The 212,678-nt window shown below is 45.5% G+C and overlaps 1 protein-coding gene and 1 long non-coding RNA gene across 4 annotated transcripts; one reads left to right on the forward strand and one right to left on the reverse strand.

Moving 5' to 3' along the window:
* Positions 1-15,446: 15,446 nt before the first annotated feature.
* LOXHD1 (lipoxygenase homology domains 1) lies at positions 15,447-199,137 on the reverse strand. 3 transcript variants are annotated; one of them, XM_017951697.3, is made up of 41 exons: positions 197,373-199,137; positions 189,290-189,404; positions 182,319-182,399; positions 179,986-180,170; positions 158,156-158,254; positions 151,332-151,480; positions 145,882-146,005; positions 142,952-143,202; positions 134,098-134,233; positions 133,366-133,526; positions 132,259-132,345; positions 131,694-131,829; positions 118,876-119,030; positions 116,927-117,087; positions 111,642-111,718; positions 109,769-109,965; positions 106,606-106,798; positions 103,031-103,191; positions 100,062-100,533; positions 99,429-99,583; positions 97,346-97,479; positions 87,439-87,602; positions 86,201-86,305; positions 83,614-83,742; positions 82,674-82,838; positions 79,057-79,238; positions 75,242-75,358; positions 74,058-74,220; positions 70,091-70,245; positions 65,620-65,829; positions 65,378-65,513; positions 63,017-63,225; positions 62,015-62,200; positions 59,050-59,177; positions 50,590-50,707; positions 48,471-48,645; positions 46,761-46,946; positions 29,135-29,305; positions 23,419-23,551; positions 22,022-22,180; positions 15,447-16,126 (listed from the first exon to the last, which is right to left on the reverse strand). In XM_017951697.3, exons 1-41 carry the CDS (start codon positions 197,500-197,502, stop codon positions 15,646-15,648), a joined length of 6,831 nt encoding a protein of 2,276 aa, XP_017807186.2. In that variant the 5' UTR covers positions 197,503-199,137; the 3' UTR covers positions 15,447-15,645. The 3 variants fall into 3 exon arrangements, with proteins under 3 accessions (XP_017807186.2, XP_031514673.1, XP_009190929.1); XM_031658813.1 differs by lacking the exons at positions 99,429-99,583; positions 100,062-100,533; positions 103,031-103,191; ... (15 more) ...; positions 189,290-189,404; positions 197,373-199,137 and adding an exon at positions 97,891-99,175; XM_009192665.3 differs by lacking the exons at positions 97,346-97,479; positions 99,429-99,583; positions 100,062-100,533; ... (16 more) ...; positions 189,290-189,404; positions 197,373-199,137 and adding an exon at positions 96,874-97,325.
* LOC103879715 lies at positions 97,762-98,070 on the forward strand. Its single transcript, XR_004180065.1, has 2 exons — positions 97,762-97,847; positions 97,963-98,070. It is a non-coding gene; the product is annotated as an uncharacterized LOC103879715 (long non-coding RNA).
* Positions 199,138-212,678: the final 13,541 nt, after the last annotated feature.

Here is a 212,678-nt window from a genome sequence, read left to right on the forward strand (position 1 = left end):
TGTGCTGTCTTACCTTCTCAGGAGAGAAGAAAGAGGGAGAAAAGGCTGGGTGCGGTGGCTCACACCTGTAATCCCAGGAATTTGTGAGGCTGAGGTGGGCAGATGACTTGAGGTCAGGAGATTGAGACCAGCCTGGCCAACATGGTGAAACCCTGTCTCTACTAAAAAGGCAAAAATTAGCTGGGTGTGGTGGTGGGCACCTGTAATCCCAGCTACTCGGGAGGCTAAGGCGGGACACTCCAGCCCGGGTGACAAGAGTGAAACTCGGTCTCAAAAAAAAAAATAAAAATAAAAAGAGGGAAAGAGGGAGAAAGGATTGGGAGGAGAAAAGGAGAGGAAGGAAGAGAAGAATAGAGAGAGTGAGCTGAGAATTTATCTGAGCTTGCTCAGAGTTGATTTCTGGGAGGGTTTCTGTCCTGTTATATGTGGCATCCTGTGGGTGACAGGGAGGAGTTAGGTGAACATGCATGGGACATGCCCTTTCACAAGGCTTGGGCAGTCATTTGGAGAGTGAGCTGAAATCCATGTCTTGTTAGACACAGGGATGGGGTAGGCAGAAAGGAGTGCCAATCTATGGGTTTGGGACTGGCACCCCCATCCTATCATCTCCCAGAGCCTTCATTGTTGAGATGCTTCCCATGGAAAACAGATTGGGACATAGATTTTGGAATCAAGGTCTCTGCTCCCAGCATTTCCTCTGTCCATCTCCCTCTGTCTTTGCTCCCTGGGGGCTGTGGGCAGGAGGAGCTTCTATGGAGGACTGGGAGTGGGCCTCCAGTCCCCCTGCCCCTGTAGAGGAATAATGGGGGAGGATGTGGAGAAGCCACCGTCAAAGGCTGGCACAGCTGTGAGCCTGATACCTCTGAGCCAAAAGGAGAGAGAGGGAGTTCACGCCACTGAGAGTAGCCCCCTGAGTCAGCTGGGACCTGGCCTGTCTGCTTTTCTGCTGCTGCTTCTCCCTCCCCTCCTTCCCAGCTTATCCTCCTTCTTGCCTCTTTACATCACTGCCTTTACCTGGTGGGGATGAGGCCCCATGGGGAAGGTGCTGATGTGGAGGGAGGAAGTGGAGACCGAGATTTGCCATACTGCCCAGCGAGGCTGTGTGAGCACCGGGCTGTGTATGGTCCCCAAAGCCTCAACTCTGCCCTAGCTGAGCGATGGATGCCCCTCTGGGCTTCCTGCCTAGCTTCCCCTTTTGCCTCCAGCCTGGAGCCTTGCTTTCCCTGGAGACAGCCCATGGAGTCCCCCACCACACTGGAGGGAGCATGACCAGCACACTGCTGGGCCTGGCAGACACCATGTCCTTGGCAGGGCTCCTGGACGGGCATGCCTTATGCTGCTCTGCAGTGTCAGAGAGGAAAGGGGCCCTTTGCCTTGGCTGGCCTGTGCCCTCACCTTTGAGCCTCTGCTCCCACTCCACCCCTGGCCTCGGATGCGGCTCATTTCTCAGCCATGGAGCCAGCCGCACCAGCCCTTGAGGGGGTAATTTGGTTGCCCCTGGTAAGTGAAAGGATTATCCTCAGTGTTGATTGTCCTTTTTTGTAATCCTCCTGCTGTTCTGTTCTGTTGTGCTGTGCAACATTTTGCTACATAGACTATTTTATAGCAGAAAGCTAGAAGAATATTTATTATGAATATTAAAGCAATAGTGCATCAATGAAAAGGCGGAGACATTAGGAATTGTGTAAATGCTTAGATTCACTTTTGGTGGATTTTTTGTACTTTATTTATAACTAATAAAAATGAACTGCATTGCTAACTACACCTTACTCGTGCTGGGTGTTTATTTTGGTGCATACCCAGGGCATATCAGAGGAAGCCTCTCCAGGCCTCTGTCTTTGTCCAAGATAGGAGACACTATCAGTTATCTATCTAGCTCTCACCAACTTGCCTCGTTCTCTCTCCGTTTTCTCTTATTTTCCTCTTCCCTTTCTACCCTTCTTTCACCCTTTTCTTCCCCCCTCCCACGCCTTCTTTTCTCTTATCTATTTCTTTCTTTTACCTCTTTGTCTCTTAAAGAATCTGTTCTCTGACTGTGGACCAACCATCTAATTGACGTATTTCCTTTAGGTATGAATTGTAAAGGGGATTTTTTTTTTTTCTTGAGTGTAGTGGCACAATCACGGTTCACTGCAGCCTCAACCTCCTGGACCCAAGCCATCCTTTCACGTCAGCCTTCCAAGTAGCTGGGACCACAGGTGTGTGTGCCATGATGCCTGGCTAATTTTTTTTTTTTTTTTTTTTTTTTTTTTTTTTTAGCAACAGGGTTTTGTTATATTGCCCAGGCTGGTCTCGGTCTCCTGAGCTCAAGTTATCCTCCCAGTTTAATCCCAAAGTGCTAGAATTACAGGTGTGAGCCACTATGCCTGGTCAAAAGTTCCCATTTTTGATCAATCTTCAGATGAGTGTTTGAACTGGAGGGCTACTTCGATTCTCTGTAAAAGAGAAGGAACTTGATTTTCAATGGGTGGTTGGTTTTCTATTCCCTTATAAGAGCCCATGCTCACATGCTCTTTGCATTGTCTAGAATCTGCCCTCCAAAAAGTGTGGGGTCAGTAAATGAAAAACTGCAAACAGAACCCACATTAATGAACTTTGGAAAAAAAGTAATATATTTTATTTTGTAGGGCAGTTTTACGTTTACAGAAAAATGAGCATAAAATACAAAGATTTCCATCTACCCTGTCATCTCCACACCAGTTTGTCCCATTATTAACATCTTGCATTGATGTGGAGCATTTGTTACAATTGATGGGCCAATATTGATGCATTAAGTAAAGGCCATAGTTTACATAAGGTTAATGAATGTTTAGATTCTTAGTTTTTGTTCAAGTGAGATGAACCTGAGTCTGTAGTTTTCCATACCTTTCTCTCTATATCTCTTTTGATCCATGTCCTCACCCCGGCCAGTCCTGTGAATGTGGCATGACATTGCTCTTCTCTGGCTCTGCTGGTGTGGATGGTAGCCTAAGCTCCTTTCAGCTCTAAAATGCCACAAGCCTCTATTTCAAGTTCCTACCTCCCTCTATTATCCGTTTGTCTATTTAATCTGTTAACATTTACGATGGAGGTGATCCTGGGAGGAAAGGTCTGGGCTGCTTTTGGGGTGAAGGGAGAGGGCTTCGAGAAGAGCAGTTCTCTTTCCTTGGATTTTGTGTCCACTCAACACATGAAAATTTATTCAGTCTTCCTAGACTCTGTCCCCGCCCCTTTCCCATTGCAGCACCCAGGAGAAAGAGGTTCTCAGAAAACATCCACGTATGTGCCCTGTGACTTCCTGTCACCATAATGACCCCTCAGGTTAAGGAGGAGTGAAATCTGTCTTCATCTCACTCCCAGACACTCCCGGGTGCCTCCCAGCCAGTACTTTTCTCCTTACAGCTCCCCCAATCCTCACCATCACCTGCAACCTCACACCTGGCTCCTTCCTCTCTCTCCTCCCCAGTGCTCTGCAGGCCATGGGAAGCCCCTCCCACTTCTGGGAAGTGGGAAACAAGATCCTTCTCTTGCAGGCATTGTCCTGTCCTCACTCCCTTTGGCCCTCAGTTACATGCCCTATTCAGCAGTCTTCAACCTGGCAAATAACATGTCTCTACCCACACTTATCCACCACTGAGTGGCCTGGGATTTCCACCCTGGTCCTGCAACCAGTCAGAGCAGCTACTCTTTGGTCTGTTTTAAATATGGAGCTTCTGTTGAACATATCGTTTGATGAAAAGCCTACTCTTGAGCTTCCTGTGCTAGCTGTTTGCTGTGTGACTTTGGGCAAGTTACTTAAACTCTCTGTGCTTTGGCTCCTTCATCTATAAAATGGGGATAATAATGGTATCTGCCGCATAGGCTTTTATGAGAATTTGATGAGCATAATATGTGAAGCACTTAACATGTGTCTCAAATATAGTGAGCATTATATAAATATTAGCTATTAAGATGATGACAATATTATTTGTTTTAAACCCTGCCTTCTGTTGGCTTTCTCTTTGATCCTCTTGGCTCTCCTCCCTCTCCTATTCCTAGATGGTTTCCCAGACCTTATCAATATCTACCGTTCTCCTCTGGCCACTTCCTGCCATGGTCAACCACCAGCAGTCCCTGTCCAGCAAGGGGCTAGTGGCTGAGGTCTCAGCACCAAGACTTCTCAAATCACTGATAAAACAATTTTTTTCTGCATTCAGTTGGAAACTCTAGAAGAAAAGTCACACTGAGGCCACTAGGCTAGAAGTACAGACCCATCTTCCCTCCTGTTCATAAGCAACCTCCCCCGCAACACCATTCAGGTGCCCCTACCAAAACTACCCCTTCTACCTTCTAAATTTAGGACTAAAGTGTACTTTTCTCTCCAGGCCCCTCTGTCCAAAACCTCCTTTCTTAGAGACTCTATTTACTCCCTTTGTCCAAGGCTGAGATGGCCCTATCTGTTCCCTGAAACTCCCTTGTCTTAACCTTGCTCAGGGCATGTGGGGATGTCTGTGGGTGGTTGATGCCTGGTGCCAGGCTCTGAAAAGGGGCTGGGAGTAATGGGAGTGCCTGTTCAGGATGGACACACTAAGGGTCCTCAGGAAGTAGGGCACCCATAGCCCTGTCCAAACTCATCCATTTGTACTCCACAAATCAATAGCCAGAAAGGATGTACCTGGACTGAGCTGAGTTTGCTTGTACCAAAATTTTGGATATAAAGGATTGTTTAGCCAAAGAACCAAGAAAACAACATTAGAAGGCTTTTGTTTAACCTAATTAAAAGCGAGAGTGTTTTTTAGACTTCGGTGCAACAGTTTGTATGTAAATAGCTTGTGCTAATTGCAAATAAGTCTTATCTCTTCTTTAAAGTAGACCCTGAGGGATTTTTATCTGGAAATACTGTGTTAGCAGTTACTCCAAAGCAATATAATTACTGTTCTCTCCAAACATTCTTTAATACAGACTGTGTCTGAATCAGGGGAGGAAAGAAGGAGCTGATATAAAACCTTGTCACTCACAAAGCCATCCTTATAAGGAAGAACTTTCGAGCCACGTGAGCCATCAATACCCAAGGGGGTGTGGGGAGGGAATGAGCTGCTCTTGCAAGGACTGCAGGAAAAGAAAAGGAGGTGCTGGGGGGACGGAACCCTCCCCTTCCTTTGTTTTCTTCACCCTGAGCCCTAATGAGGGGCTTGGCCAGAGAGAGGTGGCATTTCAGCACAAACTGTCTATCCTGGACCACAGGATGTTAGCAGAAGAGGTATTGGGGTGAGAGGTTGAGGGAGGCCCTTTTCCAGAAAAGGAGCTGTACACACTCACCATGCTGGCTGCCTGGTCTCAGCCTCAGGATTAGGACTGTTGGGATACAGAGTTCTGGGGCAGCTATAGGTAGAAGAATAGCTTTCTGCTGGGGCCAGGACAGGAGGAGTTCACTCTCAGGTGCCAGCCCTGCACTTGCATGAGCTTGAGGTTGGGTGCCTTCTTAACGTTTTGCACCCTGGGCCTTTGCTTGCCTCACCTCAGTCCTGGCCCTGCTTTCTGCCCTGCCACGAGTATGAAGACTTATTGAAACGCAAAACCTGTCCAGGTGTAGTGTAATCTCAGCACTCATGCCTGTGACCCCAGGACTTTGAGAGGCTGCTGGAAGAACACTTGAGGCTAGGAGCTTGAGACTAGCCTGGGCAACACAGTGAGACCCCTGACTCTACCTATTTTTTTTTTTTTAAATCAGCCGGTCATAGTGGTGTACACCTGTAGTCCTAGCTACTTGGGAGGCTGAGGCAGGAGGACTGCTCGAACCCAGGAGTTCAAGGTTGCAGTGAGCTATGATGGTGCCACCGCACTCCAACCTGGGCGGCAGGGGAGACCTTATCTCAAAAAAAGAAAAAAAAAAGGCTGGGCGTGGTGGCTCATGCCTGTAATCCCAGCACTTCGGGAGGCCGAAATGGGTGGATCATGAGGTCAGGAGTTCAAGACCAGCCTGGTCAAGATGCTGAAACCCCGTCTCTACTAAAAATACAAAAATTAGCTGGGCGTGGTGGCACATTTCTATAATCCCAGCTACTCGGGAGGGTGAGGCAGGAGAATCGCTTGAACCCGAGTGGCAGAGGTTGCAGTGAGCCAAGATCACTGCACTCTAGCCTGGGCAACAGAGCAAGATTCTGTCCCAAAAAAAGAAAAAGAAAAAGAAAAAGAAAGCAAAGTTCAGGCCAGGGTAGGATGGGGTAAGACTTGGAGGGAGTCACCCTCCTGGAGGCTTCTCATAGGCACCCATCATTCCTTCCTCACAGTAGACAGCAGGGATGAGGGCAGTAGCCAGGCTGGGCACAGCAATCAGGAGAGAGAATGCGGCAGGCAGGCCACCTTTCCAGACCCTTCTCCCCAGGCCCTTGTAAAGGGGTTTCCCCTCTCCTTCACCTGCAGTCTCAGCATGGCCTGGGAGGCAGAGGGCCAACTGGAATGCGTCAAGCAACAGAGCTTGCCCAGGGCCCCAGCATCCCCTAGGGAAAATCAGTGCCCAGCCCAAGGAAGCCATCTCATCCTATAAAAGTACGGAGCTGGGATCTGGCTGATGAATTTGGCAAGACTCTCAGCCCCCTCCCTCTCCCTCTCCCCAACCACACACCTGCTCCCATTTCCTCTACTGCTGCCCCAAGGCCTGCTCCCGAGGGGTCCCATCCAGGCACCCAGGGTGTGGAGGGCCCCCATCAGACAGCCAGTATCAAGCCCAGCCTTGCCCCGTGTGACCCTCAGTGAGTCAGAGGCCCTCTCTGGTTCTCCGTCCTTGCTCCTGTAACGCAGAAAGGCTGCACTGGCACGGGGCCTCATCCCACCCTCTTTGTTCCCCCTGTATCTCCATAAACAGCATGGCTGCCTCCAGTTTCAGGAGGCTCCCGTTGGGTGAAGAGTAGTCTCTGCTTTCTCGCTGCTACCTGAAACTCATTATTACATTCTATTTCCTTTGAATAAACCAGTAGCAACTATTTTGTTAAAAATGGAAGATGTGTCAGACGTGTGTTTTTAGGTACACGTTTCCAAATCTGTGGCTGTAAGGGTTTGAGGTAGCTATGATAATACATAAAGTATCCTTATATACACATTTGTAGTTATTTATTTATCTAAAGCCAGGACGTAGGAACTAAAAACTAGAGATGGCTCCCTTTAAATTCAGAGATTAAACTCATTTGTTCTGGAAGCTCCTCTTAAAGAACCACAAAAGAAGCAGAAACACTTAAATCCATTGGGCCTAGGCGATAAGCGATGTCAACAAAGTGTTGCAAGATGAAAGAGGATGGATGAGATGAAACCGATTAGCAGAGAGAAGAAAACTGACACCTCTTAGCCTGCGGCTGAGAAGCCAACGTGAAGGAAGTTTCTTAAGAATTGGAAGTGCCAGAAATCTCTAAAGGGTGGAGTACAATGAAGAAGCTGAAAACAGGAAGATGGGTTGAAAGTTTAAGGAGCAGTTAAAGACTGGGATTCCTTTCCCACCCTCAACCAGGAACCTACTCACCTACTCCCATACCCCATATTCCAAAGACATTTACTCTCTGGAGAACTGGATCTGAGGCCCTGGGCCTGGGGACAGTAGGCTCAGGGGAAGACGGCAGTGTGGGGCTGCACAGCTGGCAGTGGACGTGAAAGTCCTCACTCCGCGTCTCAGGCCACAGCACGCACCCTGCTCCACACTTGCTTCCCAGATGTGGAAAACGTGTCTGGACTTCCATAAAGACATCTCTGTATGGGTCTTCATCTGGGGGCGGGAGGCACTGGCCTCTCCTAAGAGGCCTGCGAGGCCATTTTCCCTGGTGCCCTTTGGCATGGACTAGGCATATGGCTTTGAGGACAGTGGGTGGGGCAATTCCGCAGGAGGCCAGAGCAGTGGCGTCAAAGCACTCAGCTCTCTGGGGGCAGAGTCCCACCTGTGAATGACCTAGAACTGGAGGAGTGCCCTCAAGCTCTCTTGCACATATACTGGTATTCTCATACCGGTAGCTGCTGGATCAAAACCCAGCAGCCCAGGATGAGCTACAATGATCCTTTGCCTGAGCTTTCAGTGCAGATACTCAGTTGTGAGTAAGGGTATTTGCACGATGAGCTGGAAACATTAAGGCACACACACAGGGTTTTTCCAGAAGAGATAGGAAGAAGGATGAATTCAGTCTCTCCAGTTACTAGAGTCATCTCCCTGGACTGGGGAGCCTCCTAGGGAGCCTTCTGCCTCGGGCAGGCTCCACGGTTAAAAGCCCAGAGCTTTGGGAGGGCTGGAGGCATCAGGAAAGACAAGGTTAAGGTATGGGGGGAGGGGAAGTAGGGCCCTGGCTGGAATACCAGGGAAGAGGAAACAGGGGATGCTGGAGTAGTGTTTACCTTTATCATCTAGACCTGGGGCAGCCCTGTTTCATCAGCTTGCTTCTGAGGCTGAAGTTTTCTTGGCAATAGCCTGGCAGTCTCTCCGTCTAGAGTGCTGAGCTGGTTCCAAAAGACAGCAGGATCTCTTGGAGAGGAGAAAGTCTCAGATTTCAGATTTTTGTCTTTGTTAGAGTCATAGTGGGACAGAACAAGAAAAATAATGAGAGTGCATCTAGTTACTAGAGTTACAAACCTAATAAGTAGTAGGGCTGAAACTGATAATGACCATTAACACTTCCTAAGCCCTTACTGGGTGCCAGACACTGTGTTAAGCTGGTTACATGAACTGCCTCATTCATCCTTATAATAATTCCATGACATTGGGATCATCTCCAATTTTCAGGGGAAAGGGAGGCAGAGGGTAGTTCTATAACTTGCCCAAAGTACACTGCCAGGAAGTGAGGCTGGGATTTGAACCCAGACTCCAGAACACTCAACTCTTACCCTAGGCTGCTCCCCTAGGCCCCAGGTCTCTGAATCACAGTTCTTGGCCTTTGGCTTTACTCCAGGGGTGTCCAGGGATGCACAGAGGGATGCAGGGAACTACAGTCAGTCCTCCATATCCTTGGGGGATTGGTTCCAGTACTCCTGCATATATCAAAATCCACGGATGCCTAAGTCCCTGAGCAAAGCCCTTAATCACAGGCTTTGCCTCTATGGATATAGAGGATCTCTGCACTTTCACTTCTACCAACCTGGTCTGGACCACTCTCATCTCATGCTAGGGCTATTGCAGTAGCCTTCCAGCAGATTTCCTGCTTCTACCCTATAATCGATCCTCAATACAGCAACCCCAGTGATCTAGTTAAAATGTAAGTTAGACGATGTCATTCTCTGCTCATCCAATAGTTACCCATCTCTTTCAGAGTACATGCCAGAGACCTTCAAGTACCTTCAAGGTTCCGTAGGACTCATCACTGCTCTGGCCGTATCTCCTACTGGCTTGCTTGACCTCATGCTGCTTCTGCTACAGTGGCCTCCCTGAAGTTTCAACAGCATTCCAGGTTTATCTTTGCTGTTCCATTTACTTGGAGTGCTTTCCCCTCAGATGTCTACATGGCATCATCTCATCTGCATTAGGGATTTATTTATTCAATGTCAAGTTTTTACCACCCTATTTAAAGTTGCAAATATCCCCCATGTTCCTCTTCCCTAGTTTATTTTCCTTCATTATGCGTTTCCATATGACATATCATACAGTTTATTTATTTGTTTGCTTACATCTGTTTCCCCCAGTTAGAATATAAGCTCCGTGAAATCCAGGATTTTCATCTCTTTTGCTTGCCACTTTTTCCCCAGCACTGACATGTGAATGAATGACCAGGGGTAACTTCTACTGAATGGCTTTAGGCTGGACCAGGACTCCTGGTGTTGTCCTTCCTCAGCCCCAACAATACATAGAAGCTCCCTGAGGCAAAGGGTTCCACGGATCCCCTGAACAATCTTCTCTTCTATCCACCCCAGGGGTGAGCCCAGGGCCACTGTCGCTCAATACACAATGTGCATGCTCCAAGAAGGGTTTGAAATCTGAAGTTCCCAAACTTGGGAATTCCATTAAAGGGAGAGCTGGGCTGCCAGAAGGTTAGGCAATAGGTCTTTGGAGAAATGATTCAGACTGGCTAAGGGGCTCTTGAGCAATAGTTGAGGGATCAAGAAGAGTATCCTGATCACAGATGGGGATGGGCTTCCTCAAGTCCTTGAGCTGGGATGAGTCTCATCATAGAAATTTTTCTAAGCCATGAAATAGACTCATTTACCTACACACATCCATCCACCCACCAGCTCTCCATCTATCCATCCACCTATCCACTCATTCATCCACCCTCTCACCCATCTATCCATTTATCCATTCATATCCATGTCCATCCGGCCTTCCACCATTCCATCCATCCACCATTCCATTCCATCCATCCATCCACCACCATCCATCCACCATTTATCCATTCCACCTTCATCTATCCATCCACCATCCACCACCTGTATCCATCCATCCACCATCCATCCATTCATCCATCCACCATCTATCCACCACTCATCCATCCATCCATCCATGCATCCACCCATTCATCTATCCATCCACCCATCCACCCACCCATTCACCAATCTATCTGCCATCCACCATCCATCCTGTCCGTCCGCCCGTCCATGCCACTGCTCATGTGTCCGTCCGTCGCCCATCCAGCCATCCGTTCGTCCGTTCGTCCACCCGTCCGTCTGCCTTTCGCCCGTCATCCATCCGCCCCGCCCGCCGTCTGTCCGCCGTCCCCATCCACCCACCTACCCATCCAATCATCTATCTATCCATCCATTCACCACACATGCACTTAGTATCCACACTATGCCCTGGGCCTTGTGCTAAGTGCTGGGGTTACAGAGATGAGTGAGACCTAGCTTTTCTCCTTAAGGACTCAGAATCCAGTTAGGAAGACACATGAGGAGACACACAATTCCAACATACCTCTCATAGATGTGGGTGGGCTTCTAGTTTTGTCTTGGGGGAGGGGTAATGGAAATGTTTCCTGGAGTGATTGGAGGCCTTAAGTTGAGATGTAAAGAATGCGATGCATAGGGAAGGAGCTTCCAGAAGGCTGACTAGAGGGGCCCAGAACTCCCCCCCTCCACCAAGAACAACCAAAACAGCGAGTAGATAACCACATATCAAATAGAGCTTCCAAGAGAGAACACTAGAATTCAACAAGGAAGTGACAGGGAACTTCTAAAGCATGGAAGGAGAGGGCAGGGATTGGCTCAGAGCCAGGAGAGGAAAAGGTAAGCAAGAGATCCCCAGTGGTCCACATTACACTGCAGTCCTCATCATGGCAGAGTGCTTCAGCCCTCATGGGCCCTGAGACAAGTATGAAGAACTGCCTGGAGCCCACGCAACTGCATTGCTCCAGAGATCGTGTTCATACCAGGTCCACACACCCCCTGAGACCAAAGCAGCTGCAGCACAGCACCATCTTAAGAACCCAGCCACCATCAGACTACATCCTGCCCCCGGGGTCCAACAACCCCTGCATCTCCACATCCCTGGATACCCACCCACAACCCCCACATCTACCCAGAGGGCTGCAGCATTGCAACAATGGCTGGACCCAGGAGTGTGACCAGGTCCCCAGCACTCTAGCCCACATAGTATCCTATATCTTGGGGAATGGGTGATGCAGCATGCCAAGGAGTCTCCCCTGGGGACAAAGGGACCTGAAGTGTGTGCTCCCCAGAGCCTGAGGGCCACCTGCCCTGGACTGCTGCCACTGCCCTTCAGCAGCAGAGCAGCAGGTCATGATCTCACTCAGAAGTGGGAGATAAAAAAGTTGTTCTCAAGGAGGTAGAGAGTAGAATGATAGTTATCAGAAGTTGGGAACGGGGTTGGGAGGAATACAGAGAGGCTGGTTCATGGATACAAACATGCAGTTAGATAGGAGGAATATGTTCTAGAGTTTTATAGCACAGTAGGGTGACTCTAGTTAACAGTAATTTATTGTATATTTCAAATTAGCTGGAAGAGGAGATTTGAAATGTTCCCAACACAAGGAAATGATAAATGTTCGAGGTGATGGATATGCCAATTACCCTGCTTTAATCATTACAGATTGTGTACATATATCAAAATACCATATGTACCCCATAGATGTGTATAATTATTGTGCACCAATTAAAAATAAAGAATGTGGGCAGGGAGTGGTGGCTTATGTCTGTAATCTCAGCACTTTGCGAGGTGGGTAGATCACCTGAGGTCAGGAATTTGAGAACAGCCTGGCCAACATGGTGAAACCTTATCTCAACTAAAAATACAAAAATTAGCCGAGCATGGTCGCCTGTGCCTGTAATCCTAGCTGTTTGGGAGGCAGAGGCATGAGAATCACTTGAACTCGGGAAGTGGACGTTGCAGTGAGCTGAGATCGTGCCACTGCACGCCAGCCTGGGTGGCAGAGTGAGACACTTCTCGAAAAAACAAAACAAATAATAACAAAAAAGAATGTGAAGGGCAGTGCCTGGTAGAGTGGAGGAGTGGATGGGTGGCAAGGAGACTTCAGGCAAAGGTCAGCCCTGGCAGAGGACAGCAGAGAGGACAGTGTGTATGGCATTGCTGGGGGCCACCCTGCTGGGCACAGAGCTGTGGGCGACTTGCCCAGATGGAGATAGCCCAGGTCCAGGGACTTGGAGGACCAGGTAGGGGGCAGGGTCTGGGGAGGCCTGTGGGTAAGAAAGTGCCCCGGAATGGACCAAAAGTATTAATGAGTTTAATGGAGCTCTCGAAGCAATTGTTTCCTCAGATCTCAACAAATCCTCTGAAGAAAGCCGAGCCGGTAGGGCAGGTAAAGGAGGACCAGAAAGCTGGCTAAGGTCCTGGGGTATGTTGTTGAGCCAGGCCAACACTACCCCGTCAATGGTAAGCCAACATTAATAGGACACGCCAGCAGCAGGATGGTAACAGGCTCCTCCTGTACCAGCGGCGGCCGAGTCACCCACAGATGCCACACTCTGCAGTGAGAGCCCCATGTATCGTATCTCTTGCCAGAAGGACAGGGCAGAGAACCGGTTTAGACTCTGGGCCGCACACATCCCTCCAGGTCCTGTCAGAGAATGGGAAGGCTGAGAGGAAGCAGTGGATTCAAGGGCAGGACATCCTGAGAGGCCTCCTGTGGGGCTGAGTGTGCGCCCTGCCTCCTGGCTGCCCTTGAATCTGAGGCAAGCGACTGGGGCTCCAGCAGGGCTATGTGAGAGGGGATGTGTCCGCATATGGCAGACAAGCTGCCTGCCCCTTCTGGAGACGTGGCTGGGGTGAGATGGGCTGGCCCTGGTCACAGAGAGGTGAGTGGCCTGAACGGCTGGAGTGTGTCAGAGCGAAGGGTGCCTGAGAGCCTCTTGTGGAGTGTCTCAGATCCTAAATAAGAGGACAGAGTGGAGGGTGAACCCGCACAAGCGCTTGTGAAAGTCTAAACACCTGTCAGGTCTGGAAACAAAGACACCAGCCATAATAGCAGCCCTCGGACAGGAAGCTGCCTGCTGCCTTCACTACTCCTCCTCCCCCAGTAGTCTGAAATCCTGGCGCACCAACAGGCAGGAGGAGGAGGGACAGGGCAAGGCAGGGGAAGAGAGGGGAGGTTGACTCACACACACACATATGTACGCACACACGACACCCACATTCATGTACACACAGATTCACATGCATGTGCAGCACAACCACACACTCATATACACACACACGCACACAGATTCACATGCATGCACACACCACACTGCACTCATGTGTTCTCACACACACGCCTTCACACGCCCAGATACACATGCATGCACACTCCGCACCCACACTTGTGTACACACACACATATTCACATGCACGCACACACACCTGCACACTCATGTGCGTGCACACACAGGCTCTCATACATATTCACAGGCACACATACACCCCCCACACACCCATGCTCATGTATGCACACATGCGTAGAGATTCACATACAGGCACACACCATGCACTAATGTGTACACCTACACAAACACCATACTTGCACACTACATAATAACTCACTGCACACACACACATGCACACACACTCACACCCCTCCCTCACTGTGGGGCCCACCTGTGATGGGACTGAGCCAGGAGATGGCAGGAAGCTCAATTTTAAGTTTGATGTCTTTATCTTTATATTGGGGCTGGACATTTAAATTACAGAATGGAGATGGATTTCATGACTTAAAGTGTTTGTTGGACTTTTTATTACCTACTGGAGTCCACAGGAGTTGTGAGGCTTGTCTAAATTTTCATCTAGGGACAGGGGGAGAACCAGTTCCACAGAAAGAGATGGAAACAAAGCTGTTTAATGATGCCATCTTCCCCTTCCCACACACCCCAGTCCTGCGTGTTCAGCATGGTGGATATACTCATTATCTGGTGTAGGCACTGAATTAAAACTACATACACATGAACTCATTTAGTCCTCATCATAATTTACAAGGTGGGCATTATTATCATTCCCCCTGTCTTACAGATAAGGAAACTGAGGCCCAAAGAGAGAAAATAATGTGCCCAAGTTCTCACAGTTGCGAAGAGGCAGAATGGGGATTTAAACCCAGGCTGGTTGCCCCAGAGTCAGTGCATTTAACCTCTCTCCAAGAGATCTCTGAGAGGGGTCTGAACTTGCCTCAGGGTCCTGAAGCCTCACTGCGAGTTTAGACCTTTCTGGGACAGAGGGTGCAGGGACAGCAAAGCGGCAGAAACACTGGTCCTGGGGTGCCCTCCTATAGGGATATTTTCCAGCCTGACCCACCTTGTTGCTGTCCTTTTCTCTGCAGGAAAATCAGAAGTTAGGTGCTGATCTCTGCGAAGTCTTGCTGTGACTTCGTGACTGCCGATCAGGGAGAGTGTGTGTGCATGTGCGAATCTGTGTGGGTACTCAAATGTACGGTTCGCCTGCTGCCTCTCCAGCAAGGTCACCTTCCCCTTGAGGGTAGAGACCAGGTCTTCACTTTGTTCCCAAGCCCCTCTCAGCTCTCAGTCCAAATCCTGCCCACAGAGAGCCACAGATTATAATCACCAAATAACCTGAATGACCCTGCTTTCTCTCCCGGCCTTAGAGTGCCAGTGACCAGGCTGTTGCAGGCGCCATCCCTATCACCTTTGTGTCCAGTCCTGACTGGATTAGCACAGGCTGGGATAACCAGCAGGAACCTGCCAATGCGTTCTCTGTAAAGTGATGGAAAGAATTATCTACTCTTCACAGGCTCATAAATCCCCCAGCAAAACACTTCCTCCTGATGTTTTTCTCCATTTGCCACTGGATTTATTGAAACTGGGGAAAATCATACACTTCTTAGCAAGCAGATGCTAAGATGAATTCTTTATAGGATATGGTTGGTAATAATTTAATTAGCCCAGCTTTTTTGGGGAAAAGTGTTAATTAGTTTTTGCTTAAAATACACCATCTCGATGCCCTCTCCTTCTCCACTTCTATCCCCTGGGTGAAGACTCAATTTCTCATCCACACTCGACGGCAAGTCCCAGCCTGATCACTACTGTTATTACAGAAAAAGGAAATACAAAAGCTATTTTTGGGCTGCCACAGATTATGACACAAGCTAATTATGATCACTGTAGGTTCAATAAACTGGGGGTAGGGTGGGGAGCAGGACCCCATGAAGTTCTCAGCGGCCTGCTGGCCCCCAGTGCCAACTCCAGAGGCTTTGGAGGGCTGCTGACCACCAAGATAGAGGGCTGAAATGTGAGATCGGGGCATCTCAGTGAGAGGGTGGGGGCTGTAGCCCCTCAGACAGAAGGGAAGAGGTCTCTCCAGGTGAGCCCATCCCCCTGCTTCTTGTCCAGCCACCTGCCGCAGTTGAAGATGGTGGCCACACCGGTGCTGGTGTTGGTGACCTCCACCTTCTCCACCAGCCAGCCTGAGCAGTAGCCGCTGCTGTCGTGCTCCAGGCGCACCTTGCGCAGCTCGCCCAGCTCCAGCGTCTCCAGGAAGAAGCGGTCTGTGCTGCCTCGCTCGAAGAGGTTGCGCATTTTCTGCTTCAGCTCCCGCTTGCCTGTGTCTCCGTTGGCCCCAAAGATGGTCACGAAGACGTTGGCGTCGGTGCCTGCCCCTGGCTCATAGCCTGTCGTCACGATGACTTCGTACTTGACGGGCACCAGGCTCTGGACCTTGCTGGCAAAGCTCTCCGTCGTCTTGGTAACTTCGAATACCTTGAAGTACTTCCTTTTCCTCTTGAGGGGGATGAGGCAGTCGCAGTTAAAGAAGTACCTGGCAGAGACGTGGGAGAGAGGAGGGGGAGGGGCTAAGCAGACCCCAGCCAAGGCTGCTCCCTCCCCAGATCCCCTTGTTCATCCATAAATGGTCCCTTCCCAGGGTGATGGGATATTGGAGCTGGAAATGTTGGGTTAAACTGTGAGTATGGATTCTTGTTTAACTTAAAATTCGCCATGGACAGGCATCTCCATTCTTCCAGTTGCTTCTTGATTCTTCTACTTCTTTTTTCTTTTCTTTTCTTTTCTTTCTTTTTTTTTTTTTTTTTGAGACGGAGTCTCCTTCTCTCTCCCAGGCTGGAGTGCAGTGGTGCAAGCTCCGCCTCCCAGGTTCCCACCATTCTCCTGCCTCAGCCTCCCAAGTAGCTGGGACTACAGGTGCCCGCCACCATGCCCGGCTATTTTTTTTTTTTTTTGTATTTTAGTAGAGATGGGGTTTCACTGTGTTAGCCAGGATGGTCTTGATCTCCTGACCTCGTGATCCGCCCACCTCGGACTCCCAAAGTGTTGGGATTACAGGCGTGAGCCAGATTCTTCTACTTCTTTTTTGCCCCTCATACTCCATATATAATCCATAAGCAAATCCTGTTGACTCTAATTTTTTTTTTTTCACCATCTTGGCCAGGCTAGTCTGGAACTCCTGACCTCATGATTCACCCGCTTCAGGCTCCCAAAATGCTGGGATTACAGGCGTGAGCCACTGCGCCCAGCCGACCCTATTTTTAAGATATATCCAGAACCAGCCCACTTGAAAACTATCCAGTCTCCATCTGCCCTGCTGCTACTTGTGTCTAAGTCACCATCATCTCCTATTTGGAAATTATCAAGAGCCTCCTAACTGGTCTTCTAGCTTTTTGCTACCTGTGGTCAATTCTGTATGCAGCAGCCATGTGATCCTGTTGAGATGTAAGCCCAAGTATGACCTTCCCCTGTTCAGAACCCTCCAGTAGCTTCCCATGTCAAGTAAAAGCCAAAGACTTTACAATGGTCTGCAAAACTCCTCATGATCTGACTCTTCTCTCCCTTGTGTTTTCCTTTATTTTTTTTAAAATGTATTTTTAATTTTTATTTTCTTTAGAGACAGGGTATCAGTTTGCTACCCAGGTTGAACTGCAGTGGTGTGATCACAGCTCACTATAACCTTGAACTCCTGGGCTCAAGTCATCCTCCTGCCTCAGCCTCCTGAGTAGCTGGGAATATGAGCATGCACTATCACGCCCAGCTAATTAAAAAATATATATTTTTGTGGAGATAGTGTCTCACCATGTTTCCCAGGCTAATCTTAAACTTCTGGCCTCAAGCAATCCTCCTGCGCTGGCCTCCCAAAGCACTAGGATTACAGGTGTGAGTCGCTGCACACAGCTGTGCTTTCCTTTCTCACCTGTCACCTGCTCTTTTCCAAGCTCACTCGCATCTGCAGATGCTCTTGCTCCCTCAAAGGGACTGGTTAATGTTTGTACCTGGTGGTGTCACCTTTAGAGGAAGTTGCTGAATCCAGAGTGACAATTTTAGGCAAAACCAAGTGGAAATATGACTATTAAATTTGTGCTCCCAAATTCCTTACACTTGACTGAGTTGAACTAAGAGTTTGTGTATATATGCATATGTGTGTGTGTGTATGTGTGTGTGTGTGTGTATGTGTTCATAGACTGCAGAGTACAAGGGGAAAGAGAAAGTCCTCTACCAAAGAAGCCATCACAAGCAGAAGCAAGTCTGGAGCCAAGAGAATTGTCTTGGACCAAGAAGTCCTCCCAAACCTTCTCTTGAACATCCCCAATTTTAGACTCTGGGTAATGACAGTGGGTTCAGGAATTATAAAGGAAAAAGTCAGACAGCATGGTGGGAAAATGTTGCACATGATGTGAGAGGGCATGGTTTGCCCCAGCCCTGCCACCTACCACCTGCGTGACCTTGGACAAGTCACATCTCCTACCCAGATCTTGATTTTCCCATTGGCAAAGCTGGAGGTTTGTACTGAACAATTGCTATGGTTTCTTCCCACTCCAAATTGCTAATATGCTAACACCTTTGAAAACAAGCAGTCTTGGTGCTGGCTAACAACTTCAGGAATGCAACACTGAAAAGGTGTGCCCAGTGGTGCAAAATCAAACCCTATTTTAGATGAACATTCTTAACAGAAAAAAAAAAAAAAAAAAAACCACCTTTGGTTTTTTGCCTGCTTACGCAACTCCAGGACTTTGCATTCTTGAATCTCATTAGCTCCCACAACAACCCTGGGCATCATCCTCCCATTTCATAGGAGGAGGAACTGAGACTTGGAGAAGAAAAGTCACTGCTTAAGGTGACCCAGAGTCAAAGCCTGCCTGGCCCTGAAGAATAAGCCATTTAAAGACATTTGCAGGAAATCCTTATTCTGTTTTGAGATTGTCTTCCCCCAATTTATCACTTGATAAATTTGGATTGTTGTTACATACTACAATTTCTTAGAGGAGGATATATGTGCATTGTTTTAAAATTCTCTTAAAATGCATTTCTTTATGCATATGCCCACTAATATGCATAATTCTATATAAATACAAAAATCATCTGATCCTATACATACTTTTCTAAATGTACTTTTTTTTTTTTTTGCTCCCTTTTTGCTTGGCTCTCTCTCTTTCTTCTTCCTCTCACTTCAGCATCCCTTCTCCTCAGATAACCCATGTAACAGTTGAGGGTGTAGCCTGCCAAATTTCCCTCCGTTTCACCCAACCCTGCACAGACCCACGTGTACATAGACATATGGGGATGTCAGTGTTCCCTTTACAAAACGGTATCACATAAGACATGTTTTCCTGTGTCTCGATTTTCTCACTCAATAATACTTCCTGGGAATTGCTCCAAGTCATCTGGTATGTATTTAATTCATTATTTTTGATGGCTGAAAAATATTCCCTGGTGTAGATATAAGGAAATGTTTTCTGATAGACATAATTATAGGATCACCAAAATGTGGGCCCTACAGACTTACACAAAGCTCTGGCTTTGGAAGGACACGCAGCGGGCTGCTCCTGCTAGAAAGGGGGGAAGGTGTCCAGCCAGAGTAAAGGCAAAAGCAGAGAAAAATGAGCAGAAAGAACTGATGCATATTCAAAACTATGTATAAGTGCACATCTGTGAACACTGTGTATCAGAAAAATGCCACAGAGAATGGGGTCACCAAAATGCTCATCACGGTGGCCACCCCTCTGATGGGCAGGGCTGCAGGGAATTTTTACTTTCTTTTACATGCGTTTCTATATTATTTGAATTTTTATGGTTGTGTATTAGATATGCTACTGGGATAAACAATAAAGGTATTTTCAGTTAAAAAATAAAGGTCTTTTTGTATGACTTTTCACCCAAATCCTGAGGCTATTAGTGATGAATGAGAACTGGTCAGGAAGGTCTACAGCACATGCAAAAGAGGGGTCAGAATGGAAATAGCTGGGAGATGGACATTTGGAGTTACTGCGTATATGAGAGATTGAGATTAAATTCATTTGTAATTCATGGAACTCCACATATGGCTAATGTGGTGGCAGGAAAGGAATTGTGGATGTTACACACAGTGTTAAGCAAGTGGTTTTATAATACAGAATGTAGGTGCCTTCTAGAATGAGACCATGTGAATTGTCACCACGATTAAACATGCCTACAAAGTCCCCCTTCTGGACGAAAGTGATATTTCTGCAGGAGACAGGTTTTCATCCAGCAGAGACCACAGGCTTGAGAACTGCAGGCAGGCAGGGGTGAGCTAGGGCATGACTTCAGAGAGCTCCTAGGCTGACACCCCTGCCATCGTTCCTCTAGCCTAGACCCTATAGAGCATCCAGCTCTCCTCCCAAAGGGCAACGTGAAGCACAAGGAGGAGAAGGGTAACTGCTGGAGGCCACACAATTGACCAGGAGACAGTGCTAGTATCCAGGGGCCTGGAACCCCTGCAACCCCTTCACTTCAGGAAGAGCCCGTTCCCCACAGATATCTCTTCCTCCCCCTCCAGCTCTGGTGACAGCCAACGACAGGCTGCATTCCTGAGGCTGGAGGGAAAGATGCTTCAATTAGGAGAGGTTTCTTCTTCCACAGGATGGAAAATTCTACAACTTGAGCCCAGGACCGTGGGACAGGAAGCTTACAGTTGGGTCTTTGCCTTCCTTTCCTCCTAAGACAGGAAAGCGCCAGGTGGTGCTGAGAACTCTCTCTCTTGGCCAACATTGTGGGATTAAGGGTAATGTGAGGGTGACTATTTTATTTTGTTTTGTTTATTTTGGGAGGTTTGCAGAGGAGCAGTATCAGCAGACACAATTCCTGTGAATGGGAGGTAGTACTGAGCCATGGAAAGGGCTTAGGCCTGGCCCTGACTTGCTCAGTGAGTCATTCACTTTTCTGGGATAGTCTCCCAGCTGTCAAATTCTCATCAGTACTGGTCCTAGCAGGCACATAGAGCAACTCCTACAGGATTGATTGTACTTGAGCTGAGCTTTCTCTAAAAGAGCAGCAAATAATGCCATAGCTCAAGAGGGAAGTTGCTATGAACAGAGTTGTATCTCCCCAAATTTATACGTTGAAGCTGGAACCCCCAATGCAATGGTATTTGCAGATGGGGGACTTTGAGAGATAATTAGGTTTAGATAAGGTCATGAGGGTGGGGCTCTTAGGATGGAATTAGTGCCCTTACATGAAGAGGAAGAGAAACCAGATCTCTCTCTCCACCACGTGAGGACACAGAGAGAAGGCGGCCACATGCAGGCCAGAAAGACAGTCCTCCGAGAACTTCACCATGCTAGAACCCTGATCTCAGACTTCCAGCCTCCAAAGCTGTGAGAAATAGCTTTCTGTTGTTTAAGCCACCCACTGTCTGTTATTTTGTTATGGCAGTCTGAGCAGAGGTCAGAACCTCTTCTGCCAAATTCCCAAGGAGTTGCTTGGTCTGGGGGAGCCAAATCCAGGGAGCTGCAGGTTGGACGAATGTGGCTTTGAGAAGCTTGGGCTCCTGAGGGCCAGAGCCTGTAGCTGAGGGCTCTGCCTGGGTCCAGCCTGGCTACTGCAGACAGAGGTTATCTGTGCAGACAGAGGTTACCTTTCCTTGTACAGGGAAGGCTTTAGGGTGTGGTATGAGCAGGGCCAGCCCCAGGGAGAGATGCAGATGTGGAGGGTCCATGGTGGTTCTGGCCCTGTGAGCTGTGTACTCAGCTTTCACTTACTCTTTGGCAAGCCTTGACCTTGGATTCCCCTTTCCAACCTACCCTGCCTCCTTCTCAGCACCTTTCCTGCCTTCCAGAGCCTCAGGGTTATTTCTGGCTTCCAGTTTGGCTACCAAGGGGTTTTAATTAGACAAATTGATGACTGTGACTATGTTGCCCAGGTAACTAAGACCCTTAATCTTCCAGAAATGCCTGAGTCTCCAGAAGGTTCCAATGGGAGAATGCAAAGCCCCTTATCTGGGGTACTGTGAGGCAGATGGACCATTGGATTACCCTACCTTGTCTCTGGTCCCTACTCTGCCCACATGGATGGTGGGTTTTCACTATGACCGTGTAAACAGCAGGCTTCAAAGCTGTGTTTCTTTGTTATTTTAGATTGAGGGAAGGGGAAGGCAAGGGAAGTCTCTGCTCTGCGGCACTGTTTGACTTTCTCAGTATTCTTCCAAGGAAGCATCCCTGGATTCAAAGACTAGATGCACCCAAGGTCATCTGGCCTACTCCCCTGCCTCTGACAGTAGATACATAATCCAGATAGCTTCAGAACCATAGAGGTGTCTCTTCCCTTCCTGTCTTCTAGGCCTCCTGAATGGGGTAATCTTGACCTTAAAGAATATACCTCCTCACACCCTGCTCTCTTGCCCACGTTCCAGCTCAGTCCCTGCCCTATGCTGAGGGAGGGGCACTTCCTCGGGGAAAGGCTCAGTACATACACATTGCCATACTCCATCTCGGTGATGGTGATGGTCTTGACATGCCAGACAAGCTCCCTCTTGGGGATGAACCGGTCTTCCCTGGCGAGGTGGCCCACGCAGAGGGAGGCAATGTCCCCCAAGTAGACGCTGTCAAACTCAAATGTGTCTGTGGTCCCCCTGCAGGAAACAAAGGTGTGATCTTTGCCCACTGGAGCAGGTAAGCATTTGTTGGGGGCCTGCTGCATTCCAAGCACTGGGCCAGGAACAGGGATGGGATGGCAAGCAGGACCTCACGGCAGTCCTGGGGGCTTTGAGGGGTTCAGTTCAGTTTGGGACCAAGACAATCACAATGAAAAAGCCCCACTAGCTGCCTGGTCCAAGCACCAAAGAATGGTGACATCGTTATGCAGGATGGAGATGGTGAGGGTGGTGAGACTTGGAGAGCAGAGGGAGGAGGGGAAGGGAAGAGTCCCCTGAAACAGACATGTCTTAGCAAAGTCATGGGTGGGAATAGTGGGGTATGGAGGTACAGATATTTCTGGGGGAATGCTGGTTGGATGGAGTTTGGGTTCAGGGAGGGAAAAGCTAATGGAGAAGGTAGGGGTGGAGGCGGTCTGCTGGGGTCTGTAAGTGCCAGTCTAAGGAGTCCAGACTTCATCCTGATGTGGAGATTTGAAGAAAAGGTTGTTATAAATGGAATGTCTGTGCCCCACCTCCCCCAGATTTATATGTTGAAACCTATTCTCCAGTATGATGGTATTTGGAGGTGGGGCCTTTGAGAGGTGATGGGGTCATGAGAGCTGAGCCCTCATGAATGAGATTCATGCCCTTATAAAAGGGGCCCCAGAGAGCTCCCTCCCCCTTCTGCCATGTGAGGACACAGTGAGAAGATGGCTGGCTATGTACCAGGAGGCGGGCCCTCACCAGACACCAGATTTGCTGGTGCCTTGCTCCTGGACTCCCGGCCTCTAGAACTGTGAGAAATACATTTCTGTTGTTTCTAAGCTACCAGTCTAATGGACTAAGAGAAAGATGTAGCAGAGTTAAGGGGGAGGTAGAGGCTGTCTCAGCAGTCCTGGAAGGAGTGAGGAGATGAAGTGGGCATCTGAGCAGTTCAAAAGTGGCTCTGATGGAAGGAGGTGTGGTCCTTGTCTCTGTAGACGTGAGGCAACGTTTGCAGTGAGTAGCACTGTCCAGCCACAGGGTAGGCTCCCATTAAATGCAGTCCCATGCTTTCCCTTTCACCATTGCCTATTTAGCCCCTGGGCGCTTGCACAGGATCAGCACACTGCTCAGTAAGTACTTGCTGGTTAGGCCCATTTGTGTACCTATGGCTCCCACCCAAGAGGGAGATTCTTGGGGTCCTCCCTTACCTACCCACCCCCCACCACTTCCCATGGGCCTCCCCTTCCTACTTCCTAAAGGCGCGCTGCCTAGAAGAATTTTCCACGAGAAACTCTTTGGATCGGTTCTTCCTGCCCTCCAGGATGAGCCAGACGTTCTCCCTGGTTTCGCCTCCGTTGCCCGTTTCTATGACGATCTCGTAGGCTGTAATGGAGGAGGTGGGGGAGGGTCAGCACAGGGGAGGCAGTGCCCATCATCAGGGCAGGAGCAATAGGGCCACAGCCTCTGGTCCTTCATTTGGTCTTAGGCTACAGCCTGGGGGTGGGGGAGGCAGGTTAAAATCACCACGATTGAGACGTTGTAGGTAGAACCTGCCCAAATTCTGGGGTTACAGTGAATGCTCTCATTTATTTATAGTAGCAACCTCTTTGCAGGCAAATATGGGAGCCACTGGGAATGCAGCAGGAGGTGGGGGTGAACACTCAGCTACAGGGCTGAGATGCAAAATGGAGATTGGTGCTGAGAAGGGGGAAGAAGGGGGGCCCAGTGCAAAAGCAAAGGGGAAAGACCCAGGCAGTCAAAGCACCCCGAAGACCCTTGCACTTGCTCCAGCAAGCAGTCTCGCTCGTAGCTTGTCTCGGTGTCATTCCATCTCACCCTGCTGTTCCCTCAATCGTGTCTGCACAGGCGTGCACTCCTCCAACATTGATTAAGTAGGTGCTAAGTGCCAGGACTGGACTAGACCCTGGGTGACACTAGAACTCAATCTGTAGCCCCAGACACAAACACTGACTGTACCATATAGCAGAATGTGACAGATAACCCTGCAAAAAAGAGCCAAAGTACCGTGGGGTAAGAGGAAAACCTGGCTCCCCATTTCCTCTCCCACTTCATGTCCTAGTACTTTCTCTCTTTCTCACTCCAGCCTCTCTGCCTCCTAGCTGCACCCAGAGCACTTAGGTATGCTCCACCCTAGAGCTCTGCAATGCTGTCCTGCCTGGAGTCCTTCCCTCTTTCCTTCTCCCTCCCCCACCCATAGTGGCTTGGCTCACTGGCTCAGCTTCTCGTCCTTACTCAAAAGTCATGTCTCAGAGATGTCTATCCAACCACCCTAATTAAAATTGCAACCTGAGCCCCCTAAGCCGAGATACTGAGGGTGTGTGGCACGTGATCCAGGCTCACTCCCCAGGGACCAGGCCAGGGATGGAACTGGCACCCTGGAGGACACAGTAAGTATCTGGCTCGAGTGTCTCCAGACATAGACCCCTTGCTGCAGTACCTGAATGACTGACGGTCTGGGATTCTGGATCCAAAGGGGTAGCTCTGTTTCTGTGCCTTTATCTCAGAGACATGATACAAATAAAGAAGAGGAGAGATGGCCATGCCTGTGGCTCAATGTAGCACCAATCCCAGCCCCCCAGCCACCCTTTTGCAACTTTTCTCAAGGAGAAATCTCTGCTACCTGAAACAAGTAGAGTGAATCTAGGCAAAGAGACAGGCAGACTCTGATGGAGGAAGAGATCCACAGAGAGTGCATCCTTTCTGCAATAGGGAAGGGTTCTGCAGCCCAGGACAGATTCCAGCCCAGGAACCCAAAGCCATCCCAGCAAGGGAACCACATTGTTCAGTGGTTCAAACCACTGCCTTCTGCTTTCCCATGGGAGGCAATGGTTTGTTCTGCAAACAGGTACTGGTGAATTCAAAGGGAGATCCTGGGTGTGGTTAGGGAAATGGTTTGTCAGCATCAGCGAGGGAGGCAGGGAGCACTGGGAACCTGCATATCACCGCGATGGACTCAAGTAGGAAGTGTCAGAGATGATGTGGGTGGCCTGTCCTACATGGATTGAAATGAATTCTTTCCTAATGGTCCTAAGGATAAGGTAGAGAAGGTTTGTAAGCAAGGACATTTAGGTAGATTAGAAACAAATGTTGCTAGTCGCATCGGTGGTCTTTTGAAAGGAAGTTTCAATCAGCATATTTTCACCTTGCTTTCTTTCCCAGATGAAGTGGCTTGATAAAAATGTAGAAGGCATGATTCTCAACTTTTTTCACAGGTTGCTGGGAAGGAGCAGATGAAAGAGGATCAGGAGCTTGAACATTCAGGGCAGGTAGAAGTGATGAACCCCATCTAACAGAGATCTCCCATGGGGCCAGCACACCCAAGGACAAGCCCCACTGGAGGAAGGCTCTTGGCAGTCATGCAAAGGAAGAAGCACATGGAAGTCACTAGCATAAAGAGGCCACCAGCAAAGCTACTGTGAGCTTAGGGGGCATGGGTCATAGTTTGAAAGGCAAGACAGGAGAGGAGCGAGCAGATCCCCCTTGAAATCTTGCCTTCATCCTGGGCATGGCATCTGCAGAGGGCAACGAATGAGCGACACAGGTTGTACTGAAAGGGGAAGGGGCAGGATGCAGGGAAGATTCAATGTCACATTGTTCAAGGAGCTGCATAATAAACAGATGTTTAGTCTCGAGACAAGAACTACAGGGTAATGGCCATGGATGAATGCTAGGAGCATAGTTGGGCTTCCAGTGGGCATTTGGATTTCACTGTCTCATGTTTCAGGACCATTGTTTATGTTGGGGAGCTCCTACCATGTGGGTTGGATGGGGCTGAGAGTCCTGGACCTGGCCAATAAGAATCCTCCCCAGGGAGATGCTCTCTTCCCTTGCATGGAAGCTATTAAGCTGGAATGGTATGGGATTGGAGCTGCGAGCAGCCAACTTCCACTATGTACTAAAACAAAGCTGACACATGGGAGGAAACAGAGCTGAGAGGAGAAGAAAGAGACATACTGAGATCACTGGAGCCTCTGGAGACAGCCAAGTCTCGGCTAGAGCCACCCAAGACTTCCAAGTTCTGGGAGCCAATATATTCCCTTTTGCTGGAGCCAGCTTAGGATTGGGTTTCAGGTACATACAACCAAGAGTCCTGACCACTCCTGAAACTTTCTGTTTGACTCCATTGGGACTACCAAAGGATGGATGCTTCAATAACATAAATATGAAGATGGATTTTCTAGCTGAACTGTCTGGTGAAGCAAGCAGTGAACGTTCCATCCCTGGGGAGCTGACCTGCAAGCTGGACTGTATTTTGGCTGGAAATGTTGCAGGTAAGGCTGACTGGGCAACCTTAAAAGGCTTCGAGTGGGAGCACAGGGAGTGGGAGGGGCTGCAGAGAGGAAGACATTGGCCCTGCCAGAGGATGTCCCAGCGAGAGATGTTTTTGTCCTTCCAGGGGCGTGTGTGTGTGTGTGTGTGTGCACGTGCACGCGCATGTGTATACAAGCATGCATGTAAACACATGTGCATATGATCTTACTGTCCTGGCCTTTTTTCTGACCCTGGATCAATTACAATAGAATCTCTGGGAGTGGGACCCAGACGTTAGTATTATTTAAAGATTGCCAATGGTTTTCAGCTTTGGCTGCACATTGGAACCATCTGCAGAGGCAGATGCTCGGAGAGGGCAAGGAGCAGCTTCTAGAATTGCCAACAAGAATTGGGGATAAAGGTAGAGAACAGGAGGCTAAATGAGACGGAGCAATCAATTAATCTGGAGTACCAGCCAGGCCTAATAAGGACAAGACATCCTGGGGCGGTGCAGTGGGCCTTCAATGTGTCACTTAACTTTTCTGGGTTTTTGTTTGCCTTATCCATGATACAGAGTTGTGAATTTGCACCTCCTCTATTTCACGGGGTGGGAGCAGGATTGCAAAGATCTATTGAGAACATGGATGTGGAATGCTTTCAGCCCCATAAAGCTCTGTTCAAATACAAGAGAGTATTTGTCCTCACACACTGAGTGTCCAGAGATGCCTTGGGGTCAGTGATGTCAGCATGTAAGTGCCATGAGAGCAGAGTCTCTGTTTCATTGATTAGTGTGTCCCCAGAAGTCAGAGTAGGGCCTGGCCCTTGTGGGTACTCAGTAAGAGTTTGTCACGTGGTTAAATGAAGGTAGCTGAGGGTTGACATGCTTGCCTCAAGCTGCATCCACGACTGCCTCCAGGGTGAACCTCCATCTGAGGACACAGGTGTGGCTGCCTGTCCCCTCATGGGCAGCCCAGATGGCATCACTTTGCTCTATGCAACCTCGCAGTAAAGAGGGATTGATTCAGGCCCTCTCCTGGCTATGCGTCCTTGCCTTCTGGTCTCCAGCATGCACACATCCTTCTGGAATCGACAGAAGGGTCACTTACCCTCTACAATCTCCCTGTCAACCCAAATCTCACAGATTTTAGCAGAGGTTTGGCAGGGAATTTGTGAAGGAGACTCAGTGATTATGCTCCAAGACTTACAACTCTCTACTTTCCTGGACACCAATAGCCTGAGGAATCTCTATTGCTTATCATGGCACTTGTGTAAGGTGCGTAAAGTTTCCCTTGAACTAGATTGTGAGGCTGTAAGGACAAGGACTGTATTTTCTTCCATTCACTGAGCACCAATTGAGCACCTACTGATCCCCAAGGCCTGCAGAGCTGCAGAGGGCTACATACATGAGTGATGCTATCCCTAACCTGTGGGAGCTTTTGGATGTATTGAGAGACTAATGCATGTGCAAAGGACAATACAAATAAACTAGAGGCCACAAAGCCATATGCATCATTCATAGCATCTAAAATAAAACTGGGCACCCATAACTTCTCAGGAGTGCAATTACACAAGTTGGGAGTCTACCTTCTGAATTAGGGCAGGAATCCTCATACAGGAATTCTGGATAAATGGGTTCTTGGCCCTTGTTTGAATACTTCCAGGGACATAGTGCTCACTACCTCTCAAGGCAGCTAATCTCATCATTGAGCAGTTTGGATGGCATGGTAGAGATGAGTGTGGGTTGGTGGCCTCCTTTCCATAGCCTACAGTGGTCCCCTGGAAGGGGGCTGCCCAGCCAGGGACTACATTTCCCAAGTGCCCTTGCATCTGGTGGTACCACATGACTAGTTTGCACTAATAGGATGTGAGTTCTATTAGGGGAGTGTGCCTTCTCCATGCTCTTTTCCCATTTGCAAGAAATATGGAAGCCACACATTAGAAATGATTGAGATACAGACAGAAGGAGCTTGGGTCCCTAAATCACTCCGTGGAAGATCTCCCACCAAACACACATACTGGACTGGGTATAAAAGGAGTGAAAAGTGTTTTGTTGTGTGAAGACACTGAGATTTAGGGGTTTGCCTCTTACTGAAGCTAGTGCTGCCTTAATAACTAAGATTGGAAAAATCCATTTCTTATATCAGGCTCTGCCTTTGATAAGCCTCTTCCAATCTGTTGGGCCCAGACCCTGGCATCTGTGAGAGGCACATCTCCCTAGGCTTTGATGGCCATCCCCTCAGGATCAATTACTCTTCCCCTTTAAATATCCCCTGAGGAAGGGACAAAAGGAAAGCCGCTGCTGGAGATACTGGCTTCCCCTGCATTCTGTTTCTAGGAAGTGTTGATTAGGCAGCTGTTGCCACAGGCATCAGTTGGATGATGTCCATGTTATAAAAATAAACCAGAGAGGACTCCACACCAAACCACCCAGCTCAGCCTTCAGGTCAGGGTCAGCTTGTCCCCAGTGGATTTTCCTGCTACCTAATTAGTCCCTGTGATTCTGAGCCATGAGCTGGCATCAGTGTTTTCTTAGCAGTTCTAGTTTCACCAAACAGCAGTTAGGATGTTTCCTCGTGCATCTCTCCATATTATTCCCTGCATCAGGCATCTGACCCCCCTCCAGCTGGAACAGTGTCTTCTTATTCCAGCACCATTCTCTGCCTCCCTCCTGAGCCAATGCTCTCCCCCACATACTGGTCTCTTCCAGCTCATCATGGATCTTGTTGTTGGCACAGGCAAAGTCGCGGACCGTCTGCCCGTCACCCTCACTCTTGGAGAGCCAGCAGTCGCACTGGAAGCGGAAGGTCTCGTCGCGGGAGTTGTCCTTCACATCAACATAGCTCAGATGCCAGCCAGGAAATATCCCTGTGGAAAAGACACCATGGGGACTGGAATCTGGACATGCCTTCCCTCCCCTTTCAGACTTCTACATCCTCACAACCCACTGGCTGTGTGGCCCTGAACAAGTTATCTGTCCTCTTTGGCCTTGTTCTCCTTGTTGATAAAGTGAGGGGTTGGGTTAGGTGGTCTCAGAGGGTTCCTCCAGCACAGAGGATATAATTTTCTGCAAAGCCCTTAACTTGGGGTTCATGAACCCTAGAGGATCTGTGTATGGAACTTAAGCAGTCCATGACCCCAAGAAATTGTGCTGTAATTATACACGAACATTTTACCAGGGGGAGAGCTCATAGCTTTCATTGGATTCATAATTGAGATCTCTGACTCAAAATAGAATTTTCTGGAGCTCACTAAGATGAAGGATGACTTCTGTTACTTCCTGACACCAGTATTTACCTAGTCCATGCCCATTATCTTTCCAGAATCAGTTTAGGTGTCAACTCCTCCAGGAAGCCTTCCCTGATGTCCCGTGACCACCCACTAGGCCTGCATCAGGTGTTCTCCATGCTCCTATAGACCCCTGCATCTGCCGTGGCCACACCCTGACCACCTTATGTTGTCAGTATTTACATGTGTCTCGTCCTCCAGGCCATGAGCTCTTGAAGGCAGTGAGTAGGTCTTACTTATTTTCGTTTCTCTCATGCCTAGTGTAACGACTGGCAAGTAGCAGTTGCTCAATGAATGCTGAATGAATGAATGTGTCATGACTTGGCTAAGCTGTTCAACAATCGTAGAACAAATCCAAAGCTGCTATTTCTTTTGGGTATGTTGCTAATATTGAACACATAGCTGCCCTTGTTATAATTGGCAGGGCTTCCCTCGGAAGTGTGCCCACCATAGCACAGCTATCAAATATGAATTGATGTGCACTTGCCTGCACGGTGTAAATAGCATGCATGTGACAGCTGCATGCTCTTTATACTATGCACTGGTTCAGTTACTCTCTTCTCTTCAAAGTCCTTGAGAACCCTTAGAACCAAAGGACCCCATGCAGGAGGAAATCCCCGTGGTTTGGCAGGTTACTTGCTGCTCATTATATGTCCACAAGGAAACTCCAAGAGTCTTAAAGCACAACAAGGCACAAAAAGATAGACGACACTTGCAGTCACCCAAATCACAGGGGACACATGTTAAGGCTCAGCAGGGAATACACATTGGTGGTCCTAGTATAGCATCATTCCAGGTTGAAAAAGTACTTATGTTTTATAAACACAGGTCTTCACCGAAGTGGAAAACAGCACCAATAGAGTTAAGCTAAATTTTAAAACACTTCTGTTGAGTTAAACAGTGGTCAGTTATTTATTTATCTATTTATTTATTTATTTATGAGACGGAGTTTTACCCTTGTTGCCCAGGCTGGAGTGCAATGGCGTGATCTCGGCTCACTGCAACTTCCGCCTCCCAGGTTCAAGCAATTCTCCTACCTCAGCCTCCCGAGTAGCTGGGATTACAGGCATGCACCACCACACCTGGCTAATCTTGTATTTTTATTAGGGACGGGGTTTCTCCATGTTGGTCAGGCTGGTCTCAAACTCCTGAACTCAGGTGATCCACCCACCTCAGCTTCCCAAAGTGCTGGGATTACAGGCATGAGCCACCACACCTAGCAGTAAGTTATTTTAACGATAAATTTGTTTTTTAACTCAATTAATCTTTCAATTTTTCTACATTAGGGCCAATTCCACCTGTAAGTTTGCAAAACGGCTGCTTTCTGAGATGCATCCTGATAGTGTCATGAAGATGTGACCTTCCGCTTCCAGTGCGACTGCTAGCTCTCCAAGATTAAACTACTTAGCAAGCCTCAATGCATGCAGTCTGGAAATGAGGCAGAGAAGACCTGCTGAAGCAGTGCTCAAACATTTCTGGAGTGGAATATAGGAAGGAAGAGACAGGTAAAGAAGAAGGCAGAGAAAAAGGTGGTAAGTTGTTGATTCTATTGGAAGGTGTCCAGGTGAAAGAGTTTTTGTCCTCCTCCCACCGTTCATCCTCACTGTGTGTGTGTGTGTGTGTGTGTGTGTGTGTGACAGAAGACACACACACACACACACACACACACAGAGATTCTACTATCCAGCTCTTACACAGTTTGATTGCTACAGACCTCTGGAGTGGGACCTAGGCATCAGTAGTCATTAAGGCTCTCCAGGTGATCCCAATGTGTAACCAAGACTGAGAACCTGGGCCTGTATCACAATCACCTGGAGGGTTTGTTAAACTATAGATTATTGAGCCCTACTCCCAGAGTTTCTGATTCAGTAGGTTTGTGGTGGGGTTCAAGAATGCCCATCTCTAACTAGCTCCCAGGTGAGGTCAATGCTGCTGGTCCTAAAGTGACACCTTGAGAACTACTGATTCAATGTATCAGGACCAGAGTCAGGGAGGTCTTTCTACAGAATCATGGCAATAGGAAATCAATGGGAAGTTTGAACATGTGATTGCATGCGTAAGTGTGTGCATGAGTATGCTAGTGGAGGAGGATGGCATTACCTGGAGACATGGGCCATCACGAGATTGTTTCTGTTGCTGGAGTGCACCATTTGTTGTGCTCTATATCCCACATGGTTTTCACTACAGAATTACACTTCCTGGGCTCCAGCCAGAATGGTGACAGAGAAAATCAGTGAGCTAAGGGGAAGGGTGGATTCTGGGATGGCTTTACCTTTATCCACATATAATTCATTGCCCCCACTGCATGGATGAAGACAACCAAAGTAGGAGCCTGTCTGGCCTGGGTTGCCCTGGTGCTCAGTGGCAGGCTGCCTCTCTTCCCACTGTGGCCCCCTTTCCCCGTCCTCTCAAAAACTGGCATTGTCTGACCCCATCCACAATTTTCAAATTAGAACTCTTCAGAGAAACTCCTTCCATGAGCTTTGTGCTTGCTGCTCACTTAATCGCCTTGTTTTGGAAATTTTGGGTGTGATTGACAGGGATCTTACCATGACTTTCTCCCACTAAGAACCTATCAAACATGCAACTGGGAACAGGTGGCTCTGGCAGGCTGATGTCATGTGTCTGGTTTTTGCTAGTGATGACAGCAGGATAGTAGATGGGTAGATGGAGTCACAGGTACAGCAATGGCTAACTGAGTGTCCAGCTCTAGCCACATGGTGGATATCCTACCTGGCCTTAGTGGACTATTAGTCTGTTCTCATGCTGCTGTGAAGAAATACCTGAGACTGGGTAATTTATAAAGAAAAGAGGTTTAATTGACTCATGGTTCTGCATGGTGGGGGAGGCCGCAGGAAACTTACAATTATGGCAGAAGGCAACTCTTCACAGGGTGGCAGGAGAGAGAATGATGGCCAAGCAAAGGGGGAAGCCCCTAATGAAACCATCAGCTCTTGTGAGAACTCACTCACTATCGCAAGAACAGCATGGGGGAACCACACCCACAATTCAATTATCTCCACCTGGTCCTGCCTTTAACACCTGGAGATTATTACAATTTAAGGTGAGATTTGGATGGGGACACAGAGCCAAGCCATATCAGTGGACCAAGAAGGAACCATCTGAAATTGACAAATAATCCGTTGCTTTACAAAGTCTTCTTTTTTGGGGTTCTACTTTATTTTTTTACACAGAAGTAACAAACACTCCATACTATTTGACACCTTTTACTCACAAACTATATCAAAATATAAATACTGACATTCTTTTTCATATTTTCCTGGTATTTCATTGAATGCACATGCCACCAAATTATTTATCTTGTCCTTGTTGATGGTTAGTTAGTTGGTATCCAGACTTGTACTTCTACACACAATGCTATAATTAATATCTTTCCACATGCATTATAGTTATCTTTTAAAATGATAAATCAGATTTTTTCACTTCTCCATATAAAACCCCCCAATGGCTTCTCATCACTGTCAGAATAAAATGCAAACTGCTCACCAAGGACTATTAGGATTGACATGATCTGGTCCTTTTCCACTCCTCTGATTTTATTTCATAGTACTCACAACTTCACTTACTCTGTTCCACCTACACTGGCCTCCCTTGATATATGAAGCCCTCTCTTTTCTTAGAAACTTTGCATCTACCATTTGGTCTGTTTGGAACTATATTCCCCAGGCTCTGAATGTCAACACCATCTCATCACTGAGGTGTCAGATCAAATATTCTGTCTTTGAGAAAGACTTTGTTAACAACCCTATTTGCAGAAGCTTCCTAATCCCCAATTACTTGCTGTCAATCATGACATGCCCGCTTCACAATCTGAAATAAGTTTGTTTTTGTTTTCTCATATATTGTATAGTTTGTCTTCTTCCACTAGGTTGTAAGCCCCTCGAGAACAGGATCCTTTTGTAACCTATCCATCTCTATGTTTCAATGCCTAGAACAGTGCTTGGCATATTATTAAATAAGTGTTTATTGCAGCATGGGTGTGCACTATTATTGAATAGGGAAGAATGGCTCTAATGGTGAAGTTTTAAGAGTGGATGGGAAAAAGAATTCAAAGCCCTAGCAGTGAGTGGGGGCTGGCCTGTTCCAGTAGAATTGATTATTTTATCCCACATTTTTCAAAGTTTTCTTTAAGAAAAAGGCCTAGAAACTCTGAACCAGTGTGAGGTCCCATCTTTTCAGGCAAGAGATGGCAGTCTCTGGATGGGAGCGAGACTGGCAGCTGCTCCCTAGAGTTCATCACGCCATCTCCTGCCTGTGGTTCCCCAGTGGCTTTCCACATCTGATGGGACAAAAGGGCCCAACTCTGTGTTTACATATTTAGGGCCTTCTTCAGCCTGACTCCAATCACCTCATCAAGGAAGAGCCCTTTTACAAATCCCTTATTGCAGTGAGATGGATTTAAGCATCCCTTTGGCATTTCCTCTCTTCTCATTATGGCACCCAGCTTTCCCTTGCTTTAAATACCTGCCTATTGTCCTCTGGAAAATTTAGACCTCATTTCCTCTGCAAGGTCCTCCAAAATCCCCGGGTTCTCAGTATTTTTTGCTTGTCCATTCTCTTGGTCATGAGCACAGACATCTTGAGAAATCTCTGCTATTCAGGTCATGACTATGCCCTAACTTTTGTGGCTGGTATTATGTGTATGCCTGACTTCTCTAGTGAGATTTTAGGGGAGGAGAATCATATCTTAGGAGCTCCTAATTGTATCACAGTGGTATGGACTTAGCATTCAATAAACATAGAATTGATCAATGATTTTTACTTTCTAAAGTGAACTGTCAATTCTTTGCTCCAGCACAAACCACTAAAAATTCTTCTCAGGTAGGGAGATAATTTTCTTCACCAAGCAACTCCATTCTTGAAAATAATCTTTGGCAAGCTAAGGATTCATCTAGGCAACTCACATTTCTTTAGTAAGATCAATAAATGGTGTGAAATAAGATATGGAACCATCACAGAGCCCTAGCTGTGTATGAATATGAGAATCTAGCTATTATTTTTCCACAAATACTTTTTCACATACATTATCTAAGAGGTCACCTAGAGCAACACTCTGGAATCTGGCAGATCAGGTTGCAGTCTCAGCATATCCACCGAACTGAACACATTATAATATCCCCATGCCTCAGTATCCTTACTTGTACAATGTGGGGATTGAAATAGATGACTTCTGAGGTTCTTTATATTAGGCTGGTGCAAAAGTCACTGTGGTTTTGGCAAAAACTGCAATTACTTTTGCACCAACCTAATATTTCTATGAATTTATATTTTTCAAAAGAAAACACATAAATTCTTTCTTTCCTCAGAGCCTTAATTTAACCAAAGAAGGCATGAAGAACAAGATAATTTAGAAAATAAATACTCTGGTTATAATTTGTTCAGTATTATAAAAGCTATGTGGGTAATTGGAATTATGGAGAATTAATCACTTGTCTTGATTTTCCTCTATGAACTATATTTTATGGTAATCAAATAGCCTGAGAGATTTTTTAACAGAAAAATTCTAGCTACTAAATGAATAAGAAATGAAAGAATTAGAAAATCACCATTTGTAACCCTAATTGATCATCACTGGATGAGTCCACTAGATGAAGAGTTATGAGGAAAGTTTATAGTGGAGTAGTCAGGCTGGCAGTCCCTATATCCACTGTTCAATGTTAGCACCAATAATAATGGGACTTCTGTGTACTTCATATTACATCCATAAACAGTATTTCCTCAATACATTGTATTCCTCACAAACTTACTCGTATACAGTACTGAGGAAATTTACTTATTTTCCATATATTCCATACACAATATTAAGAAAATTTATATATTACATAGTATTGGGAAAATTCGCCATGGAGTGGAAATTGAACAATACAAATAAATCATTGTTAAGTATGATAATGGTGGTGTAATTTTGTAAGAAAATGTTCATTTTAAAAAGAGACCAGCCTGACCAACATGGTGAAACCCTGTCTCTACTAAAAATACAAAAATTAGCCAGATGTGGTGGTGCGCACCTGTAATCCCAGCTACTCAGGAGGCTAAGGCAGGAGAATCGCTTGAACCCAGGAAGCGGAGGTTGCAGTGAGCCGAGATGGCACCACTGCACTCCAGCCTAGGTGACAGAGTGAGACTCCATAAATAAATAAATAAATAAATAAATACACACTATGTTTGGGGTGACATGACATGAAGTTTAGGATTTGATTTTATATCCCCCAGCAACCAAAAAGAATAAATAAAAGTATGAAAAATGAAGCTGATGTGATAAATTTCAATAGTTCAAATTTGAATCAATAATTCATAATTCTTGAACTTGGGTGATGGCTATGTGGAAGTTTATTACACTATTCCCTTCATTTTTGTGCATGTTTAAAATTTTTCACTAAAAAAGAACTATTGAATAGACAAAAATGGTTGAAAGGTAGATTCAGAGAAAGAGAAGATTGCTATGCTTTAAGTTAACTAAGCATTTGTCATCTGATTTATATGGTATTTGTTCAGAAATCCCCATCTTTATTGTAGAAGACTCTCAAACAAAATATATTTTTCCTCATAAATGTCTATGCAAGGGAAGTGTAAGGTATCTGGAAAAAAATTTTAAATAAACATAAAATGTGTGGCATAGAGAGAGGCTAAGGACATGTTTAGCCATCTTTGTATTAACATTTAAACTTCCATCCCTGGAGGAGAAAGTTACCATTAAAAGGAAGTTGGACACAAAACCTGTCTGTCCTCTCTGTCCCTCTCCTAAACCTAATATTTCAACCACATGGGCTCAATAAGGATACAGAAAGGCCAGTCACTGTGGCTCATGCCTGTAATCCCAGCACTTTGGGAGGCTGAGGCGGGTGGATCACTTGAGGTCAGGAGTCTGAGACCAGCCTGGCCAAAATGATGAGGCCCCGCCTCTACTAAAAATACAAAAATTAGCTGGGTATGGTGGCACACGCCTGTAATCCCAACTACTCGGGAGACTGAGACAGAAGAATCACTTGAACCTGGGAGGTGGAGGTTGCAGTGAGCAGAGATGGCCCCACCGCATTCCAGCCTGGGCAACGGAGTGAGACTCTGTCTCAAAAATAAAATAAAAAAATAAGGATACAGAAATCTTCCTTTTCTTGATGAACCTGAAAACCTACCAGTGATATTATCCTGGTTTCAGACCCAATGTCTGTTGAAGGGGAGGAGGGCCACTTCTTTGCCTACAAGGAAAAGAGGATCGCATCAACCACTCAGGATTTCTTTAAATCCAAGAGCCATTATGGGTCCAAGGCAATCAAATAGTCTTTTGCTATTCAAAGTGGTGGTGGGGTGGGGTGTCAAGCTCTTTGGAAAGGCTAGCATCTGAGTAACAATAGTAACTAGTCACAAGGTTGGAGTGGTTTAGAACTGTCCACGGTGCTGAACCCGCCTCTTTCATATTTTGACCGTGACGAGATGGAAGGAATTGGCTGATTGGAGTCACGTTTCTGCATGGTAGAAAAATGCATCAAGAAAACTGAGAAAGTCTGGATATGTGTGCAATTAGTGTCTGGGAGGAGGGGCAGCTGGCATTGGAGGACTTAGTCATGAGTCTGAGTTTCATGGCCAGGACTCAACTTTTTTAAAAAGCACTAAGGCACAAGGAACACTGATTCTGGGGAAAACTGAGTTCCCTATAACTGAAGCATGAAAAGACAGGGAAGGGTCTGAAAGAGAAGTATAAGTATAATTAAATTATACAAAAATATATTATGTCCTTATTATATTATAGGCAATGTGATAGGCATTAGGGAAAGAACATGAACAAGACGATGGTACTTGTGGAGTGAACGCTCAAGTGAAAGAGACAGAATACACATGTAGTTTCAGATATGTCGACTGTTCTGGGAGTGGGCTCAAGCAAGGCAGGGCAATAGGAAGAACTTTCAGTGAGGAAGTGAGGACATAAGAGAGCTTCTAAACCACAGACAGGCAGATATAATCATGGCAGAATGCACGGTGGGAGTTAGGTCACAAGGCAGAGGTCTCCGTGGCTGGAATTAAATGACAATTGCAGAGTGGGATCAGAAAATAATCTACAATGCCTTTCAGGCCTGGGTTTCCTCTCTTTTTCATGCCTAGGGGAATAATTGGTTTCTGTGCCCCAGTTATTACCAAACTAATTTCAGGGCTGTGGAGACACCAGTTGTAAAAGTTAGGAGCAATGGTCTTGCTAAACAGATCACTACTTGACACCAACTTTAGTGTTAGGACTCTGGGCCACCCAGCCTTGCTATGCCTTAAGCTACTGCAGTTAAACCCTGCTGACTCTAGGCTCTCAGATGGGACTGCACTCTGATTTGGAGAGTTTTATCTTGGTCCAGTGGCCTTGACATTTTCCACCCAGTAGCAAATCCTGAGGCAGATTGTTCATATTGAGACCCTAGGAAAGTCTTTACTCTTCCCCAGAAGGTTTTACCTACCGTATTATTTTCCTAGGCCATCAAAAAAATTACCACAAGCTTGGTGGCTTAAAATAACAGAAATTTATTCTTTCAGAGTTCTGGAGCCCAGAAGTCTGAAGTCAAGGTGTCAGCAGGTCAATTCTCTCTCTGAATGCTCTAGAGAAGAATCCTTCCTTGTATCTTCCTAGCTTTGGTGGCTCCCAGCAATCCTTGGTGCTCCTCAGCTTGTTACTGCTATCTCCAGCTCCAATCTCTGCCTCCATCTTCACATGCTCTTGTTTTGGCATCTTTCCATGTTCTCTCATCTTTTTATAAAGACACAAGTCATCATTGATTTAGGGCCCATTCTAAATCCATGGTGATCTCATCTCAAGATTCTTAATTAAGTCTATCTGCAAAGATCGTATTTCCAAATATTATCACATTCTGAGGTTCTTGGTGAAGAAGAAATTGGTGGATGGGGAACACTATTTCACCCATAACACCTACCCTTGGATAATTACAAATGCTTTAACAAGTGTGTCTGATATAATTGCTGCATCTAGAAACCCCTCAATCACCTACAGGGGAGAAAGATATATATGTGGAAGTCTAGAAAAGGACAGAATTCTGGAGCCATCTATTTAGGATTCAGAAACTGCTACAAACTGATGTTCAACATCAATTTATTTATTTAGTACATAATTGTTAAATACCTACTAAATGCCAGTCTTTCGGCATACAAATGTGAATCAAAGTTTCTACCCCTGAGAGACTCAAAAGTCTGCCAATTATGACTGGCAAGACAATTACAATTCAGCATTGTGAGTGCTAGATATAGAGGTATGAGCAGAGAAGTTTAGGAGCACAGGGTAGGAGCATCTAACTTCATTTGGGATAATCAGGGAGCTTCATGGAGAAGGTGATATTAATCTGGATTTTGAAGGATGCGTAAGAATTTAGCAGGGGAAGGGAATTGCAGGTGCAAAGTTATCTCTTGGGTATCTGTGAATGTCTGTTAGCTTGGGCAAAAGATGTAAGTTACTTCATGCAAGGTGAAATTTAAATAAGGGCTGGAATGAAAGTTTAGAGATCTAGGAAAAAAGAAGAGAGAGAATAACAAAGAAAACTTTTTGAATGAAAATAGCTAATCTTAGAGAGACCCTAGTTTTTGAAAGCTTGAATGTACCATGCCATTCTTTGGATGGGTCAGAATAGTCAGGAATAAAGACAATTCCACATTACAAAAAGGACCAGAGAGCAGAGAGAGTGAGGCTAGGTGAAAAAGATTTCCTGACTTTGTGTGTGTCTGTGTGTGTGTGTGTGTGTGTGTGTGTGTGTGTGTGTGTGTGTGTCAGGGGGAGGAAGCAATGAGGAACATTTTTGTCTAATAAACATAAATCCACAAATTACAGAAAGCTGTTCATCACCCCTTCCTTTCTCCCAGTTACATACAGTGGCTTAAGTATTTGGCTGTATAATGACATTTTTAAGCAAAGGATTCTAGAAATTTGCTAGGGAGAAATAAACATTTTAAATATTTTGAATTGCTTTGCTATTTTGAGGCAAATGAGGCCTCATGTTTCCTCTATTAAATTTATGCCCAGGAAACTATGGAGTAGGGAACTGACACACTGCATCTTGGGATTTCATGGCCAGTGAACAATTTTCAGCATTACAGAGTTCCCCAGATGTCAGTTTCCTCCCTAGGCACATCCCACTTTGGAAGTACAAAAGATGGAGGTAATTCCTTCTCCTCCTTTCTTCCTTCCCCTCCTCTTCCTTTTTTTTCCATCGTCTCACCTCAAATGTTGAAATTCTCAGGAATCTGTTCTATACCACCCTTGCTTTCCTCAAGCTTCACTTTCTCCATAGACTCTTTTATTCACTCTTTATTGATGACTTCACTACTCTCTCTGCACTAACACCTTTTAGATTACTATCTCAGATCAGTCTCCCAACTAGCTTTCCTCCTGAGGTCCAGACCCCACTGTTACTGGACATCACCCCTTAGATGTCACTCAGGCCTTCAAATTAAACTCATCAGGATGAAGAAAGTTCTTCAGCATCCTCACCATTCTTGTTCAAGTCTTCTCAGGCAAACCTTTAACAAGTCCTCTGCCTTAAATATTTCTCAGATCTGTCTGCTTTTTCTCCATCCCCACTGCCATCATCATATTGCAAGACATTCTCCCACCAATTTCCTAATCATCTTTTGAAGCTTATTTTCTTCTCCATCTAACCTATCTCCCACAGACACTAGAATGATCTTCTCTGAGTGATTCCTGTTCTTGAGATGCCTTGATGGCTTCTCAGTACAGTCAGGATAAAAACCCAATCCTTGATATGGCTTATAACATTATGCATGGCCTGGTTCCTATCTATATTGTAGCTCCCACCCCTATTCCCTATTTTGTAGTCATTCTGGATTTTTCTTTAGTTTCTGGCACATATCAAGATTTTTTTTCCTATTTTAGGGCTTTTATATTTGCTATTCACTCTACCTCACATGTGTTCCTTCATTTTTAGCAAACACCACACTTCACCTAATAGCTCCTCCTATTCATTCCTGAGGTTTCAGCTTAAATATCCCGTCTTCAGGGGGTTTTCTCTGAGTCCTCGGACTAGCATCCTGTGGACCTCCATTTTAGAGGCACATCATTTTTTAAATTAATTACTTGTTTAATACATGTAATTTTGGCTAGAAGGTCATCCTGATGACTGGAATCTTGTCTGCTGCTCCCTACTCTGTCCCTAGCACTGAACACAATGCCTGACAGTAAGTACTCAATAGATATATAGTTAATACTCATTATTCACATGTTCCATCTTTGTGGATTTGGCTATTTGCCAAAATTTATTTGTAACCCTAAATTAATACTCATGTGGTCATTTGTGGACATATGCAGAGTGGCAAAAAATTTTAGTTGCCAAATGCACATGTTCTCAGCTGAGGCTGAACAAGGCAACACTGCCTTCTTGTTTCATCTTTCATGCCATAAACAATTGTCCTGTTCATGGTCTATTTAGTGCCATGTTTTCACATTTTTGTGCTATTTATTAGTGAGTTTATTGTTTTAAAATGGCCCTCAAACATAGTGCTTGATACTCACGCTGAAGTGCTATTTAGTGTTTCTAAATGCAAGAAGGCTGGAGTGTGCCTTCCAGAAACGATACATGTTAGATAAGCTTCACTCAGGCATGAGTTATAGTGCTGTTGGTCATGAGTTCAATGTTAATGAATAAACAGTAAATACTAAGGTGTCTTTAAACAGAAATACACATAAAACAAGGTTATCTATTTTTTTATTTAAAAAAATTTTTTTTTGTTATACTTTAAGTTCTAGGGTACATGTGGATAACGTGCAGGTTTCTTACATATGTATACCTGTGCCATGTTGGCGTGCTGCACCCATCAACTCGTCATTTACATCAGGTATAACTCCCAATGCAATCCCTCCCCCCTCCCCCCTCCCGGTGATAGGCCCCGGTGTGTGATGTTCCCCTTCCCAAGTCCAAGTGATCTCATTGTTCAGTTCCCACCTATGAGTGAGAACATGCGGTGTTTGGTTTTCTGTTCTTGCGATAGTTTGCTGAGAATGATGGTTTCCAGCTGCATCCATGTCCCTACAAAGGACACAAACTCATCCTTTTTTATGGCTGCATAGTATTCCATGGTGTATATGTGCCACATTTTCTTAATCCAGTCTGTCACTGATGGACATTTGGGTTGATTCCAAGTCTTTGCTATTGTGAATAGTGCCGCAATAAACATACATGTGCATGTGTCTTTATAGCAGCATGATTTATAATCTTTTGGGTATATACCCAGTAATGGGATGGCTGGGTCATATGGTACTTCTAGTTCTAGATCCTTGAGGAATCGCCATACTGTTTTCCATAATGGTTGAACTAGTTTACAATCCCACCAACAGTGTAAAAGTGTTCCTATTTCTCCACATCCTCTCCAGCACCTGTTGTTTCCTGACTTTTTAATGATTGCCATTCTAACTGGTGTGAGATGGTATCTCATTGTGGTTTTGATTTGCATTTCTCTGATGGCCAGTGATGATGAGCATTTTTTCATGTGTCTGTTGGCTGTATGAATGTCTTCTTTTGAGAACTGTCTGTTCATATCCTTTGCCCACTTTTTGATGGGGTTGTTTGTTTTTTTCTTGTAAATTTGTTTGAGTTATTTGTAGAACTCAAAGAACTCATATCAAAGGATATTAGCCCTTTGTCAGATGAGTAGATTGCAAAAATTTTCTCCCATTCTGTAGGTTGCCTGTTCACTCTGATGGTAGTTTCTTTTGCTGTGCAGAAGCTCTTTAGTTTAATTAGATCCCATTTGTCAATTTTGGCTTTTGTTGCCGTTGCTTTTGGTGTTTTAGACATGAAGTCCTTGCCCATGCCTATGTCCTGAATGGTATTACCTAGGTTTTCTTCTAGGGTTTTTATGGTATTAAGTCTAACATTTAAGTCTCTAATCCATCTTGAATTAATTTTCATATAAAAAGTAAGGAAAGGATCCAGTTTCAGCTTTCTACTTATGGCTAGCCAATTTTCCCAGTACCATTTATTAAATAGGGAATCCTTTCCCCATTTCTAAAACAAGGTTATCTATTGATCAGTTGGTGAAAATGTTGTGATCAGAGGCTCACAGGAACCTAACCCTGCGCTTCCTGTAGAAGCAATGGTTCAATGTTTGCCTATTCAGAGTTCACAGCAACATTATAGGGCATAACTACTGTGAATAGTGAGAGCCAGCTGTAATTGGTTTGTTAACTGAAATAAATATTAAAACTGAGGGAACTGTTAGGCCTGCAAAGGACCTGGACTGCTCATTTTGTCTCTGGAGAGGACACGTCAGATAGGAGGATGAAAACAAGAAAGGGGGAAACTTGCATGTCACTGAAGACAATCATTATTCCTGACTCCTGAAATGTAATTACCTGACTTTTTAAACCTTCTTCTCAAATATATGAGCCTTTACTTTCCTAGATGGTTTGGAAAGAAGGGTACAACATGCAGGCAGGAATGGCCGAAAGGACTCCGGAAGGTTCATCCTAAAGAAACAGGCTGAGACAGAAGGTATAGCAGCAACAGGGGAAGCCATCCAGGGAAGAAAGGGGTTAATCAGGTGGAGTTCAGATTTGGATAAGATGGAGTTGCAGACAGGAAGCAGAGATGAGCTCTGATCTTGGATCTGCAACTCTCTACCTTTTATTGCTGTGAACTGGGGGTGGAATGCATGGTAATCTGGAGCATCTTGTCAAGCATCTGGATATTTGTAGCCGGCCAGGTTGAAAATAGTCACCAAGGGAAGAACCTGGATCAGCTTGTGGAGTCCAGAGTTGAGACAAGCCAGAGGAGTCAGAACCGTGGACAGCTCCTCTTGCCTCTGCCTGTGCCCCAAGACTGCTGAGTGATTTCTACAGAGTATGGTCCTTAACACAGCATCCTCAGTCTTTCTGGCTATATTCTCCACTCTCACCCCTCATGAATAAAATGCCCATATTGTAAATGGCCCTGGCATGGAAAAGTGGGGTCATTGTAGTCTACATGAAATTCTTCCTTCTCCAGTTTTCTGGGCTGACTGGGAAGATGTTAGGGAACCCCATGCTTCTGGTCTCATAGTGAGCCTTAGAGGAAGGGCTCAGGCTCCTGGGGGATACCACTTCTTCCTTCTCAGGGTTCTAATTCCTTTGGTGTCTCTGCTATTTCTGAGATAGAGGTTATGGCAGAACAGGATTAAAAGACCTGGTATTTCTCAGCTCTCGGGGGGAGTCTCAATTAAACTAACATTTATTAAGTCCTCACTATGCTCCAGGCGCTGTTATAGGCAGTTTTGAAGATAGAGATGAATAAGGCATGATTCCTATCCTCAACAGCAATGACATCTTGCCAGTGTGTGCTGGTAGCCAGACAGAGAGTTGGAAGCCCACAGACATAATGTGATTCTTTCTGATTAAGGCAGGGTCATAGTTTCTGGGAACATACTTCCTAAACAATGGTTTAGGCACTTTAACAGGAGGGACTGTAGACAAGCAAGTTAGGGTAGACAGACCTTGTCCCCACCTTCCACACCCCCATGCCTGCCACCCTTACTAATCTGATCTGTCAAATCCCTCTAATTAGGCCTGTGAAGATACACAGAATGTGGCTCAATGCTTTCACACTTGTCTTGACTTCATGATCACTGTTGAGTGTCATGGGAAGATCTCATCCTGATCTTGTGAAGTGTCTGGGGCAGGAGATGGTCCTAATGATTATGGCTACTGTTATTCAACCAGACTTGGGAAACCTGCTGCTAGTCCTAAGACAATCAGAATGGATGATGAGAGGGAGGGAAAAAAACTCAGGGGTCTTTGCTTTGTTTTCATCTTGGGAAAGAGGAGAGGTGCATTAAGGATGTTTGAGCATGATTTGAAAGTATGTTTCTTTCCACAAACTCATAATGCCACTTGAATGATCAAGTGAGGAAGAAGAGTTCCCTTCCACTGCATGCTTTTCTGGACTAGACTACCTCGGATACACCCTGATATTGGGGGGTGTAGCAAACAGAGATAAAGAGGCTGCCTTTCATCACCTCATCTTCTTTTTGACCACCTGACACAGTGGCTGGTGAGGGTGCAGAATGGTGGCTGGCAAGATGGGCTGGCACACAGAACGGTGGATTAGAACAGGCATCAGAAGTCCTGGGTTTGGGTGATGGCTGTTTCCCTTCCTTGCTGTGTGGTTCCAAGTAAGACATTCAAACCTCACTGGGTCTCAATATTACTTGGTTGTAAAAAGAGGAGCAATAAAGTGCTTTTGCTGCAGTAATTAAAAAAGGTTTTTATTTGTTTGTTTTTTATTGTTTTGTTTTGTTTTTTTTTGAGACAGGGTGTCACTGTTACCCAGGCTGGAGTGCAGTGATGCAATCACAGCTCACTGCAGCCTTGACCTCAAGTGATCCTCCCATCTCAGCCTCCTCAGTAGCTGGGACTACAGGCATGAGCTACCACACTTGGCTATTTTTTGCATTTTTGGTAGAGATGGAGTTTTGCCATGTTGCCCAGGCTAGTCTCAAATTCCTGGGCTCAAGTGATCTGCCTACCTCAGCCTCCCAAAGTGCTGGGATAGCAGGTGTGAGCCACAGCACCTGGCCTCACAGAGTACTTTTGAGGATCAAATGTTTGTATCTTTAATACCAAACAGAGTCCCAGGCATGTCATGAATACTGTATATGTTCTGTATATAATGTTCATCATATAAATGACTGGTGGGATACACTGAAATTTGAAAACTGTGCAGTGCTGTGTAAGTATTTTTTATTTTATTGCTTTGAAAACTATTTTATTAATGCCTAGTCTGAGCTTATTATGTGTTATGGAAAAAATTTTAACTGTTTAATCCATGTTAAAGTAAAATAGTTTAGCTCCTATAGAAGAGAGGTTGCAAACTGCTGAGTTGGGTTTCATCAGTGACCATGAGAGATAGGCTAGTCCTCAGCGGGGGTTTCGAAGAAGTGAGGAGCAACACAACATTCAGGACAGCTCTGGGCAGCCATTTGGGAGACCCAGCAAAGGCTAGAGAAGGCTTTGAGCAGATAGCTTTGCAGAGACATGTTTCTACAGAAGATAAAAGAGGTGAATGAAGAAAGCAGTATGCATCAAGGAGGTGGAATTTAATATTTAACAACTCTATTATAATCATACCAAATAGAACTTATAGGCCCAAAGCCAGAGAAAATAAAGAGTGGCTTACAGACAGCAAAATGATAACCAAAGAAATGTTAAGAACATGAACGTCATCACAGTTACAGAAATGACAAACCATTCCTTAGGCACTGCGTAGTTAAAAATAAGTTTCTCACTTGGTTTATATCCTATTTCACAGTTTGTATTTATAAGTGAATTCAACTACTTTAGGATTACTATTATAAACAAGCACAATCCTTTTTCTATTTTTTTATTTTTATTTTTATTTTTATTTTTTTGTTGAGACAGGGTCTCACTCTGTCATCCAGGCTGGAATGCAGTGGCACAATCGTAGCTCACTGCAGCCTTGACCTCCTGGGCTCAGGCAATCCTCCCATCTAAGCCTCCCAAGTAGATGGGGCCACAGGTGCATGCCACCATGCCCAGCTATTTTTTAAAATAATTTGTAGAGATGGGATCTCACAATGTTGCTTAGGCTGGTCTCGAACTCCTGGGGCTCAAGCAATCCTCCCACCATGGCCTCCCAAAGTTCTAGGATTATAGGCATGAGCCACTGCACTCGGCACAAACATAATCGTTTATAGAAAATCCATGGGAAATGAATTTAGCTTTTTTCCCCTTAATTTTTATGTCTGAACTAAGTCAAATTAATGGGCTGAAATCACAAACAATGGAGAACCACTAATCACCCAGGGAGAAAGCAGGAGGAACTAAGCTTCATCTCTAAAAATATTTGCCCAGAAATACTGTCTCTTTAGTACTGATGGAAGCATCAATGTGGTGGTCATCAACTGTTCGGTTGCCTGCCACCCTGGGGTAATCAGAGTCAATGTGATGCCAAGGAGGGAAGAAGGGCTCAGGAGGGGAGCTGAGGGCCGCCCTCCCACCAACCTGGCCTTGAGTGGGAGCTACCTTTGTTGTCGTGCCAGACCCTCAGCTTGCAGAGGTGGCCCAAGCTCAGCATGTCGGGGAAGTTGAATGTGTCCGTGTTGTTCCGCTCAAACTTATTCCAGTTTGCCGACTGCTTCAGGGCCAGTGTCCCACTGTCCCCGTTCTCCCCGAAGATGATGATGAACACATTGGCATCAGTGCCTGCTCCTGGGGGGTACACAAGGTGAGGCTTAGGGTGCCAGCCTCTTTGACACACAGCCCTCTTGCTCTGGCCTTGATCCCGGACTCCTCAGAGGAGCCAGGGGTACAGGCGGACAGAGTACAGACTCAAGAAGGCCAGGGGTGAGGTTGGAAAGGGTCAATTAATGTCCTAGGTCTCCAATTCTCTTCTTCATCTTACCTTTGTGCCTTACAAAAGCTTTCGGTCTAACTGGAGTTGTGGTCAGCAAGTGTGAATGGTTTAGTACAAAACTCATCTATTTCTGGGGAAATACACCCAAACTTAAAAGGCGTGTCATTTACGCTGTCTTTACAATTTAGAAACATAGGCTACCTACTGCACAGTGTGGGTTCAGAAGGAAGCAGGGAAGTTCTGTGCTCCCTAAATCTGTCTCTGATTGACATTCTACACTAGAGCTTCATTTCATTTGCTTAAGCCAAATACAGGTATTGGCCCAAATCAAAAGCAAATGCTTCTGGAAGGGGTGAACCGGTGAAGCTTTTCTGACACACATCTGTGGTTATCAATGAATTTATTATTTTCTGAGTGCATCATAAAGGGATGGAGGGGCCTGAAAACTTGGGGACACTTGGAACTTTAAGCAACAGGGGTGAAAATTCCATTGTGAGAATAGGAAGAAAGGAGGTACCCCCAACAAAATTTACTAGCTTTATTGACCTATCATTCATGCCTGAGATTCTACCATGAGAGCTTCATTTCTTTGGCAAGAGGCTACTCTGTTGAAAATGTAAGCTACCATGGCCAACAAGTTAATCCTTCATTCACCATTTATAATTAATGTGATGAGCTTGCCAGATTCTTTGCAATGGCTCCTGGAGAGCAGACTTGGGATAGGGGAGTGTAGGTAGCATGTCCCCCATGCCTAGATGACAGTGTGTTCCCTCTCAGCTCCTGGCCTTTGACATGCTAGTACTTTTGATTAGAAGGCCCTTCCTCTGGGTGCCCTGTCTGCCTGGCTTCTGTGTTTGTGTTTCTGGACTTGACTTTGGCATTGCATCCATCAGAGCATCACCACACTGCACTGTGGTTGCTCCAATGAAGGTCAGACCTGCAAGGGCCTGGGCAGCACATCTGTATCCTAAGACCCACAGCCAAAGCCAGCACATGGTAGATGGCCACCAAGCACACGGGTCCGAGCATGCCTGAGGTGCATGGCGCTTGGGTGAGCAGTGCCAGGCAGCAGAAGGAAGATGGGAAGGCTCTGCGTCAAGCCAGAGCCATTGGAAATGTACCATTTCCAAAAGTGCTGACCATACTCCCCAGTCATGTTCTCCCCTATTTCCCCAAGGGAGGAGGGAGGGAACCAGTCACTCACTGGGAGGAAATGTTTCGTCCAGACAGAAAATGACACACTGTAGAGAAGACTTGGATTGACTAGATTTTGGAAGGCCATATAAAGAAAAACGCCCTGACAAGACACCAGGGCCTCAGCCCGAATTTGAGGGTTGGAGGGACAAGGGAGCAGGAGGTGTGAGGGACCCCCAACCCACCCAGGATGTTGCTGGTCTTAACTGCGACGGTGTAGGAGGTCCACTCCATCATTTCTTCCTCATCGATAACGGCACACATTTCACACACCAGGGTCTTCTTGCCCTTCCGCTGGGACAGCCAGTCTCCATAGTAGAACATAGTCAGGTCTCCAGTGTTCATGTTCTTCAGTAGGATCTGGGGGAAAGGGAGCCACCGTGGGAATGCCCTGCCCTCCCTCACCTCCACCAGCACCCACTGGCCCATGCAGCCCCTCCCCGAATCCCAACCCTGGAGATCCCAGACCTAAGACAAGCGCTTGCGACTGAGACCCAGGGGGTGTGGAAAGGGCCCTTTCCAGGACAAAGGCCCTGTCCTGTGTGCTTGCCATGGGGTTTGAAGTCCTCACCAGGACTGCCCTAGCTTGGGATTTGGGAATGGGCAATTCACCTAAAACTATCCTCAGAAGTACCTGTCACTGTGCACAACAGATGTTTGCTGAATGAGTGACAGAAAAACAGACCACCTGGGAGCAGAGTGCTGACATCTGCAGGATAGTCCTTGGTGTGGGCCCCATATTTTTGACTCAAGAAAATCTGCTAATGGCTGAACAGGGGAGGAGGAGCCTGAGGCAATGCAGGACAGCTGGCCTCTGGTAGATGAGGATGCATGGCCTGACTTAGGCAGGGGACTGCAGGGCTTTGTGTTATGGGTGAAATTGTATTCCCCCAGAGTTCATATGTTGAATTCTTAACCCACAGTCCCTCAGAATGTGACCTTATTCGAAAGGGGATTGTTATAGGTGTAATCAGTTCAGATGAGGTCATTAGACTGGGCCCTAGTTCAATCTTCTACCACCCAGACAAGCACCCAGAACACCATGCGAAGACTGGCAAGATTCTGCCCCGAGCCAGGGAACTGCCAGAAGCTAGGAGAGTGGCCCAGAACAGATGCTTCCCTAGAGGGAGTGTGGCCCTGCCGACACCTTCACCTTGGACTTCTGCCTCTATGACAGTGAGGGGGTAATAAATGTGTGTTGTTCCAAACCTCTAGTCCGTGATGTTTTTTTATGCACCTGATTCTAACACACACTATGTAGGGAGGACACCACACACATATTGGTGTGCCTAGGACCTCGTGTGACACGGAGGCTGCAGGAAGGTCATCTTCGTCAGCATAGTCATTGCCTTCGTGAGTGTGGGGCTGCAGGTGAGGCTCCTCCTGGCTGCCAGGGGCCTCCAGTTTTGGAGCCCCTCTTAGCATGGAAAGCCGTTGGACTCCTAACATCATGGTGGTTCTCATCAAAATAAGTGAAGCTTAGCCCTATGCCCTGGATGCTCTTCTTTCTGCCCTGGAGCAGCAAGTGTTAATGACTCTCCTCTGGGCAGCTTGGAGGCACAGAGCCGCACAGCCTGGGGAAGGTGAGGAAGTGATGAGAGGTCCTGAGAAGGAGCAGCTGCCTTCCTTTCTTGGTGGAAACTGAGTCTGTGGCCATGTGCATGTGTGTGTGTGTGCACATGTGCCCATGTATAGGTTTTGCTGGGAAGGGTGGGAGGATGGAGGCAGAACTAAGAAATCCCGTGCTGCTGTTGCTCCTTGAAGATCCCAGCATCGCATCCCCAAGGCTGGCTTCAGCCCAACTGAGAGCCCAAGGATCCAGGATCCTCAGGCAGGGTGCTGACGACCAAGCTCAGACTCAGAGGGCCACAGTGGAAAAAGAGGCAGCTACCTAACTCCATGATCACAGAGGCCCCAGTAAGCTTTCTGCCATCCTGCCTGAAGTTCCTACCATGGCAGCCTCTCTCTGCCCCAGGCCTTGCTCCTCCTCTCTCAACCCTCCCAGCTGCTGTCCTGAAGGAAGCCCACACCACCCCTCCCCTTCCTCGGGTCTCTGTCCACGTAAAGTTGACAGCTCAAGTTGAATTACCTGACAGTTGCTTCAGTTCTCACTGGACACAAATAAATAAAACGACATTCTCGGATTAATTCATGCCAAAGGGCATGCTGAATCATATGGGCTGGGTTCATGTAATGATCCTCTATGGTGACATTTGTTTTAGCAAGGTCCATTGACAAGCCAGAGGAATAGGGGGAAGGGGTGGGTGGTGGCTGGAAGGAAGAGTGAGGGTCTAGACATTTTACCCTCTCCAGGAACCACTCCGGCCGGCTGCCCAAGCCATCAATCCGGATCCGCATCTTGGTGAATGGAGCAATGTCTAGGATCTCCATGATGAAGGTGTCATTCTGCTCCCGCTCAAACCTGGGTGTGGAGAGGAGGGGCATGAAGAAGGGAAGCTGGCCATTGGGGAGGCCTGGACCAGGCCAGAGGCCAGGTTTGGGGTGAGGGAGAAGATTAGGCCTTTACTCAGCAGCCCCTCTGCTCTCAGCAACTCTCCACCAGCCCATCTCTCACATCCCAGATGTGTTTCTGAAAGACTGGGTTAAGTGGGTTTGGCTAGTAGAAATGGCCCTGAACCAAGAGCTACCAGTGCTGGGTTCTAATCTCATTCTACCAGTCACCTAGAATAGTCCCAGTTCTTTTCTAGAACTTGGTTTTCTTACCTGTGGTCTGGAGAATAACACTAGCCCTGCAATCTCACAAAACTGTGATAAAGACCAAATGGATGTGAAATCAATTTAAAATGGAAAAAGAATTCCATGCCTGAAAAGCTTTAAATGAGGTTCTGTGCATGACAGGGCCATTGCAAATGGTGGGGCAGGTGGTGCACCGCACAACTCTAGATGGCATCATTCGCATTTTTCTATTTGCCATCTGCAAAACTGAACACAGTGCCCTGAATTGGGTAATGCTACTGCCAACTGTAAAGCAGTAGGCAAATAGAAGGTAATGCTGCTTTTGTTGCTATTATTATTTTCCTGCTGAATGACCTCATCATCTCAGAGATGCTCTATCTTTATTCCTTACTGCTCTTCCCACAGTGCCGCATGTACAATTCGACCTTCAATGCTGACTGATTGCTTGACTGCTGACTGATTCCAGATGATACTGCTGATAAGGCCCTGGAGTAATGCAGGTGGCACTGGAGATGTGGCTCTGCATGGCAATCATCATGCTTCCTTGAATACAAGACATATTTTTATGTATTTTAAAAACAGAGGCCATAGCCAATGGGGGCTGAGACTTAAATATTGCAAATTGAGAACTAACTACTGCTAGTCTTAAAGGTGGTGATGAAACAGAGACAATTTCTTCTGATAACTTGCTGTGTGCATTTTACAATTATTAGAAATGAAAAAGTTATCCCAAAGTCAGCCCCATATCCCTCCTCCTCTAATTGAAGCCCCATCTGTCCCTCTGGGCATAATGGAAACTGTAAGGGGGTGCTCATGTCACATTCATGTCACACACTGAGATTTTTTCAAATAATCTTTCAATTCCTTATTCTTGCCAGGAGCATGATTTTGCAGATCAAAAGAGCTTTAGAATTCTTTGCTTTGCATGTCTCTTTAATTTTCACTCTTTGAATTTAGCCAAGTGTCTTCATTTTATGGAGATTTTATGGTGGGACAGGTGTAAGGAAAAGGGGAGGAGAAACAAGCTTTTCTTCTGGAAGACTGCAAGGAGATTACATTTACCCTCTCACCCTTCATTCCAGGCTGAACCCCAATTAACCTGGATGGACTTCCTCTGTTTGGTGTAAAAGCATCTAAAGTGAAGGCCTTTATTTGTCCTTCAGTCTTCCCAACTCACTAGCCACATCCTTCCAGGTGCCCTGGACCCCCTCCAGACACCTCAGTTGACACAGTAGGATTCTCACCCTTTGGAGAGGTGCCTGCCTTTGAGCTCAGGATTCCCACTCTTTGGAGAAGTGCCCGCCTTTGAGCTCACAGGGACAGGGCTGTTGTGTGACCCAGGATTTTTGCTGCTCATCTACTCAAAGGAGCCTCTACTCAGCAGTTGAGGAAGTGGTGTCTGGGAAGGGCCCCCTTTGGCTGCCCCTCACGTCCTTCCTATTCTTGTTTCCTTCTGTTCCTGCCTGTTGTAAAAGGGTGTCCTTAAGGAAGAGCCCAGCAACTACTCCCTCACTGGGCTCCATGACTGAGCACAGCCTGAAGGCTAAACAGGGCCAAAGGCTTAGCCTGCAAGGGCAACTATTTCATGGGAGAATTTTTGGCATTGCTACAAAACCAAAAGGGAAAGGTTATGGTTAGGGACCCTGGGAAAGGGCTGGCTAGCAGATGGATATGGATGACGTGGGGTCTAAAGTCCATCAGGCTGAGCAGCTGCTCAGGCAGTTTGTGACATCTTAGGGGCATAGCTGGGGCTCTTAGGATTGGCCAGGGTGAGAGTGCCAGCCTTAGCTTTGCTCTAGACCACTCTCCTTCCAGTCTGAAGTTCTCCATACCCAAGGCCATTGAGCTTATGCTTGAAATCGCCTTTGAAAAAATTGTTAACAGTGAGAAAATTTTGGCAGTGAAAGAGATCCGATTTAACCAACCCCCATCTTGCCTTTAGCCTTCAAACTTCCCTTGATTCTTCCTGGGTTTGGGTCAAGCTAACTTTGGGAGATATTTAGTGTATAGTTTAAATGATAATAGCCCTTCCATAAAGTTAAGGGCAGACCACCAGCCTCGGAGGACAAGAGAAGCCTGAATTCTGCTAAAACATAGACATAAACATTGCCAGCCATTACTCCAGAGGTCACAAGATACGCACTTCCCCAGTTACCCCTGCAGATAACAACATCGCCATTGTAAACAGAAGACTGGCCTTTTGAGATGTCTTTTCAGTTTTTTTGCATGTCTGATGACCAATGGCTCCACCTGGACCTGCCAATTCTTGTGGCCCCACCCAGAAATGACTCAGCATGCAATGAGGACCATTTCCCAAACCCCTATGATTGTACCCCCAAACCAATCAGCAGCAAGCACCCATTGCCTAGCCACCCCCACTTCTCCCAAACTCTCCTGGAAAAACCCTAGTCTCTGAATTTTCAGGGAGGCGGATTTGAGTAATAATATAATTCCGGTCTCCCATTTAGCCAGCTCCACATGTGTAAAACTCTTTCTCTATTGCAATTCCCCTGCTTTGATAAATCAGTTATCTCTGGGCTGCGGGCAAAGTGAAACTCCTGGGTGGTTCCATGCTTAGACAGCTCTACTGATGGGGCCCCATGGCCAAACTTGCAGCTCTTTTCCTTTTAGGACAGCCATGGCCAACCTTTAGTAAGTTTTGTTACATTGAGTTCTGCCACCAGAACAAATTGTTGAATTGTCAACATCTGACCAACCTCAATGCCTCTACTCTCTTCCCTCTCTATCCCTTTGAAACAAGCCACTGGACCTCTCCCTTCTCCAGGCTCCTCAGTGGAATACTATGCAGCAACAAAAATGAGCAAAATCACAATCACACTCAACAGTTCAGGAAAATATGAAAAACCTGACGCTGAGTGAAAGAACTAAGACACAAAATAAGATATATGGCCTGATTCTATTTATGTACCATTCAAATCCAGGTGATATAAAAGCCTATTGTTAGGGATGAAATCCAGGTGATATGCATAGACCCATGAGATGGAGACCAAAAAAGAAAGGAAACAAGGAAATGTTGACCTTAAAAACTGAGAACTGGCAAGATTTAACTTCTCGGCCTGAAGGCAGTGTGGAGGGTTTACACAAGTTTTTGCTTTATAAGTATAATAATGTATGTACATATATATATATATATAGATGTATGTTTATGATAAAATGTTTAAAAGTGTAAATGTCTCTAGAACCTTTGACTGTTCTTCATGTGGCAGAATTTTCAGATCCATGCTCTGTGGCTTGTAGCCCTTGTGGCAGGCTGAAAAATGGTTCCCCAAAATATATCCATGTTATAAATCTTGGAATCCATGTATATAACTGTATGGTAAAAAGAAAAGGGAGGTCTTTGCAGATGTAATTAAGTTAAGAGGCTTAAGATGGGGAGATTATCCTGGATTATTCCAGTGACCCCTTAATGTAATCCTAAGAGTCCTTATAAGAAGGCAGAGAGAGAGAGATCAACACATACACAAAGGAGGTGGGATGTGAAGATGGGGCAGAGATGGGAAGACCTGGCCTTGAAGGCTGGAGTGATGCGGCACAAGCCAAGGACTGCTGGCAGCCACCAGAAGCTGCAAGGAGTGGATTCTCCTCCCAGAGCCCACAGGGTACATGGCAGTGCTGACACCTTGATTTCCACCCACAGATTCTGATTTCAGATTTCTGGCCTCTGGATAAATGAGAGAATAAAATTCTGTTGTTTTAATTACCATATATTTGTGGTAACTTTGTATCACAACCTCAGGAAATTAATATAGCCCCAAGTGGTGTGAATGGAGAACTTTGGGACCAGAAAGCAGGTAGACAAGGGGAGGCTGCCCTGGAACTCACACAGAGAAAATTCCAAGCCTGGGATCGGTGAGTAGCAGGGAGGTTGGCTTCAGTGATGATGTAAATGTCCATGGGTGCTGAAGTAACTGGCACACAAAAGACAGAGCCTCCAGTCCCAGGCTCTGCCGATCTAGGCTCCTCAGAGACCACTGGGAAAACTGGACCTTGTGCATCCCCCATTAGACATATGAGGTGATGGGGGAGCTGCATACCTATCTCATGGGCATCTTTGCTGTGGTTTGAGAGTAGAACAAGGCCAAATCTCAAACAGATTCTAAGTCTATTCTTGAATGCCATGATCAGACCTAGTACATATCTGCCAGTCTCCTCTTAAAGGGCAGCCCTTGAGCTACAGATGATGCTTTGAGAGGGGTGCCCAGCAGTGAGTGCTGGAACCTTTCAATTGCCTGACCTGGGTGCCCCTGGAAGGCAGCAGTTCCTGGAACTCAGCTTTCCTTCCTCTTCTCTCAGACCACCGTCATTCATGGTGTCCCCTGGGACTCACCTCCAACCTCCTTGAGAAAGACTCAACCTTCCCACCCAAGTCTTTTGCCCATGGAGTCCCCAAAGATAAGACCTTTCCAGTCTCAGAACTTTATTGCTAACCAGACTAAGATTCAAGTGATAAACATGTGGAAGAGAGAGTCAAAACTCACAAGCTTACTACAGCCCTGGACATGGTCACAACCAAATACTTCCCGATCTTCTCCTGAAAGGACAACTGGAATCCTATTTGACTGTCTGTCCTCTGTTTCCATTTCCTTGAGCTCAGCCTCTTTCCATGCTTTTTGCAGTAAGGGTTAGTGAAAGCAACAGGCCATCCTGAGGGGTAAACCCAATAGAACTCTTTTGTGACACAAAAAGGGACCCAAAATCTTTTCTGTGTCCAGTCCAAGGAAGTTTCCATTTCACTAGGTCTCTACTGGGCCTAGGCATGATCCCTCACAGGCATTTACTTCTCACTATAGAAATAACACAACTCTTTGTCTAAAAATAGCTTCTACACCCACTGGACACCAATCACCTCAAATCCCTCTGTTAGAGACTCATCTCCTGAAAGTACGCATTACCTTTTAGGGCATCATTTTTTCTGAATGCCATATTAATTCACAAGCATCTCGGTGGGAGTTAATTTACCAGAACCATTTTCTCTGAAGTGGTAAGATGAGAAGTTACGAAATTTAGCTGGGGAGTGGGATAGAGTGAATTGCTATTGGCTGTTGTAAGCTTTGGCCCCTGGGTACAGCATCTGACTGCAGGAGCGTTGCAGCAGGCAGAAGCCTCGTGATACCTTCTGTGTGAATGCATGCATGTCTCAGCCTCATTCTGGTCACACACCATTTCTTGGGGAAAGTATCACCTTGCACAGTACCAAGCTGTGCCCACGACACATGCCCAGTGGGTCTTTCTGTCTACGTTCCCTAGTCAAGATGCAGACATTCTTAACAAGGACTTCAGGACACAGGTGAAACATCAGGCCACATGCAAATGAAAATATCAAAACATGTCTCGGGTAACAACTCTGAGCTTGCAAACCAGGGTTATTAAGAAATGATGGCTCTCCTCACAAAATAAATTTTTATTCAGAAAAAAAAAATCCTTCAACTAGCAACATGCCTCAAAGCATTTACAATATGGTTGTATTTATAATAATGTGATTTTCAAGCAACATTTTTGGAATTTAGATACTTCCAGAAACAAGATGTCTCTTCTACCAGCAATTAAGCCTTGTACATCTGGAAAACAAGGTGGAATGTAGGTGTAGGATAATTAATCAGAAAAAAATCCAGGAATATGGGCTTGGGTAATGATTAGAGTCAGAGTACAGAAGTAAAGACTATAGGAGGCTGAATATGCAAACAATAGTAGCCAGACCATGTGTGATAACAGAACTCTGAGCTACCTCCCCTGCAGCGACCATCCCAAGAAACCACGGTCTCTACAGAAATTGGCCCAGAATGATCAGGACTTGAGCAATGGCCCCCAGCTTCCCTATTTTGTCCCTGCTCCCAACTCAGGACTAACCAGACGGACGGACCAAATCCAAATATGGTCCCTAATACAATCATGTATGAAACCCCGATTCTAGCTACCCAACCTCCAGCTCTACCATGCCAAAAATAATGCTTCATTACAAAGCTCCTCCTCCTCCCACAGCATTCAAATCTCTACCAAACCAAGTGATGGTGGCTGAGTCTCTTGTTATAGCAAGCTCTAAGTAGAGAGTTTCTGTTCTCATTTAGTCTTCCTTTATTTCTAGAATTAAGTTCAAATCCCAGTTCCCCTACTTACTTGCTGTATAACTTTGGGCAAGTTATTTCACCTCTATGTGTTTCAGGTATCTTATTAGTAATGTGGAGATAATAAGAGGGCAAAGAGTGATAAGAGGAGTGTTGTGAGTTAATATATGTTAAAAAGCACTTGCAACAGTGTCTGGCATGGAATAAATGTTCAATGTATGTTAGCCATTATTATTATCACCATTGCTGTTGATATGGGAAGAATTCAAGGAGGAAATGGGAGTTGCAAAATGAGAGAGCAGAAGTGCTAAGAGAAGACAGGCAAAAACTTTCCCATCAGACTCGCAGGGATGAGCTGCATAGGGCCCATAGGATGGGCAAAGCTCCAGCTTGCATGAGCTGCTTTGTCCACATAAAGAAATGCTGCCTGGTCCCCAAAAGCTTCAGTAGCCACATCATCATCATCACCAACAGCACCATCATCACAATTATTATCCCTACCATCATCACCTTCATCTCTATCACCACTGCCACCACCATCATCATCATCATCACCATCACAATTATCATCCCTACCATCATTACCTTCCTCCCTATCACCACCATCATCATCATAATTACCGTCATCACCATCATTATCATCATCACCATCATCACAATTATCATTCCTACCATCACTTTCACCCCATCATCATCACCACCATCATCATCATCCCTATCATCACCTTCATCCCTATCACCATCCTCATCATCACTACCACCATCACAGTCATCATCCCTACCATTCAGCACCATCAATATCACCAACCTCACTATCATCCACAATGTCCTCATCACCACCCCAATCCAGAAGTACTGAGTGCCTACTACAAGCAAGGCAAGAGCTAGGAGGTATGAGGGGCTCAAAAAGGAAGCCACCTGGGTCCTGCCCTCCAGCTAAGGGAAGGAGTGCTGTGTGTTCAGAGGCAAGTTGCTGTGGGTGGGATTTTGAAATGCTAAGCTTAGGCTCTGAGTCTGTCATCTCTGGTTCTTAAGATGTCAGGGGCCAGGGATGTTTGGGGGACAGCGGCTGAACATGGCAAACCAGCCCAAACCCAGGACTGTCTAAACTGGGAATCCAAGGGAGGGCACAGACAGTGAGTACTATAGGAAGGTCATCTTTAACGTCATTACGAATCACTAATGAGTGCTTTGGACTGGGGGCCATCTGGGTATAGTTTGCAGTGCCATAGCTTAATGGCCATGGGACTTTGAGGATATGACTTTACCTTTCCATGCCTCAGTTTCTCACCTGTAAAATGGGGATGATAATAATTGGGTTATTATTATAGGGTTGTGGAAAAGATTAAGTGTATCAATACATGGCTTATTAGAGAACAATGCTTGGCACAAAATAAGCTCCTATAAATGTTAGTGTTGCTGTTATTGCTCTCCTTAGGTTAAGCTCTGTTAAGTTCAAGGACCTTTGTCTTCTTGGTTATATCATCTCTTCAGTGCCTGAGTCAGTGCCTGGCATATACTAGGTGTTCAATCTTTTTTTTAATGTTTTGAAAATTGACTGCATTTTATTTTGTAATCATTGAGACTTACAGAAAAGTTTCAAAAAAAAGAACAGAGCTTCTGTGCCCCTTTCACCTAGCTCTCCTTAATGTCAACATCTTATATTGCCATAGTACAATTAATGAAACTAAGACATTAACCATCAACTAATCTACCAACCTTACAATAAGCAATTCTGAGTACCAAATGAAAGAAAGAAGAAATGTTATGGGTAGAGGTGATCAAGGAATACTTCCTGGGGGAGGTAGATTTGAGCTGGTCCTTGAAAAAGAAAGGTATTGAGACAGAATAGACAAAGACAGAGGATAGAAGGCCTCATGATCTGCAGTGGGCATGTGAGAATCAGCCTGGCTGAAGGTAGGGTAGGGCAGAGGGGGAGAGTTGAATGTGGGAGGGGTGAGGGGCAGGGGCCACCTCCAGGTACCTGGCTTTCTTTTTGTCCAGCTGCATCTCCTCCGTGCTCCCGTTGATGCCATAGAGGGTCATGAAGATGTTGGAGTCAGTGCCCCCGCCAACCACATCGCCTGTCCACACCGTCATTTCATAGAGAACCTGCCATGAGAGGAATGCAGGTGCTGAGTCTCAGCCTCACCCTCCAACCCCACCTGACCTGCCTCAGTCTCACCAGAGAAAGAGACACGCTGTCCAAGTTCCACGGCTCTGGAAAGAGCCCTTCCTCGAATCAACTGTAAATGCCTGGACAGCAAGAGGCAGCCTTGTCACTTTCTTATGTCCCCCACTGTGCTCAGTCCCACCCTAGAAAGGAGTCCTGACAGAGAGCCCTTCTGCAATAGAAACATGACGGAAAGCCTGGCATTAACTGACTCTTTGTCAGTTGAATCCCAACCTAAGTTCAGCGTGCCAGCAGCGCATGGTGGCAAGACAGTGGCCTTTGGAGCCCTCCAGAGCTCCATGTGAATCCGAGATCTGTCACCTGCTGGCTGTTAGACCCAGGCAGATGCCTGACCTCACCAGCCTCTGCTCCCCTGTGGTAAAATAGGGATAAGCTCCCTTGCAGAGTGAGAGCTGCTGACAATTTGCATAGCGCCTGGTGCTGAGCCTGTCACCTGTGTGGCCCCAAGCAGCAGCCAAAGCTCTCGGTGTCAGTTCCCCTTCATGCCACAGCCTACACATGCCCTGCGGCTGTGAATGAGGGATGCCATCAGGAGTGATGTTTACAGAGGGAGTGCTGCCTCAATCCACTTGAGAAGTGGGACAATCCCCTACTTCCACGATGTTTCACTTGAGATTAGGGTATTGCCATTTAGCCTGAGGTGTGTGCCAAAGAGAATGTCTGCCCTCTGTCTCCACTGGAGGGTGAGGTGCAGCCTGCTCTTCCTGGTGTGCCTCCACCAAGCCCCCACCTCGGTTCTTCCTCTGTGAGGCAGCCTCGTGGCAAGAGAAAGCACTTACACTGTTCTAGAATGTTCTTTGGTCCTGGATTCTTACTCCCTTCCTTCTCACCAAGTGCCCCTGGACTCACAGTGAAGTCTGAAGGTTCAGGAGAGGCTCAGACTTACGGTCGGGGAAGGGCCATCTTGACTGTCTCCTTTGAATGTACCTGGCCCAGTGTGTCCCTTTTATAGAGGCTGCTACATTCCTCTATCACCTGTGCAGGGGCCTGGTCCCCATTATCCAGAAGCCTGGACCTCCAAACCCGAGCTATTAATCACGGTGGTCATGTCCCCATGTGCCTGGAGGGGGCTGCATGCTTTTCTGGCAGCATCTAGAATCTCTGCCAGGACACTGTGAGGTTTGAAGTATTCTGTGCAGGCCTGGCCCGCAGGAGAAATTCAGGACATGTTTGCTGAGGGAACGGATGAAGAGCCTCTTACTTTACCAAGAAAATCCCCTTAGACCACCCAGCAAGGGCATTCATGATGGCCAGGAGGAGCCACTGGGAACAAAAGTGGGAGCCTAACACTTTTTTGCTCTTATCCAAGCAGGCATAAAAAATAGAATGATCAAAATGAATGCTTTAACAGCCCCATGGAGACTGGCCCCTGAGAGCTGGTCCATCCAACTCTTGTGTTCTCTGCATCCATCTTTCTCTCCTTTACACAGACACATCTCTTTTTATGTAATAAGTGTGTTTCCAAAAAGAGACAGAAACAGTGCTCTTGTAATTCTAGTCTGATATCAGGTGTCCTGGAGAGATGGCCAGCCCAAAGAACCCTGCAGCTCTTTGTAAAGTGACAAACCTATGTTCCTTTGTGCCGTGGATAACGGGTGTAGGTCTGGATTTTCCTGGACTAAAGGGCTCCAAGGGAGCTGCAGCTGCACTGCGTGGGGTGTGCATGTGTGCTGGGCGGTGGCACAGAGACACACACAGGCTAGGAAGTGGGTCAGGCGGAGGTCCCTGGATGAACTGTGTGCTCACCCACACCATCCGTCTGGCCACAGACAGAGATGTCTGGGGAGTGGGGGAAGGATGTGAGATATAGAAAGTGCTACTCTCTGACTCTCCAGCAGGCGGGAAGCAGGAGACTGGCAGGCACCACACTCCTGCCTGTCAAGGTTTCAGAACCCCACGTCTGTTTCCATATACAATGTAGGCAGAGCACACTCAGGTCCAGGTGGTTTCTTCTCACCTTTGTGGGACAGCTTCTGACCTGGTCCAAGAAGCCCACTGGTTTTGATTCAGGACCAGAGAAAAGGGCTGGGGCCTTCTGTTGACCCCATAGCCATGAGACAAAAAGAGAAACCAACAGGGTCAGGTGAAACAGAGGCTTCTGGGCCACCAAATGGCTGTGTGTCCTCGGATCCTAGCACCAGGCATCTGCCTTCTGCCTGGTCTGACCTGTGTGTTTATATAACTTATCCCAGGCCATTTGGCCAGTTACAGGTGGAGCCAGGACCGAAGCTCAGACCTCTTGCCCTCCAGGCTTTTCCAGTTAAGGAGGGTATTGTGTGGACACCACTGGCTGCATCGTGAGACTCAGAGGTTCACAGTATCCCAGATGCCATCTTTCCTATCACCACCCTACTGCTGTTGATGGTGGATCCTTTGGTGAATAATGACCCTGCCTGTCTACATAGAGCTGCTTCCTCACAAAGCTCTTCATGAACTGTGATCTCATTAATTCTCACCAAGATCCTACATGGAACAGGCCATGAGTAGCAGGGATGCATTATTTCCAAGCAGTGTATGGGAAGACCAAGGCCCAGAGAAATGAGATGACTTGCCCAAGGTCACACAGCAGCAGACCAGAAGAGAGTTCAGTCTGTGGCTCCTAGCAAAGCACATCTGGCTAGCACACCAGGCTGCAGCCCCTGCAGATACCCCAGTGATGAGTCTCCTACTTCTTCCACTTCTGTCTCCCCTGCTGCTCCCCACCTCAACCTGCACTGCCCTGGCCATGCATTGTACACTCACAGTGCCCCCCTACCTTCACCCCGATGTTCACCACCATGGCATCCAGGAGGTCGAAGACACGAGAGGTGATGCCATCGCCTCTGTCCTTGGCAAGCCAGCAGTTACAGTTCAACGTGTACTTAGTGCCCTGGGTAGGCACTGCCAAACACAACTCTTCCACCAGCCAGCAGCTCTCAGGGGAGGCCCCATCATGGCCCAGCTAGGAGGAGACACACCTGATCTGTGATGATCTGGGCACAACTGGGAAGGAAGTGCTCCCTGCCCAGCCCCCTCCCTCAGTGCTTCTTCCCAATGTGCTGTGCACTTGCTGGCCCAGGTCCCTCCCATAAAAGTGAAGAGATTTTGCAGATATAATTACAGTCTCTAATTAGGTGACTTTGAGTGGGTTGAACCTAATCAGGTGAGCCCTTAAAAAAGCATGTCTAGATGTCAGAGGTGAAGAAGTTGGAGATATTTGAAGCAGAAGAGATTGTCTCCTATTGAACAAGAAAAGAGCCAGGTTTTGGAGATGGTCCCATGGTAGGGAATGGTGGGCCTCTATGAGATGAAGGCCTCAGTCCTACACCCCAAGAAAATGAATTCTGCCAACAACCAGTGAGCTTGGAAGAGGACCCCAAGCCTCGGATAAAATCGCAGCCCTGGCTGCAACTTGATTTCAGCCCACTGAGATCTTGAAGATGGACCCCCGCTAACTCACACCTAGACTCCTGATCCATGAAACTGTGAGATAATACATTTGTGTTGCTTTAAGGCACTAAGTTTGTGATACTCTGTTACACAGCCATAAAAACTAATACACAGAACATTCCCACTGGGTGGGTGGAAGACAGACACACAGAGGGGCAGGTGGCTCACCCAAATCACCTGGCTAGTTGGTTCTCCTCTGCTACCTGCTCTAAGGGGTGCTTCAGGTAGGCTGCTCTTCCCAGCCTGCACTCCCCCGCCCACCCAGGTACTGGTCAGCTCCGTCTGTCCCTATGGTGGTCACGATTATGGGGCCCCAAGAAGCCAGCACCTCTATTTTCTTGATGACGCCCACATCCAAGCCTGCAACGTAGAACTCCTCCACAGAGCCACGGCTGAAGCCCCTCTTCCCTCGGGGGTAGTCCAACCAGATGCGCTTACTACGTTCATCATCCTCTCCGATGAGGAAGATGAAGGCTCGGCTGTCAGTGGCTGCATCCTTGTGCTTCCCAGTGGTGACCGACACATAGTAGGGAATAACTGCAAGAGATCACGGGGCCCAGCCTCATAACAGACCAGGTGGACAAGGCACTGTCTCATAGGCTCACAGATTTGGAAGTGACCTCTGAGGGCACTGATCTCAGCTCCTTGCTCAGAGACGAAGTGCAATGAGCCCTTCAGACTGGTAAGTTATCTGTGGTGTGTGTCTCCTCTCCAAGGACTGAGGGAGTTGCTAACTCCCAACGTACAGACAAAAAGCAGCATTCTTGTCACTTGTTTGGAGTGTCAAGCTTCTAAAAGCTCTTTTGGCCAATTATCCTGCTTGAACCTAGCACTATTATGTGAAGGAGGGTAAGAAAAATAACCTCTCAACACATATAGGCATTATATGCCCCAAAAGCTCACTATGGTCAACAAAAATGCTGTTGGCAAAAGCAAGGTCTCATAGAAAGAAGGAATTTGAAGAACAATAAAAATGTATCATATATGCAACATAGTGAATGGAAGTCCTAGAAAACAGCAATTTCTAAAACACACCAGATTAATTAGCATAAAACTTGCTCAGGTAGTGTCCATAGAGTCGCAGTTTCCATTCTTCCAACTATCCATTCTTCTTGCAGCTGGGGTGGTTATGATACATAAGGAGACATTGTTGGGTAGGTTTCTGGGGAAATCTTTTTTTTTTTTTTTTTTTCTTTTTTTTGAGACGGAGTTTCACTCTTGTTGCCCAGGCTGGAGTGCAACGGCATGATCTCGGTTCACTGCAACCTCCGCCTCCCAGATTCAAGCGATTCTCCTGCCTCAGCTTCCTGAGTAGCTGGGATTACAGGTATGCACCACCATGCCTGGCTAATTTTGTATTTTTAGTAGAGACAGGGTTTCTCCATGTTGGTTAGGCTGGTCTCAAACTCCCGACCTCAGGTGATCCACCCACCTCAGCCTCCCAAAGTAATGGAATTACAGGCACAAGCCACCACGCCTGGCTGGGAAATCTCTTTTAAAAGGTCTGACTCAACTGGGAGGAGTACTCTTTTTTTCCTTACTCTTCCATTCATTCTGCTTGGAGTATGGATATGATGGCTGGAGCTCCAACATTCATCTTGGAACCATGGGCAACATTTAGGTCATTTATAAGGTTGCCAGAGTGACCAGGTTAAAGGAACCTAGGTCCTTGATTGCACTGGAACTGCTGTATTAGTCCCAGGTGGCCTACCTTTGGACTTTCATGTGAGTGAAAACAAAAATTCCTAATTTGTTTGTGACCATTTCCAGGTCTCTGTCATTTGCAGTTACTAATTGATACAAGCTGGAAACCCTTCTCCTGGTTCATCTTCCTCAATAACTTGGGAGACACTACCCTGGTATAGTGGATTTTAGGTTATACAATCTGTTATCTCTTTGAAAAGTTTCCAAACTGTCTCTTCCTGGCTGGAATTACCTGCACATGGCTTTATTTTATCTTTACAGTGGAGGCTTTTCACAGGTGATCACAGTGCTTAAGGAAAGGCACTTTCTTGGGGGTCCTGTCACTCATTTACAGAGTGAGAAGGTAAAGTGTAAGCAGACTGGCTTTCTCTGCCTGACTCCACAGACCCACCATGTGGCCTCCTGGAGGGGGCTAACATGGTTGCCACACTCTTATGTTTAAGAGAACTGACTAGGAAGGTAGTGCATTCAAATGTTCAATCGACAATTATAGAACTGCCTTATCTCAAAAATCTGGTTGGCAAAATGAACTTGCTGGGGAATTATGATATTGTTTTATGGAGGAGGAAAAAACTGAAGCCAAGAGACTGACTTGTCCAAGGCCACACATTTTACTGTCAGAACCAGAAATGGAACTTCAGTCCCCAAACGACCATCTCAGGACTTCTTCCCCCGCCTTCACCACCACATCATGCCTTAAGTTTGCATGGCTGAGTGCTTTGTGTGATGTTCTAGTGACATGTAAGGGATGTTCATTCTCACCCTAACCTCCTTTAACCTTTGTTTCTCCATCTGCAAAGGGGGCTTAGCCCTGCCCTCTCACTTTGCAGGGTTGTTCTGGGGATAAAACAGGCAATACGTGTGAAAACTATGTAAATGACTAAGCGTTAGATATGTCATCAGCTCAAGAATGGCTCATCCAAGAATTGCTTTAAAAATTTCCATGTGCCTGGTCCCCATCTAAAGAGCTCCCTGGTTGGCTTACTTGGGCCCTCCTGAACGTAGTCAGCCATGGGCCCGGTCACTGTGTTGATGTCGACATCGGCCATCTTGGAACTCAGGGCGATCTCCCAGAAGTCAGCAGGGCTGCTGCAGTTGCTGCTGCGGTCCCCAGTGTACTCCTGTGTGGGAGAGCAGGACTGGCAGTTGCAACTCCAGCACCTCCAGGCCAAGGGACCTCCCCTAGGCATGAGGATGGCCACAGGCCCTGTAGGCCCCTTGCCTCACCTTCTCGTAAAAGAGCCTCTCGAGTCGCCCATCCTCCTTCTTTAGGGACAGCCAGCGCCCGCACAGGAACAGGAACTCGTCCTCATTGGTGTCATTCCAGATCTCCACCTTCTCCACGTACCAGTCTGCGCACCACTTGGAGTTGTCGTGGCGGAGCTTGATCTTGTAGATGACGCCTAGGTCAGCGGCCTCAATGATGAAGGTATCAGCCTGGGGAGCCCAGATGTGGGGACTCAGATGGTGGGGGGTGCACCCCACTCAACCCACTCCAGCCCAACCCTCTAGGACCTTCCATCCCACTCAGTTACTGTGCTGAACAGACCTTCCTTGCCGGGGTGCCGCCCCAGACCCAAATCCCCAACACTGAGCCTGTGTGGTCCAAGGCCTCATATCCACAGTGGTCCCATCTTGCAGTCCACTTATATGTGTGGTGCCATGGAGAAAACTGCCTTCACTACATTCCTCTTGGGAGAAGCCTGTGGGTGTTTGGAAGCCTCCTCTGTGTAAGGGGAGTGGGGCCTGAAGGCCATGGGTAGAGGCAGAGAAGGGGTGGTCAGCCGGTCCTGTTCCTGGATTCCTTAGCTATGCTGAGCATTGGGGATGAGTCCAGCTGTGGCAGCCAGAGAGCAAAAGCTCTTCTAGAGATGAACTTCTGAGTAACGGGAAGGTGTTTGAAATTCCCTGGGAGATGCTGAGAGGGAGTTTGATGAACCAGTAAGGCGGGGCTACAGGAGAGAAGGCAGTAGAGGTGAGGCTCTGGGGGAGGCAAGGCTGTGGAGGGACTCAGGGACAAACATCTGGGACGCAGGCTCAAGAGGGTTTTGTGGGGGTTGTGATACAAGGCCCTCATCCGTGCCCCTGACTCTATCTTCAGTCAAGTGGACACTCCACTCTTGTGTGCTGATTCTTTGAGGGGAGCTCAGTGAGGTGTGGATCCCAGGCTTTGAATGAGATGGGGCCAAGACAGAGTTTGAATGTGGGAGGCAGAAGTCAGGATGGGAGCCTGAGGAGGGTGAGAGGGGACAGGCGACACTGAGTGACACCTACTTTCCTTCCGAAAGATTTGCTGAGCACAGGTGCCATGTGAGTCACTGTGCTGACCCCTAGGAAACCAGAGATGAATAGAATAGGATGCCCTCTGTCCCCAGGACCCCACAGTCCAGTGCAGCGAGAGGAGGGGATGGGTAATTCCAGCTCAGAGGGTGGGAACGACCACCTGTGTGAGGACTAGAGCCAGGCCTAGGAAGACAGACTTCTCCAGGTGTCAGCATTAAGCTGCAGCTGCGGGGCTGGGTTTTCCAGGCAGCTCAGGTGGGGACAGCCCATGGCCAAGGCAGCTGCAGGTAAATAGCAGCTAGTGGTGTGTGACTGAAAGCAGATGTGGATGGGAGCAGTCCTGGGGTGCTGGCAATCCACTGGGTTCACCAGAGTAAGAATGGGCCCACCCTGAGATACAACAATTCCACTTGTTTGCATCTGTCCTGGGGGAAGACCTTCACATTGCACAAGGATGTTTATTACAGATAATTTTTACAGAGGAAAATTGGAAGCCATCTGGGGTCCCGTGCTTGGGGAGTGGCTACATAACTGGCAAAGCCTTTCCTGAAGAATGTTGTGTGTACAGTGGTTATAGAGAAGAGTCACCTCCATCTATGTTTGAATACCGGGGCAGGGAGAGATTTCCAAGGCAGCCATGCACGCCAAGGGCAAGTTAAAGAAGTGTTTATATAGCATGATGCCTTTTATGTAAAAAACTAATACCATGGAATGGCTTACCTATTTTCTATGGGTGCATGCACACGTAAGCAGAGAAAATGTTTGGAAAGATGCTGAGGCAGGAGAGAGGGTGGGGTATTCTGGAAACTGCACTCAGTGGTCCACAGAGGGCACTCTGAACAGGCCAGTGTGGGTAGGCTGTGAAGGTCTGCAAATCCCGTGGAGGACTCAGGGTAGATCTGGGATCCATGGGGAGCCTCTGCAGGCTTGAAGTGAGATAGTGACTGGTCAGCTTTGGACAGGTTAACTGAGGAAGCTGGAGGGTGGGTTGGATGGCAGGGCCTTGAGCAGAGAGACCACGCTGGCTCAGTGAGTGAGCTGAAATGAGGCAGGGCTGAGTGAATACAGGGCAGACTTGGCTGATTTGAGGTTATTTAGAAGGAAGACTCTGGAACCTGGTGATTGATTGGATGTGGGTGGGGAGGGGTTCCCAACAGGGAGAAGGATGTCCAAGATGACTTCCATATTCTGGAGTGATCAGAGAAATGGAAGCTTCTAGATGTTGTGCAGTAAACTTAAGGTCACATGGTTAGTAACTGAGCCAGAAGTTGCACCAGCTCCCCTGATGGGGTGTCAAAACTGGAGGAAAAGAGAAGAAAGTGATGGGGCAGAATGGGCCAAAGATTTTTTCTTGTGACATAACAATTTGCTGAGAGAGAAGAAAAAAAAAATGGAATCTGAACACAGAGGGGAATGGCTTGCATCACCTTCATTTATTTACTTAATCCATATTTACTGAATGCCTACTCTTTGCCAGAGTCTGTAAATAAAGCCAGGCATCAAAATGGACCTCTCAGCTGTATGCTGCACATTGCTGCTTTTACAATGCATTTACCAGGCATCAATACCAGGCATCAACTAGGGCAGGGGGCAGGTGAGCTTTCCCAAGGCTTGACAACATCCAGCACAGACAAAGAGCTACCTGCCTGCCAGACATGGTTCTAGACACTTTGCATTTTTAATTCAGTTGGTCTTCACAATAACTCAAAATTAACTCTTTTTTAGGGTGGAGGAAAAGGAGGCACAGAGATGTTAAGTAACTTGTCTAAGATCACACAGCTAGTGTCAGAGCCAGGATCTGAGCTCAGGTGACCTGCCCCTAGCATCTGGGGCCCTGATAAATAATATCCCTAGTGTAGAGTCAGGGACAATCACATAAATCGCTTGACCTTTTTGGTATTCCATTTTTGCAAGATGGAAAGAGGAGGATAGGACTCCTCCTACCTACTTTATAAGGGCAGTGAACAATTATATCTCTTGTGGAACATGAATGTGTATGTTTTAGATTATTTCTTCCTGGTACAACATGCTCTTACATCTTGTCCTGTTTTTCAGCCCAGAGGTCTAATTAGCAATCATATTGCTATTTCTGCTTCAAATGCAGTAAACTGAAGTTAAAGGTAAATGGTTTCTATCTGGATGATGAACCAATGAATGGGAGTGCTAGGGTCTGACTCCTGGAGACCTGGCAGCCAGGCTGGGGCTCCTTCCACACTGTCTGACTCATAGGGTCACCAGCCAGCTGCAGACCCACTTAGATGACACCCACCTTTCTAGTCCCAGGGCTAATATCCTCCTTACTAGTAGAGTGGTTCAATGCTAAGGGATAAGCCTGGCTGAGGGTGAGGTTTAAGGAGACCCTTGATAAACACCCGTTGGCTGATGTATGAAATCCCCAGATATGCACAGCCATGGGCAAGAGCACAGATTGAGTTAGGAGCCAATCCCCTTAACCTGATCTCCCTGTGGAGATAGCCTGGCCTGTGGGGATTTCAGGCAGATTTCAGTGCGTGGAGAGGAGAAGGAAAGGAGACTAAGGAGCAAGTGCGGGCAGGGGCAGGGGGCATGCCAGAAAGGGCACGGAGTGGAGGAGTAGAGGCAGGGAGAGGGGAGCCAAGCTTGCAAGAAGGGAAGTTTCACAAAACCCACCCTTAGAGACCCCTGTGGTTTTGTAAAATCACTGTGTCAGAGCTGGAAGGGCCTTATACATCACCCAGTTATGTGGTTTTCAAGCCTTTTTATAGTCACAGAACCCTTTTCTTAACAGAGGGCTTGCTTGGCACTGTGATCAACAGGCCAGGTCAAAGTGGATCCACCTGGGAGGGAGTAGGGTGTCCAACTGCACCTGTCTCCACCACCCCCAAGGCTCCCAAGGCCCTTGGAGCCACCTGTGGCTCTATACAACACAATTTAGCCAATTCATATCTGACTCTTCAATTTACAGATGAGGAAACTGAGGCCAGAGAATTTGAAGCAGATAAGGAGCTGATAGCAGAACCAGGCCTCCAGATCCCCTCTCCACCCCACAGTTCAAGTCTCTGTCAGTGTCAGCACAGCCCCTGTCATTCTGCAGTGTTCACCTCCACATTCATGAACCATGCACAGTGAACTGGATTTTCTGAAGACGACCCAGCCCCATGCAACCAACAACCTGGAGCTCCAGCAGGCCGCCTGCTTGCCCAAGGCCGGCCTTCTGCTCCACCTCATCCCCTATGCAGGACCCAGGGTGGGTGCATCAGCTAGGAGAGGGGAACAAGGAGCACTTGCAGGGGAAGGGCAAGAGCAGAGGCCCAAATGAGTGTGCACGATGCCCCATGGAGTTCCTGGATGTCCCCGGGAACCAAGAAGAACTGGCACTTAGATCGCTGGGCCTGGGGAGGAGGGAAGGAGGGTAAACTCCATGTGCCCCTCATACCGTTCCTCTCTCGAACTTGTTGGTCCGGTTCTCTGATTTGCCAAGGTATCGCTCCCCGGTGTCCCCGAGGTCTCCATAGATGGTGATGTACACCCTGGCGTCCGTCCCTGCCCCGGGAATGTTCCCTGTGAAGATCTGCACCGAGTACAGCACAACTGGCCAGGTGGTGGGACAGACAGACAGACAAAGGGAAGAAAAGGGTGACAGCACTTTAGGTCTTGGGGAACTGGATTTTTAGAAAGTGCTAAGCTTCTGGCCTAGGACTTGAGGGGTTAGCCTTCTGTTTGCTCAATTATGCATATTCAGCTTCAAATCCATGTGGATTCTCCAGTGGGAAGTGTGCTCATCTGATCTAGACCCAGGTGGGCTCTATGAGACCCCAAAATAGAAACTTTTTAAAGTACCCCTCAAACATCTATCTGCCCATATAGCTGCCTGCACTGCACAGGGAGAAAGACTCAGAAACTACCTGAGATGTGTCCACGCCGTGGTTGCTAAATCTGCCTGCCATGATACATGGCAATAAAATGCCTTCCGATTTGAGGGTGACCAGTGTCAACACCAGATCCTTCTAAATGGTTCACAGAAAAAAACAATATTGTTTAAAGAACAGTTTCCCCTCTGTTCGTTTCCTCATGTTCATTTATTCTCCAACCCACTGCCACCCTCCCCTACCCCAGCGCCCCAGGCCAACTCCTCACCAAAGCCACTGTGACTGCCACCTTCTTCTTGGTCTCCCATGGCCCATAGGGAGGGCTCAACAAACATTGGTGTGACAATTATTAAAAATTACTATGAAAAATAAAAATGCATGGTATCTTCCTTTTGTTCTGCTGTTTTTATTTAAGGAAAAATAAAAGATCTCCTTTTCCAACCTTCTCCTTAGCAGAGAGACTCAAGTCTTGCATTTTTATGAAGGCTAAAAATTGGTTGGCCCCTCTCTGTATCCTCTGTCTTTGGAGATTTTGAGTTTCAGGCCAGGGAAGAGGGGACTTGGCTGGATTATCCCCAAGGTGAGAAATAGAAGCTGAAAGGCAGAGGTGGCCAAAGTGGGAGAAAGGTTAACTTCCCTTCCCCTGGGAGGGAGTGAGGATTCAGGAGTATTCGTGGGCCACAGGGACCCCTCACCTGCACACAGGGACCCTATGGGGAAGTGACTGCTGGGCTTCTTTGGGGACTTGAAGCTTTGGGGCCTCAAGGGTGGAACAGTGAGTCTTTTGACAAAGCCAGATTCATGCAGGAGTGTTTCTGGTCACCCAGAGAAATGATACTTGTGTGTTGGTGGAGAGCCAGTAGTGACACTGTGTGACAGTGAGCACAGCTGGGAGTGGCACTCACCCTGGATTGAGGGCCAGGCCTCTTCTGTGAGCCTCAGGATTCCTAGAAGACCCTCAAAAAGGGGATTCCCCTCCCTGTCATGAACAAGATGGACTTTCTTATCAGTCCTTGCAAGTGGGCTCAGAACCACATTTAATTAAATTTAGAAAAGTAAAGTGATGTGAGTTGCTTGTCCTGATGGCTATGGAACACATTCACACCCACAGCAGGGTTCCCATGATTTTCTCATTTTCCACTGGGTTCTGCAGCATTATTCCCTCCTGCTCTCCCTCTGTGTGGCTGGACACTCCTTCTTGGGTAGCTTTATGGTTTCCTAATCTTCCACCTGTGCCTTGGATGCCAAGGCCTCCCAGGTTCCACCCACATTCCTCAGCTCTCATCTTGCACTTCCTTGAATTCTCTGAGTCTGTGCCTCCAACCTAGGTCCTTCCTTTGCTTCGGATCCGCACACTTACTACCTAGAGGGCGTCTCCACCTTGACCAGACCCCAACATCACAAACTCACATGTTCAAACCTAAACTCTACCCTCTCCTGCAACCCCTGCCCCTTTTTCAAACCTTCTCCCCAACCATCTTCCTTGTCTCAGCGGCCCTGCCCAAGCCGCTACCATCCAAAGCTCCTGGGTGCATTGTGAGAGGTGACCTGCAGAGGCTGGTCAGACACACCGCCAGGGGCAGAAACCAGGGACCAGCCACACTTGCTCCTACCCCACCCTGCCCCACTCAGCTCAGTGCAGAAACCTGTCAGCGTTTCACACACTGAAAATCCTCTCTTTATTGTCTAAATGTTACCTAAGCTTGTCTTGCTAATACTGACCTGCAGTGACATTAGGAAACTTGTCATAGTTTAGACACAACAGTCGACGGTCCTCCCCCTCATTTTCCTCCCCATCCATTTTCTAGCTGTGCATTTGGGCCTGCTCCATATGTGAGCTAATCACAGGTGGCATGGGCCTATAGGGACACATTTTCTAGGAGCCTGTGTCCCAGAGCAGGATGCAGTGTCCCCAGGGGCTGGGATGAAATGGCCTTCTCACTCCCCCTTCATTTGCTGCTGTCTCCAGTCCTCTGGGAATTAGGAAAACTGATTCAGCTTCTGGGTGCTGAGTAATGCGGTAGTGCAGTCAGAGCCAGCTATTTCTGGATCCTCCTCCCTCCCTGTCCCACCCAGGCCACCCGGCGCATCCGTGGAGAGATGTTTCCCTAGAAACATCACCGAGCTCAGAGTGAGTTTGGTGGTATGTTATCCACACAGAACAGCCCAAGTGCTCTCCTGGGACAGCCTTCCAGGGCATCCTCTGGGGTCCAAGTAGAGAAGGATTTAATAGCAAAGACTATGTGGAGAAAAGGATAGGAGTAGGGGTGTCACACTATTGAGGCAACACTTGTTTTTATTTCTGGGCAACAATTCAGGTTAAAGGAAAGGCAGAGCTATAGCTGTTTTACTTCCGGTGACAACAAAGGAAGATGGTGTTTGTCTTTTGTCTTTTGGATGTCTTATCCACTTGGTGGGCAGAAAGACCTGTCTTCCTGGCTCCATAAGGGGCCCAAAATTTTGAATTTTACTCCAGTTTTTCCAAGAAGACAACACAACAAATGTCAAGTGGATTTTCAAACTCTTGGAGCTTCTCTGATCTGTGTAGGCTACCCTGCTAGAGAGATCCACTGTATTCTTTGTCTATCATCAGGGGTAGAAAGTCTGTTTTTTTGCAAATGAATTTGGCTTTGAAATAGCTCAAGATAATTCAGAGCTGAATGGCTGATGAATAACCTGGGGATTGACACGAACGATGCCATTGCTGGTCAAAACAGAGGTATGACTCTGTCCATGTGTTCTGGGAAAAGCGTGTGTGTGTGTGTGTGTGTGTGTGTGTACGCATACACAGTGTAGAAAGAGAGGAGAAGAGGAGGTTGAGGACTGAGCCTTGAGGAATACTACCTAGCATGAGAAAAGAAACCAGCACTCTAAATACTTCAGTGAGTTAGGAAGAGAACTAGAATATGGTGGGGTCACCAAAAGCAAAGGAGGAGGAAGTACAAGAAGTGGGTGGCCAGTCTGATGCAAATCCTTCAGAGAAAACCACACTGATGAAGAATGGACAAGTTAACCAGCCCATCCAGAAAAGAAGCTCATCACCTTGAACTTTCTCGAGCCATGCCAAACTACTGAGAACAAATACAAATATGGTTCCAGTTACATATAATTCAGGAAGGTTTCTTAATTCATACTAAGTAGGGACAGCTAAGTCCAGCAAGAGCAGAGAGGCCCAAGCCATAGTGATTGGTAGCAAACAAATGAAGAGTAGGGAGAAAATAGGGACCAGGATAAGCCAGGAATAGGATTCCCCTTATCTGGATGTATTATCCCAATGTCAGACCAGGAAAGAATTTCAGCACAAACCTTGGAGCGAGACAGCTGAGACTTTGAAGACTAGCTCAGTCATCTATTAGCTGTGTGCAGATTATGGAAGCTCTGTGAGCCTCAGTGGCCCTCTCTACAGAGTGGAGGTAACAACAGACCCTCCTCCTGGGTGAAGAGGCTCAGCCTGGCACAGGGCATGTGCTCCACAGGGAGGACCAGGGTCCTGGAGCCTGCCCACGGTGATAAGGGTGGCCATACCACACTTACTGTCCAGAGGCTCTTCTACTTCCTTGTAGACTTGCCGTAAGGACCCATCTTTCATGTATTTCTCAGTGAAGATGTCATAAGGAACCAGTTCTCGAATGGTCTTTTTGTCATCCTCAGAGGTGGCAAGCCACCGATCACATGGGAAAGTCAAGGTCTCTGCACCCTGGGGTGAGGCAGAAAAAGAAAAATTAGCCCTTAATGTGAAAGTTGCCAACTTCAGGGATTCATCGGCATCTCACTACTCATGGAGACCAAGGACGAGGATCATGGGGCCCCATAAATAATGTAAAAGCCACGGGGAGCCCCTTCCCCCCATTTCAGTAGACCCAGTCTTAAAGACTTGCACAGCCACATCAGAGTTTGGCTCTGAAAGGCTGGGGTTCCCAGGGTCACTTAATAATAGGTATCTGAACTCCATCCTGGAGACTCAGACTCAGTGGGTAAAGGGAGGCGGGTGCTCTGTATTTAAAAATTGCTCCCTCTGGCCAGGCACAGTGGCTCATGCCTGTAATCCCAGCACTTTGGGAGGCCAAGGCGGGTGGATCACCTGAGGTCAGGATTTCAAGACCAGCCTGGTCAACATGGTGAAATCCAGTCTCTACTAACAAAATACAAAAATTAGTCGGGTGTGGTGGTGCATGCCTGTAGTCCTAGCTACTTGGGAGGCTGAAGCGGGAGAATCGCTTGAACCCAGAAGGCAGAGTGCTGTTGCACTCCAGCCTGAGTGACAGAGCAAGATTCCGTCTCAAAAAAATAAAAAAATAAAAAAATAAAAATTGCTCCCTCTTCATTCATATCCATAGCTGTGACTGAGATCCATCTCCTAGGTTTATACTTTTGTGGTTTCAGAATGTTTTTAAAGTTGTCTGAGGTAGATTTTCTTCTGTGAATTTACCTTGAGTTACAGGAAGGGCACTCTGGTCACTCACTGGTAATATGGCCTTGGAGGTGGGGAGCAGAGACATGCACAGACCCTCCTCCTTGACCCCTAAACCAGGTTCTAGAAAATTCTACTTGGGACCAGAGCTTGTTTCTGCACTCTGAGTGAACTGGGTGAATTTTCATTATGAGATTTTTATCTCAATAAGGCTGATCTAGCCAGCAGGTCCTTACAAGGAATTCGCCTTGAATCTGCTCTGGAAAGGGACAAAAGAAACAGCAGGACAGACCAGTCAAAAACTCACATCTTTATCTGGGAGGAGCCTGCGGATGTCCACGTGAGAGCAGTGCCACCCAGGATTCATGCCTGTGTTATTATGGCCAATCCGAATTTTTTCAATGATTTCTCCCACATCTTCTAACTTTGGAAAGGAGATAAGGCACCAGATGTTAGCTGAAAGATCCAGGAAAGTATGGCCTCGGCAACATCCTGCTTCCCCAGGGCATCCACCTTGAGTCCCTTTGCACTTCCTCCTGATACGTCCCCACTGTCCAGCCAGGCCAACTCCCACTGACCTTGACACACATGCCATGCGCATGCCTCATGTCCCCTCTCTTAAAGTCAGCCTTGACTCCAGAACTTGGTTCAATCTACCTTCTCTGGGAGGGGGACCCCTTTTCAGCGTGGAACCCAGCTCCCCATCTTCCACTGCTTGCTGTTGTAGCAACTCATCCCTTGTGTGAGAACTGAATTGGGTAGCAAAAGATGAGTCCTGGCTGTGCCATGCTCCTGTCTTGCCAAGTTGACTTATTCAAGGCCCCAGACCTCTAAGAGTCCCCCACCTTCCAGCCACTCCTTTTCTGAGCTCCCACGTAGAAATGCCAGTCCCTCAAACTCCACATTCCTTGTCACAGGGCCTTTGCACATGCTTTGCTTGCCTCTCTGTCTTCCTCTTCTTTACCTAATGCCATGCCTGCTCAACCTCGTAATCCAGGTCTCAATGATCACTTCCTCAGGAAAGCCCTTGACCTCCCCAAAAAAGTGAACTCTCTTCATGACAGACTCTTGTTGCATAGTGGAGCCCCTCCTTGGAGCACTTCTCATAGTTGTAAGTTTTCATTTATTTTGCTCTGCATTGTATCCTGAAAACCTAGAACAGTGCCCATGACCTAGGCACTCAATAAGTGTTGGTTGCAAGGACGAAAGAGTGTTTCCTTAGCTGCAAAATGGGTATGATAAAATCAGCCAGGCCTTCTCATAATGCGGTGGTGAGCCTTAACCACGATGGTGTGCATGAAAGTCCCTTGAAAGAAAAAGCTGATACATGTGTGCCGGGTGAGCCCCTGAACTGGGTGGGGGATAGGGCAGCTACAACATCTTCTCTCTTCCACCTGGAGCATACAGGTATGGGATGCAGAGGAGAATCTCTGGCTTCTGTGACCTTAATCCTCTAAGCCCTAAGTTGCATGGGACAGGATGGCTGCCTCAGGTTTTTTCTGTTTGTTTGTTTGTTTGTTTGTTTGTTTTGAGATGGAGTTTCGCTGTTGTCGCCCAGGCTGGAGTGCAGTGGTGAAACCTCAACTCATGGCAACCTCCACCTCCTAGGTTCAAGCGATTCTCCTGCCTCAGCCTCTGGAGTAGCTGGGATTACAGGCACCTGCCACCATGCCCAGCTAAATTTTATATTTTTTAGTAGAGACGGGGTTTTACCATGTTGGCCAGACTGGTCTCGAACTCCTAACCTCAGGTGATCCACCCACCTTGGCCTCCCAAAGTGCTGGGATTACAGGCATGAGCCACCGTGCCCAGCTGCCGTCTCAGTTCTAACCCCTCAGAGAGCAAGGCGGCCTTTAGGGGACAGCTAGTCATGGTTGGTGGGCCTCAGAGAAAGACTCAGAGGACATCAGCATCAAAAGGGACCCTAGTATTCTGGAAGGTGAAAGAATTAGGCAGAGAAGTCTCTGAAACTGAGCTGCTTGAGTCTAGATCCTAGCTCTGCTGTTTTAAGACACCTTGAGTAAGTCTGCTTAACCTTTCTGTGCTTTATTTCCTCATCTGTAAAATGGGATGATCATACTACTGACGTCGTGGAAATGTTATGAAGATTAAATGAGTTGATACACATCAGGTCCTTAGAACTGTGCTGGCCCTTGGATGTTCTCAATAACTCTTAGCTATTATTGTTCTTTTTCTGGTCAACCCCTTTTCTTAGGAAGGGGCCACAGAGAGAGGAAGTGGCTTCCTCATGAGTTAGCGGCTGAGCCAGAGTCAGATCCAGGGTTATGGACTCTGCAATCCAGCGTTTTACCTCCTACCTGAAAATCAATCAGAAAAGGGAAGTGCAGAGAGAGGGGCACAGGTGGGCAGAGAGACAGAGGCCAGGAGACAAAGCGCTTTCATTTGTTTCCCAGCTCACACACTGCCCCCAAATCCAGAGACATTTGAAAAGAAAAAAACATAGCAACAAAATTACTGGCAAATTATAGCTGTCTATTAGTGGGGACTTCATTGATAAAAACTCCCCGGAAGTCATGCTGAGGTGTGATCACAGCCTCAGCCACTGACGGCATCAGGCCTGGATGACTCACGCACCACGACATCTTGGGTGGATGAGATGTTAGCTTTGTGTGGATTAATGAATCACCCTTACATTTTCTTGTTAAAAGACTCAACAAAGGTGACAGACCTTCCCACAAGTGCTGACTGCTCCAGAGAAGGTGGGAAGAGAGCAGGGCGTCCCCCGGGATAGAGACTGGCCCAGGAAGAAGGAAGGTGCCCTGGGCTTTGTTTCCTATCAGAAAATAAGGGGTACATCTCCAAAGATCCCACTGCCCGGAGGGCCCAGGCTTCTGAGGCTCCTGGCTCTTCTCCTTCAGGGTCTCCTGCACTTCCCCTCTAAGTCTTGCTTCATTACTGCCGTCCATCCAAGTCACATCACACTCCTCCCATGACTTCTAGCCAAACCTCAAGCCACACGCTTATTTCCACCTCTGAGCTGCTGGCCATGCTGTTCCCTTTGCTAGAAATGCCTTTCCTCCTTGTCTCTGCCACTGGCCCCTTTCAGATCCAACTCAAATCCATCTCTTCCAAGGAGCCTTCTCCCTTCTCTAAACAGTGATAGTAAGCTCAGCCCATTTGCTTGTCTACTGCAATAGCTAAGAGTGCATATTGCAAAGCCAGTCCTCCTGGGTTTCAATCCTGCTCTCACTAGATCCTAGCTGTGTGGTTTTAGGGAAGCAACTGAACCTCTGTGCCCCAGTTTCCCCGTATTTACCTGGGGACAATTGCAGCACAGAATTTTTATGACAATTAAGTGAGTTAGCATAGATAAAGCCTATGACAGTGCCCTCTGACCCACAGGGTCAGTGACAATGACCATCACCAGACTCTCTCATTACCTTTGTGGGGAGGACTGGGGTCCCCAATTTGACCGTAAGCCCCTCTCAGGCAGTATCTGTGCTCTCCCCTTCTCTTGTGTCTCCCACCCAACCTGGCGCACAGCTGAGCACACTGGGCAGGCACAGTGCATATGCACTAAATTGAAGTATATGGATTCCAAGGCGCTATGACCTACAGGCACAGTAAACACTGAACAACAGCACTCCCATTGTCAAGATCTGATGGGAAGCCATGGAACATACATAATGTTCTTCTCTATTAAATTGTTTGACCATAGCTTGAGAGCTGAGCAGGAGACCCTATCCCCACATGACCACTGGTGGTGGGATTTCCACCTCTCCCTGGCTAGCAGTATCAGCAGAACCCCACAACCAGCAAGTCTGGGAGCCATGTTCCACCTGTGGGTAAGTGTCTATTGTTGGAAGCTCTAGAGAGCCTGTTGACGTTATGCCTCTAGTGTTTCCAAGTCCTGTCTCTCATCATTGCCTTTGATCTTGACATCAGTCCAGGAGGCACAGGTTGAGCTTCACCATTCCCCTGGTTGCTTGGATGTACTGAGGACAATGTACTGAGGACAGGAAGGTAGGATGAGCTTCCCACCTTCCTCTCTAATAGCAGCGCATCAGGATGAAGGGCATGTGTTCTGCCCTGAATGTAGGGCTTCTCCTCTCCCTCTGTCTGACCTACCCCATCCCTGGACAGCCTGCTGAGCCCAAGTACCTCCACAATGAAGCGTGAGGCAGACTTCCTCTCAAAGAACTGCTTCTGTTCCCTCTTGTTGGTGCACAGATACTTCTGCTGGGTGCACACGGCATCGCAGCCATAGATGATGATGAAGATGTTGGCATCTGTCCCAGCAGCAAAGACATCACTGGTGTAGAGGGTGATCTCATAAGGAACAACTGAGGGTGGTGGTCAGAGAACAAAGCCAGAGGGGATGAGAGAACAGAAAACAAACATGGTGAGGGCCAGTTCTTCAGCAGCACCACCAGCCCGGACCCTTGCACTGGGGATCTGCTGCCCAGGGACCTGGACCTTCACAAAGTTGCCTAGCAACTGCAGTTGGGGTCTGGTCCTGCCCAGCCACCACGGAAAACCCTCACCCCCTCATACCAGGTTGTGTGAGCCTCTCACATCCCAGAGTGCATGTACCAGACTGGTTGAAAGCACAGGCTTTGGAATTTGACAAGCCCATGTTGGAAACCTGGCTCTGTCTTGACCATTGGTGTTATCTGGGCAAGTTACTTCTGAGCCTCAGTGTCCACTGTCTGTAAAGTGCCCTCCACATGGTGCTTGGCTGAAGAGACTCCATAAACAAGAGCACTAGATTTCAGGGGGCAACATGCTGATTGGATCAGCTAGTCTACAGTAGTGAGCATTCTTTCTCTCCTCTCCCTATCCCCTGCTCCCAGGCCCTCCCTTGCTCCCAGATGGCCTGCCTTCCCAACCCATCCACTTCACACCCAGTCCCTCATTCAGGTTCCCTCACATTACAGAGGTCTTTTATAGGGGAGGGGATAGCAGGAGGCAAGGGCTGCCACCAGGGTTTACTTGGTCCCACCAGGGACAATCTGTTCTCAAAAGAGGGTTGACAAATCAGTGCTGTCAGCAAGCAGCTTCCTGGTGGGCAGCCACCAGTGTGAATAGAGACCAGTATGTCTCTATGCATGGGTGGAAGACCCTTTGCTTCAGAAACTTTTGGGGATGCTTGTCAAAAATACAGATTTGCAGGCCAGGTGTGGTGGCTCATGACTGTAATCCCAGCACTTTGGGAGGCCGAGGTGGGCGAATCACTTGAGGTCAGGAGTTTGAGACCAGCCCAGCCAATATGGTGAAACCCTGTCTCTACTAAAAACATAAAAGGTAGCTGGGCGTGGTAGTAGGCACCTGTAGTCCCAGCTACTTGGGAGGCTGAGGCAGGAGAATTGCTTGAACCCGGGAGGTGGAGGTTGCAATAAGCTGAGATCACGTCACTGCACTTCAGCCTGGGTAATAGAATGAAACTCTCTCTCAAAAATAAAAAATAAAATAAAATAAAAATAAAATACAGATTTGCAAACCCTGCCTTAGCTTCTCTGCGGGATGGGTATAGGGATCTAAATATTTAACTCATAGTTTATACTAAAGTTGGAGAGCGCCTAAAACAATGTATTGCTATAGGAACTATAGGTTAGTTCATTAGCAGGTTGTGAAATGGGTTTAGTAGGTTGTCAACAGTATTTTTAAAAATATGTGGAATTGAAAAAAATTTAATAGAAAAATATCACTGTATATCACACATAACGAGGGTGCAATATTTTGTGACATTTTTATTTTTTGCATATGTGTATAAATGTGTACACTTACTCTGGGTCACAGTAACTAAAAAAAATTAAGAAAAAGAAAAGAAGAATATTGAAAACCCAGAGAAACAGTTCAAGTGGATGTCTACTCTATTCTGTAATCTTGGCCCTTGAAAGAAGTCACAATAGAAGCTTCCTGCTCTCTTGTGGCCCTTACCTTCTCCAGATGAGGATGTTGCTTTCATTTATCATCATGGCTACTTTGCTGTAGGGCTGTAGTAGTGATACCCGCAGTAATAATAGTAATCACTTATTAAGTACTTCCTATATGTCAGACTCTGTACTGAGTATGCTGTGGTCCTTATCTCCTTTAACCCTCACAATGACCCAAAGGAGTAGGCATTATTACACTCCATGTTACAGATGAGAAAACCAAGGCTCAGAGAGGTGAAGTAACTTGCCTAAAGTCACATGGTAGAACTTGAACTCAAACCCAGGCTTGTCTGACCTTAAAGCCTGTATGGTCAGCCTCTAGGAATCCTGTTGCTGTGAACTAGAGATAAGTACTACTGCTTAGCCACAGGCCACAGAAAGGGATAGCATAGAGGTGACCACTACTCCACAATGGCTTGAAAAGGCCCTCACCAATAGGTTGAAGGGAAACAGCCTCGACCCTGCCAGGTGTTCAAGCAATAACAGAGGTGTCATCTCTGCAGCATACAGCCCTTTCCTCTGAGCCTCTGGGTTTTCTCCCTGCCCCAAGACTTGGAAAGCCTTGAACAGAAAAGCTGGCAACAGAATCTGAGCTTTCCTGAGACTGGCCAGCAGTAGGAGAACCCCTGGAAGTTTCTGGGCAGGAACAGCTCACCCTTTAGGTTAGTTTTAATATCAGGCTGAAACTGAGCATGTTCAAAGTCAAGCCATACAAACTCTTTATCTTTTCTTTTCTTTTTCTTTTCTTTTTTGGTATGGTGTATCCTAGGGCATGTAGGGAGAAATGGATGCGTTTGTCCTCAAGGGTTCCAACCAGTGCCGCTGCCAGCCCCATGCACATCTTTCAGGCCAGAGTCTGTCCTCGCTTGCAGGTGACTCCTGGGAACAGAGGCTGGATCCAGGGCTGGTTTTGGGCATGCCCAGCCAGAGAAATGTCACTTCATTTTAGACTTTGGATCAGAAGATATTTTGATGATCTGTTTACTTTATTGCTCTAGGCAAAAAATTGTTCATCACTGATACATGCTATTAAGTATGAGTTGTTTGGGGGAAATCTTGTGGTACAGTTTATTGTTTAGTTAGAAAAAATTATATGCTCTGGATTTTATTCAGATTTTACCAAATTTAGATAGACTTTTAGAGTTTAATTTCAGTTTGATTCCCAGTACCTAGTACTACATACTTACATGTCTATAAACATTTAATACATTCTTCCTGATGATGACATTGGAAAGGAAGTGTTAAAACTTCACTAAATTACTCCCTTCCCTTCTTCCCCTTAGCTAGAAAATGGAATTACATTCACCTTCTTTTTGAATTCTGGATCTGGCAGGGTCCAGGCTGTGTTTCCCTTCAACCCATAAGTGAGGGCCCTTTCAAGCCATTGTGGGGCTGGCAGTCACGTATACCACCTGAGAAAATCTTATACTGTTGATTTATTTGGCATGTTAATGACCGGAGTAAGGACTGGTGACAGGGCTGATAATGATTCCTCAGTTAGATGTTTATCTTTCTTCCTTTTGGATATTGCTATCATCCTGCATTATTATCTCTATGCTGCAGATGAGGAATCTGAACCCTAGAGAGGTTAGACTCTCTACATGTTGTCACCAGCTAACTTGGAGTGGAGTTTAGAATAAATCTCATATTTTCATTTCCTGGGTCCTGAACTCTGCCCACAGCCCCCACAGAGCTCAGGAAATTCAAGACAGGGATGAGAGATCAAAATCTTCAAGGTGGGCCTGGCCCACAGTCAATGCTGAAGGAGGAACTGGGGCTGAATTGGGGTAGCTGGTGATGGGGCCCCAGAGAAGGGCCGGCCTTGCCGTGTGTGGTTCCTACATGGCGTGTACAGCCTCGTCTGAAGCTCTGTGTGGAAGAGGTCTCTGATGATGGACCCGTCGTCTTCATTTTTGGCCAGCCAGCGGCCACAGGGAAACATCATGCACTTCCCAAGAGATGGGGCATCCACCTCTACCCAGTCTACAAACCAGCCTGGGGCCTTGCCTAGAAAGAGAGGAGACACAGAACCCATCAAGGATCTGAGCAGAGATGATTTCCTGTGGGTAACTTCAGGGACTCCTGACATCCTTCCTTATTTGGTGGCTGGCCGATACCATTAACATGACATCCCTTTTGCTTGCAGCATTGCTATTAAAATGTGCACCCAGATGTTGAAGCTGGATCACACTCCAGGCTACTGTCAGTGAAATTAGTAAGAGTAAAAGAGCATCAATAGGAGATGACAGAAGAGTAGGGGGAGGCTGAGGTGGGAGGGCACTGAGAGGAAGCAAGGATGCTCTTCTTCCTTGAAAAAGGGGCTTCAAAAAGAACTCAGGGATGCCAGAAAGAGCCTATTTACAAAAGCTTTATAATCTTACCCAATGATAGGAATGATGCAATTGAATCAAAGGCTCTGGGGGTGGAGCCAAGAAATCTGTGAGTTAACCCCCAAGGTGATTCTGTTGCACACTCAAAGAACTACTGAGTTAGATTGGGGATTTTCATATCTGGCTGTGCATTAAAATTACCGACACTGGGGGATAGAGAAAGGCTTTAAAAATCACCAGTGTCCAGGTACACCGCTAGACTAATTAGGCCAGAAACTCTGTGTGCAGCTGAGGACTCTCTGGGCTCTGCTGGGCTTAAAGGGATTGAGGAAGCTGTGTCATTACAGAAGACAGATGGCATTCGAATTTCCAGAGTCTTTCCCAGAGGCCCACAAGGACCTGTCCATGGTCCTTAAAGTCTTAACAGGGAGCAGAGGGGAGGAAAGCCACACCTGTGTTGTCATGGCCAAGCCGAACTTTCCACAGGTCTCCCAGATCCAGCGTCTCCACCGTGAAGATTTCAATGCTGTCCCTCTCAAACTTATTGCTGTTTGTCTTGGAGGACTTCAGGAGGGTCATTCCTGTCGATCGGATGACCCCAGCATGACTGGCTGGACCTGAGGCCTTTCAATCCTAGTCAGACCCAAACCTTTAATCCCTTTTCAAAATGACCAAATTTCTGAACTTCCACCAAATTTAGGCTGTGCAATTATCATCCACTGGCTACCCTTGCACAGTGGGCATTTAAAAAATTTTTTATTTCAATAGCTTTTGGGGTACAGGTGGTTTTTGGTGACATGGGTGAGTTAGTAGTGAATTCTGAGATTTTGGTGCACCACCACCTGCGCAGTGTACTCTGTACTCAATCTTGTCTTTTATCGCTCACCCCTTTCCCAACCTTCCTGCAATGAGTCCCCACAGTCCATTATATCATTTTGTATGTTTTTGCACCCTCATAGCCTAGCTCTCTCCTATAAGTGGAACATTCAGTATTTGGTTTCTCCATTCCTGAGTTACTTCACTTAGAATAATGGGCTCCAGCTCCATCCAAGTTGCTGTATAAGACATTATTTCATTCCTTTTTATGGCTGAGTAGTATTCCATGGTGTATATATACACCACATTGTCTTCTTATCTTTTTTTAAAAAATTTTGTTATACTTTAAGTTCTGGGGTACACGTACAGAATGTGAAGTTTTGTTACATAGGAATACACGTGCCATGGTGGTTTGCTGCACCCATCAACCTGTCATCTACATTAGGTGTTTCTCCTAATGCTATCCCTCCCCTAAGCCCCCACCCCCGACAGACCTCAGTGTGTGATGTTCCCCTCCCTGTGTCCACGTGTTCTCACTATTCAACTCACAGTGGGCACTTTTTTGTGTGTGTTCTTTCATTGAGTTTTACAATAACCCTTTAGGGTGTGCATTTTTATTTCCAGTTTATGTCGAAAGAGATACCTTACTCAAAATCATCCAGGAGACAGTTGTGGAGCTCTAAGTCAGTGCTGCACCACTTCCATACCCTCACAACTCTCTACATGGAGAGGGAGCCAATGACAAAGCCACACTCCCTATGTTCCCTGGGGAAACATGGGGTTTCCTTCAGGGATGGGACATGTGGGAATTTCTGGAGCATGTTCTCTGGATGACAGAGGAGGGATGAATTTGAATGCCTCCCCCACCCTCGGCTATTTCACATATAAAATCGTCCTGAGACTGGCTGCAGTGTCAGTCTGAAACTGAGGTGATCTCAGAGTCATCACCGTGTCCTCCTGCCTCAGCATGCACTGCATTGCCTTTAAGTCTCTGTACCCTGATAAGTCCCAGCTCTGGGCCCACCTCATGTAGAAAGTCTTCTGCTATTCCTAGACTCACTACAGACTGGTTTAAGTATACAGAGAGACAGACAGACCTTGGTCCAATCCTAGCTCTGCCACTTACCACTGGGTGGCCTTGGGAAAATTATGTAATATTTCTGAGACTTGGTTTTCCAAATGTCAAAAAGGAGAGGTCTTAGTCCCTTCGTAGGGCTGTTGTGAGGATTTAATGAGTCGATGACTGTTGGATGCTCAAGAATGTGTCTAACACATGGAAAGGCCTCAGTTAATAAAAGCAGTTGCCAAGGCCCATTAATTTCTTTGATCATGGTTCAGGAAGGATTGTAATCACATACATTTGTAGGTTATGACCGAATTATATCATTATATATTATCTGCTTTATCCAACCTATTAAATAATTGATGTTAATTAATGTTTATTGAGTGCCACTTTTGTCCCAGATGTTGTACGTGTTCAACTTCATTAGACCTTCAACTCTATAAGGCACATACTAATTTTATCCTCATTTTATAAATAGAGGAAACTAAGGCACAGAAGGGTTAAGCAACTTGCCCAATGTCACACAGCTCATAAATGGTGGAGTGGAGGTTTGAACCAATCAGACAAGCTTCAGAGTCCATGCTCTCTACCAGCACATTGTTGTAGTAGATATGAGCACCCCATGGTCAAGGGTTAGGTCCATTTATTCTTCAATAATGCTTGGCACTAGGCTCTGGACCTGCAGGATTTTGAGCAAATACATGATGACTACTTGAGGGACTGACTCCTCTCTAAACTCAACAGAATGACTGGACAGTGGTGTGAGCAGATGGCTGGACCCAACACGAAATACCACCTTCTCTGAGTACCTGGGCAAAGGCTCCTAAACAACTCTACCATGCCTGGAGTGCCTCATACTGAGAGTACCATGGCTGAATTTCATTGGAAGTTGCGCAAAGCCACCTTGTCCCAGATTGTTGTTGGGTGGAGTCAGGGCTACCTCCACCATTGGAACAGAAAAAGAAAGCTGGCTCAGAGAAGAAGAAAATTTTTAGAAAAAAAGGAACTTTTTTGATGGGGCCTTTCTTGATGGGGCTAATTGCTTGCATACTATTGAGAGACAGAAGCATAATCGGGATTCCCTTGGAAATTTCTGCTGAGTCTTCTGGTCTCCCTGGGGAAGAATGTGTGTAAACCTTGGCCCTGCACTGCTTTCTTACCAGTGTCATCTTGTGTGCCAAAGAGTGTGATGAAGACATTAGCATCTGTGCCTGCATTCTTCTTAACCCCAGTCTTTATGGTCACTGAGAATGTGGTAGATTTATCTGCCAAGAGAATAGTATAGAGCAATGAATTGTGGATTGTTCCTCTCATGAAAGGAGGAAAGAGGACAACCACCTCCTCTAGGAGGGCTTCCTTGATTCACTCCCTCTAGCCCCATCACTCCAATTTTTCTCTTGCCCCTTCAATCCTATATCTGTGAGTCCAGTGATTAGTAATAAGTATGTTTCTACATTCCTCTTGGCCATTTCTAGGAATCATTTTTTTTAGCATGTGTTGTTCTGCAGTCACCATTATTCTGGAAACTTCCAGAGGTTAGAGAGGTGAGTCCTCTGCCTCTAGCTTATACAGGAAGCCTTCAATCAATAGAGTTGATAGGATGGTTAGGGGAGTCTTGGAGTGACTTTGAGGGTCAGAGGTTCAGCAACCAGGAGCCCCATTCTAACTCCTCCTGTCTGGGAGGAGTTTTAGGGATGCATGTTTCAGGTGAGCATCATAGAACTCTTGAAGGTTACTGTTCATTCTTTCCCTTGACAAAAATGCATTGAGCGCCTATAGGGGAGGGCAAAAGACTGAATCAGAAGTAGCTACACTCATTCCATTCTACTCCACTCTACTCCACTCCATTCTACTCCACTCCACTCCACTCCACTCCATTCCATTCCATTCCATCCCAATACATTACATTCCAACCCATCCCATTCCATTCCATTCCAATCCACTCCACTCCATTCTACTCCACTCCACTCCATTCCACTTCAATGCATTCCGTTCCATTTCAATACATTCCATTCCATTCCATTCCAACCCATCACATTCCATTCCATTCCATTCCATCCCACTCCACTCCACTCCATTCCATTCCACTCTACTCCATTTCATTCCATTCCATTCCATTCCAATCCATCCCATACCATTCAATTTCATTCCAATCTATTCCATTCCAATCATCCCATTTCAGTCCATTCCACTCCATTCCAATTCATTCAATTTGATTCCAATCCATTCAATTTCATTTCTGACAATAACTCGGTCCTAAGCTGTGTGCTTTATACTGCCTTGTCAGGGAGGAAGTGCCCAGAGCCCACTGGGAAGGGAAGGAAGATGGAGACTTAGGGTTAGGGAGAGGCAGAGGGAAGGGGTACTGGAGAAAGAAATCAGCTCTAGTTTAGAAAACCTTTCTGCTCCAGGGCCAGGTTGTCGAGGAGGTTGTTGTCACCGCCTCCCCCACCCTCCTCGCTCTGTGGCAGCACATAGGACTCATCCACTGGCAACAGCTCCCTGGACAGCTGACCATCATCCTCCTCCACTGCCAGCCAACGTTGGCATGGAAAGTAGTACCTGTAGGGGTGGACAGGGAAAGATTGGAATGTCCTCTTAGAAAGGTCTCGTCTAGCAGCAGTCATGGGCTGAGAATGAGAGGCCCTCTATGGGGTCCCAAACTCTCCCCTGTCTGCCCCTGACAGCATTGCCCTGCTATTCTACCCAGTCTGGGAATCGTTCCATTAGTCATTTGCCTGGGGTAGAGAACAAACATGGGGACACTGTCTCCAGACATCCCATTGGAAATGGTTATGTGACCTGCCTGGAGCACACAGAGCCTCAATCAGGGTCATATTAGATGGAAGTATCTAGAAGGAGAGGGACATATGGGGACTGTTCCAACCCTTTCCAGAATGAATCTACTAGCCAGGGCTATTTTAGTAGAGCGAGTTGTATGTAGTCAGCACACAATATGTAAGTGTTGAACTAATGGATTTTAATGGAATGAGCCAGTTATGTATGCTTTTGGAAGGTACATAGAGTGTGGCTGAGGAGTTGGCATAGCAGACTGCTGAGTCCATCTAGGAAAGGGAGGTACGAGTCAGACCCCTCAGCGTGGAGGTAACACCCAGCACAAGGGAGGTAACACCCAGCGCAAGGGTGAAGGTAGGGCCAGGGATGGGAGGCACAGGGGCGTAATTAAGGACTCTCCCCTGGATCAGACTGTCCAAGTTTAAATTCTGGCTCTACCACTAATAGTTGTGCAACCTTAAGTAAGAGTGTCCTTATCTCTGTGTGCTAGAGCTGCCAGATTTAGCCAATAGAATTACAAAATCCCTATTAAATTTGAATTTTAGATAAACAATGCATAATGTTTTAAGTGTGTTCTATCTAATATTTGGGTTGCGCTTATACAAAAACATTATTCATTGCTTATCTGAAATTCAAATTTGACTGGCAACCCTACTCTGTGCCTCAGTGTACCATAAAATAAGCATAATATTGTCTGTTTCATCAGGTGTTGTGAGGATTACATGTGTTAACCTTATAAAGTGCTTATAAAAAAGCCTGGCTCAACATATGCTCTCAGTAAGCATTGCTACTGCTATTGCTGCTCTTGTGACTTCCCTTCCCTTTCATTCTCCTTGGCCCATGCCTGGGGCTTCTGGACGCTGTGGTCTGGGAAGCTCCTCTCTGGCCGCTAAGCTCCCGGGATAAAACAAAAGGTCTGAGAATTCAGCCTATCTCTAAGTTGGGGGCCATTCCACCCTCTTTATGCCCCTTCCCCACCCCTGCCCTGATGCACAAGGGCCACTCAGGGACTGCTCAAAGTCTGGAGAGGTGGGAGCACCTTAGGCCAAAGATCCCATCCCTGTCTGAGTCCCCACATTTTCCTAGAGTCTTCATTGCCTCCAAGTATCAAAATGTTAGAGGAGCAGAACCAGAGAGCAAAATCTCAGTCAATGGGCTCAGATGGGGTGGGGAGGGGGGCAATGTTATACTGATGGCATGGATTTAAAGGAGCTCAACCTGGGGCAATATGAACTAAACTACCATTAAATTAGTGTTTAAGAGAAAAATGCATACTGTTCTGCTTCTTAGCCTTTAAATGTATGAATAGAAGAGTTAACATTTTATCCAATAAAATAACTTATTAATAATAGGCTATAGTTATAAATTATGGCCAATTAAGGAAGAGAGATAGAAATAAAGAGAGAGGTGGGGTCAGAGCAGAGGTGGAGATAGAGCGTGTAGGAAGTTGGCGGAGGACAAGGACAGAGCGAGACACACACACAAAGAAAAAGCCAGGGAAGGACAGGAAAAAAGTCAAAGACAGAAAGAAAAGATACAAGCCCTCCCATGCATACAAATAGAAAATGCACAGAGAGTCTGGATTTCCTGGAGCAAAATCTCCATTGTTCCTGAGATACTTGCATCGTGACTTTAAAGCCCCTCAGCATGCTCACTACTGTAGAGAGCAGCACATCTCCTCTCAGAACCTGCTCCCTGTACCAATAGAACCAAAGCAGGAGTCAGGTATGGCCTGAGTGCTGAGCATTCAGCTTCTATCCCCACAGGGCCAAAAAGCACACATGAAGATTTAGGACACCAGGCCTACTGACTCCTACCTCTTCCTCCTCCAGGAATACATCCTGCTCAACCAGGCTTCTGGATACTGGGAGGGGACCAGGCAGGGGATTTTTAGTGAACAAAGGAGATGAGAGGAATGCAGGTATTCTGAGCCAGATAAGCTCTCCACATTCCTAAACAAGGATGATGGAAGGAAAGAGTAAGGGCTTCAGTAAGCAGGAGGTTGAAACTGAGCACTGAACCAAAAGCTTGAAACTGTTAAAAGTATAAACTCCACTTGAAAGTAAAAAATTGAACGAGGAGATTGCAAATTTGAGTGTCGTACAATATAAATAATTTCATACAGAATTTCCCATTTTGTTTATAAGCTAAAGTCTGGACAACATCAACTGTGAGTAAATCCTGGCTGAGTGGTGTACTGAGAAAAGCATGGATCTGGAACTCAGGAATTCCGGATTTGTTTCCCTCCTCTGCCCCTAACAAGCTGTGAGATCCTAGGGATTAAACTGTACCACCCAGAAGGCTGGGTGAGATGACCTGGAAGGTCTTTTCTGTCTCAACATTCTGGGACCTCTAGGATCCCTGGAGGAATGGGAGATTCCAGAGGACAATTTTTGTTTGATAAAATTTAAGGGAAAAAACTTTAACAACTTTTTGTTCAATCCTTTCTGGAAATCCCACCCAACATATTTGCCACATAAAACAACATTCAAGAATGGCATCTATCTTTAATTATTAAGGATCTTATAGGACCCCCAACCCCCAGGCCGTCAATTAAAACATAAATCTTTGTTTCAGGGCTGGGAACAGAGGTAGAGAAAACATAGAATATCACATCAAATGTGGATGAAACTCAGGACACTAAACATATTTCCAGCCTTTTATTTTTTGGCATTTGCCTCTTTGTCTTTGAAACTGAGTACATTAGACTTTATTATAGATCTTAAAAATGCAGCTAGCTAGAGTATTGAAAGAAAAAGGAAAGAAGGACAATCTCATTTAATCAACAAGCCAATAAATTTGGACAGGGTGATAAAGTAGCAGAGCCAATGATTAAGCAACTTAACAAAGATGCCCTAATTCAAGACAACATACTCCCAAATATCCCACCATTTCTGTCATGTATCCTGAAACCCAAACATTAGAGGCTCATAGCTTTTGATGCTGAAGGATGCTGAATTTTTAGGTTATTTGTTAATATATATGGAATCCCTGGGCTGTAAGGGATTTTTAAGAGTCAGTGTGTGATCTGCCAAATCAGTTTTCCACTATAAGGATGATTACAGAAGCATATGTTAAGGAAAAGCTTCCATCAACCAGGGTCCCTGAGTGAACATGCTGAGCAAAGTCCCCTGACACCCTACATCAGACATATAAGTGAGAAATAGATTTTTGTTGTGTTAGGCCACTGACATTTTAGGCCTGTTTGTTACTTAGCAGAACCTAGCCTATTCTGACTGATACAACTTCAGCATTAGTCTCAAATAAGTGGTAATCGAATTGATAAGGATGGAAAAGGTTGCTCAGGGAGTATATTTGTCTGTTCCTCCTACTGGGAAAACTATGACCCCATGAATGCAGAGTTTGCTTACTCATTGTTATATCCACAGCCCCTGGCATACAAGGCACTCATAATATCAATAGAATTGAAAGGCATTGTGTCCTCTGGGGGTAAATCTTTCTCATCACCTTTTTCAAATTTCCTGAGATAACTCCTAAGTTTCTCAATTAGCCACCACTCTTTCCTTGAAGATGCACTTTCTTTATTCTAGTATTCTTTTACCTAAGGTGGTGCCAAACCTTAGACTCCAGGAATTGTCTGAGCAGCACAAAGGAGGGAAGGAAAGACTAGCCTCTTCTTATTCTAAGTGTGACATCACTATTATTAAAAAATATCAATCTAGTGCCTTTGTAAACTGTCATTTTTTTTCAGAGTGGCCAAGGAACAGGGCCTCTCAGGCTAGAGAAGGCAGGAGGAGTTCAAACATAAAATTTCCTGATTTCATAATCTTGTAAAAAGCCTGGACCAGTGTAGTCCTTTACCAAAGGGACATGAGGCTGTGGGCAGAGCCCAGGTTGACCCAAGGGAGACCTCAGATCCCGGGACACGCCATTCAAATCCATCTAAAAAGGTTACGGTACATACATATAATGAAATATAATTCAGCCTTGAAAAGGAAGGTAATCCTGTCACGTGCTACAACATGGATGAAGCTCGAGGACATCATGCTGAGTGAAACAAGCCAGATACAAAAAGACAAATTCTGTAGGATTCCATTTCTATGAGGTCCCTAGAGTACTCAAAGTCACAGAGACAAAAAGTGAAATGGTGGTTACCAGGGGCTGAGGGGAGGTGGAAAAGGGGAATAATTGTTTAATGGGTATAGTTTCAGTCATGCAAGATGAAAAAAATCTGGAGATCTGACACACAACAATGTGAATACACTTAACACTATTGAACTGTACACTTAAAAATGGTTAAGGTGATAAATTGTATGTTATGTGTTTTCTAACACAAATTTTTTAAAAAAATCCAACTCACTTGAGGCATAAAAACAAAAACAAACGAACAAACAAAAAAACCATTCACAGCCCACAGTTGCAAACCAGCACTAAACAGGCTTTCTCATATAATCTTGATCACTTTTTGCCAGCCTCGGACTCCTATAAAGGACCTCAAATATCTTCCATTTAGAAATAAGAGCATTTTCTTTTTGGCAATTGAACTGCAGATCAATAAACTTGTACCCCTAACCCCCTCCTCCCTGTGTTTTGACCATCTTAGGCTCCTCTGCTCTCCAAACAGCCTCTGAGGTCAGGTGGGCTAGGAGCGGTTCTGCTGAGACCCAGACTGCCATCTCCCACCTGGACAGCACAGCCCCTGGACCACAAGGAGCTCTCCCTTGGGGTGACTCTGCAGGAAGCCAAGGCCTCCATGGCTTTATATCTTCTCCCAATCCCTTCTGCTCAGGCCAGCATCTCCCACCAGTGCCTGATCCCAGTTGGCATTCTCCTGCTTCTGGCTTCCTCTTTGTGAAATCTGGCCAACCAAAAGCCTGGGTGTGTTTTCAAGCTCCTCCGCACGGCTTTGAATGCCCTCATCTGCTCCTCTCCAGCCTCCCTTTCCATTTTTTCCTGTTTCCCACCCCTTCACGTCCCTTATGTACCAGACAAATAGAATTACTAATTCCATTCTGTGTGTGCCCCTCAATTGCCCAATTCTGTGCCACCTGCATCACATTTTTTTTCAAACATTTCTAATGTTCTTTTTCCCAAGCACCAAACATCCAAGGCTTCTGTTCATGAAGGCCCATCTCAGATGCCATCTCGTCCCGAAGATGCCCCCACCCATGACTCCCTCCTCTCCCTGAGGTCACCCCTGAGACAACCACCACTGTCACTGTGCCTTATAGTCACCTGTGTTTTATCTCCTTCACTTGGTAACAGTGCTAGCTCCTTAAGAATAATCCCACATTCCTGCAGCCTTTCCCAGCTGTCAAGCCACTTTTCCATGTTAACTAATTGGACTCTCATTGCCAAGGGGAAAGAAGCACTGCTGTGTGGCACGGGGATCAGGCAGGATGCTGGGCCCCTAAACACATTTTCTCATCTAGTCCTCATGATGATTTTGTGGGTGAGGTTTATTATGCCCGTTGTATGGATGGAAGGCTTGAGGCTCAGAGGACTTCCATAGGCCACATAAGAGTGGAAGAGAAAGTACTTAAACCTAAATCATCAGCTTCCTAGACCATCACAGTTCCTTTCTATAAAAACAGAGTCATATCTGAGGAGCTATTTAACCCCCAGCACTTAGCATGGCATGTGTTTGTCAAATTAATGAATAAACCAACAAATTAACCATCATTTTTATTCATTAGTGTATTTAATAAGTATTTATGGTATGCCTGTAGTATGCCAGACACTCTTCTAGGTACTGGGGTGGACACAGCAGTAAATGAAACAAATGAGGTCATTAACGACATGGAACTTACATTCTATTGTGGGGAGATGAGCAGCGCCTAAATACACCATCTCATAGTAGGTCAGATGATAAGCTGATATAAAGAAAAATAAACAGAGAAAAAGAAATGAGGGGAAGGGGGTATGCTAGGCCTCACTGAGAAGGTGACATTTGAGCAGAGGCCTGCCTAAAGAAAGCATGACAGGGAGCCACTGGGGGAAGGACTGCTAGGGAGTGTGGACATCAAATGCAAAGGCCTTGAGGTGGGACCATGTCTGTTGGGTTCAAGGAACAGCAAGGAGTGAGCAAGGGGGAACCAGAATAGAGAGATGAGGGGCATACAGCAGACCTGCAGGCCGAGCAGGCCACCAAACATGCTTTGGCTTTGACTCTGAGTGACCAGGAGCTTCTGTAGGATTTGGAGCAGAGGAGCAGTGTGATCCTGGTCACTGGGCTGCTGTAGTCAATAGAAGGGCCTTGGGCAACCAGGGCACAGGTCAGGAAGCTTCGATGGGGGGGGCGGGGGATGGTGAACATAGAGGGGATGAGGTCGGACTCATGCTCTTCTGATGGAAGGCCCAACAGGTTAAAGCCAATGGACTGGGGGCAGGGCATGAGTGGCAGAGAGGCATCCAAGAGGTCTAGTCTGCATGCAGGATGTTGACTGGACATGTCAACAGTAAGGGAGATGTGAGTGTTCTCAAATCCTTTTGGCTGCAAAAGCTTTATTTCTGAGCTCATAAAGGTCATGGAGAGCCTGGGGAAGGCCCTAGGTATTGACAGAAAAGGTGGTGTCTCTCCAAGAAAGGGGAGATTCACTATTCTGATTTGGTTTCTTCTGAACTTCTATAATTTTTTGTCTAGCTCCCACAGTAGGCTTTGCGTAGAGCTGCTCTTGGCTTGAAGATTATTAAGACCAGCTCATCACAGAGCTCTGACGGACTGCTACTTCAATAGCAAAGGAAGCAAAGGACTTTCAACTAGCCATGCCAACAGAAAGGGATGGGGAGAGAAGAGGAGGAGATGAGGGAAGGGGAGAGTGAAGGGAGGAAGGAAGAATACAAAGGGATGGGGGAAAAGAAGAGTAATGAGAAGACTCTATTCGCAAGAGCAATAAAATATAATATACCTGAGCATAAACTTAACAAGAATGTGTAGCAGTTATGTGTAGGAAATTGTAAAGCATTACTGAGGTACATAAACAGCTGGATAAATGGAAAAGTGTACCAGGGGGTAGCACTTATTCTAAATATGCAATTCTCTACACATACACTTAATGGCATAACAATCGAAATTCCAAGAGGATTTTTTTTTCAAATCACTTAATGTCTTGATTTGAAAAAGGCAAGAATAGCTAATATTTTTAAAGAATAATGAAGGGGGACAAGTACTGACAGGCATTACAATAGATTATAAAGCTATAATCATGTTTAAATTGTTGGGCTAGCCCAGAAATGCCAAATCAGTGGCAGAGAATTGCTAACCCTGACGGAGCTGCAAGAAGAAGCCGGGGATGTTCAGTTTGTCCCCAGCCTCACGGTTCTGCGGCACCTTTTCCTTTCCAAGCTTAAATGCCTTGGATTTTCAGAACATCTTAAGAAGTTAGGCTGGCAACATGAAGCCCATTTATCAGAAGAGGAAACAAAAGCCCATAAAGATGGCATGACTTGTCCAGGGTGACCTGACAAGTTTCTGGCAGAGGTCAGACCCCAGGTCAGGACCCTGGCTCCCAGCCACGGGGCTGTCCTACAGCCTTCATGTGGTGTCACAATGATCTCACAAAAAAACCATGACAATGGGCTGTCTGTGAGCTGTGGCTCAGTGTTCCCTCGGGCTGGTAGAGTAGGGTGGGGTGGGAGATGGGAGAACCCTGTCACCCCCTGTCCTGCACAGAGGGGAGCCCAACAAGACTATGGGCTGGGAAGTTGATTTAATTCAAGCAAGGTTATCGGCTGGGAAGTTGATTTAATTCAACAAATATTTGTTACAGGGTACTCACTAAATTCTAGGCACTGGCAGGCCCTCAGCAGCCCCAAAACCCACTCAGGATCACTCATGCTTTCTTCTCTGTCCCACCCCACTCATACAAGGGGACTTCTCTCCTTTCTCTTGCCCCTGGGCCCCTTACACCCAAGGGGCAATGTGGCCTAATGGAAAACACGTCCAATTCAACATGGATGGTCTGGAGTTCTGGTCCTGGCCGTGGCACTGACTGATTTTGGGGCTGTGACTTCGCCTCCCTGGGGTGTGGCTCTATGGGAAGATATAACACTCTCTTCCCAACCCAGCTCATGTGGCAGCTGTGAGCCTCCAGCAGGGGTCAGCAAACTATGGACTTCAGGCCTAATTAGGCCTACGCTGCTTGTGAACATCCATAAGCTATGCATGAATTTACATTTTTAAATGGCTGGAGGAAAAATCTAAGGAAGGATAATATTTTTAGACATGTGAAAATTATATGAATTTCAAATTTCAGTGTCCATAACGTTTTATTGGATACTGATATTTGAAATTCATATAATTTTCACGTGTCAAAATAATACGGCCATGTCTAATCATTTAGGTATCATCTATGACTGCTTTTGTGTTACACCAGCAAAGCTGTTGTTCCAGAGACAAAATGCTTGCAAAACCTAAAATATTTACTATCTGGTCTTTACATAAAATGTTTGCTGACCCCTGGTATACAATATTAAAAGAATGTACTAGAAGTTGCTTTACACGTGGAGAGGCTTGTGGGTGAGCTATGCCTGGGCATGGAGACTGGACCAAGGAGGGTCTGGTAGGGATTAGAAATCCTGTATCTCTGAACAGATAGACCTCAAGAGTTGCTGGTCTGGGAGATCTACCGGACTGTCTTCTCACAGGGCAGGTGATACTGGGGGCTGCCAATGAGAGAAGAGGGAGAGAGGCAATGCCCATCCAACCTGCAACATGGGCAAACCTGCTCTGGTGGCCATGACAGGCGACACAGCCAGCCTACCCTCACCCTCAGATGCCACCCAGCCCACCCTCAGCCTCAGACATCACAGCCAGCCCACCCTCAACCTCACACCTGGCCACCTTCATTCTCAGATGTCACCCAGTCCACCCTCACCCTCTGACGTCACAGTCAGCCCATCCTCACCCTCCAGTGTCACAGCCAGCCCACCCTGAGCTTCAGACATCACAGCCAGCCCACCCTCACCCTCATACCTGCCCACCCTCGTTCTCAGATGTCACCCACTCCACACTCACCCTCTGATGTCACAGCCAGTCCACTCTGACCTTCTAGTGTCACAGCCAGCCCACCCTCACCTTCCGACATCACCCAGCTCACTCTCAGCTTCAGACATCACCACCAGCCCACGCTCAGCTTCATAACCACCCACCTTCATTTTCAGATGTCACCCAGTCCACCCTTACTTTTCAATGTCACAGACAGTCCACCCTCACCCTCCGACGTCACAGCCAATCCACCTCACTCTCCAATGTCACACCCAGCCTGCCCACACCCTCAGGCATAACCCAGCTCACCCTCAGCCTCAGACATCACCCCCAGCCCACCCTCACCCTCACACCCACCCACCCTCACTCTCAGGTGTCCCCCAGTCCACCCTTACTTTTGGATGTCACAGCCAGTCTACCTCACCCTCAGGTGTCACCCAGCCCACCCTCACCCTCCGCCATCACAGCCGGCCCACCCCCAGTCTTCTTCCAGGACTACCTCAGACAGGCAGACATGGCCTCCCTCAGAGCAAGACCCCTCCCCGACCCTCGCCCCACTCACGTGATCTCGTTGTTCATGTCAGTGATATCTATTCTGTCCAGGAACCAGCCTGCTCTGTTGCCTGTGTTGTCGTGGCGAATCCGAATCTTGGTCAGGGCCCCCAGGTCAATGGCATAGATGGTGAAGGTGTCTGTCTGTGAAGGGCCAGGGAACACTCAGTGGGGTAAGACCTACCCCTCCCCACCTGTCCATCAGCTCCACCCTCCCAAGGACCACGGCAGCCAGGCAGAGGCCAATGGTGAGACCCAAAGTGACCGTGGGGATGATGGAAAATGTCACTTAGTAGTCTGGTGTTTGGCCTGCACGATTGTTTCCCTAACTTGTCCCTGCCAGGGGATCTTCTCACTCTCATTATGTCCAGGAGGATGGAAGTAGGAAAGGAAGAGTGAAGGTGACCTTGAGAAGCAGAAGAGAAGATAGGTTGGCTGGATGCCCACATTTGTGGTGGGTGTGCTGTGTGCAGGAGAGGGGGGTGCACTGAAACCCTCTGCTATGTGTACAGGTGTGTGCATAATCTGCTTCAATCACATATTTGTATTAAGTACCTGCTATGAGCTGGTGCTGTGCAAATCCAAAGTGACTGACAGAAACTGAAGACGGATTTGCCCACCGTTTAGGCATGAAGAGGGCCATGTGGATCACACCGTGTGAATGCACACACTATTCTATGCGCAGGAGGAAGCAGACTACACCAGAACCCTACAAGTAAATGGGGTCTTCTTGGATATAACTTTTTTGACTCTTAATTTTGAAAAAGATTTTAAATCTACAGAAAACTTTCAGAAATAGTATGATGAAAGTTCATATACCTTCATTTAGATTCTGCACTTATTTGTAACATTTGCTTTCTCACTCTATGTCATCTCTCTTGCACTCTCTCTCTTGCTCTGTGTTTTTCTAAATCATTTGAAAGTAAGTGGCAGATACCATGATACCCTAAATTCTTCAACCTGGATTTCCTAAGAACAAGGATATTCTCATATAATCACACTAGAATGATCCAATTCAGAAAACTTAACATCAACACAATGCTATTATCTAATATACAGTCCGTGTTCAAATTTTATCAGTTGTACCAGTTATGTAGTCCTCTATAGAAATTTTTTCCTAATCCAGAAATGCGTGGCTATAATTTTTAGAGGAAAACACTGAAACGCAGAAATAAACTACATCCTCAAGTCATGGGGAAGATTCTTTAGAGAAAAAGCAGGGGGCTCCTGAAATAAATCAAGCAATGAGCCCAGAAATATGTTAATTAATTTATTTCATTTTAAAAAATCTGTGTTAATGAGAGAACTTGGCTTTGGGTAGAGGCAGGAATGGGAAGGGTGAGATAAGAGATAGTTTTCTAGCCAGGGGATATTATAAAATCTTGAAGGACAAAGATGATGGCTTTATTTTTCATGATTTTCCCACTACACCTGGAAGAGTAAGGTATGTGAATTTCTTTTCATGAATTCCCACCGCATTAGGATACAGTTCTGGCTTCTCAGCCTGTCTCTTAAGCCTCTCATGACCCCAACCACCCCATACCCTAAATTGGTCTTATCCAAGCTTATCCACTGGGGCTCAGCACTGACCACAGCTCAGCTAAAAGACGCACTGTCCCAAACTGGCCTTCCCCATTTCCACCTCCATATCTTTGCTCATGTGGTTCCACCTTCTGAGAACATCTTCCACTGTCGCCTTTATATGTCTACACCATGCTCACCTGCCAAGGCCCAGTTTAGGTTGCTCCTTCCCCCCAGTTTTCCCCAAGACACCATCTTGCGCTGAGGACTTCCTCTTGAACCCCCGCATCCCTACCGAGTGCCCCAGCATCTGCCACACAATGCCATTACCTGTTTGTTCCTGTGGGTCAGCTGGCCTATGGGCTCTATGTGCTGGGACCCTGCCTGCAATTCTCTCATAACCCCCCACAAAATATCAGTGTTACTGAAGAGGTACTGCCATGAAACCTGGTGGGATGAACAAGTCACACTGTCAGACACAGCAGCCATTGTGCTAGGATGGGCTGCCATGGGAATCTCAGAGGGCACCACACCCACAGCACCCACCCAGGGGCCAGAGACCCTCACCCTACCTGCCCCTGCTCAAATTTGTTGGACTTGTCTGACTTCTTCAGGGGTCGTTCACCTGTGTCCCCATACTCCTCGCCGTAGATAGTTAGGTAGACGTTGGCATCAGTGCCAGCCTTGGGCACATTCCCCGTGATCACCTGGACCTCATAGATGTTTGCTGGAGACACAGAAAGATGCAGTGTGGAGGGCCTTGGGGCCATGGGGTGAATGGACCTGAGGCATAGCCTCTCAGATCCAGCCAGATCCCAGAACAGGAGGGATCTTCAGATGCCTCTACGCTAACCTGGGACTGAAACTGCCCCCAATCCCAACCCCAGACTCCTTCACCATGAAGCCAGCAGACAGCCCTCTTACTTCATGTCCCCCCAGTCAATTGTATTGAGTCATATCAGGGCTCTTCCCAAAGTCACCAATTCCTCCTGAGAACCTCAGGAAAAGTGCCATGCTTATCCCCAAACAGCAGTGTAAATGGTGGCATTTCACACGCAGGTCAAGAGAGTTATTTGGGAACCATGATGGGTGCCTACCTATTTGGCCTCCATGTGAGGGGGATCTAGGCCCCCTGCCCCCCGTGGCCCCCCTTTAGGGGAACTGTCTGACCACTGCCCCACCCGCCGACCCCACCCCCTGCTTACGCTCAGGACCCGGCTTGCCAGCTGGCACCAACTCCACGACAAGTTCGTTGTCCTCCTTGCCCCGGGCCAGCCAGCGGTGGGCTTCGAACTTGTGCTGCTCAATCACCTCCTGCATCCCCGGCCCAAACTCCTCCTCTTCCTCCTCTTCTTCGGTCTCCTCCTCCTCCTCCTCCTCTGATGAGGACTCCTCTGATGAGGACGACTCCTCCTCCTCCCCCTCCTCCTCTTCATCGCTGCCCTTCCTCTTCTTCTTCTTCCTCTGCAGCTTAGCCTTCAGTCGCTCCTTCTTGAGCAGCTGCCGCAGCTTGTCCTTCTCCTTCTTCTTCCGGGCCTGCTCCTCCGGCGTGAGGTCCACCTCCCGCACCACCAGGTGCCGCAGCCACACGGTGTCCACGAACCAGCTGGGCCCGAAGCCCTCGCCTGTGTGCCCGAGCCGGAGCTTGTAGACCTCGCCCACGTCGGCTGCCTCCAGCTGTTCAAAGAGCAGGGCAGTGGCTGTTGTGGCCCCAGCATCCTCCTCCCAGCCCCCATTCCCACCCCTAAAGAGCCAAGCTCAAGGCCTGTTTGCTGAGCTGCAGGATGGAGAGGGCTGGGGCCTCTGTGCTCAGATCCTTCCACCAGCTCCCTCTGTCTGGCTATACCTGTCTTGGTTCCGCTGGGATCAACTGGCCCCATCCTGCAATCAAGTTTATTTCTTCCAACCTCTGTGGTGGCCAAGCTAGTCTCCCTCTTCTTCTCTCTTAAACATACATGCCTGCATGTATACACACACACGCACATACACACACAGACACGCCCACGCGACTCATTCCTATGATTTCTATGTCCCTATATAGAATAGTTTCCTTACTTAGCCTGCCTTTATCCCCTCCTCTACTTGTAGCTAAAATCTATTCATTCAGGTTCCTGTGTTTCATTACTTTTTTTTAACTTTGTGCCTCTGTGTTCTCTTTACAAAAATTTTCAGTGTTAACCATATATAACTTTCATAATAAGCAAAAAACTAAAGTACTCTTTTTCAAAAACAAAAATTTCACCCACACCCACAGAGGCCCAAGCTCCTTCCTCCCCCAACCCTGAGCACATGGCCTCAGCCTGACTGCATCTTCCCCAAGAGCACAGAGGGGGTCCAGGGTTTAGCTCTGGTGCTGGTCTGGCCTGGATGCCCTCTTCATCCTCACGAGCTGGTCTTTGCCCTCTTGATTATGAGTTCCTTAAGGGCAGAGACCATCATTTTCAGTCTCTACCAGGATGGGCATAGCACACGACTGGCCCAAAGGGCAGTGATGATGGCATCATCAACTCTAGATCATGAGGCCTGAGCTCAGTCCTGAGCCCCAGGCTCTGAGGAAGGACCCACATGGAGGTGGGGTCTGGCCTGTCCCCTGCAGCACTCAGGGGAGGGCTCACATGGGGGTTGTTGCTAGTCAGTGTCCTCCCAGGCTTCCTGATGCTGATGAGCCCCTGTCTGGGGTTTGACCCTTCTCAAAGCCTGGTCCCACCAGTTCTTCCACTGAGTGCCAGGGCGAACTGAGGCCAAGGCTATCCCATGAGTTCCAGTGTCCTACAATTCAAGTCCAGACCTAGATGAGAACTCAGGCCTTCTGGCCCCCTGTTCATGAGTCCACAATGTAGCCAATAAACCACCTTTGCCAGAAAATTACCAATCATGGCAGAGCCCAGGGCCCCTGGAATTTATCCTTCTCAGCTACTTAGGGGAAAGGCTCTGGACCTTCTTCAGTGCATTAGCTCTCCTCTTCAGCATTTCCCAGATTACAGCACCCCTGCAATCAACCTTGCCAAGGAGGCCGGCTTGCTGCACCCCTGGCCTCCCTCACATCTGTCTGCCCAGCCGTGCCTTCATCCACCACCACATCCAGTAAATTGGCATCCAGAAGACATGCTATCCGGTTCCATTTCCATAACTGGGCACTCCTTCCCAAGTGCATTCCCTGACGTTGACTCTTGATCATTATAGGGACTGTGAAGCCAGCCAGGCAGGTATTATAAAGCTAGGTTTTAACTGATGAGGAAGTGAAGGCTCAGAGAGCTAAAATACTTGGGCCTCTGCCTCCTCAGCAGTGTATGAGGGCGTCTGGCTCAATGAGGCTCCCTCCAGCTCTGATGTTCCAGACACCTATGACAGTCCCAGTTCAGCCAGGACTGTCTTCCCTGGGCACTGGGTAAGATTCTTTGCTGAAGGCTAAGGTGCTCCTGGCATGTGGAAACACAGGGCACCCAACATGAACATGCTGCCTGCACACATACATCTGCACATGCACACACACTGTCATATCTATAATTAAACATTCCTGTTTCCCCTAAGGGGCACCACCCTTGCATCCTCCTCTCTTGCCAACAACACGCCCACATTCTCATCTCTTTTTTCCTTCTATTGAAAGACTTGGAAAGGAAGAACGGAGACCCAGGACACTCAGGAAACAGCCATAAAATTCCAAGTCTCCCAGTGTCCTGGCTGGGAAGCATTTTCTTGTTATCAGGCTTGAGAGAACTGTAGACTCAGAGGCCACAGGACCGGGAATGAGTGGAGGAACCACAGCCTTAGTGCCATCTTTTGGCAGATTAGAATTACCTGCCCCCAAGGTTCTCAGGGATGGCAGCATGTTAGTAATCCCTGGAGGAGCTTTTAAAAGTACACCCAGAAAATATATCCCATCCCCAGAGGTTCTGATTTGTCTGGTGTGGGGTGTGCACCAGGCAGCACTTTTTTCTTAAAGCTCCCCAGGTGATTGTAACATGAGGCCAGGGGTGGGAACCACTGATCTAGTCCAATCCCCTCATTTTAGGCCAAAAGCTCAGGTGTGGAGAGAGGAAGCATCTTCCACCCAACTGGAGGGAGGCAGCCCATTCTCAGGTGAGTATTGACTGAGGAAATTAGTACACCCAGGGAAGCATCTTGGTGTCCACTGGGACTGCTGTTGGCACCCCTGCTCCTCGACCCCACATACCTGGAATGTATCCTTGGACGCCCGTTCAAAAACTTTTGAGCGGCTGGAGAGGAAGAGCACTTCTGTCTTGCCTTTCTCTCCATAGATCTGCATGTAGACTCGGGCACTGGTGCCTGCGCCACCCACATCTCCTGTCCAAATCTCAACCTCATAGTGGACCACTGGGTGGGCACATGCAGGAGAAGTGGAACATTTAGTAATAATAATGACAACAATGATAGTAACAAAACAAGCCTTTCCTTAGCCTGTTACAGGTGCCTGGTGCTTCACAGCCATTCACTTATCTAATCCACTCCTCAACACCCTGAGTAAGCACAATCATTCCTATTTTGCAGGTAAACAAACTGAGGCTTAGAGGAGAATAGGTGGTGGAAATGCCAAATCTAAGCAATCAGACACATATCCCAGTCATCCTCTGCACCACATGCACCAGGAAGGAAGAGGAGTCACATACCAGCTGGCGATCCCTGCTGTGTGCCTGCCTGCTACGGTTTGCATGTTTGTCTTCTCCAAAACTCATGCTGAAATGTCATTGCCATTGTAACCGTATTAAGAGGTGGGACCTTTAGGGAATGATTAGGCCCCCCAAAATGCTTACGTTGAAGCACTAACCCCAGGACCTCTGAATGTAACTATATCTGGAGATAAGAGTCTTTAAAGAGGTGACTAGTTTAAACGAGACCCCCAAGGGCAGGCCCTAATCCATGCTGATTGGCATCCTTATAAGAAAAGGAAGTTGTGGCACACAGAGAAACACCAGGGATGCAGAGAGACACCAGGGATGCGGAGAGACCAGGTGAGTCCACAGTGACGAGGCAGTCCTAACCTAACACAGTAATGCAGAGAGCAATGAGCGCAGAGAGAGCAATCCATCAAAAAAAGGAGACTCACTCTAGAAAAAACAACAAGCTCTACGAAAGATGAAAAGCAATTATCATAATGTAGGTGACTCAGCAGTGAATAATATTGACATACTTATAATAATATGAAAATTGAACACTGATTTAGCTGTTTTGAAGGCTGGAAGGACAGGGAGAGAGAGATACAGTGAGTATGTGTGTGTGTGTGTGCGCGCGCGCGCACGCACACGAGGGCCCATACAAGTGCCTGTGTATGTTAAAAGAGCTAAATCCTCCTCTTTCATAGTAGGAAGTCAATAGATAATGTCTAAGGCTGTAAAATTAAAAAACTGAGGCCAGGCGCGGTGGTTCAGGCCTGTAATTCCGCTGCTTTGGGAGGCAGAAGGATTGCTTGAGGCCAGGAGTTCAAGATCAGCCTGGGCAACACAACAAGATCCCCATCTATGCAAAAATAAAATAAAAATAAAAATAAAAATTGAGGGGTATGGTGGCATGTGCCTGTAGTCCCAGCTACCCAAGAGGCTGAGGCAGGGGAATCGCTTGAGCCCGGGAGTTAAGGGTGCAATGAGTTGTGATTGTGTCACTGCACTCCAGCCTGGGTGCCAGAGCAACATCCTGTCTCTAAAAAGTAAATAAGTAAAAATTGATAGGTATATTGTTTAAAAATATGGAGCTAAATTTCAGAGGAAAAATCTAAAGTAAGGTTGTTGCCATTGAAGAAGAGGGGTGGGGTAAGGGGAAAAGGTGGGTAAGGGAACTATTGCTTTTTTATCTTCATCTTTATCTTTATCGTCTTGATTAATATCTATACTACTCTGATGGAATTCCAGTGTTGATTTATAAAATGAGGGAAGGAGTTGATTCTCATACTGGCAAGTGCCATTACAAAGCATGTGTATATAACAGCCCTAAAGGAACTTGCAGGTTGCTTGGGGAGATTAGACACACATATGAAAAGATATTCAAACAGTTCTGGGAGCGAGAGAGGTGATTTCATACTGGGGTTCCCTCTCAGGGAAGCTGCTGTGGAAGTGAGCCTTGGGCAGTTGCTTTCAGGACCAATGTAGAAATGCAGAGGTGAGGCCAGCATGGTGGCTCACGTCTGTAACGCTAGCACTTTGGGAGCCCAAGGCAGATGGATCACTAGGGTTCAGGAGTTCAAGACCAGCCTAGACAACATGGTGAAACCCTGTCTCTACTAAAACTACAAAAATTAGCCAGGCGTGGGGACGCACACCTGTAGTCCCAGGTACTCAGGAGGCTGAGGCAGGAGAATTGCTTGAATCCGGGAGGAGGTTGCAGTGAGCTGAGATTATGCCACTGCACTCCAGCCTGGGTGACAGAGTAAGGCTCTGTCTCAAAAAAAAAAAAAAAAAAAAAAAAAAAGCAAGAAAGGTAGAGGTGAGAAGGGACAGTCTCTGTGCCAGGCTTTGGTCCCACTGTCTTCCTCCTCAGAAATGTCACCATCCTATCCAAAGAGGCCCTTCACCCACACCAATGCTAACCCTTTATCCTGTTTCATGTTCCTCCTGGTTGTCCACTGGCATTATCCTATTATTGTCTGTCTCCCCTGTGGAATATAAAGCATTCGAGAGCAAGGGTTTCGTTCGTTTTGCTCACAGCTGCCTCCACAAAGCTCAGAGCAGTGCTGGCAGAGAGAAACCCTCAAGAGACAGTCATTCCTCAGTATCTGCAGGGATGGGTTCCAGAACCCCCAAGCATACCCAAATCTGAGGATACTCAAGTCCCTCATATAAAATGGCATAGTATTTGCATATAACCTACACACATCCTCCTATATACTTTAAATATCTCTAGGTTACTTATAATACCTAATACAAGGTAAATGCTATATAAATAGTTGTTATTCGTTACTCTTAGGGAATAATGGCAAGGAAAAAAGTCTGTATATGTTCATTACAGATGCAAGTTTTTTCCAAATATTTTGTTTGTTTTGGTTTTTTTTTGTTTGTTTTGTTTTGTTTGAGCGGAGTCTCGCTCTGTCGCCCAGGCAGGAGTGCAGTGGCGCAATCTCAGCTTACTGCAAGCTCCGCCTCCCGGGTTCACACCATTCTCCCGCCTCAGCCTCCCAAGTAGCTGGGACTACAGGCGCCCGTCATCATGCCTGGCTAATTTTTTTGTATTTATTTAGTAGAGACAGGGTTTCAGCGTGTTAGCCAGGATGGTCTCCATCTCCTGACCTCGTGATCCACCCACCTCGGCCTCCCAAAGTGCTGGGATTACAGGCGTGAGCCACCATGCCCGGCCTCCAAATGTTTTTGATCCTTGGTTGAATCTACCGATGCAGAACCCACGGATGTGGAAGGCTGACTGTGTATTTTTTTTGAATAAATGAATGAATAAACAGTTTTATCACCTCAGCCAGTCTTCATCGCAGAAGACATGAACTAGGTCCCAAACTCCTACACAGGGTTGAGAGTGCGCATTTCCTAATAAAGTCATCTGCTGCCTTTAGTCCAGAAAAAAGTGTTTCATCCTTTGGGTCCTCAGTTTCCTCACCTATAAAATGAGCCCTTCTTTCCTACGAGAACCATGGTACCAGAGGCAGTGAAAGCCCCCATGTTCCTCCCTGCAGGACCGTACCAGCAGCACTTGTCAGCAAGACCCACTTTGCTCCATGGTCCCTCCTCCTTCCCCTCAGCCCCATCCCCCCATGGGAAACAATGGGTGGTCCCGCCACAGCCTCCTCCATACATTTCTGGATCTCCACCACCTCGCTGGGATACAGCTCCACCTCCAGACGCCCATCAGCCTGGTTCTTGTCCAGCCAGCGGTTGGCGGGAAAGGTGTACTGCTTGCCTTGACGGGGCACACGGATCTGAACGCTGCCCAGGAACCAGCTGGCATGCATGCCGGTGCTATCATGCCCAATCACCAGCCGGTTGATCTGAAGGAAACCCGAGTGAGGGTGAGCAAGGAGCCAGTGTGTAGAAACCTCCATGCCCCCATCCCTACCTCCCAAACACCAGCAAAAACAGCACTACTCAACCCAGGTCTCCAGTCCCCAGGAGAGGGAAGACTCATGGAAGAGTTGGGGTCCCATTCCTGCCCCACCATCAGCCAGCTGGGGGCCAGGGCATCACCTCCCCTGCCTGGAGCCACCATTCTCTTCTCCTAAGCCCAGCACACCTCCCAGGGCCGTGGTGAGAAACAAGAGGGGAGTGGAGGTGACAAGAACTTTGAAAGCTCCACTAGTACTTAATCACATTAGGTCATGGCCACATGAGAAAGCAAATGTTTAGAATGTTTGCCATCACCTTCCAATCACTGTGTTATTGATTTGGTTTGGTTTTGAACAATACACAGTTGTATATATTTCTGCATTTCTTCAACATACCCATCCTGAAGGTGACAGACTATGCAGGCAACCTCTCAGTACTCTGTGGTTCTGTAACCAATTCCTCTCACTCTTGGACCCAAGGAACACTTTTCTTTTTCCAATAACACTCTATAATTGCTTTGTGATTTTGCATTTTAACATCTTTGCCCCCATGGGCAACATAGAGGGGAGCACAGATGATCATATCACCATCCTTATATGTACTTGGTTTTTCAATGTTTGGATTGCTTTTATGTTTTTTTCTTTTTGAAATGCTGTATACAGAGCAATTTTAACATCAGATGGAATTATCAGATGGCCTTTGAGAACCCTTGCAGCCCTCAGATTCTCTCTGTGATGGTTTGAAGAGGTGACGTTAGCCGTGAGTCTGGTGCCAAAAGGCCAGATTTAGAAAACTGTCCATGCAGGCCTGCTGTTGCTCTTCTGAGTCCTAAGTGCCTCTTTGCAGCTGGTAATGGCAACAATGTCAGAGTTAAGTGCATGCAGCCCAGTCCCATGGAATTGTCAGAAGAAAACCAGCTAAGCTTACAAAGCCTGAGAGCCCTCTGGGTGCATGTCAAGGGACAGGGAAGAGTTTTGTTGTTCTTCTGTGGTGCCAGGACTGTGAAAGTCCCAGGGATGGATTGGCTGAAAGAGTAAAGACAGGGTAGGTGTCTCATATAACTGGATGCTCCCTAAGGGCAGGCACTAGCTCAGTTCTACAACACTTCACACTTGATGTAGACTAATTGTTCAGTAGCATTTACTGAGCACTTAGTATGAGCATGTGGGTGTTATTCACATATTTAATGCTAATAACAACCCCATTAGGATCCCATGTTGTTATGAATGAGAAAATAGAGGCAAACAGAGGTTTAATAACTTACACATGGCAGTTAAGTAGAAATGGGTCTCAAATATGCAGTTGGCAGCCAGAGCCCGTGCTCTCAACCTCTTGGCCACACTGCTTGTTGAGGGGATTTCAGAAACTCAGGAAGAAGCTTAAATGCCCCCCAACTGCCGCCCTACTCTTCCTAGAGGTCTCATTTATGCGCCAGCTGCTGCCCAAAATCCTTTGGTAAAGGGAACAGCATTTTCACTCTGCAATTATTGATTATGCTTAAAATGTAAATAACATTTTGATAAACGAAAACACTGATTTAAGTTCATTAACCTCAAGGTATAAATGACTGACATGAGATCTTTCCCTTGAGTGAGTTTTGATGGGAGAAGAGATTCCTGGGACCTGAAATAGGGTTGGACTCCCTGAGATGGAAGGGGCAGGAAAGATGAGGTTCCAGGTAGAGGGCTTTTTACCATCTCCATTTCCACCAAGCCACACCCTGGGAGCAGCAGGTAGTAATGCAAATCCCAGCTCAGTCATTTCTAGAGACATCCTCAATCCTCAAGTCTAAGATTTAGAACTGTGTTTCTCCAGGCGATGTCAAGGAAGATTCTTACCTTGGCCAAACTCTAGCCAGGCTCCTGAACCCTTTCTCAACTGAGCCTCAATCTTGGCCTATAAAGACTTGAACAAAACACTAACATAGTTTCTAACAGCTCAAGGTCACATCCCTAGGGTGACCCTAATCCCCCTTACTGTGCCTGCCTTAGAAAACTCAAGGCTGTCAAAATAATTTACTGTTGGTTCCAGCCAGCACCTGAGGGTAGGGCTTCTGTCTGCCAGACCCTTGTAGGATAGGACTCTCATACCATAAAGCATCAGTTAGCAAATCCAGATGGGTTCCACAACCCACATGGGCTGACCTCCCCATTACTGCTTTTTGTGTTTTTCCCCTGACTCTACTGAGCCCCTGATTACCCTCCCCCTATTCCCTCATCCTCCCTTTAAAGAGGCTTGCAAACCTCTGCACAAACCTAAGTTGGGTTCAGTTCACACTGGCCTCTTTTCCTGATTGCGGTGGTAGATTACTGATTAAAGTCTGTCCTTGCTGCTTTACTGTTCAGCTTTCTCTTTGATGAAGTGCTTAGACCTCTTGCAGCAGAGATACCTGGAGCCTTGATCTGGAGGCGCTTGGGTTCCATCTCCCAAGGCAGAATCTCTCAGGTGTGGCCCAAAAGTATGCACTGAAACAAGCTTCCTGGACCCAATTCTGATGCACACTCAAGTTTGAAATTAGGAAGTATTTTTAGCCCCTTTTCTTAGTCCTTGCTTCTCTTTTCCTTCCCTGCATTCAATGTCTCCTTCTCCAGTGTCTGTGACGCAGGTACATTGGTCCTGGATATGTAGGTAAATAAAATGTTGAGGTAACGCCACTGAAAATACACATTCAACCCCCAAAAAGGCTCTGGAAGCATCACCACTGTTTACATATCTTCAGCTGCTCTAGGTCACAGCTGAAAAACAACATACCTCACTCATTATTCTCAAGTGGGCTTTTTTTCTTCAAAATGTGTTTACCCCTATGTACATGAGTGTGTGTGTGTCTGTGTGTGGACATACGTGTGGACACATGTGTGAATGTGTGTTGGGGAATGGGTGGGATGATGTCACATGGTCTTGGGAAGGAGACTTACAGTTCCAATGTTCAGGGTCTCGAGGGTGAACTCGTCCACCCGGCCACGTTCAAAGTAGTCTTTGAGGTTGTTGTCAGAGACAAGAAGAACTTGCTTGATGGTGTCAGATTTATCCCCATAGAGCTTGATGTAGACTCTAGAATCCGTGCTGGCCCCAGAGACATCCCCAGTCTTCAAGCTGATGTGATAGCGAAAGTCTGAACAGCCCAAGGCAGAGGGAGGAAGGGAAGGGGTTAGTGCAGGGGGTGACAGGAAGCAGGATGCCTGTATAGGAGGGCAGCCTGGAGCTGGAAGCTTGTGGGGAACACAGGCTGGGAATTGAGAATCCAGGCTCCTGCTCTAAGCAGCCCTGCAACTTGGGGCAGGTGTTCCTTCCATCTCTGTGAGGTCTCCTCAACCACAAAAGCAGAATTCTAGTAGGTTCTCTGTCTGCTCCAGAAGGTGTGAATGGGCTGAGAGCAGGAAAGTGTGTAAATCACAAGCAAGAACATCAAAATGTAAGAGCCTGAAAGGATCTCCCACAATCATCTGATCTAGCTTCTCTGACAGTGGACAAGGAAACTGAGACAAAGGAAGGATTGATCTTTCCAGACATTGTCTAGAGTATTATACACACGGTATTATTGCTAAGGATTCTGACCTCAGTTTCACAGGCAAGGAATCTGAGCCTCAGAAGGTCATGTGTTTGGTGCAAGATGGCAACAGTGAAGAGGTCGCCAGCCAGGAGTGAAACCCTCTTGAAGCCCCCTGCTTTTCACTGGGCTACCACGAGGGTGTCACTCCATTTTATCAGCCAGGAAGGTCTGCATTATCTGTCTTCAGGGATAAAAACACCCGAGGAAAAGGTGAGTCCTGAAATAATACAAGGCAAGACCCCAAGTCCTCCAGGCTTGTCCCTGGGTGTGTGTGTATCTTGGGCAAAGAGGAGGAAGCACTGGAAAGGTGAGTGATGCTCACTCCCAGGCCTGCCACTCACTGCCACCATAGGGTCCTCCCACTAGGAAGAAGGATTTGGAGAAAGTCAGCTGAGCATACCCTGCCTGGGGTCCAGCCCTGGAACTAGATCAGCTCCATTAGTTCCACCCAAGGGCACTTGAGGAAATGGCTTCTCTTCTTGCTGAAAGATGTAGTAGCAGAAACTGGGAAGGAGACCTCTTTCTTATACTATTTTCCAGCTAAACCAGGGATGCCCAATCTTTTGGTTTCCCTGGCCACATTGGAAGAAGAAGAATTGTCTTGGGCCACACAAAAAATGTGCTAATACAAATGATAGCTGATGAGTTTTAAAAAATTGCAAAAAAAGCTTTATGTTTTAAGAAAGTTTACAAACTTGTATTGGACCGCATTCGAAGCCATCGTGGGCCACACGTGTGCGGGCTGTGGGTTGGACAAGCTTGATCTAAATGCTTTCAGAGGCTCTGACTGAGGAAGCAGGGGGTCAGGAGGTCCTGTCCACATGGTGAAATCGGGGCTTGCTGGAGTGGGAAGGACAGTGACATAGACAGAGATACCCTGGGTACTGGTTCCAGCTCCATCACTGACTACACAACTGGGTTTGCTGGGGTTGTGGAGGGGGAAGAGGGGTCCCCTTACCACAGGCATGGGTCATCTCCTCTCCTGGGTTCCTTCTCGGATCTTAAATTCTGTAACTCTGAGACCAGAAATGGGACACTCTGGTTCAAACTCTGCTGTCTAACCTTAGAAAAGGTCAGAGAGATATATATATATCTTTAGCTGCTGGGTGTCGTGGCTCATGCCTCTAATCCCAGCACTTTGGATGGCCAAGGTGGGTGTTTTCTTGAAGGGCTTAGCTGAGGGAAGACCCCTGTTTCACCAAGGGCACACCCAGCACCTGGTCATCAGGACAACTCACTCTTCAGTGTCGCATTGCTGTCACTGGGTAGCAACTCTCGGACCAGCTGCCCATCGTCCTTATCCTTGTCCAACCACCTGGTGGGCAAATGGGGGGATGTTAGCTCTTTGGGTGGTGCAGGCAGACAATCAAAGCTTCACCCATTCATGCAGAGTCACTCTGGAGGCCTAGAGCTTTGACTTTAGCAAAGTAAAATGATTCTATGGGAGCATCTAGCAAAGCATCCTAGCCTGGAGTGGGAAAGGAGGACTTCCCAGAGGCGGTGGTGTTTGGCTGAGATTGGAAGGAGGGCAGGGAACTCCTTGGGGAATGGGTGGAGATGATGTCACATGGTCTTTGGAAGGAGACCAGGAGAAAAGGGAAGAGTATCCCAGAGGAAACAACATATCCTGGGATGGAATACAGCCTCCAGGAGTTGAGACAAGATCATGTGGATGGATGCAGTGAGAGCTCGCAGAGGAGGCTGGAGAGGGGACAGGTCACATGATGTAGGGCCTTGGCAATCACTGTCAAAAGTCTGTCCTGAAAGCCATCATTAACATAGAAATCAAGCATCTCTTTTTCTAAAGGCTTTCCATCCTCACGGCACCATACTGAGGGCTCTGGGGTGGGGAAATGGAAGAGAAGATACGCTAGGATACATAAGGCCCAGTCCAGGCTGTCAGCAGCCTACTTAAGAAGACAGGATAGACCAGCTGAGGCACTGAAGACCAAGACAAGGATGGTATTGGACCAGAGTAAGTTGAGGGAAATGAGAAGGGATCAGTGATCTGAGTCCTCAGGGATAAATGACAATTGCCTTCCAGGAGAAGCTGGAGTTGTACCCTGCAGGGCTGCAGATTGATAGCTGTGACTCTTCAACATGTTGGAGTGAGCCACAGTCCCATCTCTCTGCTGGTCATCCACCAGGGGAAAAGGTATGGGGCAATTTACCTGAAAAGCACCTACACACTGGGCACAGAGACTCAGCCTGAGAAATCAATCATGCAAGCATGAGTTTTCTAAGCTTCAGCACTCAGGATGGTTTATGATGGGGCCCATGGCAGAATAGACACCGTTCATTGTTCCCCAGGATATTGAGGAAAACAAGACATTTGCCTCTTAACCAAACCACCTCCCATTTGTCTGTGTCTTGGTGCTGGTCTTTGCAGCCCACTCCATTACCCTACTGAGAGGGAGGCAACACCCTGGCTACAGAGCCCGTAAAAGCCAAGGCACTAATTCCTCCATAGTCTCCCTGGCATGGAGCTCAGGCCTCCCCAAACTGCAGTACTCTCTGCTAATAGACCACTCCTCTCCCCAAGGCCGACAGAGGAAATGCTGTGGTCTCTCCCAAACCTTCTCTTTCACCCTCCTTCCCAAAACACAAGATCCGACATTCCCACGAGACCTTGCTGTCAGTTGGCTATTAGCTAACACTAAAATATTAGCCAACAACTAGGCTGTTACTTTTCCCAAGGGCTTTGGTGCTGTGAATCTAGAACGCAAGAAAACCATTGGAGACTCCAAGACATGAGGATACAATGGTGAAATCCTAGGCATTGATGACAGGGGAATTTGGGAACTCAGGGCTTCTAGAGTCCCTGAAATCAACCAATTAAGAGCCTCCCATTCTGTCTGCCTGGCTGAGGTCACCCTGGCATGGAGACTGCAGAGGAGAAGGTTGTGAAGCAGGCCTGGGCACGCATTCACAGGGCGGGGAAGTGTGGAGAGTCAGCAAGCCCTCAGCCATCTGAAAATTCTACCTGCGCTCCCCTCATTCTCTACCACTTATCCACCCCCAGGCCCTCCCCAGCAGCAAAAGGAAACCATGACTTGTCATTTTGTTTCCACCTAAATACTTTCAGGGTATTAATAGATATTTCCAAATATAGCCAGTTTCTTTCAGCTTCAAACACTTCAGCCCAGTTTCAGAGTGAGATGTTGCTAAAAGGATAAGTCAGTCTGGTGGTGATTTTATTACTCTTTCTCTGAGCTCACAGGCATGTGTGTGTGTGTACACACACACATACACACACACCTGATCCGAGCAGAAATTCTGATAAACAGACCTAGTTTGTCCTGCTCTCCAACAGAGTTAAAATAACAGCTCAGGTGAAGAAAGAAGCAGTGTGCATGCTCAGGCTCCAGTTCCTGATTTTTCCAAGTCCCCTGGGTCCTGAGTTGGCAAATGTCATCACTACATGTGTCAGCAAGACATAAGAACCCATTTTCTTAAAAAATGCATGCACTGTTAAGTGTTTGGGGGCAGGGAGGACTCTGGGGTGTTTGAGGCCTCTGCTCCTCTCCCGCCCAGCCATCAGCATCATCGGTATCACTGTGTCTTTAATGGGCTCCTTTCGAACTGCAATACCCTCAACCTCACCATAAGATACATGCCAGCCAGGAAGGTGCAGAAGACCAGACAAGGGATTGGGTCAAAGTCACACAGCAGGTGGGCGGCTAGACTTCTGGTTCTGAGCTCCCCCAGCACCATGTATGTGACAATGCAGTGTGCACACACCAACTTCTTCCTCTTCCCCTTTCCAGGCTCCCTCTCCTGGCCTGCCCCAGAGCTCCGCCCGCTGCTCTCTTTATACATGCTCTCCCTAAAGGATCCCCTGCAGTTCCCTAGCTTTAAATTTTAGCTCTATGCTCTCATTCTCTGAATTCATTTCTCAAGGCCCAACTCTGTATTGAAAACCGAACACATCCCAACTAGACCTCCAGAGTCCAACCTTGTCCCCACCCCTCAGTTCTCCCTCCCCAGGATCCCCATTTCAGTAAACGGCATGACCTTCAACCCACCTATCAAAGGCAAAAGTCTGGGGCTTTCAGTTCTATCTCTTTCTCTGTCTCTTATGGGCAAGGCCCATGAACTGTCCCTCCAGGGTCCTCTCTGGTGTACAATAAGCCCCTTCTCACCACCTTCACTGCCACCACAAAGGGCCAAGCTGCCATGTGGTGAACTGAATTGTGTCCCCCCACCCCACCCTACCCCATTCATACATTTAAGTCCTAACCTCCACTACCTCAGAATGTGACCTTATTTGGAAACAGGGTCATTGCAAACGTAACCAAATTAAAATAAGGTAATTAGGGTGACTCCTCATCTAATCTGACTGGTATCCTCATGAAAAGGGAAAATTTGGACACAGATACATAGAGAGGAAGATGCTGTGAGGAGGCACAGAGAGAAGGTGGCCAATCACAAGCCAGGGAACTCCCAAGGCTGCCAGGGGCGAGGACAGAGGGCTGAGTCAGATCCTTCCCTAGCGCCTTCAGAGGGGCGCAGCCTGACTGACACCTTGATTTTGGACTTCTGACCTCCGAAACTGTGAGACTTTATGTTTCTGCCATTTAAGCCACCCAGTCTGTGCGCTTTGTTACAGCCCTGGAACATGAACAAATGCCGTCATCAACTCCCCAAAACCTCCTGCTGGTCTCCCCTCCTCCTCCCTGGGCCCTGTCCTAACCCCAGAGGCCAGACGGCCTTCCTCACATGTAAGAGGCTCCCTTGCCCTGCTGGACAGTGGCCTCTGTCTACCTGCCTGTCTTGCTGGACTCCAGAACACTCTAGTCCTTTCCCCTGGTGCTCTCCTCTTCATTCCATGGGAGGCCGGCCTCAACGTTCCTCTGCAGACAGGCCTTCCCCATCTCTAGTCCCCGCTCCAGCCCCTGCACCATTGTGTGTTTCCACCACGCCACTCTTCACAGTGTGTCATTCTGGCTTTATTCACTTGCTTTTTGTCTAGTTTCCCTGTAGACTATAAACTCCATGAGGACAGGGAGTAAATATATAGTAGGTGCTTAATAAATATATTTTGAGTGGATAGGAATAAAACAATGCAAGCTCTTCCATCTGGCATCCAGCCAGTTAGCCTCCGATCCAGGATGGGGGTGAAAATGCCGGTGATGACTTGAAACGAGGCTGTACTCTTCCCCCACATCCCACTTCCCCTATGGCTTAGGAGACTGAGGGTTCACACTCCATCCTCTCCCACCCCAGCCTTCTCACTCCTTCCCCACATGCCAGGCACCCCTTGCCAACCTCTGGATGAGCCACCCCCTCAGCCCCTTACTCATGCCTCATGCCATTTCTTCAGCCTAGGTGGCCCACCCTCCCTTTTCCTCTCCCTCTGTCCACTCTCTGATCTCCCTTCCAGGCCCAGGTGCAGTTCCATCCCTTCCTGGAAGCCTGCCTGGCTTGCTCTCTGTTAGTGCCACTCACTTGGAGTTGCCTACATTACTTACCTTTTCAATGTAATTCCTTGTAATATGAACAGTGGCTATATGTAGAAGACTGTAGCGCCCTTTGTCATTGACAAAATCTGTTTCGCAATCATTGACCTATGGAGCCCTCCCAGCGGCCCTCCATGACTGGGAAACTACTGGGCCTAGGTTGGTGCGGTGGTAAGTAATTCAGCTGCAGCAGATGTGCGCCTGTGTGTGTGCACCTGTATGCACAGGCATGCACGTGAGTACATCTGTGTTCATGGTAAAAGGAAGAGCAACACACTCATTGCTGGGCAGCTGTGCAACTCACTCTCATCCACTCAAAGGAGGGCTGTCCTCAGTGTAGCTACCCTCGAAGAGCCCTGGACCAGCCCTAATAAAGTGGACACATAGCAACTCATCTCTACATATAGAACTCAGCCCTAGAACTAAGATTTGCAGAACCAGGTCAGTCCAAGGCCCCAAATCAATCATACAGTGTGCATCCTCCAGATGTTGCCATGTAAAATGTGGAGGGCCACCAGGATGACATGAAAAACACTGGTATTGCTCATTCTAAAATCTCTCTATCAGGAACTTCTTTAAGTCAATGGGAACCCAAATGCTCAAGCAAAAAGAGAAAGGAAACTTTATCTCCCGAGTAAATTGCAGAAAGGAAAACAAAGTAAGATACCTTGAAAAGAAGTTAACAGGGGAGAGGTATGGTCAGAAAGCTATTTAAATTAAAAACTATTAAAAAAAAAAAACCCCTTTTGATTTAAAAGTTTAATTCAATCCGCAACTAACTCTCTGAAGTAACTTACACTTAAATTCAGGAATTGCCAAATTTTATCATGAACAAGCACCCACATTTTGGTGCTTAAATAGAGGAAACTAGCAGCACTCTAAGGGGTGAGGGGGGAATGTGAGGCTCAGGTCTAAGCACCACCAGCAAGGCCACCTCTTTCTTCCACCAGCTATAGCCTTAAGCCACTGTTTTGCTTGCTGGTAGTGGTAGTAGAACTGGGTCTTCCCAAAACGCAGGGACCATAACCTAAGCTGGAGAAAAGACCAGGAGGCAGAACGCGTACCTGAGACAGGGGAACTCCACGTTGTCGCTCTCAGGCTGCCCTTCCTCTCTCACCAGCACTCTGTCCAGGTACCAGCCACTGCCAGAGCCTTTGCCATCGTGTCTGATCCTCACCCGCCTCACATTCCGCATGGTGACGGACTCGATAGTGAACTCGTCAGCCTTGTTGGGGGAAACCACAATGACAGTTGGATGGTGGCTACCCCAGGACCCAAACACCAAGGAAAGACATAAGCTCAGATATCAGCTGATGGGTTAGGCAACTCATCTTTCACACATGGGACAGGAGCTACCTATAAAGAACAGGTCACACCCACCCCCAATTTCTCCCACTGGAATATCATCCAATGTCAAGTTTCCAGCAACTGAGAGCTGCACTTTTTGGTGAAACAATGGCTCTTCTCTGTGATCTCCTTTCAAAAGGCAGCTCCCTCTGGGAAAATAAACAAGCTGTTATCAGTCACCAATCATTTATCATGAGCTAATCCCTTGGCGAATCTCCTCTGGCTCCTTGCTCTAGAGTGAGTGATACTGGGCCCCTTCCAAGGAGGGAAATGATTAGAATTGATTACGGGGACTAAGTGGTCTTGCTAATTGTGTAGTTTTGCCCACCACTGAGGCAGCATAACTGCAGTAGGGGCAACAGAGTTTCCAAGTGTACATGAGCACACCTGGGAGCCTTCAGGGACAGAAACACTGAAGGTGGGATTGATGGACAAAGGCGTCAGAAGATGTAGGAGGAAAGAGTAGGGAAGGCTGAAGAGAAAGGTGGGTGGGTGGGAAGGAGAGAGGAAATTTAAAGTTATGTGAAGTAAAGGCATCGCTACCTCCTCTCCTCAAATGAACCTGAGTCCACCCACAACATCCTGCTCAGATTATTTTTGCCACTGCAGCCTCCAAATGGCCATGATCCCAAGAATCGAGCCAGCCTGGATTGGCCTCAGAGAGAGGCCTTCACTGGAATTCCAGGGCTTTCCCTGACCTCACCAAGGAAGAGGTGGCAGAGGAAGGAGACAGAGCAGTCATCTGCAAATCTCTTCACCCTGGTGAGCTCCCTTGGCCTCACTTTACTGCAACAACGACTCTGTACTTAGCATCCACTGTGTGCTGTGGGCCAGGTCTGACCTCAGAGATGGTACATCCACTGCCCCTAATACTCACAACAGCCAGCCACAGATAGGCATCCTTTCCCTATTTCAGGCATGAGGAAACTGAGGCTCAGGAGAATGAAGCAGGTAGCCCAAGGCTGGGTTTGCCTCAAACTTGCCTAGCTCTTTCCCCACTGCTTCCACAGCCTCCCCAGAACACCCATGTGATGGTTGGGGAAACAGGGGGAACACCCAACACAACTGCAATGAGGCTAGCAACAGAAGCAAGCTCTCCCACCCCATCTTTAGGGTCTTTCTTGATTTCTCTTTCCTAAAGGTCATGAACAAGATGCCTGAAGTGGTCATGCCATGGGGGAGAATGCCAAGTTCCCACATTGGCCCCTGGGGGCCCAGCCTTTCTCCAGCCTGGGTCCTCTAGTCCACAGTGCCCGGCATCCTTCCCTCGCTGCCCACCCCTGAGGTAAGAAAGATGCTGCTGCTGCTTCCCAGTGTCTTTCTGTTCTGCTCTCTTCTCAAAGCTCAGGGGTGGGGGAGGACCATAATCCCTCCAAGGTGGCTCTTCAACTCCCTGCTGTACAGTCCCAGGAGTCTAACAGGTGTCCATGCATGTTAGTGAATGAGGGTGGGCCAGATACTCAGGAACCAAATACACTAGGCATTGCTGTGCCCTCCCAGTGACTCTGCTGGGATTCCCCGGTCCCCCGCCCCCTTACCCACAGTGAGGCTCCTGATGGCTGAGGCCCCAGGACCAGCATCAGCTCAGCTTTAACAGGGCAGGGAAGACAAGGGAACATGGGAACTGGGAGGACAGGGATGAGTGGGGCACATTGCTGTAACTTACATTGCCCTTTTCAAACAGGTCTGTGTTATTCCTGCAGTTGTAGAGCAGCCGTTCCCCTGTGTCCCCCACGTCACCAAAAAGGCAGAGATAGACGTTGGCATCGGTCCCAGCACCTTCAAGTTCACCTGTGCACACAGTCACACGGTACCGGGCCACTGGCAGGCAGAGAGAGGGACACCATTGCTGACAGCCCCCTGCTTCCTATCCCTAGCCCTGCGGCTCCCACTTCTAAGCTTTGATTCCTCCTCTCCTTCTAGTTCTCATCTGGGCTGACCTTCCCTCTTCCTCCCAACTATCTAAATCCTACCACACACCAATCAAGAGCTGAGTCATCCCCAAGTCTCTTGGCCTAGGCCCTTGGTCCTTATAGGTATATGGATTCCATTTAAAGCCATGGGATCAAATGAGACAGACAAGAGTTTCCCAATCCTGTCAATTATCAGTATCCTCTGGGAAACTTTTAGAAGAATTCAGATTCCTGAGCCTAGCTTCAGACTTCTCAAATCTGAATTTCCAGAGCTCAGTCTACTAAACTTGAATTGCTTCCAAGTTTTCCTGGGGAACTTTGATGGAGCTGGCCAGTTTGCCCTCAATTCCATCCATCCCAGTAAACCCTTTTGCCTTAGGCTGTTCGCCAACTTCTATGTGTTCTCAAGAAAGATAACTTTTCTCCATGAACAAGAATTGTGTCTTCTTCTTTTCAGAACTCCCACTGATAATGACATGCCAGGAAGCAGAGAGAAAGGCATGAAATGCAGTCACTGTGGGAAGGGCAGCAGCTTCTTCCCATGTTGAAAATGTACTGTGGAGGGGGCAGACCTGCATCCCTTCACGCCCAGCCCTCCTTCTCACTTAAAATAAGCTGAAAAGTAAAATGCACCCATTCATTCACTTATTCACCCCAAATCGGTTTAATGTTAATGGTACCCCAAAACAAATCGGTTTACTGAAGCCTAGTAGGTGTCAGGCACCATTAACAGTACAGGAATTCCGATGTTAGAGTTAAGAGTAAAAGTAGAGAGGAGCAATGGAAAGTAAAATCACAAATTATGAACAAGAAAATGTTTTTGTTATATCTGTAACTAAGATAATACAGTGGAGGGACGTCTTGGAGTGGTAAGGAGTGGAGTGAGGGAATATAAATTATTTAGAGATGCAGAAAAGGTGACTGCAAGGAGGTAATGTGTGACCTATAAAGTTAGAGAATTCTGGCAAGTGCAAAGGCCCCTGTGTGGACATGCCCAGTGTATGTTCCAGGAACAGGGAGAAGGCCAATATGGCTGGAGTAGAAGGAATGGAAAGGTATATGAGATGAGGCCCAGAGGTGGACAGGAGCTGGATACATGGGGTGTAGCCGGTCAAGGTAAGAAGTGTGGCTTCCTTTTTATTTTTAATTTTAATTTCTGTACAGCGGAAAGCCATTGGAGTGCTTCAAGCAAGGAAGTAACTTGATCTGGTCTATGTTTTAAAGAGTACTCTAGCTGCCAAGAAGAACTGATTATACAGAAAGAAGGAGTAGAATCAAAGAGGTCAGTTAGCAGAATAATTATAGTAGTCTAGAAGAGAGGATACTAGAATTATAGTAGTCTAGACGCCTAGGACTGGAGGTGCAACAGAAGTGGAGAAAAGTCAACAGATTAGCAATATAGTTTGGATGCTAAGTCTAAAATATACTATTTTGGACACAATAGTTCTTGGTGATGGATCAGATAGGTAATTGCGGAAAAGAGAGAAGTTGTAGGTGACTCCTAGGTTTTTGGCTTGGGCAATTAGGTGGATAGAGTTGCCACTAAGGATTAGGGGAGTCTTGGGAGAAGGACAGGTTTGGAGATGGAAATCAATGGTTCTCTTCTGTTCATTATACATTTGAGCTGTCTATTAGATGTTCAAAAACAGAGGTCAAGATGGCAGCTGAATATGTCTGGAGGGTCAGGATTGGTGACATGACTTTGGTCATCATAGGTATATGGAGTCCATTTAAAGCTATGGGATCAAATGAAATATCCTATGGTGAAGATATAGACAAGGACTGAAAGAATATTTGAGGAAATAATGGCCAAAACTTCCCAAATTTGATTTTAAAAGCATTAATATACATATTCAACATGTTCAACAAACTCCAAGTTATGATAAATGCAGAGATCTACACCTAGACATATTATAGTCAAACTGTTGAGAGCCAAAGACGAAGAGAGAATCTTGAAAAGAGTAGCACAAAAGTGACTCATCACCTATAATGGAAGCTCAATACAATAACAGCTGACTTCTCATCAGAAACTATAGAGGCCAGAGGCAGTGGGATGATATATTCAGTGTGCAGATCATTAACCAAGAATTTTAAATCCACAAAAACTACCTTCAAGGATTAAGAAGAAATTAGGGCATTCCCAGAATATAAAATACTACAAGAATTAATCACTAGCAGATCTGCCAAGAAATATTAAAGAAACCTTCATGTTAGACATTAAACAGTAACTCGAAATCACCTCATAGAATAAATAGTACCAGAAAAAGCAGTGACATAAGGAAATACATAGAAAATGTGCAAATATTTTTTGTTTGTCAATCTTTTCTTCTCATATCTCATATAAATGACAACCGCATAAAGCAGTAAATATAGAGCTGCACCACTAGTAAGCTTACAATATGTAAAGATGCAATTTATATTACAATAATAGCATGAAGGAAGGGGAAGAGCACAAACCTATATTGGAACAAAGTTTTTGTATACTACTGAAATTAAGTTAATATTAATCTGAACTAGATTATTTTAAATTAAAATGGTAATTGTAATTTTCTGGGCAACCACTAAGAAAATCACCCCAAAAATATGATAAAAGAAACAATGAGGGAACAAAAATGGTACTCTGTAAAATATATAAAAGCAGTAAAGAAAGCAGTGAGAATATAAAAATATGTAAGACATATAAGCAGTAAGAAACAAAAAAGATATCACATACAAAATATAGTTAGCAAAATGGCAAATGTCAATCTGAACATATCAGTAATTGCTTTAAATGTATTACATTAAATCTAATTAGTCTAAACATTTCCATCAAAAGCCAGAGTGTGGTGGCCACTCTGCAGAAACAGGGTGAATCCACCCACCCCAAATTTGCTCAGATATCAAGGCTGATGATACTACACATGCACCAAGAGCAAGATTCTATTATTTACATAATGAGGAGTTCTTGGGAGAGCTTGGTGGGCTCTTGAGCAGGTCCAGTAATAGCCTGGGACAGCAGGGAGATTAGGATTTTATGGTAGTTAGGGAGTGAGACTGAGGTGGTGGTTCCTTTGAATGGTCAGGGCTTGTATGGCTTAAACTTTCCACCAGTGTTAAGGAAGGATGATGAGGCTTTCTTATCAGCTGGCCTATATATGAGGCAAAAAGGAAGAGGGGAGTGGTGTAGTTTGAAACCTGCCAGTAGTCAAACATGAAAAAGAAATCAGACTCTATTACACAGAGATTGGCAAAATGGATAATGGATCTAACTATCTTCTATCAACAAAATACACATTTTTCTATTCAAAGACATAAATAGGTTAAAAATAAAAAGGTTACCAATAAAATTGGCTCAAGAAAAAATATACAATCTAAATAGACATATAAAAAGTGAAAAGATTGATTAAACTGCTAGAAGAAAACAGGAAATTATTCACAATGTTAGGCTGGGCAAGAATTGTTTAAATAAGACTTGAAAAGCATAGGCAGAAAAAGCAAAAACAGACAAATAATATTACATCAAACTTTTGCCCAAACAAAAAATTCTGCACAGCAAAGAAAACTATTAGTAGAGCAAAGATACAACATACATAATAGAAGAAAATATTTGCAAATTATACATCTCACAAGAGGTTAATATTCAAATATATAAGAAAAACAACTCAACAGCAAAAACAAACAAGCAAACAAATAACTCGATTAAGAAATTGGCTAACTACCTTAACAGACATTTCTCAAAAGAAGACATACAAATGGTTTAACAGATAGATGAAAAAACAGTTCAACATCACTAATCATCAGGGAAATGCAAATCAAAACCAAAATGAAACATACCATCTTTCTCTAGTTAGAATGGCTATCATCAACAACACAAAAGAAGTGTTGGCAAGGATGCAGAGAAAAGGGAACAGTTGCACACTATGGGTAAGAATGTGAACTAGTATGGCCATTATGAAAAACAGTATGGAGGTTCCTCAAAAAAGTTAAAAATAGAAGAACCATATGATCAATAATACCATTACTGGGTATATATCCAAAAGACATGAAATCAGTATGTTGACGAGATATCTGTACTCTCATGTTTATTGCATCATCCCTACTTACAATAGCCAAGATATAGAATCAACCTAAGTGTCCAATAATGGATGAATGGATAAAGAAAATAGGTATACAAACACAATGCAATACGATCCAGCCACGAAAAAGAGGAATAAAATCCTGTCACTTGCAACAACATAGACGAACCTGGAGGACATCATGTTAAGTGAAATAAGTCAGATGCAGAAAGACCAATACCACGTGATTTCACCCATGTGGAATATTAAAAAAAAAAAAGAGAGAGAGAGAGAGAGAAGTTGATGTCTTAGAGGCAGGGAATCGAATAATATTTTTACCAGAGTAGTTACAAGAGACTGGGGAAAGGATGGGGAGGAGAGGATGGGGAGAAGTTGATCAATGGGTACAAAGTTACAATTAAATGAGAGGAATAAGTTCCGATGTTCTATTATACAGTACAATGACCATAGTCAACAATAAAGACTTGTATATAACAAAATAGCTAGAAGAAATGCTTTTGAACATTCTCACCATAAAGAAATGACAAATGCATGAGGTGATGGATAGGCAAAAAACCCTGATTGGATCATGATACAACATATATTTGTTTCAAAACATTAAATTGTACCCCATAAATACATACAATTACAATATGCCCATTAAAAATAAAATTCCAAATCTTTTAAGTGAAAAGATGAATTCATAATTAAAAACACCTAGCCACAAAGAAAAGCCTATGCCCAGATGTTTTTACTAGTGAATTCTACCAAACACTCAGAGAAGAAATAATACTAATACTTCTCCAACTCTTCCAAAAATAGAAGAGGAGGGAACACTTCTCAACTCATTTTCTGAGGCCAGCATTACCCTAGTACCAAAACTGACAAAATCATAAGAAAACTACAGACCAATATCTCTTATGAATATGAATACAAAAATCTTCAACAAAGTATTCACAAAAAGAATTCAGTGACATATCAAAAGAATTATACATCATGACAATGTAGGATTTATCCCAGAGATACAAATTAGTTTAACTGCTGAAAATCAATTAATGTAATTTATCAAATTAATTGAATAAAAAGCAAAAATCACATGATTATCTCAATAAATGTAGAAAAAGCATTTGACAAAATCTAACACCCTTTCATGATTAAAAAAAAACCATCAACAAACTAGGAATGAAAGGAAAATTCGTCAACCCATAAATGTTATCTATAAAACACCTACAGCTAACATCATAGTCAATCATGAAAGACTGGTCTGGACACTTTCCCCTTAAGATCAGAAACAAGTCATCTCTTCTATTCAATGTGGTGCTGGAGATTTCAGCCAAGGCAAGTAGGCAAGCAAATATATAAAAAGATCTAAATTGGAAAGGAAGAAGTATCTTATTTATGGGTGACATAGCCATGTATTTATAAAATCATAAGGAATTCACTAAAAAACTATTAGAATAAATGACTTCAGCAAAGTTGTAGAGTACAAGATCAATATACCAAAATTGATTATATTTCTATCCTTTTGCAATGAATAGTCTGAAAGTGAAATTAAGAAAACAGTTATATTTGCAATAGCATCAAAAAGAATAAAATATTTAGAAGTAAATTTAAGAAAATAAGTGAAAAACATACACTCTGAAAACCACAAAATATTTTTTAAAGAAAATAAAGATCTAAATAAATGGAAAAACATCTCATGTTCATGAATTGGAAGACCTAACATTATTAAGATGGCAATACTCCCCAAACTGGTCTGCAGATTCGACGCAGCCCCTAACAGAACTCAGCTGACTTATTTGTAGAAATTGACAATCTGATTCTAAAATTCATGTGGAACTGCAAGGGACCCAGAATAGCCAAAACAACCCTGAGAATGAATAATCAAGGAGAAGAACAAGTGTTGACAAGGATGTAGAAAAATTGGAACTCTCATACATTACTAATAAGAATTTAAAATGGTACAGCTATTTTGATAAATAGTTTGGCAGTTTCTCAAAAAGTTAACCAAAGAGCTACCAAATGACCCAGCAAATTCACTCTTAGGTGTATGCCCAAGAGAATTAAAAATATGTCTGCATAAAAACTTGTACATGGATGTTTATGGCAGCATTATTTATAATAACTGAAAAATAGAAACAACATAAATGCTCTTTAACAGTTGAATTTGGTACATCCGTACAATGGACTATGATTCAGCAATAAAAAGAACAGAGTATTGATACATGCTACAATATGGACGAATCTTGAAAACACTGTGTTAATTGAAATAAACTAAATTTAAAAGGCCATGTATTGTATGACTCTCTATATACGAAATATCCAGATTAGGCCAATCTATGGAGACAAAAAGTAGATTAGTGGTTGTCAGAGGCGGAGGGGTAAAGCGGGGAAATGGGTATGACTGCTGACAGGTATAGGGTTTCTTTTTGGGGGAGATGAAAATGTTCTGGAATTTGATAGTGGTGAGGGATGCATGATTTTATTAATATATTAAAAACCATTGACTTGTACACTTTAAATGGGTAAATTGTATGGCACATGAATCATATCTCAATATAGCTGTTGTTTTTTGTTTTTGTTGTTTGTTTCTGAGAAGGAGTTTGATTCTTGTTGCCCAGGCTGGGGTGCAATGGCGTGATCTCGGCTCACTGCAACCTCTGCCTCCTGGGTTCAAGCAACTCTCTTGCCTCAGCCTCCCGAGTAACTGGGATTACAGGCACCCGCGACCATGCCCGACTAATTTTTTTGTATTTTTAGTAGAGACGGGGTTTCACCATGTTGGCCAGACTGGTCTTGAACTCCTGACCTCAGGTGATCCACCCATCTCGGACTCCCAAAGTGCTGGGATTACAGGCATGAGCTACCGTGTCCCACCATAGCTGTTGTTTTTAAAAATGGACATGATTCATTTGTAGTTCATCTAAAATGAAGACAGAGTATACCTAGAATGAGACAAATCACCAGGGAGTTGAATTCAGTGTACAAATTATTTTTTCAGTAATATGACCATTTCATTTGGAGATATGCAGACATCTGAAAAATTAATTTGACCATGAAACATATGAGTACACGAAGATAGAGTGTCTGTTGCAAAAACACTTGTTAGAAGAACAGGCAAAGAACAACTGACGGTACATAGAGGCCTGCCTTGAGCAAAGCTGGTATAGGTAGGCATTTAAACCAAGAGTTAAGATTGAGGAGAAATCTCCTGCCTACCAATATTGTCTCCTAGTAGGGCCACAGCACCTGAAATTTAACCATCATTGTCTTCTCTAATCAACTCTTTTAAAATTCAAATGCTAAATGCTTTCAATCTTCAGCCTTTGTATAAATGAAGTTGGTTCTTTTGTGTGAAGCTCTCAATGGTCCAATGTGTCAACAGTGAGAGGAATGAACAGCTGAAGACTGAAGGTGGAAACATGACACAGCAGGGAAGGAAAGCTCTCAACACCAGGCTGGGGCTGGCTTCACTCTTAATTATGATGAAGGCCAGTTCTGCCTTTTTAGCTATAACTTTTAGGCAATTTCCAGAAGCAAAGTAATAAGGGAATTTAGAAATCCTTTTGCCTGGGAATTCCTATCCCTTTGGTTCTGAGCTCTGAGGTCCCTTTGCTGGGAAGTTCTCAAGGGTCTTGATTTTTCTCTAGGCACCCCTCTGAAACACCCCAGCCATGGATGTCCCAAGCTCCTTCCTGGCAAGAAGTCTGTGGACAATTAAAAAGAGTTATATTGTTAGACACTAGTAGTGAAAGACTTTAAAGAGATGGGTAAGTACAGAGCCTCTGGTACTTTAATTTTAAAATTACAGCTCTTATTAACGAGAAGCTATGATTTTCTGCACTCGAGTCCAGTGGCCTCTTGCCCACTCATCACTGGCGTGTAATCACTTCTCTCGGAAGTATAGTGGAGAACACGGATCTCATTTATTTTACTCTCATGTAGCTCCTGAGGGACAGCCAAGGTGGAGATAAATTGTGAGCTGGCATGTGTATTGTCCATATCTCCCAGTCTGTGCTAATCAGAACAATCACTCCCAAAAGCCTCTTGGCTCTCAGACACGGCATTAATTGCTTATTTGACTGGCCCTTAATTTGTAATAAATCAGAGATACACAACTTCAAACTCAGAGAATTGATTTTAAATTGGTATTTACTCATTTTACATGAGTCCAAAACTCTCCTCTTAAGGGACTTCCAGGACATCTTCACACATTACACATTTCACACTGGTACCAGCTGGGAAAATGAAGCATTGTCACCAGCTCTATTTACTGTTACAAAGCATTCCAACCAGAAAAGGAGATATGAGAACTTGTAGAGGTCAGTGTGGACACAGGGGTGTTCCAAGCATAAGATAAATGTTTGTGGGCCATAAAGAGCAGTTGAGAGAAAGAAATTCAAGTTTGTTTGGGCTCTGAAATACAGCCAGGGACCACCAGAAGACATCAAACTGCCTTATAGCCACAACAGACAGCCCTTCAATCCATACTATCCATATCCATACTATCACCAGAATTATTTTTCTCCTTGAAATGGTTTTTTTAATAGCATCATGGAAGACAACAAAAAAATACCAGCTAGGATAGCCCCACAACTGTACACTGTTAAAAATGTTTACAAGCACATTTTATACATGTAAACTGTAGAGATGCTCTTCCTTGCCATCTCCTCCACCTCCTGACATGGTCTCTCCTTGTCTGTCAAATCCCTCCACATAGAAGACCTAGCTCAAATGTCACTTCATCTGCAAAGTTTGTCCCAACTTTCTGGACAGGAGGCTTATCTCACCACTGTGTTTCCACAGCATTCACACTTCAAGACCTGCCAGTTCCACCTTCAAAATATTTCTTGAATTTATCTTCTACTCTCTGATCTCCTCTCTCTATCTTATTTCAGAACCTCTTTTCTCCCCCACTGGAGGTCTGATTGTAGGTTTGTCCCTCTGATTCATCCTCCACCCATCTATGTCAGCCCCTGACAGACCAGGAAAAATGTGGGGGGTGGGGGAATAAGTGACAGGTCGAGGGTGAGGTGAAGTGTACCAAAGTCACAAAAGTGCTGGGAGTGCAGGAGCTTGAGTCAGAGGGTGGGGCATGGGCTCAAAGAAGGGGCAGTTTCATGGGATGATTCCAAATTAGGTGGCAGGGAAGGGCTGGCTAAGTGGGGTGGGCACAGGCCAACAAAGTGGATGAGTGTTGGAGGCTGAAAGAATGACGGTCATGATCCACTCAGTATACCACTGGAGGCTATATGAGCAAACAGCAAACTGTTATGAATGCAGGTTGTTGGCAAACTGACAAACTGTGTCTGCCACCCAGAAGGAATGCTGAGGGCAGTCACACCCCAGGAGTGTGACTTGTGATTAGGCACATCTGAAGCCTGTTAGCAATAATGTGAACCTGCAATCAATCAAGCGGCTGACCAATTGTTACCTCCTCCTCCCTGCTCTTTCTACCCAATAAATACGAAGGGCTGTGGAAGCTCAAGGCCCTTACTTGACAGAAGCAAGGAGTCTCCAGGCCCCTTCTTTAAAGCAGATTCTTTTGTTTTTTGTTTTCATTTATCGTTCATCCCCCTTCGTTCAGTCCTGTAGTACCCATCACAGGTGAGCACCAGGATGCAGGTGAGTGGGTGTTCTACACAGACACTGAAAGAAGTAGACAAAGCCTCCTAAGGTTTAGTATGCATACAAATTACTTGGCATGCTTGACAAAATGCATATTACCAGGAATAGCCCTCAAAGTCTCTAATCAGCATAGCTGGTGGTGGGCCTAGGAATCCGTATTTTGATAAACACTTCAGGTAGTTTTGATATAGATGGACGCTTGACTGTACTTTAGGAGATGTTGTTGGTTATAAGCTGAATTGTGCCCATAACCCCAATTTTATTTATTGAAGTCCTAACTCCCCAATAACTCAGAATGTATTTGGAGATAGGGCCTTTAAAGGAGTAATTAAAGTAAAAAGAGGTCATATGGGTGGGGCCTAATCCATTATGACTGGTGTCCTTATGAGAAGAGGGGGTTAGGACCCAGACATGTATACACACAGAGGAAAGAGGACATAAGAAGATGACTGTCTGCAAGTCAGGGAGAGAGGCCTCAGAAGAAAGCAAACCTGCCAACACCTTCATCTTGGACTTCTAGCTTCCAGACTGTGAGACAATAAATGTCTGTTATTTAAGCCACCCTGTCTGTGGGGCTTTGTTTCAGCAACCCTAGCAAACTAATGCACTGTCCCAGGATTATGGCAGGGCATGGTGTCTAGACACTAACCAAGGGATGCATGACACCATCTTTTGTGAAAGAGGGGAAGGGCCAGAGACCAACAGAAATGGCACTGGGCTGGGGTAGAAGGCAATACTGGGAAGAAGTGTGGTGCACGCAAGGATCTGAATGTGCAGAGGGAGTCAGGAGAACACCCCCTTCCATGTGCCCCACAGTTCATGAGGAGGGAAAATAAGGTTCTTAGGGGAAAGTCATGCTTTACTCAAGGCAAAGAGGGGGTAGAAGTAAAGAACATTCCGGACATTACAAATTAAAATAGATTTCTCTTTAGAAAACCTTATCAAAATGGCAATCTACAGGTTGTTTTAAAAATTTAACTAAACAAAAAAGGTTTCACCAACTAGGGGAAGGGGACAAGTGTAGAGAACACAACACAATTTTGGAAGCTGGAGAGCAGTTAGAAAAGTGGTAAATGCATTGACACAGTGGTTCTCAGTGTGGTTCCCCAACAGCAGCGTGGATATTACCTGTAAATGTGTTAGACAAGCAGATCCTTGGGTCCCACTCCAGACTAACTGAATTAGAAACTCTGCAAGTGGAACCCAGCAATCTGTATTTTAACAAGCCCTCCTGGGGATGATGCATGCTGAGGTTTGAGAATCACTGACTTACCATACCAGAGAGGATTGATCAGAGCTGCCAGTCACAAAATTCAAAAAGGAATGCTACCAAAAGGCTCAAGAGTGACAGTGCCAGATAATGTAGCAATAGAGACTAAGAATCTAAAATCACGAGAGTTAGTTAGAAGGGTTTCAAAAGCAGTTAGGGCCCAAGACCTCTCCCCAGTTCTTTATACCTACAGGCTCAATTCTAGCATGCAAAGTAAACAGATCAGGTCTAAGAACAGGTGTATTTCTGCCTTGGTGGACTACACATTAGGTTAGTGCAAAAGCAATTGCAATTTTTGCCGTTATCTTTAATATTATATTAAGTTCCAATTTTGGGAATGGGTTATATGTTATCATGATATTTACAGAGATGATTGCCTTGTTCCCAAAGCAGTTATTACTGAATGCAAAAAGGCAGGGTGATGTTTTGGTATAGCCACTGAACCAGGAAGCAAGAGACCTTATTCTAGATTTAACTCTGTCTGTAACTAACTGTGTAACCATGGCAAGAACGTCCTCAGCTCCTTATCTGCATCAGGATATTTTAAGGGCCTTTGCACACAAATATTCTACAGTCATATATTTAATTAAGAATGAAGGAGAACCATAAAATAAAAGAAACATGATGCTAATTACAAGCATTGCCTAATTAAACTAACAGACGGAATGATCTCTTTTTAGATACTTGCTGTTTGACGTTTCTATGTTTATGAGTATTTAACTCTGATCAAACTATTTCAACAAATATATACAGAGTTTCTACTGGGTGTGCAAATGCAGTGTTTATAAATATCACACAATCACCTGTGAAATGACATTATGGAGATATTTAGAAGGTCTACTGGAACTATGGGTGACATTGTTTTCTATATATTTTTACATTTTTGTAATTTTGCAATACTATTTTCCTGCTTAAAATTTAAGGACTGCCACAAGGATAGCAAATGGGTTAAGTATCTTAAGTGCCAATTCTGATCAATTGTTAATGTCTGTTTGGAATTCTTTATTGAGGGCTACAAAGCTCATTTCAGACTCATGGGAGAGAATGTTTTGATCACTTAGTAATGTCTGCCACGTGAAAAAGACAGGGCATGTGCTCTGTATTTGCCAGTACTGTGCTTCTATAACCTAGAGGCAAAATGACTTCTTCCCTTCGGCTATTTGAATGTGGCTCCTGGATTCCACATTTAAAGCTTAGTCCTTCTCCTACTATCCTTAATTAGAGACAGAATACTTATTAGCTATCAGCCAACTGTGGCTACAGGAACCCAGATCTAGCTTTTCTTTTGGGGAACATTTCATGCACCATTTGAGGGGAGCAAGAGGATATCTCCTTTCAAGGAGGCTCTGGAGAAGTATTTTTCAGGACAGATGCTTCTCATCCCCTCAGAGCCAACGAGAAGACCCATACAACTTCCCTCCCTCCCCACCACACCAATCACGGTAGAGCTCTGGTATCATGACTTGGAGACGACTTTTCCAAGCCAGTCTTGAGTCAAGGACCTTCCAAATCCACTCTGGCACTCTAAGGGGCCTGAAGATGCATAGCAGACAAGACTCTCAGCTCATTGGTCAGGCCCACTGGGACACCAAGCAGGAGTTCCACTGCCTCCCAGGATGGAGAGCCCATCAGTACTTACTGCCCATGATCCTGCGCACTGTTGGGCCTTCTGCAGTCATTTCCCTCACTATCTCATTGTCATCCTCATTGGCATCCAGCCAGCGGTTGCAATTAAAGTTATACTTGTCCTTGTTCAGAGTGTTCATCAGGGTCATCTGGAATGAAGTTCTGGGGTGAGCAAGTGGGTACACCAGGGATGTTCACCGATGCCCTGGAGTCCCCATTCTGCTATCTCATTGCAGAGAAGCCAAGACTATTTCCTGGAGAAAATCCTTACGGCAGGCAGAGGGCTGGATTAGTATTTGTTCGTGGTTTCCTGGATACCCGCACTTGCCTAGCAACCAGATGACTAGGGCAGAATGCAAGCCCCCCCAAACACCTGAGTGTTTTCTTAATCTACTTTGGAAGTCCCTCCCCATCAGGAAGTCCCTGGGGCCTGTATCCAAATTCAGGTCTCGCCGTAACACTTTTCAGTCCCCATTCACAATTAATACAGAGGCAAATTTATGTGACAGGGTCATTGAAAGGGACCATCCTTGTTCCTTTCCCAACAATCCCCCAAACCCCAAGATGGTGCATCTCACCCTTTCTAAATGCCATCCAGAACCAGAACTCCTTTTATCATGCCATACTCGAATCTTATAAAACCTGCCAACATCCGGGAGCTCAATCTATGGTGAGAAATAAAAACATTTGAGTGGGCATAACTGGAAAAACATGTTTATTCTTATAGCTGACCCACTCTCAGGAGGGAACCTGCTTTGGGCTGTTTCTTCAGCAGTGAGGATGGGTTTGCTTTAATCAAGCCACCCTAACATACTTTATCTTCTCATGACCCTTGTAACCAGGAGCACGTGAGGGCAGGACAGCCACATACAGCAAGGGTTCAGTCTGGGCCAGTGAAACTGAACAAAAATAACTGCCCCACAGTGGGATTCAGACTAAAGAAGATCCTCCAAGCAATAAACTTCCAGTAACAAAATCTATAGGGCAGCCCTGCAAATTAGCACAGGCCCACAGCCCCAGGACTCTACTGGGCAGTGAAACAGACAAAAAGATCAATAAGCAGTTGTGCCCTTTCTCTGGGGGCTCACAGTCTAGCAGAAAAGATAAATACATAAAGAGCAATGAACTGAGTGGTGTAACAGGGGTACAAATGGGGTGCTGAGAGGAGAGCCTCAAATTACAAATTATTCCTACCTAAAGGTTGAAATAGCAATTCTATTAGGGTAAAAAAAAATCCTTGCTCTAGTTTTATGCATAATGGAAAGTTTTAAAGCTGAATTTAAAAAAAAATGTTCTAAAATTCACACTTTTGATTAAATTTGATCCTTACTCTCTCAATCAGTCCATATTGGGCAGTCTGACACTAAGCATGCTCAGGGTCTCTGTTCTGCAGTGATTCTCCAACTCCTGCATAGCTTAAACCATTCCATACTTGCTTCTTTGCCCAGCCTTGGTTCTGGACTGTTGGATTCAGATGAATGGGCCAGATCGAAATTGTACCCCATTCGATACATTGTTTATAAATCATCAAATTTGTCTCCCTTGCAGGGACCTAAAATCTCCATTGTACATTTTTGCCTTCAAACTTGGTCCAAAACCTGGCTTAGAGAACCAGAATCCCCAGGACAAATGCCCTACATCCTTTCCTCCTTTCTCCCTCCCACCCCATCATACTCCTCTCCTACCCTAAACTTCTCGATTATGCCAGGTTTGAACCACTTGTTGTTGGGATTCAGGAGAATCTCATCTGTCCGTCCTTTCTGCCCATAAATCTGGATGAAGATGGGAGAGTTGGTACCAGCTTTCTTTAGGTCAGTCGTCCAGACCCACAGGGACCAAGGGAATTCTGCAAGACAGATCAAGTTGCACCATAAACTTCAGGAAGTGAAGAGATTTTCATATTACCACAGGGAAGAAGGAAAAATCCAAAATGATCAGGACTGAAGGGCAGGGTATACACAGATGTGTCCCGTTCTCAAAAACCCATTATAGCCAAGTTTAGAAAGCTAAGGATTCATTACTATTAAAAATAAGGTGCCATAGTGTTCTTTTTAGTGGCTAAAGTGTATTCGTGTGTTTTAAATCGGGGGACAAGTTGACTCCACTCACCCTATGTCCAGCACTTTCAGAGTGCACTGTAGTGAACGATTCAGGTTAACACCTAGCTCATCACAGCAGCTTATGCCATTTGGTGACACTGGAATCAGCCTTGGTGCCAGGGGTGTGACTCTATATGGCCTGTACTTTGGAGAGTGGAGCTGCTTGGCGGGGTTGGGGGAGCTTTTTCCTTCCTTTCTAGAGGAGACTTAAGAAGCAGGAGTGGACTGCCCTCACAGCTTTTGCCCGCAGCTTTTGACATTCTGGCCTTTGCTGGCCCTGGCTGAGAGGCCTCCAGGTTCTGGGTCTCTTTCACTTACTTTTCAGCCGCTTCTTCCTGAGAGACACCATTTCGTAGAGCTGCCTCTCAATCAGCCCGTCCGCTCTCTTCTCATCCAGCCAGTTGCTGCAAGGGAAGGTCTGCTGGATGCCAGTGAAGGGGCACAGAATTACCACCTGGGGAGAGTGGAGCACAGTGAGTGTCTCCTGCGTTGAGTCCCCAGTAGGGACCTCTTCACCATGTTCAGCAGCCTCCCAGCGCCACATTTAGAGACATCTGTATTAGGACTCTCAATGAATGGCACCTTTTCTGTAGTCTATCTCATTAAATCTTAAATCAAGAAATGCAACCTCCAAAGAGTCTTCCAAAGTAGGTATCACCCGTCTTCCAATTTGCTATTCAAATCTCAAACTTTTCCTCTATACACAACACCCTCTTTGAATACCATATTTCTTTAAGCACATCATAAAACCTCAGTTAATCTGAACCAAATGAACTAGACTACTAGGTTAATTCCCTATAATGATCTTGTAGGAAAAAGGTAAGTCCCGTGTCAGCTAATTAATATCTGGAATGTAGTATAAAAACCAACTTCTCTCTTTTAGGCTTGATCCTCACTCAGCCTTCTCTCTTATACCTTCTCTATCTCTACCAAGTTCTGAACCCATGGATTTCGAACACTCACATTATAAATGTTGAAAGGATTGCTCCTGGCACACTACAGAATCCTCTATCAGTAAAGAAATTTTGACTCTCACATTACTGGTTTCTAAGCTTTACCTTCTTAACTTGAAAACAAATCTTTTTAACTTACAAACTAATCTGACCCTCCCATTGGTCAAGGTTTTGACCAACTATTGTCTTACTGGGTATTTGTTGTCTACTGTTCATAGTGACAAAAATTGACTGTAACTTCCTTAACTTGAATTATTGCCCTTAGATATTCCCAGGTAATACTCACCTCATACTCATTATTAACCATTGTGATAAACGTTAACTTTTAAACAGCACCAGGGGAAGGATACTAAGAGATGGTGGGAGGGGATTATGTACCCCTTCAAACTCCCAGAGAAATGCTCCTCCCTAGAGATAAATGATGGCTCAGGACCATGGGCAGCAGCCCCCTCAAACATTTAGTTATCCGACACAAATATATTGGCAATTAATGTAGTTCACCCCACCTGCATTCAATACATGGGAAACCTGAGGTCTAGAAAGGAGAATAAAGTGCCCAAGTTAGCACCTTTAGTTAGTGGCAGAACCAGGAATGTAAGTATTCCTGACACTAATTCTACTCATCAGGAAGAACCTCAGAATTTCTATTTATGGCTGAGGTCCACTGGGATCCATTGTTGCACTCCATTTTTTATGCTGAAGATTTCATGTGACCACGTATTTAGAAGTGGACCTATACATAGGCAAAGTTGGAGGGCATCCGTGACAAATTGAGGGCATAGGAGGGTATAATCACCAGCAATTTATTTAGAAGTCTGTCTTTCCTCTCAACAAATCCTGCAGATGCAGATGTTTTCTCGTTACTCTTGAGTTGTTCTCTCATTGTTAGCTGTGTATTGGTTAGTTTTGTCTTTTTAAGAAGTAGCAAAATCCTAAAAGTTTGAGGTTGTGTGTTTTCTCACCCCTGTGGGTCCCCTGAACATAGTTCTAAACATATAGTAAGTGCTTAAAAATCGATGATAAAAGTTCTGGTTCTGGAAGGTTAAAGGTTAGGTAAGCAACTAAATATAGTATTGTTACCAGAGCTTGTGGTTTTTATCTCAGGATTTTCTTTCTTTTATTGTTTTGTTAAATATAACTATCCTGAGGGTATTATATTCTGTTATTTAAAAACTACTTTGTCATTCTCTTTAAAAATAAATCAGTGTAATTCATACATTAAAAATGTTTGCTTCTGGACTAGGTAGTCCAGAAACTAGGTAGTCTGAAAAGCCTTTTATCACCACAAAATAGTCATATGTTACATAAACCACAGGAAGTATCACTTTATATACATTGCTGAGCTGCCAGGGGGTTACAGAGAAACCAGAAGAACCAGCAAAATTCAGAGTAAGCAGAAACCCAGAGAGTGGGCAAATGTGAATGCTAAAGTTGGTGCTGCACTGCAGCAAAAGACAATCCCAGGCACTCAGAGACCAGGAAATTAATAGCCACGTGAGGATGCGGGAAACTAGGCCATGGGCTTTACAAAATGGAGATTCCAAACTGGAAACACTGAATAAGCAGAAATATGTGAAGGACTGCTCCTTTAGACAAAAGGTAGATAGGGAAAAATCTGCAAAGAGAAGCCTACCTTTTTTTGTCTTTGCTCTAGACAGAAAATAATAATAGTTTTACCTAAGAAATAGTTACCATAAGCTTGGTCACAGTCAGGATAAATAGTAATAAATGCACACATAGACATATTGAGGAGAAGCAGGGAATACGAAAACCAAGATCTTAAGAGCATCTGGATAGAAAAAACAGATAGTGGCAATTAGACTAACAGAAGCCAGAAGATATTGGGGAGGAAAACTCAATATAGAATTCAGTATCCTAAAATTATTTTTCAAGAATGAGAGTGATATAAAAACATTTTTCAAATGAATAAAATCAGAGTTTACCAACAATAGACCTTTACCAAATAAACTTCTAAAGGGTGTTCTTCAGGAAGAAGAAAATTGACACCAGAAATAAGGTCTTAGATGCAAGATGAAGTGACAAGCAAACAAACTGGGAAACTTGTAGGTAAATCTGAACAAACAACTCTATAAAACAATGATATCTAATGTGTATATTTTAAAATAATTTAAAATGGAGCTAAAATACTAGGCAAAAAATAGCATACAGAATTATTACTATTAGCGATTTCTAAGGTTCTTGCATTTGCCAAAAGAGAGTAGACATATCAATTATATTTAGGGTTTCCCATACTAAGTATGTACAGTAAAATAACTATAAAGGGAAAAAAGAAATAGGGAAAAACAGTCAACCCAAAATAATTTTAAAAGAAGAAAAAAGAAACAGTAAAAGCAGAACAGATATATCAGTAATTACAATAAACATAAACAGACTAAATTTGCCAGTTCAGAGATAAATAGTATCAGATTGGATAATGATAAAGATTGAATTCATTAGGAAGTTACAATAATTCTATGCTTAGTAACATAGCCTCAAACTACATAAAGCAAAAATTGTTAGTTCTACTATAAGAAATATCTACCACCTTAGTGGTAAATATTTCAATAGTGGTAGAGATTACACACACACACACACACACACACACAAGTAGATATTTTAACACATATTTATTAGTAATTAACAGACCAAACAGACAAAATGATAGTAAGGAAACAAGACTCAAATAACAAAAGTAACAAACTGAATTTAATAAATAAAATTAAATGTTTAAATTCAGCTCTTGGAGCAATACACAAATTGAACATGCATTGTAAATTGCAACGCATTTTTTAAAATGGCATTATATAGGCTGTATTTTCTGAATAAAATGATATTAAATTAAAAATAAATTAAATAATAAGACAACATGCATTTGGAAACTAAAAGTCATACTTCAAAATAATGAGTCACAAAATAACTAATGAGTCACAAAAGAATTTTTAGTGTAATAATAAATAAGAACCCAAACAAGCACAAACTATTTTTTAAAAATTGATAAATTGCCTTTCAACAATATTAAAAACTTCTGCTTTTCAATAAACATTGTTAAGAAAATGAAAAGGCAAGCTACACAGTGGGAGATTATTCATACATACACACACAGATATGGAAATACAGATATATCGATGTATTTAACAAAAAAGTTGTTGTATCGAGAATATGTAAAGAATTCTTACAATTTAATAAGATTTAAAAATGTAAAATAAGCAAAGGCAACTAGAATAAGAATATATACAAATGATCAATAAGCACATTTTTAACAGTTCAACATAATTAGTCATCGGAGGCAATGTAAATTAAAACCACAATTAGACACCCATGAGCATATCTAAAAATAGAAAGATTGACAATGCCAAGTGATGGTAAGGATATGGAAGAACTGGAATTCTCATATATTGTTGGCAGGCATACAAAACAATGTAGCCACTTTGAAAACAGTTTGGAGGAATTTTTTAAAAGTTAAGCATATCTTTACCATGGATCCAGAAATTCTATTATTAGGTATTTATCCAACAAAATTGAAACACATGTCCATTCAAAGACTTGTACATGAATATTCATAGCAGCTTTATTCATAGTAACCCCCAAAATTGAAAATGACCCAAATGTTCATCAACAATTAAATGGATAAACAAATTGCTATATATCCGAAGAATGGAATACTACTTAGCAATAAAAAATAAGTTACTAATACATGAAACAACATTATGAATCCCAAAAACATTACTCTGAGTGAAATGTCAGACACAAACACACATAAAGTACATGCTAAATGATTTCATTTATATTAAATGTTAGAAAAGACTAACCTAATCTTTAGTGACTAAAATCAGATTAGTGATTAGAGTGGTGGATATTGGCTGTGAAGGAGCACAAGGAAACATTTTGGGGTGATGGAAACATTCTATATATTGGTTCTAGTCATGGTTACACAGGTGTGTACATTTATCAAAACTCACAGAACTGTATGCTTTAGAAGAGTGTGTATTTTATTTCATGTTAATTATACTTTAACAAAGCTGCTTTTTAAAATGAAACAATACAATTAAACTGAATAAAGATATTTTATAAAATATACGAAATGCAGCTAAAGCACTACTTTGAGAGAAAATTATAGTATCAAATGTTTGTATGAGAAAAAAAGGAGGCTAAAAATTAATGAGCTAAGAATCCAATTTAAGAATTTAGAAAAAGAACAACAAAAGGAACTCAGAGAAATTAAACAGAGATAAAGTTAAGAATACAAGTCAATAAAGCAGAGAATAGAATTAAAACAGTGTACACAAAGCAAAACTTGGTTATTTGAAAGAGCTAAATAAACTTTTTGAAAGAGTCATATTTTTTAAAAAGCAACAAGTCATGAATAAATAATACATAAAGAGTGTTCATAATTATATCAGAGGATAAAAGATGCATCCGTTGTTAAAAAATAAGAGAACACTGGATGTGTATAAATTTATGTCAATACATTTGATAACTTACAAATGTACAAATTCCCAAAAAAAGCTTATTAAAACAGATTGAATAAGAAATAAAGAGCCTGAATATTCCTATAAACAGCAAAGAAGAACAAAACAAAACCCTGCTCTTTAAAATCCATAATTTTACACACACACACACACATACACCCACACACACACACCCCTACCTATACAATTTTGCAGGAGACTGCAACCAAACATTTGGGAAACATCACTGCAATTTTATACACCCTCTTTTAGGAAAGGACATACTTCTCATTTCATTCTAGAATCACAACCAATCAACAATTATATAAGAAAGGAATAAGGGGCCAATGCTACTCATGAACATAGATATAAAAATTCTTTTTTTTTTTTTTTTGAGATGGAGTCTCGATCTGTCACCCAGGCTGGAGTGCAGTGGCGCAATCTCGGCTCACTGGAAGCTCGGCCTCCTGGGTTCATGCCATCCTCCTGCCTCAGCCTCCCAAGTAGCTGGGACAGGCGCCCTCTACCACGCCCGGTTAATATTTTGTATTTTTTTTTTTAGTAGAGACGGGGTTTCACCATGTTAGCCAAGCCTGTCTCAATCTCCTGACCTCATGATGCGCCCGCCTTGGCCTCCCAAAGTGCTGGGATTACAGGCTTGAGTCACCACGCCTGGCCAGAAAAATTCTATATTAAATGTTAATAACTCTAAAAACATGTAAAACAATCTATTATTACCAAGTTTGACTTATAAAAAAGCAGTTAGTTTGCTATTTGAAAATGCACTCATATTAGTGCACCAACTTAATGAATAAAAAAGAAAGACCATACAACGATCTCACTAAGTGCAGAAAAGCATTAGATAAAATTTAACAATAATTCATCATGAAAACTCCTTACAATATAGAAATAGAAGGGAATTTTACAGATCTAATCTAAGAATGTCTACCATAAACTTGCAAAAAAAAAAAAAATCAACCAAACAAAATATTAGAAGTAGGTCCTTTAAAATCAGAAACAAAATAAAGATATCCACTATTAATCCTACTACTCAGTATTGTACTGTAGGTCTTAGGCCATGTGGTCAAATAAACAAAAAAGAAAAAAGAACTACAAGCTTTGAAAATTAAAAAAACTGTTATAATTTATAATTTGACTTCCTACAGAAAAAAAACAAATAATTATTGAGACATTATCAGAATTAACAATAGAGTTTAGCAAAATGGCCTTATGTAAACTAAATGTCCAGAAAATACTTCCATTTCTATATCAGCAACAAATTGTTAGAAAATATAATTTTTAAAGAGATACCATTTATAATAGTAACAAAAGTTATAAGGTCTCTTAAACATACCTAACAGACATGCAATTCCTTTATCAAAAACATAAAACTATATTGAAAACTATTAAAGAAGACATAAATTTTAAGAAGTATACCATATCCGTAGATAGGGAAAGTCAATACAGTAAAGGTGTCAGTTCTTTCAAATGAATCTATAGGTCCAAATGAATTCTGTTCAACACTGTTCTTCATGGGATTTGGCAAAATAAATAAAGATTTCTTTGGAAGGGTAAGTGGTTATGAATAGTCAAAACATTCTGGAGGAAGAATAACAAGGTGAACAAATTTCTCCAGCAGATACTAAGACAGTAAAGAGGTAAAAATGAAGATAGTGAGTGTTATATTAGTGCAGAAATAAACTAAATAAATGGAACAGACTAGAAAACTCAGGGGCAAAGCCATGCATTTTGTGAATTTTATGTGTGATAGAAATGTCTTTTCAGAACAGTGGGAAAAGAATTACTATTTAGTAAATCAGTGCTTCCAAAACTTTCTCAATGATAAAAATTATCTAACCACTTGCTAAATATCCAGATTACCTGTAAATTCTGACTCATTTGCTCTGAATTAGAGCCTAGGAATCTATTTTTAATAAGAATTCCAGGTGATTCTTAACCTTGGTCAAGTTTTAAAAACTCTTCAATAAATGTTGCTGGAACATTTGCATATCTACATGGAAAAAAATAATATTGAATTTCTCCCTCACAAAATTCAATTCCTAGCATTTTAAAAACATAAATGGAAAAATTAAAACAACAGTTTTTAGAAAAGGATACAGGAGAATGTCTTCATAGCTCTGAAATAAGTAGATTTCTTTCAATAATACCAAATACATTAGTCATAAACGAAAAGATTGATAAACTAAATACTTTTAAATCTTACTCAAAGAACATCACAAACTATGAGAAAATATTTGAACATATATTATCAACAAAGGATTAATATCCAGATTAAATTTTAAAACTCCTAAAAATAAATCCAAAGATAGATTGGTCAATAGGAAAATCAGTAAAAGACATGAACAGACATTTTACATAAAAAGAAACATGAATGGCCAATAAAGAAAAAAACACACATTCAACCTTGGTAGTAATCATAAAAGTAAGAATTAAAACCACAACAGGATCATTTTACAACCTCCAAAATGGTGAAAATTAAAAATTCATTTACAAGAATGTATAAAACAAAATATCTCTTACACATGGCTGGCAGGAGAGTAAAATGGTGCAACTATTTTGGAAAACAATCTGGAATACTTCGGAAGTAACAGTTATCCTATAAAGCTGAAGATTCGCTTGCCCTGTGACCTAGCACTTTCATTCTGAGAAGCTCTTGCACACTTCTACAAAGATACATGTACAAGAACTTCATGGCAAGATTGCTAACAGAAGAATGGACAAATAAATACTTTGCAGCAGGGAAATGGATGAACTACAGCTTCTGTTACCATTTGGACAAATCTCTAAAACATAATGTTAAGTGAAAATTGACAGTTATGGCCAGGTGCGGTGGCTCACTCCTGTAATCCCAGCACTTTGGGAGGCCGAGGCAGGCAGATCACCTGAAGTCAGGAGTTCAAGACCAGCCTGGCCAACATGGTGAAACCCCATCTCTACCAAAAATACAAAATTAGCCAGGCATGGTGGTGCATGCCTGTAATCCCAGCTACTTGGGAGGCTGAGGCAGGAGAATCACTTGAACCTAGGAGGTGGAGGTTGCAGTGAGCTGAGATCGTGCCATTGCCCTCCAGCCTGGGTGACAGAAGTGAAACTCTGTCCAAAAATAAAACAAAAGGAAGGAAGGAAGGAAGAAAGGAAGGGAGGGAGGGAGGGAGGGAGGGAGGGAGGGAGGGATAAAAATTGCCAGTTACAAACAATACAAGTTTATACATAGACAAAATTCATAATAGTATGTGCCCTTTGAGGGAAAGAGGACTATATGACTGTGGAAGGACACAGAGGAGTTTCAAAAGCATCTCGAATGTTCTCTCTCTCAAGCTGTGTGATAGACAAAATTAAGGTTTGCTTTTTAACATTCCCTATGTCAGACAGTTATTAATATATAATTCTTTAAAGTATAAGTATCCCACAATAAAAACATATACTTTAAAATACTTATTGATTGAAAGATTTATAAGCTGAGTGAAACACTACACCAGGAATCAGGATAATCATAACCACCAACTGAACACCTCTGGATAACCTGTCCTGCTTGGCCCTTGGATGCATGTACAGAACAGCCCCTGTTCCTGACCACCCTTGAGGCAAGATAGATGGACACATAACCACCCAAAAGGCCCAGTGAAAGAGATTGCCCATGCACTCTGTAACTAGTTCAGAGGAAGTAGGATTCAGGTTAAAGTTTTTACTTGCAAGTTAAAGAGGAGAGGGGTTGAATCAGGGAAGGCTGTCTTCAGGGGCATCCCTTACCTTCTCACAGTACCAGCCTCTGTTGACACCCACATTGCCATGCCCGATGGAGACCCGACTCAGGGGGCTAAGGAGGACAGCCAGCTCGATGTGGAAGATGTCTGTGCGGCCTCGGTCAAACACGCCGCCCTCCAGGAAGATTTTCCCACTGTTCTTATTCCCTCTGGCCCCATACATGACCAAGTAGATTTTGGATTTGGTACCAGCCCCTCGGACATCCCCAGTGAAGACGGTGACAATATACGTAATAGCTGGTGTGGAAACAACAGGAAAGAGAGTGTTCAATGTGAGCTGCATCATAATATCCCACCCCTTCCTCCCCTTCCTGGTTACGACACCCCCAAAGCCCTCCTCCTCCACACATCCTCTTTCCCCATCATGTCCTATTCCTCCAGATGCCACCTAATGTCCCTCTCGACTTCATTTCGTCTTTTCCAGAGTTTGTGTGTCCAATGCATCTGAGTTTGAGAATAAACTGCACATATTATTACAGGAAGCTGTCAGTGCTGATTACAGGAAACTAACAAAGAGAAGGAGGAACTCGGGTTGGCTAAGAATAGTACTTATTATTAATGATAATTACCATGCCTACATTATTAATAGCTGCCAGATGAATTCTGTTATGTCTAATCTAATTATAATAGTCAACTCCATTAATGGAGATTTATATTCAGGGCTATCTGATTCATTTCGCTTGCTCTTTTGCTGATAACTTAAAAACATAACTTTTAATAGAGGACATTAATGTCCTCCTTTGCTGCCTGATGTGGTAGGGTGAGGGAGGATTGAGGGAGAGAGAAAACATTGTTGGTTGGGCCATTTGAGGTTATGGTCTATCAGGAGGCAATATGAGGACATAGAATTCTGAGGAAGAACTAGCAAAGGGAGATTAAACTCTGCGACAGGGTGAAGTAAAAGAAAATACCAAAGGCAAACATTTGGACAGGCAATTCTGCTAAGAACTGGCCTAGATTTTCTTTTCTTTTTTCTTTTTTTTTTTTTTTTTTTTTTTTTTTTTTTTTTTTTTTTGAGACAGAGTCTCACTCTGTCACCCAGGCTGGAGTCTAGTGGTGCGATCTCAGTTCCCTGCAACCTCTACTTCCCAGGCTCAAGTGATTCTCGTGTCTCAGCCTCCTGAGTGACTGGGATTACAGATGTGTGCCACCAACTTGGTTAATTTTTGTATTTTTAGTAGAGACAGCGTTTCGCCATGTTGGCCAGGCTGGTCTCGAACTCCTGGTCTCAAGTGATCCACCTACCTCGGCCTCCCAAAGTGGTGGGATTACAGGCGTGAGCCACCATACCTGGCCTACATTCTTTAATTCTGTCCTGGGGTCTAAGGCAGTTGTCACTTTAAGCCTTGTTAATTCCCCCACCCATCCCTCACCCTACTGTACGTCACACTCTTATCCCATAACCTCAGAGAAATAAAAATCCCAAATTTCTTTGAGTGATAATACATGCAACTACATGGGTGCATCATTCATTCTTAAACTTACATTTTCTTTTGTTCAGCATTTATTGAGTGCTTACTAGATGCCAGGCCTTTGGGGAGTAAATAAATAAAAAGGAATGGCCACTGCTCTAGGAAAAAAAAAAAAAAAAAAGTCTCGAGCTTTATTTCTCTAAGATGCATGGAGAAATGGTGTCCCCACATCAGACATACTTCTATGGTTTAGGATATAATCAATTCCCAGCTGTTATCATTTCTGCTCTTCTTCTATCACTAGGAGACATATAATATTCACACATTCAATAGGATTATGTTAATTCTATTCAAGCATGTTTTTAAGTAAACTGCAAACTTTCATCTGTAGATGACTTGTACCACACCTCACAATGATCAGGTCACAATGCTGAGGTTGAAAAGCACTGGAGTAGAGGAGCATTTAGTCTTCTAAACAGCAGCAATAAAGGTCTGCCAAGGATGCATAGAGCCAAAGAAGGGAGAAGTTACCCAGGCCAGAGAAGGTCAGGGAAGGCTCAGAGGAAGTGACTGGGATCAGGAATTTGAGAGGCAGAAAGAAGAGAAAAGGCCTTGCAGGATGAGGAGAAGGCAGGTTCCAAGGATACAGAGAGAGAAAGAGCAAGGCAAGCAGGGAGTTGAGAGGAGAGGGAAGGCATGGGAACAAGATGGAGGGGAGAAAGAAGGTGTGAATGTGCAGTGGGAGAGAGGGTGTGGGAAGACTCTGTAGGTAAGATAAATGGAGCCAAATTGTGGAGAAATTTGTACATTATGCTACAGAACATGGATTTTCTCCCATGGTGAGTCATGGGAGGTTCTGCAGCAGAGAATATTCTCAGATGTTCACAATATCAACGTTGATTTTCTAGAACATCCATGACCATGACTGCCATGTTGGGCATTGGAAGTTTTCTGTGGAATTCATAGAGATTAGGGCTTTAGGAAGCAGACCAAATCCTGAATCTATCACTTGCCTGCTGTGTGCCCTTGGACAAGGCTCTTCCATGTGCCTCAGTTTCCTCATCTGTGAGATGGAAACAATAACAGTTCCTACCTTATTGAGTGGTTGTGAGGATTGAAGGACACCATGCGGGTCAGGTATCTACCTAGAAGAAGGCCTGGCATATACTAAGCACTCAATATCAGGAAGAGTTCAGAGTCAATCAATGTCCTGGGAAACATCCATGCTTGTCAGAAATTCACATTCTGGCTTCATCCTATGGATACCTTCCTTTGCCCTGGGCAGTTGGCATCTGCTTAGCAGCATCCCCCAGACTCTCTGGCAACAACAGAGCCCCAGGCTGCAACCCAGTGGGACAGAACAGTTTCAGGAGCAGGAAGAATGCTGTCTGCAGACCCAGCTGGCTCCTGTTTGATCACAGGCCTCCAGCCCCACAGATGCCAACACCAATCCTTAGGCAGAAAGTAAAATACCTAAAAGAGCCTCCCCTTTCTTCAAATCTACCTGTGGTCTCAGCTCCGCCCACTAAGATATCCCTTTGGATTTTGCCATCGTCTTCGTCCAAGGCCAGCCAGCGGTTAAGGGGGAAGTCATATTTTCTTTTGTTCCCAATATCTTCAATGACAATCTGGGAAGGAGAAGAGGGGACAGGGATGTAGATAAGTGTTGTTGAGGGTGCACCTGGAGATCTAATCCAATCTTCCAATCACTTGAGTCTACTTTAAGAATATACCAGTATCAGCTTCATGGCCCAAGGAAAGCTTATCACAAGGACACAACTGTGTCCAGGATACCTGGTAAAGCCTAGAATCACACAGGAATGACTGGCAATTACCTTCTGACTTGAATTACTGAGACAGTGCTCCCTCCACTGCTGCAGGTCATTTTTTAAATTGAAGCAAACAATTTGGCAGCATGTGAACTGTGAGACTGGTCACAAGAACTGGAAGTCTGGATTTACAAACTATGACAAAATCATCACTGTCCTCACAGGCTGAAGGTTGGGATTCTGACCTTATTGGTGAGAAGCAGAGCCCATGCAAGAGGAACTGCGAGCCCGAATCCTAGGATCTTATGATCAGTTCAGAAAACATCAGCCACCAACAGTAAGGCTAATGGAATCTATGATGCCTCCCTCAGGGACTTCCATGTGAGCTAAGTTAGTGAGGCTGAAATAAGTGTGCCTTCTAGAATACACCAATGGGCTGAGGGGCCCTCTCAAAATGTGCCCGGAAGATCCAACTGAAAACTTGCTCTAGGATAAGTAGAATTGTTAATAGCTAGAATGTGTTCTCCAGTCATAACACAATATGGGTAGTAACCTTTTTACTATCCATATGTATCTCATAACATCATGTTATACACCTTAAATATACACAATGAAATTTGTTTTAAAAATTTGATCACTTTAGAACAGGATTACGATGATAAAATGCTACCAAGACTAAGCAAGCATCTGGTAGCTTTGTAAAATATTGAAGACTATACTGTAAAAAACAAAAGCATTAGAACAAAAACACACCTTCATGGTTCTCTCTATATATGTTCAAAGTGCACAACCCTCTGCTTTACATTATTCCTGCAGAAAATTCTGTCTCAAATGAATTTCAAAGCATATAGATTTTAACCGGGTGTGGGCTCACGCCTGTAGTTCCAGCACTTTGGGGCGGGCGGATCATGAGGTCAGGAGATCAAGACCATCCTGGCTAACACGGTGAAACCCCGTTTCTGCTAAAAATACAAAAAAATTAGCCAGGCGTGGTGGTGGGCACCTGTAGTCCCAGCTACTCGGGAGGCTGAGGCAGGCGAATGGTGCAAACTCAGGAGGCAGAGCTTGCAGTGAGCCAAGATCATGCCACTGCACTCCAGTCAGGGCGACAGAATGAGACTCCATCTCAAAAGAATAGATAGATAGGTAGGTAGGTAGGTAGGTAGGTAGGTAGGTAGGTAGGTAGGTAGATAGATAGATAGATAGATAGATAGATAGATAGATAGATAGATAAATAGATAGATTTTTAGGAATGCATCTCTTGCATAAAATGCAACCAACTTGTATCAAAGACTCAGGCAATAGGAATAAGAAAAGAAATGATCAACACATCAGGGCAGAGCTATACCAGGACAGTACCATCCAGGATCTAAGAATTGGACTAAGAGCCTCCAATCAACCCTGGATGTGAGATGGGAGTTTGGTTATTACCCAACTGGAGCCAAGAATGAAAATAGAAGTGGGAGGAAGAAGAGGAGAGGAGGAGTAGGAAGATGGGAGATTTAATAAGCATGCCCTATGTTTCAGGGGCAGCTTGACTATTGTCAGATACCAAGTCTGAACAAGACCCACCTCATTTGAGGTTGGGTAAAGGGAATACACCAACTTAAGGCCTTGCAAATTCTTGAATCAAAGACAGAAATCATTCCAAAGAATCAGAGGAAGGGCAGAACTCTGGAAAGAACCTAATATGGGACACACCAAAAGAACTCACACCATTCAACTGATGTGCTTAAGAGAATATAAGAAGATTTAGTCTTTATGAAATAGGAGTAAATATCTTTAAAGACAGATGAGACTACCATAAAAAGGCAATCAGATGAGATTAAAAAATAACTAAGAAAGGGAATCAAGAAAAATAAAACTATACAGCAGCAAATAGTTCAAAGTTCTCAAAATTCTGCCTGTTCTTTCACCAACTCCTGAGAATTTACTGTAAGAAATAATCATAGATTTACATAAAGATAAGGCAAGAATGTTTGTCACAGCACTATTTATAGTATAATAGTATACTGTATATATATACACACAGGTTGAACATACCTAATCTGAAACCCGAAATCCAAAATGCTCCAAAGTCCAAAAGTTTTTGAGTGCTGACAACACACCAAAAGTAGAAAATTCCACACCAGACCTTATATGAGGGGTCACAGTCCAAACGCAGTCAGAACTCTGCTTCATGTAACAAAGTATTAACAAATATTATGTTGAATTACCTTCAGGCTATTTGCATAAGGTGTATATGAAACAAATGGATTTCATGTTTAGACTTGGGTCCCATCCCAAGATATCTCATTATGTATATGCAAATATTCCAAATTCAAAAAGACCTGAAATCTGAAACACTTCTGGTCCCAAGCATTCAACCTGAATTGAATATATTAAGATATATTCAACCTGTACAGCATAATATACATTTTATATATTATATAATATACAGTATATAGCATAATTATACAATAATTTTGAGGAAAAAATAGAAACATTTGACAAAAGGAGACTGATTTAATAAGTCATGGTAGATCTAAAACACTTATTTCAGTCATTAAAAATTACATTGTAGCCAGGCGCAGTGGCTCACACCTGTAAACCTAGCACTTTCAGAGGTTGAGGCGGGCATATCACTTAAGGTCAGGAGTTTGAGACCAGCCTGGTCAACATGGTGAAACCCTGTCTCTACTAAAACTACAAAAATTAGCTATGCATAGTGGTGGGCACCTGTAATCCCAGCTACTTGGGAGCTGAGGCAGGAGAATTGCTTGAACCTGGGAGGCAGAGATTGCAGTAAGCCGAGATTGCACCACTGCACTCCAGTCTCAGTGACAAAGCAACACTCCATCTCAAAAAAAATATATATATATATAGTAAAATTATATTGTAAAATAACCAGGTTATTATATTTAAATAACATGGGGACATATGCATGCTATATTTAAAAATGAAAACAAGTTTGTAAAATATTGTATTCTTTATGACCCTATATTTTAAAAAGTGATATATATATTAATATATCTATTAATAGAAAAATGGCTAGAGGATATTCATCAAAATATTAACTGGTTATGTTTGGTTGGTAAAATTATGAGTGGTTTTTTTGTTGTTTATTTGTATTTCCTAAATGTTTTATGATGGACATGTATTCATTTTGTAAGAAAAAAATAATTAAAAGAAATACATTCAGAATTGAAATACACATTGACAGGAGAAAGAGGTGGAACTCAGTGTGGAACAGCAAATCAATGATGTGGTGGGAATTTGACAAGTTCTCAAGGAATAAAAAAAGTAGAGATGACAGCAGTAAAGGGGAGTAAAGGGGAAGATGCCAGTTTTGAAAGATAGAGAATGGAAATCCAATAGGCAGGCAATTGGCTGTCCTGAGGAAGAGACCAGAACAAATGCCACCCAAGCAAGAATCTAACATACAATAAGAAATCTCTTTTCTGACCTATAAATAAATTAATTATAAATAATAAATGAATAACAAATAGCCTGCCCATCAGATAGAAAACACATACTGTGTTCCAGAGAAATTAAAAACAAACATGGGAGGAAGGAAGGAAGGAAGGAAGGAAAGAAGGAAGGAAGGAAGGAAGGGAGGAAGGAAGGAAGGAAGAAAGGAAGGAAGGGCGGGCTAACATAGGCCCCACTCCTGGATGCTGTCTGGCAAGACTTTTGAATTAATATAAAGAAAAACATCTGCAAGCATCTGGCAGGAAAAAAAATTAGGTTACCCAGAAAGAAACGAAAGTCTACTTGGCCTCAATATCAAATTTCAGAATTTAATGGAATAGAATCCACAAAGTTTTAAAGGAAAAAAAGTGTTTTCACCCATAGATTTCACACCTTGCCAAGCTGCCCTTTGAGACTGAAGGCAACAAAGAAACAAAGAAGCACATCTTGGCATGTGAACCTGCCTCCTTGGAAAACTTTCCTGAGAGCACAATGCACCCATGTGACCAAGAAGGAACCTGAGTTCAAGAGGGTGAAACTGTTCACCCTTCAAAGCTGCATCCACTAAAGCTTGTGTTTTCACTCTACTGTCTTCCTTTTCAGAATGAAGGAAGTGGACTTCAAGGTACCTGTTCTGTGGCCCACCCTGGCTGAGGTCATAAAATGCACAGGCCTCCTCTTCCCACTTTGCCCAGCTAAATAGAAAACCACTTGAAAACACACTGGTGTATCGGCTATTTGGATTCTGGACTCCCGCCCTATTTCTTCTCCAATCCAAGCAGCAGTTCCACTTAGCCTCCTGGTACCCTGTTCAGTACCAGGTTTGCTGCTCTTAGGATCAGGCAAGCCCTTCCTTTCCAAAGGAATTTGGGCATTTCCTCCTTTGTTGATTCAATGCCCAGTCCCATGCCAAGAGCTAGGGAGGTGCCTCAAGGAACTTTCAGACTAATTATGAAAAGAAGTGTGGCCATCACTAGGATGCTCACTCAACACCCTTTCCAATCACCTTCTTAGTCCACTTCTATTCTACAGGCTGAAAGCTAACCACCTGATTTCCCAGTTTTCACTGCAGCTAGGGTGTCCACCTGATACATATTTGGCCAGTGAAATGTAGCCAGAAGTTCCAATGAATAGGCCCTAGCTAGGTTCAGATGAAAGTACTGGGCTTCCTATAGAAAAGGATGAGTTCATGTCTTTTGCATGGACATGGATGAAGCTGGAGACTGTCATTCTCAGCAAACTATCACAAGGACGGAAAACCAAACACCACATGTTCCCACTCATAGGTGGGAATTGAACAATGAGATCACTTGGACACAGGGAGGGGAACATCACACACCAGGGCTTGTCAGGGGGTGGGGTATTGGGGAAGGGATAGCATTAGGAGAAATACCTAGTGTAAATGACGAGTTGATGGGTGCAGCAAACCAACATGGCACATGTATACCTAGTATACCTATGTAACAAACCTGCACATTGTGCACATGTACCCTAAAAAAAAAGAAGAGAGAGAGAGAAAGAAAGAAAGAAATTACTGGGCTTCGTATGAAGATGATAACATGGGTGAAGTCTTAGAGACTATAAGGAGGACAGAATGACTGGCCATCTGGCTTAGGTAGAAGAGTGAATGCAGATGGACCTAGAGAGGGAAGTTGGGGCTGAGATACAACCCTCTGAAGAACAAGAAGCCCCCCTTCCAAGGCCACAGGGACCACAGAGAAGCAGCTGAACTCACCTTGGACAGGAACCAACCTGCAGATCCCCCCTTATTGTTGTGGCCAACATTGATCTTCATCAGTTGCCCCAAATCTGGGGCATCCAGGATGAACCTGTCTTCAGCTCCCTTTTCAAAGTTGTCCTTTTCATTTTCTAGCCTACGCTCCCCTGTATGCGCAGACACACAAAAGAAATTACAAAAAGACCAGAAGAAAAGAATTTCCAAGCCTTCATGGTCCGCCCACTGAAAGATGCTCTTCCAAAGTCAACAAGGGCAACTTCCTCCTGAGATCTAAGGGCTCCTTACATCCCTCCAGTCTCTGAACAAGGCAGAGGTTTGCTTCATGTGTGGCTTGTGCCCAGGTCCTATAACTGAGCTTTTGATTTCTCCCTTACTCTGGAGTCCCGATCCTACTAAACCGATTTGTACCCCCATCTCTAGATCTAGGACCCTGCCTTGCTTTTGCCAGTTGCTTGTCCTGAATTGGAACAATAGCCATGGCAGTTGGTAAAGGGGCTGTTGGTATTCAGCCTACAGATTTCCTTAGATCTGACTCCTTTTCTGGAAAATAGTGCTGGTAAGTATTAATACTATCAGATGCTGCTGGTTGTTTAACATAGTTTTGGTTTTTACTTTCATTTATTCCTCACCACAATTCAAGAAGGAGATATTATTAACTCTGTCTTGCAGATGAAGAAGCAGAGACTTAGAGAAGTTAAATAACTTGCCAAAAGTCACACAGGTTATAAGCACATAGTTAGGACTCAAATTTTAACTTGTTCTTTCTGCTCTGCAACTTTCCATTATTGTGTATCTACAAGTCTTATGTAGGCACCAATTTTTGCTTAAACCATCCTGTGTCCTTTCTTTTCATTTTTTTTAATTTTAAATTGTGACAAAACATACATAAAATAATATAAGACATTCATGTACCCACCATCCAGATTTAAGAGAGATAACAGATATTAACATTTTGTCCAGTTTTCTCCAGACCTTTCTCATTTCTTAAGGATGTAAAACATGAGAGATATGTCTAAGGCTTCACTGTCTATCTCTTCCCTTCTACTCCTTTCCCAAAATAAACATTATCTTCAACTTGGTATATATCATTCCCAAGAATTTTTGTTTGCATATGTATCTATAAAGAAGATATACTATTTATGCATGTTTTAGAATTTTACATAAATAGTATCATAGTATACACTTCTTTACCTCAAATTATTCATCTGTACAACGGATGAATGTATGGAGATAATAACAGTATAACAGATGAATGTATGGAGATAATAACAGTGCCTCCCTCATAGGATTTTGCTGTGAGATTGGCTCAGTTAATACACAAACAGCACTTAGGATGGCTCCTGAAGTGTGGTAGTCACTATTGTATTACCATTGCTGCTGAGGTGGTTGCTATTGTTCCCGTTATCATTGTCACATACCCTTATGCTACTTGCTTTTTCTCAGTTAATGTTATCCTTTTGAGAGTACCTTGATGATTGTCATAACTTTAGTTTATTCATCTGACTGCTATATAATAGTCATTGAATGAAGGAAATGCTGTTGTCTATGCATTCTTCTCCTGATGGACATTTAGGTTACTTCTAATTTTTTACTATTGCAAACAGCACTGAAATGGACTCTTCTGTACCCATCTCCTACTGCACATTCGTAAGAGCAGCTCTGAATAGACACCTCCAGTTTCTGGACCTGAAGGTGTGCTCATCTTCAGTTTATTAGATGTTGCAAAATTTACCTCCAAAAATGGTTGTACCACATTAATTACCACCAGTAGTATATGAAGATTCCTATTCCCCACAATCATTATTAACATATTTTTTAAAATTTTTATTCAGTGTGTACCCAATAGTATCTTGTTGTGGTTTCAATTTGCATTCCCCTATTTATTTGGGGAGTTTGAGAATATGTTCATGAATATATTTTGGCCATTTAGGCTTTGCTCTTCTGTAATTTTTCTGTTTATATCTTTTATTCCATTTTTCTCTTGTCTTGTTTGCCTATGTTCATCATACATTTTTCTTGTTTTAATAGACCTCAATTTATCAATATTTTCCTTTGCTGCTTGGGCTTTTAATGAATTGTTTATGAAATCCCATCTCTAAATTGAGATTAAAAAGAGTTTTTAGAGTTTCTTCTAAAAAATTTTATATTTTTGCTTTTTCACATTTAAGTATTTAGCCCATCTGTAAGTTATTTTATGCATGGTAAAAGGCAGGAATTTAATTTTATCATTTTTCATATGGTTAGACAATTGTTCAAACACCAGTAATTGAACACTTCATCTTTTCCTTCTGATTTATAATGCCAACTCTATGTGTGCTTCTAGCCTCTTCTGTTTCATTGCTCTATTTTGTTTATCCATCTAGTAAAAGCACACTGTTTTACTTTTTAGAGACCTAAAATGTCTTAATATCTGGCAGGGCAAATATTCCCATTATTAATATTGTTAGCATTATTTTCATTATTCAGAATTGTCTTGATAATATTTAGCTCTTTATGGCTTAGCCCTACATGATTTTTAGTAGCAGTGTAAGCAGTGGGGTATTGCCTTTTAAGATTTTGACTGAAATCGCATTGCATTTATAAAACAACCTGGGAAAATTTGGCATCCTAATGAATTTGAATCTTTTCTCATCCTTGAACATATTTCTCAATTTATTTACATATTCTTGTATATCCTTCAATAAAAATTTATGGTTTTCCCAAAAGGCTCTTTTTAATATGTATTCTTAGGTAGCTTGTAATTGCTAATGTAAATAATGTATTTTTAAATTAAATATTTGCATTGCTTATTTTTATTAATTTTTGTATAGTAATCTTATATTCAGCAACTTTAATAACTTTCTCTTTCATTGGTTCTAATGGTTTATAAATTCTCGTGGATTTTGTAGATGATCATTATTTTTTACAAAAGTGAAAGTTTGTTATTTCATTTTCAACCATTATAGCTTTTATTTCTTTTACTTGCCCTTTTTTCTGGCCCTAGGACTTCTAGTACTATCAAGAATAGAAATAATGAGTAGCTGGACTATTTCTTTTGTTCCTGGCTTTAAAAAGAGTTCTTTTAAGTTTTTAAAATTAAGCATATTTCTGCATATTTTGGTAGATATCCTCATATTTTTCAAAAAAATCTATTTCTAGTTTTCTATGGGTTTTTATAAAGTAAATAATGTAAATTTTCCTGCATCTATCAAGATAATTCTTTCTCTTTAATCTGTTACTATGATAAATTATATAAATAGGTTGACTATTGTTAAATTATCATTAAATCCCTGGAATAAACCTTACAGAGTAGAAATTATTTGTCACATATCTATATATTTGTTTAAGAATTTGGTGTGCTAATATTTTATTTAAGATTTTTAGGTCTTTATTCATAAATAAGACTAATCTGTACATTTCTTTTTGTTAATTTATCAGCCTGATTTTGGTATCAAAAATCATAAAATAAACTAGGACACAGTACATCTTTCCCTGTTCTTTGAAACAGTTTATATAAGATGGAGATTCATAATTTCTTAAATATTTGGTAGATTTTGCCTGAACAATCTTCTTGGTCTGATGTCTTGAGTGAATTTTAATTGCTGCTCTAATTTCTTTAATGATTACAGATCTCCTTGGAAATTGGCTACAGCATGTTCTTAAGATAATCTTTTTAGGATGCTCAGATGAAAGATCAGGCTACATCATATAGTGGCAATCATAAGGCTTGGACCCCAGCCTCTTTACTATGCTAGAGGAGACCCTCATGTTCCCTCAAGCATAAAAGATAATGTTGCAGAAGAGGACCAAAGGCCAAGATTCTCCCATGTCATATTGCTATGAGACCCCAGCCCCAGGAAAGAGGCTAGCCTTCTCCAATAATGTAGCTTAGGCCTCACAGCCCAAGGGCCAATGTCTCTCTCCCAGGTGTGCAGTCTTGCCCTGCAAGATCCTCCTGGAATGACCCAGTATGTAATGGGTAACAGGGACCTGCATAGTTGCTATTGCTACTGTTTCCTCTAGTTTCTGCGAATAAATTCTGTTCTGGGTGGTGGTGGTGGTGGTGGTAGTGGTGATGTTGATACAACATGTGCTATCAGATTATTCACATTATAATTTATTATTTAATTACTTAGAAATATGCTTTTTAATTTTTAAATTGGGCGAGATGTGGATATTTCTTCTAATTTTATTGCCTTATGATCAAAGAATGTTGTCTCTATACTATTGGTTCATTTAAGTTAAGGCTTGCTTTGTGATTTTGTATATGGTCATTATATGCTTGATAAGAATGTGTATTCTCTACCAGTTAGATGCAGTAATCTATATACTCCCTTTAGATCAAGCTTATTAACTGTGTAGTTAAAATCTTTTCCACTCATACTAAATTTGTATGCATTTGGCCTATCCATTATTGAGAGTATTGTATTAAAATCTCCCAGTATGATTCTGTATTTGCCAAATTCCTCCAAGAATTTTGTTAATTTTTGCTTCACATATTTTGGGCATATGTCCTTAAATTTACACAAGTTCAAAATTATTGTATCATTCTTTTTGTCATTATTCCTTTTGTCATTGTCTAATATATTTTTATTTAAACAAAATTGTTTGCCTTAAGGTTTCATTTGACAGATATTAATATAGCTATGCCAGAATCTTTGCTGTTTGTTAATGTTTTCCTGGTATATTTTATTTCATCCCATTTATTCTCAGACTTTCTGTATCATATACTGTATTTAAGCTGGATTTTAGAATTTTCATCTAACAGAATATCCATCTTTTAAATGATGACTTTGTTCTATTTATTAATACATTTGTTTTACTTTTTGCTATTAGCCATGTTTTTTCTTTGCTTCCCTTTCTTCATTTCCTTCCTTGTATCGGATTGATTATTTATTCCCTTTTATTTCTTCCTTTGGTTTTCAAATTATACATTTCTGTTTTGGGGTGATTACTTTTACAATTTTGATATGCATACTTATTAAAATCTATAGTTAATCATTATCCCTGCTCTCCTGGGAATGGAGAGATCAGCAAGGGCCAAGACCCTTGCTATGTTTTAACTCTCATCATCCACTTTCCTTCTCAAATTTTATTGATTTTAATTGTTTGGGGTTCACATTTCCTCATGCACTGATGTTAGTCATCATTATTGTTTTGTATAGTCAATGCTTGCTTAGATTCATTACATAGTTATCCATTTTTGCTCACCTTTGTTTCTTGTATCTCATTCCTTTCTTCTGCATAGAATTTCCTTTTTCTTGAAGTATATCCTTTAGTGGTTGTTTAAGCATATGAATGGTAAACTCTATTTATCTTTGTTTGCATGGAAATTTGCTAATGTAGCCCTCACTCTGGAATGATAACCTAGCTGATATAGAATTATAGGATGATATATATTATTGCTTAGAATAGTGAAGATACTATTCCACGTACTTAGGACCTACATAGGTTGCTGATAGGAATTTGCTATCAATCTAATTATTGTTTTTATAGAAAGTAATCTGCCAAATCTGCTTCCTTTAAAAATATTTCCCTTTGCCTTTAGTTTCACCACAATATATCTAATTATCTGAAATTCTTGAGGATTTAATCTTATTGTGTGTTGTGTTGATTAATGCTTAGTTATGATGAATTATATACTTGAGTGTTTTGTAGTTTTGGAAAGTGAACACATCTTCAGTATTTTATCTGTGGAAATTTCAGGCAGTCTTGCAAATGCTTTTGCCAAATATGAAAGGTATTAATGGCAGGAAACCAATTTTCTGTACTTGAGGGAGAGGGGCTCCCAAATCACACTTGTAGTGTAAAATCAGACCTCAAGCCCACATGCAGTGCAGGCCTAAGGTATCAATTTCTCAGCATTTTTTTTTTTTTTCAATTTAGAGCTCTTGCCAAGAAACGTTTACTGTACTGATGAGCAAATTTTTTCCTGGTCTATTTTTTCACTAAAGATGCTCCTCTGAACCATCAGGGTTTCTGGCTTTATATTCAGTTTTAATTTCAAATCTCTTGACTCATGCAGGGCCAAGGTCTCATTTCCTGACCCCACATGGGTATGAAAGCTCATCCTCTAGACTGTTGAGCATGAAAGCTCTCTCCTTCCAGGAGCCACCACATCTATTCATAGTTAACACTTTGGTTTTGAATTCCCTCTTCAATTCTAGCACTGGCACCTGGAGATTTCTCTTTATTTTTTCCTCATAAGCTCAGCAATGCATTTTGAATTCTTTAGTATATTGTTACAAAATTCACATGTCTTTGTAGCTTTTCCAACTCCTATGTAATTCTGCTAAATTGGCAGAAGCAGAAGAGAACCACCTGTCTCATTCTTCTGACCTGAACTTCCTCTCAACACCTACAGCTGTGTCTGAGTTCTCAGTTCTTGCTTTCCCTGTGAGGCCAACTCAAATTCTTTTCCCAGCCTCATTCTGTTCTGCCCCAAACCACTGCATTGAATCAGGCCACAGCCAGCAACATCCCAAAGTATAATTCAAGATGGGCATGGAGCTTAGGAGGATAGAGTAAGTGAGAATGAGTTTCCTAGAGATGTGAAGCTTGGGAGTGTCCATGGTCTGAGATGCAGGACAATTGCAATCAACCCACAAACCAGCCGTACTGTAATCAGAAAACCCATCACACACATAAACTTTATAACACAAACTGAACACCCTGCTGCCCAGGACACGTCATTCCAAGCCACATCACAAGAAGAGAGATGCTCAATAGAGGAGCCCAAAGGGGAGCTCAAGCTGCCTTCCTCTGCCAGGATTGTGGGAAGAACCCCATCTACAAAACAGTCCTGGGCTTGGCTTGCGAAAAAAAGAATTCCAACCCATTACCTGTGTCTCCGTACTCTCCAAAAATATTGATGAAGACATCAGCATCTGTCCCTGCACCAATTATATCACCAGTGTACACCTTGACTTCATACTTATTACCTAGGAACAAGGAGAGAGAAAAACCTTAGCTCATCAGGATCCTGAGAAGAGAATAGAGGCCCCAAAGTAGCTATCACACCATCTACACTTACCCCCAGCAATGCATAAATTGTCACCATTTCTGTCAATAACAGAGCAAAACAACAAGTCAGTCCACATTGGTTCCAAACGGTCGTTACATAATTGTCATCATTACTGCCAATAACAGAGCAAAAACAAATCACTCAACATTAGTTCCAAATGGTCATTGGATGTATGACCATTACTGTATGTGATGAATAAATCAGAGGCAGAGAAGACCTTCTCTTTTTTCTACTAATATGTTGACTTGAAACACAGGGATCAGCCCAGACCCAAGGTGCCACCCTGAACCAACCCTCACCATATCTCCCCTGAACTGTTGAAATGTCTCTAACTAGGCCCTCTGTATCTCCTCTGCCTTTCCCAATTCGTTTTCCACATTACACCACAGCATAGAAATTCACTGGGAAAACTGGATTCTGCAGATGAAAATCAAATTTATATGTAAATTGTCAAGGCCATAACCAATGCAAAGACAAGAGGCTGGTATGCTTAGGGCTCTTTGAAAGACCTGTATCTGCTTCCTGTATCTTTGCTCCATTCATTGAACAAAACTTAATTCCCTGTAACCTCCAAATGCCTTAGCTTCAGCCTCAGCCACAGCCTTGATGGGAGACGAGGCTCAAAGTAAACTTGACAACATGATGAGACCTGCCCAGGTCTCCCCAGCTGCAGCCTGCCTTAGAGTGAGGAGTAAAGCTCAGGGGTTGGTATGTGTGGTCAAGGGAAGGGGACTCCTCCAGCTTTTCACTGGGTGCCAACAATTCCAAGGGCTGAGACCACCCCCCTTCCCCTTTTCCTTTCCTACAGTGGCTTCCTATTTTTTATGTAGCAGAATCCCTTTTTATAGGTGTCTTTTGCCCAATACACGAAGCTGGTAAAAACTAGAGCTGTTCTAATCAAGGTTCAGAGTCCCAGCCCCTCTGCCCACCTGTTCCCTAGTGCCTTCTCTGAGCCCTGTCCCTAGCCCATAGAGGTTTTTCTCTTCTGTATTCCTCAGCTCTGCTATGTTGCCTGTGACAATGATTTTTGAGTTTTGCCATTTACTGTCTTGTGGTGTTTGCTACTTCCTGCAGGTAAGCCTTCGAATTTCAAGTATTTATAGGAGGGCTGGGAGCAGGACTTCCTTCTCCTAGATAATCTCTCCCACATACCCTAGCACAGTGCTGGGCATGTACATTACAGTCTCATTAAGTACGTTGGGAAGTAAATTGAATCAAATTTCCTAAAATTCAAAGTTCCCAGGAAGTTGCTCAGGGCAAAGGACTGAGGTTGGAGAGATGAGGAGAAAACTTAATTTAATCCCTTCTAGAGGTGACACAGTGCAGGATCCTGCAGGAGCCCCGCAGAGGACAGCCCGCACACAGCCCCTGAAAGTTGTCCTTGACCTGGTGAGAACACTGAGGCAGGAGCAGCCGGTGCCCTCCCTTTCTCTCCTCAATCCTCACTTAGGGAAACCCATCAATGGGGTAGGAAAGAATCCTGCAATCCTTGTCCCTAACTGAGAGCTCCAGGAGGAGCAACCACTCTCAGACTCCCACACCTCTTGCTTTACAGTGAAGATCCTCTGAGACCGCAGCCAGAACCAGAGGTCTGGGAAGAGGCCAGGTCCAGGGAACTCTGAGGTGAGCAGCTTGAAACTTGGGCCACACTCAGGTTACCTGGCAGTAACACCTGGCAGGTGTTAAATGGGCAGATTCCAGGTTTCCCTCCCAGAGCTTCTGAGTCATGCATTTTGTAAGGACCAGGGAGGCCTCGACCATGGCTAGCTAATTCTTCTGTTACCATCTTCCATATTCCAGAGGCTGCCCCCTAGGCTTGGTTCTCTCCTCCCTGGCTGGCAGCACCTCTGAGAACATTCATTTTGGCTCACAACCTTTCCCAACTCCAGTCCAGGGCTCACTTCACACAGAGGCGAGACCCCTCTTCAGGGTGGCACGATGCCCAGGGCCCCTTGGCTGGTGAACCCAGGGAGGGTGGGGGCCGGGGAAGGTTCTGAAGGTCGCCACTGAGCATCAGTCCATTGGAAGGGGCAGCAGGGCTCCAGGGGAAACTGCACACAGTGAAGCAGGAGAAAGGATGAGAGGGGCTGGGAAGCATTTATCAAAGGAATCGCCAATATTCTGAATCATTCCAGAAGGCAGAATTCTAATTAACGAGTTGAGTTATAAAGCAGATTTTCGCTCATCAAAGGAAAGATTTTGTAGTATCTAAGGCTATTCAACAAAGGAATGGATGCCCTTGGATGAGGGAGGGAGTTTCCCCTCCCTAGAGACACCTGACAGCATGTGCCAAGCACATTGGTGGAGAGTCACCTGCCAGGGATGCTGCACAGAAAATGCCATAGGTAAGAGGATGTGGAAACACTAAAGGTCCTTTTTAATCTGAAATTCCCTGACACTTGACCAGGGACGACAGACTCTGGAGGGAAGCCAAGGGATCAAGGAGACATCTCAGAAGATAGGGGAAGCACCCCAAATCAGGAAAAGTGAGGCCTGGGCAGCACGAACCCACATAGGACTTTGGGAACACACAGCATCTATGCTCTGGGAAAGTCTGGAGAAGCAGACCACGAACCCAAAGCGAGGCAATGTGGGGAGACAGACCAAGAGTCAGAGATCAGGAGACCAGGGCTGAGGTGGAAAGGAGCTTCTAGGCCTTTCCAGCTGAGGTGGACAAGGGACCCAAGCCAAGATATCAGGAAGTCAGGTGGAGAGAGGTCAGGAAGAAGCTGACTCTAGAACAAGAATACTGTCCTCTAGCCTCTGCAGAACTTTCTACGGCAGATGGGGCCCTGAGTCCATATGCAATTGGCTGGGTGGAGAATAGGATCCCTGTGTGACAGGTGACTGCCAATCACACTGAGTGAGAAGAAAGAGCTGCAGCAGGGATGGACAGATGTACCTCATGAAACCATTTTTTAGAAGGCTCCATACATGGACGCTGAGGTTTATTACATCACTTTTCTACCTCCTTTATTTCATATTCCCTCTTCAGGCAGAATCCCAGACTATCTACTTTGCCATTTTCCAAAACAAGGCCCAGGGCCCATTGCCAGTCCTGACCTGTGCTTAGGTGCATCTGCCAATGAGAGAGCAAGGCTGAATAAAAGTAGGGCTCCATTCTCTCACTGTTGGCAAATGTCAGCTCAGGGCATCGAGCCTTCCTAACAGTCAGACAAGTGCCCCCAATTTCCTGTGACTAGAGTTTCAGTGAGTGCAGACTTGCTGTTCTAGTCTCAAGCGGGTTTTTGCTTGTTCAGCTCACCCCTTGGATCTTGTAATCTGTGAGAACAAAATGCCCACATATGAGATAGGGCTGCTGCCCTGGCAACTGGGCACTGACCAGAGAGAAAGGTGAAAGACTGATTAAAAAAAGAAAATTCCTGCCCAAAGGCCAGCAGGAAGCAGGGAAATAGGGAGAAAGATGATGATAAGAAAGAATTCCCATGTGAGCCAAAAGGTCACCTTTCATCTCTGAAAATGACATGGTGGATTCATCTTCCAAGGGCAAATAATACTAAATATTCACAAAGGCATTTGCAGCTAACAAGCCACTTGCATATCCTAGATGTCATTTGACCCACACAATGACTGCATGTGACAGGCAGAGCAGGTGCTGTTGACATTCTCATTTACAGATAAGAAAACTGAAGCTAGAGGGCAAGATGGCTCGCCCCAGGACAGGTAGTTGCTAAATGATGCAAGAAGGGCTCAAAGCAAGGTCTCTGGTCTTTGAATCCAGGGCTCTTCCCAGGATACCTCAGGCCTCCCAGGTCCTACGCCAGGGTCGGCAAACTTTTTCTGTAAAGTACCAGATAGGAAACATTTTAGGATTTGCAGGCCATTCGGTCTCTGTCACATCAACTGTTCAACTCTGCTGTTGTGGCACGAAAGCAACAATAGACAATATCACATAAACAAATGGTATGTGGCTATGTTCTAGTAAGACTTTATTTATGGACACTGCCATGTGAATTTCATATAATTTTTATGTTCCCCAAAATATTACTTTTTTAAAAAATTCTTTTCAACTGTTTAAAAAACATAGAAACCATTCTTAGCTTGGGGTCAACACAAAAACAGGTGGCAGGCTGGGATTGGGCCACCCATGAGAGTTAGGATATGTCTTGCACTCTCAGGCACTGTTCTGCCTGTCTCTAGGCAGGGGGTGGTGGGCAGATCTGCTCTGTGTGGCCTGGAATGGGAGCAAAGCTGCCTGGACCAGGGTGGTCAGCTGCTGGCTATAGGATAATGGCAGCATATCCAGACCATTAGCTGAGCATCTCAAGGCTCTGAAGACGGGGGAAGGAGTGCCCTCTCTCTGTTGCAGTGGAGCATGTCCTATGCCCATTGTGAATGAGCAGAGCCAACTTTCCCTGCCCCTACAATGCCATGTGGCTGGGCTGAGCCTGGCAGTCCACTGATAGAGGCGGCGGCCTGGTCTAGGGTTTCCTAAAGGTGGGGACAGAGGGCAGCACCACTTCTGCAACCTTAGTCTTAAGCATTTTGTTCATAGCCTGATTGAGAGTGAGTAAGGAGCAGAAATGGAAAGAAATGTGAAGGCCAAGTCGGAGGAGAGGCTAGCACTGAGTGCACCCGTCTTCCTGATCAAGCTTGGGAGAGACAGGGCTTAGTGATGGATTATGGAAATCGTCACCCAAGCCAGCTCTAGAGCTGGCCTGTGATTTACCCATTTAGTGTATTATCTGTTGTTCAATTGTCCCTAGATTTGATTTCTCTCTGGCCTTTTAGCAGGGCTACCATCAGCCTATACGGGGCATTTGTGCAAATTAGGCAAAAAGAACCCCTTTCTCAAGACACTTTACTGCCATCTGTTGGATAACTCTCATAATAAACACACAAATCTACAAGCTCTCTGATATGAATTGTGTCTCCTTACATAGTCGCACTTGTGCAGTGTGTGACCTGCACATCTGAGCCCAGTAACCCTACCTTTCAGGTAGTCACCTCCTTCCACTAAAGGTCAACATCAGCTCATGGAAGTCAAACTAATTTGAGCATTGATCTGAAGAATATACCGGGAGGGTTGTAGACCAGGGATTAAGCTAAACACATGGTACCTTCCAAAGCCAACCAGAATTGAGCTGGGGTCCTGTGCAGGTGGGATTAGCTGCAGCCTAAAGATAGAGTGTCCACACAAGGCCACAACAGAGGGTTGTCTGTGCCCCCATTGCCCTGCTCAGTGGATACACATGCCCCGATGTGTCCTGTTTTTCCTCTGCAGGCCCTGTGGCAGGGACACAAGGCTGCTCCCTCTAAACAGGAAATCCGTCCCTTGCCGGCTGGCCGGAAGCTGCCTGTGTGGGCTTCCAGAAAAGGCAGACACTGGCAGGCCCGAGCTGCCTGCCTGCGCCTGGTGCACCAGCCACCCCCACAGTGCTCTGTCTGGAACAGTCAGCACACAGCAGCAACAGAACACATCTCCAGAGAGCTACCCCAGGCCACGTGGAGAGGCAGAGCCATGAGGGGGCCGGGCCCCCAAATCCAGTGCTACATGCACAGTGGAGCCTGGTGGGGCTGCTTGCCACATTCCTGACCACAGAAGTCAAGCATATGCCCTGTAACTAAGCCCCTATCTCATCAGATTGCACTGGTGCAATCTGAGCCTCAGGGAAGCTCACGTGGTCCAGGCTTTCTTAGGAAGCAGAGAATCATGAATGAACTGGTGGAGTTTCTTTTCCTTGCCTTTCGCCCATCCGCACATCCTGTTTAAATAGAACGTGGCTTTAGCTATTTTAGCAGGTGAGGGTGAGGAGGGGGTTGGAAGGAGGATGATTGGGCCTGATTTTACCCCACCCGCAAGTGAATCTGCAATGGCTCACACCCTGACACCCCTCACTTCCGCTCACTGAGAGCCAAGATTCTAGAAGTGAGATATCACAGGCGCTGCGTAGGAGGAGATGAAAATGGCAAGAGAGAGATTCAGCGGGGGCTGCCCTGGGGGTGGGAGATGAGGGGGAATGTTCTCTCCCAGCCAGGGAAGGCCCCCTCACTACTCAAGCCCACACTGATGTGGGGAGGGGTTGGTCCGCAGAACCCAAGGATGGGCAGGGGGGCAATGCCAGGTGCCAGAAGCTGGCTCATGGCCACCGACCAATGGATTCCCTCCCAGGAGTGTGGACTCCAGTTCTTTCTCCCATGCTACCCGCAAAAGGTTTCCTCTTCCTTCATCAGGCCTGGAGACCCATTGCCTCTCAGCCAGGCTCTCATCTACTGTCTCTTCCTCATTCTCCAGAGTCTTCCACCTCCATTACCTCCAATCCACCCTCCCATCATCACTTTGTACCAACTCTTCCATGGCCTCTGCGAGATGCTCTCTGCTCCTGGGACCACACACAAGGCACTGGGACGATGGATGACAGGCTCTCTTCCTTTGCTTTCCTCCTGTAACTTCCTTCCTTAGTCTTTTCTCCCTCTCACTGTCTTACAAATAAAACTGGACCTTTTCTCCTTAGAACACCCTCCACCATGCTTTCCTTGCAGACACACTCCTTACCAAAATCATAAGCACCTCTGATGCTCCGAGAAATTGCAATGAGCCAGTCACTTCTACCACATCGTTTAATCCTCACAGTGATGGACCCTATGGCTACTAGCGTCACCACTTTTAATAATGAGGCAATGGAAGCAGGAGCTTAAGAAGCTTGATGGTATTCACACAATTAGAAAGGGTACAGCCTGGATTTGGACTCGGGGCATCTAGACAAGAAAGTTCCCTCTTGGCTGTCATTGCCCCCATCCTGCCAGCTTCCAAACCTCAGGTTCTCTCAAACCTCAGGTTCAAACCTCAGGTTCTCTCAAAATTCCCACCTCCCAAACCCACATTGCCCCACTCCTGGTGCATGCTGTGTTCCTTTAGCAACTAACGTGCTCAAATACAGTCTGTGCATTTGACCTCAGCCAAGCCTAGTTATGCACTGACATGAAAACATCACTTGGTCCTTAAAAGTTGCTCATGGGCAGAAATCAAGAAATAATATTCTACAGCAGTGGCATCCAGTATTTTGGCTTCCCTGGGGCCACATTGGAAGGAGAATTCCCTTGGGCCACACACAAAATACATTACCACTAACGATAGCTGATGAGCTAAAAAAAAAAAAAAAAAAAAAAATTGCAAAAAAATCTCCTGTTTTAAGAAAGTTTATGAATTTTTGTTGGGCCATATTCAAAGCTGTCCTGGGCCACATGCAGCCTGTGGGTGGTGGGTTGGACAAGCTGGCCCTATACCATTCATTCCCCTCAAGTAAATATACAGCTGGTACATTTTTCTAGGGAACTGTTCAATGTAAGTCTGATACTAACAGGTGTGAAACATAGGAGGGAGTAGATCAGCCTCCACTCTTTTAGCTTATCCTGCTGGTTCCTTTTCCAGCCACTGCCCAGTCCTGAAGAGCTATTTCTACCTGCCCTGCAGTCACTCGTCCTCCTTTGCTTCCTTTCCTGCCTCTCTACGGAAGACTCCTCCCATCCACCTGCACATTTCTGTAACCTTGGCTCCATTACTTCCCTTTCCAACCCAGACTCTAGTAGACTGCTAGTATTATCTTCCCAGAGCGCCAGAACACCAGCACTTTTCATATACTACTGGAATGTCACCCAACCTTCCTGGAGGGCAGGTAAGTGATATATGTCAAAAGTCTTAACATTCTGCAAATCCCTTGAACCAACCATTCAAGCACTATGCATTAGTTTATACTGAGGGAGTAGTTATATTAATTGATCACCTATAAGGATGTCTATCACAGCATTGTTAATACTGACAAAAAATTGAGATCAACCTAAAAATATCCAAAATAGGAGATTTGGGGGGTGAAATATTATATTCTCCCATTCATGGACTTCTATGCAGCCACTTAAAATAACAGAAGATGGGCCGGGCACAGTGGCTCACACCTGTAATCCCAACACTTTGGGAGGCCGAGGTGGGCAGATCACTTGAGGTCAGAAGTTTGAAATCAGCCCAGCCAACATGGTAAAACCCTGTCTCTAATAAAAATACAAAAATTAGCCAGGTGTGGTGGTGCATGCCTGTAATCCCAGCTACTCGGGAGGCTGAGGCAGGAGAATCACCTGAACCCAGGAGGCAGAGGTTGCAGTGAGTCAATATCGTGCTACTGCACCGAGGCAGGAGAATCACCTGAACCCAGGAGGCAGAGGTTGCAGTGAGTCAATATCATGCTACTGCACTTCAGCCTGGGCAACAGAGTGAGACTCCGTCTCAAAAAATAAATAAATATAAAATAAAATATCAGAAGATGATTTGAGTCTATAATGTAGTATTAAGTGAAACAACATGGTTATAAAATTGAGTATAATGCAATACCATTTTAATATGTAGGGTTTAATATGTTCATAAACAAAAATTTAAAGAATGGGAAGGAAATTCACCAAAATGTTAACAGCGGTGTCTCCAAGGCAATTGTACTCAGTACTTAAGTTCAAGCCTCTGGATTTGCTCCTAGTTCCATCCTTATAGACAAATGATTTCACCTCTCCCTTCCTCAGTTTTCTTCATCTGTAAGATGGGGATAACAGTAAACCTCCCTCACAGCATTGTGAAAATTAAATGGATGTTTAGATAGATAGGTGGATGGATAGATTAGATTAATAGTTTGTTGAGTAAGTGCCGGATAAAAATCAGCTATTATCATCTTTGAGTGACTGGATTATGGACAATTTTAGTATTCTTCTGTTGCTTATTTGTACTTTTGAATTTTTACAATGGCCATATTTTTTCTGTGATTGAAAACTGAAGTCACCTAATGTCAATACTTCAGTAGGTCATGTCCTCTGTATTTCAGAAGAAACCGTTGAAAGTTCCTGCCAATTTATTATACCCTCAAGCTGGCTTTGTCACACAAATGCCTTGAGCCAGTCTGAGTGGCAGTGAGGCTGGAGGGAAGATTGAGAACTGGATGGCCAATGAGAGAGAATAGACACGAAGGCTACCAGCAGAGACCCAACCCCAGGCAGGTGGGAACCCTTTCTCTGACTCTTGCTGGGCTCACACTGGCGGCTCAAGGGAGGGTTTCAGCAGGAAGCCATTGGTGCTGGAATGGACACTGACAGCTGGATCCGGGCCAAGACACTGTGTCATCAGTTCAGATTTTCATGCATACAAAATGCAACATGGAGAAAGTGCTAGTTCTACAAACAGAAAAAAAAGGCTATTTTAAACACCTATTTAAAGATCAAAATAACCAAGTTTGAAGCAAGTACACAATGCCATGCATTCTCCAAATGTTCTGGCTGCTGGATTGAAGGAGAATGTGGTTGGTGGTGGTTCTGGGAGGGTGGAGGCCACAGTGAAAATATGAGGTGGAGGATCCCTTCTCAGCTGTGTGAGTGACACTGGGCCATCAAAGCTCATTTGCCCAAGTACCCTCATTTCATTTAAAATCCTAGAAAACTCCTCACCCATGAAGTCTCAGTTTGAGCATCAACTCCTCTATAAAGCCCTCCTGATTCCTTCTTCCCCTATGCTCCCATTGTCCTGGGCCATACCCCACTTAGAATATTCTATCCCTGTGCACTGTGATTGTTTATTGGCTTGATTCTCTCCCCTCTAGACTCTAAGCTCCCAGAGAGAAGGGCCTGTATGTATTCACCCTGAGCGCGGGATCTGGTGCATGGAAGGCTCCCCTGCAAAATGCCCATTGAATCACTGAATGAATGCACTTAACAGGAGGAATGACAGGAGTATGATCTGGCACCAAAAGTCCAAGACTGCAGCTCTGCCCTACAGTTATGCTGTGTGACCAAGAGCAAGCAGTTTAATTTCCTTGGGCTTCCATTTTCTCCTCTGAAATGGAGGAAGAGTAGATAAAGTCCCTTTTGGTCCTTAAATTCTCTGATGTGCCACACTGGGGCCTCACTCAGAGTGGTTCTCTTCTTCCCACTCTTTCCGGAGATGATTTTCTGCAGTGCTAGGTGGGAGCAGATGGGGTGGGCGGGGAGCTGCTGTGAGCTTCAGTGGAGGAAAGTGCTGCAGGGCTGGCTCGGCCCTCCCTACCCTTGAGCCCTTGCCCCTGTCTGGAAATTCCTCCATGGAGTTCAAAGGAACAATGATCCCCAAGCAGCACCCACAGCAAATAGGCTCAGAGAGCCCTGGAGAATGTGTAAGGCTCCGTGAAGGAAAATGACAAAGCATCAGAAAAAGAGGCTCTCCCTCCTGGCGTTAACTGCAGTCAAGGTCATGAGTCTCTTCCCAGTTGTCTGCTTGAACCTGCCTGGATTCCAGAGGGGAACCGGGCACTGAGTAGCTCCGGAGTCCTCTCTAAGAGGTTTGAATCTTAAGCCTGTGCATCTCAGAATCAGAAAAAGCCTGGATGTGGGGGAAGAAGAAAAGGAAACATCAGGAGCTTAACCACAAGGACAAGCACCACGCTATTGTGTCATTTACTGAGCATTGACTCTGTGCCTTTGCACTAAGTCCTGTGTGCTCATTTCCCCAGTTAACCTTATCAGGTAGAAATTAATGTTATCTCCACTTTACAGATGAGAAAATAGAGGCACAGAGCTTAAGGCATCTGCTCATGCTAGCATAAGTGGCAAAATGGCAGAGCTAGCTTTTGACCATGGAGAAGGGGAGTCCAGAGACTGAGCCCATGGTGGGGGACTATCTTGAAGATGGGAAGTATAGGGGGATGAAATAGGGGAGAAAGATCCACAGCAGAAAGGAAGCCACCAAAGGCCAGTCTCCTTTTGCCCCCGTGAAGGACGGCTGGCCTTGGACCTCTCCATCTCTCTTTAGTTATGAAGGTGGACACTCTAGTGCCCTGAAAAGACTCCAAGAGACCCCCTAGCCCAGGCACTCTACAGAGGAAGAAACTGAGGATGGGAGGGGAACTGAGATCTGCCCCAGGTCTCATTGCTATTGGGTGGCAAAGCCACAACCAGAACTCAGGATGTATAGTCCCATGTGCTTTCTGACCCAGAGAGTTACTTTAACATTGATGATTTAGGCCAGGCGCGGTGGCTCATGCCTGTAATCCCAGCACTTTGGGAGGCCAAGGTAGGCAGATCATGAGGTCAGGAGATCGAGACCATCCTAGCTAACACGGTGAAATCCTGTCTCTACTAAAAATACAAAACAATTAGCCAGGCATGGTAGTGGGCACCTGTAGTCCCAGCTTCTTGGGAGGCTGAGGCAGAAGAATGGCATGAACCCAGGAGGTGGTGGAGCTCGCAGTGAGCGGAGATTGTGCTACTGCACTCCAGCCTGGGCAACAGGGCAAGACTCCGTCTCAAAAAAAAAAAAAAAAAAAAAAAGATTGATGATTTAATTACTCTATGGTAATATCCTATAGAATCTGGGAATAAGTCAGGGCTTCTGGCTTCTTGACAGAGCCTTTGTGATGGGTGTTTTATGCTCCAGTCATGCAGGGTGTTTTCATTTTGCATTTGCTTTTGCACTATGCAGTCCTCTGGCAGGTCCATGATCCTCTGCAGGGCAGTACAATTTGCACATGCCCCTAATACGTTAATCAAAATCCCTTTCTTATCCCATTCTCCCCTCAAATGCACCCTGGGCACTGTGCCCAACGTGGTCACGTCAAGACTGGGTACACATCTGGAGCTGTGTGATAATCATTGTGTGGCACTGCATGGGCTGGAATAAAACTATAACCCATTTACCTGATGAAACAGCCAGGAATGGAAACAGTGATTATGCTGAAAACAAACACAATTCCATTTCTACCCATTCCCAAGTGCTGTGCAGCTTTCAGCCCCCAGCTCTAGTTTTCTCACTGGGCGTAAGAAAAAAAAGAAAGAAAGAAAGAAAGAAAGGAAAAGAAAAGAAAAGAAGGAAATTCATTTGCTCCAGACCGGGAGTCCAGATGTAAATGTCATTCACCCCTCCCACCACCTGCATGAGCCCAGCCCACCTGCCCAAGTTGTTGTTTCTTCTTATGGGTTCTCTTTCATGTAATCATCAGCCTCTCTTCTCTTTGAAGTATACAACAAAACTGGTTGCAACCATATTTGTTATTAATCTACCCAAGAAGATTACATGCCCCCTAGATGGTGGCTTGTCCTTCCCAAAACCTAGAGAACAAGTCCCAGCCAAGAGCAGGTGTGGGATCAGGACCTGCCTCCACACTGGGCCCTCTAAATGCGAGGGGCCTCTCTGCTTCTGCCAAGACCTGAGTCTGAAGCATTTCTGAACTGTTGTGCTGGGTTCTGACAGTCCTGGGGTGTGAGCAGCCCCCAGGCCAGCTGCAACACAGCTCTTGGCTTCAGAGGCCTGTCTCATGGCCAAGTTGGTGGAGCCTTCCCCAAGCAGTGTGGTGTGGGCTCAGTATTAATCTAAGCCACATGATCATCTCAGTGCTTTTCAAAGTGAGAGGGTTTGTGGGCTGGCACTGGGCTGTGGGTAATTACTTGGCCAGAAGGCAGGAAATGACGTCATATTGGCGGTGAGAAGGCCAAGCAGGATCTGCCTTAAACAGATTTTGCTCATGCTTCCCTACCGGGTGACAGTCTCCCAGCCCAAGCTCCTTCAAGACCCAACATGAGGTCATCCCAAATCTACCTGGAGAGCACACGCCATCTTATCAGGCCTTGCCTAACTCAGATGTCTCGCCCAACCTCATCCTTCAATACTGCCCCATAGAGAAGGCAGGGATGTGCCCTGAGCTTCCCTGAAGTCAGAGAGGACTGAGTAGTCCTGCATTCTCAGACTGGGTAACCCTGCAGTGAGCTTATGACTTGCACCTGGGCACTGTGCCCTGTGAATGTCTCACCAAAAGGGACAACATCAAAGTGGGTATGGGGGGGTATGAAATCAGTGGGTGGGAGACACCTGGAGGCAAGCAAGAAAGAAGGTTCTTAGCTAGCACACTGCCAGAGAAAGCAAGTGCTACAGGGACCTCAGAGAACATCTCATGCAACCTAGTAAGAAGATGAGGAAACAGAGACCTAGAGAGGATGAGCAACTTGCCCAGAGTCACATAATTACCAAAGTGTGAGGCTAGGACTCAGGTCTCTGCCCCTTTGGAAAGCTCTTTCCACCTATCTCTGTGGCTTGTCTTGATAACCAGGTGTATCTATACACGACCTCCCGTTACCACATATGCACACAACCTGTTCCTTACCAACGTTCATACAAGTCCCTAAGTCCCAGTGGCCAAGGTAGCAACTGTGAGTAAAAGCCATCACCAGGTAGGTAGGAGGAGACCACAGTGTTACCCTCAGAGAAACCTGAGCTTCACTGGAGAAACTCGAGAGATACATATTAGGTAGTTAGAGCCCTGAAATATGGTATTTCATGGCAATGTATACATCTTATAATACCTGACAGCTACACCGCTCCCACCACCATCAGTCTTGGTGGCTCATCTTGGTGGTGATTCTGCGAGAGCACATGTGAACCACAGGGAGTAGGTTGAGAAGGTCCTCCTCCCTGCCTGTGAGATTCCTTACATATCCCTGATTGCAGAATCACTGCACAGGAGTGTGTGGCACAGAACTTTCCTCCCAGAGTTTAGAGAGGAAGGGGACACCTGAGGCAGATGAAGTAGGTAATGCCATCCAGAGAGGCTGAGACTTCCCATCCAGTGGGGTCGGGGTGACATGCAAAAAAGAGGAGAGTAAAAGAGAAGAGGTGAGGGGCAAGGGGCCTTGACAGTTCCTCTGGCCCTGGCACATGTTTCAACAGAAGATCCACAGTTTCCTATATCACCAACTTGAAACAGAACTCTGGGAACAAGGAGCCACTCAATTAGCAAATAGGGCAGGCCCCAGGGCTCCAGAAATAGTTGCTCCACTGGGTCCATGCAAGGCTCGATAAGATAGGGCCTGAATCCCAAAAACGGCTATTGGTGGTCTGGTTTCCGCTTCACAATCTCCGAACAGATTGGCACAGGGTGTCTAATACTGCCCTCAGGCCTCAGTTCCACTTCCAGTGGGGCCCTTGAAACCTCCTCAGGGTTAATGAATGCTGGAGAGAACAGCTTTCAGAGCCACTGTCTACCAGACCCAGGAGCAAACACAATCTGAGCAAACAGGTTGAGAAATGGGAGCTGCTAGCTCTAGACCAAGAAACAGAAGAGGTGGTGGGGAGGCACTCTGTGCTGCTTGCCTTGACCTTTGTCCCATGTGCAATATGGGGATAATAATAGCCCCTACTTCTCAGAGTTTTAAAAAGATACTACTTGTAAAATGTATGCACACAAAGACACAAGGCTACAGAAATATTTTGTCTCAAAGTCATATAGCTAGGAGGTGGTAGAGGTGAGATTTGAACTCAGGACTCCATGATTTGAGGTCTGGAACTCTGAGCCATGATGCTCTACAGTCTCCTTGTGAGCACTTCGTATGATGGAAATCTGTGTCCTCCACTGGACTGTGAGCACCTTGAGGGCGGGGACTATGTCCTTATGCATAGGCTCAGCATCTTAGAGCAGCTCAAGAGGGCATTGCCGACAGCAGCTGCTAAGGATGATGCTGCACCTGTAGGCAGGGGAGATGGTGCTTAGCTTCCAGCCAGGGGCTGCCATCAGTGTGGAGATGTTAATGCAACTACTCTGCCTCCTGGGTTCTGAGTTATCAAGAGGGTGAGCCATTCCTGGCAGGGTGGAAGAAATCCACCAGGAAGAGAGTCACACACATCCATGGCAATAGAAGGGAAGCCAACAAGCAGATGGCAGGAGGGAAAATTCACTACACTTCTGGAGCAATTTGATAGCCAAGACTCTGTTCCCAGGGATAATAAATGCAGATATGCTGGAAAAGTGGTTGCCAGCCTTCCATAGGCCCCAGAAGGTGCCAGGACCCCTGACGCCCACTCTTAGAGTCAGACAAGCCTAGAGATGGCTGCTAGTTCCCTGTGCCAGCTCTGTGTATGTCTGAAATGCTTATTCACGTGTGATGTCTGACTGAACCATTCCATTGACAGGTTGAGGGCAGCCAGCCAAGACTGGGACGCCCACTCCTACTGATTCATATGGGGATGAGTCAGGATAATCCAGGAGGTTTCTCTAGGAGCCTTGAAGTCTTGGGCAAGAACTGAGGAGTTGGGGTGAAGGCATATTCCTCTTTTCTTCCAGATGAACAGAAGCTTTTTGACTGAAAGTCAATATGGTCTATGGTCACTGTTAAAATGACTTAATGAACATTTTGAATGCATTAAAAGAAGTGACATATCAAGGGATCCTGAATAGCCAAAATAATCTTGAAAAAGAACAAAAGTTTGAGGTCTCACACTTCCTGATTTTAAAACTTACCACAAAGCTACAGTAATCAAACCAGTGTGGTAGTGTCATAAAGACAGACATATAGACCAGAGAACAGAACAGAGAACCCAGAAATAAACTATCATATATATGGTCAAATAATTTTCAACAGAGGTGCCAAGACTATTCCATAAGGAAGGGACAGTCTTTTCAACAAATAGTGCTGGGAAAACTGAATATCCACATGCAAAAGAATGAAGTTGGACCTTGATTTGTATCATCTGCAAAATTTAACTCAAAATGGACCAAAGACCTAAATGTAACAACTAAAACTATAACACTCTTAGAAGAAAACACAGGGGAAAAATCTTCATGACACTGACCTTGGCAATTTTTAAGATATGACATCAAAAGCATAGGCAATAAAATAAAAAATAGATTAATTTGCTTCATAAAAATTAAAACTATTGGGCATCAGTGGACACTATCAACAGAGTAGAAAGACAACTCATCTAATGGGAGAAAAATATTTGTAAATTATATATCTGAAAGGGGGTTAATACCCAGAATGTGTAAGAGAGGCCTACAATTCAACAATAAAAAGATAAAACAACTTAATTTAAAAATGGATGAAGGATATGAATGGTTATTCTCCAAAGAAGATATGCAAATAACCAATAAGCACATGAAGAGATGCTCAACATCACTAATCATTAGGGATATAATTTCACATTCATTAGGAGGGCTATTGTTTAAAACACACACACACACACACACACGCAGAAAATAGCGAGTATTGGTCAGGATCTGGAGAAATTAGAACTCTGTGCATTGCTGGTAGGAATGTAAAATGGTACAACCACTGTAGAAAACAGTATGGTGGTTACTCAAAATTACATATATGACCCAGCAAATCTGTGTATATATGCCCAAAAGAATTGAAAACAGGGACTCGAACAAATATTTGTACACCCATGTTCATAGCAGCATTAATCACAATAGCTAAAAGGTGGAAACAGTCCAATGTCTATCAACAGAATGGATCAAATAAGTTGTGGTGTACCCATACAATGGGTTGCTACTCAGCCTTAAAAAGGAACGAAGTTCTGACACGTGCTATAGCATGGATGAAATCTGAAGACATAATGCTAAGTGAACTGAGCTAGATGCAAAAGGACAAATATTGTATGATTCCACTTATACAGTTAGGGTATCGCTAACACAGAAATCCAAAATCTGAAATGCTCCAAAATCCAACACTTTTTGAATACTGACACAATGCCATGAGTGGAAAATTACACCGCCTGATCTCATGTGACAGGTCACAGATGAAATGCTGTAAAACTTTTGCTTCCAGCACAAAATTTTCAGAAATGTTGTATAAAATTCAGTCTACATGTATAAGGTATACATGAAATAAATGAATTTCATGGATAGACTTGGCTTCCATCCCCAAAATATCTCAGTAGGCATATGCAAGTATTCCAAAATCTGGAGAAAAAAAAAAATCCCAAATCCAAAACACTTCTGGTCCCAAGCATTCTGGACTAGACTCACCATGTATAAGATTCCTGGATTAGCCAAATTTACAGAGACAGAAACTAGAATAGAGTTTACCAGGATCTCAGGGGTGGGGAACAATGGAGAGTTAGTGTTCAATGGGCACAGAGTTTTAGGGTGACAAGATGAGAAAGTGTTAGAGATGGATGGTGACAGTTGCACAACAATGTGAATGTGCTTAATGCCACTGAACTGTCCATTTAAAAATGGTGAAGGTGGCAAATTTTATGTTATGCATATTTTACCACAACTTTTTTTTAAAAAAGCAGCAGGATAACAGAGTTAGGGAGGCCCCTTCCTCTGTGCTAATGGTCCCCTGTCTGGAACACAGGGTTCTAGACTAGTAGGTACTTTCTTGGGAAGGGACTACAAAAAGAGAGGTCAAGGATCCTGGAGTTGCGTTCCTGAGAGGACAGAACCCTGTCTTCTGGCAGCTGAAGGGCTGACACCTAGATAGACACTGTGTTGTGTCGGAAACACTGGAACAGACAAGCAGAAGCCTCAGGGAGACTAGGGGGTTTAATTCCAGGAAGGCTGGACTCAAACCAAAGCTGAAGAAGCAATTGGTGGGGGTGATGTAGAAGGGGTTCTTGTGACAGCAGGAGGTTGGCCCAACTAATGCTCACAATCCCCACAATCACAGGCTCTGACCTCTTAGGTGCCAGGCTAATTGCCCTTGGTCATGCCCTATTCAAGGGGCAGGCAGAAAGCAATTGAACTGAGAATAGGGAGACCCACAGTCTAGTCCTAGCTCCATCAGCGAATTGGCCATTTGACCTTGGATGGATCCCCATGTCGCTGGGCCTCTGTGCACTCATCTCTGTAATCAACACTCTGCCTCCCGTTCCTCTCAGATCAAGGCTGGTATTGTTTACCCGGGTACGATCTGCATACCACTGGTGGGACATAAGATGCTAGCAATGGTATATGATTTATCTAATGTTATAAATTTATGTTAATATATACTACTGTATGCCTGACATTTATAGCAAATGATAACAGCTTTTTATGATAGTAATATCAACTTTATTATTAAAATAAATTTGTAAGTTAATGTAAGTTGTAAAAAGTGACTTAAAGACGTAGTAGTAATTAATAATGCAAACAGTACTTGAATCAGGCAAAACTCTTGAAGATGGAATGTGAGTTACTGGAGTTTCAGAACCCCCCAGATGGATTGAGGGAGCACAAACAACCTGCCTCTTCAGACCTCAGCAACAGATCCCCGAGTCCTGGAGATCAGACACAGAAAACCAAAAGCCACAGTCATTTGGTTGGTCCTGCTTTGTTTCTTTAAGGTACCAGATGTAGTGATTTTTACCAACAAATTGAGAAGAACTAAGAAACTGAACTTGGTTCTAGGATCTTCTATCCACAAAACTGTGAGGCTGGTCAGCTTCTGCCTCCTTCCTTTGAAACCTCCTGTCTGTTTTTCCTCATCTCTACCTTCTACCCAATGGACTCCATTAAGAAGAGGGCAGTTCTAAAGATGCCATTCCCTTTAAGGGGTTAGAGGTTGGGTACTTCCCCAGGAAGTGCATTTAAAGAAGAGCCCAGAGAAGAAACAGTCATCTCCAGCAAATGTCAGGCACCGTACTGTGCAACAGTCCTGGTGCCCCAGAGCTCACCCTCTGTGCCTACAAGTAGGGCAGGCTCCCTCATGCCTGTGTCTTGACACATGAAATGCAAGATTCCCATTAGAGGAACACCTGGAAAGCTGATCAAGGTCCAGTTCCCTCCACTCGACGATGATCCACCAATCACCTCTGTCAAAGGGTCAGTTGGTCAACCTAGAACACCTCCCTTCCCTGAAGAGCAGGAATGAGAGAAGGTTCCAATGATTACCAGCCAGAACTTTGGCAACTGTCCCTTGAGGGTGGAAAGAGAGGACCAAGTTCCCTAACAGTCTGTCCCACTTTGGGGGCTGGTGGTACAAATACACTGAACATGCCCCCCTTTCCTCTCTCCTCCTATTACTGTCCATATTGCATATTTTGAAATATTTTACCTACCAAACTTCACGGATGAAATAATAGACCCCATTTTTATCATCGAAGTAGCAGCCAAATACCAAGTTGACACAATTTCAGGTGAAAAGCAAGGAAATTTAACTTTTTCTTTACCAATGCAGTCATTGGAATATTTGAAGGTCGGGTGCAGTGGTTCACACCTGTAATCCCAGCACTTTGGGAGGCTGAGGCAGGCGAATCACCTGAGGTTGGGAGTTCCAGACTAGCCTGGCCAACATGAAGAAACCCATCTCTACTAAAAATACAAAAGTTAGCTGGGCGTGGTGGTGCACACCTGTAGTCCCAGCTACTCAGGAGGCTGAGGCAGGAGAATTGCTTGAACCTGAGAGGTGGAGGGTGAAGTGGGCCAAGATCTTGCCATTGCACTCCAGCCTGGGCAACAAGAGGGAAACTCTGCCTCAAAACAGAAACAGAAAACAAACAAACAGAAAAAAACCACTGGAATATTTGAAGATCCCCTTTTTCATTCCATTCTCTGGAATCCAGCCTGGAAATACTAAAAACCTAATGCCCTGCAGCCCATGAAGGGGCTGGAGGCCCAGGAAGCCTCATACAAAGACTGGGTCAGGGGGTGTCTACCCTGAGGATTCTTATGGAACCCTGAAGAACCACTGAGCTACCTGAATTGTTTCTCATGATGACTTTTCACAAGCTCTTCTCCTGACAGTGGAACCCTGGATTTTTGAGTGATCAAAGCAGGTCAGATGAGCTGAAAAGTGGCAAGTTTGACAGTGTGCTAAAGATTGATCCTAGTAGAGGTTGAATAAAGAATTAAAGATGCTTAATGTTTATGGGAGAATCTATGAAATTCACCCCAATTGAAAAAACAGGTGAAGGGCCCAGGCAAAAATTCTTTCTTTCTCTCTCTCTCATACACACACACACACACACACACACACAAGTTGCCAATAAATATATGAAAAATGTTCAACCTCACCAGTAATCAAAGAAAGAACATCAAAAATCCCCTTTAATTATCCAACTGGAAAATCAAACAATACAACCAAATGTTGGCAAGGGTGAGGGACATGGGCACCCTTGCACAGCTGGTAATACTGTGCACAGATACACCCCATCTAGAGCAATTCAGAAATGTCCCTCAAAAGCTTTAAGCATGTACATTCCACTTGACTTTCCACTTAGGGATTTATCTTAAAGAATCATAAACCTGTGCAAAGATTTAGGTGCAGTATTTATAATAGTATTGTTATAATAGCAAAAATTGTTTAGAGGGGGAACACAATACAAATGTCCAATGATAAGGGATCTGGTGAATAAATGATGGTATCTCCATGCTCCAGGGCACCACAGACTCATTCCAAGGAGGGATGTTGAGCAATGTTTAATGGCACAGAAGTAGTCATGCTGTGAAACAGGGGGTGTTGCACTAGCCCATTCATTTAAACTATGTATGCATAGAAAAGACTAGAAATGAAGACACAAAAACATCACCAGTGTTGTTTTTTCAAGTAATGGAATTACAAGTATTCTTTATGTTTGCATATCTCTATTTTCTAAATTTTCTGCAATAATCAAATTTTGTTTCTATAATCAGAGAAAGATCAATAACGTGTTTTAAAAAGAATTAATGGCCGGGCGCAGTGGCTCACACCTGTAATCCCAACAATTTGGGAGGGGGAGGTGACTGGATCACCTGAGGTCAGGAGTTCGAGACCAGCCTGGCCAACATGGCGAAACTCTGTCTGTACTGAAAATACAAAAAATTAGTCGGGTATGGTGGTGGGCACCTGTAATCCCAGCTACTCAGGAGACTGAGGCAGAAGAATCGCTTGAACCCGGGAGGCAGAGATTACAGTGAGCCAAGATCACACCATTTCACTTCAGCCTGGGCAACAAGAGTGAAACTCCATCTCAAAAATACATAAATAAACAAACAAAATAAAAATAAAAAAGAATCAATGAAGTTGCAAGTTATGATGATAGGAATCACAGAGGAACAAGTCAAGTGTCAAGTTGAGCTGGGAGGTAGAAAATTGAAGATACAACAATTGAGAGCTAAAACCCATCAAGACAAGGAACAGAGGGTGGATCTTGGAGTACATGCTGGAAGGCAGACTCCAACAAGTGTGTTGGCCTTCTGTTGTTCAACTGAGTGACTGTGGGAAGCCACTTCTCATCTCCTGGCTCCCAAGTCCCTTCCCCTTTCAAGGTCCATGACTCTATGAAAGCAGGGTATTCTGATGATGGTGCCTGCAATGCAATACCCCCCTTTTTGGAAAAGCAAATATGTTCTGTGATGGGGTGAGATGAGGCCAGAACTTTGGGGGACAAAGGTATCTGCCTCCCATTATTCCTGTAAAATTAAAATGATCGAATTTAAGGCCTTTGTCCAGAGATGTCACTTGAAATAAATTGTTTCACTCCTCATAAAATCAGGAGGAGTCAGAAGGCAGCATGACAAGCTCTGGCAGCTGCAAGCTCTGATTCCTACCCACCTTGCCTTGGCTATAACTCACCTGCCTTGGGCATCATAAGAAAAGAAAAAAGACAGGAAAATGGGGAAGGCTGCTTTGATCTCAAAGGTGACTTCCAATAGACACCCCATCAACAAGAATCATTGAGAACACAGGATATGCTCAGGCCTGCGCCCATCCTTCCATCACACCTCCAAGTCCTCTTGTATTTCCCACCTCCTTGAACCCCTAGAGCATAAAAGTTTGCCCACAGGAAGGCCGCAGGAAGATATGGGACTTCCCCTTGGCCCTAACCAACAGGAAGGTCCTGGAGGATGCCAAGATAAGGTAGGTGAGACTGCCCAGAGCAAGACAGGCATGATTCTTTCCTGGGTGAGCCCAGCCCAGGCAGGGAGGGATGGCAGGCAGGCCAGCCTAGGCACTGACCTCTTGGCATGTCCATGGGGTTGAAGCTGGCCAGCAGGTCACGGCACCACTGGCGGTCACCTTCCACCTTGCTCAGCCAGTTGTTGCAGTTGAAGTAGTAACGGAGATGAGGCCTCTTCATGTCGGTCACGATCACGTTGTCCAGGTACCAGCTGGCATTCAAGCCCGTGTTGTCATGCTCAATCCTGAGGCAGAAGCCAAGGCCCACACCATCACTGGCAGAACTGAAACAGCACCCCTTCCATACTGGAATACCCAGATGTTTACTCCAAAGAGAGGTCCAATTATTCTGTTGTTGTTGTTACTTTATCTCTTGAACCTCGGTTTCCTCATCTATACAATGGGGATACCTTGCAAGGTGGATGTGCACATTACTGAATGTTACATTGTTACGTTGCATGAAAGGAAATATTAACTGTCACCTTTCACAGAAAATCCAAGATCCCTAAGGTTTGCCGTGGGACCATCTTGATTTTCTCCTTTGAGGTCCTGGCTATTCAGTGCCGTTGCCTTACCCTGGCCTTTGGAAGCAGTAAGCCTCTCCCACTCTGGCCCAAGCATGTGTACACACAACACTTCTTGGCATCCAGCTGAGTCAAGGTCAAACAGGACAGTAAAGGGAAAAGATGATAACGGAATACCCAGAAGGCAGAAGCCAACTAGACCATCTGATTTACAGGACACAGTTCATACCCTGGGGCTCAACGGCCCCTCCAATTGCTGTGAGATGATTAAGTGTGTCCCTCTCTTCATCATGACTCCCGGACGTGGACAACAAGCAGATACTCCCCTTAGTCCTACAATCCAGAGGACCCCTATGACCATCTAGACCAGGGTGGTCCCATAGACATAACATGAGTCACACATGTGAGCCACATATGCAATTTAAAAATTTTCCTAATAGCCACATGTAAAAAAAATCCAAAGAAACTGGTAGAATTTTAATAATATGTTTCATTTAATTCCACTTACCATCTCAACATATAATTATGTAAAAATGTATTAATGAGCTATTTTTTCATTCTTTTTCTTGTACTAAGGCTTCAAAAATCTGATGTGTATTTTTTACAGACAGCACACCTCAATTTGGATTAGCCTCATTTCAAGCGTAATAGCCACATGTGGCCACGGGCTGCTGCACTGGGCAGCATAGATTCTGACTCTTCAAAATCTGTCCCCTAAAATCTTCTTACACTTCCCATAGCCCCCTCTGTCTCCTCTCCAAGGTCCAGTTTCTTAATCCCTGGGCCTCACTTTGCATCAAACATCTTATCCCTGTGAGGCTTTATCCTTGCAGGTATTAACAGGACAACCACAGCTCAATACAGCACACAACCCCAACAGACAAATAAAACCCATGATATATCAGGCCCCTCCCTTAGAAGGATGTATGCCTCTGTCTGGCATAAAGCCTAGCACGTAGTAGGACCTCAGCTAGCGGTTGCCTTTACTCACACAATGATACCCGCTTCCCAATCTCCCCTGCAAGAGCCCTTTCCCTGCTCGTTACCTCCTTCCCTGCACTTAACCGATACCCAAGATATTCATGTACCCATTATTTCCCCAGGAAAGAGAGTTCATGATCCTGTATTTTCTAGTGGAAGGGAAAAAAAAATCAGGACTAAACTGAGGCTGCATTTGACCTCTGTCCAGCCTTAGTCTGGGTGCAATCAGACCACAGATGAACATCTGACAATGGGCATGAACTTGAATGGGGGTGGATGGCAGGGACAATGAAGGAAAAGGGGGGCGATTGAAGGCTCTTCCTCTGCCACTGGACTAGTAGAGTTATCTCTCCTTATGCCTTCACAAGAACCCCCCAGAGAGAGCAAGACTGGGGATGCTCTCTGTCCAAAAACATGCGGCAACAGGACTTGGTGTCTCTACTACTTGCTGAGTGTTTACTGTGTGCCAGTTACTGTTTCAAGCACTAACTCATTGAGTCCTAGGGTTATCACAGATGAGGCACCATTGCTACAGAGGAGGAAACTGAGGTTTGCAGAGATAACCTGTCCAAAGTGGCACAGCTAGTAAATAACAGAACAGACACTTGAACCCAGGCACTCTGGACTCAGAGCCTCTGCCCCTAATCACTGTGCTACAATGTCTCTCACAGCATATTCTCAGGTTTGTAAAACTTTGTCTTGAATTGTCTTAACCAAAACAAATGAATCTCCAGTGGGGAAGTTCAGGATGGGAGGGAAAGATTTGGGCCTTCGGTAGCCCCTCAAATAACAGCTGGGAAGTAACTAATACCCAGAAAGTGTCAATAGCGAAGCTGATCCCTCACTTTCATCTCCACCCTCAACCCTAGTCAGGAGCCAGCTTCTCACCTGACTTTGTAGATGAGGCCCACATTGTTGGTTCTCACCCGGAACACATCGACGTTGCCCTTCTCAAAGGCAGACTCACTCCTGCAATGAACACGTGCACAGTTAGTGCAGATCAGCTGTTGGCTCACAGGCCTGGGAGGAGAGCCAAGGGCTGGCATTCCACTTCTTCCTCCATTATCCCACTCCTGGGGAGAACTATAAGCAACCAGATCCCATTCCAAGATTCCCTTCTGACATCGTTCCAGGGGGAGGGCAGGGACTGCTAGCATCATTCCATGCCCTCACACCCAGGTTCTCATTTGATCCTTGCTATGAGTCACTAAAACAAGCACACAGGCAATACCAGCCCCATTTTACAAACTGCTAGTTGGTAGCAGAACTGGGACCAGAACCTGGCTCTCCCAGCCATGACCCCATGCCCTTTGGCTGCTCTGGGTTGGGAGGATGGAGGAGGAAGGAAGGAATAAATGCCTTTGGGCTCTTGGGCCTTCTTGTCGCTCCCCCTCACTGGCCTTGCTCTTGCTGGGAAAAGTTGCAATGGCAGCCCCAAGTAGATGCAGACCTTGGGTGGCAGTCCATGGTCCTGCCATTCCAACAAGAAAGAAAACACTCAACCCCAAACCAGCAGCCAGGGAAGTAGGGCAGTGAGGGAAGTGCATATCTGGCATCCTGCAAACAGTGTGAACAGAAGAAAGTACACCTGAGACATCAGCCATGAGGCAGCCAGGCAAGTCCAGATTCAGGGGCATCCTAAGTACAGTGAGCGTAGACACAGGAGGGCTGCAGCAGCCTCGCCACAGAATCCTCTGGGAGCAGAAGCCTGGAGCTCATGCCAACAGCTGTTCCATCTTGTGTGCAGGGCCGGGGACCCTGTCGTTCGAGCCCAGGCCTGCCAGCAGCTCTTGCTGTCCCCAGTTTAGCCCACTGGGCTGAGAGCTGCAGGCCTCACTCAGCGCTCTCAGCCAGGACTCTCAGGAACAGCACGCAGCTCATGGGAAAGGAAAATCGCAGATGTGTGCCATCACAGAAGATTTATCCACCATTGACATCTTTTTTAAAAAGTGGGAGGGGAAGGGCCTTCTCCCCAAGGCATCAGGCTCAGACTCTCTTGGTAATAGAAGGCTTTTAAGGTTCTACAGAACCCAGAAGCAGTGATTCTGTGAATGGACTCATGGTGTCGAACATTCTGCCCTGGGGAGAAGTTTCCTTAACTCCAGACAACAATGTACATGGAGGCAGCCTTGGCAGGGAAACGAGACCCCCGCAGTATGCAGCCTGGGTGCAAAGGATGATGAGGAGAAAGGCACAGAACCTTCTGAGTTTGCTGGAGTGAAAAGGATGACGCCCAGGCTTGCAGTAGGCACCTGAGGAAGGGAGGGAAGAGGCAGGGCAAGGTGCCTCCACCATTGGCAAAATAAAGACAGAGAATGTCGACTGTTAACTCTTGATGAAGAGCAAGGAGAATACAAAGTTTTCTCCCTGAAGCACCAGTAAATCCTCCCGCCCAGGAAAATAACTTACCAGACCAAGCATTTAAAGGGAACTAAACCAAACTAGCAATCGTGAGGGTCTGGCTGATGTGGGAATTTCACTTTCAAAGGAGAATAACAACACATCCCATGCTTTGGTTCAGAGTCACAGCAGCTGTCAATGACTTGGAGAACGTGTGGACATTGTTTCTGCACATCAGGATTATATGAATGGGAAACAAAAAAAAAAGGAATAAGAGGTATTTTCTCTCCCAATATATAAGACAAGGCAAGTGAACTCTAGAGTAAATAGACAAGAGCCTCTCCATCAAATAAATACCCTAAGAAACAGTCACCCTGGGAAGCTATATAATGAAATGCTTTGCAACCACTAAAAATCCTATTGTAAAAAAAAATACTTAATGAAACACAGACAGGTTTATAACATAGGCTTAAAAGAAAAAGTAGGTTAAGACGAGAATGTGCAAACAGAATAATCAATACAAACGGGATACCATCTTCATTTAAAAACAATGGAGTGCGAAGATTTATTTTTAAAAAATCATGTCTAGATGGTGAGGCCATTATGAAGTGTTGGCTCCTTGTTCTTGTCTATATACATTTTTAACTTTCCAAAAGGAACACATATTGTTTCTGTAATTATGAAAAAGCACAATCCCATGTTTCAGCAACTCCCCCATCCCCAGCCCAGCCTGCAGACTACCTGGATTGAATTCTTTGGAAGCAGTTTGGGAATTACTGGGCTTCATCTTCTGATGGTGCCCGAAATTTTAGAAACAGCCATTGCCAGTAAATAGGGAGAAAGGAGGGGAAGTAACCCCATTATTAGCCAAAGACAAGGTGTGACTTGGAAGGAAAGCAGCTGGCTTTCTGAGGTGCTACTGATGAAAGTTCCAGAAAAGAAGCTCCAACAGTTGCATTCAGTAAAGGAAAGCTCCAGAAAGGCCCTGCACCCATGACGGTATCATTTAAGAACGTGGTGGGTGCAATGGCTTATGCCTATAATCACAGTGTCTTGAGAGTCCGAGGCAGGAGGATCATTTGAGGCCAGGAGTTGAAGACCAGCCTGGCCAACGTAGCAAGAGATACGTCTACAAGAAAATTTAAAATTTGGCTGGGCCTGCTGGCAGGCACCTATAGTCTCAGCTACTCTGGAGGCTGAGGCAGGAGAATCACTTGAGCCCAGGATTTTGAGGTTGCAGTGAGCGAGCCATGATCTTGCCACAGGACTCTAGCCTGGGTGACAGAGTGAGACCCTGTCTCTAAAAAAGAAAAAAGAAAAAAAAAAGAATGTGAGTTACTTCCATTACCTTCCAGCGACCAGGCTGAACATGAATACACACGTTCCAGAGCATTTGTGAAATAATCCACCATGGCGCGGCGCTTTATATCACTTGCCAGGGGGTGGGGAGGAGCATATATGGAAGCAGGGACACCAGGGAGAAGATCTACCAGGATAGACAGACAAGAGCAAAGGGAGTGCTCCACGCTGTCTCAGGACTACACTGGAATATTTCTGGGTTCCACAGTGCTTATGAGATGGACACCAGTCTCTTTTTGGAAGACAAGGGGAAATCTTTCCATGTCACAAGAGGAGGAGGAAACAGTGGCAGTGACAGGGCTCTTCTGACTCCCTTCACTCAGGGTCGGGGCTGGGATCATTCAAATAAGCCCCCAACTCAGGATTAGCTTCTGAAATCCTCACTTCTGGATTGCAAATGCCTGTGGGTTTCAGAAAACTGGGAGTAGGAAAGAAATAGCAAAGGAGAGAGGGTTTCGGGTCAAAGGAAATCTTAGAAATCTTGTTTCCTTACGGAAGGCTGGAGCCTCACCAAGGCCACTGGTCAATTCTCAGATAAAGGCTAAGGCAGTGCACAGTCCCTGCCATTCAGCAGGAACCCCCACACGGAGATCCTTTACAGGCTACACGGGGCATTTTAGCCATCAGCCAGGCAGAGCCATCAGGCTAAAATGCCAGGCATTCTCTGACATGCTCAGATGGTGAATTTTCAACCAAATAACCATGTTCCAGACGATACATGAGATCCCATCCTTTTGCCATATTCCGAACACATGACTCAGGGCTGGAGGTGGCCCTGGTTAATGGGGAAGGGTGCAAGGAAACCCAGAAGATGGCGCCTTCCTCTGGCAGCCACTGCTGTGGGTACTTAACTGGGGTGGGGTCAGGGTAGAGGTTCACTAATGGAGGAATCTAAGTCCAGTGGGTACCAAGGAATGCAGATGCCAGGCCACAAGGGTGAAAACAATCAGCACTGGTCCTAAGTTCCTCTTGGAGAAGGAGTTATTTTGTACTGGGGAAAAAAAATCCTAATACAGCATTTGGGAGTGAAAGTGAAGTCCTGAGGCACAGAAGGAAAGGCACAAGAATGACAAGAATTGAAGGGTGAGAAAGAAGAGAGAGAATGTGGGAGAAACAGGAGGGAGAGGTGGGATGAGACATGGTGAGAGGCCACAAAGGACAGGTCAGGAGAAACTCTATGAAAGAGGATGGCCAAGTTGTAAGACTGAGGCTCTATTATTCCTTTTTAAGTTGTTTGCATTGCTGCAATGTGAACTCTCTCTGGTGCCAGGACCTATCAGTGAAGTTTGTTACATGCAAATATGCATGTGTGTGTGTGTGTATTATGGGTGTGCAAGGAAAAGGCAGTTGGTTCTAGCTGTAGGTTTGGGTTTGGATAGCTCAGTGTGGAGAGGACAGAAGGGCAGCAGACAGTGAGGTGCGAGGAGACTGTGGGAAGTGGACATTCTCAGCCAGATCCCAGGATGGGGTGGGGCAGCCGATGGCCTGAACTAACTGCATCTAAACCTCATGGAACAAGGGAACCTCAGCTGCCATATGTTCTGGGTTGCAAGGGCAGCCCGGAATTCCTCAGAAAGCAATGCCCCTCCCAAACCTGCAGTTTCCATCTCGAATGGAAAGATCTTAGATAGCAAGGACCATGTCTTCAATGCTCTTTGAAGGCCTTTTCTCAGTTCTTGTCATAGACAGACTCTGGCCTCCTCCTTCCCCACTCCTGCTCACTATGCTCAGATGATCTCTGTTGATACGGTAAGTTGAACCTCCACTAGTCAGCTTTCCAGCAAGGCCTTCTTCAGCCTGACCTTCCAGACCTTTCTGACTTTCCCCCTCCCTGCCCATCAACATGGTCCCACATTCCCAGTCACAGGCCTCCTCTGCCCCCATCAGCCCGCAGGGCTCGTCGCTGCCTCCAGACTTTGGCAATCTGTTTCCCTTAGTCTAAAGGACGCTCTTTCTTCCTCTCTCTCTCATCTGAGTTATTTTCACCACTTAAGACCCAGATTAAGTGTCTGTCCCTTTAAAGTCTCACTCTAGCCACACTGATACCACTGGCCTTTGCTGAGCTCTGACTATATACACAGAACTGGGAGAGATGCTGGCAGCACAGAGCAGACCTTCCCCCGGCCCATCCTCCAGCTCCCTCCATCCCTCCTCAAAGTCCCTCTCCAGCCTCTCCAGCCCCACAGCTGGGACTCCAAACTGTGTCCCCGTCACTGAGACCACCCAGTCTGCTCTAGAGCACTCCTGACCAGCTGGATTGGGGCCTTGGCCAGACCTATGCTCTTGCTGCCCGACCTGGAACATGGCCCAGATATATATAACCTGGGAATGGAGGTTCAGTGGAAATCCATGCCACGTTATAAAGGGTGGCTCAGGGGCCCTTCCTGAGAAGACGTTTTGGCAAATGAAAAAGGGGAAGAATCTGAGGATACTGAATGTGTGAAAGGAGGGAAGGCAGTGAAGACCACCATCAAAGGAGAAAAGGACTAATTTGGTTTTAAAAGGAAAAGCTGGGAACTTCAGAAACCAACCGGGCAACTCCCTAGTGTTTGTGGCTTCTCCCTACAGCTGTGTACCCTGGGAGCACATGGCAAAGAGGATGGAGGTTTCATGTATTCTCTTTACCGTGCCCACATCATCGGACGGAAAGACTTCCACAAGCGAGTCAAGCTGCAGTGTAAGCGGTACAAGAAGGCAGGTACCCTGTTCTGTGGAAATGGATAAAATGGGACATTACACCTGCCTCAATGCAGCAGCACAGATGCTATAGCCCATATCACATGGGGCCTGGCCAGCCTGCAAGATACAGGGTGCAGGGATCTCCTGGCCTCTACCGTTTCCTCTGCCAGCCCTGGAAGTGCCAGGCCATTTACTCCAGAGTCACAATCTGGAGCACCAGGATGTTTTAAGGAGCGTCTTCCTCACACCCCCTGGGACCATAGGGCCATGTAGTCAAGGGAATTGTCTACATCAAGAATGGAGGTTTGAAGGCCAGGCACAGTGGCTCACACCTGTAATCCCAACACTTTGGGAGGCTGAATTGGGCAGATAACTTAAAGCCAGGAGTTCAAGACCAGCCTTGCCAACATGGTGAAACCCCATCTCTACTAAAAATACAAAAAATTAGCCAGTTATGGTGGCACACGCCTGTAGTCCCAGCTACTCTGGAGGTTGAGTCAGGAGAATCGCTTGAACTTGGGAGGCAGAGGTTGCAGTCAGTCGAGATTGCATCACTACACTCCAGCCTGGGCGACAGAGCGAGACTTCAGCTCAAAAAATAAAAAAATAAAAAATAAATAAATAAAAAAATGTGGGGTTTAAGGACCAGCTTCACCACTGAAAACCTCCATGACTCTGAGCTGCTCACGCCTTCCTAGGCTTCGGTTTCTCCATGAGCAGATTAGAATACAGCCGCAGTTTTCAAATGTGTCATGGCCCCAGAACCAGCTGATCAATTCTGTTCCATTCAGCACATTTTGAAAGCCAGCTGAACAGACCACTCCTGAGGCCCTAAACGTCTCTGAAATCCCATTTGTCTGCTAACATGTTCTCAGGTTTTGCGTGTTCGTTGGTGTATGCATGCGTGCAGTGGGGGAAAGGATCCAAAGGAGACAACAGTCCTAACTCTCACTAGCTATAATAAAACAGAGCACGCAAAGCATACACACGCACAAGCACGTACACAAGCAATCCCTACGGCGAGCTGGGTGTGCGTTGGCTGGCAGGCAGGTTTAACAAAACACTGGTCCCTGGTGAGACCTTGGTGCAGAGTAGTCTGTGCTCACAGCTCCCTCACATACATGGTCTTCCCGATATCTGTGTGATGATATATGAGGAAACCAAGGCCCTGGGTGCAGAGAGACTGGGCCAAAGTCACATGGAACTAAGGGACAGCTAATATGGATTCTTGGCAATTCTGAGATCCATAGGAGGCATTACTGTTCACAAAAATCAAGAGAAGAGCTGGGGGAGGTGCACAGGAGGTCACCGGGAGATCCCCGGCTGGTACACGGTCTGTCATTAGCAGAGGCTTCATACCACTTAATACACCTGTGGTCAGATGTGCCTTCTCCCCAGAGAAGCAGGCCACCCTTGGGTTCCAGAACTTAATCTACAAGACTAATGGCCCAGGATCCCACCAAGGCCAAGTGCGTACTCACTTGCTGGTGAGCTGGAGTTTGGGAGAGAGCCCATTCTCTCCAAAAAGCGTGATGAAGACATTGGCATCCGTCCCTGCACCGCGAACATCCCCCGTGGCTGTGACCACTTCGTACACTGGAGGAGGAGAGGAGGAAACAGATTGCAGGCTCAGAAAAAAACCGGAATCCTGTGTGGGCCTGGAGAAGCCAGCCCTTGCTGGGGAGGCCCAAGCACAAAGGACTCTGGGAATCCCTGCTGCATCCTGTAGGCCTCTGAGCCATGGTGAGACCCACAATATGTCCTGCTGCAAGACCGAAACTTCACACTCAAACCATGCACTCATTTTGCACACGAGGAGGCTGAGGGCAAGGGGGCAAGCCCTGCACAGTATCAACACCAGAGCCCAGCCCAAAGCCTCCAGATGCCCATTCCGTAATCTTTCCAGCACAACACGCTGATACCCTCCTAGACATGGCCTTCTTCGGAGCCTGCACCCAGCTCCCAGCTTCCTCTCTGCCCTCTACACAAGGTGACTGTGGCCAGCTCTCACCTCCCATGACCTCCTGGGCACTGACATTTCAGTCTCAGAATAAGCTGTCCCAGGGCTGGGTGTGCAGAGCTTTGCAGGGGGTCCTTCTTTGTCAGGGGCTCTGATTTCTCTCTCCTCAACCCCTTGAAGCTTATTCTGTTTACTATCAACACCTTTCTTATTCAGGGCATCAGTACAATTGGAGCCCTATCCACTTCCTGGAGAGAGAAGGCAAGAATACATCTGGATTCTTAGAGACAGCAGAATCTACTCCAGCCAAGTGAAGCAAGCAGGATGCAATAGGGATATTAGAAGGCTTACAGAAGTTTTGGAAAGGCTGGAGGCACGTGCCCTTTACCCATTTCCAGAAGCAACTCCTGGAATCACAGCACAGAACCTGGGGAAGTTTGCTGCTACCAGCCACCCCAGAGCCACATGACCTCGGCTAGGAGCAGAACACAGCCCACCATCACCTCCCTGTCCTTCTGCTACTCATGTCTCAAAAATAATTCCTTGTCCCCAGCTCATTCCATTATGATGCTCACTTCTGAATCAAAATCTTGCACTGGAACAGACAGTTCTGGAAATCTAAGATACATATCTGCACCACAGAAGGCTGAGAAAAATCATAATTCCACGTTGGGAAGATGGAATTTACAATGTGAAGAGTCAGCAAAATTTGGGGAGGGTGTTTTAAATATTTGGGGCATATGATCAATGCCCACCACATCACTGGATTGTATTAATACCAGTACTTAATAATTGTAGTAATAAACAACACTGAGTGGTTGCTTACTATATGCCCTGAGCTAAGGGCTTACGTATATGATTGTACCTGATTTTTACGGCAAAACTATTATTATTTCTACTTCTGGTCTTCTCAGAGCAGATCCCCAACCAGATGCTGAGTATATTTGAGCTGCCCCAAAGACGCCAGGCTGGTTAGGAGGACATTTTGAAGTTAGATATTCATTATTCAGACCTGTCAATTCAGAGCCCATTCCACAGAGGGCACAAGTGGCAAGTGCGAGGGGGAATCAGGGAGGAAGGAGAAATATAAATAACGTGGAGTGTGCTGTTGTGTGCTAGGCACCTTGGCAGGTACTTTACAGATATCATTCATACTTCAGCATGCCCAGAGCCAGTGTGGGCTGGTAGAAAGTGCCGGACTCTAGTGCCACAGAGACCTGGATGCAGCCACTGGCTCCTCCACTTTGAGCAAGGTGACCCTGGACAAGTGCCAGCCTCTCTGTAACACCTGGACGATCTTACCTTGTTTGCAGGGCATTCTGGGGATTAGAGATGATGTATGGAAAGCCTCTGGCACATAGAAGAAACTCAACAAATGGTAGCCTGGTTTTAAAACTATTGTTCATACTGAAAAGCCCATTTCAACTCTGAGAGCTAAGAGTTTGTTCTTTTGGCAGATTAGATGTAGCTCAACTAACAAGCACACGATCCACTGCTATTCCAGGAGACTTCAGGAGACCTCTCATTCTCATGTGGTCCTTACAGGCCTGGGAGGCACCAGGAGCAGGAGTGTTTTGGGGTGAGTGGACCTTTTGATGTCCTTGGTTCTGATGAAGTTCCCATCAAGGCACCTTTAGGGAGAGAAAAGCAGCCATATATTTGCACAACTCCTTGTCTCTTATGATAAGCAAAAGCTTAATTCTTAATAGTCTATACCACAAGAGCCTGATCAGCCCCTGGAGCTCACTCCTGACTCGTCTCAGCAGACCTGGGACCTGACGTGTTGCCCACACAGCTTGTACATAAAGGCATTCCCAAACCAAATGCCTGCAGGAGAATGACCAGCCTGGTGGGAATTCTAGAACCACACCACATGAGAGAAGACGTAGACATTGGAGAATGCTTAGTTTGGAGAAAAGGAGAGGAGCATTGGAGAGGCATAGGAGAGGAATGAAAAACTAGGTCAATAGTTGATTCTGGGATACACAGCTACTTCTTAAACAGGACACAAGGCCGGGCATGGTGGATCACACCTGTAATCCTAGCACTTTGGGAGGCCGAGTCGGGCGGATCACGAGGTCAGGAGATCGGGACCATCCTGGCTGACATGGTGAAACCCCGTCTCTACTAAAAATACAAAAAAATTAGCCAGGCATGGTGGCGGGCACCTGTAGTCCCAGCTACTCGGGAAGCTGAGGCAGGAGAATGGGGTGAACCCAGGAGGTGGAGCTTGCAGTGAGCTGAGATCACGCCACTGCACTCCAGCCTGGGCAGCAGAGCGAGACTCTGTCTCAAAAAAAAAAAAAAAAACAGAACACAAACCATTAAAAAAAACAGACAAACTGGACTTCATTAAAATTGAGACCATCGAGAGAAAGGCAAGCCACAAACTAGGAGAAGGTATTTGGAATGCATATATCCAACAAAGTACTCAGAGCCAGAAGATACCAAAAATTCACATCAATCAATAAGAAAAAGAGGAAACCACACTACTTTTTCAATGGGCAACAAGTTTTTAAGAAGATAAGTGTACACTTAATACCCAGAAATTTCACTTTTAAGTCTTTACCCAAGAGAAATGAAAGCATGTCCCCACAAAGAACTGCACACAAATGTTCATAACAGCTTTATTCCTAATAGACCCAAACTGGAAACACCCTAAACGTCCATCAACAGGGACAGAGATAAATGAACTGTGGTACATCCGTACAACAGAATACTACTCAGCAATAAAACAGAATGAACTCCTGATGTACAATACAGATGACTCTCACGTGCGTTCTATGCAGAAGTCAGACCCAAAACACGACATACTTTATCATGTCATTTATATGAAACTCTAGAAGAGACCAATCTAATCCATTGTAGCAAGAAGCAGAAAAGTGGTTGCCTGGGGTCAGAAGTAAGGGGAATTGACTGGGAAGGAACACAGGGAATCCCTGAGGGCCAATTTAAATGGTCCATATATTGATTTCCTAGTGGATGCAAGAATGTAGCACTCATCAAACAGAACATTTAAAATAGATGCATTTTATTATAAGTAAATTATACCTCAATAAAGTTGAAAAATGGACAAAAGACTTAAACAGGCATGCCTCAAAAGAGGATAGCCACATAGCCAATAGACATATGGAAAAGTTCTCAGCCTATTTATCAGGGAAATGCAAATTAAAACTACAATGAGATACTGCCATGTACCCACCAGAATGGCTAAAAATAAGAAGACTGACAATACCAAGTATGGGCAAGAATGTGGAGTCATTGTCACTCTCATACATGTAAATTGATCCAAGCACTGGTAACTAAACATATGCTCACTTGTGACCCAGCAATTCCACTTCCAATTATAAATCTAAGAGAAACAAGTACATGTGTTCATCAGAATATGTGTACCAGATTTGTAGTAGCTTTACTTGTAATAGCGAAAAACAAAAAACAAACAAACAAAAAAACCCCAGAAATAACCCAAATGTTCATTGACAATGGGATGGCTAAGCAGACGGTGGGGTATGTATCAAATGCAATAGTAATCAGCAATAAAAAAAGAACAAACTATATAATGTGTCACACATGGATAAATCAGATATAATGCTGAAAAAAAAGCTAGACCCACACAAATGTGTACACTGTATGATTCCATTTAAAAGTTCAAGAACAGGCCAGGAGCGGTGGCTCACACCTGTAATCCCAGCACTTTGGGAGGCCGAGGCAGGCGGATCACGAGGTCAGTAGTTCAAGACCAGCCTGACCAACATGGTCAAACCCCGTCTTTACTAAAAATACAAAAATTAGCTGGGCATGGTGGCACGCACCTGTAATCCCAGATACTCAGGAGGTTGAGGCAGGAGAATTCCTTGAACCTGGGAGGTGGAGTTTGCACTGAGCTAAGATCGCACCACTGCACTCCAGCCTGGGTGACAGAGCGAGACTCCATCTCCAAAAAAAAAAAAGTTTAAGAACAAGAAAAAGACTAATCTATGATGACAGAATCAGGAGATTTGTTGCCTCTGAGAAGGGGTGTGAAGGAGCATTCTGGGGGCTGGAAATGTTTCATATTCTGATCTGAATAGTGGTTGCACAAGTGTATGCATATGTAAAAATGTGTTACTGTACCTTCATAAGTTTTGTACTGTATATACATTATTGCTCAATTTTAAAATTATAATTTAAAGAAAAACTCAATTCAAATAACTGAAGAACTATCTTTAGAAGACAGATACCTTGTAGAGGACACAGAATTCTGTTGGACTCCAGATGGGAAGACCCCCTCTAATAAAGTCTCCTAGTCAGCACAAAGAATTGTCAATTGCGACAGAATGTTGCTCTTAGCAACAGCCCAGCACATGAGAGGTACTCAAATAATTACCTGGATGAATGATCATATGAATGAATGAAACAATCAATGAATGAATGTGGAACAAAACTGACCAGGATTTGAAGCCCAGTTCTACCATTACTGGCTATGTGATTTCAAGCAAATGGTTTACTAAGCTTCAATTTCCTCATCTCTGAAGTGGGAATAAATTCCTCCTTGAAGGACTGTGATAAGGATTAAGTAAAATAGCTTTCAATGCTTAAACTCATTGACCTAGAATTTACATTTCTGGGAATTTACCTTATAGACATTCTTCCACAGTTGCATGAAAAGATAGGCATTTCATAAGTGGTTACTATCATCATCATCACCATTACTATAGTTTGAATGTGTCCTCTCCAAAATTCAGGTGTTGCTATTGTGATAGTATTAAGGGGTGGTGCCTTTAAGAGGTGATTAGACCATGAGAGCTTCCCCCTCATGAAAGGGATTAGGTGCCCTTATAAAGGGGCTTGTCCTTCTGCCTATTGCCATGTGGGAACACAGCAAGAAAGTTCTCACCAGATACTGGCACCTTGATCACAGACTTCTCAGCCTCCAGAACTTTTGAGGAAGAAAAAAAATATGTATGTTCTTTATAAATCACCCAGTCTCAGGTATTCTGATATAGCAACACCAATGGACTAAAAGAAATCATTGCTATCATTTCCATTGACAACATCCCCAAGGAAGCTGCCTTGCAAAATTTATATCCCAACAGATGCTGGGGGACTCTGTCTAGGAGGCAGGAGAGGAGATGCCTCTGGGGCTGGAAGCCTGTGCGGGATGGCCTCTGAGGCCCCTTCTACTCTCCAGTTCTGGAATGGGTTGTTCTTCCCATCATGGGCCCTGTCTTAGGAGACAGAGCAATGTGCCTGGTTCAGCCTGCCCTCAAAGCACTAAGGGAGCTGCTCTCCTCCCTCTGGTTACTGGGGAACCCCAGGGTAGCCAGAAGGCAGCCTAAGGAAGAGAGAAGGAACACCTAGGCTTTTCTTCCCTCCTTCTTCTTCCCCATCACACTCATCAAGACTCTCCATCTAACACCAGAGCCCAGAGTTCAAAGGAAGTAGGGGACCCGTTGTTCTAGCACTGAGGATGACGATGACAGCACAGCTGGAGCTCAGCATGTGACCACCATTAGCATCATCCACATTTATAGGCAGTACCCTGCAACAGACAGGAGAGTCCATGGTTCCCTTAGAAATGTCAGCGTGGCACCCACCTCCACTTGCTGTTCTCCAGCTATTTTTACTGCAGTCAAAATTGGGCAGTACAAGAGCAAGGACCAGCCAGACCAGCCGGATTCAAATCCTAACTCTGCTGTTTACTAGCTGTGTGATCTTGAGCAAGTTACTTAACCTCTCTGTGCTTCAGATTCCTCAACTGAAAAAAAGGATATAACACATCTCCCTCAATGTGTCATCGTGAAGATGAAATTGGCTAACATGAATAAAGTGCTTAGCTCAGTGCCTGGTGCATGGTGCATGATCCTATTTGGCAGAATCGAGATGAAATGGGGCACTTGCCTGGAAAAAGATATTTGAGGTCCTTGTGGTCCACCCTGTTTGTGACCTTGCTCAAGTCACTTAATGTCTCAGGGCTTCACTCTTTTAACTTGTGAAGTATACTAATCTGCCTGCCTTGACTGTGCTCAGGGATCTTAAGGATCAAACATGAGAACATTAGTAAAAGGGCTTCGGAAAGGGTAAAAAGAAGGATCACTGTGGCCACGCTGAGGCATGCAGAGCCTATAAACAAAAGTCTATAGTGTGCTGGCTGTGAGAGGTTCTAGAATGATCTCACCAGCAGTCACGGTGGCTGGGGAGAGTCACCTGGAAGCCAAGCCCATATGGTGGGGATGCCTCCCCGATGTTTCACCTCCCAGCCCCTCTCCTCACAAGTGGGTCAGAGCTTGAGGCATGTGTGCTGTTAGAAGGTGGCCAATGCTTCCTTTGTCCTGGGCCCACTTCCGTCTACTACAGCCCCCACTTCTATCCCTGGAGATGCCCAGGATCCTGTACCTGGAAAGGGGCCACAGCCTTCCTGACCCCAGCTGAGACCACCTCCTCTGAGCCCAGGTCTGCGCAGGGGCTGAACAAAGAGGACTAAAGACAAGAACAGCAAGGCCCCGCCCTCACAGAGTTTAGGGTGTCTGTGACTGCAAGCCAGACACACCAGCTTTGCAGGAAACAATGGAACAATTATGAATTGGGTATAATCAGGGAACTCGTGGTGGACTGGAATCAAGGAGGGCTTCATGGAAGAGATGGGATCTGAGCTGGGCTTTCAAAGTGAGGACAGGAAGAGGGAGAAAGGGGAGGACAAACAAGGCCATGGGCAGGCACAGGGCACACATTCAATAAATACTTGTTGAATGAATGAGTGAGTGAATGCATGGATGAATATGGTGCTTGCAGGGACTAGCGAGCCACTTTGGAGTCAGCACTGAGAATTTAAGTGGCTTCAGAGACCAGGCAGGCAGCACCGATGAGTAAACCAGACCTAGTATGAGATGACAGGGAGTGGTGGAGACTGTGATAAACTGGATGTCCACAGCCTATCGGCATTCACAGACAAAAAGATTTCAAAACACAGGAAAGGAAAAAAACAACTTAAACTCTGCAGACCAAAACCAGCTCCAGGGTCACAGTTCACCTCTTCTTTGGTTTACCTGGCAAGGAGTTAGAGCAATTTCAAGCAGATCTCATGTGGCCCTGGGAAAGATGGGACTAGAAGGACAAGGCCCTGGGGTCCAGAGCACCGGCTGCCCTCTACATATGGGACGGACATCTCCTTGCAAAGCCCCAGGCTCCCCGTCTCCATCAACCACCGTGGCTGTAGGATGAGGGGTCAGGCTTCCTCCCCAAGACATCCCTTCATGCCCCCGGAAGTTCAGGGTGCTCTGCCTGATGCAGACCACATTCTCGGGGACCAGACTGGAACGTGGCTTTGGGGACGTTCAGGAGCTGGAGAACATGGGGCCGTGGGGCACTGCGGCTCTAGTCTATTCTGTTCCACTGAGAATCGGGAGCTAAAGGCAAGTAGCTCCACCTGTATGTACAACAGGGACCCCACCACCCCGCATAATGCCTGCCTTCTTACTCCGAGGGGATGTGGGATAGACACATGGGATAATCAGTGAGAAAGGGCTTGCTCCAAAATCTTAGAATGATTCCCCCCCAGCCAGGAGCAGACCCCCGCCCACCGCAGCCAGCTGCACCACCCACGCCCCCAGGCTGGGACCCCGCACCTTTGGCCTTGTAGTACTCGTGTTCCAGCTCCCCCTCGTCGTCCTCTGAGGCGTAATTCAGCAGCTCTGCTTCGTACAGGGCCAGGAAGTCGATGTCCTTCTTCCTCCGCTTTTTCTTCTGGGGCATCATTCTGTCGGCTGCCTTCTCCCAGCGCTCGCGGGCTCACTGTGCCGCCTCCTCACACCTGCGGGAACCTGAGACCTCCTCCCTGGGCTCTGGCGCCCACGGCCCTCCTGTAGCTCAGGCCTGGGTGGGCCAGAGTACCCCCTTTTCTTGGTTTCCCCGTGCCCAAGACGCTGTTCCCTCTGCCCTCTCTGGCTCCTGAGCTGAACCTCAGTGCCTTATCTCTGAACCTCCTGTCCCTGTCCCCTCCCACCATCCTCTGGTGAGCCACCTCCTCCTCTGTACCTGTCCTGGGGCTTCTCCTTGGGCCTCATCACTTATTCATGGCGTTCAGGGCAGGCTGGCCTCCTTCCCTTCTACCCTCCCCACCAGTCCTCTCTCCTCCCTATGGAGAATCAGGTGACACGGAGCCCTTGGCGTCCACTTCCCACCTGGCCTGACAGCCAGGGGGCTACCTGGGATCCCTCCAGGCCACCCCAGGGACAGGTGAGGGCTCCTCACCCAGGAGATCTCCCAAGCCTCACAGCCCACACGGGACCCTCCTGAGGAAGGCGGGGTCCCGGAATCAGCCAGGCTCCCAGGACTCAGAGGCCCCCGTTTCTCTCCATTATTCATGACCTCTGATCGCCTTACGGAGCAGGCGGGGTTCTCACTGGATCCTTCTCGTTCTCTCTCTCTGCTTCCATCTCCTCAAGACTGCGGGCTTCCGGAAGTGGCCGCTGGGCACGAGGAAAGCTAGGGCACCTCTCACAGACACTCAGACAACTCTCCCCACTGCCCCTGCCAGGTGAGCTTTATATGCACTAAAGTTTAAACATCATCTTAGCTGATGCCTTCCCAGGTGAACTCACGAACTCGATCAGCTCACCTGGACTCACAGGAGAGTCTCAGCAAGCTCCTACCCCAGGGCGCACAGCCCTGGCTGCACACCAGAATCCCCCGGAGAGGTGTTGAATACTAATGCGTGGGTCCCATCTCCAAAGATTCTGATTTGCTTGGTTTGGGACGCAGCCTGGGCTCCAGTTTGCAAAGCTCCTGGTGACTTTCATGTGCAGCTGTGTTGAGGGGCCCTGCATTGCTTCCCAGGTATGTTAGGTGTGCTGACAGGAGCCCTCTACAAGCAACACGTGTGATTTTGTCCTCTAAGCCAAAGTAGTGACTCTAAAGGGGAATTTCAGGTGGAGAGGAGGAGAGGACTTGGAGGGGACGCCTGAGCAGCAGTCTGCACTCACATGCCTACCCGGCAGCCTGGGGCAGCTTTGGTCCTGCCCTGCTGTTTGGAGCCATTCAAATCTTCCACTGGGGGAGGCATCTCTAACTCCGAATGTTCCCACCCAGGAAAGATTAATCTCCCCTCCTTCCCTATTCAGCTGAGGGGCCGCCCTTGAGGCAACTCAAAGTCCGCTGAGGACCAGGAGTGAAGTTTAATGGTGGGTGACGCGCGCCCCCTTCTGGCAATACGTGGTTTGACCGCTGCTGTTTACACCTGGATTCTTCAGGAAGAGTCCTTCCTTTAAGGATCACTAGGAATCTACTGAGAAAACTCATTTTACACGAGTACCCATTCAGGGAAAAGACAACAAAACGTTTCTTAGAATTCTTTTTTGAGACGGAGTCTCGCTTTGTCGCCTAGGCTGGAGTGCAGCGGTGTGATCTCAGCTCACTGCAACCTCTGCCTCCCGGGTTCAAGTGATTCTCCTGCCTCAGCCTCCTGAGTAGCTGGAATTACAAACACGTGCCACCACGCCCAGCTAATTTTTGTATTTTTAGTAGAGACAGGGTTTCGCCATGTTAGTCAGGCTGGTCTCGAACTCCTAAACTTGTGATCTGCCCGCCTCGGCCTCACAAAGTGCTGGGATTACAGGCATGAGCCACTGCGCCCGGCTGTTTCTTAGAATTTTAAAAGCTGAAATCAAAATATTTTTAGAGAATCCCATGGTACTGGAACACACTGGCTAGGAGGTCAGGGAAATAATTCCATATTATTTCTATATTATTTCAAGGTTCTCCAGAGTGACAGAACCACTAGGGTAGACAGATCAATAGATATATGAAAGAAGGCTTACTAGGGGCATTAACCCATGGGATTATGGATGCTGAGAAGTCCCACAACAGGCAGTCTGCATGCTGGAGACGTAGGAAGGCTGGTAGTGTGGTGGGTCCAAATCAGAAGGCTTGGGAACGTGGGAAACCCATGGTGTAGTTCTCAGTCCCAGGCCCAAAACCTGAGAATCTGGTGGTGAGGGGGTGCTGGGGCAAGTCCCAGAGTCCAAAGACTGGAGAACCTAGAGTTCTGATGCCCAAGGACAGGAGAAGAAGGGTGTCCCAGTTCCAGGAGAGAGAGAAAACATTCACCTTTCCTTTGCCTCTTTGTTCTGTCAGGGCCCCAGTCGATTGCATGGTGCCCACCCACATTGAGGGCACATATTCCCCACTCAGTTCACTGACTCACATGCCAATCTCCTCTAGAAACACCCTCACGGACACACCCAGAAATCATGCCTTACCAGCTCTCTAGGTATCCTTAATCCAGTCCTGTTGACACCAAAAATTAACCATCACACATACCAAGAGTTGATAGGGACATGAGCAGCTAGAACTCTCACACTGCTAGTTGCAGTGTAAAATGGTACAGCCACTTTGGAAAATAAAGCAAAGCAAATACTACCCATGCAACCCAGAAATCCCACTCCTTGGTATTTACCTAAGAGAAATGAAAAAGGATGTCCACACAAGATCTGTGTGTAAATGTTCATAGAAGCTTTATTCATAACCAGAAACTGGACAAACTCAGGCGTTCATCACCTGGCCAGTGGGTAAACAAACTGAGGTACATCTGTACAGGCAATAATACTCAACAATAGAAAGGAAGGGAGTAGGGAAACATGCTACAACATGGATGCATCTGGAAAGCACTATACTAAGTGCAGAAAAGTGGTCAGAAAAAATACATGTTGTGTGATTACATTGATGTAACATTCTCTAAAAGGTAAAACTATAGGATCAGAAAACAGGCCTGATGGGTGCAGTGGCTCACACCTGTAAACCCAGCACTTTGGAAGGCCAAGGCAGGAGGATCGCTTCAGCCGAGGAGTTTGGGACTAGCAGCAACGTTTAGTTACATCACATCTGCTGACACCCTTTGGATAACAAATCAACACATATCTAAGCCCAGAGTCAAGAGGCAAGGAAGTGCTCTCGATTTTGGGGGCTGTAAAGTTACATGGGAGGGGGTGTGGACACAGTGAGGGGTGAAGTATTGAGACCAATGATTCACTCTATCCCAACTGCCTATTTTTTCCCTCAGACTTCAGTTTTTCTAAGCAAGTCCTGTGTGCCTCCAGTGCCTAGCAGAAAAGGAACGTGACCTTTGAAAGTAAATGAATGAGTGAATTACAAATATGTAGTGGGAAGGTGGTGATAGTGAGCATACATTGATGCAAATAACATACACGCATGTCCGGGCAGCTCCGGCTCCCACCACAGCTCCCCACCGACTACGTGCCCCTTATTTCTCAAGGTAACCAGCTAATCTGATGTCTCAAAATGAGGCATCTCCTTCCCTGGGAGCAGGAGAGTGAGGCAGTGTTGTGAGGTTGGTGGTTTTCTGGTTCACTGAAATGTTAGTTCCCACAGCCACTTTGGGCAAGCCTTCTCCCTGGATTCAGCTACTCAGAGCGTTGGAACAGTGAGCCTTCAACCACTTCTGCCCCGCTCCAACCCACTCTGCTCAAAGCAGATTTTATTAAAAATAAATCAGATCATGTATCTCCCCAGCTTATGTGCTCCAGTGGCTTTTGCTGACCTTAGGACAAAACCGTAACCTGTCTCCAAGGCCTGCAGGCTCTCACCTCCTTACCCCATTCTCCAACCACACTGGTTCCAACCTGCCCCATTTCCACCAACCCCATTCCTCTTCTGATGGCCTCACTGTAACGATCAAAAGCACACCCAGTCCCCTCATTGTCAATGGCAGACAGACCCCATTTTTGGAATCAGACCTCTCCTCTCTCTTCCCAGTGCCACTGCCTTAGTCCTCTCCTCCCACCTCTCTCACTGGGATCACACCCCTACTGGCCACCCAGCAAATTACTCCCACCTCACTCAGGCTGGAATTCCTACAGTTCACCTGCAAGAATCATTTCTCCAGAAAATTGATGTGAGGACACATTATTTCCTTGTTACCTTCTCTTCCAGGAAACAAATGACCAATTCCTTAGCCCTGTTTGCAAAGTCCCCCCAAAGTGTGGTGCTGCCTCTGTCCTCTGCACCCCACCCCACCCTGTGTGACCATATGCAAACTCATTTCTTGCTGACCTTCAGATTCAGATCCATCTGCTTGTAATGCCTTGCCTTCCCTCAGTGGCAAGTTCCAACATGCAATCCAAGGCCCAGTCTGCAGTCACTTCTGTAAAACCTTCCTCCAGCTCCTCAAGTTCCTCTCTCCTTTGCTCGTACCTCAGTTGTTGCACACAGCTCATCATTTTGTAATTACTTTGGTACCCAGTACCTCTAAGAAGCAGGACTCCCAGACACGATAAAAAGCACATTTATTTTTGCTTAGTGAGAACCGTCCTTCCCTTGGTCTGTGACAGTTTGGTGGATCACCTTCAGATCTTTTAAAAGTTTTACAGACCCTAAAAGTGATGAACATTGTCTCAAGTCAACAATTAGAGCTGTGTAGAGCCTGTAGGAGCCCACACTGGATGTTCACGAAACTCAGCCTTTTCCATGTCTCTTCCTCAGCCAGGCCTGGCAGCTCAGCTGCTATCCAGGGAAGGGGCCAGTCACCTCCTGTTCTGCTGACCTCCTCCTGCTCTTGGTAGTTGCGGGTTCTGACATGTGCCCCAGCCACCCCCACTGCAGGGTTGGGTCACTCTCACGAGAGGACTCTACGTATTCCTGTGGTCCTCACGGATGTTTAAAGCCAACTCTTCTGTGGGAAGGCCTGTGGGTTTATTCCCAGGCTCCCCTCTGACCAGGATCCCCTGACATGGGCCTCTCCTGATCCCACCTCCACTTCTGCTCCAGAACTACACCCCACAGCCTCCCACTGCCAAAGTCCCCTTACCCCTTCCAAAGACCTCTAGCTGACTTTTAAGCACACATCCCCACCACCAGGACTGATCCCAGTTTGACCCTCTATCAGCCCAACTCCGCTGCTCTGGGCCCCTTCAGCTTCCTCAGGCTACAGTGGGGCGCCAGCTCCGGTGCTCTGGGACCCACCTGGGGGAATCCACAGCAAACTCTCTGGATGGCCCTGTGAGAGCCCTTCTCGCTAAGCCTGGAGTCAGGAGGAAGCACTGACCCCCCCAACCTCTACCTTGGGGATGGGGTTCCTGGCCCAGTTTTCTCCATGAAATCCTTTTAAAAAATCAATGCGGATCATGTGTGGTGGTTCACACCTATAATCCCAGCACTTTGGGAGGCTGAAGAGGAAGGATCACTTGAGCCCAAGAGTTCCAGACCAACCTGAGAAACATACTAAGGCCCTATCTTTACAAAAAATAAAAAAATTAGCCAAGCTACTCAGGAGGCTGAGGTGGGAGACTCTCATGAGACTGGGAGGTCAAGGCTACTGTAAGCCATGATGGTGCCACAGCACTTCAGCCTGGGTGACAGAGCAAGACCCTGTCTCAAAAAAAACAAAACAAAACAAAAAATCAACGATTCTATCAGCGTTCTGTCATCCTTTTTATATCTTTAATCTTTGAGAAGGGCCCAAGAACAGTTTAACTGGTTTTCGGCTGGTTTGTCTGAAAGCTCTGTATGTGGTCTAGGGCCTCCTTACAGAGCGGCAGTATCGTAGCTTGATGCCTTGGTTGAAACTCCCCTCTTCGTATCTAGTTACACTTGCTGATCTCTCTCCTCCTGTAAGCAATCCCATTCTCAGGTGGGACTGATGTCTTAGACTTCCGTGCCCCTGCTGAGAAGCGTCATCCGTGACACAGCCCTTTCCTCCCCCACCCCCATCATCATCTGTCACTGGCCTGCTTATCCATCTGGCTCCTTGGGAGCTCTCAGCCCTATCCCCTTCGCTCCACCCTACATCACCCATCGCCCTGGTCCTCACCACCAGCAGCAGCCTCCTAAATGACCTCCTTTCAAGCACTCTGGGCCCCAGCAGTTTCACATTTCACGCTGCAGCCAGGGTGAGCTTTTTCAGTGTCAGTCTGATCATGTCCTCTTCCTCCTTATGACCCTTCAAGGACTAGCTGATTCTCTTAAAATCAAAATCAGTATTGGTTATGGGGCCACCTTTCCCCACAGGGTCTCACCTCTGTCCAGTTCTCCAACTTTATCTCCCACCATGTCCCCCGCCTTTTCCGGGTAGGAGCGCGCTGGCCTTCCATGAGCGTCCTAAGCTCTCTCCTGCCTGGAACTGCATCCCCCACAACTCCACCTAGCTAACCCTCTCTCCTGGGAAGCCCCCCTTGGTGCTCAATCCCAGTTCAGGGCTACCTGTCTGAGCCTCTCATAGCACTTGCATGTTCCTTTGTAGTATGGTTTATAACAAAACATTTAGCAATGAGGTTTTTTTGATTACCTGTATTTCTCTGGTCAGACACTATGTTCCATGAATGCAGTGATTGAATGTGCATTTGCAAACTCTTGTATTCTCAAATACTCAAGTAGCTTGACCTAAAGCAGGGGTTCAAAACATATTTGTTGAATGACTGAAGTGACAAATAATGTGTATTTGATAAATATTTATTAAACTATAATCACCTTTCATCTTCAGCTCGTTCATACATTCATTCATTCAAAAATATGTATTGAAGTTCCACTTCCCTGTTTGTCAGCTCTTTTTCTTACTATGATAGACAGAAGACAGGCGAGGTGCAGTGGCTCATGCCTATAATCCCAGCACTTTGGGAGGCCAAGGCAGGAGGATGGCTTGAGCCCAAGAGTTTGAGACCAGCCTGGGCAACATGGCAAAATCTCATCTCTAATAAAAATAGAAAAATTAGCTGGGCATGGTGGCGCACACCTATGGTCCCAGCTACTTAGGAGGTTGAGGTGGGAGGATCACCTGAGCCCAGTAGGCGGAGGTTGCAGTAAGCCAAGATTGTCCCACGGCATTCCAGCTTCAGTATCAGAACGAGACCCTATCTTAAAAAAAAAGGGCAATGCCCAGGTCTCAGAGATGACCCTCCAATAGTATCCTTAGGTTCCGTCATTGCTTGCTTGAGTGTCTGACATTTTACAGTTGTCATAATGAAACATTTGAACATTTGAACATCTTACAGCTGTCACCAAAATTCATCTTAGACAGGAAATGCTCTTCTTTGAGAACATATCTTTGGAAGGTGGAAGGTGAGCAGAGACCCAGGCTCAGCAGGAGACCAAGCAAACAGAGAATGATTCAATAGCTCCAAAGAGAGAAATGGGGAGATGGAGAGATAAGAAAAGGAAGGCCAAGAGGGAAGAGGTGGCCAGAGAGGTAGGGTAAGGCCAAGGTCGTGAGGAGTGTCCACACCAGAAACTTGGCCAACAGCTGGGCTGTCTCCTTTTCAGGATGTTTGAAGCGGTCTCGATCCTGTTCCCACTGCTTCCCACCACACTCTGGGACACACTACGCCATCACAGATATTAAGGAAAGGGCAGCATCTAATATCTGGATGGTCAACAATACAAAACAGAAACATGCCCAAAAGCAGGAGTCTGAAGGCAGTGGGGTCGTGGAAACACCAGTCCCTGGGAATTTGCAGAAATCATGGGGAAGGCTTTGGGCTTTTCCAAGATGCAGATCTGGGGACTCCAAGCAATGTTAACTACATTTCACGGGGCAAACAGGCTCAAACTAGGTATTTTGCACATAAATGCAAAAAACTTTTGATATAATTCTGTCTTAAATACACTCAAGGAGATTGGCATTGAACGAAGTTTTTTTGTTTGTTTGTTTTGTTTTGTTTTGTTTTCTCGCTCTCTACAAATGGGTAATTAGTGCTCAGATGCCCATAGTGTGACTTTGGACCTCGATAGAGCTGCTTTGCTTAGAGAAAGGTAGGTCTGCATAGCCATGGGATCTGCTTCCAGTTACGAGTGCATCTCCAACTCACCTGCCCCAGGCAGCTCCAGCCCTCAAGGCAGGTAACTCCAGCCCTCAGGGGCCCTCCCTCCTCCTGCTGAAGCTCCAGAATCCTCTCTCCGTGTCATTGTACACCTTTGTATACTGTCAATTTAGCATGCCACTCAACTTGATCTTGATCTTGATCTGGGCTCTAAGCCCCTGCTGTGAGCCCATCTACTCCCTGGGTCAGATGGCTACTCCTGCCAGCTACCCACAGGTCTCCTGATTCTCATCTGCCCCCAACACTGCCCAAAAGTCTGCCCAGGGTGGCCATGGGCTCTTCACAATACCTGGCAGCTCCCCACATTGGGCTGTGCTGCTGTCAGCCCAGTGCAGCCCAATCCCCATAAACACACACAAAAACACACATGCATACACACACACACACACACACACACACACACACACACACGGCCACAGCCAGAGTCTTTGCTAGATGAACCATTTGACTGGTTTTATTAGATAGAAACTGAGGGCCATTCAAACACAGTGACAGATACAAAGTACCCTGATGATGTTTTTAGGTGTAGCATCACTACTCAAAGACAGAATCACTACTCAAAGACAGCCACACACAAGCTGGAATTATGCTACAGGAGTTTGTATAAACCACTGCTCCCAGAACAAAATTTGCATTAAAATAAGATCAGGCCTGCAGCCCCCATGTCCCCAAACTGTCTTTGAATGGCACAGCCTTTCTCTCCAGGGCCAGGGGAGAGAGAAAATCAGAAGAGCAAGCAAGGGGCTTTTCATATAGATGGTGTTTCTCCACAATCCAGCAAAGGACATCTGGGGCCTCCCTTCTCTTCTCCATCGGGAAAGGCTGCACGGAGCGTGGTGCAGTGTGACTCGGCTCATTGAGAGGAAAGCAAGGGAGGGAAGGGGCTGAGGAAGGGAGGGATGCCACTTGGCATGCAGGATGCAGGAGGCCACTCAGAAATGAGCCCGTGCACCAGCCACTCAGGGAAAGATCCGGTTGCCTTCATGCGGGTTCCTGGGCAGTGCTGCCAGGAAACTGACACCAAGCCTGGGCTGAAGCCATACCCAGGCACAGCCACAGGCACCTGGCTCCAGGGCAAAACGTTTCCACAGCTTTCGTGCTGACTCCAGCATCTGTCCTGGCTTTATCTGGGGAGGGAAGTGGCAGGGGATTGGCTCCAAACTGTACCATTGAACAATCCATTGTATGCTTATTGAGATAAAGTGTTAATTTTTAAGAAAATACATAGACAAATGCATATATTTCAAAGTTCAAACAACACTGTATTGAAGAAGAGTTATGGCTCTCTAATGGGAGGCTAGTCGGGTCCAGAAAGGGAAGCTATAGGCCACCAAGACCCTGCCAGGTCCCTAAATTGTATGTGCAGAGTGTGGGAGCCCCGGGGGGACCAGCTGCCCCACAAAGTGATCTTGAGCAGAAGGACTTGCCCAGAAGCCAGCCACAGTGAGGGCCAGATGTCCCACTGGAGAAGAGTACAGGAGAACGGGCTCAGGAGTCCAGGGTAGGCTGGCAGGAGCTGCCACTTGGGAACCCCCAGCTTCCTCCCACATGGCCAGAGCAGCAGGGGGCCAGCACCACGGTCCCTGACCACAGCTTGCCCCACTCTCCTGCTTTGCTTAGGCCTGTGGCCTTGGGTAACTCTGCCAGATACAACTGCCTCCCTTCTGTCCCACTGGGTTCAGCCACCCAAGGCTGCTGGTTCGGGTGCCCTGAGCTTGGCCCCCAAACAGGAATGAATATGAACAGTTCCCTCCACACAGGTGCTGGGCAGGGCACGAGGCCAGGGTGAAGCCCAGGCCTGGAGCAGACTCCAGATCAGCCTAACAACTTCAGAGGGGAGAAAAAGGTGCCTTAGAGGGCTACAGCGGGACACTGGCTGCCATCCCCTGCCCTCCAGTCCCTCCCACCTTGAGGAAGCCTGGGCACCCAAGAGGAGACGTCCGCCACCCACCACAGGTGCCCTGGGCATACCATGCTATCTTTCTGGGCCCCGGCAAGGAGGGTTGCTACTCTCTGCCCTGTCCTCCTTGCAGGACTGCAGCCAAGTCCAGTAAGAAAATGGATGGTGAAAGTGTGGAGAGAGTAGAAGTGTCACTTTCCCCCCAAAAATGGTCATATTCTTAAATTCACCAAAAAACACCCAGGCCTGAGTCACTGTAGAGCCTGCACAGCCCTAGCTGAAGTCCTGACCATCCTGCCCCACACAACAAGGACAACACGAGCAGAATCAGAGGGGCAGAAAGAGGATGACCAGCCACACAATCACCCACACTGCAAAGTCCCTCGGAGGCGGCAAGGTGGAAGGGGCTTGTCCCCCCACCACCCGTCCTCACCACTGTCCTTTTTTCGTAGGAGAGAGGTAGCAGAAGAGACTCCAATGTCAGGGGGAAAATGTTAAGTTCAAAAGAGTGAGTTTGGCTGGGCGCAGTGGCCCACACCTATAATCCCAGCACTTTGGGAGGCCGAGGTGGGCGAATCACGAGGTCAGGAGTTCACAACCAGCCTGGCGAAAATGGTGGCCCTTTCTCTACTAAAAGTACAAAAAATTAGCTGGGCATAATGGCGGGCACCTATAATCCCAGCTACTTGGGAGGCTGAGGCAGGAGAATCACTTGAACCTGAGAGACAGAGGTTGCAGTGAGCTGAGATCACGCCACTGCATTCCAGCCTGGGAGACAGAGTGAGACTCCGTCTTTAAAAAAAAAAAAAAAAAGAAAGAGTCCGTTTACGCATCTCACCTATCTTGCATCATCAGATCATGAACTGTTTCATTTATGTGAACTTTCAGGTCACGGAGGGTTTATCTTTTAAGCACCAAGCCTTTTGTGAATGCATTTTAAGTGTTTGGGGATGGAAATAATTCTAAAGTGGATAAAACGCTGCCTTGCCTTCTTTGACAGTGTATTGAGCATTGTTGGAACGTTTTTATTTCTTTTTTACCTCTGCATGTCCTGGATGTCACAGGGTGAACCAAGCTGAAATGGTATGTTTCTCTCGGGGTTATGATAACATATCCTCCCTTTCTTCCCGACTAAACGACCAATGACCTCAGGCTACTTGATGGTTTCTGAGATATGTATTTAGTTTTGGTATTTTTTAATTATTATTTTGAGACAGGGTCTGGCTCTGTCACCCAGGCTGGAGTGCAGTGGTGTGATCTCAGCTCACTGCAACCTCTGCCTCCTGGGCTCAAGCCAGTCTCCCACCTCAGCCTCTTGAGTAGCTGGGACTGACTATAGGTGTACTTTTGTATTCTTTGTTGAGACAGGGTTTCGCCATGTTGCCCAGGCTGGTCGTCAACTCTTGAGTTCAAGTGCTCTCCCACCTCGGCCTCCCAAAATGCTAGGATTACAGATGTGAGCCATCATGCTTGGCCATATTTTCTTATCCTTAATGTAGTGGTATTTTTGTTGTTGTTGTTGTTGTTGTTTTTAAAGACAAGCTGTCATTGAACAAGCTAGTTTTGGTCTTCTTAATGCCATCACAATTTAGGCTATTAGCTGTCACTTCTTGCTTTATCTAGCACCTGTCATCATTCTCTTAGTTTGCTTTGTCACTAGAAACCAGTACCAAGTTCACTAGAACTGAATTTAAAATCAAAGCGAATGCCATGAGATATATGATGTTAGCGAAATGGTTGGCCCTTGATACACAGCTTTATAGCTTCTATTTCAGGGGCTCAAAATTATTTTCCTTCAACTGAGTCCTCGGTTACCTTGGGGCTGAGTGAATTTGTTGGGTTTGATCCTAAGAAGTGAGTTGTGTTTTCACCCTGCTTCAGTAAAACAGTAACCATTTCCACCTTTAATAAGTCTTTGAGCTCTCCAGAGGTTCTTGTCAACTTTGTGGCTGAATGTGGAATTCTGAGCTCTCATGGGGGCTGAAGTTGCCCACGTTGCTGGGGGCATCTTTGGAGGAGGGAGAATAGACTGAGGCAGAAACCAGGTACTAACTCTCTGGTTTCAGCTCAAGCCTGTTCCAAAGTATGATAGAAAAGGAAATGCATAAAGAAGTGAGGCTTGAACCCTAGCTCCTGGGCTTATGGCAGGCCTGGTGCTGTGGTATGTTTCCTCATTGCTACCTTCCGTGTTTGTGCACAGATGTGGAGGTGGGCAGAGGTCTGGGTCTGCGTCAGAAAGCCAGGCTTTCACCCAGGTGGGCCAGACAGGTCCTCCCTCTGCTAGAGGGTCAAGTGTGGCACTCAGATCCTACCCAGCACCGGTCACAAGGCGACCCTCACCCAGGCACAGGCTGAACCCATTGCTCCAGACCTACCAATCCCTTAGCTCAGATCACACAATGAATCCTAATCTTAGGCACAGATAAATTCTTAATTCAGGCAGACTCTGAGGCTCCTAGCCCTGGGAGAAGAAATCTATGTTATTTTGCTTTAAAAATATGTCATAGTATTTATCTGAATGCTAAAATGTTCAGAAAAAGAAAAGCTGATACCTTTAAGAAGTCTCAGGCCTGAATCAGACTTGGGGAAGGAAGGGTCCACCAACCCCCAACCAGGAAAAAGAACAGGGCAGCAGAACAGCGCCAACCTCGGTAAATGTTCATCTAGAGCCAGGAGCCTCCAAGAGCAGTTCCTGGAGCGGCATCAGCATCACTTGGGAACTTGTTAGAGAGGCTCCACCCTGGCCTTACCACAGGAGACCCTGGGGCGGGGCCCATAATCAATTTGAGAACTGCTGACCTAGAATAGTGGTTCTCAAGGCTGGCTGCGCATTAGAAACATCTGGAGAATTTGTGAAATCCTAATACTCAGGTCACATCTCAGGCCACCTGACTCAGAATGTCAAGGGGTGGGGTCCCATGAGTGTTTCTTAAAGCTCTTCAGACGACTACAGCGTGCACCAAGGCATCGACCGCCTGCCTTAGGGTAATGATTCCCAACCATGTGAGACAGAACCACTTAATGAGATCTTTGAAAATAAGGACACCAGGCCCTATCCCCAGGCCTGCTGAATCAGATTCTCCAGGAAGCTGAGGACCTGGCTTGGGGATTGTTTTATAAAGACTTCCAGGTGATTCCTATGTGCACACAAGGTTGCAAATGGCAATTCTAGAGAAAACAGGACTTTTACCCCAAAGCTGAGCAGATCATTTAGTTGAAGGAAATGAGAGATTTGTTGCCACGGGAACCATCTTTGACTGAAGAGAGAGTCACTGATTTCTGGCTATTGTGGTCAATAGCTAAGTCATGGAAGTGTATGTTTTTGGTTTTGGTTTTTTTCCTTTGAAATAAAAAAAAGAAAGAAAGGTTCTCAGAAGAGACTGTGCAGGGGAAAATATCTAAAGACTTCTAAATGATGGACAAGGCTATTGTCTCTCAGGACATGCTGGCCAGGACAGTGGAGCCCAGGTGGCAGAGCAAGGCCAGGTCTGCACTCTTCCTCAGCAAAGAGGCCAAGGTCTCAGGAAGCCAGGGCCCAACCACCAGCCCAGGACAACTGCCCAAGGCAAAAACAAAAACAAAAATCAGATTTCTGCTTTAGGGACACCCAAAACAGTTAATGTCATTTGAGAACTGCTTGCACTTAAGTGATTCTTTATACTTAAGAAGTCTTTGGTATACTATGCTAAGTGAAATAAGCCAGTCATCAGCAAGACAAATATTATATGATTCTACTTATATGAGGGACCTAGAGCAGTAAAATTCATAGAGAAAGAAAGTAGAATTGTGATTGCCAGGGGCTGGGGAAGGGGGAAGTGAAGACTTGTCATTTAATGGGTTTAAAGTTTTCATTTTGCAAGACGAGAAGAGTTCCAGAGACAGAATATACAACAATGTGAAAGTACCTACCATTACTGAACTGTACACTTAAAAATGGTTAAGATGATACATTTTATGTTATGTGTATTTATCATAATTACAAATGAAAAAGAAATCTTTGTTCGTGTTAAAGCAAAACCAGTTTTGTAAATGTTATAGATTCCCGAGCACTTGATTTTTGTTGCTAGGTTCATAGCGGGTTATATATTATATTTGTATGTACAGAAAAGGCAGAAGTTGGGTTGTGTGCCGAATTCTTCCTTTCATTCTTTTCCTACTCAAGGCTCCAGTCTGAATTTCAAGCAATACATGGCCACTCAACTGGTGGCAACTTCTGAACCACAAGCAGTTATATGCTCAGGGAACAGATAGGAGCCTCACACATGCTGATTCCTAGGCACCACCTCTACCCCAGGTTATCAGTTCAGTTTTAACAAGCACCCAGGTGATTCTGATGCAGTCCATCAGAAGGCCATCCTACTGTAGTCTACCCTTTGACGATCACACGCGTTTATTAGGATGCCCTGTAGGATCGAATCAGCCTCCACAGACTGGCCTCGTTTGACTAGACCTCTAAACAATAGCACAAGGCACACCCTGGCCACCGGTGCACCCCTCGCAGGGAGGAGACTAGGTCAGGGCGTGTGTTGAGCTCAGAGCAGCAGCACCTTTTCTCCCCCGGGGAAACAACAACATGCTCATGGCCTTCCCCTGGGCATCCAGAGCAGACATCCTGCAAAGCTCAGCTCACCTGTTTCCCAGCCAAAGCATTCAGCATGCTCCTCTAGTTTTTGAAACACCGTTGATAAATTCCTCTTACATTGCTTCCCAGGCTGCGCCTCAGCCACAGGGATGTAAGATCCTGACATGTTTGTGTGGCTTTGAGGAAGGGAAGAAGTAGAGAAGAAACAAAGAAAACATCTCTCCCTTCTTTCATTTAAACTAGAGGAAAAAGGATTGGCTAGCCAGCAAAAAGCAGATGAGCAGGATTATAATGAGGGAAAACAAGAGGCTAGCCGAGCCCACAAGCCCCCACTAGACAGACACTTCAGCCTCCTGATCCTCAAGCTCCCCTGGACAGGCAGGAGGAGTCTCTGCCTTCTGGGATGTGCTAGGTAAAAAAATCAATAGAGGACTCTCCTCAGCCGACAATTTCCCCAAGGTGTTACTCGGTTTATTAGCGGGGTCTCCTGAACTGCTGGAGTTCCCCCAGGAACCAGAGACCTCATTAGTAAACGGGTGTTGAGTGGCCACGGCATGTGCTTCCCTGCCAGTGCCGGCAGTATAAAATGAGCTTAGATATCGTGTCTTCCCTTGGGGAGAAGGCA

This window comes from Papio anubis, chromosome 19 (assembly GCF_008728515.1).
Source record: "Papio anubis isolate 15944 chromosome 19, Panubis1.0, whole genome shotgun sequence".
Lineage (NCBI taxonomy): Eukaryota > Metazoa > Chordata > Mammalia > Primates > Cercopithecidae > Papio > Papio anubis.

What these genes read in the sequence shown, in the direction of transcription:
- LOXHD1 (XM_017951697.3), bottom strand. Translation starts at nt 197,502, where the DNA reads ATGATGCCCCAGAAGAAAAAGCGGAGGAAGAAGGACATCGACTTCCTG. An exon ending in TGGAGAGTACGGAGACACAG is followed by an intron (nt 151,481 to 158,155) that starts GTAATGGGTTGG and finishes CTGCGCATACAG; the next exon opens with GGGAGCGTAGGCTAGAAAAT. An exon ending in TGATGAGCTGGAAGAGACCA is followed by an intron (nt 23,552 to 29,134) that starts GTATGTGGGGGA and finishes CCTCCATTACAG; the next exon opens with CCTACGAGATCGTCATAGAA.